This window comes from Papio anubis, chromosome 9 (genome assembly GCF_008728515.1).
Source record: "Papio anubis isolate 15944 chromosome 9, Panubis1.0, whole genome shotgun sequence".
Lineage (NCBI taxonomy): Eukaryota > Metazoa > Chordata > Mammalia > Primates > Cercopithecidae > Papio > Papio anubis.
In genome coordinates, this window is record NC_044984.1 from 35,068,841 (window position 1) to 35,357,198 (window position 288,358).

At 38.0% G+C, this 288,358-nt stretch overlaps 1 protein-coding gene and 1 non-coding gene across 2 annotated transcripts; one reads left to right on the plus strand and one right to left on the minus strand.

Annotated features, from left to right (window-relative positions):
• Window positions 1–25,949: 25,949 nt before the first annotated feature.
• Window positions 25,950–202,824, plus strand: MUC19 (mucin 19, oligomeric; the record flags this gene model as incomplete). Its single annotated transcript, XM_031650173.1, is given in 202 exon segments — window positions 25,950–26,109; window positions 28,147–28,296; window positions 31,940–32,089; window positions 34,370–34,555; window positions 34,701–34,865; window positions 34,952–35,134; window positions 35,950–36,132; window positions 36,221–36,262; window positions 38,036–38,086; window positions 39,102–39,161; window positions 40,143–40,371; window positions 41,152–41,269; window positions 41,786–41,846; window positions 42,048–42,145; window positions 46,281–46,491; window positions 47,274–47,399; window positions 47,873–47,996; window positions 51,083–51,218; window positions 52,850–52,942; window positions 53,607–53,691; window positions 53,856–53,993; window positions 55,318–55,467; window positions 57,681–57,775; window positions 58,205–58,331; window positions 59,705–59,951; window positions 62,427–62,479; window positions 62,580–62,680; window positions 62,899–63,050; window positions 63,703–63,841; window positions 64,894–64,998; window positions 65,083–65,277; window positions 66,208–66,447; window positions 66,520–66,676; window positions 67,650–67,775; window positions 68,612–68,753; window positions 69,446–69,477; window positions 70,299–70,328; window positions 71,526–71,567; window positions 72,101–72,133; window positions 72,511–72,555; window positions 80,615–80,653; window positions 82,174–82,272; window positions 85,309–85,374; window positions 86,034–86,117; window positions 86,335–86,412; window positions 87,051–87,125; window positions 87,366–87,500; window positions 87,895–87,960; window positions 95,680–95,778; window positions 97,237–97,338; window positions 97,555–97,656; window positions 98,028–98,123; window positions 101,517–105,514; window positions 105,641–106,193; window positions 106,316–106,462; window positions 106,539–106,752; window positions 106,754–108,415; window positions 108,447–108,652; window positions 108,655–108,879; window positions 108,882–109,496; window positions 109,738–109,875; window positions 109,878–109,997; window positions 110,077–110,274; window positions 112,774–112,839; window positions 112,946–112,999; window positions 114,965–114,991; window positions 117,072–117,179; window positions 118,430–118,480; window positions 118,737–118,790; window positions 119,215–119,268; window positions 120,202–120,255; window positions 120,407–120,460; window positions 122,570–122,623; window positions 123,527–123,580; window positions 123,999–124,052; window positions 124,187–124,240; window positions 124,915–124,968; window positions 125,651–125,704; window positions 126,672–126,725; window positions 126,864–126,917; window positions 127,870–127,923; window positions 128,072–128,125; window positions 128,545–128,598; window positions 128,725–128,778; window positions 129,760–129,813; window positions 129,938–129,991; window positions 130,860–130,913; window positions 131,690–131,746; window positions 131,867–131,920; window positions 132,866–132,919; window positions 133,051–133,113; window positions 133,786–133,839; window positions 133,996–134,049; window positions 134,626–134,679; window positions 134,796–134,849; window positions 135,810–135,863; window positions 135,995–136,048; window positions 136,732–136,785; window positions 136,942–136,995; window positions 137,570–137,623; window positions 137,744–137,797; window positions 139,233–139,286; window positions 140,155–140,208; window positions 140,364–140,417; window positions 140,992–141,045; window positions 141,166–141,219; window positions 142,366–142,419; window positions 143,708–143,761; window positions 143,910–143,963; window positions 144,572–144,625; window positions 145,157–145,210; window positions 145,358–145,402; window positions 145,640–145,693; window positions 145,828–145,881; window positions 146,608–146,661; window positions 146,808–146,861; window positions 147,376–147,429; window positions 147,880–147,933; window positions 148,968–149,021; window positions 149,480–149,512; window positions 149,774–149,827; window positions 149,972–150,022; window positions 150,885–150,938; window positions 151,392–151,421; window positions 151,691–151,744; window positions 151,881–151,934; window positions 152,436–152,489; window positions 152,587–152,640; window positions 153,399–153,452; window positions 153,594–153,647; window positions 154,347–154,400; window positions 154,544–154,597; window positions 155,468–155,521; window positions 156,317–156,370; window positions 156,508–156,561; window positions 158,230–158,283; window positions 158,714–158,746; window positions 159,015–159,068; window positions 159,212–159,265; window positions 160,133–160,186; window positions 160,939–160,971; window positions 161,220–161,273; window positions 161,411–161,464; window positions 161,963–162,016; window positions 162,115–162,168; window positions 162,939–162,992; window positions 163,148–163,201; window positions 163,956–164,009; window positions 164,161–164,214; window positions 165,090–165,143; window positions 165,645–165,677; window positions 165,937–165,990; window positions 166,128–166,181; window positions 166,698–166,742; window positions 166,840–166,893; window positions 167,830–167,883; window positions 168,300–168,332; window positions 168,595–168,648; window positions 168,782–168,835; window positions 169,718–169,771; window positions 170,258–170,290; window positions 170,533–170,586; window positions 170,724–170,777; window positions 171,270–171,323; window positions 171,422–171,472; window positions 172,398–172,451; window positions 172,860–172,892; window positions 173,144–173,197; window positions 173,339–173,392; window positions 175,740–175,793; window positions 176,300–176,332; window positions 176,588–176,641; window positions 177,000–177,047; window positions 177,287–177,349; window positions 177,445–177,513; window positions 178,349–178,402; window positions 178,554–178,607; window positions 179,712–179,765; window positions 180,198–180,233; window positions 180,516–180,569; window positions 181,550–181,597; window positions 181,846–181,899; window positions 182,053–182,106; window positions 182,427–182,480; window positions 182,626–182,679; window positions 189,078–189,128; window positions 189,397–189,450; window positions 189,738–189,803; window positions 190,025–190,066; window positions 191,168–191,221; window positions 192,294–192,347; window positions 192,764–192,814; window positions 193,111–193,164; window positions 193,334–193,381; window positions 195,354–195,383; window positions 197,557–197,588; window positions 197,677–197,839; window positions 198,186–198,223; window positions 199,646–199,756; window positions 201,030–201,069; window positions 201,716–201,824; window positions 202,457–202,824. Coding segments are annotated over 202 exon segments (21,672 nt in total), but the record flags the coding sequence as incomplete, so codon positions are not given.
• Window positions 186,085–186,191, minus strand: LOC116268991. Its single transcript, XR_004176317.1, has one exon. It is a non-coding gene; the product is annotated as a U6 spliceosomal RNA (small nuclear RNA).
• Window positions 202,825–288,358: the final 85,534 nt, after the last annotated feature.

Below are 288,358 nucleotides of genomic sequence, written 5' to 3' on the forward strand. Positions count from 1 at the left end.
TATATTGTTACGAAAGAGGTAAATGCTTAATGTCCTTGTAAAACAAGCTACCTAGTGAGAAGTTCCTGAAAAAAATGAATCATTTCCTAAAAAAAATATTTTAAAGCACCCTATTTAACATTTGCTAAGTTGATAGTATTAATTCATGTATATATATTATATACTTTTTCTATTATGTTATCAATTACATGTGCTTTGAAATCTGAGAGATAAAGCTTTCATACATATCATCAAATTATCAGGGTCTTCATGAAAGTTTTAAAATACTCATAGAAAAGCAACAAATATAAATATAATATGCTGCCATTTTATTATTATCTTGACTTTCAGTTCCAATGTAAACCAAATTTTATCTATGGTTATTAACATTGCAGTATAGAAGTTCTAGAAAGCATCATTAAAATTTAGTGATTATTTTTCACTACTAGATAATTTTGAACTGTTAAAATCAAACAAAGACTGTTAACACCACCAGTATATTTGTCCTGTGTGATAACTCATTGAGGGTGAATCTAGGCTAGAAGTTTCTAATGGTGGGAACCTCTTCTTATCCATCATGTATTCCCAGTTTAAGTGCTGTGTGAAATAACTGCAAGTTGTATTAAACTGAGTCATGTCTCAATGTAAATATCTGCAATAATAAAACCTATTTAAGAATTGGTTTTTTGAATAGATTATTTAAGTCTATTTAAGACTAAATGACTATTATGACTATTACTATTGCCATTGTTATTTAATGTAACTTTTTTTTTTGAGATAGAGTCTCACTCTGTCACCCTGGCTAGAGCGCAGTGGTGCAATCTCAGCTCACTGCAACCTCTGCCTCCCGGGTGCAAGCGATTCTCCTGCCTCAGCCTCCGGAGAAGCTGGGATTACAGGTGCCTGCCACTAAGCCCAGCTAATATTTGGAATTTTTTTAGTGGAGACGGGGTTTCACCATGTTGGACAGGCTTGTCTCAAACTCCTGACCTCAGGATCTGCCTTCCGTTGGCCTCTCAAAGTTCTGGGATTACAGGTGTGAGCCACTGTGCCCAACCTTAATGTAACCTATTTTTGAGCCCAATAAAATTGTTCACTAAGTCAATCATTCAATATTTATTAAGCACTTATTTGTGCCAAGTTCTCTTCTGGGCATTGAGACTCAGGAGTGAACAAACATGCAGAAATCCCTACCCTAATCAAACTTACATTCTACTGCTAAAGACAGATAATAAACACGTGTAGTAAATAGATTACATTAAGATGTATACATCAACTGGTGGTGAGTGCTACAGAGAAACAAAACAGAAAATAGGTATAGGGAAGGAGTGGAGTGGGGTGATATTTATAGTTGAAAGTAAGGTATTCAGGAAAGGTCTTCATGTGAAATTAGTATTTGAGCAAAGACATAAATGGGGTGAGGAAGTGAAATCTGGGAGAATTAGCAATTACACAAAAGTATAAAAGGGTCGGCAAGAAATTTAAGTCTTTTAATTTATTTCAGAATTTGGTATAGTGTGTGTGTATGTATGTGTGTATATATATATATATATATATATATTTTTTTTTTTTTTTTTTTTGAGATGGAGTCTCGCTCTGTCGCCCAGGCTGGAGTGCAATGGCACGATCTCGGCTCACTGCAACCTCCGCCTCCCGGGGTCAAGCAATTCTCTGCCTCAGCCTCCTGAGTAGCAGGGATTACAGGCACGTGCCACCATGCCCGGCTAATTTTTGTATTTTTAGTAGAGATGGAGTTTCACCATCTTGGCCAGGCTGGTGTTGAACTCCTGACCTCGTGATCCACCCGCCTCAGCCTCCCAAAGTGCTGGGATTACAGGCGTGAGCCACGGTCCCCAGCCAGAATATTGATAATATAATCTTATTATGTTATCTATCCATCTTCTTAGACATCTGCTTAAAACATATGCAAATTATCCACATTTAAAATCACTTACATATGGAGAGGTTTTACCTCATTAAAGCTAAAGTCTAATTATAACTCTGAAAAAGTTATTTTGGAGGAAGAACTAATTATAGTACGCAGAAGTGTAGCAGGCCAGGTCTCACTGACGCAGGCCTCCAAAACAACTATTTCAGTGCTGATGGAGCCATGAAGTTCAATATTAAAAGCCAGTGCCCTTAGACAAAGGCCAAGATGTAACAAAAGCCCATCATTAGTTTTGCCTAGGGGTTTCCTGGGCCTTAAAGCATGACAAAACAACGAAGGAATTCTTAACAGGACCACTGAAGACTAAATAAGTTTTATTGTGGGTCTAAAGAAACTCCCCAGGCCTCCATAAACAAGTTTATTGGGAGTCTGAAGGAACTCTTCAAACCTCTGAGATTTAGCAGGAGACAAGAGTAATCACCCCAGCTCCTGGACCCATTCAGATTAAGTAAATTTACTGAGGCTTCACAGGAACGCCTTCAGGACTCAGATGTTAGTTAGAGATTAAAATAAGTTTGGCTGGGTGTGGTGGCTCATGCCTCTAATCCCGTCACTTTGGGAGGCCAAGGCACGCAGATCACGAAGTCAGGAGATTGAGATCATCTTGGCCAACACAGTGAAACCCCATCTCTACTAAAAACACAAAAAATTAGCTGGGCATAGTGGCACATGCCTGTAGTCCCAGCTACTCAGGAGGCTGAGGCAGAATTGCTTGAACCCAGGAGGTGGGGGTTGCATTAAGCTGAGATTGCGCCACTGCACTCCAGCCTGGGCGACAGAGCAAGACATCATCTTGAAAAAAAAAAAAAAGGAGGTTAATCACTTGTCTTTAGATGAATACACACTTACACATATAGTTTATATAGTATATAGATTAAGCTATATAAGCTCTCGAAAAATTTGTAATTTGGAGTTGGCCTGGTGATAGTTTCCAGGCCTTCTCCCTGTAACTGGTTGCAGAAATTAAAACTCTCTTCCTCCCCAGTTCATCTGCATCTCATTATTGGGCCACAAGAAACAGCAGCCCAATCCTCAGTTTGATCTGGGAACAGAAGTAAGTACTAGCTATTTGTAAAATATGTCATAAAAATCTGAGTTTTAGTGAAGTAAGGGAGCATATTGTGTGGATATCTGAAGAGGGTATTCTAAGGAGCAGAAGCAGCAGTATAAAGGTGGGATGGTATAGTAGTCTGTTCTTTCACTGTTAATAAATACATAACTGAGACTGAGTTATTTATAAAGGAAAGAGGTTTAATTGACTTACAGTTCAGCTAGGCTGGGGAGACCTCAGGAAACTTACAATCATGGCGAAAGTGAGAGACAGGACTAGCTGAATTTCCTGTAAGAATTCCTAAGCCTATCTGAGGAAGGTGACTACAGCCACCTTTAAACATGAGGCTTGTAACTCAACTCACACCCAAACAATCAGGTAGTAAAGAGGGCTCACTAAAATACAAATTAAGCTAAGAGCAGGAGGTAAAGAAATAGTCAAATCATCTATTGCCTGAGAGCACAAGAGGAGGGACAATGATTGGGATATAAAGCCAGGGCATTTGAGCCAGCAGTGGCAACCCCCTTTGGGTTCCCTCCCATTGTATGGTAGCTCTGTTTTCACTCTATTAAATCTTGCAACTCCACACTCTTCTGGTCCGTGTTGTTCTGGCTGGAGCTGAGCTTTTGCTTGCTGCCAACCGCTGCTGAATGCTGCTGTCACAGACCCACAGTTAAATCCCACCCCGATCTGGCAGGGTGTCGGCTGTGCTTCTGATCCAACGAGGCGCCCATTGCTGCTCCTGATCAGGCTAGAGGCTCACCATTGTTCCTGTGCGGCTAAGTGCCCAGGTTCATCATAATTGAGCTGAACACTAGTCGCTGGGTTCCAGGTTCTCTTCCATGACCCACAGCTTCTAATACAGCTATAACACCACACGGTCCAAGGTTCCATTCCTTGGAATTCATGAGGCCAAGAACCCCAGGTCAGAGAACAAAAGACTTGCTGCCATCTTGGGAGCAGCTGCCACCATCTTGGGAGCAGCCCGCCACCATCTTGAGAGCTCTAAGAACAAAGACCCTCTGGTAACATCTGGTGGCCTGTACGGGGATTCTCCAAAGCGGTGAGTAATATTGGACCACTTTCGCTTGCTATTCTGTCCTTTTCTTCCTCAGAATTGGAGGAAATACCAGGCACCTGTATTAGCATGGCCACCAGACTTAAGACTCAGGTGTGAGGCTTCCTGGAAAAAGGGTTTCTAACAACCCTCAACCCTTCTGGGTTGGGAGCATTGGTCTACCTGGAACCAGCTTCTGCTTTCCCAGTTTCCTGGGGGAAGCCGAGGGCCAACTAGAGGCAGAAAGCTGTCGTTCCGAACACTTTCATGGCACAGACAGAAGTCTACTCCACAGTCGCCCATGCATGTGCCCCTACCTCTCTCTGACCCATACCTCCTTGGTCCTGACCATGATTTTCTTGAAAGTGTAGCCCCAAAATTCTCCTTACCTCTGAATCTACTTCCTCTGATCCCTGCCTCCTAGGTACTAATGCTTCAGACTTTCATTTCCTATCCCAAGTACTAGAGCAAGTTGTATCACCAAAGTGATCTAAGGAAGCTCAATGCTGCATCCTTAGGCATCTAGGCTATGAATCCAGGGAGTCTTGCCCCTCGTGTCCCTCCTAATTTAGGTATACAGCTCTCGACATGGGCAGTTATGTGGGACCGGTTCCCCATCACCTTTGCCAGGGCCCCAAGTTTGTAAATGGCTAGGAGAATTGCTCTTTCATTGTGCAAGATGCTCTCCTCCCCAATTTCTACCCAGCTTACCCCCCTCTCCCAATACAATCTCCAAGTCTTGGCTCCTTGGCTAGGGCCTTAGAACTGATGATCCAGTACTTTAGCAGCTGGAATTGGGTCTACAACAACATAATAGATCAGGATGAAAGCAAATTGAGTAAATTAAAGGAAAAAGAGAGAAGGCAGAGAGAGGGAGAGAGAAAAGAGAGTAAGAGAGAAAAAGGGAGAGAGAGAAAGAGAGAAAGGCAGAAAGACAGAGAAAAGAAAGAAAGAGAGAAAAGAGAGAGAAAAAAGGGAAAAGCGGGGGAGGTGGGAGGAGAGAGAAAGATAGAAGTAGTAAAGAATAAAAAGTGTGCCCTATTCCCTTAAAAGCCAGAGTAGATTTAAAACCTATAATTGATCATTGAAGGTCTTCTCCGTGACCCTATAACACTCCAATATTACCTTGCTGTCAGTGTAAACAAGGACATAGCCCAAAAACACTGAGACCACTGACAACCCGTAGCCGTCCTATCAAAAATCCTTCACCCAGTAACCCATGGATGGACCAAATGCATTCAATCTGTAGCAGCAACTGCTTTGCTAACAGAAGAAAGTCGAAAAATAACTTTTAGAGGAAACCTCATTGTGAGCATACCTCACCAATTCAGAGCTATTCTAAGTCAAAAAAAGCAAAAAGGTAGCTTACTAACTCAAAAATCTTAAAGTATAGGACTATTCTGTTAGAAAAAGGTGATTTAACACTAACCACTGATAATTCCCTTAACCCAGCAAATTTCCTAACAGGGGATTTAAATCTTAATTATCATGCAAAGGTCCAACCAGACCTAGGAGGAACTCCCTTCAGAACAGGGCAATAGATGGTTCCTCCTGGGTGATTGAGGAAAAGAACACAATTGGTATTCAGTAATTGGGGGAAACTCTTGTAAAAGTAGAGTTAGGAAAACTGCCTGATAATTGGTCTGCTCCAATGTGCGAGCTGTTTGCACTCAGCCAAGCCTTAAAGTGCTTACAAAACCCGCAAACCCATCTTTTTCTCCTCACTCTCCTTCTCATAGGAAAAAGGCATAGGATAAACAGGATCCATCTCTCATATTTTGTACCCAAAAGGACTTAATCCAGGACAACAAAAAGTTTAAGATCGATAATTAGGGCATATTCCTATAAAGGAAAAGAAGGACAAAAGCCCTGGTGGGCAAAAACTCTATCTCAATCCTGACTCAAAAGGTTACCTACACAATCTCTGAAGCGAATTTGCATAAAACTGTTGTTTATGGGAATGCATCTTGATCGGGCAACTGGGTTGTTATGAAATACTCAGAAACCCAGCCCAGCTCTGGAAGTCACCCCTGGGCACAAAGGCAATGTTGGGCATGCTGGTAAAGGACCACTAGAATCCAGCAGCCTGGACCCCTTTCTTTGTGGTCAAGAAAGGCGGAAAAACAGGTGCAGGACTGCTACATCAGTGAGCATAACTAATCTGATAAGCAGAGGTCCATGGGTGGTTATGCACCCTGGAAAGGAATAAGCATTAGGACCACAGAGGATGCTCTCAGACTGATGCTTATTGGAAAATGACTAAGGGTGCTGGCATTCCTATGCTACTTTTTCAGATGGGAAACATTCCCCCCAAGGCAAAAGAGCCCCTAAGATGTATTCTGGAGAATCTGGCCCAGTCAGAGTGCCGATTTTCATTTGCTTTTCAGACTTGAAGCAAATGAAAATAGACCTAGGTAAATTCTCAGATAACCCTGATGGCTATATTTATGTTTTACAAGGGTTAGGACAATCCTTTGATCTGACATGGAGAGATATAATGTTACTGCTAGATCAGACACTAACCCCAAATGAGAAAAGTGCTGCCATACCTGCAGCCCAAGAGTTTGGCAGTCTCTGGTATCTCAGTCAGGTCAATAATAGGATGACAGCAGAGGAAAGAGAAAAATTCCCCACAGGCCAGCAGACAGTTCCCAGTGTAGACCTTCACTGGGACGCAGAATCAAAACATGGAGATTGCTGCCACAGACATTTGCTAACTTATGTGCTAGAAGGACTAAGGAAAACTAGGAAGAAGCCTATGAATTATTCAATGATGTCCACTATATCACAGGGAAAGGAAGAAAATCCTAATGCCTTTCTGGAGAGACTAAGGGAGGCATTGAGGAAGCATACCTCTCTGTCACCTGACTCTACTGAAGGCCAACTAATCTTAAAGTATAAGTTTATCACTCAGTCAGCTGCAGACATGAGAAAAAAACTTCAGAAGTCCACCTTAGGCTTGGAACAAAACTTGGAAACCCTATTGAACTTGGCAACCTCGGTTTTTTTATCATAGAGATCAGGAGGAGCAGGCAGAATGGGACAAACAGTATAAGAAAAAGGCCACTGCTTTAGGTATGGCCCTCAGGCAAGTGGACTTTACAGGCTCTGGAACAGGGAAAGGCTGGGCAAATCAAATACCTAATAGGGGTTGCTTCCAGTGCAGTCTACAAGGACACTTTAAAAAAGATTGTCTGAATAGAAATAAGATGCCCCCATCGTCCATGCCCCTTATGTCAAGGGAATCACTGGAAGGCCCACTGCCCCAGGGGACTAAGGTCCTCTGAGTCAGAAGCCACAAACCAGATAATCCAGCAGCAGGACTGAGGGTGCTTGGGGCAAGTGCCAGGCCATGCCATTACCCTCACAGAGCCCTGGGTATGCTTGACCATTGAGCTCCATGGGGTTAACTGTCTCCTGGACACTGGCACTCCCTTCTCAGTCTTACTATCTTGTCCTGGACAACTGTCCTCTACATCTGTCACTATCCGAGGGGTCCTAGGACCGGCAGTCACTAGATACTTCTCCCAGCCACTAAGTTGTGACTGGGGAACTTTACTCTTTTCACATGCCTTTCTAATTATGCCTGAAAGCACCACTCATTTGTTAGGGAGAGACATCCTAGCAAAAGCAAGGTCCATTATACACCCGAGCATAGGAGAAGGAACACCCATTTGTTGTCCCCTACTTGAGGAAGAAATTAATCCTGAAGTCTGGGCAACAGAAGGACAATATGGACAAGCGAAGTATGCCCGTCCTGTTCAAGCTAAACTAAAGGATTCCACCTCCTTTTCCTACAAAGGCAGAGACCCAACAAGGGCTCCAAACGATTGTTAAAGACCTAAAAGCCCAAGGCCTAGTAAAACCATGCAATAGCCCCTGCAATACTCCAATTTTAGGAGTACAGAAACCCAACTGACAGTGGAGGTTAGTGCAAGGTCTCAGGATTATCAGTAAGGCCGATGTCCCTCTATACCCAACTGTACCTAACCCTTATACCCTGCTTTCCCAAATACCAGAGAAAGAGAGTGGTTGACAGTCCCGGACCTTATGGATGCCTTTTTCTGCATCCTTGTATCTTTAACCTCCTTGTTAAGTTTGTGTCTTCCAGAATCAAAGCTGTAAAAGTACAAATGGCTCTTCAAAAGGAGCCCCAGATGCAGTCTATGACTAAGATCTACTGTGGACCCCGGGCCAGCCTGATAGCCCATGCTCCAATGTTGATAACGTTGAAGGTACCCCTCTCAAGGAAATGTCAACTGCATGACCCCTGCTATGCTCTAATTCAGCAGGAAGCAGTTAGAGTGGTCGTCAGCCAACCTCTCCAACAGCACTTGGGTTTTCCTGTTGAAAGGGAGTACTGAGAGACAGGACTAGCTGAATTTCCTATAAGAATTCCTAAGCCTAGCTGGGGAAGGTGACAGCACCCACCTTTAAACACAAGGATGGTAACTCAGCTCACATCCAACCAATCAGATAGTAAAGAGTGGTCACTAAAATACAAATCAGGCTAAGAGCAGGAGGTAAAGAAATAGTCAAATCATCTATTGCGTGAGAGCACAAGGGGAGGGACAATGATAAGGATACAAACCCAGGGCATTTGAGCCAGCAGTGGCAACCCCCTTTGGGTTCCCTCCCATTGAATGGGAGCTCTGTTTTCACTCCATTAAATCTAGCAACTGCACACTCTTCTGGTCCATGTTTGTTCCAGCTCAAGCTAAGCTTTCGCTCACTGTCAACCATTGTTGAATGCCGCTGTCGCAGACCCGCCATTGACTCCCACCCCTCCAGATCCGGCAGGGTGTCCTCTGTGCTTCTGATTTAGCAAGGCATCATTGCCACTCCCTGTCACACTAGAGGCTCACCATTGTTCCTGTGCAGCTAAGTGCACGGATTCATCCTAATCAAGCTGAACACTAGTCACTGGGTTCCACGGTTCTCTTCTGTGACCCACAGCTTCTAGTAGAGCTATAACACTCACCGCATGGCCCAAAGTTCCATTCCTTGGAATCTGTGAGGCCAAGAACCCCAGGTCAGAGAACAAAAGGCTTGCTGCCATCTTGGGAACGGCCCACCCCATCTTGGGAGCAGCCTGCCACCACCTTGAGAGCCCTAGGAGCAAAGACCCACTGGTAACAAAAGGAGACACAAACATATCCTTCTCCACATGGTGGCAGGAAGGAGAAGTGCCTAGCAAAGGGGTAAAGGCCCTTATAAAACCATCAGATATCATGATAATGCATTCACTATCACAAGAACAGCATGGAGGTAACCACCCACATGATTAAATTACCTCCCCCTGGATCCCTCCTACAACACAGGGGGATTATGGGAACTACAATTCAAGATGAGATTTGGGTGGGGACACAGCCAAACCACATCAGATTCTGAGTGTGATTCTGAGGTATGATTGTACCTGGTAAGCTCCACCAATAGAAGGGAGGCCTCTGGGACTGGAGTGGAGACAGTAAGAGTAGGTAGGTAGAAGGTGAGATGAGAGAGTTGGGGCTGATGGAGCAGGACCTTGTAAGCCATGTTAATGGTGTTGATTTTATTTTGAATGAAATAAGGCCATGAGAGTTTTGAGTGGAGAAACACAGCATAAGAGCCAGTTTGCACAGGACCATGCTGGCTGATGTCCTGAGATTAGCCACAGTGAATAAGTAGATAAGTAGAGAGACTAGTTGAAAGTCCATTATGGTAATCTAGGCTAGAGGTGATGGCAGCATAAATGAGGGGTATCAGGGTAGTGGTAGTGGGGGTGCTGAGAAGAGGTTGAACTCAAGATGAAAGTGAAAATTAAGACGATCTTCCAATGGAATGAGTAGGGGATGGGTGAAAGAAAAAGAGGAGTTAAGGATGGCTCCAAATTGTGGGTAGAGGTAACTGGAAGAACAGAGGCTCCATTAACTGAGATGAAAAGACATTAGGCGAAGCACATCTGTGGAAGGGATAGAACATAGCACTGGAGTTTCATGTTGGACACACTGAGTTTCAGCTGCTCAGCAGACATTCAAGTGAAGATGATTAATATGAGCCTGGAGCTCAGAGGAAAAGGCCAGGCTAGATATATAAACTTGAAAGTAAGGAGCATATGCATGGTATTTAAATTCATAGAATTTGAATAGAATCCCTCCCAAGGAGTGAATAACAAAAAGAGAGATGCAAATTTGAACCTCAGGGTCCTCATGTTAACAGGCCTTGGGATATGAGAAGGAATCAACAGAGGATAAAAAGGAGCAACAAAGGAAATAGAAAAAAGCTTGGAATTTGCAGAAGTGACATAAGGTGTACTGAGAAGCAGGAATTGATCAACTGTGTTCAATGCTGTTGTTGAGAGGTTAATAAAAGGCATTAGATTCACAAAAGAGGATCAATCACCAGTGTCCTTGCCAAGGGCACATCTTGTGGAGTGATGGAGTGAAAACTTGAAGGAACAAAGTTCATGAGTGAATCCATGAGCACAAATACCTCTTTTGTGATATTTAATCATTAAAGGGAACAGAGAAATGGGAAGAGAGCCAGAAAGGAAGTGAGTTCCACAGTTTTTTTTAAAACAGCTTTATTGAGATATAATTCACATTTCATAGCACTGTTTCATGTACGTATTTATTTATTTTGAGTTAGGAGGAATAAGCTCATGCATTTCTACTGTTGAGAATAATCCAAAAGGGGGGACAAACTAGAGATGAATGAATTGCTGGCATAATATTCTTGGATGGAATCCAGTATACAAATGAAAGAGTTGGCCTTTGATAGTGGCACAGAGAGTTCATCTGGATAAATAAGAAGGTAGGTAATTGAGTAGAAATCTGGTAGAGTTTTCTTTTGATAGCTTTTGTTTTCTCAGTAAAACTGGAAATAAGCTATTAACAGAAAGGGATGATGGGAAAGAGGTGTTGGATGTTGAGAGGAGAGAAGATATGAAATGGAAGAGTGTGACAGCAAATGGACTAGAAAATATAATTGCCTAACTGTCTTAAGGGTCAATTTGGGGTAATGGATTTAAGAGAGACAAGTTAGCATGTGGTTCGTAGATGAACAAGTTGTGTTCATCTGCATAGTGTAGTTGGGAACAGGAAAGAGTTTAATTTAAGCCATGGTTAGGGTTGTGCCAAGCAAGTGTAATGAAATGTTCCCTGATTCTTCTAAGCTAAAAGTAATCTCACCTTCCTTGGAGCTTCCATACCATTTCCATTCAATCTTGCTTGTTGAAATGTTCTATCTTGCATATATTCTTAGTTGCTTAACAGCCCCTGATAACTTTGTATCATTCTAGTCTCTTACATGTCTAAGCCTACTGTGAAGCATATAGCAGAATAATTATGTCATAATGATAATCTAAAAAAATGGCTTTCCTGGGATTAAATCTTCTTCACAATGAAGTCATGTATGATAAAGAAAAGAACATCATCAATGGCAGTGTTACTGTGAGTCACATGTCTCAGTGTATAATATAGTTCCCTCTGAACTATATTTTTTTCTATATTGGAGAAAAGTCCTTTATGTACCATCTTAATAAATTTGTGAATCATTGAAAGAAACAAGGCTGGGTTTTGGAAAAATGACAAAGTCAGTGAGTCAGTTGTTAGTCTCTTTAACCTCCATTTGTTACCTCTTTCTCTGTTCTTGGAGTAAGTCCTCTTCTCCAGCACTAAAATATCTATTGTTTACCATCTCCAAAAGCCTGACTCAGAAAAAGCTCTGATACTTATATTGGTGTCAGATTTAATATTGCACGGCCTTCAGTAAATGTGCCACCTTGATCAGGCAAATGCAATTAAAATGTTTAAATCTGTTAAATTCTGTCCCCTTTGGAAATAATTTAAGACTCAACAAATAGACTAAACAGATTTGGCCAGCCAAGGAGCATGTGTAAAAGCATTCAATATGCATTGGTGAGGCCCTCTGAAAAGGTAGGAATTATTTATGTGTTCTAAGTTAGTTGAGTCATGAGTGAATAAAGGGGAAGAAAAAGGATGTTGGGCCATACCTTTTCCCCCTTTCCTGGATTCTTCTGCTTTTCTGGGGAGAAAAAACTAAGGACTACTTTCACTTTAGCTGCTGAAGTCTTTCCTTGGTAGCAGCTGGGAGCAGATGAGGAGCAAATGGCATCATTGAAGCTGTGGAGTTGGCCTTTCCATTTTCCAGGTCCACCTGACTGGCCCAAGAGATTCCTCCCTTGTCAATCCTCTCTACCCTGTTCATCATAGACCAGATCAGAACTTCTCTGAGATTCTAACTTGAACTTATCTCTTTACCCAGGATATCTAGATATGTATTGATGAATGACATTTTCTATTTAAATTTGTGTTTGTCCTAAAACATTCTTTTTATGTTGTTTTCATTTTAATATATTTTCTACTTATTTATATATCTTATTGTAAAATAAAAACATATCATTAGAGTTTTACATATCCTTTTGAATTATAAAGCTATTACTGTATATTTATACATCTTAGGGCATCTACACCTATACTTACGCAATGCATTTCTCTAACATATTGGTAAGTAAAGAGTTCTTTGTTTCAAAGTAGGTTAATGTTTAAAACACATTTTGTTGTTAAGGGAAAGACAATTACAATATTTAATCACAATATTTGAGTTTCTTGAGGTATTAAGACTTCTGCAGTGATTAATGGAGGACAGATAAATGTGTGTATCCTCAGCTTATTTAGTTTTTAATCCTGGGGCTTTTAGTTCCTGGCTTTGCTGTTTGCACAGGGCGGCAAGAAGGCATGTTCTGGGTTTGGTATGAGCTGGATTTGGTCCAAGATAGAAGATGTCATAGGAGTAAGGCACTAAACTGGCTGAAAATGGATTTCATCTTTGGCAGGCTATGACATTTACCTTTGCTCTCTCGTCACCAAGTTTACCACACCTAGCCCATGATGGCAGACAGTGGGATGAGTGGGTATAAAAACCAAAGTTACAGGGGCCCTTGTGGACTTGTCTCTCCAGAATGACTATGCTCCATTTCTAGGTCTCAAATCACAACCATGAAGTTGATATTATGGTACTTGGTTGTGGCTCTTTGGTGCTTCTGCAAAGGTAAGAAACTAATTTAAAGAATTCTTTCAAATGTGATGACCCCAAGTATATATTTGTTTAAATGTTTAGTGTTCTGTACATCAAACATTTTATTCCTAGCAATCTTTCTTACACTACGCTTTAGAGTAGGATAAGAAAACTGGATTTTTCATCTTACTGTGTATTACCTCTGCTTTAACAATCCTGTCTTAAGGGTGTGGATACAATCACACCTTGGAGATATCTCGGGTTTGCTTCTAGATTACTGCAATAAAGTGAATATTGTGATAAAGCAGGTCACACACAGTTTTTTTGCTTCCCAACATGTATAAAAGTTATGTTTACCCTATACTGTAGACTAAGTGTACAATAGCATTATGTACAAAAAACAATGTATATATACCTCAGTTAAAAATCCTTTATTGCTAAGCAATGCTATGATCATTTGAGTTTTCACTGAGTTTTAGTCTTTTGGCTGGTGAAGGGTCTTGCCTTGATGTTGACTGCTGCTGAGTACCCAATGTGGTGGCTACTGAAGGTGGAGAGGGGGGAGCTGTGGCAATTTCTCAAAATAAGAAAGCTATGACATTTGCCACATTGATAGACTCTTCAATTCATGAAAGATTTCTCTGTAGCATGCAATGCTGCTTGACAACATTTTACCCACAGTGGAACTTCTTTCAAAGTTGTAGTCAGATTTCTTAAATCCTGCTACTGCTTTAGCATCTAACTTTGTCTAATATTCTAAATCCTTTGTTGTCATTTCAACTATGTTCACAGCATCTTCACCAGAAGTAGCTCTCAATTAAAGAAATCACTTTCCTTGCTCATTCACAAGGGGCAACTCATCATCTGTTCAAGTTTTCTCATGAGATTGCAGCAATTCGGTCACATCTTCAGGCTCCACTTTTAATTCTAGTTCTCTTGTTCTTTCTGCCACATCCACAGTTGCTTCTTCTACTGAAGTCTTGAACCCCTAAAAGTCAGCTTCTTCCAAATTATTTTAATGTTGATATTTTGGCTTCCTCTCATGAATCATGAATGTGCATCTAGAAAGGTGAATCCTTTCCAGAAGATTTTCAATTTACTTGGATTATATTCATCAGAGGGATCATTATTTAGGGCAAGCTATAACCTTAAGAAATGTATTTATTTCTTCAGTAAGAAGATGTGAAAGTCAAAATTGCTCCTTTACCTGTCAGCTGCAAAATGGATGTTGTGTTAGCTGCCTGAAAACAACATTAGTCTCTATGTACATCTCCATCAGAGCTCTTGAATTCTTATCAATGAGCAGTAATATTTTGAAAGGCATCTTTTGTACTGAGCACTAGATCTCAGCAATGGGCTTAAAATATTCAATAAGTCCTGTTGTAAACAGATGTACTATCATCCAGGCTGAGTTATTTCATATATAGAGCATGGGCAGAATAGATTTAGCGTAATTCTTAAGGGACCTAGGACTTTCAGAAGGGTCAATGACCAGTGGTTTTAACCTCAAGTCAGAAGCTGCACTAGACCCTAAAAAAGAGAATCAGTCTGTCCTTTGGAGCTTGGAAACCAGGCATTGAGTTCTCCTGTCTAGCTACGAAAGTCCTAGATGGCATCTTCTGCCAATCGAAAACTGTTTTGTTTACAGTGAAAATCTATTGTTTGGTGCAGCCACCTTCATGAATTATCTTAGCTAGATCTTCTGTTCTGAACTTGCTGCAGCTTCTCCATCAGCCCTTGCTACTTCACTTTGCACTTTCATCTTATGGAGACTGCTTGTTTCCTTAAATTTCATGAGCTAAACTCTGCTAACTTAAAACTTCTCTTCTGTAGCTCCCTCACCTCTCTCAGGCTTCAGAGAACTGAAAAGAGTTAAAGCCTTTTTTCTGGATTACGGTTTGGCTTAAGGGAATATTGTGGCTGGCTTGATATTTCCAGGCTACTCAAACTTTCTCCATATCAAAAATAAGGCTGTTTTGCTTTCTTATCATTCATGTGTTCGCTGGAGTAGCACTTTTAATTTCCTTCAAGAATTTTTCTTTTGCATTCACAAATTGGCTGAGTATTCAGCACAAGAGACTCAGCTTTCAGCCTGTCTTGGCTTTCCACGTGCCTTCCTCACTAAGCTTAATCATTTTGAACTTTTGATATTAAATGCAAGATCTGCCACTCTTCTTTTCATGTGAACACTTAGAGGCCATTGTAGGGTTATTAATTGGCCTAATTTCAATATTGTTGTGTCTCAGGGAAAAGGGAGGCCCAAAGAGAGGGAGAGAGATGGGGGCAATGACCTATTAGTAGAGAGGTCAGAACATAAGTCTATATTAAGGTTGCCATGTTATTGAGCATGGCTTGTGATGCCCGAAAACAATTACAAGAGCAACATCAAAAAATCACTGATCATAGATCACCATAACAGGTATAACAATAATAATAAATTGGAAATATTGGGAGAATTATGAAAATATGTTACAAAGACCTGAAGTGAGCACGTGCTGTTGAAGAAATGGTGTCAGCAGAGTTGCTAGTCACAGGGTTGCCACAAATCTTCAATTTGTAAAGCACACAATATATGTAAACATCAGTAAAGTAAAGCACAATTAAATGAAGGATGCTTTTAAATATATGTATACACATTTAGATATATTTGTTTAGCAACTGCCTAGAACTATTACTAAGAAGATCACGCAACATACATTCAGTGTTGTTTGTTACTGATTTTCATCACAGTTTATGCTTTGATGTTTCTATCTTGAATGCATATCCCTACTAAGACTAAAGACACAAACAGGTAATCATGTTTTTCACAAATCGAGAAATTATCACCAATTAAAAACAGGGTCATCATCAAAAACAACACTTTTAAACTAACGACTTTCCTGGATATTTTAGAAAGTTCATTCATTACTTTCACAAATTAAAGGTAAGATGTCATTCATTTTGAGAAAATTAAACATTAAGCAAAATGAAAAAGTGCCTAGAAACAAACGTTGTTCTGTTTCTGAAAAGGGCAGAAAAGATAACATTATCCAAACGTAAGGGGAAAAGTCTGCAAAGAGCAGGAGATTTTTTTCCATATCTAAACTTAAAAATCTATTCTCTAAATCTGAAAGTAGAACACAAAACACAAAACATACATCTTACTTTTCTCTGAGATGCCAGAATATAGAGAACTGCAATTATTTGTTATAATTAAGATAAAATGTTTCTAAGTTTAATCCAACTCTCTGGGAAATTGATGAACCATTAGAAAATGATTACTTTGTGTAACAGTGATTTTCAAAATCTTACATAGTGCTTTGTTATATTCTTTTTTTCCTGTTGCATAAATGTGTTTCTTGTTTCCTAAGTAATGGAGCACAGAGCACATTCTTTTCTTTTCTTTTCTTTTCTTTTCTTTTCTTTTTTTTTTTTTTTGAGACAGAGTCTCGCTCTGTCGCCCAGGTTGGAGTGCAGTGGCGTGATCTCAGCTCACTGCAACCTCCGCCTCCCGGGCTCACGCCATTCTGCTGCCTCAGCCTCCTGAGAAGCTGGGACTACAGGCGCCGCCACCTCGCCCAGCTAAGTTTTTTGTATTTTTAGTAGAGACGGGGTTTCACCGTGTTTGTTCACCAGGATGGTCTCGATTTCTTGACCTCGTGATTGCCTGCCTCGGCCTCCCAAAGTGCTGGGATTACAGGCGTGAGCCACCGTGCCCGGCCCGAGTACATTATTTTCAAAGCATTTATTTTACGTCGTATCACCATAAACATAATTTTAAAAGTACTTGTTGTAAGTATATTAAGTTTCCTGAAGAATTGGCTCATGTTTCTAAGGTAAATTCCTATATATCCATCCATTGTAGATCTGGAAAATGATTATGAGTATTTCAACGGGCTTTCCATAGACAGGCGACTTATCAACAAAATTCAAAGATTTTATGTATTTATTCAAGATGTCATTGTGGGAAATGAGAAACATACTTGGAAAACTGCTCTTTGCAGAAATCCTAGGTGCCTTATTTGAAATGAATTTTTGTTGCTGATAGTCTGATTTATGTTTCATATACAGATTCTCATAGTTTTCAGTAGGTTATAGGATGATAAATCTTGGGGCCTGGAAGTTGCTGAAGGCAAATATTTAGTCAGTATCCATATAATCAATTGGAAGAAACATTTGCATTGTTTAATCAAGCATAACTATATAGAAAGAAAAAAATTTGAAAAACAATTTTTCTGGTTAAGTAGAAAAAAACAGTTATAAGAGACATAGTTCAGGCGTGAATATGCATAATCTACTTTTATTTTTTTTTCCTCAGGCTATCCTATATTCTCATTAAAGTCCATATAATTGATTCTGTTCTTTTATTCTTGTTTCTTTTTTGTATAATTCACTGCTTATGAACACATTACCCAGAAAATGTTTAGGGGAAATAAAAGCATGTGAAATTTAGATCAGAAAACATACTTTAGATAAACAGCTGTAGTTGTGTGAAAAAGATATAAAGTACTGGCTAATATTAATTTGTGAACTTAATCTATTTGGTCATGCATATTTTCAAGTCTGAGTTGGCATTGAAAATTTTGATATCAAGTATGCTGGTAGGTCTGTGTTACATAGATCATTTCCTATTAAATAGAAAACCTGCAAAATAATAAATTACCATTAAAATATTACACTTACCAGATAAAAACAGTGGATTGCTTATATTGAATTTTAAGGAAGAATGAAAACAAAAAGAACATCTTTTTCATTGTCTTAAAATATGTTATAGAGAATTATAAAATGACTTGTTTTGTTTTTTTTTTTTCATTTAAAAATAGATGTGGAAGCCCTACTTTACCGACAAAAATCAGGTCAGTATCTTTCAGGAATTAATCTTTGCTTTGAAACATTATGCTGCATTGTGAGGTTGCTTTTGGAATCAGAAAATTAATGTGTGTCCTACACACTTGGTTTTGTGAATGAGCTCCCATGATACCCCGTTTACTCCACGTGACTCTGAACTCTTTAAGGACAGATTTTGGTCTATGCTGCTCACCCTGTATTCATAATGCCAAGAGCAGTGGCTGCAATGGAGTAGGTCCTCAGTACATCTTTGTTTTAAATGAATAAAATAAATTGGGATTATCAATATAAGATTTATTTTGCCTACAAGAATTTTCTACTTGAAAGTAACCAAACGCTTTGCAAGGTAAACTTTCTGAAATAAACCAAGGATGCCCTAACTTCTTACCAAAGAAGACGAGGAACTTCTGAAAATAGCTTAATCTTTTTCAAGGGCGTGAAAATGCATGTCCATTATCATATTATATTCTATACAATGATGCCCTTGGAATCTACTGACTTGTGTAAACAGTTTGTCCCTGTTCTGGAGATTGTTTCTGAGTTTCTGTGTCTGCTTTTGATTTGCCTTTCTGTCCTCTCTTTTCTGTTCAACAATTAACTCTATATTCATAGGATCATCATGTCTACTTTTAGCAGTCAGTTCCAATTCTTACTCACTGTTTTCAGTCCACTGGGCTGAGAACACCATCGATCCAAGCTCATTAGCCTTGTACCTGTGGTAAGGATGTGCACTCTGAGTGAGGCCTCAAAAGATTTCTCCTGATGGGTACATTGAATAAGCAAGAATTTATACGTGGGCTCGATGATATCTCTATTTGCCGCAAGAGGATTTCGGGACAACTTCTTAACTGCAATCTACATTTCAGATAGTTAGAATTTTCCAGGTGTTTAACTTACACAGAGAATATTACTGTGCAGTTTTCTTTTGAAGCATTTATATTAAGTGTCTCCAAGCCACATCTATAAACCATTTCTTCTTAGCCTTTGGCTAGACATTTGTGTGTGCATTTGTTTGTGCAATACATAAGATTTGGTTTTGACAACAAATTTATGAGAACATATGGGAAATACTTTATCTTTTATATGTGCTATTTACTGTTTGTCTTAGTTTACCCCTTCATCTCTGGGATAGGTTTACTAACCATAAGTCCTGGATTATCCTGAATTGGATTTTAGTTCAAATTTCTAAAAGTTTATCTTAGTATCAGACCATGTACCTTGACTCTTTATTTGAATAATGCAGTCAGTTTGGGTTTAGAAAATTTAAAGGTTATAGAGCATAGAGAAGCATTTAAAACAAACCACAATCCTGTAAATCTCCAAATAAAAATGTTACCGAAAACATCTTTGAAGTTTCTTTAATATGCAATCAACATGCAACTTTATGCAAAATTTGATTACCATTGTTAAGTGTTTTATTTCACAGAATTATTGAGAAAATTATTTTGGAAACCAATGACTTGATGTATTTAATACAAATATTTTTATATTTGTAAATCTTAATAAGTGCGTGTATATGTAAATTATACTTTTTGTTGTAAAGTACCCATTCTTATTGTGAGTTTTTGACTCAGCTGTACTTACAATAGCTTGACAATGTTGTACATTTACATGCCATTTATTTAAGTATGGAGAAAGTTTACCTTGATTTACAATAATGACACTTAAATAATTTTTAAGTTGTGTATACATAAATTTTAGTATTCAGCTGTAAACTAGAAATTGTAGACATTTGATTCAGATTAAGTAATTGTAGTTTATTCAGTACCTTTGTCACATGAAAATATCTTTTAACTAAAACTTCTGCATTTTACCAAAAGAATAATTAGTCTTTTGAAGCACCTGTTCAGGCGTCTAAAAATTATTGAGTTTTGCTGCATTCTAATTTATGCATTTAGACTGGGCATGAGAGTGACTGGAAGATTAGCCCAGACTTTCTCCTTGATGGCAGTGTTCTGAAGATGCAGAAATGTACCATGGGCAATGGCTAATTACCGTATTTATGCCTGAGTATTAAATTCAATGAATATATCTCTTTGGGAGCACCTCCCAAAGACAAGAAATGACTGTAATCAATATTCACTTTCTACTGGCAAATCTATCATTTAGAGACACCACTAATGACAGCAATTCTTCCTTTCTTTGTTCAGATGGTAAAATAGCAGCAAGCAGATCAGGTAAATTACTTTATTCTCTTTTCTTATACTGTTTATACTCAAAAGCAATAGAATGGTAGTGCTTTGCTTTGGACCTAGGGCGTATCTCCCCTGGAAAAATCCTTCAAATGCTTAAAATATAATCTCTCTTATTATTACAGACATGCTTTAATGTGTTTTTGTATAATCTGGGCCAGACATTTTAATCTTTGATCAATACTTTTACAGGTGGTGAAATTTAAAATGGAAAATTGCTCTGGTTATTTGCTTAACCTAAAATATCTTAAACCTGTGATAGAAATGTGTATGCAAATTTAAGACTTTACTTTCCTATATTTTCATTGGCAGGACATGCTGTTGCTTTTCTCTTCCAAGATTGATTCCTTAGTGATCTGCTTTAAAGTCAATCTAGTTTCAGCAGTTTTACTAGATCCCATCAGGTGATTGAATATCACCATTATCCTTTACTGTTTTTTGTTTTTTTACCCACTGAAATGGAAAAATGAGCCATAGAAAATCAACAAGACTGCTTAATGAAGTTTTTCTGAAATCCAGCATTAAGATTATTGCTAATATCAACTTAGATTCAATTTTATTCTGATCTATTGTACACAGCAATCAAAACAGCCCAATATACTTTCCTGTGCTTTTCTTATAGGCATTTTACATCCCTACCTCATTCTACAACATAAATAAAATGTAATTTCAAAAAGTCTTCTTTGAGGGAAAATATAAACTGAGATTAAGCAGCAGCTCAGTTGAGTCAGGAAGACAGCAAGATTATTTTTCACAACTATGGACGAGACTCATTAAATTCCATCATAGTGATATAGTAAGAGTTTCTCTACAAAATCTGGTTGTTACTTTTGTAAATGGGGGTATACGAGTCTTCAGCATTCCTTTAGAAGCCCCCATTCACAAATGAGAGGGAGGTAAGGGTATGCTTGGGATTTTATAGTTCTATGAAAGTTCCTTAAAATTCTGAGGAATTGAATTTATTCCCATGTGTCTCAGAGAACTTCCAGGTCTGGGTATTATTTAGGAGGGACATGAGGTTCTCCAAGGCTAGAGCTGTCTTAAGTGAATAAAAATGGCAAGCAAGAAAGTCCCCATCAACCACTCAACCAGTCAACATAAAACTGGACAAACTGACCAGGCACGGTGGTTCAGGCCTGTAATCCCAGCACTTTGGGAGGCTGAGGCAGGCAGATCACGAGGTCAAGAGACTGAGACCATCCTGGCCAACATGGTGAAAGCCCGTCTCTTCCAAAGAAGAGAAAAATTAGCCGGGCATGGTGATGGGGGCCTGTAGTCCCAGATACTCAGGAGGCTGAGGCAGGAGAATTGCTTGAACCCGGGTGGTAGAGCTTGCAGTGAGCCGAGATTGCGCCACTGCACTCCAGCCCGGCAACAAAGCAAGACTCCATCTCAAAAAGCAAACAAACAAACAAACAAACAACAAACAAACAAAAAAACTGGACAAACTTCAGGGCATTGTTATCCCTCAAACTCTTCATTCTTTAATGAGATCAAGACTCCTACATTTGAGAAAAAGGATTATAGGTCAATACAGGGCTTCATGTTTTTTGATATCCACTGATTTTTACTGATGTCAGAAACATAATTCATTTGTTCCCATTACTTTAAAAATCTTCCTATCCACACAGCGGAATCATGTTCACCTCTCTTATCCAGCCCTTTCTCTCCATGAGGTAGGGATGAAGAAGCAGAATTATGTTTATTTTTATTTTCTACTCCATTCTATGGTTTAAAGTGTAAGCTAAACCTTCCAAAATTTTGTGCAAAATGTATTCAAAATCTAATATGACTTTATTATGAAAATATAAATATTTTCATTTATCCTTAAGCTATAAAGTAAACATTTTATTTATCTTTGAGCATTGTATAAGCAATCTGTCTTTAAGCAAGATGAAGGCAGTGTACATCGCAGTTAAGAGCAAAGGATTTCTTGGCAGATTTTTCTAACCACGTGATCTTGGACAAATTATTCAGTCTCTTCTAAATATCTATTTTCTCATCTACAAATGAAGTAGTTTAATGGCACCTATCCCATAGAATTGAGGCTACTAAAGTGATAAGGTATATAAAGTACTGTTATGCAGATGTTGTACATTTGAAAAACATACTGACCATAACTTCAGCAGCAAGTATTTCTGAGCAAGTTTTATATAATAAAAACAAAAGGGATAAAATAAAGTTAATAAAGTTAGTGAAGACAAATGTGGCACATTGAATATCTAGGATGCCAGGTCTACTCATGTCAACATTAGAATGAAGAAATACTGGTCTAATAAAATGAAGAATCTAATATGTCTCCGGGGTTGAGCTCAGGAGAGGTATGATGAGTATGGTGAACAAACACATCATGAATTAAATAAGTGAAATAAAATGCATCTAAACGAGTTTGATGCAGTAAGTTTGCTGAGACAAGTCAAATGTATTAAAGGACAGGGTTTATTCCAGTTGAATGCTGTGTGTAAGACACTGGACTAGGTGCACTCACCTCACTTAACACTGTCATTTAATTAATACTTCTATTATGAAGTAGACATGATCTTATCCTTGTTTATGATGTACTCCCCATTTAGTAGATAAGAAAACTTTGTTTTAGAAATGTTAAATTGTCTATCCAAGGACAAGTCAAGAACACAAAACACAGCCAGGGGCAAAAGTACAAATGCAAGTGTGTAAACAATAAAAAAGTTACAAATAACAGGAACAAAGTAGCAAATAAAATGTGTAAGCTGGGATGACATTTCCTATGCAGAATTTTTAGATTCATTGGAAATCAATGCAAGAACAGGGTTGCCTGTGCCCTATCCAAGAAGTAGCCCTGCTCCTTCTCTCTCTGGCTTGGTCACACTGGGAGAGACAGGCCAGCTTTCCTATCTCAGTCCACCTCTTTCTGCAAACTGACCACCCTCTGTTCATTCCTCACACCTTGGGCTTCAATTTTTGCAATGTGGTCTCACCTGGGGCAGAAGATCTCAGGAAAGATGCCCATGAAGGTCCAAGTAGCAGGCTTGGAGCTGCAGCCCAGGGGACTTAGAATATTGTCCAGTAATGGGGAGGGGCAAGCACACCCTCTGAGTAGACAAAGGCTCTTCACCCTCGCCCTGTATTCTGTGTTCTCTGAGGAAGGCCATGACCCAGGAAGGCCGCATGAAACTGACATAGATCAGAGCAGCAACCTCTGTTGCTAGGTCTAAGAGAGGTAGTGGCCAAGACCACACTGATTGCAAGAGGGTGAGCCCAGATGGGTTTGCTGAAAAGTGCATACTTTACACACAACTGAATACTTCTTTTCTTCCTTCTGCTTTGTCATCAAACTAAGATATTTGTATATTAAAGTGCGGTTCTGAAACTACATGGCATCGAAGAAAGACAATGAGAGAGAGAGAGTAAAAGAGGAAAGGAAGAAGAGTATGTGGAAAACATGGGTTGATAGAGGGAAAGAGGAGACAATGAGAGGCAATGCTGTCTGTGGAGAAAGGTAGTGTAGTCATTGGAAGGTTACCTAATATAGGTAATAATATAAATAGACTATACATGATTTAAGCACTTGTATTCCTACAATAAAAAGTTTTATTATGGAATAAACATTAAAGCAGAATGTGATGCACATACAGGTTAAAGAGACTACCAAAACAGAAAGACATAGCCAAGCAGATGTAATCTATGACAAGATTAACAAGTAGTTCTCAAGTGAATTTCATAGCAGCATTAGCCATAGAGTTCAATCTAAATTTACGGGGTAGTTGGGGTGGCCACCTGTGTCTGCTGATTGTCTTTAAAAGAAAAAAAAAAAATTTCTTGTATCTTATGACTGGAGGTAGGTTTGCAATTTGTAACCAGGCACCAGCTGAAGTTAGGCTCCTACCTCCCAGGAACCTAGGAGATGGGAAGTTATCTTCCTCTGTGATGACATGTCAAAGTGATGGTGCCAGGCCCCTGGGGAACCATTCTTGGGGTGCTTATCCAGTCTTTAAAAATATTTATATACATTTCAGAGAGGTAGAGAAATAAGTCACAAGTTTTCTTTTCTTTCTTTCTTTTCTTTTTTTTTTTTTTTTTTTTTGAGAGGGAGTCTCACTCTGTCGCCAGGTTGGAGTAGGGTGGTGCAATCTTGGCTCACTGCAAACTTCACCTCCTGGGCTCAAGCGATTCTCATGCCTCAGCCTCCCTGGTAGCTGGGACTACAGGCATGCGCCACCACACCCAGCTAATTTTTGTATTTTTGGTAGAGACAGGGTTTCACCATGTTGGCCAGGCTGGTCTTGAATTCCTGACCTTGTGATCTGCCCGCCTCAGCCTCCCAAAGTGCTGGGATTACAGGCATAAGCCACCGTGCCCGGCTGAAAACACAAGTTTTCTAAAGTAAATAATCTAAGCAAAAGTGTGTAGGGAGAGAAATCTCATCTCCTATTTTGAATATGGAGAATTAAACTACTTAGTTTTACTTGCATTTGCTCTTACTTATTCTTCACATTTTACTTACAAGTAATGTGCTTCATTCTCTTCTCTATTCATTGATCAAAATGTATGTCTTCCACAACTTTACAGGAATATCATCATTATCATGACATTAATTCTAAAGCATTTCAATTTTATTGTAAAGATTAAAAAAATAAAGGGAATGACGGAAAGCACATATGCATCATGTAAGACAGTATTTCTTCTCTTAAAAGTAATCTTGTTGGTGAATGTATTTACTAAATAAATATGAATTGGGTGTCCTCTGTAGTTCAGGCACTGCTCTCATCACCTGGGATACTTGAGTGAATTAAACAGGCAAAGAAACATTGAGTTTTTGCAGCTTAAAACCCGGAAGGATACAGTCAATAAACAAAAAACATTATAAGCAGTAAACATGTTATATTAAAAGGTGATAAAATCTGTGGGATAAAATAGAGTAATATTAAATATACTGGTGATTGGGAGTATAATGGTGGGGGTAGAGTTGCAGTTTTAACTGGTCAGAGTGTGCCTCATTGAGATGAAATTTAAGCTGAGACTTGAAAGAGGCTAACTTTACAATTAATTTATGAGTAAATGGTTACGTCTTTGCAGGAATACAGAAAGGAGCGTCAGATATGTTATCTTAATTTTGTCAGTTATAAGGAACAGTAGCCAAGGGCAGAGTGGATTCAACATAGCAGAGTATTTTGCTGGGCATCTAAGTTTATTTGCCTTGCTATCCATAAGGAAATATCTGAGGCTGGGTAATTTATGAAGAATGGGGGTTATTCATCTCCTGTATTTGAAGGCTGTATAAGAAGCATGGCACCAGCCTTTACTTCTGGTGAGGGTCTCTGGGTGCTTCCGCTCATGGCAACAGCCAAGGGCAGCTAGCCTGTGCACCATGAGAGAGCAAGAAAAAGAGAGAGAGACGAGGAATGACAGTTCTGTGGGAACTAACAGAGCAATAGCTCATTCATTACCAGGAGGACAACACCAAGCTATTCCTGAGGTGTTTGCCCACGTGACCCAAACACTTCCCAACAGGCCCTACCTCCATCACAGGGATCAAATTTCAACATGGGTTGTGGGGAGACAAACTCCTAAACAATAGCAGTGGGAAGAGGTGGGATGCTGGAACTTGGGACTTATGAATGGGGAAGAAAGCAGATTGGGGAGTTTCTGCTCTGTCCAGGAGAAGAAGAGTCTCTCTAGCACACATCAATGATTGAATTTCCACAGCTCGATTCTCCTCTCTTTCTTAAGGTCTTAGAACCATGACAAAAAGACATGGATAGGTGGTATATGTTGTTCAAGTGCCGCCAGAATAATAAGACTTGTATAAAATAAAAAAGTGGCTTTTCTTAGTGTCATAATCAGACCGCTTTTATAGTCTGTGCTAACAATGCTGTTTTCAAATAAAATCTTCTGTTATTTGCTGTAGGTGGCTTCTCTTATGGTAGTTCATCCTCTGGTGACTTGGACAGAAAAAAGCCACTCTTTAGCTTGGAATTTGGTTCTCCAGGAGAAGCTGAAGACAAGTCCAGACAACGTCAGGATGCTGGGAGTTCAAGGTCAGAAGACACCCCAGCAGGTACTGTTACAGAGAATACACTTACCCAGCAAGCATTTTTTTTTTTTTTGGATAATATGATAACCTTTGTTTTATTGAAGACGTAGCCTTAATAGAAATGTGAAGACCCTATAGGCACTAATGCTAGCTCCAAAGAGAGTGCTAAATTCTGTCTTTAGAGAATTCTGGCAAAGAGGTTTACAATAATTATTGTACTGGTAATATTTATTTTGTATGCTATCTTTATATGTAGTATCTTAATTGTTATTATAATATATTTCAGCATATAAATTAATAATTTAAGGTGCTTCCTGGACCCAAATGTAGTGTAAGATCTCTCTATTCACATTTCTGTAATCTAACCACCATTCATTTCCTACATTAGGATTCTCTTTTTAAATTACACCCTTAATTTGCTAAACAATATTATAAAGCAGTTTCTAAAAAGTTCATGGCCTGCAATTTTTTGGGGAGGAAAAATTTTTAGTGTCCTTACGTGAGGTATTTCATCTCTTGTTGTATAAAATTTTAAATGTCTTTAGGTGAGGTATTTCATCTCTTTTTGTGTTAGTTTATTCTCATGCTGCTATGAAGAAATATCCAAGACTGGGTAATTTATAAATAAAAGAGGTTTAATTGACTCACAATTCTGCACGGCTGAGGAGGCCTCAGGAAAGTTACAAGCGTGGCAGAAGGGCAAACAAACACATCCTTCTTCACGTGGCAACAGGAGAGAGAAGAATGAGAGCTGAGTGAAGGGGCAAGCCCCTTATAAAACCATCAGATCTTGAGAACTTACTCGTTATCACAAGAATAGCATGGGGGAAACTGCACCCATGATTCAGTTACCTCCCACTTGGTCCCTCCCACCACATATGGGGATTATGGGAACTACAACTCAAGATGAGATCTGAGTGGCAACAGAGCCAAACCATATCACTTGTTTAACACATTTCTTCCCCCTGGCCAGTCCAGACTTTTTCTTTATTTTCCTGGTCCCTGAAATCTGTATGGTTTGTACCTCTACAAAAAAGAGAAAGAAGGAAGTCCAGTGAAATAAATACTTTCAATGTTTTATATGAAAATTTAATATTTGAGTTCATGTAATGAAAAGGCAGTAACCGCTTTGGGTGTGGGGGTGTGGTTATGATATCTTTAGGCAGGACATAAAATTGTATATCTTTCCATGAGGTTGATACTATTTTATGCACATTCATTATGTAGTCTTCATTTAATAGTAAAATAAATTTTGTTTAAGGGAACTTTGTTTTAGAAGTGTTACTTTGTTTAACAGGCCAAGGGCACAGTCAGGGGTCAAGAGTATAAATGCAGGTATACACAAAATTAAAAGTTATAAATAAAAGAACAAAATAGTACATAAAATACTTTTTTTCCCTTCCTTGACAACAATACATTTATGACAACCTGGAAGGCAGGTTCCAATGTAGAATTTTCATGTTTATTGGAATTCAATAAGAGAATAAGTTTGGCTGTGCCCTAGGCAAGGTCCCTACAGCCTCTCTGTTTCTATCTCCTGCTTACTCCCATACTGAGAGGGATGCCCTAGTTTTACTATTTCAGTCCATCTTCTTCCACACACTGGCCATCCTCTGTCCATCCTTCAGACCTAGGGTTTCAATCAGTGTAATGTGGTCTCACCTGGAAAAGAAGGTCTTGGGAAAGACGCTCATGTAGGCCCAGATCGTGGGTTTGTCTGTAGCCCTAGGGACTTAGGACATGGTCCAGAAATGGGGTAGGGGATGACACAGACTCTAGGTAGGCATGTCTTCTTCACCCTCAGCCTGTAGCCTCTGCTCTCTGGGGAGCATCATGACCCAAGGAAGGCCAGAGTGAGACTTGCATAGATCAGATTAGGAACTTCCAAAATGTTTGGATTAGATGATTAAGTCCCAGTGGTATATGTTGTTTCAAGTGCTGCTAGGATAATGGGATTTATACAAAATAAAATGTGGCTTTTCATAATGTCATAATCAAAGACTTTTATATTCTGTGCTGATAATGCTGTTTTCAAATAACATCTTCTGTCATTTGCTGTAGGTGGCTTTTTTTACAGTAGTTCATCCTCTGATGACTCAGACAGGAAAAAGCCACTCTTTAGCTTAGGACTTGGTGCTCCAGGAAAGGCTGAAGACAAGTTCAGAGACCGTCAGGATGCCGGAAGTTCAAAGTCAGAAGACACCCCACCAGGTACTGTTCCAGAAAAACATATGTACTTAGCAAGCAAGTACTCTTGATTTTCATTTTGGATAATCTGATACCCTATGTTTTATTGAAGACAAAGCCTGCATAGAAATAGTGGAAACCCTAAAGACACTATTTCCAGGGCCAATGAGAGTGATAAATTCTGTCTTTAGAGAATTGTGTAAAAAAAGTTTACATTAAATTAATTATGGTTCTGATAAAATTTATTTTTAATTCTATCTTTATATTTAGTACCTTTATTGTTATTATGACCAATTTCTGTATATAAGTTAATTATTTAAAATGCTTCCTGGACCCAAATGTACTGTAGAATCTCTCCATTCACATTTCTATAATCTCATCACCATTCATTTTCTACACTAGGATTCTCTCTTACACACTTAGTTTACTAAATAGTAGCATAAAGCTGAGTTTCTAAACAGTGTGTAGACTGCAATTTATTTTTATTTATTTTTTTAAAGAAAAATTTTAAGTATCTTTAGGTGAGACATTTAATCTCGTTTGACATATCTTTCCCTGCTGGCCTATTTAAACTTTCAATGTACTTGCCTCGTCTCTGAAATCTTTAGAGTTTATACCTCTACAGGGGAAAGAAAGAGGTTCAGTGAAATAAACAACTTCAATATTTTATATGAAAAGTTGATATCTGAGTGCATGTAATAAAAAGGCAGAAAAAGCTTTGGGTGTAGGGGTGTGGTTGTAATATCTTTAGGCAGGACATAAAAAACTCTTTTCACGAGTTTGGCAATATTTTATCCTCATACATTATGTAGTGTCCATTTAATGGTGAAATAAACTTTGTTTAAGGAAACTTTGTTTTAGAAATGTTAATTTGGTTAGCCAAGGACAGGCCAAGGGCACAGTCATGGTCAAGAGTATAAATGCAGGTATATACATAATTAAAAGTTACCAATAAAGAAACATAATAGGACGTAAAATGTGTTGCTTTTTCTACCTTGACAAAAGTACACTTGTGACAACCTGGAAGGCAGGATCCAATGCAGGATTTTCGGGTTTATTGGAATTCAATGCAAGATCAATGTTGACTGTGCCCTAGCTGAGGTCCCCACAGTCATGCTCCTTCCGTCTCTGGCTTATTCGCATACTGGGAGGGACATCCCAGCTTTTCTATCTCAGTCCATCTCCTTCTGCACACTAACCACTCCTTCCCCATCCCTCAGACCTAGGGGATCGTATTTGCAATGTGGTCTCACCTGGAGAAGAAGGTCTTAGGAAACATGCCCATGCATGCCCATGTAGCAAACTAGGGACTGCAGCCCTGGGGCCCTAAAATGTGATCCAGAAAGGGAGACGGGGATAGCACAGGCCCTGGGTAGGCATAATCCCTTCACTCTTGGCCTGTATTCTGTGCTCTCTGATGAGTGCCATGACCCCAGGAAGGCCAGAGGAAGATGTGGGTAGAACAGAACAAGAATCCCTGTTGCCTGAGAGCAAGAGAGCTACTATCCAAGGCTACCAATTGCAAATGGAGGAACCAGATGGGTTTGCATTAAGAGTTTATACTTTTGCTGTGACTGAATACTGCTTTGCTTCCTTCTGCTTTGCCAGCAAACTAAAATATTTATATATTGAGGTGCAGCTCTGAAACTACATGACATTGAAAAAGACAATGAGAAAGATGGTAAAAGAGAAAAAGAAGAAGAGTGTATAGTGAAGAAGGGTAGATAGAGGGAAAGAGGAGAGAAAGAGGTGAAATACTGTATATAGGAAGAGTAGTACAGGTAGCAGTGGTTGAAGGGTTAGGTAATTAAACAATAGTATATATTGGCTATTCATAATTTAAACATTGTTTTAGTCCTAAAACAAACGCCTACATGCACATTTTATAATTTCAAAATCTCTTAAATGTTGAATGCCTTTCCCTAATACTACATAATAGATTATTATTTTGACTATTCTCATAATCACAGACATATTTTATTTTTACTATTTGCTTTAGAAAAGTAGAGATACACTTGCTAGAAACTTGGAAAATGGCTAAGAATTCCAAGAGAGGTTGTTGGGGAAATGTCTTTAAAAATGGTCTCCTGCCCCCTTTGAAAACCTGTCCTGACAGGCATCTCACTAAAAAGATTGCAGACACACAGAAATATTTCTCTTTTATAAAACAAGCAGATAAAACCCATTACATGTAAGTTATGAATATAAGAAATAACTAGTTCTCCAGTGGATTTGACAGCATCATTAGCCATAGGGTTCATCCTACATTTGCATAGTGGTTTGGTAACCACCTGTGTTTGCTGATTGCTTTTAAAAGAAAAAAGAAGTTTCTTGTGTATTATGACCGGAGGTAGGTTTGTGATTTGTAGCCAAACACCAGTGGAAGTTAGGCTCCTACCTCCCAGGAATTTAGGATATAGGGAAGCATCTTCCTTCATGACTATATTTCAAAGTGTTGGCCCCTGCCCCTTGAAGAAACATTCTCGGGGTGTTTATTTAGTCGTTAAAAATGTCTATGTACATTTCAGAGAGCTAGAGAAAGTACTCACAAGTTTTCTTCAGGAAATGATCAAAGAAAAGGTATTTGTGGAGGGAGAAGTCTCTTTCCTTATTTTAATGCAGAATTAAGCCACTTATTTTATTTGTATTTGTGATTACATAGTCTTCAAGTGTTACTTACAAATCATTCACATCATTTTTTTGTCTATTTGGTGACCAAAATTTATGTCTTCCACAACTCTACAGGAATATTACAGTTAAGATGTTAATAATTCTGAAATATTTAAATTTTATATAGAGATTTCAAAAAATATACAAATGGCATGATAGAAAGCATATATACTTCATGTAACAAGGTGTTTATTACCTTAAGAAGTCGTCTTTGTTGGTGACTACATTTATTAAATAAATACTGAGTGCCCTCTATTGTTGAGGTACTGGTCTGGACACCTGAAATCCGTCTCTCAATAGAACAGGCAAATAAAACTTGAGTTTATGGAGCTTAAAATGTGGAAGAAGGATACAGTCAATACTCCATAAGTATTAAAGACAGTGATAAAAGGTGTATCACAAGGGGATATATTTTACCTTGTATATTACAAGATGACAAATCTGTGGGATAAAATAGAATAATATAATGGTAACTGGGAGTGTAACAATGGAGTGAGGTTGCAATTTTAAGTTGTCAGAGTGTGCCTCATTGAGATGAAACTTAAGGAGGTGGATAGTACAATTAATTCATGAGTAAATGTTTACATGCTTTCTTCCTTGCAGAAATACAGAAAAGCAGCTATAATGAACAGTAGCCAAGGACAATGTGGATTCAACAAGGCAGAAAATTTTGATTGGGGGAAGTGGGATGCTGGAACTTGGAGCTTAGGAATGGGGAAGGAAGCAGACTGGGGAGTTTCTGCTCTGCCCAGGAGAAGAGTATCTAGTATACATCAATTATTGAATCTTCATAGCTCGATTCTCCTCGATTGAAGTTTCAGAAACATGACCAAAAGATACAGATAAGGTGATTAAGTCAACCAGTGGTGTATGTTGTTCCAAGTGTTGTCAGGATAATGAGACCTACTGAAAATAAAATGTGGCTCTTCGTGGTGTCATAATTAGACTACCTTTTTAGTCTGTGCTAGCAATGTAAATGTTTTTTTCTTCACTGTAGGTGGCTTTTTTTATGGTAGTCCATCCTCTGGTGACTCAGACAGAAAAAAGTCACTCTTTAGCTTTGAATTTGGTGCTACAGGAGAGGCTGAAGACAAGTCCAGAGAACGTCGGGATGCTGGGAATTCAAGGTCAGAAGACAGCCCAGCAGGTACTGTTCCAGAAAAAATATGTACCTAGCAAACAAGTGCTTTTGGTTGTCATTTTGGATAATCTGAGAATCTTTCTTTTGTTTGCAGCACATGGCTTTAATAGTCATAGCTACTCTAAAAGCACTGATTTCAGGGCCAATGAGAGTGATAAATTCTGTCTTTAGAGGATTTTGGTAAAGATGTATACATTAAATTAATTGTTCTCCTGATAATTATTTTCATATGTGCTCTTCATACTTGGAACTATTATTCTAATGATGAATTATTTTTCTGACATTTTTTACTGTATAAGTTAAAAATAAAAAATGATTCCTGGGCCCAAATGTAGAGTAGGTTCTCTCCACTCATGTTTCTGTATCTAACCACAATTGATTTTTCTATATCAAGATTCTCTGCTGAACTTACATACCCGGTTTGCTGAGTGATATGATAAGGAAGAGTTCCTAAGCAGTTTGTGGCCTGAAATTTTGTTTTTTGGGGGAAAAAATTTAAATTTCTTTAGGTGAGTTGAGGTCTTGCTGGTTCAATACAATTTTTCCTACTGTTCTACTCACATTTTTACTATATTTGCCTGGCCCCTGAAATCTCTATAGTTTGTACCTCTACAAAATGGGAAGGAAGCAGTCCCAGTGAGGAAAATAAGTTCTATATTTTACATTAAAAATTAGTAGTTTTGTCTCTGAGGTGAAAAGGCAGAAACAGCTTTGGATGTAGTATCTTTATGAAGGATACCAAGTTTTTATTTTCCACTCACCTGTTTTGGGACTGACAAACTCAGCAGGACTAAGGAGATAAGACAGATCCATCTACTCTTGTTTACATTAGGTGTTAGTCATTTTCTCATGTTCCATAGAGCACAATAAAAGCTTATCATCAAAGGCCCCAAAGCTTCATTGTTCCTATGGAATCTTTCAAATCTCATGATAAATTGGTTGCCATTCTTACTCCTGATTCTACTACATAGAAATATATATGGAAAGATATGGAATAAGGGAGATCAAGGAATATATCAGAAACTAAAATGCAGCTCTGATTCAAGCAGTGTGAAGGGATTAATTTCTTGTATTGTATGAATGAATACAACTTTTCTGTGGTAATGATTGTGTTTTGGTGGATGAAATCAGTTCAGCAGGTGGTACTGTTTGGTGATACTGCTTCAAATCAAAATAAAATTGGTAGGGGTCCCCGATCAAAATGGATTAAATGTAGGTGCAGTAAATGGATTAGCTGACTCTGATTCTGCTGCCAGGGAAACAGGCATTCTATGTTGTTTCTTAGTTTATGCTTTTGTCAGAATAATCAATTAATTGACTGATTTAATTAGCAAAGCAGGAATTGGTGGTTTTCTTTGACAAATACAGATTTAATATTAGAGGAATTCATGAAAAAAATTTGTAAACTCTTTGTCTGGTTCATCAAAAATCTATATTAACTTCAACAGAAATCAGCAATTTAAACAATTTAGTGAAGAGGCAAGTAGGTTTGAGGCTTCCCAGGAGCTTAGACCTGGGACAAAGAGTTTCGATCTCCAGTCTTTCACACTAACCTTTGGGGAAACCATTTAACCTCTCTTGTTCACAAGTTTTGTCATCTGGAACAGATAAATCTTGTGCTCTTGGGTTTGAATGACATCTACCACATTAACTTTTAAAATTCCATTACTCATATTTGAACTAGTTTTCTTGAAAAAGAAGGCTGGAGAAAATAAATTTACAAAAGTATGGATGAATAGCATTTCATATTCGGAAACTAGAGCCAATGAAGGAAGTGAGTGTCAAGAAAGTATAGTAACTCTAGGTATTTTTGATTTAGAACAATTTACCATAAAAGACGTGGACATTGGTAGAAACAGGAAGAACAAGGAGTTCACTGGTGGTAAATCCACAGACCTTGGTGCTCATGTCAGTGACTAAGGAATTCTGATTGAGAGACTATTAATACAAAATACAAATAATTCGTATTCTTTGTATATTACTCTCAATAACAGTTTAATTTTTCATTAGGCAGAAACATTTTGGCTTTTGATTTTGGAGTTGGTGGTGAAAGGAAGAATGAATTGGGATTTGGTTTTGGAAATTCTGGCTCAGTTGTTGTTAGTGGTCTTCAACAAAAGGCTATGGTGAAAATGAAATACAGAACACTGGAAGTCAAGTTCCAGTGATGTGGATATTACTATTCAGATTTTTGCATCAAAATAAAGAATCATAAGATGTGTTAAAATACTCCCTTGGCCACAATGATTTTTTTTCTATTTTTCTTTCTTTTTTTGTTTTCAGCAGATAGCACCAACACAAGATCTGGTGCTGGCGTTAGTAGCAGTGGTGCTTCTCTGAATGTGGGATTTGGTTGGGGGACGTCTGATGAAAAGGGATTGGAAGTCGGTAGAGCTGATGGGAGTGAAACTAGAGGCAGCGGATCTGCTGGGGGTGAAACCATAGTCTTTGGATCTGATGCAGGTAGCTCAGGTATTCCAACAAGACTCACTCCTCAAAATTTTAGATTGATTCAATTAATTAACTGGTTAAAATACTTTTATTTTAATGTCACTTAATAGCAAAGAGATTAATTAATTAATATTAACTTTAATGATATTTTGATTTTTTCCATTAGTTGGAACTGGTTATTCTGGTTTGAAACTTGGAGCAGGGAAAGGTGACGGTGCATTTGGTTTTGAAGTTTCTGATTCGAATTCATTTGGTGACAGTGGCATTAGTAGCAAAACAGTTGAAGGAAATCAAATGAGTAGTTCTGGAGGATCTGTTTCCATTGATCTAGGTATTAATATCCAACTTTTGTGCATAAAAATGTCTGAATCATAAAATAGTTTCAATATACTGTGACAATTATTTTATATTCTGCAGGTGATACCAGTTTAAGAAGTGAGAATCAATTTGTTGGTGGTGGCTCTCGAAATTCGATATCCAATTTATGGGATTCTGGTCAAGAGGGATTTGGAATCAATGAAATTGGAGGGAATGGATTGAGGGGCAGTGTATCTGCTGAGGCTGGATTCAAAGGTTTTGGATCTGATGCCAGTAGCTCAGGTATTCTAGCCAGTTTCTGTTCCTGAGATATACACCTGAATTCCAAATATTCATTTATTTAAAACTATTTTGATTTTCTGTTAGTGGGAATGCTTGAGTCTCTTGAATTTGGACTTGGAAGAAAAAAACTTGGAGCTGGATTTGACTTTAGGTATTCTGATTCAAGGAAATTTGGTGATAATGAGCTTAGTGAAAATGGAATAAAAGTTACTAGAAAATCTAGTTCCGGTGGTTAGGTATCAATATTTAATTTCTTTGCATAAAAGTTTGAATCATAAACTTATTGAAATGCATTCTGATGATAATCATTTTATATAATGTAATTGGTACCAGAACAATAAAAAAGGGATTTTTTTGTGTGATATATGAGAAAATTTGGGTTTTGGTTTGGAGAAATTTGGTCAAAAGGGATTTGGAAGAAGTGACTCTGGTTGGAATGAGCAGAGCAGCAGTAAATCTCATGTCAGTGGCACAGGTGGTTTAGTCCTGGACTATGCTCTGGTGAAATCTAAATTGATTTCAACCTTTTATCCATTATTTTACTAACATTTTACTTCTTCACCAGTGGGAAAGTCATGGTTATTTGAATATGGGCTTAGATAAATGAAGGGTGGAGCTGAATTTGACTTTAGAGATTCTGGTTTAAATCAATTTGGTGACAATGGCAATAGTAGCAAAGATTTTGATGGAAATGGAGTAGGTAGTTCTAGAGGCTATAGTGCTAGGTACTGATTGTTAATTTCTGTGCACGGACAATTCTGAATCATGGTATGCATTGAAAGTAATTCTAGTGATCATAATTTTGTATTCAACAGGTGACTCAAGTGCAAGAAATGGGTTTGAAAATTCTAGTGATATCTCTGAAGATTCAGGAGTCATATTGGGGTCATCTGATCAACATGGATATGAAGTCAGTAGAACTGGTGGGAATAGAAAGAGAAGCAGTGAACCTGCTGAGGCTGGAAACTTGAGTCCTGGATCTGATGTCCGTGACTCAGGTATCCTAACCTGGACTCTATTTCCAAGAAATTCCAATAAATTTCTTTCTTCTTTATTTCTTTTAATCATATTTTGATTTTCGATTAGGAGGAAACACTTGGTCTTCTGGTTCTGGAAGTGGTGGAGGAAGTAAGGGTGCAGATGGCCTTGGTGTTGGTGCTTCTGGACTAAGTGAATTTGGTGAAACTGGCCTTAGTGGTTCAGGTACCTGTGATAATGGAAGCAATATTACTGGATCTTATTCCTATGGCATAGGCATTGAGATTTCCGATTATCAGAAAATCAGAATTCTAAGAAACATCTTACAATGACAATGAAAATTGTAAACATTATTAATAGTAATTTAAAAGGAATTCTGCATTCTCAAATGTTGAAATATTCTTAGATATAATCAGGCAAATGATGTTTAACATTTGTTGGCATAAGATGTGGAACTGGTTTCATGGCTGTGAATATATCAATGTAGAATTCTTTTTGTTGCCTTTATGTAAAATTGATTTGGAGTCAGTTGAAGAGATAAAGTAACAGCTGAACTGTTGGTCTCAAACTTTGTATCCCGAATCTGGACTTGGCGGCTTTAGTTTTCTTTGCAAGCCCATTGCTGAGAAGACTAAGACTTGCATCCACTTTTGAAATCCTTATACATTTTAATATTTCCACTTAATGAAAACATTCGATTGCATGGTCTTGGAATTTGTAGCAAAAAAATTTTAAAATAATATGTACTCTTGATGCAGAAACTGTTTTGATGCTGTTACCAGGGCTGGAACGACCTGGGAACCATTAGAGTAGATGACAATAGAACTGGGGACAGTGGATCACTTATAGTAAAATGGAGGTTCTGGAAAATATTCAGGATTCATCTTTAGAATTCAGCTTCAGGATTAATATCTTTTTCTTAAAAAGTGAAATGTAATTAACAAGAGATACAGTGTAGTGTAGTAACAGTTGACCTGACACAGGATTGACTATCAATGAACCTATTCCAAGAAAGGCCTGGTCATACAGAAATAATAATTTTAATTTTGGTTGTTCTTAAACTTTGGTCGTCAATTTTGAAGTCAACACTTCCAAAGAACTAAGAAATTCGTTTATTATTTATTGACATGGATTTTTAAAAAATCACAGTTGTTACAAACGGTTTCAAAGACATCTAATTTAGGAACTCCAGCTAGGCTGCCATTAGCTCAGGTATTCAAATTTAGGTTTTCTTCCTGAGAAATGTATTCAGAATAATTACATTTTATGTTTCTTAGTGTGGAGTGGTTACCGATTTGATTTTTTTTTTTTTTTTTTTTTTTTTTGCTATTTGGATGTTAGACTTTAACTGCTTTGATTTTTCCATGTGAGATAGACTTTATTAAGAAGTGTTATTTTTGGTAATGTTTCTAATGGCAGTAAATCCAGTGGCTTTGCAATGGGAAGTCTGAATCTCTTGACATTAATGAAGGTGTCAGTTCATTTAGATTAGTGTTTTTCATATTTCTAGTTTCTGTGAGTGCAGAATCTTTTGCTTAATTGACCTCTTGAAATAGTACCCAGGTTTCCTAAAAGTAAAACAATTCAGAATGGGAAATAGTTTGGTTGACAGTGGGATAGGAGACCTAGAACTTTGTCTAATGAACCTTTTTCTCTTACCCTTGACAAGTTTTAAGACAAATGATCTAGAAAAAAATTGATTTGGTGTCAGTTAATTTAGAGGCAAGGCATTTAATTTTCTTACTCAAGCAAAGTTTTGAGTTGACATTTTTTTTTCTTGTACAGCTTTACACGGTCTTAGTCTGCTAGCATTAGCATTGCTGGACTAGGATCTATGGTCTATCCATCAGATTTTCTTTAAAAATCACTTTACCAAGTAAAATTATACACACAAAATGGCTTAATCATTTTGTATTGAAATAGGTGTCACAAACTCGTCTGAATACAGTACATCTGGACCACTCAATACTCCAGGTAATCTGATTTATGACTTTGAGTGTTTAAAAAGATATACATACACACACACATACATACACTTACAATGTTGTAATGTTCTGCTGATTATTGATTTACTACGACTTGTTACTATTTTTTCTCATATTGAGCTCTTAAGTGCTACTTCTCTTTGGATACTAAAGTTTAGATGGCCAACTAAGTATTTGAAACAATTTCATGAATAAGAGAGATTAAACCACATTTTAAGGAAATTTGAATAAAACATATTACAACTCCTTTACTATTTTAGACATAGTATTTTTAAAATGCCTTCATAAACAAATTAGGAGTTCAATCTGTTTCCACTCAGTCTGAGTAAATACAACCTGTAGTAAAGAGAAGAAACTTCAAGATAGATGATAAAGAGCATTTCGGAAAAGAGTTTACAATTCTATCAGAACATCCACTTTTGTTATTGTTGTTGCTTGTTTTTAGGCTTTACCCTACAATTGAATATAAATTTACTTGGTTACATACCAGGGTCATTAGATATAAACAATCATGGGAAATGTAAAGTTTTAAAGTATACAGATTTTTCCCTGTGTGTGGGAGAACTGACTTTTCCTCATATATAGATAAATTATTAGTATTAGATAATAGACTGATTGACTAAAATGTACCTCTGTCCTATTTGTGCCACAGCTCCTGATAGAAATGAACATGCAATGTTTTATTTCTAAAGTTGAAAAATATTTCTGTAAAGGGTGCAGCATATGTTAGTAATTGTACAGGACCCCCAATACATAAGCTCTTAATGATTCATGAACATACTGAAAAAGTGTGGACTGCAGAGTTAATCATGTATGTGACTTTGGCAAGTCCCAGCTCTCACAGAGTTATCCATTATATATGTTATATAATATACAGTATAAAAAATTCATTGATGGCCTTCAATGCCAACTTTTAAGTTCCCATGTAGAAGTTCCAATATCTTGTATATTTAAAATGAATATATGTCTTAACATTGAAATAATCTATGCATTGTGTTGAATAGAAAAAGGATCCCACATTCCAGAAGCAACTCCAAAATACTCAGAAACAAATGCAATTATTGGTAAGTAAAAATGGTTATGATATTCATTCATATATTTACACCCACGCCAGTACCTAATGAGATCACAGAAACAAATTTACAAAATTTGAAACTAGTTTTGTTTATTTATTTATTTACAAGGTCTCACTCTGTCATCCAGGCTGGAGGGCAGTGGTAAAATCATAGCTCTCTGTAACCTCTGACTCCTAGGCTCAAGCAATCCTCCTGCCTTAGCCTCTTGGGTAACTGAGACTATAGGAAGACACCACCATGCCTGGATATTCCTTTTTCTTGGTAGAGGCAGAGTCTTGCTATGTTGCCCAGTCAGGTCTTGAACTTCTGGCCTCGAACGATCCTCCCACCTCAGCTTTTCAAAATGCTGAAATGACGGGCATGAGCCCAACCTGAAACTAGTTTTGAAAATGTCCCCATCATCTGTCTGTTTAATCATTGTATGTTTGAATGATACCACAGTTGTACTATTTTTTTCTCCAGAAAACATGTATACACACACACACACACACACACACATACGCATATACCTATACACAGTCATATATACACACATTTATATGTATAGAGATAAATGATATAATTCTTTATCGTCATTCAATATAAATGGGACTTCATTCAGACTTAGAAAAACTATCTCTACCAAAAAAGCAAAGCAAGAAAGCATACAAACCACTGCTTCCTTCCATATATTCCATCCCATATTAGAGACAATTTTTGTTTTCCTATGAGAAGCAAGATGTTTTCAATCTTGCTTTATTTTAGCTGGAATAGCCAACTTAGGGTACACTAAAGAAGTACTCATGTACTAGTTTTAGTGAGTCTTTGCAGTAGTGAAAGCAAGCAAGCACTGATTTAAGGTGGTGGCTGTGAGAATTGAACCTTTCAGTGATTTTATTTCCCTTAGGACAAAAATGCTTTAAAACAGACCTAGAAGGTATGCTAATTGTTCTAAATAATTATGTATATGTTCCTCTGAATATTTTGTAGGTGAAGCATCTACCTGGAGCAAAGGAGCATATAAATCTTTCAACGGCCGCATCTTTTTGTTCGAATCTTCATGCCCGTACACTTTCTGCCGTCACTGCGTTGAATCTGGAGGGGATTTCAATATTGAAATCAAACGAAACAATGATAGTGAGACTGAAAAAATAACAGTTCTAATTGACAATAACGACATCTCTATTTTTGGTGACACCATTTTAGTTAATGGAGAAAGGTAAATACTGTAGTGTTTTGGGTAAATGATATAAAATTATTTAAAGTAACCTGAGCAAAAAAAGAAAGAAAGAAAAAAAAGACAAAAAGGGAGATGATACTTTCTTCCCATTTTGATGCTCATATTGATATTTTAATTGATTATTGGCCAAGAGTTTGATAAATGTGTAAGACTTTGACATATTTGGGATTGTAAGACATTGTATTTATTCCCATAACAAGACGGAAAAAAATTCTGTTTTTTGAGTATACTGACTATCTAGATTATGGGAATTGTGTGTATTCAACAAATCCGATTATTTTTGTTGAATGTTTCAGGATATTTCAGTTTTCATTTGCAAGTTTAACACCAAGTATAAATTTAAGATTTTATAAGTTAGAAATTGAGGAGATTAAAACTCTTAGTCCATGATTTTTAGAGGGAGCAATTCAGATTTGGAAGGGATGGCATATTTGAATACTTTCCAGAATAAGAAAATGAGGCATGATATTCTACTTGGGAACATTTCAATTTATTTTTTTCTGACACCAAACCAATGTTTCATCCTGTTAATTTCTCCAAAGTGCCAAGGATCTATTAGTTGTTTTTTAGAAGTTCTTCCAGTGTTCAAAAAAGCCACTGTTTCTCTTTTTCTGAATTGATAAAAAAAACTTTAGTGTTTACCAGCAAGTATTCTATCTATAGGATACTAAATTGTTGGGTGACATGAATTATCAGAAAACATATTATAATAGTATGATTCTTACCTTTTTACATATACTTATATTTTATATTTTTCAGCATACAGATACCATATAACAATAAGTTGATTCACATTAAAAAATATGGAGAATATAATGTTCTGAATAGCCGTAGAGGAATCCTGACTTTAATGTGGGACAAAAATAACAAACTCTCGGTAAGTCTATCTATGATTTTCATGTAATCCTGTGCTTTTTGTCCTTTAGTTAAGTTACAAAAACAATACACTATTAGGGAAGTAAGAGCTAAGGCTTACTGAGAAATCTCTATGTATTAGTCATTATGCTAAATATCTCATTTAGTATTCAAAACATCTTAAAATACAGGCTATTAATAATCATATTTTGCAGATGATGAAACTCAGGAAATGCAAAGTAAAAAAAGTTATTAGGTTGGTGCAAAAATAATTGCAGTTTTGACCGTTACTTTGAAATGGCAAATACCGCAATTACTTTTGCACCAAATAATATTTTCAGACACATAGTAAATGGTGGAGTTAGGAACTATTCAAATTCCAGAACCAGGTCCTTAAGAAAAAGCCCTCTAACACCTCTAAGTAAGCAGCTTAGATAGAATTGAATTTGAGGAGGCATGGCCCTTTGGTTTGGGTACATTTTGTTTTGAGATGTTTAACATTTCATGAACATATAATACATGTAATTTATTTTTAAAGCTCACTCTTCACAAGCAGTATCCAACTTGTGGTCTTTGTGGTAACTTCAACAGCACTCCAGGTAACATTCCAATGTATCATTCCTAAGAACCTGCTTTCCAAAATGAAACTAAAAACTCAAATCATTTTCAATTTTGCCTTTGTCTAAAGAATGAGAACTTGTTAAAATGAAAACATTTTACATTGCCAAGTCCATATGTAGCTTGAAAATAATGCACACATAAAAAGAATAACTGAAACTAAACAATGCTTTCTTTTTAAGGGCAAGATATTAATGAGCACATTGCCGATAGTAAAATTCCTGGTGATTGTCCCAATGCTGTTGGTAAAAGCTATGAAGTTTGTGAAGATGGAATACAGGTAAGAAATTTATATTTCATTGTGTAGCAAATTCTAGCAATAGTTCCCTTGGTTTCTTTTTTAAAATAAATGTTATTGTGTATATTTAGGGTACACAACATGTGTACGTGTTTGTCTGGTATGTGATACATATGGATAGTAAAATATTTACTACAGGGAAGCAAATTAACATATCCATCATCTCATCTGAAAGATACTTCAACTTTTTTTTTGTTGGTTTGTTTGTTTCTGTGGTAAGAGCAGCTGAAATCTGCTCATTTAGCATGAATAACAGATACAGTACAATCTTATTACTTATAGTCTTCAGATTGTACATTAGATCTCAAGATTCTTCCAGCCCCTGTAACCATTGTTTTGTTCTCTATTTCTACAGACTTAATTTTTTAAAAAAGATTACACATATAGGTGAGGTCATGCAACATCTTTCTTCCTGTTTCTGGCTTATTTCACTAGTATAATGTCATCCATGCTTATCCATGTTATGATAAATGGCAAGATCTTGTTGTTTTTTAGGGCTGAATAATATTCCATTGTGCATATATGAGCCACAGTTTCTTTTTCTATTTGTTTATTTGTGAACACTTAGGTTGTTTCCATATCTTAGTTATTATGATTAATGCTGCAATGAACACAGGAGTGCAAATATCTTTACAAGGTGGTATTTCATTTCCTTTGGATATATGCCCAAAAGAGTGATTGCTGGGTCATATAGTAGTTCCTTTTTTTTTTTTTTTTTGAGACAGTGTCTCACTCTGTCGCCCAGGCTGGAGTGCAGTGGCGTGATCTCTGCTCACTGCAACCTTCGCCTTCCTGGTTCAAGGAATCCTCCTGCTTCAGCCTCCCGAGTAGCTAAGGTTAGAGTTGCATATCACCAGGCCTGGCTGATTTTTGTATTTTTTGTAGAGATGGGGTTTCACCATGTTGGCCAGGCTGGTCTCAAACTCCTGACCTCCAGTGATCTGCCCGCCTTGGCATCCCAAAGTGCTGGGATTGCAGGCGTGAGCCACTGCGCCTGGCAGGTAGTTCTATTTGTAATCTCTTTAGAAACCTCCATGATGTTTTTCATGATGGCTGTACCAATCTACATTTCCACCAACAGTGTGTAAGCCTTGCCTTTTCTCCACACTCTTGCCAGTTCTGTTATCTTTTAACTTTTTGATAATAGCCATCCTAACAGGTGTGAGGTGATAGCTCTTGGTGGTTTTGAGCTGCATTTCCCTGACGATTAATGATGTTGAGCACCTTTCATATAACTGTCGGCCATTTGTATATCTTCTTTTGAGAAATGTCTATTTAAGTCTTTCACTGATTTTTAAGTTGGGTTATTTCTTTTTCCACTTTTGAGTTTTATATGTTCTATATAAATTTTGGATATTAATCCTCAATCAGATATATGGTCTACAATTTCACCCCTAATTTTTAGGCTACGCTTTAATTTTGTTAATTGTTTCATTGCTATGCAGAAGCACTGTTTTGATGCAGTCCCACTTGTTTATTTTTGCTTTTGTGGCCTGAGCTTTTGGTGTGATATCCAAAACATCACTGCCAAGGCCAATGTGCAGGACCTTTTCTCCTATGTTCCTTTTGAGATTTTATATTTTCTGGTCTTCAATTTAGGTCTTTGATTAATTTTGAATTGATTTTTGTGTATGGTATAATATATGGGTTTAATTTTATTCTTTTGTATATGGAAAACCAGTTTTTTTCAGCACCATTTAGTGAAGAACCCATCCTTTCCACCATTGTGTCTTCTTTGTGTCTTTGTGAAAGATAGTTGGCAGTGTATGTTTGGATTTATTTCTGGGTTCTCTATTCTGTTCCACTGGTCTGTGTGTCTGTATTTACGCCATTATTACACTGTTCTTATTAACATGGCTTTGTAACCCTTGGTTCCAATTTAAGCCCTTGGTTCCATATTCTCCTAAGCACTCATACCTTCTTCTTAGAATTCTGCAACTACTTCCTCTCCAATGTTCCTATTTTCTGTTTTTCAGCTTTGGTCTAGCTGCACATGCCAAAATAATTTCCCCTCAAATACTATGATATTTACCATATATTAGTGTAACAATTATAATTTCCTTTGCATAGTGTTTTAGTTTGTCTGTATGGAAACTGACATGCTTCACCTTTCCACTATCATCTCTTGATGGGTACTGTCTTGATTCCTCTCTTACAGTTTGGAAATCCATGTACTATGTCCCACTCCCTTACTTTTGCCCCAGATATCCTTTCTGAATTGTCATCCCTCATATCTTTTACTTTCTTTTTGAGAAAGTTACAGATAATATTTTTGACAACAGCATTTGCAGATAGTTATCATTTACTTTGTGGATTTTCTGCACTTATGTAAGCTATTATGTTGAATTTGATTGACTGCATCCATTTGGTGACTGAATGAATGTTCACACATTCCTGTTTCAACTAGAATAGAATTCTCAAGATCAAGAAATGTGTGGATAGCATTAATAAAATATGTTTTTGTTTTATTGGAAGAGGGTGTTGCAATTACAGCCATCCTGTCATCTACAGCAAAGCAAATCACACCATGGCATTATACAAGATCATCTACCATCTTCGTTGTGAAATCTTACTTGATCTTTGCAGTTGGAATTGCTTTCTCTTTCTTTTGTTACCTTATGGCTCTCATTGGTACTTATAATAAGATACCATCTATAAAAATTGCCCAAGTTTTTCTCATATGTTCCCTATAAAATTAGATGTTCCATGATAATAGGGATTATGCATTGTGGTAGTTGCATAATATGTTGAAAACTTATTCCTTGTTGCTCAAAAGTGTTAGTTAAATGATTACATCAATTTACATTCAAACCAATGTATATTTACTAAGGACCAACTTATGTGCAAGATACTGTGTTAAGGCCAGAGCATAAAAAGTCGTATTTCTTACTCTAGAGAAATCTGTAATATAGTGAGAAAAATGTACAAAAAATAGTAGATGAAGAGTAATATTTGAAGATTTTATTTCACTTAATTTTATACGTCATTTGGAGAATGTCATCAGCCTGCCTCCAGCCTAGTTGGTACAAATTGTACACTTGGGCCGGGCGCAGTGGCTTACACCTGTAATCCCAGGACTTTGGGAGGCCAAGGCGGGTGAATCACAAGATCAGGAGTTCAAGACCAGCCTGGCCAACATGGTAAAACCCTGTCTATACTAAAAACACAAAAAATTAGCTGGGTGTGGTGGTGGGTGCCTGTAATCTCAGCTGCTTGGGAGGCTGAGGCAGGAGAATTGCTTGAACCAGGAGGTGGAGGTTGCAGTGAGCCGAGATCATGCCACTGCACTCCAGCCCCGGAGACAGTGCGAGACTCCATCTCAAAAATAACAATAATTTAAAAAATTGTACATTTGTTCTACAGTAGCTTTTTTGCTTCTCTAAAAATAAACAAATTGTTAAAATAGAAAACAGCTATATGGTGGTTGAACTGTGTTGAAATTTGAGCTTTTTTTCATTCAATAATACATGTCATTACTTCCTTTACTAAAACAGAGTATGTTGTTCCCAGAGCAAATACACATGACTCTGACTAAGAAAGGACAGAGTCACTTTATTTTATGGTCATCTGTTTGATTATAAACTACGGGCAGATTAACAGTTAAAGGGACAATATCCCTTCTGTCTATTGTGGTATTCTATCAGGTACCATCCCAGTCTTTGGCATTAATCAACTCTCTTCTCGCCCCTTCCATTTTCTCTGTTCTAAAATTCATGTCACCTTTAAAGACAGTTTGGATAAGTTTAAGTACAATAAATTTTGAAGTCATTACATAGCAATTCAAGATGCCAAGTATCCAGAAGTATTCTCTTGGGAGTCACTTTACTAGCTGTAGTACTTCAAAAACCTCAATTTCAACCAACGTCATTATACAACAATCCAAAACGCCGAGAATCCAACAGTATTCATTTTAGGAGTCATTTTACCAACTATAATATTTCAAAAAGCTCTATTTCAAACAGCATCCCAGAACTTTCCTTGTCAAAGCTACAGGATATGATGCAAAACAAAACCAAAACCAAAAACTTCTGTATTTATGCTTTAAAAATTCATCTTACTGCCCATTTTTCTTACTTTTGTTGCCCATTTTAATAAAATATCATGCTTTATTTTGTAGCACTGTAACAAAATTATTGGCACCTACTTTGAGAAATGTGGAAAGGTTGCCGCTCTAGCCAATGACTACAAAATGATCTGCATTGATGAATACTGCCAAACTAGAGACAAAACATCTACATGTGACACTTACTCAGAACTGTCCCGCCTCTGTGCCTCAGATGGTCCTGGCACCTTTGAATCCTGGCGAAGCGATTCCGATGTGGTTTGTGGTAGGTTTTTACCTTCATTGTAGGTTACAACTCTGTAAGTTTCTACAGCACTTTATTTTTTATTTTTTTTCTCATTTATCTTTTTTTTTTTTTTTTATCATACTTTAAGTTCTAGGGTACATGTGCACAACGTGCAGGTTTGATACATAGGTATACAGTACTTTAAAGTTAAGCTGTATTGCAACGTAATCTCAAATGATTCTAAGCCCTGGAAGGGGATCGTAGAGATGATGAAGTCTTGTTTGTCACATATACTTACAAGGAAACAGATTTGTTTAGGTGATGTGACTCGCCTCAAGTTGCAGTGCTTTGTGTTAAGATCTTAATTTAAAATGTTGTACTTGTTACAATCAGTTAAAGTCACGGAAAACCATGAGTGAGTTCTATAGAAAATAACTGGAAAGTTTATCAAATGTATACTGATTAGTACTATCATTTTTCAAAAAGATTAATAAAAAATGTAAATATGAGGTTCATATGCAAACATACTTTCCACATATGCTTAAGTCAATCCTCATAATACAAGTAGAATATAAATATCAACTTAAGATGAAATGAAATTACAGAAAAAATATATTTCCTCTAAATTAAATATTGTGTCATCAATAATGCACAGGAAATTGGCATAATTTAGTCGTATTGAGTATCTTTAAAGACTGACTTGTACCTTGTAACTCAGACTCAAAGAGTTCCATTTGAGAAGCTCCTCCTTAGAAGAGTATGTATTTCTTATATTTAGTTTCCTCTAATATCCGTGTATACATATTTTTATATTTCTTCAGAAACACATAGATGTCCAGAAGAACAACATATCTACAAAGAATGTGGACCCTCCAACCCTGCAACTTGTTCTAATGTGGCTCCTTTTCAAGACAGTGACTGTGTGAGCGGCTGCACGTGCCCAGAAGGTAGTACACCAATGAGAGTATTTACACTAAAACAAAACAAAAGCTAAAAAGAAAGTGGGACTCAAGTCATGTCAGAGTGATATCTTATTTATAGCATGACATTCCAACAATTTAACTATTTCTAATATATTCTCTTAGCAAACTGCAGAGGAGGGTTAGAGAGAATTTTAAAGCTAATGTGTATTTCCATCTCTACAATACCTGAGGGCTTCTGTATTACACAGAATATGCTTTAGTCCCAAATTGAGTGCAATGGGACTGTGCACTGTGTAGCAGTAACTCAGACTCAGAAAATTGTTTTCTATCCTCTTGCCAGTTCTCAAATTAGGAGTAATTGCTTTAACAAGAAATTATCATTTTCGGTGCATGTTACTCTTGAAAGAACTATCTCAAGAGTGATTTCACAATACGCTGCTGAACAATTTACTGATGTTTGTAGAGTTTTGAGGTCAACTTTATACAATGTGTTCTAGGTTATCTGTTGGATGATATTGGAGAGAAAGGAAAATGTGTATTAAAAGCTGAATGTCCCTGTGAATCCAGTGGAAACGTGTATCAGCCAGGAGAAGTCCGAGAAGGTCCTTGTGGTTCTCAGTGGTACGTGTGTGCTTTTTGTTCACATATTATTGATGGTAAAATAATACCAATATTTTTACATAATTTGGAAAGATTCCCAAATGCACCCTTAAAATAATCCTTTAAGAAATCAAAAGCAATATCACTGCATTTTCTGTGTTGTTGGTGTTTTGTTTTTAGACTCAGGGTGTTTTTTATTATAAAATATATGATCTTTCTGTGTATCCTTAGAAGATAATGCTCACTAACAGAAACAGTGTTTTCAATAGTAAACCTCTTGGTAGTTGCAAATATAGAGCAAAGTATAGTATACGATTTTGGTTATAATAATGAAACAATAGTGATGCTAATTCTGCCAAGAATATTTAATAAAACGTACAGTTAGAAAGAGCCAAATACTTTTCAAATAGCTTTTATATGTGGCGAGATTGGTGAAGATGAATAATATATCTATTCAGCAGTAAATTCTAATGTACCAAAAGTTATTGTAGGTTATTTCACTATTAATTGAATACTCAGTTTGAGTCTTCCTTCTAAGTTCTACAACAATGTAATGACCATTGAGATTTCCCCGTTCTTCATTATGGCTTTTCTCTGAAGCTCTAAATTTCTGCAATACTACAAAATACTTTTCTTTTCTTTTCTTTTTTTTTTTATTATACTTTAAGTTCTAGGGTACATGTGCACAACGTGCAGGTTTGTTACATATGTATACATGGGCCATGTTGGTGTGCTGCACCCATCAACTCGTCATTTACATTAGGTATATATCCTAATGCTATCCCTCCCTGCTACTCCCTCCCCACAATAGGACCCGATGTGTGATGTTCCCCTTCCTGTGTCCAAGTGATCTCATTGTTCAATTCTCACCTAGGAGTGAGAACATGCGGTATTTGGTTTTCTGTTCTTGTGGTAGTTTGCTGAGAATGATGGTTTCCAGCTGCATCCATGTCCCTACAGAGGACACAAACTCATCCTTTTTTATGACTGCATAGTATTCCATGGTGAATATGTGCCACATTTTCTTAATCCAGTCTGTCACTGATGAACATTTGGGTTGATTCCAAGTCTTTGCTATTGTGAATAGTGCCACGATAAGCATATGTGTGCATGTGTCTTTATAGCAACATGACTCATAATCCTTTGGGTATATCCCCAGTAATGGGATGGCAGGGTCAAATGGTATTTCTAGTTCTATATTCTTGAGGAATTGCCACTCTGTTTTCCACAATGGTTGAACTAGTTTACAGTCCCACCAACAGTGTAAAAGTGTTCCTATTTCTCCACATCCTCTCCAGCACCTGTTGTTTCCTGATTTTTTTAATGATTGCCATTCTGACTGGTGTGAGATGGTATCTCATTGTGGTTTTGATTTGCATTTCTCTGATGGCCAGTGATGATGAGCATTTTTTCATGTGTCTGTTGGCTGTATGAATGTCTTCTTTTGAGAAATGTCTGTTCATATCCTTTGCCCACTTTTTGATGGGGTTGTTTATTTTTTTCTTGTAAATTTGATTGAGTTATTTATAGGTTCTGGATATTAGCCCTTTGTCAGATGAGTAGATTGCAAAAATTTTCTCCCATTCTGTAGGTTGCCTGTTCACTCTGATGGTAGTTTCTTTTCCTGTGCAGAAGCTCTTTAGTTTAATTAGATCCCATTTGTCAATTTTGGCTTTTGTTGCCATTGCTTTTGGTGTTTTAGACATGAAGTCCTTGCCCATGACTATGTCCTGAATGGTATTACCTAGGTTTTCTTCCAGGGTTTTTATGGTTTTAGGTTTAACATTTAAGTCTCTAATCCATCTTGAATTACTTTTCGTATAAGGCGTAAAGAAAGAATGCAGTTTCAGCTTTCTACTTATGGCTAGCCAATTTTTCCAGCACAATTTATTCAGTAGGGAATCCTTTGCCCATTTCTTGTTTTTGTCAGGTTTGTGTCAAAGATCAGATGTCTGTAGATGTGTGGTATTATTTCTGAGGGCTCTGTTCTGTTCCGTTGGTCTATATCTCTGTTTTGGTACCAGTGCCATGCTGTTTTGGTTACTGTAGCCTTGTAGTATAGTTTGAAGTCAGGTAGCATGATGCCTCCAGCTTTGTTCTTTTGGCTTAGGATTTTCTTGGCAATGTAGGCTCTTTTTTGGTTCCATATGAACTTTAAAGCAGTTTTTTCCAATTCTATGAAGACAGTCATTGGTAGCTTAATGGGGATGACATTGAATCTATATATTACCTTGGGCAGTATGGCCATTTTCACAATATTGGTTTTCTTCCTTTTCCTGAAATGTATTGTGTCTCTGTGGGGACATAATTTGGCTCAATACAAAATGCATTTTCTCTATAAATGGAAAATGTTTTATTTTGGTAGTAATAATCAATATTAATTTATATTATGTTTATATTAATAATTAATTTTAATTTGTATGAAGAATTATAAATAATAGTACCTATAATTTATTGAATGTCTATAACAGTACTGTTCAAGAGAAATATAATTTAGGCTACAAAAATGATCCACATGTATCATTTAACAGTTTTTAGTTGACAAATTTTTAAAAGACATGAAGAAACAGGTGAAATTAGTTTTAGTTATGTATTTTATATAACCCAATATATCTAGAATACTATTATTTAAACATAACATTAATATGAAATCAAGTTAGTGAGGGATTTTACAATATTTTTTTCCTATAAGTCTTCAACATCTGTATGTGTTTTACATTTATAGTGGGTCTCAATTGAGATGAGACACATTCCAAAAGCTCGCTCTATGTATTGTGCGGTGCAATTCTACAATGTGGTTTGTAGCAGGTATTTTAACACTGATAATGAACTGTGTTCCATTTAAAAAAATCTCTGAAATCCAGATTATAAGTTTTATATACTTAATTCATGAGAAGTTATCATTATAGTCAAGGCTTCTAAAATATTAGGATACCACCATCAATGAGATGTTTTATTAGAGCTGAGATTTGGGTGGAAAATAAAAATGGTCGAATAAAGCTTAACCAAATGTCTTAACTTGTGATGAATTTTTAGTGTGAAATTTTATTTGAACCATAGAGAAAATACAATTGATAACCCTTAATATAACCATTACAATTTAACAGCACATGCCAAGATGCAAAATGGTCTTGCACTGAAGCATTATGCCCTGGAAGATGTAAGGTGGAAGGAAGTTCCCTTACCACCTTTGATGGTGTTAAGTACAACTTTCCTGGAAACTGCCACTTCCTGGCCATTCACGTATGTAATAGCCTGCAATATTTGAGCAAACTGATATACAAACAAAGCTATTCTTCAACCAATTTAAAACACAGTCTTCACCTTGAATTAGTATTTAAAGAAATAAAAAATGAACAATCCTTCAATTACTGGTTATGTATTTCAGTATGTTTTCTATCACATACTGGCACTGATGGTATTACCTGTCAGTATTAAATTAACATTACCTGTCCTCCTTGGAAATTCCTTGCAAAAAAACAACCTAACAAATAGAACCCTTTTCATTCACTCATAATCATATGAATACACTGGGAATTTATTTCATTCTTCTACTTTTCTTTGTGTGTGGTCACTACTGTTTCAAATAAAATAATCTTTTACATTCCATGAAGCATCTTCTGCTTTCATTATTATTTCCTTAAATTTATTTTTAGTTTTTATAATACAACAGTATCACTATGATAGAGGCTATTCTTACATTTACATTCTTTTCAGTACTAAAATTTTAAGTCACTTGAATTTCAGTAAAAGAGTGATTCCGTTTTGTAGTTTGTGCTACAAAGAACTAGCAATCTAGTCCACCTGAGAGTTAGTGATTTTATATAATCTTTTTGGTAAGAAATGAAGATGAACAGAATTTGTGAATCCTGAAGTAATAAATGTTGGTTAATGTCCTGTAAGCTACAAAATGTAGTTGCTGCTACTAAAAGTCACTCTTCCAAAATAAAGCTTCTTGATTGCCTACCAACATAATCTGCCTTTCCTCCTTCTTCTTCTTTTTTTTTTAATTTATTTGAGATGGAGTTTTACTCTTGCCGCCCAGGCTGGAGTGCAATAGCTTGATCTCAGCTCACCGTAACCTCTGCCTCCTGGGTTCAAGTGATTCTCCTGCCTCAGCCTCCTGAGTAGCTGGGATTACAGGCGCTTACCACCACGCCTGGCTAATTTTTGTATTTTTAGTAGAGACGGGGTTTCACCGTGTTGGCCAGGTTGGTCTCGAACTCCTGACCTCAGGTGATCTGCCCACTTTGGCCTCCCAAAGTGTTAGGATTACAGGCGTGAGCCACTGTGCCAGGCCTGCCATTCCTTCTTTTTATGCTCCTCTAAATCCAATAGGATACAGGATGGGGAAAGTAAGAGGGGAAAATGACAAAGCATAGGGAACATTTGCTTCTTATAGATTACAGATTTCCAGACATTGAAATGAGATCTGGAAGTCTATGTTTGATATGACTTATATTACAGTTTAACAAATTAAATGACTCTCACATTGGATTTAAAAAGACATTGCGAACTGTCCAGAGAAGAAGCAAACTGTGTTACTGCTAATTCCTAAGAGTCCTTATGTGGCAGTACATTCCCTTTGGGAAGACAAAAAGTAAAAATAAAATTAAAAAATGATGACTATGAAAATTCATCAATGGTAAACTACATGGATATAGTTTATGCAAGATACTAAGCTCTTGGCCAGTCCAGAGGCTGTACTATGGGCTGAACTTGGTTTCTATTCTTAGAGCACTCTGATTGTAGTAGGAATTGTACATATTTAAAATTCAAACACTCATTGTGAATGAATTACATAGTAATAGCATACCATAAATAGCATTAAATGACATTCTAATAAACATTTTAATGAAATGTATTTTTTACAGAATGAAGATTGGTCTATTAGTGTTGAGCTCCGTCCATGCCCAAGTGGTCAGACAGGAACATGCTTAAATAGCGTTACCCTTCTTTTGAATTCTGTAAGTAATCAGCTTCCTAAGGCTTATTCAGAGTCAAATCATATCACTTATTTTATAAATTCAGGATTTTTGAGGCTGAAGAAGAGAAGCTTTACTATGTATACTCAAAGCTTAAGTAAAATTGCATAGAAAATTGATAAAGTCTCTGGAAGTGCCAGCTAGTTGCAAAAGTCCTGAAGTATATCAAAATTACCATAGATATACAATTAATATGTTGATTATGGATCAAATTTATGTGTTCATTGAAATGTTAAACTTTGCAGACCATTTATGAAGGAAGGCAATGGCATTTGTTTAGAGCTTTATTTATTTGGAATTGACATTATAAGTGGAAATAGACCTAAATGGGAAGGGAGGATGAGTAGTTTGGACTTTGACCTTTACAGGCTGTTTAACCTTTGGATACCCAAGTTACCGTCTTGGGTTTCCATTTCTGCATTCACATGTTGGGGATGAAGATTTATTTACAATCTGGTACACAGAGTTGGTATGAGAAACAATGAAGCAAAGTGTGCCTTAAAAATGCTTTAAAAATGTATTTTAGATATTTATTAATTAATCCTATAGCATTAAACATCTTATGACATAAAAATTTGGGTTCATATATTACATTAAAATTAATACTGCAAGTTAATATTAACTAACAAAGTGTTTTAAATATTAGTCTGTTCCAGTTGACAAATACATATTCAGCAGTGATGGAACAGTCACAAATGACAAGATTAGAAATCAAGGTTATTACTATTCAGGTAAGTTTAATAACAACATTTTAAAATAAGTGTAAGATGCAGTCATTTTTTCAATTTTTAAAGCTATTACATTTCTGATTTTTAACAGATATCAAAATATTAAAGTATTTTAAGAAAGTAAGAACTGTTGAACATGTAATTAATGTTCTTAATTATTTTAACAGATAAAATACAGATTTTCAACGCATCTTCCTCATACCTTCAAGTAGAAACATACTTTCACGTAAAACTACAAATACAAATTGTTCCTGTGATGCAATTATATGTTTCTATGCCACCCAACCAATTCACAGACACTGTGGGTAAGTCCTCTGGATTAAGTTTTATTCCCAAGGCTGAAATATTACCATCACTTATTCTAATTTCTTAATTAGATAATTAATTAATAACAGTAAGCCAATAAACCATTTTGACTTAATCTTTCCTTCCACATTGTAGTAAAATAATTCCAACTTACTCGTCATAGTAAAGATGGCTTTACTTATTACAAAATCTATTCCCTAAAGATTTTAACAATTTAAATTTTTAAACATTTTAAATTAACGCTTTTATTTAAATGAGATTTGATAATATATGTGTTTTTTTTGTTTGTTTGTTTGTTTTTTTTGAGACGGAGTCTCGCTGTGCTCCCAGGCTGGAGTGCAGTGGCCTGATCTCGGCTCACTGCAAGCTCCGCCTCCCGGGTTCACGCCATTCTCCCGCCTCAGCCTCCCAAGTAGCTGAGACTACAGGCGCCCGCCACCACGCCCGGCTAGTTTTTTGTATTTTTAGTAGAGACGGGGTTTCACCATGTTAGCCAGGATAGTCTCGATCTCCTGACCTCGTGATCCACCCGCCTCGGCCTCCCAAAGTGCTGGGATTACAGGCTTGAGCCACCGCGCCCGGCCGATAATATATGTGTTAATGTATCACTTTGCTAGTGTGTGCTACTAAGGCTTTAAACCATAGTTGAATAAATGAAAATATTATAGATATAAATCTTTTGAAAATCACAGTTTATATAAAAGCTACACTGTGACTTGTCTTTCTGGGAGATCATATGGTCATTTCTGTCACTGATGTTTTCTGTCTTATAAATCAGTTATTAACTACAGCCATAAATGTTGAGCAAAACAAACAAAGATTATGGCAAGTGCCACAAAGACTAGTACTTAACAAACAGCAGAAGGTTTTGTAACACACCTGTACTTGAGAAGGTAACTTATTTACTCAAAGGAATAGATGTAACTCATAGGTCAGAAGGGTCTGGGTTAAAAAGGCATATAGCACTCAATATGATTCAACTATCCACACTGAAATCGTGCAAATGTGAGTCATAAGTTCCTACTTAGAAGCACACTTTCTGTTGGCTCCTCCAAAGAGATACAAGTTACAGCGACAAATAGGAAAAAGACAGTATTCATGGCAAATGGTGTTTCAGTGCTCCTGGAATGCGAATGAAAGGGAATTTGGGTGAAATCTGAAATGCCATGACATTTTACTTAATGTATGAAGGCTAAACAAGGCATATTCTCAGGTAGCTTCTACAGGTTTTCTCTTGGGCAAAGAACTGAATGTGCAGTGAGGATGTGAATCCAAAAAATTGAGTAGGTGAGGTGTGAAACTTTGCTGTGTGCTTTTATACAGGACTCTGTGGTTCCTACAACAACAAAGCAGAGGATGATTTCATGTCAAGTCAGAATATATTGGAGAAGACATCTCAAGCATTTGCTAATTCTTGGGAAATGATGTCCTGTCCTAAAGGAAACCCCTCTTCATGTATTAGTATAGAAAAAGGTAATGTTAATTGACTATTGAAATCTGTAATTACATATTTGGTGCTAGGAATTATGTACTTATTTTGGTAATAATATGAACACGTCAGATAATCCTGGCTTTAGTTAGTTTTTGTTGTACTGTCTGAATTTTGGAGGATACAGCAGAGAAGCAATCTGGTTGGCTGATCTTATTCCTACAAAACAAATAGTTCATGGGAGTTCATCTTGGTTGTTTGCTTTTCTATACCTACTCCTTTCCTTCTTACATAATTTTCACTGTCACTATAGAATAACAAGATTAGAAGAGATTTGGGGCACATTTAGTTCTTCAATTATTCCCTCCTTTAACTTAGTTATAAAAATAGTCATTGGTTGAACTAGCAAGACTCGCCCAAACTGGTGAAGCCACTTGATGATAGAGCTGTGGTTGGGTCCAGGTGTCCTAACTACTGCTGTGCAAGCCCCAATACAGACATTAATTAAACTTTACACTGGTATGATTTAGCTTACATTTATGCTTACCAAAAGGATTTTAAAATATTAGTTCAATTTATTTCTACCAAAACTCATGAGCAGCCTGGGCGGGACTATTATCCCCACTAATGTAGATAGTGGGGATAATGGAGCACAGAGAGGGTTAATAAAGATCCCTAGTGAATAAGGATGACAGATGAGAAATTCAAGTATTTTGAATCCAAGTCATGCTTTGGTCGCTCCTCTGGTATTGCTGATACTAATAAATGCTTCATTTTGTGTTGCTTCTTTCATAAAAAAAAAAGAGTGCAATGGAAGCTAAGTTAAAATATATTACATTGACATGTTAATTAGTTGTTTCTAAATTAATATATACTTGAAATAGTCTTATCAGATTATAATAATATTTTAACATTACTAAGGCAATTCCTTTTGAAAGCCTTGTCTACTAATTTTGATTTAAAAGAGTTGGTAGAAGCATTAATGTAAACATCATAATACATATTTCAGGGTTTTGATTATCATATTATTTTGATTTTGGAGTGTTGCAATGAAAACAGTTATAATGAGAATGTATATCTCATAAGATACCAAGTCAATTTATGTTAAGCAGACTGTATGCCACCACTTTGGAGAGATATAGAAATTAATTAAATTTAATTTTCAGTGCTTTACATTTAACTTAACATAAAATACAGAAAATTAAACTGTATTTTAATAAGCTGTTAGTAATATTTAGATAAAAAGTGATGATACTGGGTTGCCAATTTGTTAAAATTTTGGAAATAATTGGTCTCAGTTTGTTTTTAATAGAGACAGCTTCCTCTATTACCAAAAATCTTTAGGCCAAGCACTTATTACTCAGATGCTATTGTTATGATTTTTATTTTTGTTAATTTAATACTATGCTAGTTATTTATAGGCCAATGAAATATCAATTAAAAAACAAAACAAAATTGGTGTGTTGGAATTATTGATACTGGTTGTGCTAATATATGACCTTCAGGAAAACTGATATAATCTTCTATAATCTTCTGAGGTGACTGGGATCATGTGGTGGTTGGGCGGGGTGGGGGGCGTTGTTGTGGTTGCTTTATTTACCAACTCATCACAATTTAGCTATAAATATATATTTTAAAGTTAAAAGGAATCTAAAGATATAATACGGTCCCCTAATTCCATTTTTATATAGAAACTGCATTTCAGAGAAAGGTAAATTGATTTAATCCAAAATTCCAAAGCTAACAAAGACTTTGCCTCTTAGTGTAAGATTTTTTAATTATAGCATGCCATCTTTGCATATAGTGACAAGTTAGATGTATTACAGCAGAACACTTTAAAAATTGTTTTAATAGAGAGAACAGTTAAAATTGTACATCTTTTCTTTCAATTAAAGAATTATGGCCGGGTGCGGTGGCTCACGTCTGTCATCCTAGCACTTTGGGAGGCCGAGGTGGGCGAATCATGAGGTCAGGAGATCGAGACCACCCTGGCCAACACGGTGAAACCCCATCTCTACTAAAAATACAAAAAATTAGCTGGGCTTGGTGACACACACCTGTAATCCCAGCTATACAGGAGGCTGAGGCAGGAGAATCACTTGAACCCAGTAGGCAGAGGTTGCAGTGAGCCGAGATCATGCCGCTGCACTCCAGCCTGGGCGAAAGAGTAAGACTCCATCTCAAAAAAAAAAAAAAAAAAAAGGAAAGGATTATGACATTATTGAAACTAATTTTGAGTGCACTGATTTTCTTCCAGAAAAGTTTGCTGAAAGGCACTGTGGAATTCTTCTTGATTCAAGTGGGCCTTTTGCTTCCTGCCACCCAATTGTGAACCCTAAACACTATCATGAGGTATGTGAGGCTCTAACATTAACACCTCTTGTTGACAAATACTTTGCTGATATTGAAAAAAGCATGTGGATATTAAATATTTTCGAATAACAGCCATTGTCAGTAGATTAAAGTATATCCTTCGATATGTATTAGATTCTATTAATTCATTCTTGTGTTAGATATGCCAACTTCAGAAGAAAAGTGGTGCTGGAAAATAACCCCAAATGAGAAAAATCTTGAATAAGTTTCTCTTTCTGCCTTTTAAAAAATGTTTTGACAAGCAGGCTAATAATTCATTCACTATTTTGAATATTTAAAAATGTTTTCGAACATTTCAAAAAAGCTTTTTTTGGAGTAGAAGAGTGGTTAGGAACTAAATTATACTCAGTTTACCTGTTCTTCTGAGTAACTTCATAATGTAATATAAATTTGTTTCTTATTTTCAAGGAATGCAAAAAATATACTTGCTCTTGTGAAAACAGTCAAGACTGCCTATGTACAATTTTAGGTAACTATGTGAAAGCGTGTGCTGAGAAGGAAACATACATAGTAGAATGGAGAACTGGCCTATGTGGTAAGCCGCAGAGAAGCTTGCAATAACTACTTCCTTCCCAGTTTTGCTACAGTGGGTGTGTGGGGGTGTGTGTGTGTGTGTGGTGTGCGTGTGTAGGCATATGTGTTTACAAATTTTTAACTAGTTCTTTCAAAGATGATTTTTTTGTTTTATTTTTAATATCCTTGTGCAATCCTTACATATTTTACTTCTTGATTTATTGATCTTGATTTAATATATTCACATATAGAGAAAAACCAGAATATATATGTATTTATATATAAATATATGTTTCTGTTCAATTATTGTGTGCTGAAATTTAAATAATGTTCTGACTGCTAATGCATTTGTAAATGACATTTTAATATGAATAATTTATGTTGAGAAAAAACAAAAATGAACCAATAAATTAAGGGCTCAACTATGATATTTTTAAAATCTTGCTTTGTTTTAAAATATTTATTGCACTGTTTGACTATGACTTCACAAAAACACTTGATTTACCAACAGTAAAACAAAAACAAACAACAAACTTTGTAGAAACAAACCTCTTGTAGATCATATTTAACACCACATTGCTTGTATCTAGTTAATCAATAAGATCTGTCCATTTCACCTCCAAAATCTCTCTTAAATTTATTCACATCTCTCCATCTATATTGCCACCAACCAGGTTCAAGAAACTACCATTGTTTTTTCTCCTGGGTGATTTCAGCAGCCTCCTTCAATATTTACTCTTGGCTTCCTCTAATCCATTTTCTACAGAAAAACCAGGGTAATCTTTAAAACCAAGCCAAATGGAACTAAGCATATCATGTGACACTCCAGGCTAAAATAAGTTAATGGTGTCTCATTGCTCTAAGGCTAAATACCAAACTCCTTAAGGGGGCCCTGTAAATTTTAACCACTGATTCATTCTGTCTCTGGCCATATAGTTTCTATTCTTCTATGTACTCTTTGAAAGACTCATTCTCCCTCTGATTTAGGCTATTCTCCAGACAGAATCACCTCTCCCTGGACTGTCTTCTTGCTCTTCATCTACTCACGCTCTTCACTAAGTGTAGATCCTCATCTGTACAGTTAGTGCTTCCCCTCTTGTTTCTTCATAGCACGTACCATGATTGTCCTTTCACTGGGAATATAAGCCACGTGAAAGCAATGTATTGCTTCTCCTGTTTATGGGCTTAACCCCCAGCAAAGTTTTTAAACACATTAATAGGAATTCAGTATTGACTGAAAACAAAAAAGAATTTTAAAAACCCAATGAACAAGGACTTAAAAAATTCATAATCTCTCTTATGAAAATTCACGATATCTATAAACATCGAGCTGAAATAAAATTATTTCCCTGAATATGTACATATTCATTGTTTCTTTTGTCTCTGTACCAACAGAACATTCTTGTCCAAGTGGACTAGTTTTCAAGTACAATGTAAAAGCCTGTAATAGTTCTTGCCGATCATTGTCAGAGAGAGATAGGAGCTGTGATGTAGAAGATGTTCCAGTTGATGGATGCACCTGCCCTGATGAAATGTACCAGAATAATGAAGGAAACTGTGTACTGAAATCTCAGTGTGACTGCTACATAAATGACGAGGTCATGCAACCAGGCAAACTCATCCATATTGATGACAATAAATGGTATGGAAATTACATGTATACTTGCTATGACACTGAAATCAACAGACTGTGTTCTTTTCAGAGAAATGGTCTTTTGTCAGTATGAAGTCTTTTTAGACTGGTCATACTTATGATTCTTATTTCTTAATAAAAATCTCTTTTATTCTGGAAGGCTCATTGCATCCTAATGGATATAGATTATCCCACTCTGGTTTTGTTTTAAACACCAGTAGAAAAATATTCTGGTAAATTCTATATACAGACAATGTGAAATGATTTCATATTCAGAAGATGCTCTCTAGCTGTCTCTCTGTAGTCATCATTCAACAAACACTTATTAAGTGTCTGCAGTGTGCCAGGCCTTGTGCTGAGTGCTGGAGTTGCAAAGCTGAAGGAACATTGTCTTGGACTTCAAGTAAGCAGGGCACAAACTATTAGAAGGAGCTTTGTATACTAGAATATGGTAGCAGAAAGAGCCAGGTACTACCTAAGGAGATTAAGACAAACTTCTCAGAGAAGACAGGCAAATAAATTGTACGAGGGAATGAATCTTTTTCCAGACAAAAATGAAATGTAGAGGATGATTTCCTGTAAACAGAATGCACAGATGTAGGAAATGTTAGAAAAAAACTACACATGTGGGTTGTTTTGTACAAGATTGGGTTAGAAACACTGACAGTGGTCAGATCATAACCAAGAATTTGGAATTAGTTTCTGAAGAATTGAAGAATTTTGACTATTTTGGCCAAGGAGGCTATGATTTCTACAGTTTGGAGCAAAGTAATTTTTCTCTTTCTTTCTCTTTCTTTCCTTCTTTCCTTCTTTCCTTTTTTCCTCCCTTCCTCCCTTCCTCCCTTCCTTCCTTCCTCCCTTCCTCCCTTCCTCTCCTTCTTTCCTTCCTCTCCTTCTTTCCTTCTTTCCTTCTTTTCTTTCTTTCTTTCTTTCCTTCTTTCCTTCTTTCTTTCCTTCTTTCCTTCTTTCTTTCCTTCTTTCCTTCTTTCTTTCTCCCTTTCTCCCTTTCTCCCTTTCTCTCTCTCTCTCTTTCTCTCTCTCTCTCTCTCTTTCTTTCTTTCTTTCTTTCTTTCTTTCTTTCTTTCTTTCTGTCTGTCTGTCTGTCTATCTTAGATGGGGTCTCACTTCAATTGCCCAGGCTGCAGTTCAGTGGCACAGGTTTGGCTCACTGCAGCTCCAACCTCCCTGGGCTCAAGTGATTCTCCCACCTCAGCCTCCTGAGTAGCTGGGACTACAGGTGCACGCCACCATGTCCAGCTAATGTTTTGTATTTTTAGTAGATACAGTATTTTGCCATGTTGCCCAGGCTGGTCTTAAACTCTTGGACTTAAGCAATTCACCTGCCTTGGCTTCCCAGAGTGCTGAGATTACAGGCATGAGCCACTGTGCTCAGCCTGGAGCAAAGTAATTTAAGCATGTTTTTAATTCCATAGAGAGATGTAGGAATTCTTGACAACATAATTGCCAACATGAAATAGCCATTCAAAACTACTTTGAATACACCTCCTCTCTTTTCTTTGGTTTCATGAGGCTATCATTTAGCAATAAGTAATTTTTCTTGATCATTCAAAAGGAAAGCCTAGGTAACCCCTTTATATCAAAGCCCATGAGCCTTTGGCTGGGGTTTGATAATGATAATTTCTTTTTCTCTGTAGTTTTGGGGAATCAATAGATTAACTTTTTAATGGTGCTTAATAAAGAATTACTAATTTAACTGTTTTGGACATTAGAAAATACGCAGTCTGCTCTTATTTTCATGGGAATCAATACATTAACTTTTCAATGAATCAGGCCAGTACCTCCAAATTATGTTCCCTTCACCATATTTGAGACTTTCCTCAGCTGGCACCACTGTGATAGCTAACTTGGTTGCTCATTGTTGCTCTGTCTCTCTGTGTCCTGTTTCCTGCACTACTGCAAGAATGTGTAGCTTAAAGCCACGTGCATACCTATGTAACAAACCTGCATGTTCTGCACATGTATCCCAGAACTTAAAGTATAATAATAGTAATAATAACAACAATAAAGACTATGTAGCCTAAAGCACTATTCTGATAGGGCCACCTCCCTGCTCAGAAACTTTAGTGACTGACAGTTACCTGGAGAACAAATACAAACTTGCAAGTCATTTAAGACCATGTAAAGTCTGGCCCCAATCTACATATACTGCTTCCCCCATTTTCCCTTCTTTCCATCCAAACATGAATCATTTGAGTCACTGGAACATATCTTGTTCTCTCCTACACCACAGTTTGGCATATTATCAGAAGTATTAAATTTCACTTCTCATCAAGATCCAGCCATCCTTTCCACAAGGTTTTCTCTGATGCCCATAAAACCTTGTTTGTACATTCTTGTAATATTTACAAGATGATATCTTATCCTTTGGTATATTTTATGCCTCTTCTGGGGATGGTGTCTCACTCATTTAACTAATTGTCCTTGAAACTTATGTCTAAATTTATAATTTTGTTTTATTTCCAGTGTCTGTCGGGATGGAATTCTTCTTTGCCAGATTCCCATTGATTTAACCCTACGTAAGTGTTAAAATCACGGTGCAAATTTAAAATATCCACTTTTGCTAAAGAAAACAGATCGACAGGCTCTTGATCAATGACAATTCTTCTTATTCTGCAGAAAATTGTTCTGGAGGGGCTGAGTATGTAGACTGTAGGGATCCCAAAGCACAGAGAAGAACCGACAGAACATGCAGTACTCGGAACATACCTGTTTTTGATGTAAGTAACATAGTATTAGAGTTTAGCCATTGAAAGGTTTTGTTTCGGGTCCTAGGAAAAATAATTAGAAGGTCATACTCTTTTTGCGTGTTATTTTCAGTTGTCAAAGATTGACTCCAAATACATACATGATATATTTAAGCATTTAAATTAATGCTGATAATATGACATGATTAGAATGGTGCCTCATGGTGTATATTTTATATTTATTCTTGTAGGAGAACTTGCCTTGCAAACGTGGGTGCTTTTGTCCAGAAGGAATGGTTCGAAATTCTAAAGGGATATGCATCCTTCCTGATGACTGTCCGTGCTCTTTTGGTGGACGAGAATATGATGAAGGAAGTGTCACTTCTGTTGGCTGCAATGAATGGTGCTTAATAATGGATTTTTATTTTATTTGTTTTAGATATTAGAAAATGCAGTCTGTTCTTATTTTCATAGGAAAGAATTCACACTTTGGGATATTTGAAAAAAAAATGACCAAATACAGTTAGAAAAAGATGCTATTTTATTTATTTATTTATTTATTTATTTATTTATTTATTTATTTATTTTGAGACAGAGTCTTGCACTGTCACCCAGGCAGGAGTGCAGTGGCATGGTCTCGGTTCACTGCAAGCTGGCCTCCCGGGTTCATGCCATTCTCCTGCCTCAGCCTCCAGAGTAGCTGGGACTATAGGTGCTCATCACCACACCCGGCTAATCTTTTGTATTTTTGGTAGAGACAGGGTTTCACCGTGTTAGCCAGGATGGTCTTGATCTCCTGATCACGTGATCTGCCCGCCTCGGCCTCCCAAAATGCTGGGATTAGAGGCGTGAGCCACCGTGCCCGGCCAAGATGCTATTTTTAAAACAGAAGTTTATGTAGCATTGTATATATTGAACATCCTACATTATAACGAAGACTACTACAAAATTTAAATCAATATGAAACATAATTTTGTGCTTCTTTACAAAAGCAATATTAGTGTATGAATCCCGGCATAATATAATCACTACGCTGTGTCATCTTTTCCTTTTAGTACCTGCATTAAAGGGTCTTGGAGTTGTACCCAAAATGAATGTCAAACCATCTGCCACATCTATGGGGAAGGTCATGTTAGAACTTTTGATGGGAAAAGTTACAGTTTTGACGGTCTCTGCCAGTATTCATTTCTTGAGGTAATTATGAATATGTCTTATTAAAATTTTTCTATAATTCTTAATTGTTCATTTGTAGATTAGTTCCAAATACTTTTGTTTTCAAATGGGAAATATTTTTAAAAGGTCCCTTATATGTTTCCAGAAGGCAGTAAAATGTTATATTGTGTACTGCTGGCTCTGGAGGCTAGGACTAGATTTCACTGCTGGCTCCATCTTTTATCAGATGCATGTGTTTGGGGACATTCCTTAACCTCTCAGTGTCTCAGTTTTTGTATTTACAAAATGGGCATGAAAATAGCCCCTACTTGAAACCACACTAGAGCACACACTGGAGGACATACTAGTGCTCAATAAATAAATGCTAGATATGATTCTTCCAACAACAGCACTGGCAGCAAAAATTACAACTAACATTTATGAGCGCTTCTTTGTCAAGCAAATTTATATATTTCATTGCATTTAATAATTATAATACTATAAGACTGATATTATTATTCCTATGATGCAGATGAAGAAATTGAAGTTTAGAGAGGTTAAGCAACTTAAGCTACCAAATAGAAAATGTCATAGTAAACCTAGACCTGTCTGATTACAGAGTTCATGCTTGTTACATACATTCCAGAGTTCATCTTATCAAGCTGCAAGCTTCCTAACTAACATTTAAGGGGTAAAATTTGTTGTATTTATGCATTAGTTTTGTTTGAATATCAAGTTTCATGTAAGTCTTTGAGGAAATAAGGCCAAGTTTACCTAGCTAGTCTAGAAATAAATCTGTGATTACAAACGTCTATACTTTAAATACTTACATGTTTATGGAATAATTCTGAACTTGTGCAGAAGTAATGGGAAAATAACTGAGTCAAAACAAATTAGCTAGAGTGGACTTAGTCAAGGCTAACTATCTGTAAATGTGTTAAACTATTGTTTTTTGGAAATTCCGTAACACAACATACGGCAATTTATTGAGTTTAAGGCAAATATTTTCTCTAAGAATATTTGTCTGACACAAATACTGTAGTTGAGTTCTGTGTCTCTAATATTTACAAACTATTATAATTTTTATTTTAAAGGATTATTGTGGTCATGAAAATGGCACATTTCGTATTTTAACGGAGAGTGTTCCATGCTGTGAAGATGGACTAACATGCTCAAGAAAAATTATAGTTTCTTTTCAGGTACTGTACTATTTTCTTTATTTTTTCCTCTCAGATTGTGACAGCCAAATAAAACTGTTATTATAAATCTGTCTGAATTTACAGGATCAGAATGTTGTCTTGCAAGATGGTAAAGTAACAGCAGTCAAATCTACAGAAAGTAAGAAATGTGAACTCAATACAAATGCATACTCCATACATACTGTTGGCCTGTACTTAATTCTGAAATTTCAAAATGGAATAATCATGATTTGGGACAAAAATACAAGACTGTCTGTTATTCTGGATCCAAACTGGAATGTATGTATATCGCTAACAACTGAATAACGGGGAAGCAAAATCATTTCTGTTACTAAAAATTAAAGACAGGTATTGATAGGCAGAGTAAAGGGGAATGGCAGGGTCTCTGTTAGAGTAACAAGCCCTCCACCTTTCTTCAACCTTCTTATGAAATATGAAATGTAATCAAAGATAACAAAATCTGGTTAAAAAGTAAATGCAAGGCCGGGCGTGGTGGCTCAAGCCTGTAACCTCAGCACTTTGGGAGGCCAAGACAGGCGGATCACGAGGTCAGGAGAGCGAGACCACCTGGCTAACACGGTGAAACCCCGTCTCTACTAAAAAATACAAAAAACTAGCCGGGCGTGGTGGCGGGTGCCTGTAGTCCCAGCTACTCGGGAGGCTGAGGCAGGAGAATGGCGTGAACCTGGGAGGCGGAGCTTGCAGTGAGCTGAGATCCGGCCACTGCAGTCCAGCCTGGGAGACAGAGCGAGACTCTGTTTCAACCAAAAAAAAAAAAAAAAAAAAAAAAAGGTAAATGCAATAACCTGAGGCATTGTAGTTTACCCATATTTGGTTACTTGAGATTATCACATGATGTGATTTTCAGGTATTTGATATATTTTGAACTAAATGTGTTCCTTGGAGCAAATATTTTAAGAAGCCAAAGTAGTCTCATGTATAATTTGAAACTAGCAGACATACCTGTTTTGGTTCTTTAGACATTTATTCTGTGTGGTACTAGATCATTTTATGACATGGGGTACCTTAAATGCGAGAATACTCTTATCCACAAATTCTGGAATCTTATCCATGAAAATTGGAATTTTACATAGATTCATGCTCCAATATGCATAATCATGATATCTATCTGTTCATCTATCATCTGTTTATCTATCTCAATGTCCCTAGTACAACTAATTTTTAAATTTCCCTTTCCGATCAATACAGGGCAAGGTGTGTGGTCTTTGTGGAAATAACAACGGTGATCTCAAGGATGACTTCACAACAAGATACTCTTCAGTAGCTTCTGGAGCACTGGAATTTGGGAATAGTTGGAAAACAAGCCAAGAGTGTTCAGATACAGTGGCTCAGACTTTCCCATGTGATTCAAACCCATACTGTAAAGCCTGGGCTGTGCGAAAATGTGAGATCCTCAGAGACAGCACCTTCAGAGACTGCCACAGCAAGGTAGCATTGTTCTGAAAGCAGAGACTTACACAGGGTTTCCTCCCAGAGACTCATGTGCTGTGCTCTGCCTAGGTTGACCCCAGTGCTTACTATGATGCATGCATTGAAGAAGCCTGCGCATGTGACATGGAGGGGAAGTACCTGGGATTCTGCACTGCCGTGGCTATGTACGCAGAGGCGTGTAGTGCAGTTGGAGTTTGTGTCTCATGGAGAAAACCAAATCTGTGTCGTAAGTGAAGTCCATATGATGTTGTTCTTTCAAAATTTAATTAGATAGAAGTGTTTTGTTAGACCCTCAGTCTTCCTCTCATATTTTCTATAAAACACATGTTTGTGTACCTAGAAACATGTTGATATTTTTGTTTATGGTGTGCAAAAATACCTAACTTAAAAAATAAAGCACCTGGCCCAGCGCTTCAAGTTCAATTTTAGTTTAAAAATTCATGTGTTCACAGGGGGAAAAATGAATACTGATGGAGAATATTTCTCATTCATACTTCGATGATGAACTGTTTACCTATCTTGGTATATTTACATATCCTTCAATATTTACTGAATATATTACTTTTGCTTAAAGTGCTCACACATGTTTCCTTGAAAGCTTTCATAGAGCCCTATTGAAGATGAACTGTACATTGAGTATAGACTGAATCTCGATACATATGGAATGTAATAACCTTAATAGAAATGAGTCAGCTCTTTTCCTTCTAAGTATTATGAGAGAAAATATGAGAAGTGTTAAAACAGAACCCTCATTTTATTCAGTTTTTTATGCACAGGATTAGATTATATTGACATCTTTAGTTACTTCATTTAGGAACTGTTATTTACATACTAAAAAGCTTAATTGTCTAGGATTTAGTTTTCCAATTTAAAGTTGAAATTGAAACCATGAATCTAGGCTATGACCTAAATATCTCTAAATGATAAAATGAAAGTTTACTTGTTAAATCTCAAACTAACCAGAGTATGAGATGGCAAAACAAAGTTCTATTTTGAGTTTATATGTCTACTCCCCTTGTGACCTATTTTGGCTTATATGACAGTTTAGATAAAGCCAAAGGAACTTGATAAGACCTGATATAGTTTAGATATGTTTATTATTAATATCATCCCAAATCCCTTATTAAAATGCTTTGGAAAATGAAAGGTGAAAATTGTCATATAATGAATGAAAGTAATTTGATATAATTCAATTATAGCTGTCTACTGTGATTATTACAATGCACCTGGGGAATGCAGATGGCATTATGAACCTTGTGGCACAGTGACTGCAAAAACATGCAAAGATCAGGTCATTGGCCAGAAATTTTCTTCACTTTTAGAAGGTAACACATACTTTAAGAATATCCATAAAGTAGTGCAAATGCTATTCATCTTAACTGGAAAGGATTGCTTCTCCCAATTTAGTGTCTAACACTTGGCAATTTAATGAATAGTTATCTTTATTATGTCATTAATGTTTCTACATTAGAAACACTTTCTCTAAACATAAGCTTAGTGGGGGATGGGGACAGCACTCTGATCCTATTGTCACTTTTATATCTTTGATTAGACAATGTTGTTTAGTGTGAATGCAGTTTCAGAATGCAACATATAATACAATCTTGCTTGAGTAGTATAATTACTGTAGTAATGAACTATATCTTACACTTAAGCAGCATTTTATTCTTAGCATTATTTTCAGAGATAAACAAAAAACAGGCAAGAAAACAGTATAACATGAAACTCTTCCAAAAGTCACAACTGTGTTAAATCCTTTGGTGTATTTTTAGCTTATTTTGGTATGACTTTATCTTTACTTACTGTTGCAAAGACAGATATTTGAAACTGGCATTCACATTTCAGGATATGTATTTACCAGAGCCTATTTTATGTTACAGCATCATGCCCGTTATGAAAGTAGCAAATCATTTAAAATTACTTCAAGAATCATTTTAGAAAAAAATAAATCAACCAAAATCTTTAAGTTCTTAGTCTGACATTTCACTGCAAGAAGATCTGAACCTTGTTTTATTTTTATATTTTCATTATGAGTGTGATATTGTTTTGCTATTGTCTACTTCACTTCATGGAGTCATTTAAGTAACTTTACAAATATATAATATTCAGTATAATGAGTTTCAGTAGATAGAGATGAACTGTGGGTCATTTTTACACACAGGTTGTTATGCTAAGTGCCCAGATAGTGCTCCTTACCTGGATGAGAACACCATGAAATGTGTCAGTTTATCTGAGTGCAGCTGCTTCTATAATGATATCATACCAGCAGGGGAAGTGATTGAAGATAATTGTGGAAGAACATGGTATATTCTCTACTAACTTTTCAATAAGCAATTTTGACTTTTGCCTTTTCATTTAGGAGGAAAACTAAATACGTGTATGAATATATTATGTTAATAATATATATGTCATGTATACATGTATATATATCTATAATTTTTGATCCTGCCATTTCTGAATGAGAAGGCCAGCTTTAGGTTCATTTTATATCAGTTATGTTAGTTATTTTTATTTTCAGATAATTCGCATGTCAACAAATGGTTTGCGGAATTTTATACTTAATAACGCAGAACACAGGACAGAAAATGTCATTGTGTAGTTGTAGAGGAAAAGAATTTTTATTCTTTAAATGTAAGATTATGTTCACAGGTTTTCAAACAGTGACATGGAAGCAAATTGACGGGTTCATAGTAGGTCACCACGGCCATCAAATAACATCGTGTTTGAAATTGACTATGTAAGAACTACCTTTAAGGGTTACCTGCACACCATTTCTTCAGGTGCCCGGAGCTCCTCAGTGAAATGATTGGGTATAGCAGCACATGGAAAAACAAGCAATTTGAATAGTATTCTCTTGGGGAAACAAATATTTACTTCTATTTGGTTCTGCTTGTTTTCAATCAGGCAATTTGTTGTTTTAAATTTGTGAGCTGTATGCAATTAAGAGTCAAATTTTCCAATTCATTCTTTTTTTCTTTTTACATTTAACTTTCAGCTACTGTATTGCAGGGCAGTTGGAGTGCAGTGGTAAGTCATTAAATTTTACACTAATTGATTTAGGAAAAATCAGAGGAGGGGTTGGGAATCATTTTTAGGCTAATCACCAGAGGGGCAGGGACTTAAATGCATTAGGCTGTCCCTCAGAGGACTGGCACAATTCCATCCCAGAGCGATTGTCCATGATGAGTTGCGTTGGAAACCAGTGCTGCCAAGATATGCTGAACGACTGTCAGATGGGGCCATGGCTGATACTCAGGGGGTGCACCTGCTGCATACATGCCCCTGCCTAACTGTAGGTTCTGGGAATTGAGGGAGTGAGGCATCAGTGAAAGGATGATTCCTCCCCACTGATAATGAAAGGGAGGAATAGAAGATGAGAATCAATATAAAAAGAATTAAATAACTGAAGGATTGTTCGTGAGCAACACATATCTCTCACTGCAACCTCCACCTCCCTGGTTCAAGTGATTCTCCTGCCTCAGCCTCCCGGGCAGCTGGGATTACAGGCGTGAGCCACCACACCTGGCTAATTTTTATATTTTTAGTGGAAATGGGGTTTCACCATGTTGGCCGGGCTGGTCTCGAACTCCTGACCTCAGGTGATCCACCTGCTTTGGCCTCCCAAAGTGTTGGGATTACAGGCATGAGCCACCGTGCCCAGCCACAACACACATCTTAAAAAAATAAATCCCAAAAACCTTCAAAAGAATATGTTAGCTACTCCTTTTTATATTAGAAATTGCAAGAAGTAAAATAAAAAGAGACGTGACTTATAGACAAATTGAGATGTAGAATTTTTTCAAGATATAAAAGTTCCTGTCAATAACAGTAATGTGTGATTATTTCAGAAACTGCTCCTACCAATTCAACATTTGCAGGTAAAATAATCATTATATTTTAAATGTTGTATCTCTGATTTCTTCGTGTAGCTAATCCTTTATGGTTTCACTTGAATCTGTGCCAGTAAAAGGTATGATGGTAAATCTGCTGATACAAAAATTGTGAATTAAAATGAACAGTTACTAGAAATATGTCAGAATACCATTTCATTATATTCCTATGAATTAAGTTAGGAATATGATTAAACATACAATAGATATTATTAGTTAATATTTATGTTATTAATTCATTAATATTTTAACTCTGCACATTAGTTAAATATCATCGTCCAAAGCTTGATATTTTTAGATAATAATTGAATAAGTGAATGAAGTAGAAGTAAATGTTGCCTTCTGTGAAGTAAATATTTTAAAACCATCATCATGCTAGAGGATGATTTGAAAACAGAAATAAAAAATTATTTCCTTCCTTCCTTCCTTCCTTCCTTCCTTCCTTCCTTCCTTCCTTCCTTCCTTCCTTCTCATTCCTTACCTCCCTCCCTCCTTCTTTCCTTGCCTGCTTTCTTGCTTCCTGTTTTGCTTGCTTTCTTGTTTTGAGGCAGGGTCTCACTTTGTTGCCCAGGCTGGAGTGCAATGGTGCAATCACAGTGCACTGCAGCCTCTATTGCCTTGGCTCATGTGATCCTCCCATCTCAGCCTCCTGAGTAGCTTGAACCAAAGGCATGCGCTGCCATGCCTGGCCAATTTTTTATTTTGGAGAGATGGTCTTGTTCTGCTGCCCAGGCTAGAGTGCAGTGGCACGATCAGGGCTCACTGCTTCCAACAGTGAGCTTCCAACAGTGAGGCTTTGACAATTTATTTAAAATTATGCAATCTGCTGTAAAATGCTAGTTAAATTTTAGTTATTTTTGGTCACTTACCTGAAGTGAAGTTTTCATGTCAAGGTTCTGAACCACATTCCTTTAAAGTCGTTATTGGCCCATAAAGAGACCTTATAAAGTTCCTATGAGATTTTGGTTAAGTGATAATAACAGGAAATAGTTATTTTTGGTGGACATATATAAATATATGGTGTTATTTGTGTAGATGTAAATAAAAAATTATTTTGTCACTTAACCTCTGCACATGTTTCAGAAATTTTACTTTTAGTTTATGACAACTGGTTTCTTGAGCTATATTTCCCAGCAAAAATTATTCAATTAATTTATTTTCATAAATATTGTGTTTCCTAAACAGTTTCCACTACAACAGCTACCGCCATATTAAGCACCGGAGCAGGTATATAAATTAAAAAGTGCTAACTATTTTTATAGCTCCTAAATGAGCAGCAAAGATAATTGATAGTTTGGGAATCATGGTACTTTTTTCAAAGTTTTCATTCTCCATTTATGTATTTGCTAAAGGCCCATGCCAAATAGCAGGTCTGTACGTAATTGTAACATTATTAAAGAACATCTTCCCTTTTCAAAGGTTGTCTGTCCTAAGAAGAACATTCTACATTCTACTGATTTGGAGAAAGTGGCTATGTCAGAAAATTCTATGTTAAATTCCTTGAAAGTAATTTACAATTTCTTTTATTAACACCAAGAAATCTTTAACTTTAATTGGATGCTTTGTCATTAAAACAGTAGCTAGCGGAGTACAAAAGTATATTGAAATGTGTAAACATCTGATAAGCGAACTTAACTGTTACATTTAATCATTTATTTGCATTCTGGAGATTGAAACATGTTTAAATAGGTATGGTTAACCTCATCTTTCAATACCAGTTTAATGTATTTTTCCAAATATTTGTCTTCTTCTTTGCATAGCAATTACACTGGTTACCAGTAGCCCAGGCATAGGTAAGCTGTAACCTCTAAGCCACAACTTAATCAATGGCGGATTTTTAAAAACACCCAAAACTTCCTTTGCAGTGTTATATCTTTGTAATGACATTTTTAGAAGAAATAGACGAAGTTTCTTTTATAAAAAAGAATTTTTTAGAGAAAGCTTTTGGGGAAAAAAAGCATTATACCAAATGATAAGGTTTTTTGACCTTTTACTTGGGGCCTATACATTCTAGAACTAATATTTGGGCTTCTTTTCACCTATATGATGATTTTTTGTCTGATACAGTCATTTCAAGTTGATCCATTTTGCATGTGACTATAGATGTTCTTGGAAGTATAATTTCCCCTGCGTATAAAACTTATTTTTTCCATTGTTTTCTCAAATTCAGCAGCATCCATTCCAGCAATTACAACATCAAGCAGTGAAACAACAGGTAGGTAAATCAGAAAATCCATAAGTGATGAATAAAGTTTTGAATAAAGGTTTGTATCTGAAACCTTGAACAACTTAAATATTAGAACCAACATCAGTTTGATTACACATTAAAATATTTGGGTTTGAATTTTCCCTCTGACCATCCAGTTTCCCTAATTTAGTTTGCTATTTTATCTTTCCACCTAAATTTAAAAATGTATTCAGTATGTTTCAGTGTCTTTAATGTATATGAAAATATGATTAAAAAATTCACAAAAAATGGCTAGCAGACAGTTTAGCATTGTGACTCTACATGTTGTTGTTGTTTGTAATATATAATAGTCACCTTCTTTTCTTTAAACTAATTAATTATACAATTAAAAAGATGTCATTTTTACTTAATTGAAGATTCACATGCATAGTGTATGTCATTTCTTTCTCAAATCTATGTGTCTGAGAAAATGATCCATAGATTTCAACCTTCCAACTCTGCACTATCTTTCATATACTCACTTTTCTATACTTACAGTCTTTACCCCCAACTTAGCAGTAATTCTCTTTCTTTATTATTTATTAACTTATCAAGTCTTAAATGAATACATTACTTCAAGTCACAGGCCATGCTTCGCCATCCTTGAATTCCCAATTGTACCTAATGTTAAGGTACAGATTAGTTTGTGTTCAGTAAGTAGTTACAGAGTGAATGAATGACTTTTCTTTTTCCCTGTCAAAAATTTAGAACTCAGGTTTAGAACTTTAGCTCAGAATTTCTGGTGAAGGTTAAACTATTTGTTAAATATTAGTTATACTGATCAATCCAACAGTTCATACATTTCACTCATTAGAGCTAATCTTCAATACAAAGATACAGTGTAAAACCAAGGCTATTATTGGATTATAAATTGATATCATAATATAGAATTGTGACTATAATTTTGAACATTTTGTAAACCTTAGTGTTGTCTATTTTTAAATTAATATATTTTTATATTAAAGGAGTAAATACATATGTATATCTTAAAGCATCAGCTACCATAGTGCACAATATTATTAAAAATACGGAAAACAACATGCTACTTCCTGTCAAACTTTCTCTTATGTTGGATACCATTCGTGACACAAAGCATTACTGGCTCTTTCAATGTAAATCTCAGAAAGCCTGACACATTTCAGAAATGTTCTTCTGCAGTCTGTAATCATAAATTCATTTCCCAGGACTAATAACAATTTCATCCCAATAGTTTTTTGAATTATTTGTCATGCACCGCAGAGTAATTTTCTAGCTACGTGTTACCTCAGGTGCAAGCAGTGGACTGAATCCCTAATTTTCAGCCTGGCTCTGTTTCTAAGATGATTAATTTGGTTCAGTTACTAAGCTTTCCTTTAGTCAAAGTCATTCATCAGCTATTAAAACTTTCGTATCTTGTGATCATTTAAAGAAATAATTTTTTCCTTGATTCAATGAACTGCATAGATACGCATGAATCATAAGCAGCTTAGATAACTATTTCTATTTCTTCAGTATCATGATGATGATATCTATATCCTACATCACAATACTTACCTAGAACTATTAAAAGTGGTTTAATTTTTCTAGCTTATATACATATATATAAAATATATAAATTATATGTATATAAATATATAAAATATATAATTTCCTTTTCAAACACCTGGTTTTGAATGTAATATTCAATTTTATTTTGTCAACACTTTGTACTGTAGTAAGTTAACTGTCCATGGAAAACAGAACATCATGAGTAGATTACCCTGATAAGGTTTTTGTGAGCAACTGATTAAGTTTTAGATGTAATATTTTGTCCCATTTACCGTAAAACACTAAAAAAACTTATCAATTATCTTCATGGTAGCATTTTAAAAATTATAAATCAAATGCAGAGTTGAATTATAGGAAAGATTACCTGGGTGATTTTTTCCTTGAATTCATTTGGTATTATTTATGACTTTTGTGCTTTGCCTTACTGAATCCTAATGTTTTATTTAATTTCCCTGAAATTCTGGTAGATATTTCATGCTCTGTAAGTATAATATTAATAATTAACCAAATGGTATGTTACTATTTTATTGAAAAATATGCTAAAAATGACTTTTATTGAGGATTTACCTTATTCTAGTCATTATATTAAATATTTTTCATTCAGTATCTCATTAAATCTTAATCCTCTGATTGTTATTCTCCACAGTCTTCCTCACCTCATCATTTTAAAGGTGAGGAAATGCAAAGAGCTTAACTAACATTTTCAGGGTTATAAGGATCAGAAAGAAAAGGACTTTCTGGCATGATCTAGAGAGAAGTCAGGATTGGTTTTCTTTTTCTTGTTATCCATGAAAGCCAGAAACTGTAGTCAACATCATTATAAAATCAGGAGACAAAGAAGTATAAAAATGTTCATTTTTTTCCCTCATATTAAAATTTTCCAATTGTGCCACAAAATGTATGTGTTTCAAATAAAGTTAGTCAAGTAATCCCAATGTGCAGAAAACATTGATTATCAAATTAATAATATATTCCCAGTATTTATTAATAGTGTATGTATAGCTTATCTTGTTGCTGGAACAGATTAGGAAGTGCTAATTTTCCAGATAAACTGAAGCATACAAAACTTTAATTAAATTTTAGTTAAATGTATCAAATTTCAATTAAAAAATAACAATTAGTGGTAAGAATTAGAGGTAATTCTTAGTTCCTTATCTTTTCTGAGGCTATGACCATATCACACTATACAGATGGGAATTTAGAAATCATTCAAATAATGATTAACTTCGTTTTCCTTAAAACCTGTGACTTGAGGGCTTGGCGCATGCCAGTTGGTCATCTTTGTTCATTCGATTAAGTGGAAATCATAAATAGTATACTTCAACTTGTGCTAGGGACTTGGACTGAGTACAAACTATTCAAAATAAAATGTGGTATTTCTGAATTTTAACAACTAAGAGATGATATGCCAATTTTCTTCTGGCTGAGGAATCATAATAATTTATATAAAATGAGGATGGTAATCAGAAGAAACCCAGAAAGTGCTAGATAAGGGTTTAATGGTATTTTTATTTTGGAGCTCCAAAGGAAAAAAAGTCACATCTATTATTTTTCATTTTTCATGTAAGAATAAAACATTTTCCTTTAAGAGACACCAACTTATTTTTTCTTTTCACACTCTTTTTCTTTCTAAATTCATCCAATAAACATTATGTCATTGTGAAAACGAAACAGTTTAGATTGTTTGCTTTTAGAATGTTTTTTAAAAAAATAAAGGTCTTTTGTAGAGCAATTGTCTTGCACAAATTGTAGGCTTGAAAGATGCATCCTATTTCTTTCACTGACATTGGTGGTTTAACAGTGGCATTTTCAAATTGTGATGAATCCCTAACTACAAAATGATTTTTGTTTTTAAGTTTTCTGGTGGTAAGCCTCACTTGATCAGTTATGAGAACAATGAATCCCATATTTGTTTTATTTTAAAATAAGTGTTTTGACACCATCACTAGCAAAGGGTGTTTTTTTCTGTTTCTTTCAAAATATAGTATGCATCAACCAAAGATACTTAGAGATTGAAAAGTAAAAGATTATATTTCAGATATAATATAGCTAAGAAGACACTTTATTTCAAATATGTATTTCCTCTCCATGAACTATCTATAATAAATGAAAGGATTTGTTTCTTGGACATAGAAACCCATTTCATTGTGGATAATGTATTAGTGCTTTTGAGCAGAACCAATATGATAAATGGGATAAATTAACTTGGTTAAAACTTTCCTACTTTTACTTTTTGCTTTGTCTTAAAAATAAATCATTTTAACATAAAAACCTATAATTATTGAACACAAAGATAACATTTATTTTAAAAAGAGTCTCGGCGGGGCAGTGGGGTAGGGGCTGCAGGCTTTTGCCACTGACTTGTTCTCTGGATAAAGTACTTTTGACCAAGTACTGCATAGAAGACAAGGTATGACTTCGTTGTTGAATAGACCTTAACTTTTTGTTGCGGTAAATAGCATAGAAGTAAAGGGTACTTTTGAGCAGTTTAGAAAAACATTGCAGAAAACTCTAAAGTGAAAGGGAAGCAGTGTGCAGACTTTAATTTCTCCACATGCTTTCTGTATCTATCATCTTTTCCATACAGTGAATGCTTTCAGAGGGCTAAAATACCCTGAGAGATGCCTAGCTAACCATTCTAATAAGCATGCTATTTTTAGAAGAAACATTATGCAGTTATGGGGCTTTTCCTTTTTAGATTGACTGATCTTGATACAGAGCTAATATTTACTGAGCACTACTCTACCTATATGACATATATTATGTGATTTGATACAGAAAATTCCCTGAAGTGGTGCCATCATTTCCCCCTATTTACAAATGAGTAAATGGAAACACAAAGAGGTTAAGTTATACATTCAAGGTTACTTGCTAATAAGTTGCAGAGATAATTAAAATTCAGAACATATTTTCTAGACTCCAGTCCTAATGCCCCGGTGTTTCCATGTTTAAAGAAGAGGATGAAGTTGAATTTAATTTACATCAGTTATTGAAGAAGCAACATGTAATTACAGATTCTGATTTCAAATTGGAACTTATGATAAAATCATAGGTTGTTTAGTAGGTTTACATTAAAACAACAACAAAAAAATCCCCCCTGTGAATGAATACGTGGGATACTGACATATAATTTAAAAGTGAGTTTCTGTTACACAACCATATAATCTGTTAAAATGCATATTTACTCAAAAATTTAAAAACTTAGAATGTTACAACTGTAAGTTATGTATAAATTTTGTTTATACAATGTGCTTATTATAAAATAGCATCAATCATAAAAAAAATCGCATCAGGCAAAGGGAGGTAGATGAGTATAGTGGAATGTGGAATTAGAAAAAGAAGAATTTGAATCCCTCCCCTTAAAGTTTGACCCTGTTTTAAGTCCCTCAAGCAGCCTGAGGTTTAGTGTTCTCATCTGTGAAGTGGGAACTAAAAATAATCTCTACATGGAAAGATTTGAGAAAACAGTAAAAGTGATAGTGCAGCTTAGTGTAATACATAGGAAGTATTCAGTAAAGGCAACTTTATTATTAGTGAATTTTATAAGGAATGATTAACTAGGTGAATGAGTTTATATTTTAGTTGGGGAGTTTAATACTTTATAGGTTACTAATCAGAAACATACTGCTTCTTGAATTAAAGCCAATTTTATGAATTTTTAAACTTTTTCAGAATAAGATATTTTGCAAAAGCTGTAGACTCTGCAGTACTGAATTTGTTGTTTATGAGGGGAAATGTTATGGATACTCCTGAAGTTTATCTTTCAGACATATATTTTAAGTAAAATAAACTTCATTGAAAAAAATGCCAAAATATTTTTTCCTTGTAAAAATTAAAATGATTCTGAGAATTAATTTAAAAACTTAGTGGTAGCTAGAAAATTAATTAAAAGACTTTATATTAAGTTTGTAGCGAGGTGAAACCCAAGTGGACAAAGCCACTTGAAAAAATGTTTTAGGGTGGAGTTAGTGTTTTGGTGAAGGCAGCTCCTCCTATTACTATTTATGTCTCGTACACAAAGAAGCTGACGCATAATAATTGACAGTATCAAGTACTTCCAGCATGTGTGTTCATTTGCAAGTAACAGAAAAATCAGTTGAAACTGTAATGGTTATGGATGTCAGAATTAATGAGAACGAGAATGCAGTCTCTATCAGTTTTGGTAATTAAACCCAGAAGAAAAGTGAGTTCTCACGTATTCCTGTTAGTAAAGGCTTATCCCTACTTTTATTGCTGTATCAATAATTTCAGACTTACATCTTCTGAAGTTCATTCATGGGGAAAGGGAGCTATATCATAGTAGCCTGACTGGTCTGTACTCCAATCTGTGCCTAGTTTAAATAACTCTATGACCCTGATTAAAGATCGGTCCTTGAGATGCACATGAGCATGTTGCCATCTCAGCAACATCAATTATAAGGAAAGGCCTATAAATATGTTCTCTTGTGCATATGGCAAAAATAGTGATGATCAGAGCACTACCACCTATGATGTGCAACTATGTTCTTGAATCCATGTTGATTAGAGCATATTTATTTAGATGTGTAAATTTTGGAGATTTGATTTTATTCCATATGATAATGCTGCTTTTAATTAAATGCAATTGTCTTCAGTTTGAAAGTGCTCAAATTGGATCACTGGAATTCCATAAAGGTTAAATCAATACTAGGAAATGGAATCTGCACCAAAATCTTTGGGAATATCAGGGTCTATCTATTCTTCCACATCATTCTAATCTTGATCGTCTCTGGGGTTCATGGCATAACAGTCTTTCCATGCTATTCTTACAATTAGATCAGCAAGATATTTTGATTCAAATGTCCAACTATTGTGCTCATTAGTGAGAAAAGATCAAGATCTGAGCTGGTCAGTTGGTGGAGTCTGTGTAATACCGATTTTGAAAATTCTTCTCAACTAAACCTTGTCAGCTCTTGATAACTGTCACAAAAATTTTCTCTGAAACTAGTTACCATACTTATTTAAATATACATTCTGTAAAGTAATTCAGGGAGACAGGATATTTTATTCTTTACTTGATATTGTGTTCTATAATTTCTAGTCTAATTTTTAATATTTCCATTAACATGATGAATGGGTAATTAAGAAAACTTGAAAACTGCAGGAGGTGATGTGTTATACGTACAGGCAGAATAACATAAAAAGCAGTATGGGTCACAGTCCTAGATACTGGGGGATTTACATTTGAGTCCTAGTTTTGTCGCTAACCAGCAGTATGATCTTGAACAAATCACTCAACTTTTCTGAGCCCCATTCTTTATAGGAAAATGGGTAAAATATTTTTACTCCATCCATTCATTCATTCATTCTATGGACAAATATTTCTCAAGCTCTTATCATGTGCTAGGCACTCTTATGGGCCTTGGAGATACTAAAGTGAATTAAAATTGACATGGTTTCTGCCTTTATAAAGCCTACAGCCTAGTCAGGAATGTGGATATCAATTAAGTAATTACAAAAACAAATGGAAACTTACATCAACACAAGAGCTATGCGGTATCTAAAAGGGCCTGGGATGAGAGGCAGGGGATTTAATCCAGTCAAGGAGCTCAGGAAGGACTGAAGAAAAGATGATTGAGTTGAGAACTGACCAATGAAAGCTCAAGTAGGAGAAGAGGAGGAAAGAACCATGTTCCAAGTACAGAGAACTGCAAACAGCAGGTAGAAAAGATAGAAAGGCAAGTGTGGCTGGACGAGGAGTGAGGATCAAATAGATTGTGTGAGAAGTTTGTTTCTCTCCTTCTTTTTTTGAAGTTCCTAAACACTATAAAATTGCAAAGTAGTATTGTTTACATAAAGTAAGCAGTGGATTTCCATGGATTTTCAATGAAAATTAACATTGAAATAGAGAAAATACCTGACTTTTTTTATTTATGAAAACCCCAAATTAATAAAGGCTTATTTTTAAGTGCACAGGTCCTCAGTAAACATGTGATGAGCTTTTATCACATCCCTAGCAATGGGCAGACATTGAGAATACAAAGGTAAAACATGGCCTTTTCCTTCAGGAGTTCACTGATAATCCACAACAGCTGTTTAGGGTAAATTCAAATTTATTTTTATAAACCTGCTATGTCAAATCATAAACATAAATCTTAAAAAATATTTATCCTTTTCCCTCCAAGTCCTTATAGACTAAGTGTTACTCAATATAAAAATATCTAAGCTGCAGACAACCAGAAGCTGAGAAAAGTTGAAGAAACCATAAACTGCAAAATCAGCCTCTGCTTATCAGAGGATGTATTGCCGTTGTTGATATACATTCCATTTACTTTGTATTTAGTAGAATTCAGCATATGTGTATATGTGTGTATGTATACATTGGAAAGTACACCATGTATGTCACTATTTTAAAAATGAAATACAAATGTTTTATTAACTCTAAACACTAAATATATTACAAATTACTCTATATTGAAAACTACACAACAGCTGAACAATCTCTCTAGTGTTTTTTCCTTGAGGTTGGAAAAATTCACATCATTTCTGTTTTCCTTTTCAGGAACAACTCTAGGTCCTCTCACCGAGCCTTTTACTACAGGCCAGTATATTAATTCCTGGTTTTATATGCTAAATAAAAATATTCAATAGTTTAAATTATTAGTCACCTTGGGTTTTAAAGAAAGAATGTATAGGACAGTTTGGCTTTAGAAAAAATATTTCAAACAAGTAGTTTACTAGGTTTTTACCACTGACTTTAAATTTTTCTTTAAAAACCTTGAATTTTACTTGTTTTTGATCAGTCTATATTGACTGGCTATAGAAACATGGTTTCTAGTTTGATTTTCTTCTTTATCATTAACTATTAACATAATATCTGCAACAGTAGTAAATATCTTTAAATTTTTTTAAAGACTATGGGTTGCACATCTAATAACATACGTTACTGTCTTAGATGTTTAAAGTTTAAACATGTGCACATCTAATAACAGCTCTCTTAGCTGTTCTAAGCCTAAACGTAGCAATTAACTATTTCATGATAGTGTTTCTTTATTGTTATTATCAGCCCCAGGCCACAGTGATTAAGGCATAAGGATCTGCTAATTTTATTTTATTTTTAAATTTTAAAAATTATTTTTTTAAATGTGGATACATAGTAGATATATACATATATGGCATACGTGAGATGTTTTGATACAGGCATGCAATGTGAAATAAGCACATCATGGAGAATGGGGAATCCATCCCCTTAAGCATTTACCCTTTGTGTTCTAAATAATCCAATTATATTCTTTAAGTTATTTTAAAATGTATAATTATTATTGGCTATAGTAACCCCATTGTGCTATCAAATGGTAGGTATTATTTATTCTTTTAAATGTTTTTATACCCATTAACCATCCCCACCTCTCCCTAACCCCTGACTACCCTTCCTAGCTCTGCTAACCATCCATTTACATTCTATGTTCATGAGTTCAATGGATCTGATTTTTTTAGATCCCATAAAATAAGAACATGTGATGTTTGTCTTTCTGTACCTGGCTTATTTCACTTAACATAATGATCTCCCATTCCATCCATGTTTTTGCAAATGACTGGATCCCATTCTTTTTTATGGCTGAATAGTACTCCATTTCGTGTATCGTTTATCCATTCATCTGTTGCTGGACACTTAGCTTGCTTCCAGATCTTAACTATTGTAAACAGTGCTTTCACAAATGTAGGAATGCAGATATCTCTTTGATACACTGATTTTCTTTCTTTTGGGTATATGCTCAGCAGTGGGATTGCTGGATCATACGGTAGCTCAATTTTTAGTTTCCTGAGGAACCTCCAAACTTTTCTCCACAGTGGCTGTAGGTTCTGCTTATTTTAAAACACTTATTTAGAAAAATATATGAAGAACTAGTGTGGCTCAGTTCAAGATGCAGAAAGCTGTATTTGTAAAAAAGAAAAAAAGGCAATGATATTAAAACAAATTCTTAGGGAACTCTAGGCAGAAAGTCACTGGCTTTATTGATTCTATTTTCTATGGTAAATTTGATTAAACAGTTAACTCACTCTATGGTGATAAAGTCCTAATAGACTTTAGATGAGACGTTTATTTTATGTTTTTCTCAGGCATTACTGAAACTTCAGTTCCCATCATCTCAACATCTGGAAATGCAGGCACGACAGGAGTAGTGAGCCCCACCGTCACTGGTGCTGCAGACATGGCAGGTAAATTAAATTCAGAACAAAGTATACCAGTCTCAGCTAAGAAACTCATTTTAGGTGATGTTACTCAGAACAATATTTTGCAAAATAAAAGTATTAGAGCTAGGTGATTATTCCTTATATGTAATTGAAATATCGTATCTTTAGTCTTTTCACAAGTTGCTTCCTTAAAGTATAATGTTAAAATTATATGTGCTGATGACCTTGATAGTTGGTGGTGCCTATGCATTTTTTTAGCCAGATATTTGTTTTTTCTTTACCTTTGTCAGGGACAACTGGAGTGTTACCTGGTATAACCACAGGAGCCGAACATGGAAATTTAAGTGACTTCAGAACAGGTGAGACAAAGAAATGAGTCAAATGCTATCTCTTCCACAGCCTATTTCTACTAGAAATCCTCTGTTTCAACTTGGCAACAACTTTACCCTGAGTACAATAGCTGACTTCAGAGCTATTGAAGTCAGCTAAATGACCTTGGGGAAAAATTCAATGATTAATATTTAATAAAATACTAATGATATGTTTCTATGGCACAGGAATATTTCTGAATTGTCTACAAATATATAGTATGTAATTTAATCAACAATTACACCATGGTAGTTATCTGTCGTTATTCCCATTAGGTGAGAAAATAATAAAAGGTCTCCAAGCTGGAAGAGGCAGGATTAGAACACATAATCCTAAGTCTGGTGTGGAATAGCTAGCTCCACAGCTCTGTGTGTGTATAAAAACATAGATCCAACAAAAGCCAAGGAGAATATGCTTGCCCTACATATCATTGACTGAATTTTAACTGATGTTAGTTTCATGAATAAAATATTATTGGTTTCCTTAACGAGACATCATTTTGATAGAAAACAAAAAAACATAAGTTCACCCCTGTCCACCATGCTATCAGCTACTAATTTCAAGTATCTCTTAAGTTTCTTCTCTGCATCAATTTGCCTCTGCTTTTGTTCAGGTGTTAAACATTTTCCACCTAGCCTCCACCTTGCTCACCTTCCTCCAACACAATGGTGTTTAAAGTGTGGTTTCTGGAACAGCAGCCTCAGTATCTTCTGGGAACTTGTTAGAAATGTAAATGTCTGGGCCCACCTGCCTAAAATCAGAAGCTATTGGAGTGGAGCCCAGCATTTTACTAGCAAGCCCATGCATCTGATGCTCATCAAAGTGGAAAACTAGTGCTCTAACATTTCCACTCCTTCCTCACTTCCCTCCCAATCTACGCTGCAGTCAATACCATGGCAGAATGGACTTCCAAAATCTCAACTATCATCATGTCACTCCACTACTTACAATTCTTCAATTGTTCTGATTGCTTTTAAGATAAATCAAAACTTCTTTACATATATACTGGGTTAAAAGCCATTTCTTTAGTGTATACATGGAACTATTTCTCTTTATGCACTTGGTAACTAATCCATGGCCTAATTTTATTTTTTCTACATTTACTATCCCCTAGCAATTTTCCTGATTTAAACATTATAACTTAAACACTTTATGGAATAAGATATAGTTTACATAAAAATTAATGGTTTAAACGATATAATCAATGTACAATAGCACAAATTAAGAAAATGGTTGGTTCCAATCAGGTCAGTAAACTTAAATTTTAGAGTGATGACCATTTGTTTACATTTCTTAAAACCTGCATGGAAATTACTTGGATAATAATGATAAGCCAATCAGCTATCTCTTTTGGTTATGAGGCAGTATGTATAAGGATTTTGAGCAGGGCTACTCAAAGTTTGGTCGACAGATGGATACTCGCCAGACTGTTACCAGTTTTTGATGTATTAAGAACTGAAACAGAGAGTAAGTATTTAAAAACATAGCAATTTTACAGGATGATTTTTATGTCTATTAAATAAAGACTTGTGTTTTGTAAGGTTTTACTTTTAAAAATTTCATTTCTCTATTTTATGGCCTTTTTCAAAGTATTGGAAATTTTACAAAATTGATCTTTTGCTACATATTGTTTGAGAAACAGGTTAGAGTATTAACTGTAGTTAGACTGCTTGAATTTGGCTCCTGGATCTGCTGTCGACCAACTTGGTGACCTGGAGCAAGTCATTTAATCACATCTAATAAATAAGAATAACAATATGACTTGTTTCAGAGGAATTTAATAAGAGTAAATGAGTTGGTTTATGTGTAGGGCATTTTTTTTTTTGAGGTGGAGTTTCATTCTTGTTGCCCCAACTGGAGTGTAGTGGTGCGATCTCAGTTCACTGCTACCTCTGCCTCCCGGGTTCAAGCGATTTTCCTGCTTCAGACTCCCGAGTAGCTGGGATTACAGGCACCTGCCACCAGGCCTGGTTAATTTTTGTATTTTTAATAGAGACAGGGTTTTGCAATGTTTGCCAGGCTGGTCTCGAACTCCTGACCTCAGGTGATCTACCCGCCTCTGCCTCCAAAACTGCTGGGATTACAGGCATGAGCCACCATGCCCGGGGAGGGCATTTTTTTAAATACTTTTTTTTTAAATCAAAAGTAACTGGAGGCCCTCCTGCCCACACCCAGGGAACCAAGCAAAGGAGCTGCAAGCCCTGGACAATCAGGCAAGTTAGGACATGTGCTTTAGCTCCTGTTAAATGGGCGTAGTCAAAACATGCTTTAGCGCCTGATAAATGGGCATAATCAAAACATGTAAGCTGCTCAAGAAGCTTGAAATGTGACTAGAATCTCCCAGTCTTTTCCTTTAGAAGCATCATATGTTGAAATTACTGCTACTGTGTGTGTTAGGTACGAGTGGAGGATTCCTGGGCGCAACCACAGGAGCAGGCAGGGGAAGCACACCGGAAGCATCAGGCAGTGGGGCCACCAGCCCTGGGAACCCAGCAGGCAAGACAAAGACTCTTTTGGGGGCTGTAATTGGGGTCCAACACAAGCTTTGCCAAGACCCCAGAATACGATAATGAGATTAAGTAAATATAACCAAGGGCAATATTTTAGGAAAACAACATGAAACTGAATATCCTGAAGTAATTTTTTGGGTAACTATCCATATACATTAAGCACCATTATTCTTCTGAGTAGGAAGAACTGGAGGAGTGGATGCAGCCACCACTGGAGCTGCTGGTGAAAATACATCTGAGAGAGCAGGTACTGGAAGAGCGAAAACATCATGATGCTGTCCTGTGGACACGTGAGCTTTCTGCTCAAAATTTAGTCAGAAACAAGGTTTCTTGGGGAATCCAAACATTACGTAAGGCTGTGTGTGCAGAAGATCAGAACTATACCAACAAGCATATGCTGTATACCTAATACTGTGATAGATGCTCCGTGGGATACAGGAAAAGAATAGGGCCATATATTTGTTCTCACTCTGCTTCACTTTGGAGAGGAAGGAATAAATATTCCTACAGACGTAGATGATAAAGACTAAGAAAGGCAGGAGTTAATCAAGCAAATAAAAGGTGCATGCTGGAGCATAAGGCAATTCTAGTAAGAAGAGACAAGATAATTCAATGTTGAACTATTCAGTGTTGAACAGTGAATTATCTGCACGATTACTCTATTTTACGAAGAAAAACTCCTTTATTGTAATCAGTACAATATCAGAGTTTCCTGATTTATTTGATTTACCTTGAACAAGAACTTGTCATGACATTTATGAGATAGAGTCATTTTTTTAAAGAAAAAAATGTGTATTTATATGAGATAGATTCATTTTTTAAAGAAAAAAATGTATATTTTAGGTCACTTTCATAAGGATTTAACTTTCTTAGCAGACATTGTTTTTTTCCATGATAAAAAATTAGGCACACTGGGGGTATCTGGAGCAACCCCTGTAGTCGGAGGTGTCAGTACCCTGGGGGAAGCAGGCCCTGGAGCCACAGTTTCTGGTAAGATTGACCAGGCTGGACATAATGTCTCAGAAGTTCCCAACCATATCTCCTACACTAAGTGATGCTCTGTAAATTCAGGCTAGAACTAGTATTAGGATGCAGGGCTGAGGAAAGTTGGAGGGATAGTTTCTTTCACTTCCTTTTTCTGGAACCTTCCAAGTAGTCATAGTAACAGAAGTAATAACATATATACCTGCTCCTCTCTTGGTTTCAGGAAGCACAGGAGTTCCTGCAGGCTCCACCACTGCCAGCCCTGAAGCCTCAGTCACAACCTCTGAAAGCAGCAAATCAGGTAAGTAAAAGGGAAAAGTCAGTGAGTATGCAGGAGTAAAATGGAGCGTGTGGATCTCCACATTTTCTTTATTTAGCAGTGCTGTAAAGAACGAAAAGAACTGGAGTTAGGAAGCCCAGTTACTGACCAGTGGTATTGCAGGTAGTAATCGGCCACACAGATTCAGACAGAGGTTCCTGTTCTGGAACTTCTGAGTCTGTGAGTCTGGAGTGGGGCTAGGGTCATAGTTTGCAATCCTAACTACAAATTAGAATCAACTAGATAAATGTTTGAAAATACATATTGAAGAATCCGTCACAGACTCATTGAATCTGTCCCTGGAAGAAGGGACCAGGCATTAAGTATTTTTAAAAAGCCTCACGGGTCCCACATGCAACCTGGGTTGAGAACCACTAGGTTCAAATATCTGAATATTAAACAAGTAAATAATAAACAAGCTTATTTACAAGGAAGAAGTAAATAAGCACTCTCAGGGATGCCAACAATTGTATATGATTCTCATAATGAATTTTTGGAAAGAGTGAACCATTCCTGGAAATGAAGAAGTGTAAACAAAAGATATTTTGAAAGCAGAGAGTAGCACCCTCTGTTCTGCTAAATCAAAGATCACGATACATATTTATTGTCTATTTTGAAAGGAACTACTGGACCCTCAGTAGGTGGAAAAACTAGAGCCACAAGCAGTGAAGCGACATCATCTGAAGGCGTGTCAGGTGAGTAGAGGATGTCATTCCGAGGCCATGGCTTTTGGTGAAAAGGACAATCTTTCATCAGACCTCTGCAAATTTCACTAATTATAAATGCCATCCAACAGAAGATAGAAAGGTATATAAGTTATTAACATTTTCAAGAAAAGTTTTAATTTAGGTTTTCTCCAAGTATTTCCTTCAAAACTGCTATGGCACTGGGTTGTCACAATAATGTATGTGCTCTCCCAACACTGTGTTTGCCAGGTGGAACAGGACAGCCTCTTGGATCTACCGCTGGATCTGACAGTGAAATCACAGCGAGAACATCTTTCATTGGTTCCAGCTTACCTGGGAAACTCACCAGGCCAAGCCCAGGCTCACCTGGTCACTTTAGTGGTGGTGAGTCACAAACCTAGTTGGAACCTCAGATTCTTATAAATTTAAGCGAATTTAGAAGGGATCTAATTTTACAACAAATGATCATGGATAGTTTAAGTAGACCCCCTACCTCTTTAAAGAAACCCTGAAATTTGTTCGAAGAGTACTTCATTATAATCGTTTATGTAGACTAGGCTTGCCAGAGAAAATATAGGATACCAGTTAATTTGAATTTCACACAAATCAGGAACAATTTTTTTTTTTTTTTTTTTAGGATGAGTATGTCCCATGCAATGATCAAAACACAGTGTTGATTGTTTGTCTGGGATTCATATTTAACTGGGTGTCCTGTATTTTTATTTCGTGATTTTGAAAACTCTGATGCAGACTGAGCACTGTTGCTCTTTTCAATTAGGAACAACTGAAGGGGGAAATGTAGCCACCACTGGAGCTGCTGGTGAAAACACTTCTGGAGCATCGGGTATGGAAAGACCATAATTAGAATAAATCCAGACAGTAGAAGTGTAATTTTTTTACTTAAGATTTTGTCAGAGACAAGGTTGCCTGGGGAATTTAATTATTATTTGTGTAATGTCAAAACTGCAGAAGATCAGAAATAAATCAAGAAATATTTGTTGTGTGTTCAATATCATCCTGGGGGATACAGACAACATAAAAGAGGAGTAGAGTAAGGCATTTGTTCTCATAGAACTTCATTTCTGAGCAAAAGAAATTAATATTTATGATACACACAAAGCAAAATCGTACAAGGCAAAAGATAATCAAAGTGGAGGAATTGTTCAATAACACACATTGGAGTAAGACTTGAGAGTCAACTCTAGTAAAGTGACTGATTAATTTGTTTAAAACAACAGAATTATTCTATTTTGAAAATAATATATTATAATCAGTGCACTACGAGCTATGTCTATATGCCCCAACTTGAACAAAAACTCAAAATACAAGGAAGCTGAGTGAAATTTTAAGAATCTATTCAACTGCAAGGGAATAAAAAGCAGTTATTCAGGTTTTGGGGAAGGAGGATTAAAAACAAAATATTCTTCAAATCCAGAACCCCCTGCACAAAAGTAGTACAGAATAAAATATAGGTTAACTATTGAATAAGCATTAAAACAGAATGTGATGCACATCAGAGGCAGTCTGTTAAGAGATTGCAAAATCAAAGCAATATATCACTCTTTTATAATATATAGCCAAGCAGATATGACCTACTACACACATGTTCTCAATATAAATGATTACAGTCTTCAAGTAGCAGGACTTGAGAGCACCATTTATTACACATAGTTCATCCTAAATTCGTCTCTGGAAATGAAGCAAGTGAGTAAGTTGTTCACAGCTAATCAGTGAATAGCCTTCCTTAACCGAATTTCTTACATATTGTATCTCTGTTGTAAATATCTGATGACCTGGTTAAATATTCAAACACACCAAAAATCCTTTTATCACAAACAGAATGTAATTTAATTAGTCATAGTATCAACCTGATCCTTAATTTGCACTGACACTAGTAGACTCGAATACGATTTAAGTTCAAGAAACCAATGGAAAAACACAAAAACAAAAACAGGAAAATGGTGGCTGCATAAATTGGAGTCTATAGGTACCTCTTTCTTCAAATCATAAAGATCAAAACAGAGCCCACACTTACGGTGTTTAGTGGAGATAGAGAAGAGCCAGACTCCAAAAACTGGGAATGATGGCTCTGAGGCTCACCGTGGGGCTGAGATATAGGTAAGGGCGTCATAGAAAATAGAGAAGTATAGAGAGGTCCTAATAGTGGTAGAATACTATGATTCTAGTGGTTCAATCAAGTAGAGTTGAGCCTCAAAAGGAAAGATCCCCAACTTGAGTGGAAAATGCTGAGAGAAAATCTGGGACCTGGCAGGTCAGAGAGCCCTCATGAATGGAGTTGAAAGAGTATTGGAGAGTGCATGGAAGTTTTTGGAAGGGGGAGCAACCCTTGGAACCTGGGTGTCAAAGGAAAAAAATAAGTATGTAAAAATAAAGGTCTCAGTAAAACAGGATAATAATGAAAGCATCAGAAGACAGACAAGGAAAAAGTGCCACTTATAAACAAAGCTTCCTCACTGTAAGAACATAAGAGGGGAGCCCTTTATCTGAGGAATCTGGGAAGCATATGGAAGCCTCTCTGCTGCCCCCTGCATAGAATCTCCTACTATTACTGGCCCACAGAACATTGAAAAAAATAATAATAATAAAGAAAAAAAAAGAAATTCCAATATCGATACACAGTTATTCCTTTGTATACATTTTCAAAAACTTTGCAGCAGTAGCAAGCAAATTGTAAAAATCTAGTCATGAAGCTAAAGAATACAAAAACATAACATTAACATAAAACAACTGGCCGGGCGCGATTGCTCACGCCTGTAATCCCAGCACTTTGGGAGGCCGAGGCGGGCGGATCACGAGGTCAGGAGATCGAGACCATCCTGGCGAACACGGTGAAACCCCGTCTCTACTGAAAATACAAAAAAATTAGCCGGGAATGGTGGCGGGCGCCTGTAGTCCCAGCTTCTAGGGAGGCTGAGGCAGGCGAATGGCCTTAACCCGGGAGGCAGCGGGGCTTGCAGTGAGCGGAGATCGCGCCACTGCACTCCAGCCTGGGCGACAGAGTGAGACTTCGTCTCAAAAAAAAAAACAACAAACAAACAAACAAACAAAAAACAACTAAGGAAACAACTGCAGCTACAAAGAGACATCAAAATTATAGATTAAAAATTAAGAGTGGAAATAGATAAACAGCAGGAATGTTACATTGGAATTGGTGAAAACCCAGGAGAAAATGGAAGAAAAAGAAAAATTATCTCAAAAGACCAAATAGCAAATTGCTCCACTGAGAATAAATAACACTGAAAATACAGCAAGGCTATTAGAGGATAGAACGGAGAAGAGGTACCCTACCCCTGAAATATTGCAGATACTTTCATAAAAGGTATAATGAGCTAGAGAAGGATATAGTTTTAGGAAACAAACAAAAATATCGAAGACATATTATTGCCATATCTGGAGAAGAAAAAGCAATGAAACAGAGCTAATATTTAAAATTATAAATAAGGAAAAATAGTCTTAATTTAGAAAAAAACCCTAAATCTATGTAGTGAAAGAAACTACCATATACCTGGAAGAATTAATCCTGAAGAGTCAATTCTGTAAAGTATTCAGAAAAACAATTGGACTTGCTTTTCTCATAGATAACAGGTAGTAAGTAGTCAAGCAAATTGTTTAAACCTCATGAGCTAACTACAAGAAGCATCAGTTTACAAAAAAGGAAGAATGAGCTATCAGGAAGAAACTAATGCTCAATTATTTTTATTAATACTGATTTTTGTTGACTTTTTCAAAATTAAGGCATCTTTTAATGTAATTCATAATATTAATAGTAGATCTAAGGGGGGAAAAAAAATAACCCACAGAAGCTAAAATGGTATTTGATAAACATTGCCTAATCATTTCTGATGGGAAAAAAAGACCACTTAAAATAATAGGAATGAATGGATATTTCCTTAAAACAGGGCCGGACTTGGTGGCTCATGCCTGTAAGCACTTTGGGAGGCCGAGGCAGGCAGATCACCCTAGGTCAGGAGTTTGAAACCAGCCTGGCCAACATGGCAAAACCCCGTCTCTACTAAAAATATGAAAATTAGTTAGGTGTGGTGGCAGGCGCCTGTAATCCCAGCTACTCGGGAGGCTCAGGCAGGAGAATTGCTTGAACCTGGGAGGCGGAGGTTGCAGTGAGCCGAGATCGCACCACTGCACTCCAGCCTGGGCAACAGAGCGAGACTCCGTCTCACAAAAATAAATAAATAAATAAATAAATAAATAAATAAATAAATAAATAAATGTAAAGTACATATACCTCAGCCACACATGTAGCATCTTAATAAGGAATTTCTAAACTTATTCCACTATCTTCAGGAACAAGATAAAGAGACATACAATCATACTACTATTTAATATTTTCTGGTTATTAATACATTGGATTATGTAGGAATTGAAAGCATAGAATTTGAAACAGAAAATATTAAACTATTTCTATTTACAGATGGCATAATAGTGTACCTGCAGAACCCTAGAGAATCAATGGCAAAACTATAAGCAGTAAGATAATTTAATAAGGTACCAAGACATAAGATTAATCTATAAAAATTAAGTCTACATAAATACAAATAACAAGTTAAAATATATATTTGAAGGGCAAAGTCCAATTTATATAAACAACAAATGAGATAAATTACCCTGGAATAATCCAAACAAGATAAAACTTACATGAGGAAAACGTTAAAACTCTACTTAGACACAAAAGCAGTTTTGACCAAATGGAAAGGCAATATGTGTCAGTGTGCACAAGACCCCTTCAAGTTTTGGGACTCTCTAGAAGGACTCACAAGACTCAATATAGAATCATACTCATGGCTGTGATTTATTGCCAAGCAAAATCAGCAAAGGGAAAAAGTGCATAAAGCAAATAAAAAACTAGAATAATAGAAGATGCGAATTCAATTACAGAGAACAAGAACTATAAGTGATTCTTAAACCTCTGAGAAAATGATCAACTTCACACAAGAAAAATGTAAACCAAAACTACACTGAGATACCATTTCTCACTTTTTAGATTGGCAGAAATCCAAAAGTGTGACAACAGCCCTGTTGACAGTTCTGGAAAGAAACAGGTGGTGCTCTGCGCATTGCTGGTGGGAGCACAAAATGTTACAGCTCCAACGAGGGTAACTTGGCAAAATCTAACAGAATTACAGACTTGTTTATCCTTTGACCCAGAAATCCCACTTTTAGTACTCCTGAAGCTAGACAACCAAAATATAAAATAACATACATAAACTTTTCATACTGGCATTTTTTTTAATAGAAAGAGCCTGGAAACAACTCATCAAATACACATGGAATAAAAGATGACAAAAAGCAGCACTAGGCCATCCTAATAGAAGAGTGAGAAAGATCTCTATGTACTGATCTAGTTATTTCCAGAATTTATTGTAAAGGAAAAAAAGAAATCAGAATTGTATAAACCATTTATACCTTTATGAAAAAGAGGGGTGTGTGTATGTGTGTGTACATATATGTATATATGTTTTGTAAGGATATGAATTATATATACATATGCAAATATGCATACAAAAAACACAGAAGATAAACTAAAAACTAGTGAAAGTCATTACTTATAGGGAATAAACCAAAACAGCAGAATTTTGAGTTCTCAGAGTATTCTTTTAGATAGAATTTTGGCTTTTGAAAAGGAAAATGTCATATGTATTTTTTTTTTTGAGACGGAGTCTGGCTCTGTCACCCGGGCTGGAGTGCAGTGGCCGGATCTCAGCTCACTGCAAGCTCCGCCCCCCGAGTTTACGCCATTCTCCTGCCTCAGCCTCCCGAGTAGCTGGGACTACAGGCGCCCGCCGCCTCGCCCGGCTAGTTTTTTGTATTTTTTAGTAGAAACGGGGTTTCACCGTGTTCGCCAGGATGGTCTTGATCTCCTGACCTCGTGATCCGCCCGTCTCGGCCTCCCAAAGTGCTGGGATTACAGGCTTGAGCCACCGCGCCCGGCCTCATATGTATTTTTAAAAACACAATTAAATCAAAATAAAAAAAGCAAACCCTAAAACTGAAAACCAACCAAAACAAGTGAACCTAATTGAATATCAAATTATAATCACATGGAAAAAATAATTATTTCACATGACTTTAAAACACAGTAATCAGACAGTATATGCTAGTGTCGTGTATTTTAATGGCAAAAAGACTGCTAGGAAATTTTAAACTTCATTCAGTAATTTTCTTCTCAGTAGTTACATGAGTGTTCTCACTTTGAAATGGTTTTTTATATATTACAGAATAAAACAATTAGTAGTTATATAAGTGTTATTAGAAATCAATATTTTAAATGTAAGAGAAAAGAAATACAATAATTAAATCAGGGCTGGACAAAGTGCTCACGCCTGTGATCCCAGTACTTTGGGAGGCTGAGGCCAGCAGACTGCTTGAGCCCTGGAGCTTAAGAGCAGCCTGGGCAACATAGTGAGACCCCCATCTCTACAAAATAAAAAATACAAAAGATTAACTACACATGGTGGCACATGCCTGTATCCTAGCTACTTGGGAGATTGAAGTGGAAAATCACCTGAGCCCAGAAGTTGAGGCTGTAATGAGCAGTGATTGCACCACTGCACTCCACCTTGGGAGAAGGAGTGAGATCCTGTCTCAAAAAGAAAAAAGAAAAAAAGAGATCAAATAATAAATAAATTTCTGTAATGTTCCATTTGAGTGGGAAATATAAACTTACGATCTATATATCATTTATATAAATCTAAATATATGATATATATAGAAAATGTGTATTTTTGTATACTAGAAATATATACAAACATCACAAATATGTGTGATATACCTAAATATAGGTATAAATATATATACTTCTAACATATGGAAATATATGTCTTCCAATATAATACATTTATTATCTATATATTTATTAATCTTTGTATCTTCCACCTCTGGCCACTGAAATGGCCTAAAAGCAGTGGTACCCTAACAGTAGTGTGCACCCCTTGTCAGCTAGTTTGCAGTCATAAATTTCTGTGTTCACTCTTGCTTGGAAAAATGGTTAATTCCAGGTCTTGGACAAGAAAAGTACAAGGTCAGCTTGGGACTTCTTGAGTCAGAAAATGAGGAAGCATTCAAGGACTAAGGGAGCTCTGCCTAAATGACAAGGGCGCTAAACTGCATGAGTTTTTGTTGACCAAATTTGGAGAATTTTGAGCACTGAAAAAATAATTATTTGTAATAGACTGAGACCTGTTGATAATATTGAAACATACATACCCCCAATGATAATTAATAAAAAGAAACCACCACAGCAACATTTGATAATGTTGGTGGTGACTATCATGTCGAGTCCTTATTCTGGAGATTGGTAATTAAAGAGAAAAATTAATCAATTATCACCTATTTTTATTAGAATCTATGGATCAAGATATTCAAATAGTTCCAGTTGATCCGAGAAATCTATTTAAAGAAAAATTCCAACTAATAAACGTTGAAAAAAGACACAATTGGAAAAATCGCTGTTTTGAAACCCTGAATAAAATAGACAAAGAGCATAAATAAATGCTGAAAACATTGGATGAAAGGCTAACTAGGACTTGGATGTTTGCCTGATGTCAAAGTATCACCCAACAGATTACTTGCTAATTGCACAATCGAAAAATGCTTTATACCGGAGAGTTCTGGCTGTCACCACCTAAACCTAGTGATCAAACATAGCATCACTGATAGTGGGGACTTGATGTTATGTGTCTCCTTTTGTGATCCTAGAAATTATTCCTGCCCAAAATGATGAACCTGAAACGAATCAAGTTCTTATATCCCTTTCTAGATATTCTAAATTTAGCTCTTATCCATGATGTCAATTAACTTATTCTTTTAACCTCTGGATTCTCTGCAAACTGAAAATGAATATAAGAGTTTAATTGCAATACAAGACCAACCTTTTCAATGTTATAAAATAGAATTAGAATTTCTGCTGGGAGAGATAGGGAATTTACATTTTTAATAGAATCACCAGATGATTCTTACACACATTAATGTTGAAGAATTACTACATTCCATATTCTTAAGCAGAGAAGGTATTTGTGATAAAGAATATTGACCTGTTAATTGGGTAAAGAGGAAACAATTGCAATATTTTAGGTAGGAGGAAGGAAGACATGAATTTGGGTGGTGGAAGCAGCCGTAGAAACATCATTCACAAATAATGAAGTTGAGTTTAACAACTTTTTCATATTACTTTTATCCTCCTCTTTCTCCTCCTTCTCTTCCTCCTCATCCTCCCTCTTCTTCAAAACAAAACAAAGCAAAACAAAACAAAACAGGAACAACCAGAATATCGGGTGAATTGACTACACTGGCAGGAAGAATGACTGGGATGCCAGGCAGTGAGTTGGGATTTCGTATTGAGTAAATAGCTAAATAATCACAGAAGCTTATTCATTCAAATCAATTGCATTGATCAGAAACAAAGCTATTGAAATACTCAGACAAAAGGATGAATAATGGGGATGTCTAAGAATATTTAGCAGTTGCCTTAATTTCCTAGAAACTTTGGAAATTAATGTAATCCTAGCTGCCTTTGTATGTTGACCAGGTTCAACAGAAGGGTCCGTGGAAGCCACCACCAGAGCAGGCAGTGGAAACACAGCTGGAACATCAGGTACTAGGGCCACTGGTCCTGGAAACACAGCAGGTAAGACAAAGCACATTTTGTTGTCAGAGCAATGGTCAAACACAAAGGTCTTACATATAATTAGTGCAAGTCCAAGTGAGTTTTTAAAAAACAAGTTAATTATAAGAGAATGAGGAAAATTTTAGCAATAATAAGTTTAATAATGAACTTTTGTCAAAAAGCATTTGCAGCAATCTATAGGCAGAATCTCGTTATTTTTCAAATTGGATACAATTGGAAGATCAGATACCGCAACCTCTTTAGCCTCCCATGAAGTCGCATTTGAAATATTATTTATATCTAAAGTTATGTTTAATTAGCAGAAGTGTGAGCTCTGATATCAAAATTTAATTTATCAAGAGATTATGAAGAATTTAGTACTTGTAAACAGATAAATGCAAATGTTACCGGAAAGTGCGGGAATCCTGATGAAGTACATTCTTAGAGAGGAGTGGAAAACAGTTCTGAGCTGGTAGGGTTGAAAAAATAGTAGTAGCAGGGTTTATTTAAATATGTAGTACACTCTGAAACACAAGACAGAGTGGACTGCTTGAAAGAATGAGCCAGCAGCAGCTAGTGCTGGGGGACTGCTTTTATGAGAATCTTACCTATTATTCATGAAGGGGCGTGAGGGGGGTGTTACTTGCATGCATGTTTCAAGATGTCTCTTTCCGTGCCCATGCTCTGTTGTTGTACATGCCAGTACACACATTGCATGTCTCATTAGCATTTAAAATCTCCACCCAGGGATGTGCTTTTTACTATTATAATGAGCAAAAGTCTACTCCAGGACAATTTTTTGGAGGAGTGTGTGCTCGTCAGGAGGGAAAATCCCTAACCTGATTATCTCCAGCTAGGGCCTGGTAAGTCCCCTTCAAGGCAAGAGGAGCTCAACCACAAGGCCAGAAGTAGCCAGTGTAGCTGTTGTCTTTTTGCTGCCTGTCAATGGGTGGCACTGACTATGAGGTGACAGCATCTCCAGGACTTGTTTTCCCAGGGGGTTCCCTTGCCTGCTCGTTTCTGGCTATCTGCCTACCTTAACACAAACCATTGTATTTTGACGAGACAATATTTATTGAGAGCTTAGTAATGTGTTAGGTACCAGAAGATGCTCTTATACTTACAAAGCTTAGAATTTTTTAGAAGAAAGTAATATTTAAACACATGAAAAAAGCAAAAAGTTAAGGAATATAGCAATGGGTAAATGGTGCAGTTTGGAGAAGAATTTACTCTGGAATTATAACTTGTAGGTAATTCTAGCAAGAGGCACATTCAGTGTCAAAGGCAAACAAGGATTGTGATGGTGTAATAGTGCCTTATCAGATTAACATGTATACCCTTCCTGAGCAAGAAGTCCTAATATCACTAAACTGTGTAAATATTATGAGTATAAATATGCTGGAAGAGATTTCCAAGTTGTTTCAGGTCACTGTGATTGAATAAAAGTGAGTTTCTTAAACTGTTTGTTTTCTCTGAAAGTCTCAGGCACACCTGTGGTATCACCTGGAGCAACTCCTGGAGCTCCAGGTAGCAGCACCCCTGGGGAAGCAGGCATTGGGGCCACCAGTTTTGGAAAATCAGGCAAGTCTGGACATGACTCCTTAATAGTTCTCAATCCTACCTTCCTCAGCAGTGTGTGATGTGGACTATTGATCAGGCTATAACTGACATTAAATGTCAGAACAAAGGGAAAGCATAGAGAAGATGCCGCTAATCCACTATACTTTATATATCAGCATGGAGTAGGGACCAGTATATTAGCAGCAGTGAGCCTGAACCATTGTTGTTGATAACCAGGGACCCTGACAGTATCTGCTGCTTCAACTACCAGTAGCCCTGTGAGTAAACACACCAATGCAGCCTCAGCCACAGCAGTGACAATCTCTGGAAGCAAACCAGGTAGGTAAAATGGGGGACCCAGCACTTGCCAAGGGGCAATATGGGATGTTCGTGTAATACTGTTCCTCAGAATCAATGTCATGCTGTTAAGCAAGTAAATCACTTAACCTCTGTAACCTCTGTTTTCTTATCTGTAAAATGTGGGTCAAAGTGATCTACTTTGTGAGCTTGGGATAAGGAGCCAAGGAAATAATGAATAGTGTACGTCAAAGTACGTTTTTTAAATGTGGAAAGGATCATTATTTTTATCGATACAGAAAACTGAAGATTTCTGTAATTTTTAGGTGGAAGTTAATTTAAGTGAGAATTGGTTATCTCATAGCTTAAGAAATTCTGTGAATGTGTCCTTTCCATTTCTGCCATTGCCACAGGTACACCTGGAACACCGGGTGGTACGACTAGTGGAGGTGAAATTACATCTGGGCGGTCCAGCAGTGGTCCCACCACAGGCTCTTCAAATACACCAGGTGAGATTCGCAAAGCACTAAAAGGTCACAAAAATGGGAGTCAATGTAGAAACTTGTTTATAAAAGCTTATTCAGTAGGGCTTAATTCTGCTTGAAAGCTTAATTCTGTTGAAAATCTTTCCTGCTTGAAACTTAGAGCACTGTTATTTAAATATTCTGTGAATCCATTAAAGATGTTGCCATTGCATGCTTTGTTATTCAGTATTTATGCACTATGGAGGTATCAATTAGTGCATTACCTCAAATCACAGATAATAAAAATGATCTGATAGTTTAGATATTTTCCATTATTAAACTAAACTAGTGCAGCATTTTAAATCTGATGTTGTCACATGGCCAATTTAGAAATCACTGGAATGTTACTTGAGAAAACCATAATGGAGTTAAATTAGAAAAAAAAAAAAGCAATAGTGACCCTCTAACACTATCTCACGGTTGGTCCATAATTGTTGTTTTTGAGTTAAGGGCTTCTTAGGGTGTATTTGCTCATTTAGTTACAATTTCATTGTCTAAGTTCTGCATTTTTCCACACAAAATAACTTATGCAACAAGCTAACATAATTCAATATAGGCTAAAAGTAATAAATAATTACAAAATAATATGCTAGTTATTTTTGCAAATCATTGATTATATGATTTTCCCATAATACAAATATTTAAGAGTTCAATAAATTCTCTGCCACAAATAATATAATATGCTGTTGGGCATTAAAAGATTGTCTTAGATCAGCAGATTATTCAAATTTCAAACTAGAATTCTTTTTTTGCAATCTTTTGCAAAACCCCACTGTCTTTAGTATTAGAAATTATTGTGGTTTAAAGTATTAGCATATTTTCCCATATGTTCTTTATTGAACAGAGATCTAGAACCTTAATGAACAGCTTTCCCCATTTCTAAGAACAATTTAGAAAGTAACACTGCCTTCTGAATTGTTTAAAAATTCAGAAATCAGTTTTCTTCCTAAAACCTCTACACATGTGTTTTTAAAAAGTCTTCTTTTCTAGAATTTGCAAGTAGGGCATGTCTATAACTCATTTGTTCAAAGCTGACTTGTTGAGGAAATATGTAAGCTGTACAGTGGGTGTTGCAGATCCCTTGCTAAACAATGTTTGTGTCTCATAAGACTTAACTTGTTTGAAATGACTAAAGAGATACATTACCAATCAATTTATTTATTTATATTTAAATACTTCTCAGAAAATAAGCCAAAAAATGTCTGAAAAATATAATTAGTAGGATAAAATATTAGTAGATAAAGCCACATATCTTAGTTTCTACTGGATATATTTAATACAATATTATTTGTAATGTAAACATATGAAGCAGTCATTAACCATTATATAATATCATGTATAAGTTATCTTAATCTGTTTTAACAAAGGTAAAAACGATCATCAGGAAACAACTGTATAAAGTATAAAATGGACAAATGTTTTCACATGTATTAACTTACTTAAATCTTACAGACACCCTATGCAGTCAATAATATATTAGTAATTATTTACATTTTATCTAGGACAACTCCATGTGTTTACCCCAAAGTCACAGGATGAGTATGTTGTTAGGCCAAGTCAGGGCCTGGATTGTTGATTCTTCATCCAGTCATTATCTTTTACTAGACAGACCACCAACATGGTAGATTTCGGTTAAAACTGGAGGAAGATCTTGTCACATTGCCTATCTTTGTTTACAGTTGTGTTCCTAGTGCCTAGCTTAGTTTCTGTTTGGCTACTTGATAAGTATCTGGTGGATATCTGGTAAATAATTCAATAAGTGAATAGTAATTCCCAATCTGGTAAAGGATAGAGAGGTTTTATTCTCATCAATGAGGTAAAATAACAGGTCGTATGGAAGGGAACCTTCTGGAAGGATTGGAGCCGTCAAGGGTTAGTGAACTCTTTTCTGCTCTACCCAAGTAGTGGAGTTTTGCTGGAAACATGTACCCATACACACACAGACACACCACTGTGCAGATCCATGTCTCCACAGATCCAAGGTTTCCATCTTTATCTGGTTCCTTAGTGGTATTCTTGATATATTAAGATCTTCAGAACCAGAGCCTTCTGGGTGATACTGGATTTCCCTTTATGCGCACACCTGTTCTCTGAGTCTTCCCCATATTAGAAAATGTTACCATCACTGACTCAATTCACTCAGGTAAAAATATTATAGTCATCCTTGATGGTTCTCTTTTTTTTTTTTTTTTTGTACCTCCCATATCTAAACAAGGCCTGTTAATGCTACTTCCAATACATATCCTGACCCTATCCACTATTCTCAGTCTCTTTTATCACAATTTTAACCCAAGCCACTCATAAATTATCTGAACTTCTGAAATTACCTCATAATTGTTCTTCTTAATTCTATAATGCACCCCTGCCATGTATTTTCTACAAAGTGTAAAGAGGGATTTTAAATGTATATCAATTCTATGCTATTTCTCCCCTGTTTAAAATTATAGCCCCTTGCATTTAGAAAAATCTTCCGTCTTCCTCCCTGATTCATAAACATTTCACTTGCTCCTACATATCTGACCTTAACTTATAATATTCCCCACCTCAGCTCCCATTATCCAGCTATACTCAACTTCTAGCTCTGCTTTTCTAGCAAGCATAGCTCCATTAGACTTATGACCTTTGTACTGGCTGTTACCTCTGCCTGGAACGCCATTCTCCTAGAGCTTCACTAGTAGGTTGCTTCTTGTTATCAGACTTCAAAATAAAGACCATCTTCTCAGAGAAGCCTTTACTATCCAGACAGTCTAAAATAGAATATTCCATTTGCTTAGTATCAATTCACTTTATATTAATGCTCTGAAGCTTTTCTTGTTTGTGAATTTGGTTATTGGTTGGCTAGTTATTTTATTTATGTCTACCTCTCTCTTCCCACTAGAATGCCCCATGGAGCAGAGAACCATTTATCTGCATCCCCTTAGAACAGCAACTTAATCTTGCTTTAGTTTCTATTTTATAAAAAAGTAATATTATGTATCTCATAGAATTACTCAAATGGTAAAGTGAGGTGATACTTATAAGTTGCTGACAACTTCTTTGACACACAATAGATATTGGATAAATTATTTTTATGAAAATAAACAAACAGAAAGAAGTTATGCTAGAGCTGGCACAGTGAAGATCACTGTGGTCCCAGGTACTCAGGAAGATTACTTGAACCCAGGAGTTTGTGATCAGCCTGGGCAACAAAGTGAGACTCTTTTTGTTAAAAGAAGTTACGATGTAGCAAAAAGAAAAGTATGAAATAATATGGTGGTTATGGAGATGAAGAGGTATAAAAGCTGTACTAGAGAAACAAAGCCACACGAGTCTTAAAGGTTAACCAAGGACCAAGATAGCTATTAACATCATTCTATTTTTACTATGTGTTTGTGACAGGGGCAACTGGATCATCAACTGGGGAGACAGAGACAACTAGACCATCAGCTAAATTAACAGGGAATTATGGACAATCATCTGAAATACCAGGGACAACTAAATCATCATCTGATGTTTCAGGGACATTGGGACCATCAGATATAACATCTGGACCATCAGTTGCAGTGACAAGGACTTCTGAACAATCGTCAGGAGTCACAGAGACATCTGAACTATCACTTGGAGTATCAGGGACAACTGGGCCATTAGCTGAAATATCAGGGACAACAAGACCATTAGTTTCAGGATTAAGGACAACTGTATCATTAACTGGAGGATCAGGGACAACTGGACCTTCATCAAGAGAATCAGTGACAACTAGACCATTAGCTGAAGGTTCAGGGACAAGTGGACAATCGTTTACAGGATCAAGAACACCTGGATTATCAGCTACAGAACTAGGTACAACTGTGTCTTTTACTGGAGGATTAGGCACAAGTAGATCATCTGCTAGAGAAATAGGGACAGCTGGACCATCAGCTGATGGGTCAGGAACAACTGGACCATTTGTTGTGAGATCAGGGACAACTAGATTATCAGCTGGAGTGACAAGAGCAACTGAAACATCACCTGGAGTGACAGGAACAACTACACGATCAGTTGAAGACTCCAGAACAACTGGACCATCTGTTCTAGTGACAGGAACAACTGAACAATCAGGCCAAGGATCAGAGACAACTGGAAAATCTATTATAGAATCAGGACCATCTCTTGTAGGATCAGGGACAAATGGACCAACATCTGCAGGATTAGGAACAACTGCACCATCAGCCAGAAGATCAGGTACCACAAGACCATCAGTTGGAGGAACTGGGACAACTGGACAATCAGGTGCAGAATCAGGAACAACTGAACCATCAGCTAGAGTGACAGATGTAACTGGAACATCAGCTGAAGTATCAGGAAGAATTGAACCATCAGCTACAGGATCAGGTACAAGTAGACCACTAGGTGAAACAGCAGGTACAACTGTACCATCAGTGGAAGGATCAGAGGCAACTGGACCATCTGTCATTGGATCAGAAACAACTAGACTATCAGTTATAGGATCAGGGACAACTGGAACTTCATCTGGAGGTTCAGGTGCAACAAGATCATCGGGTGGAGGAATGGGGACAACTGGACAATCAACTGCAAGATCAGAAACAACTGGACCACTTTTTGGATTGACAGGAACATTTGGACAATCCTCTACAGTGACTGGGACACCTTCAAATTCAGCTGGAGTAACAACATCTGAAAAATCACCTGGAGTGGCAATGACAACAGGACTATTGGTTGAAGGGTCAGCTACAACTCGACCACCTCTTTTAGAATCAGAGACCACTGAATTATCAGCTGGAGTGACAATGACATCTGGACAATCAGCCAGAGTGACTGGGGCAACTGGACCATCAGCTGGAGAGACGGGAACAACTGGACCATCAACTGAAGGATCAATTGCAACTGTACCATTTATTATTGGATCAGAAACAACTAGACCATTATATGTAGGATCAGGGACAACTGGAACTTTATCTGGAGGTTCAAGTACAACAAGAACATCAGATGGAGCAACAGGGACAACCAGAAAATCAACTGCAAGATCAGAAACAACTGGACCCCTTTCTGGATTGACAGGAACATCTGGGCAATTGGCTGGAGTGACTGGGACATCTTCAAAATCAGCTGGAGTAACAGTGACATCTGAAAAATCAGTTGGAGTTGCAGTGACAACAGGATCATTTGTTGAAGGATCAGTCACAACTGGACCACTTCTTTTAGAATCAGAGACAACTAGATCATCAGGTGGAGTGACAGTGACATCTGGACAATCAGCCAGAGTGACTGAAACAGTTGGAGCATCAGCTGGAGTGATAGGAACAACTGGACCATCAACTGAAGGATCAGGGGCAACTGGACCATCCGTTGTGGGATCAGGAACAACTAGACCATTAGCTGGTGAATCAGGTACAACTGAATCATCAGTTGGAGTGACAGGGACAAGGCCATCATCAGGAGGATCAGGGACAACTGAGTCATCATCAAGAGAATCAGCAACAACTGGACCATCAGATGAAGGATCAGGAACAACTGGACTATCACCTGGAGTGACAGTGACATCTGGACAATCAGCTAGAAAGACTGGGACAACTGGAGCACCAGCTGGAGTTACAGAAACAACGAGATCATCTGTTGTCAAATCAGGGACAACTGGACCATCTGTTACAGGAACAAGGACAACTGTAACTTCATCTGGAGAATCAGGTACAACAAGATCATCAGGTGGAGAAACAGAGACAACTGGCCAATCAGCTGTAAAATCAGGGACAGCAGAATCATTTACTGGGTTGACAAGAACATCTAGGCAATCAGCTGGAATGACTGGGACATCTGCACAATCAGCTGGAGTGGCACTAACAGGTCATTTTGTTGAAGGATTAGTGACAACTGGTTCATCTACTGTAGGATTAGAGACAACTAGACCTTCAGCTGTAGGATCAGGAACAACTGGACCTCCTGTTGTAAAAGCACAGACAATTGGACCATCAGCTGGAGTAACAGTGACATCTGGACAATCAGCTAGAATGACTGGGGCAACTCGACTATCAGTAGGAGTGACAGGAACAACTGGACCAGCAAGTAAAGGATTAGGGACAATTAGACCATCTGTTGTAGGATTAGAGACTACTGAACCATTAGCTGAAGGATCAGGGACAACTGGACCACCTCTTGTAGGAGAGACAACTGTACCATCAGCTAGAGTGAGAGTTACATCTGGATATTCAGATAGAGTGACTGGGGCAACTGAACCATTGGCTGGAGTAACAGGAACCACTAAACAATCTGCTGTAGGATCAGTGACAACTGGACCATCAGTTACAGGAGTAGAGACAACTGTAAAAACTTCATCTGGAGGATTAAGTACAACCACATCATCAGTTGGAGGAACAAGGACCACTGGACCATCACCTGAAAGATCAGGGGCAACAGGATCATTTACTGGATTGACAGGGACATCTGCACAATCAGCTGGGGTGACAATGACATCTGTCCAATCAGCTGGAGTGGTAGTAACAACAGAACTAAATGCTGATGGCTCAGGGACAACTGGAAAATCTCTTGTAGGATCAGGAACAACTGGATTATCAGCTGAAGCTATAGGGACAACTGGATCATCAACTGAAGGATTAGAGAAAACTGGACCATCTATTACTGGATCAGGAACAACCATACCATTAGTTACAGAATCATGGACAACTGGAACTTCATCTGGTGGACAGGGTACAACGAGTCTATTAGTTAGAGGAACAGAGACAACTGGACAATCAGTTTCAGGATCAGCGACAACAGGGCCAGTTACGGGATTAACGGAAAACTCTGGTCCATCAGCTGGAGTGACAGTGACACCTAGACAATCACCTACAGTGACTCAGACAACTGGGTCATCAGCTGCAATATCAGGAACCACTGTACAATCTCTTACAGTATCAGGGACAGTTAGACCATCATCTGGACAAACAGAAAAAACCAGATCATCAGTTGAAGAGTCAGGGACAACTGAACCATCAGCTATAAGGTCAGGGACTACTGGACCAACAGCTGGAGTGAAACATACAAATGGGCCATCATCAGGTGGAGTGACAGGGATAACTGGGTCATCACCTGGAGTGACGGGGATAACTGGATCATCTGCAAGATCAGGGACAAGTATCCCATCTGCTGGAAAAACAGCAACAACTAGAACATCAGTTGAAGAATCAAGGACAACTGGACCATCAGCTGGAATAACAGGTACGAATGGACTATCAGCTGGAGTGACAGGGATAACTGGATCATCACCTGGAGTGACAGGAATAACTGGATCATCTGCAAGATCAGGGACAAGTATCCCATCTGCTGGAAAAACAGCAACAACTAGAACATCAGTTGAAGAATCCAAAAGGACAACTGGACCATCAGCTGGAATAACAGGTACAGTACGAATGGACTATCAGCTGGAGTGACAGGGATAACTGGATCATCACCTGGAGTGACAGGAATAACTGGATCATCTGCAAGATCAGGACAATTATCCCATCTGCTGGAAAAGCAGCAACAACTAGAACATCCAGTTGAAGAATCCAAAAGGGACAACTGGACCATCAGCTGGAATAACAGGTACAAATGGACTATCAGCTGGAGTGACAGGGACAACTGGATCATCAGCTGGAGTGACGCGGAAAACTGGACCATCAGCTGGCATGACAGGGACAACTGGACCATCAGCAGAAGTGACAGGAAAAACTGGACTATCAGCTGGAGTGATGGGGACAACTGGTCCATCAGCTGAAGTGACAGGGCTACCTGTAGTATCAACTGGGGTGACAGGGACAATTGGATCACCAGCTGGAGTGACAGGGACAACTGCAGTATCAGCTGGAGTAACAGGGACAACTGGACTATCAGCTGAAGCGACAGGGATAACTGGACTATCAGCTGGGGTGACAGGGACAACTGGACTATCTGCTGGTGTGACAGAGACAATTGGACTATCAACTGGGATGATAGGGACAATTGGATCATCAGCTGGAGTGGCAGGGACAAGAAGACTATCAGCTGAAGTGACAGGGACAACTGGACAGCCGGTGACAGGGTCAACTCGGATCAACACCTGGGGTGACAGGGACAACCGCACAAAATAGCTGAAGCGACAGTATCAACCGGTCAAATCTGTTGGGTGACAGGGACAGCCAGACTACCGCTGGAGTTTTATTGTGATACCTTCGAATCTCAATCAGCCGGACCGGACAGGACACGCGGACTATCAGCTGGGGTCACAGGACAACCAGACAGTCAGCCGGTGACAGGGTCAACTGACCATCAGCCAAGTATTAGGACAACTGACAGTCAGCCGAAGCGACAGACAACTGAACAATCTGTTGAGCGTGACAGGGACAACCAGATCAACTGGAGTGACAGGATAACCGGACCAATGTCGGAGACAGGACAAGTGACCATCAGCTGGGGTGACAGGGATAACTGGGCTATCAGCAGGGGTGATGGGGACAACTGGACAGTCAGATGAAGTGACAGGGACAACTGGACAACCTGTTGGAGTGACAGGGACAGCCAGATCATCAGCTGGAGTGACAGGGACAATTGGATCACAGGCTGGAGTGACAGGGACAACTGAACTATCAGCTGAAGCGACGGAGACAACTGAACAATCTGTTGGTGACAGGGACAACTAGATCATCAACTGGAGTCACAGGGACAACTGGACTATCAACTGAAGCGACAGGAACAACTGGACCATCAGCTGAGGTGACAGGGACAAGCAGACTATCAGCTAGAGTGACAGGGACAACTGGACAATCTGTTGGAGTGACAGGGACAACTAGATCATCAACTGGAGTGACAGGGATAACTGGACTATCAACTGGAGTGACAGGGACAAGTGGACTATCAGCTGGGGTGACAGGGATAACTGGACTATCAGCTGGGGTAACGGGGACAACTGCAGTGACAGGGACAATTGGATCCCCAGTTGGAGTGACAGGGACAACTGGACTATCAGCTGAAGCAACAGGGACAACCAGACCATCAGCTGAGGTGACAGGGACAACCAGACTATCAGCTGGGGTGACAGGGATAACTGGACTATCAGCTGGGGTGACAGGGACAACTGGATCATTAGCTGGAGTGACAGAGATAACTGGATCATCAACTGGGGTGACAGGGAAAACTGGATTATCAGCTGGAGTGACAGGAACAACTGGACTATCTGCTGGGGTGACAGAGACAATTGGACTATCAACTGGGGTGATAGAGACAATTGGATCATCAACTGGAGTGACAGGGAGAACTGGACAGTCAGCTGGTGTGACAGGATCAACTGGACAGGCAGCTGAAGTGACAGGGACAACTGGACAATCTATTGGAGTCACAGGGACAGCTAGATCATCAACTGGAGTGACAGGGATAACTGGACTATCAGCTGGACTGACAGGGACAAGTGGACTATCAGCTGTGGTGACAGGGATAACTGGACTATCAGCTGAAGTGACAGGGACAACTGGACTGTCAACTGGGGTGACAGGGAAAACTGGACAGTCAGCTGAAGTGACAGGGACAATAGGACAATCTGTTGGAGTAACAGGGACAGCTAGATCATCAGCTGGAGTGACAGGGATAACTGCACTATCAGCTGGAGTGACAGGGATAACTGGACTATCAGCTGGAGTGACAGGGACAAGTGGGCTATCAGTGGGGGTGACAGGGATAACTGAATTATCAGCAGAAGGGACAGGGACAACTGGACTATCATCTGAAGAGACAGGGAAAACTGGATCATCAGCCGGAGTTACAGGAACAACTGGACCATCAGCAGAAGTGACAGGAGAAACTGGACTATCAGTTGGAGTGACGGAAACAACTGGCCCATCAGCTGAAGTGACAGGGCTACCTGTAGTATCAGCTGGTGTGACAGGGATAATTGGATCACCAGCTGGAGTGACAGGGACAACTCGGCTATCAGCTGTGGTGACAGGTATAACTGGACTATCAGCTGGGCTGACAGGGACAACTGGACTATCAGCTGGGCTGACAGGGACAACTGGACTATCTGCTGGGGTGACAGAGAAAATTGGACTATCAACTGGGGTGACAGGCACAATTGTATCATCAGCTGGAGTGACAGGGACAACAAGACTGTCAGCTGGAATGACAGGGACAACTGGACAGTCAGCTGGTGTGACAGGGTCAACTGGACTATCAGCTGGGGTGACAGGGACAACTGGACACTCAGTTGAAGTGACAGGGACAACTGGACAATCTGTTGGGGTGACAGGGACAGCTAGATCATCAGCTGGAGTGACAGGGAAAACTGGACTATCAAAGCTGGAGTGACAGGGACAATTGGACTACCAGCTGAGTGACAGGGACAACTCGGCTATCAGCTGTGGTGACAGGGATAACTGGACTATCAGCTGAAGTAACAGAGATAACTGGACTATCAACTGGGGTGACAGGGATAACTGGACCATCATCTGGAGTGACAGGGACAACTACAGTATCAGCCGGAGTAACAGGGACAACTGGACTATCTGCTGGGGTGAGTATATCAATTGGTCTATCAACCAAAGTATTGTGACAATTGGATCATCAACTGGAGTGGCAGGGACAACAAGACTATCAGCTGGAGGGACAGGGACAACTGGACTGTCAGCTGAAGTGACAGGGACAACTGGACAATCTGTTGAAGGACAGGACAGCCAGATCATCAGCCGAGTGACAGGGATAACTGGACATCAGCCGGGACTGACAGGAGGCTGCCGCGGACTATCAGCTGTAAGTATTACAGGATAACTGGACTATCGGCTGGGGTGACAGAGATAACTGGACCATCAGCTGGAGTGACAGGGTCAACTACAGTATCAGATGGAGTGACAGGGACAACTGGACTATCAGCTGGAGTGACAGGGACAACTGGACCATCAGCTGGAGTGACGGGGACAACTGGACTATCAGCTGGAGTGATGGGGACCACTGGACTATCAGTTGGAGTGACAGGGAAAACTGGACTATCAGCTGGAGTGACAGGGACAACTGGACCATCAGTTGGAGTGACAGGAATAACTGCACTATCAGCTGGAGTGACAGGGACAAGTGGACTATCAGCTGGAGTGACAGGGAAAACAGGGCTATCAGCTGGAGTAACAGGGAGAACTGGGCCGTCAGCTGAAGCAACAGGGAAAACTGGACTATCGGCTGGAGTGACAGGGATCACTGGACCATTTGCTGAAGTGACAGGGACAACTGGACTATCAGGTGGGGTGACAGGCCAACTGGTTTACCGCCAGCGACAGGACACCGATTATCTCAAAAATCTGGGACAAGTATACCATCAGCTGGAAAAACAGGAACAACCAGAACATCAGTTGAAGAATCGACAAATTGTATTCATCCGCCGAATAACAGGTACAGTCGGACTATCAGCCAGCGACAGGCCAAACTGACCATCGCCGAGTGAGTAGGGACAACCTGGACTATCAGCTGGAGTGGTAGGACAACTGACCATCATCAGCTGGAGTGACGGGGACCACTGGACCATCAGCTGGAGTGACGGGGCACAATTGGACTATCAGTTGGGGTAGACAGGGACTACCAGATCATTAGCCAAAGATGTGGGACAACTGGGATCATCCGGGTAAAATTCAAGAAACAAGTATACCATCAGCTGGAAAAACAGGAACAACCAGAACATCAGTTGAAGAATCAAGGACAACTAGACCATCCGCTGGAATAACAGGTACAAATGGACTATCAGCTGAAGTGACAGGGTCAACTGGACCATCAGCTGAGTGATGGGGACAACTGGACCATCAGCTGGAGTGACGGCAGCATTGACTCCGGAATTATCAGCTGGCGACGTGTGGGGACTACCGGGACCATCAGCTGGAGTGACGGGGACACTGACCTATCAGCTGGGGCAACAGGACCAGCCAGATCGTTAGCTGAGGTGATGACAATTGACCTGCAAAATCTGGGACAAGTATACCATCAGCTGAAAAAACAGGAACAACCAGAACATCAGTTGAAGAATCAAGGACAACTACACCATCCGCTGGAATAACAGGTACAAATGGACTATCAGGTCAAGTGACAGGGACAACTGGACTATCAGTTGGCACAACCACTGTAACAGGAAGAACAGGAGAGCCAGGAAGTGAGGTTACAGTCCCTGAAGGCAAGTCTAGTTAGCTAAAGATAGGTCATTTAATATGAACAACGTAATTTTTGGTCTTCCAGACTTGAATCTGTGTAACTTTATCACAATTAAATATGTTATTAGGAACTCAAATTGGTGAACAATGAGGGGGCTTTCCAGAATATTAGACTTTTTGGGTTTATGTTTTCATGGGGGCTACTGTAGGTGTTGGCAAGGGATGCACAGCTGGAGCACCAGACTCTGGGGCCACTACAGTTGGGAACCCAGCAGGCATGGCTCACCTGGGTACTCTGGTGTGGTTCAACATAAGCCTGGCTAAGAACTCCAATTATGATTGTAAGATGAATCAATTATGATTTAACCAATGACCTAAATTGGGGAGAAATGATTAAGAGATGACCTAGATTTATCAATGTCTAAATTCGAATTTTACATAAGGGGCAGTAAGTTCATTATATTTACTAAGATGAACCATGTAAAGCTGATAATCAAGTAGGGCTTTAACCAGGCAAAACTGAAGAACCATATGTAACCAGCCCTGGAGCAGATGAAAGCAGGACCAGATTAACCACACCTGGAAAATCAGGCAAGTGGGGTTGGAAGAATTTGGTCGCAACTGTAGCTCAACGTAAGGTTTTCTTTTTTTTTTTTTTCTTTTTCTTTTTCTTTTTTTCTTAAGACAGAGTCTCACTCTCACCCAGGCTGGAGTGTAGTGACAAGATCTCAGCTCACTACAATCTCCGCCTCCCAGGTTCAAGCAATTCTCATGCGTCAGTCTCCCAAATAGCTGGGATTACAGGCACGCACCACTGTGCCCGGCTATTTTTTTATTTTTATTTTATTTTAGTTTTAGTAGAGACAGAGTTTCACTGTGTTGGCCAAACTGGTCTCAAACTCCTGACCTCAAATGATCTGCCCGCCTTGGCCTCCCAAACCGAACATAAGGTTTTCTGGTCAATGTAATTATGGTAATGAGTATATTGTAAATAAGGAAATTAGAAAGTCAGATCCAAATCATCTGTTAGCTTTGTGCAAAAGTAATGGCAAAAACCATAGTTACTTTTGCACCAACCTAATCGTATTTAGGACCTTAAATTTTGTTAGGTGTTTTAGGACTAGGATGGAAGGAAAACAAATTATCTGTCTTTACAGTGCTGATTCTATCAGGAAACAAACCTTACATAAAGAAGCTTAAAGCAAGAAAATATTTGAGCACTTTTTGGGCAGCCAGGAACTGTTATGAGATGTGTAAACATGTCACTAATTTTCACAGCAACTACTGAGATAAGTGCTATTTTTGTTCACATTTTCAAATGAGGAAGTCAAGGAGAAGTTTAGTTAGCTGCTGTAAGTGATAATGTACACCAGGAAGGTCTGTCCTCAGAGCCTATTCCTTACCTTCTACACCATCCTCCCTCGTGTGGCAGTGGGTATAAACTAGAGCAGAAAGGAAATATATTCCCTGGAGGGGATATCTCGACGGAGTCTCAGATATGCCAAATGCCAACCTCCCAAAGAAAATCAGATTAATGAAAAGTCTACTATACCAGAAGTATTTGGACATTTTCTATTATAACAGCAGTGTCTCACATTTACTGTTTAATTAAATGTTGTTTAATTATTTTTATTGTCATCTGTGTGTCAGGCACTGTGATAAGTGTGTGGGCACAGAAGTGAATGAGTCTGACAGGGTCACTGCTCTCAGGACATCCTGTCTAGTGGGGGATATAGCCAGTAAGAGAAAAGTATCTCAATAGTATTAAAATTAATGTTAAGTGCTAAGAATAAGGTGAGGGTGCCAGGAAAGTGACTTTCCACCTGGTGTCCCAAAGAATGAAGAAGCAGTAGTCAAAGAGGATAAGACAGGGAGGGAAATGCTAAGAAGAGCTCACAGGCTCTTAGAAAGTTTAAGGTGGAAAGAGGCCAGGGTTCCCAGTGCCCTGTTAGGAAGCCAGAGGGTGTACAAAATAAGCCCAGAGAAGTCAGAAGGACCCTGATCACATAGAACAGAGCCTTGCCACACACGTTAAGGATTGTAGACTTGTTGCTAAGAGCTGAGGGAAGTTAACTGAAGGTGTGAGACAGAAGAGTGACATGATCAGGATTCCCATTTTTAAAAGATCAGTAAGACTGCAAATGTGAAGAATTGTGTAAGGTGAGAACAGAAGCAGAGAAATTTGTTAGGAAGTTATTGCTCAATCAAGGTAAGAGGCAATGGTTTAAAATAAATTATGGTGGTGGATGGAAAAAAAGGGAAAAGTTCAAAACCTATTTTTGGAGAACCATCAAGGGGATTTGGCAGTGGTTTGATGGGGATTTTGTTAAGGGTATTTTTCAGGTTAATATTTAGTTGCTGGGATGGTGTTTCTATCAATTATTAAAATAGGGACTGTGAAGGAGCAGCAGTTTGTGGTGGGAAGATCATAGGTTCATGTTTGAAAGTTGAATTTGAGATGTTAGGGAGAAGTCCATATGAAAATTTCGAATTATTCTACTAAGATTCTTTTTCATTTGTTTTAAATTCAGCTACAACTGGAGTGCCTGCTGCAACTTCCCTAGGAGCTGAAGGTGAAAGCATAGCTTCCACATCAGGTACTGGAACCACAACTGGGCTCAAAGTAGTTATGTTGATAAATATCTGGATAGTGCTTCAATAAAATAAGAACACTGCTCCTGACTTTACGCTTTTTAATCTCAGTTGCCACGGGAGCCATCCCTGGGTCAACAATTGCACCAGGAAGTACCACTACTGGTAAGTAAGCAGGGGGATGTCAGATGTGTTTTTGATTTTTTTTCATGCTCATTGCTTATTTTAAAACAGCAATATCATTAATAATAATAATGCCAGTTAATTACAATGTCTTTAAATATATTATCTCATAAATTACTTGAATGAACATGATTATCTCATTTTGCTCATGAGGAACTTAGGCAAAGATATTACCTAAGTTGATAGGTTTCTACAGCACGCCAAATGGTGAAATCAATATTTTTCTTGATTGTTTATTGATTCCAAAACTGTGCTCTTCAATGTGATGCCTTCCTTTGCTAAAGCAAAATATACAGTGATATTTAATTACCCTTCAATAGGCTGGGTGCGGTGGCTCATGCCTGTAATCCCAGCACCTTGGGAGGCCGAGACGGGTGGATCACGAGGTCAAGAGATGGAGACCATCCTGGTCAACATGGTGAAACACCATCTCTACTAAAAATATAAAAATTAGCAGGGCATGGTGGCACATGCCTGTAGTCCCAGCTACTCAGGAGGCTGAGGCAGGAGAATCGCTTGAACCCGGAAGGCGGAGGTTGCAGTGACCCGAGATCAGGTCACTGCACTCCAGCCTGGGCAACAGAGCGAGACTCCATCTCAAAACAAACAAACAAACAAACAAAATCATCAATAAAGCTTGCTTTTAAAATCACAAAGCTTAAATGTTTCCCATTTCTAACTAAAAGAATTGGAGCAGCAGGTAAGAAAAATAAGTTTTTTAATGTAATAAACTATGGCACTTCCTATTCTGAAATAAGATTCGGAGAATTTTATTTGACAAAACTATAACATTATTATTTTATAAGTCCAAATTTTATAACTTTCCTTTTTTAAAAATGATTCACAAATACTTACAGGGCAATTTCTTTTTCCTAACACTGAGTAAATTAACAGAATTATTATTTCAAGGCTACAGTATATTATTGTTTAAGGTTCTCAACTAGTAATATACTTAGTATGACAGTACTTGAGAAATACGTCATTTCTCAATGTGCAAGTCCCTAACAGAACCCAGACTCTAATGACTACATTGCTCATTAATAGTTTAAGGAATAGAATGCTTACCTTTTTTTTTTTTTTCTGATGAAGATTTATGCCACATTATTGTAACTACTGTTATAAAGTCTCCTGTGTAAATTAATTTTACCAACTGATCGCTAGAAAATAATTCAATAATTTAATTCAAACTAAATTTGTAATAATTATTTATTCAATCTATGGTTATGCAAATGTAAACAAATTGGCATGATTCATATTATATATTGAGCAACATAATTATAAGTTAACACATGGCCACAAACAGGTAGCCATTGGGACACGGTGTGTAACTATTGAGGCACAGTATGTATTTTATCATTTTTGGCATTTTATAATTTCAAGACAGCTTTAATTAAATGTAACCAAATAACAATTACCTGTGTATAAATATTTTGCTTGGAAAAAAGGCAGTGTTTTTTTTTTTCAGTTTGATAATCTGTAATCATAGAAATCATACGTGATTCTTTAAAAAGCACTTTACAATATGTCTCACAAGAGAACACTTAATCTGACTTAAATTTCTAAGATAAGCCTCTGTGGGAAATAACATCTGTTTTTTAAACAAAATTTAATTATCAAGGCATTTGACCCACTGAAGCAAATTTTTTAAATGAAATTCAAATAAATTCTTTAATTTAAATATGGATTTAATTTATCCTTTGGTAAGCTCAGTTAGAATTCCACCACAACTCATTGTAGGTAAGCTGAAATTCAATGACATGAAAATTTATTTCTGTACAATGTGCTTGAAATATAATTTCTATTTTTTTCCATTTGAGCACTGAAAAACATTTAAAGGATTGTGTGTGACATGCTTCTCAAATTATAACCTAACATACGAATTAATCTTTGTAAATGGAAATTAATCAAATATATACATTTATAAATATATTTGTTTTTAAATTTCAGTGCCATCAAAACAGCCTGAAGTAGCAGGTGAGAAAATATGAGATTATAAATGTGCATTTTAAAAAATAATGTTACATTAATGGAATAGAACACATGGTACCAGAAGTCTTTATTATCTGATTAATAAAACATGAACTTCAAATTTGATTTTTGTAGCATAGGGCTTTTGATTTTTCTATTCTCATGTCTTCTTAAATCATAATAAAGGTGTATTGAATCCTTTATATAATACTTAAATTCTACACTGATTGTATACAAGTATACAAACTCAGACAAACCAAAATAACTCCCAAAACATCTCCCCTATTAAAAAGAGGTAGCACCATATTTCTCAGCATATTAATAGTCACCTACTATTTACAAGAAAACTATTTAGCTTTTAATGTATCCTGGTATCTCTTTTTTAAACTTAAAAACAGTTTTAAAAGATAAGCAAAAGTAGCCGACTTTTTGTTGTTGTTTTGGGTTTTTTGTTGTTGTTGTTTCATTTTTGGAGACAGGGACTTGCTCTGTCGCCCAGGTTGGAGTGCAGTGGCACGATCTTGGCTCACTGCAACCTCCAACTCCTCGGTTCAAGCGATTCTCTTGCCTCAGCATCCTGAGTAGCTGGGATTACAGGTGTGCGCTACCACGCCCGGCTAATATTTTGCATTTTTTTAGTAGAGATGAGGTTTCACTATGCTGGCCAGGCTGGCCTCAAACTCCTGACCTCAGGTGATCTGCCCAACTCGGCCTCCCAGAGTGCAGGGATGACAGGCATAAGCCACCACAGATGGCCTAGAAGCTGATTCTTTAGAATATCTCACTTTGAAAAAAAAAATTTCTCCTTCTGATCCTTTTAGCACTTACATTGGAATATAAGTTCCATGAAAACAGGCATTTTTGTCTTATTTTTCACTGATTTAAAACCTCTTTATGGCCCTTATCTGATGAGGTGATTGATTTCAATACTTGTCTCCCTGATCCACTAGATTCTACCTTTGTTGAAAGGGGACCAAGTCTTATGTATCATTAATGTCTTATCTGGGGAGCTTTGCATATAACGAACACTCAATACAGCTGAAATATGTTTAGCTTTCATTCACTATCTCATTTGGATAATGTAGGCATTATTTTCCCTAATTTGCTGGTAAGGAAACTGAGGTTCAGAGATTTTTAACCTGTTTAAAACCACACAACTCTTTTGATTCCAACACCTGAGCTCTTTCTACTCCTCTACATTTCCTTTAGTCTAGACTATTGTAGGCAAGTTTCCTCTCTTCTAGTTTTCTCTATTCTCAGATGTGTTCTATCTGAAACAGCAGTCAGTGGTCCTCTATTGACTGTTATCTCTGTTCATATCATTTCTCTCATCAATCCATGGTAGCAGCTACCCATTTCCCTTCAAGTAAATTCTAAGTGCTTTAGTGTAATATTAGAGCTTTTGGAGACCCCATCTACTTTCCAAGGTTCTCATTAGCCCCCTTTACATAACAACTTTTAGCCTCACTTGAATTAGTTGGTGGCACTGTTAGAAGTTCCTTTATAAAATGTTACAAACTGATCACTAGGAAGTTGTTTTCTCACTGAATTTGAGCTAAATTTCCAGTTATTTTTCACTCATTCTATGTTTATACAACACATATTGCTATGTTTCCCTAAACCTTGGCTCTCACTATGTCTTCTGCCTGATGTTCCCTTCCTGGACTTCACATAGACAAATCCTAAGCAATAGTAAAGATCTAGATGCTGTCTTTTCCAGAAAGCCTTCTTTGACCCCATTAAGGAGTAATGCTCAGCAGTTTCTCGTTGTCTCAGGTACTCAGTATAAACTGTCTTTTGTAGTAGAGAGCTAAGGCATACTGAGATCAAACTAGGTGAACACAAGAGAAGATCACCTTTCATCTTTGTCAGGGAAGGCCAGGAAAGGACGTCTCAAGTAGAGAACGTTGCCACTCCCTGTGATTTACAAATGGAATAGTTCAAGCAGAAAAACTCATAGAATTATAGATTTTTTAAGTACCCAGAAAAGGCTACTTGTTATAGCAAAGAACACACAGATGGCATCTAGATTCAGATGTTCTCATGGCAGAATGAGTCAGTGACCTCTGGACTTTTTGTGTTTCAGGTACCACTGGGGTAACCACTGGCACAACTCTTGCCCCTAGAAGTTCTAACACAGGTGAGAACAAGCTAAGTGGAATTTTCCCATTGGAACTTCTTTCAAGGAGCTATCTCCTCAGGTTTTATTTCTAGGCAAAATTATCACTATAATAATCCCAAATCCTTAATGTCTTCCCAATTGTGTCTTTGTTCTTTTCCTCATCATCAGAGGCCACAAGTTCCTAGGAGGAAGTAGAATCTCTGCAGGTGGAATAGCTCCAGCTCAGCCTGCTAAGCCATTACTGCATTTTTGATCATCTTTCATTAAGCAGTGTTGTCTAAAATGTAGCCACACTACTTTATTCCATAAACTAAACCTTTTAAAAATGCAAAACAGTTACTAGGTAATAAATGTCAAGCTTGAGGAGCCTGACTTCCTTCTACCTCAAGGAGCTCATTCCATGCCCTAGGAAGTCAAGTCCCTGGCCACTGGATATACATGTACTGAGAAAACTTCCATTTCCAAGCACTGAATCTCAAAGACACTAAAGCATCTAGAATGTTGTCAGAAAATTTGCTATAAGAAAGAGATGCTACATTGGAAACACAGATAAATTTTTGCCATTGGAAAGCTCAAAGAAAGCGCATCCTAATATATTGTAAGAAATACTCATTTTCCTTGTCCATAAGACCATTCTTCCATTTCCATTCTGTCTTCTAGAGCTCCCTCAAACCTGGGTTTTATGTCTCAATCCCTCCATCCTAAGGCTCCTTCCATTAACCTGAGTTTATTTCTTTCCCTTTCCTTTCCTTTCCTTTCCTTTCCTTTCCTTTCCTTTCCTTTCCTTTCCTTTCCTTTTTTTTTTTCTTTCTTTCTTTCTTTCTCTTTCTCTTTCTTTCTTTCTTTCTTTCTTTCTTTCTTTCTTTCTTTCTTTCTTTCTTTCTTTCTTTCTTTCTTCTTCCTTCCTTCCTTCCTTCCTTCCTTCCTTCCTTCCTTCCTTCCTTCCTTCCTTCCTCTCCCTCCCTCCCTCCCTCCTCCTCTCTCTTTCTTTCTTTCTTTGTTTCTTTCTTTCTTTCTTTTTCTTTCTTTCTTTGAGATAGGGTCTCACTCTGCTCCCTAGGCTGGAGTACAGGGGCATGATCTTGGCTCACTTCAGCCTTGACCTCTTAGGCTCTGGTGATCCTGCCACCTCAGCCTCCCAGGTAGCTGGGACTACAGGCTCTTTTTTGTAGGGACAGGGTTTCACTATGTTGCCCAGTCTGGTCTCGAACTCCTGGACTCAAGTGATCTGCCAGCCTCGGCCTCCCAAAGTGTGGAATTATAGATGTGATCCACGAGACCCAACCATCCAGCATGTTCTTACTTCATTCCTTTCTTTTCTTTCTCAGAGGCTACAACTGCTACAGGGACTCCTGAAGCAGGACAGTCAGGAGGTGAGTGTTCTCATTCCAAGACTTTGGGTTCTGTTGATTCATTGTTTGGGATTGCAGCTTAAAACAGAAGAATACGAAGGTTGAGGACACATTTTACGCAAGGCTAAGTCAAATTGTGAATCCCTCTGGAACTGACATTTTCATGACCCTCCGACAAGTGTGCCTGAGTCCTGGCTTTCAGAACTAGTTCTCCGAAATCAGGAATGAGACCATCATTGCTTTAAAGTTCACACAATTTTTTTTTTTTTTTTCACAGGCACCCCTATCATTTCTTCTGAAGTCAGTACCAGTTCAGAAGTTTCCAACACAGGTAAAATTCCATAAAGAAAATGTAGGCTGGCTCTTACTCGTTTATGAGTTTTGTGCATGTGTATGTGTATGCATGGGTATGCTTTAGGGATGACATGAAATCAACCACAAAAGTATCACAGAGATATTTATAAAGAACTTTATCTTTCATTTTCCTCCCTCTGTAGTCATCCCTGGTAGACCAGGAAGACATAACAGGAAGTGAAACAGGCAGGCATGAAATGAGCCCCCATCCCTCTGTCAGCAGACTAGAATGCAGGGGTGTTCACTGGCAAGTCGCCTGCGAATAAATGGGCCAAGGAGACGAAATGAGAGAAGGACACTCTTAATTTAGCATTTGCACTGTTTATAACATTAACTCCTGAGAAATGCCCTTTTAAGTTGCTTCCATGATGAATTTGCTAAATTTGCTTTTCTTGTTTTAGGTATTACTGGAGTAGGCTCTGAGACATCTGTTGAAACAGGAATTTCCAACACAGGTAAAGTTGAAAGAAAACCATCTCTATGGATGTGCAGATGAAATGATGTTTTTTGTAGGTTGTTCTGATGAATAACACAAAATCTCTCTTCCCACTATCGCAACTCCCCAGAATTTACAATTCCAAATCATGTCTCAGAGGCCACAACTTCCGCAGAACACGTTGGCACCACTGAAGCTTCATTCACAATAGGTGAGAAGGAGCAACTCATGTCTTTCTTGTTATCACTGATTTTGACACTCACAGCGAGACTGGAGAGAGGAGGATTCTGGAGAGCAGTTTGTATTTACTTTACTAATATACTACATTTTTGGCCAACAAATTCTTTATAAGTTTAGACATTTTTCCAGAAAAGCTACTAATTACAGAGTGCAGAATCATACTTCTAATCCTGGAACGTAGGACAATTATACTGATTGTTCTGAGTAACTTCTGCTGTGAGATTACAAACATTAGAAGCTTTTAGAAGAGGAGGGGGTGATAAAACTTGCTGAGAAACACAGAGGAGCTACAAGAACCCAGGAAACACACCTGCCCTGTGTTAGTGCTTCCTTTTCACAAATGAAGAGCTAAATATTTTCACAACGTCTGGAGTTCTCAGCACACTCATGGCATTCTCAGCAACCACCCCACAGCAGGCACCACTCTTGCATCTGACAGCCAAGACACAGGGAGAACAGGGAAGCATGGGAGAAACCCACATTGTCCTCCTGACTGAGAATACTAGGAAGATTATCACAGGTTGAGAACATTGTCACTTTCGTTGCTTTGGTAATAAAATAGTTAGTAAGAAAATACACAGGGCTCATCACCAGGGAAGAGCTAGGGAAAGTGCTAGTTAGATATAAGTTAGGTTTAGATTCTTTCTAGAGGCAGGTCTGTAGGAAAGAAAGATTAATCACCATGGTGATCCCAGTCCTCTTGGTGTTTCATCTACGACTGGGGTGGCTCCTGGCACAACCCTTGCCCCTGGCAGTTCCAGGACAGGTGAGTCTGCAGGTTGGCAGGGAACTCTTCAGAGCTCCTCCCATAATTTGATGTCTTCTCTGGTGCTTGTCTTTTTAAGAGTAATATCTTATTCATTTCATAGTGATTGAATATTTTTCAAATATGTCTTTTCTGTTTTTCTGTCTCTCAGAAGTCACAACTTCCATAGGAGGAAGTACATCAACAAGAGGTGGAATAGCCACAGGTGAGCATTGCTGGGTCATTGCATTCATTTGCCAGTAATATTCAATAAAGACTGTGGTGCGAAATGAATCCATGTGACTGGATTCTCCCATATTGAGTACTGATCAAGAAATTACCGTTGTTCATTGATGAAAGATCGGAAACTCAAATTTCATTCTTATTTCCTGTGCTGTAAGCAGATTCTCTTTCCACACCCAAGGCAGTCATCAGTCATTTGATTGACAGTTACATAGGTGATCTAGAGATAGCCCCCATCTCCCTGTTTCAGAACTCTAGAAAAAAAAGAGACTCGATAAGTAAAAATGTCTTTGGTAGATATACTGTGGGAAGGATATTATATGAGAAATACACAGATGTCCTTTTAGCATTCAAAACCCAGTTTACTGACATATTGAATAAGAATATAGATTTTATCAATCTATTTGCTTGTTGCCCATTACCCATTTTCTTTTTTTTTTTTTAATTTATTTATTATTATTATACTTTAAGTTGTAGGGTACATGTGCATAATGTGCAGGTTTGTTACATATGTATACTTGTGCCATGTTGGTGTGCTGCACCCATCACCTCGTCATTTACATCAGGTATAAATCCCAATGCAATCCCTCCCCCCTCCCCCCTCCCCATGATAGGCCCCGGTGTGTGATGTTCCCCTTCCTGAGTCCAAGTGATCTCATTGTTCAGTTCCCACCTATGAGTGAGAACATGCGGTGTTTGGTTTTCTGTTCTTGCGATAGTTTGCTAAGAATGATGGTTTCCAGCTGCATCCATGTCCCTACAAAGGACACGAACTCATCCTTTTTTATGGCTGCATAGTATTCCATGGTGTATATGTGCCACATTTTCTTAATCCAGTCTGTCACTGATGGACATTTGGGTTGATTCCAAGTCTTTGCTATTGTGAATAGTGCCGCAATAAACATACGTGTGCATGTGTCTTTATAGCAGCATGATTTATAATCCTTTGGGTATATACCTAGTAATGAGATGGCTGGGTCATATGGTACATCTAGTTCTAGATCCTTGAGGAATCGCCATACTGTTTTCCATAATGGTTGAACTAGTTTACAATCCCACCAACAGTGTAAAAGTGTTCCTATTTCTCCACATCCTCTCCAGCACCTGTTGTTTCCTGACTTTTTAATGATTGCCATTCTAACTGGTGTGAGATGGTATCTCATTGTGGTTTTGATTTGCATTTCTCTGATGGCCAGTGATGATGAGCATTTTTTCATGTGTCTGTTGGCTGTATGAATGTCTTCTTTTGAGAAATGTCTGTTCATATCCTTTGCCCACTTTTTGATGGGGTTGTTTGTTTTTTTCTTGTAAATTTGTTGGAGTTCTTTGTAGGTTCTGGGTATTAGCCCTTTGTCAGATGAGTAGATTGCAAAAATTTTCTCCCGTTCTGTAGGTTGCCTGTTCACTCTGATGGTAGTTTCTTTTGCTGTGCAGAAGCTCTTTAGTTTAATGAGATCCCATTTGTCAATTTTGGCTTTTGCTGCTGTTGCTTTTGGTGTTTTAGACATGAAGTCTTTGCCCATGCCTATGTCCTGAATGGTACTACCTAGGTTTTCCTCTAGGATTTTTATGGCATTAGGTCTAACATTTAAGTCTCTAATCCATCTTGAATTAATTTTCGTATATGGAGTAAGGAAAGGATCCAGTTTCAGCTTTCTACTTATGGCTAGCCAATTTTCCCAGCACCATTTATTAAATAGGGAATCCTTTCCCCATTTCTTGTTTCTCTCAGGTTTGTCAAAGATCAGATGGCTGTAGATGTGTGGTATTATTTCTGAGGACTCTGTTCTGTTCCATTGGTCTATATCTCTGTTTTGGTACCAGTACCATGCTGTTTTGGTTACTGTAGCCTTGTAGTATAGTTTGAAGTCAGGTAGCGTGATGCCTCCAGCTTTGTTCTTTTGATACCCATTTTCTTAATACCATGGTGGCTTCTCTAGAAAGACTCTGGAACTTGGGAATGACAACACAGGATAGTCCAAAAGCATACTGGGCTGCTACACCTTGGCTGCTCAGACGACGGGCTCCTAGGGCTACATAACCCTGTATGCCTTCATACTGTAGTCTTTATTGTTGCTTTATTTTCTCTCAGAAGCCACAGGTTCCTCAAGAGGGGTCAGGACCACTGGATCAGAAGCTCCAGGAGGTAAGCTTCATCAGTCCCAGGCTTCAGAATTCTCATCCTTGCCCTGTTGTGGGGTGCTGAGGTGAACACATAAATGAGAATGAGGGCCAAGGAAAGACAATTACTTCTTAACTGGAAGCACAACATGTATTCTGATCTTCTGAGTTGTTCTGCTAAAGAATTTCAGAAACTGGTTGTATTAGTTTATTCTCACAGTGCTTTAAGGAACTACCTGAGACTGGGTAGTTTATAAAGAAAACAGGTTTAATGATGGACAGTTCTGCAGGCTGTATGGAGGCATGGCTGGGGAGGCATCAGGAAACTTACAATCATGGTGGAAGGCGAAGGGGTAGCAAGTACATCTTCACTTGGTGACAGGAGAGAGAGAGTGAAAGAGAAAGTGCTACACACTTTTAAAGAAGCAGTTCTCATGAGAACTCACTATCACAAGAACAGCAAGGGGGAAATCCAGCCTCTATGATCCAATCAGCTCCAACCAGGTTCCTTCCCCCAACACTGGGGATTATAATTCAACCTGAGATTTGAGTGGGGACTGAGAGTCAAACCTTATCACTGAGTTATCTAAGTCAGGCATTGCTCCATTTCCTGTGTGACAATTTTAGTACTCTGGACACCTGGCTGAGGCCCACTGACCTGCAGCAGCCTCCTCAGAACCCCCAATTCTTTCATTCTGCCCCTCATGATTCCAAAGTACTATCACCTGCTGACATCTATTGAACATATTTATTATACTTGTTTATTTTCTGTGTTCCCTCTCCCACAAATGGAAATCTCACAAGGCAGAGACCATTGTCTGTTCTTTTCACTGAGAAGAGAATGTCAGGTACAAAGGATTGCTTACGGCATATAAGATGAGTGACAAGTATATGCTTATTTTGAGTGTCACTCTGTTTACTTCAACAGCTACGACCACGGTTTCACCTGTTGCCAGCAGCAGTTCACAGGGTCCCAAGCCAGGTAAGATGAACTACTTAAAATCACCAGCGGGAGGTATAAATATCTCATGGAAGTATATTATTATACATCCGATTATCACAATATTGTCAATTACACAAACAAGAACATTTAGAATGTTCAAGACATTTTTCCTCCTCCAGGAACACCAGGAAACTACATCACTGAAAGTGAAGTTAGTAAAGTGAATTTAAGTATCCTTCTTTTTTAAATTGAATTTAAGCTATTACTGTTTTTGAATAAGCTGCAGGGGAAAGGATAATCCGTAGCAAATCATCTGTCAATAGTTCGGGAAAAATTATTCATTGTTAATTTCCTTCGGAAACCAGAGCTCTTAGGAAAGGTCTTCTAGTGGTTCAGGAACCCACTGATGATTCCAGTATTATTTGTCCTATTAGCTCCTTTATTTTTCTCTTTTTAGGTACTTCTGGAGAATTCTCTGGTACAATCATTTCATCTGGAGGCTTCCACACAGGTAGTTGAATGGGAGTGAGTTCCTCATCTGGAATTCATGATAACTTTGCAGAGCTACAATAAAAAACTAGCACTGTGATAATTTTCCACAGTATCTCAGATTCCCCAGACCTCTTTATTTTCTTCTTTTCTCAGAAGCCACAACTCTCACAGGAGGTAGGGGCAGTACTGGAACTGAATCCAGAGCAGGTGAGGCGGAGCAGCTCATGATTTGGGATTTACCGTGAATCATGACTCTCATAAGCATGACTTGTTTGGAAGTGGGCTTTCCTACAGAATATTTTGCATTTATTTCTGGACAATGCATCTTAGCACAAATAGTTCTGCCTTTAAATTAAATATTTTCCCAAAAATTTACCAATATCCTATTAGAAGTGAAATGTCTCTTGTAATTATTCTGAGAAATTTCTCCTGTAATGTTGTATGTAAGTATGGCCAGGATATTAGTAGGAGTAAAAAACATTTGTGATCCAGGGAAGGAGAGATAATGTAAATGAATCCTAGAAATACTTGTAAATAGAGGTTTCCATGCCCTAAAAACAATATAATTATTAGTGCTTTCTTGACATCTCAAATTGCCAGCAAACTTAATTTTTTGTGTTTCATTCCTGGCAGTAAATTGGTGAGTATGGAAAATTGTGTCTCTCCCTCTCATGGAATGTATATTGCTTCAAGCTGAAGAACTGGCCCCTCTGATTGCATTGAGAATTAAATGGTTCTGCAGGTTGACAGGGAACTCTTCAGAGCTCCTCTCATAATTAGATATCTCTTCTGGTGTTATTGTTTATGAGAGTAATTCCCTATCTGTTTCATGACCTTTGAATATTTTCCAAATATGTCTTTTCTGTTTTTCTGTCTCTCAGAGTCCACAACTTCCCTACAAGAAAGTGCAAAAACAAGAGGTGGAATAGCGACAGGTGAGCATTACTGGTTCATTGCACTCGCTTGCTAATAAGATCCAATAAAGCCTGTGGCTTGAAAAGTATCCATACTCTCATTTCTCCCATATTAACATTGTTAGGAAAGGTCCTACCATTTTTCACTGACTAAATACAGAATCTCAAATTTCATTCTTATTTCTTGTGCTTGAACAGACTCTTCTATTGCCCCCCAAGGTAATCATGCAGCCATTTGACTGACAGTTACATAGAAAATCTAGAGTTAGCGTCTATCTCCCTATTCATGAAATCTTGAGAAAAGGAAGCCTAATAAGTTAAAAAAAAAATTGGGTAAATAGACCATGGGAAGAATATTATCTGAGAAGTGTAGAGATTAGTTTTTGGCATTTAAAGGCCAGTTTATTGAAATAATGAATAAGTATACAGCCTGTGTCCATTTATTTGCTTAATACTCTTTTCTCACATCATAGTAATGAGGTAATGACCCCCCATTGCCCCATCCCTTTCTTAATAGCTACCAATGGGGCATTCTCTGGAAAGACTCTGGAACCTGGGAATGGTAACACAGGCAAGTCAAAAAGCACACAAGGAATGCTACACCGTGGCTGCACAGGTGTAACATAACCTCCTAGGGTACTAGGGTAATGTAACCCTGTATTCCCCATACTGCAGACTTCATGCTTGCTTTCTTTTCTCTCAGAGGCCACAAGTTCCACAGGAGGGGTCAGAGCCACTGGAACAGAAGCTCCAGGAGGTAAGGTTCGCCAGTCCCAAACCTCAGGGTTCTCCTCATTGCCCTGTTGTGCTGAGGTGAACACATAAATGAGAATGGGGGCTAAGGAAAGGGGGTTACTTCTTGTCTAGAAGCACAACATATATTCTGACTATCCTGAGTAGTCCTGCTAAGGAATTCCTGCCACTTGGCGATCTAAGTTAGGCATTGCTTCACGGCCTGTGTGACAGTGTTAGTTCTCTGGACACCTAGCTGAGACCCACTGACCTGCAGCAGCCTCCACAGAACCCTGATTCTCCCCACTCAGGCCATCATGATTCCACAAGGCACTATCACCTGTTGCCATCTCTCTAACATGTTTATTACACTTCTTGCATATTTTCTATTTCCTCTCTCACAGACACAAATCTCACAAGGCAGATACTTTGTCTGTTCTCTTCACTGAGAGGATGATGTCAGGCACAGAGGAAATGCTTACAAAATATGAGATGAGTGACAGGCATATTCTCATGTAGAGAGTCACTGTTTACTTCACAGTTTCACTTGGTGTCAGCAGCAGTTTATTGGGTCTGAAGGAAGTCAAGGAGGCTACTTAAAACACCATGGAAATGTAAAAATATCGACATAAGTGTATTCTTAAATACCTGATTATCACACTATCACCAGTTATACAAATAAGAACATTGGAAATATCAAAATGTTTCCTTCTTTTTCCCGCTGGAATGGCAGGGAGCCACATCACTGGAAGTGGAATCAGTAAAGTGAAATTAAGCTTCCTTCTTTTTTTTTTTTTTTTTTTTTTTTTTTTTTGCTAGGGTACAGTGGAAGGAATAGTCAGTGCGAGAACATTAAACAATAAGTTCACAAAAAATTATGGTGTTTATTTTTTCTAAAATAGAAGTTGTCAAGAAAATTTTCCAATGGTTCAAGACCACAGTGCTGATTCCAGTACTGCTTGCTCTGTTAGCTCTTTATATTCTCATTTTAGCTACCTCTGGTAAATTCTCTGGGACAACCATTTCATCTGGAGGTTCCCACACAGGTAGGTCAATGAGAAGGAAATCTTCATTTTGCGTGCATGATAACTTTGTAGAGCTGCAGTCATAAAATAGCGCCTCGATGTTTTTTACTCATATCTCAAATTCCCCAGACCTCATGATTTTCCTCTTTCTTTCCTCAGAGGCCACAACTCTCGCAGGTAGCAGGGGCAACACTGAAAGTGAATTCAGAACAGGTGAGGAAGAGCAGCCCACAATTTGGGAGTTACCATGAATCATGACTCTCATGAGGATGACTTGCTTAGAAGTAGGCTTTCCTACAGAATATGAAATATGGATTTACAGACAATGTAACCGAGGCCAAATATATTTTTTAATTTAATATTTCCCTATAAATATCCTAAAATCCTCTTTTTGAATGGGTTGACTCTTCTAGATGAGGTATAAATGGGATGTAATTGTTTTGAGAAATTTCCACATAATATAATGTATAAATATTTCCAGTGTAATAGTAGAGGTTAGAAAACAGTTTTGATTCCAGGAAGTAGAGATAACACAAATGAACTTTAAAAACATGCCTGTATAGATGTTTCCTTGCCTCCAAAGCAAGAGACATAATTATAGTATTAGGTCAATGGGGAGTAATTAGGAGTAATTAGTTCTGGTGTTTTGTAGCAGTGAGGTGCCTATGGTCAACAATATTATGGTGTACATTCAAATATCCTTGACAAGAAGGTTCTGAATGTTCTGCCCACAAAGCAATGATAAGTGAGATGATGGATAAGCTAAATATCATGACTTGATTATTACATAATATATACATATATCAAAACCTCCCATACAACCCCCAGAAATATGTATACTTATATAAAAATTAGAAAGAAAAGTAAAAATAGATTAAATTATCATGAAATGAAGAATTTATTGTCTTCTAGCTCTGGCAGTGTAATGGGTAAGTATGAGAGAAAACCACCTGTTTTGCTGTCATGGAATGTCAGGTGTAATCTCCAAATTTTGCCCCTTTGACTGCATTGGTAGTTTATTAATGAATGGGAAAACACATCAGAGTGGCAGCCAGAGAAAGTGACCTTTGACATCTTAAAGATGTAAACAGATTCCTTCTAGAGGCAGGTCTTCAGGAGACAAACAGGAGTCACTGTGGTGATGCCACTTCCCCTTGTGTTTTAGCCACCACTGGGGTAGTTCCTGCCACAACTGTTGCCCCTGGCCGTTCCAAGACAGGTAAGTCAACAGGTTGACATGGAATCTTCCACGTGCCCTCCCATAATTAGACATCTCCTTTGTATTATTTTTTGCAGGAGTAGCACCATATCTTCTCCACAATCCTTAAATATACTCCAGGTAACTCTTATCCCTTTGTCTCCCTTAGAGGCCACCACTTTCCTAGGAGTAAGTGGAACAACAAGTGTTGGAAGAGCCACGGGTGAGTGCTGCTAGACTAAGACCTGTAATTCCTAATGACACCTTCAATAGTCTTCTGAAAATATCTGCATGATTTGTATATGCTATATTGAGAAAATTCATAAAAAAGACTAGACAGTCTCCTTATTTCCTGAGCTTACAAAGTCCCTCACTAAACCATCATGATGTCAAACCAATGACAGATAAATAAGTAATATGGGGAGAAAATTCTTATCTTTCCCCCAAAGAGAAGGACATGATAGTTGATAACTGTCTCAGTAAAATTTCTGTGGAAAGAAATGTTGCGTGGGACAAATATGAATTTCTTCTAGCACTGTGAGTTCAGAGTAATAGTTTGCTTCTAAGTGGGGATTTGAGATTCCTATAGAAACCAAGTGGAAATAGAGTTCAGCTAGTGACACCATCTCTTTCTCGTTGTAGGTATTACTGTTGTAGTCTCTGGAAAAACACTGAAACCTGGAAGTTACAAGACAGGCAAGTCTGAAAATACATGCAAAACCTGGACATGGGCACCTTTGTTGACATACTCTGCCCACAGCACCATGTGTACTCTCTCAAAAACTAGTCTTCACTCCTTCCTTTCTTTTCTCTCTCTCTCAGGGGCCACAACTTCCATGGTAGGGGGTGACACCAGCCAAGCAGAACGTCCAGGAGGTGAGTTTTTTACTCTGAGGCCTTGGTGCTTTTATCAAATCCCTGTTCTCTGCAGTGAAGACATTGATGTGAAAGTGGGCTGAGGAAAGGGGCCCACATTTCCTCTGGGAACACAGCATGCCAGAGTCACAAAGCTGGTTGTGCCTAGGAATTCCCTGCACTCATCTGGCTTATCCCTCTGGATTTCTAGCAGCCCAGGCTTGCAAAGCTAGTTATTATGTAGCAGGGATAAGGCAAGCTGCTGGATAGCCCCCACCAATCAGGGCATACAATTTGCCTTTTATACAATTTGCCTTTTCCCCAAAGTGTTTACTAACATCTTTCACACTGACTTATTTATTATATTTCTTGTTCATTACTGGCCTCCAGCTGCTAGAATGTAAGGTGCATTAGGAGAAAGATCTTTGAACATTTTGCTGACTGATACATCCCAAGGTCCTAAACAATATTGCACAGAAGAGATGCTTAATACATATTAGTGGAATGATGAAATAAATTATTTTGAAGTAGTTCATTCTATTTAATCGGTACAACTATAGTTTCACCAGAAGTCAGAATTCCAAGCCAGGTAGAATAGATTGAATAAAGTCATCACATGGCAATATTAGAGTTAGAGAGTTCTTTTTTAAACATGTGAATATCAAAATACCTCAAGTAATTGATGAGAAATATTTATAAAGATAGAAGGTAGTCTGCTTTTTTCTTCTTAACACATCATTGTCACATCAGGGAGCCCAGCTTCTGGAAGTTCAACAGGTGAGGGGGAGATAAAGTCTCCTTTCACATTCTCTGGGATCTATGGAAAGGGAATCCCAGAAGCAACAATGTTCAGTTGAGGGGCAAAGAAATAAAGGGGTAGTCATTCACGGTTCATTTCCTTCCAAAACACATGTTCTTAGGAAAGGCCTCTAGTGGTTCAGGATCATATAACTTCTTTTACTATTCTTTGCTCTATTAGCACCTTTACTCTTCTCATTTTAGATACTTCTGGTGAATTCCCAGGAACAACCATTACATCTGGAGATTCCCACACAGGTAGTTCAACAAGAAGGAAATCCTCATGTTGAATGTATGATAACTTTTTAGAGCTGCAATCATAAAATAACTTTTTCCTTGTATCTTCAGTTCCTTACACTTCTTGATTCTCTTTTTCCCGCAGAGACCACAGCTGTGACAGGAAGCAGGGGCAGTATTGGAACTGAATCCATAGCAGGTGAGGAGCAGGCCATGATTTGGGAGTTATTTGAATTACGACTTTTATTATTATGACTTGTTTAGAAGTGAACTTTCCTGCAGAACATTGTGCATTTTTTTTTTTTAGGGAAAATGAATCTAAGCCTGAAGAACTTTTTTTTACATTTAATGTTTTTTTTTTTTTTTTTTTTTTTTTTTAAATACACACAAACTACCAATAGTGTCTTTTGAATGTGATGCCTCTTGAATTTGTTTTGAGAAATTTCTCCTATAAGGTTATAAACACTTCCAGGGTTTTAGTATGAGCTTAAAACAGTTTTGTTCTTGGGAAGTAGAGACAAGGTAAACGAACCTTGAAATCATGCCTGGTAAAGGTTTCTATGACCCAAAGCAATACAAATAATAATTATTTTATGAATGTCTAAAATTCTCATTAAGCTTAATTTTTTTAAAGTAAAGCCAATGAATATGGGAGGAAACCACCTGTCTTCCTCTCATGGAATTCCAAGACTATTGCCACATGTTGAGAAATTGATCACTCTTACTAGTTTGATAATACATTTGTTAATGAGAAAATACATCTGGCCTATCATCAGGGAAGAACCAGAAAAAGAGTTTTTTGGATATAATGATGATATGCTTAGATTCTTTCACCATAATGACCACGGTCCTCTTGATGTTTCATCCACCACTGGGATAACTTCTGGCACAATTCTTGCCCCTGGCAGTTCCAATACAAGTGAATCTACAGGTTGTCAGGAAACTCTTCAAGGATCTTTACAGAGTTAGATGCCTCATTTGGTGCAATTCTATCCATGAATAATATATCTGTTTCATGGCCTTTCAATATTTTCCAAATATGTCCTCTCTGTTTTTCTCTCTCTCAGAGACCACAACATACATTAGAGGAAGTGGGACCACAAGAAGTGGATTAGCCACAGGTGAGCATTGCATTCACCTGCCATTAATACCCCCAAAGGATTACAGACTGAAATGTATCCATGCTAATCATTTCTCCAATACTGAGGATTATTAAAGATAATCTTACCATTATTCATTGACTGAGGTTTCAGATTCTCAGATTTTGTTCTTATTTCCTCTGCTTTGAACAGCTTTGAACAGAAGCTGTGAGATAGAGTTAGCTTCTACCTCTCTAGTCCTGAACTCTAGAAGAAAGAAAGCCCAATAAGTAAAAAATTACTTGGTAAATATTTTGTCACATGTATATTTTATGAAGAATATGCAGATTACTATTAGACATAAAAAGCCCAGTTTATACCCGGGCATGGTGACTCATGCCTGTAATCCCAGAACTTTGAGAGACCGAGGCGGGAGGATCACTTAAGCCAAGGAGATTGAGACCAGCCTGGGTGATATGGTGAAACCCTCTCTCTACAAATAATAATCATCATCATAATAATAATAATACAAAAATTAGCTGGGCATGGTGGCATGTGCTTGTAGTCCCAGCTACTCGGGAGGCTAAGGCTGGAGGATGGCTTGAGCCCAGGAGGTGGAGGTTGCAGTGAGCTGAGATTGTGCCATTATGCTCTAGTCTAGGTAAGAGTGAGACTCTGTCTCAAAAAAAAAAAAAAAAAAATCCCAGTTTACTGAAATAATAAATAAGTATGCAAACTGTGTCTCTCTATTTGCTGATACTATCTGCTCACTTCATGGTAATGAGGTACTGACCTGTGACTACTCTTCTGTTTCTTAGTAGCTACCACTGGGGCATTCTCTGGAAAGACTCCGGAACCTGGGAACGACAACACAGGCAAGTCCACAAGCAGACAGGGAATGCTACACCATGCCTGCTCGGATGACAGGCTCCTAGGGTTACATAACTCTGTACTCCCCATACTGCAGACTTCATTCTTGCTTTCTTTTTTCTCAGAGGCCACAAGTTCCACAGGAGGGGTCAGGGCCACCGGATCAGAAGCTCCAGGAGGTAAGCTTCGTCAGTCCCAGATCTCAGGGTTCTCCTCATTTCCCTGTTGTGCTAAGGTGAACACATGAATGAGAATGGGGGCCAAGGAAAGGGGGTTACTTCTTGCCTGGAAGCACAACATGTATTCTGACCATCCTGAGTAGTCCTGCTAAAGAATTTGATTCACTGGCTTATGTATGTCAGGCATTGCTCCATGACCTGTGTGACAGTGTTAGTTCTCTGGACACCTGGCTGAGGCCCACTGACCTGCAGCAGTCCTCTTGGAACCCTGATTGTCCCCGCTCTGCTCATCATGATTCCACAAAGCACTATCACCTGCTGCCATCTCTCAAACATATTTGTTATACTTCTTGTTTATTTCCTGTGTTCCCTCTTCCACAAATGTAAAGCACATGAGGCAGAGACTTTCCTCTTCTCACTGTCAGACACAGTGAAGATTCTTCTAGAATATGGGGTGAGTGACAGGCATATTCTTATGTAGAATGTCACTCTGGTTACTTCAACTGGTACCAACACAGTTGCCCTTGGTGTCAGCAGCAGCTCACAGGATTGCATGCCAGTTGGCATAGGCTACATAAAGACACTAAAGGAAGCTATAAACATCTATGTGTTTATTCTTAAAAACATGATAATCACAGGATTACCTGTTCCATAAAGGAAAACACTTAGAATGTTCAAGACTTTTTCTTGCTCCTAGATCACCAGAGAGCCAAGTCACTGGACATGAAATCTGTAAAGTGCAATTAAACTTTCTTCTTTCTAAATAGGCTGTGATGGAAGAAGTAGTCAGTAGCAAAACAATAGTCAATGCATTGGAGGGAAAACCATCATGGTTCATTTCCCTCTGAAACAGAGAATCTGAGGAAAGGTCTTCCAGTGGATCAAGACAGCATTGCTGTTTCCAGTGTTGTTTGTCCTATTAGCTCCTTTACCTTCTCATTTTAGGTACCTCTGGTGAATTCCCAGGGACAACATTTACATCTGGAGGTTCCCACACAGGTAGTTGAATGGGAAGGAAATCTGCATCTTGAATGCATGATGACTTTGTAGAGCTGCAGTTGTGAAAGAGTGACTCAATGCTTTTTACCAGTATCTCCCAGACCCCTTGATCCTATTCTTTCTTTTCTCAGAGGCCACAACTTTCACAGGAGGCAGGGGCAGTACAGAACTGAATCCAGAGCAGATGAGGATGAGCAGCCCATAATTCGCATGTTACTATGAATCTTGACTCATTAGGATGACTTGTTTGGGAGTGACTTTTCTGCAGAATATTATGCATTTATTTAGGGATAATGAATCTTAGGCCCAGTAGAACTTCCTTTAGATTTTATAGTTTCTAAAACTTTGCCAATAGCCTCTTTTATACTGGGGTATCTATTGCATTTGTTCTGAGAACTTCCTCCTGTGAGGTTACATAGAAACGTTGCCAGGGTATTACTAGGAACTATGAACAGTTTTGTTGTAGGGAAGAAGAGAAAATTTAAGTGAACCTTAGAAACGTTCCTAAAGAGTGGTTTGATGACTTAGAAGCAAGAGAAATGTTTAGTATATTCCTGATGTGTAAGAGTCCCAGGAAAATTGTTTTTGTCTTCCATATTCTGGGAAGTAAAATGGTAAACATGGGGACCACCACCTGTCTCCTGATGGAAGACCAGAAATATTGCCTTAGGTTGAGGAACTCGACCTTCTGATTGTTTTGCTAGTAAAATGGATAACGATAATTATACAGGGTACCACCTCAGGAAGAATTGGTGAAAGTACCATTTATAAATAATTCAGATAGGCCTAGATAGTTTTTAGAGGCAGGCCTACAGGAAAGGGAAATGTTGATCATCATGGTGATCACACTCTTCCTTGTGTTTCAGCCACCACCAGGGCAGCTCCTGGCACAACTCTTACCCCTGGCAGTTCCAACACGGGTGAGTCTGCAGGTTGCCAGGGAACCTTCAGAGCTCCTCCCATATTTCAATGTTCGATGTCTCCTCTGCTGCTGTTCTTTCAAGAAGTTGCATCATATTCTTTTCATGGTCCTTGAATATTTCCTAATATGACTTCCCTGTTTTTCTGTCTCTCAGGGGCCACAGCTTCCCTAGGTGGAAGTGCAACGACAAGAGGTAGAATAACCACCGGTGAGCATTACTGAGTCATTGGACTCACTCTTTAAAAATATCCATTAAAGGTTATTGCTTGAAATGTATGCATGCTACCCATTTCTGCAACACTGAGCATCGTTAGGTAAAATCTTACCTTCATTCATCAATTATGTCAGGTTGGTGCAAAAGTAATTGTGGTTTTGCTATTGAAAATCATAACAAATTGGAAACTCAAAAATAGCAAATCAGTGATGGCAAATCAGAAACTCAAAATTTAATTTCTTTCTATACTTTAAGCAGACATTTCCTCTAGTCCCCAAGGTAATCATGCAGCCATTGGACAGTTATATAGAGAATCTAGAGTGATAGCTGCTAGGACCCTGTTCCTGAACCCTAGAGAAATGGAGATCCAATAAGTAAAAATTCCTTTGGTACTATACCGTGGGAAGGATGTTATATGAGGAGTCTATGGATGACCTTTTGGGATTTAAAGCCCGGTTTCCTGAAATACTGAATAAGCATACAGACTTAGCCATTTATGAGGTTGTTATTCTCTGCCCACTTGATGATGACAAGGTACTGACCCACGACTACCCATCTCTTTCTTAATAGCTACCACTGGGGCATTCTCTGGAAAGACTCTGGAGCCTGGGAACGACAGCACAGGCAAGTCAAAAAGCATACAGGGAACGCTACACCATGGCTGCTTGGGTGACAGGCCTCTAGGGTAACATAACCCTGCACTCCCCATACTGCAGACTTCATTCTTTCTTTTCTCTCAGAGGCCACAAGTTCCACAGGAGAGGTCAGGACCACCAGGTCAGAAGCTCCAGGAGGTATGTTTCGCCATTCCCAGGCTTTGATATTCTTCTCACTGCCCTGTTGTGCTGAGGTGAACACATAAATGAGAATGGCGGCCAAGGAAAAGCAGTTACTTCTTGTCTGGAAGCACAACAACTGACCATCCTGAGTAGTTCTGTTAAGGAGTTTCAGAAACTGGACCATCTGAGTCAGGCATTGTCACATGGCCTGTGTGACAGTGTTAGTTCTCTGGACACCTGTCTGAGGCCCACTGACCTGCAGCAGCCTTCCTGGAACACGGATTCTATCTGCTCTGCTCATCATGATTCTGCAAAGTACAATCACCTGCTACTATCTTACTAACATGTTTTTTACACTCCTTGTTTATTTCATCTGTTCCCTCTCCCACAAATGTAAATCACATGAGGCAGAGACCTTTGTCTCTTCTTCTCGTTGAAAGAAGACTGTCAGGCATAGTGGAAATGGTTCCAGAATATGAGAGGACTGACAGGCATATTCTTATGTAGAAAGTCACTCTGTTTACTTCAATGGCTACCACCCTCATTTCCCTTCGTGTGAGCAGCAGTTCACAGGATCCCATGCCAGTTGGCACAGGCTACAGAAAAACACTAAAGGAGTCTATAAACATATCCTATGTGTTTATTCTTAAAAACATGATAATTACAATATTACCTTTTCCACAACGGAGAACACTTAGAATGTTCAACACTTTTTCTTGCTCCTGGATCACTGGAGAGCCAAGTCACTGTACACGAAATCTGTAAAGTCAGATTAAACTTCCCTCTTTTTAAATAGCCTGTGATGGAAAAAAAAGCCAGTAGCAAAACAATAGTGTATACATTGCAGGGAAAATCATTCACGATTCATTTTCTTCAGAAACAGAGATTCTGAGGAAAGGTCTTCTAGTGGATCAAGGCAGCATTACCGTTTCCAGTGTTGTTTGTCCTATTAGCTGCTTTACCTTCTCATTGTAGGTACTTCTGGTGAATTCCCTGGGACAACAATTACATCTGGAGGTTCCCACACAGGTAGTTGAATGGGAAGGAAATCTTCATCTTGAATGCATGATGACGTTGTAGAGCTGCAAGCACAAAATAGCAACTTGATGCTTTTTGCCAGTGTCTCCCAGACCTCTTGATTTTATTCTTTCTTTTCTCAGAGACCACAACTTTCACAAGAGGCAGGGGCAGTACAGAAACTGACTCCAGAGCAGGTGAGGACGAGCAGCCCATAATTCGCATGTCACTGTGAATCTTGACTCTCATTAGGATGACTTGTTTGGGAGTGGACTTTTCTGCAGGATATTATGCATTTATTTAGGGATAATGAATCTTAGGCCTGGTAGAACTCTCTTATATTTTATATTTTCTAAAACTTTACCAATAGCCTCTTTTATAGTGGGATTTCTATTGAATTGGTTCTGAGAAGTTTCTCCTGTGAGGTTTCATAGAAACGTTGCCAGGGCGTTACTGGGAACTATGAACAGTTTTGATCTAGGGAAGAAGAAAAAACTTAAATGAACCTTAGAAACATTCCTAAAGAGTGTTTTTCGTGCCTCAGAAACAACAGAAATGTTTAGTATGTTCTTGACACATTACAGTCCCAGGGAAATTATTTTGGTCTTCCATATTCTGGGCATAAAATAGTAAATAATGGGGACACTACCTGTGTCCTGATAAAGACCAGACACATGGTCTCAAGCTGAAGATTTGGACCTCTTGATTGTTTTGCTAGTAAAATGTGTAATGAGAAGTATATAAGGTACCACATCAGGAAGAATCAGTGAAAGTACCATTTATAAATAATTTGGGTAGGTCTCGATAGTTTTTAGAGGCAGGCCTACAGGAAAGGGAAATGTTGATCATCATGGTGATCACACTCTTCCTTGTGTTTCAGCCACCACCAGGGCAGCTCCTGGCACAACTCTTGCCCCTGGCAGTTCCAACACGGGTGAGTCTGCAGGTTGCCAGGGAACCTTCAGAGCTCCTCCCATATTTCGATGTTCGATGTCTCCTCTGCTGCTGTTCTTTCAAGAAGTTGCATCATGTTCTTTTCATGGTCCTTGAATATTTCCTAATATGACTTCCCTGTTTTTCTGTCTCTCAGGGGCCACAGCTTCCCTAGGTGGAAGTGCAACGACAAGAGGTAGAATAACCACCGGTGAGCATTGCTGGGTCGTTGCACTCACTTTTAAAAAATATCCATTAAAGGTTATTGCTTGAAATATATGCATGTCACATATTTTTCCACACGGAACATTGTTAGGTAAAATCTTACCTTAATTTATTAAGTATATCAGGTTGGTGCAAAAGTAACTGCAGGTTCGCTATTGAAATTAATAGCAAATCAGACACTCAAAAATAGCAATTCAGTGATAGCAAATCACAAACTCAAAATTTAATTTATTTATACACTTTAAGCAGACCGTCCCGCTCATTCCCAAGGTAATCATGCAGCCATTGGACAGTTATATAGAGAATCTAGAGTGATAGCTGCTAGGAGCCTCTTCCTGAAATCTAGATAAATGGAGACCCAATAAGATAAATTCCTTTGGTACTATACCGTGGGAAGGATATTATATGAGGAGTCTATGGATGACCTTTTGGGATTTAAAGCCCAGTTTCCTGAAATATTGAATAAGCATACAGATTTAGCCATTTGTGAGGTTGTTATTCTCTGCCCACTTGATGATGACAAGGTACTGACCCACGACTACCCATCTCTTTCTTAATAGCTACCACTGGGGCATTCTCTGGAAAGACTCTGGAGCCTGGGAATGACAACACAGGCAAGTTCAAAGCCACACAGGGAATGCTACACCATGGCTGCTTGGGTGACAGGCTCCTAGGGTTACATAACCCTGCACTCCCCATACTGCAGACTTCATTCTTGCTTTCTTTTCTCTCAGAGGCCACAAGTTCCACGGGAGTGGTCAGGGCCCCTGGGTCAGAAGCTCCAGGAGGTAAGCTTCATCATTTTCAGACTTTGGGGTTCTTCTCACTGCCCTGTTGTGCTGAGGTGAACACATAAATGAGAATGGCGGCCAAGGAAAGGCGGTTACTTCTTGTCTGAAAGCACAATATGTATTCTGACCATCCTGAGTAGTTCTGTTAAGGAGTTTCAGAAACTGGGCCATCTAAGTCAGGCATTGTCCCATGGCCTGTGTGACAGTGTTAGTTCTCTGGACACCTGTCTGAGGCCCACTGACCTGCAGCAGCCTTCCTGGAATACTGATTCTCCCCGCTCTGCTCATCATGATTCCGCAAAGTACTATAACCTCATGCCATCACTCAAACATATTTACTATACTTCTTGTTAATTTTCTGTTTTCCGTAAATCAAATGTAAATCACATGAGGCAGAGACCTTTCTTCTCACTGACAGGACTATCAGGCACAGTAGAAATGCATCTAGAATATAAGAGAAGTGACAGGCATATTCTTTTTTTTATTTTTTCTTTTTTTTTTAATTACACTTTAAGTTCTAGGGTACATATGCACAACGTGCAGGTTTGTTACATATGTATACATGTGCCATGTTGGTGTGCTGCACCCATTCACTCGTCATTTACATTAGGTATATCTCCTAATGCTATCCCTCCCCCCAGCCCTTGCAATAGGACCTGGTGTGTGATGATCCCCTTCCTGTGTCCAAGTGATCTCATTGTTCAATTCCCACCTAGGAGTGAGAACATGCAGTATTTGGTTTTTGGTTCTTGCGATAGTCTACTGAGAATGATGGTTTCCAGCTGCATCCATGTCCCTACAAAGGACACGAACTCATCCTTTTTTATGGCTGCATAGTATTCCATGGTGTATATGTGCCACATTTTCTTAATCCAGTCGTGATAGGCATATTCTTATGTAGAATGTCAGTCTGTTCACTTCAGTAGCTACCACCACAGTTTCCCTTCCTGTCAGCAGCAGTTCACAGGATCCCATGCCAGTTGGCATAGGCTACAGAAAAACAGTAAAGGAAGCTATAAATGTCTCCTATGTGTTTATTCTTAAAAACATGGTAATCACAGGATTACCTGTTCCACAAAGGAGAACACTTAGAATATTCAAGAGTTTCTCTTGCTCCTGGAACACCAGGGAGCCAAGTCACTGGACATGAAATCTGTAAAGTGAGTTTAAACTTCCTTCTTTTTGAATAGGCTGTGATGGAAGAAATAGTACCAAAAAAACAAAACAAAACAAAAGAAAACAAAAAAACAAAACAAAACAAAAAAACAAAACAAAACAAAAAAACAGTAGTGCATACATTGCAGGGAAACCTATTCATGGTTCATTTCCTTCAGAAACAGAGATTCTGAGGAAAGGTTTTCCAGTGGATCAAGGCAGCATTGCTGTTTCCAGTGTTGTTTGTCCTATTAGCTCCTTTACCTTCTCATTTTAGGTACCTCTGGTGAATTCCCTGGGACAACAATTACATCTGGAGGTTCCCACACAGGTAGTTGAATGGGAAGGAAATCCTCATCTTGAAAGCATCTTGACTTTGAGGAGCTGCAATCACAAAATAGCAACTCATGCTTTTTACCAGTGTCTCCCAGACCTCTTGATCCTATTCTTCCTTTTCTCAGAGGTCACAACTTTCACAGGAGGCAGGGGCAGTACAGGAACTGAATCCAGAGCAGGGGAGGAAGAGCAGCCCATAATTCACATATTACCAGGAATCTTGACTCTCATTAGAATGTCTTGTTTGGGTGTGGACTTTTCTGCAGAATATTATGCATTTATTTAAGTATAATGGATCTTAGGTCCCACAGAATTTTCTTTAGATTTTACTGTTTATAAAACTTTACCAATAGCCTCTTTTAAAGTGAGATTTCTGTTGCATTTGTTCTGAGATGTTTCTCCTGTGAGGATACTTGGAAATGTTGCAAGGGTATTACTAGGAACTATAAACAGTTTTTATCTAGGGCAGAAGAATTAACTGAAATGAGCCTTAGAAACATACCGAAATAGTGGTTTTCAAACCTCAGAAGCAACAGAAATGTAAAATATATTCTTGATGCGTAAGAGTCCCAGGAAAATTGTTTTTGTCTTCCACCTTCTGGGGAGTAAAGTGGTAAACATGGGCACCACCACCTGTCTCCTGATGGAAGACCAGAAATATTGCCTTAGGTTGAGGAACCGGACCTTCTGATTGTTTTGCTAGTAAAATGGATATGGAGAAAATATACAGGACATGACATCAGGGAGGATCATGGAAAGCACCATTTATAAATAATTAAGGTAGATCTGGGTAGTTTTAGACGCAGGCCTACAGGAAAGGGAAAAGTTGATCACCATGGTGATCCCACTTTTCCTTGTTTCAGCCACCGCTAGGGCAGCTCCTGGCACAACTCTTGCCCCTGGCAGTTCCAACACGGGTGAGTCTGCAGGTTGCCAGGGAACCTTCTGAGCTCTGCCTGTATTTCGATGTTCGATGTCTCCTCTGGAGCTGTTCTTTCAAGAAGTTGTATCATGTTCATTTCGCTTTTATTGAATATTTCTTAATATGCCTTTCCATTTTTCTGTCTCTCAGGGGCCACAGCTTCTCTAGGTGGAAGTACAAAAACAAGAGGTAGAATAACCACCGGTGAGCATTGCTGGGTCATTGGACTCACTTTTTAATAATATCCATTAAAGATTATTGCTTGAAATGTATGCATGCTACCCATTTCTGCAACATTGAGCATTGTTAGGTAAAATCTTACCTTCATTCATTAATTATATTAGGTTGTTGCAAAAGTAACTGTGGTTTTGCTATTGAAAGTAAGAGCAAATCAGGAACTCAAAATTAGCAAATCAGTAATAGCAAATCAGAAACTCAAAATTTAATTTCTTTCTATACTTTAAGCGACCCTCCCACTAGTTCCCAAGATAATCATGCAGCCATTTGATAGTTATATAAAGAATCTAGGGTGGTAGCTGCTAGGACCCTGTTCCTGAAACCTGGAGAAATGGAGACTCAATAAGTAAAAGTTCCTTTGGTACTATACCATGGGAAGGATATTAAATGAGGAGTCTATGGATGACCTTTTGGGATTTAAAGCCCAGTTTCCTGAAATATTGAATAAGCATACAGATTTATCCACTTTGAGGTTGTTATTCTTTGCCCACTTGATGATGACAATGTACTGATCCATGACTACCCATCTCTTTCTTAATAGCTACCACTGGGGCATTCTCTGGAAAGACTCTGGAGCCTGGGAACGACAGCACAGGCAAGTCCACAAGCACACAGGGAATGCTACACCATGGCTGCTCAGGTGACAGGCTTGTAGGGTTACATAACGCTGTACTTCCCATACTGTAGATGTCATCCTTGCTTTCTTTTCTCTCAGAGGCCACAAGTTCCACCAGAGGGGTCAGGACCACCAGATCAGAAGCTCCAGGAAGTAAGCTTCATCAGTCCCAGCCTTCAGAGTTCTCATCATTGCCGTTTTGTGCTCAGGATAACACATAAATGAGAAACGGGGCCAAGGAAGGGGCTTAATTCTTGTCTGGAAGGTCAACATGTATTCTGGCCAACCTGAGTAGTTCTGCTAAGGAGTTTCAGACACTGGGTTATCTAAGTCAGGCATTATCCCATGGCCTGTGTGACAGTGTTAGTTCTCTGAACACCTGTCTGAGGCCCACTGACCTGCAGCAGCCTCCCCAGAACCCTGATTCTCCCTGCTCTGCTCATCACCACTCTGCATAGCACTATCACCTGCTGCCATCTCTCGAACATATTTATTACACTTCTTGTTTATTTCATGTTTTCCCTCTCCCATAAACGTAAATCACATGAGGCAGAGACCTTTGTCTATTCTTTTCTCTGAGAAGAGGATGTCAGGCACAGAGGAAATGCTTCCATAATGTGAGATTGGTGACTGGTATATTCTTATGCAGAGTGTCACTATGTTAATTTAGCAGCTACCACCACAGTTTCATTTGGTGTCAGCAGCAGTTCACAGGGTCCAAAGCAAGGTAGGATGAACTACTTAAAATCAGCAGGGGAAGGTATAAATATCTCATAGTAGGGCATTGCTCAGCATCTGATAAGCACAATATCGCCAGTTACCGATATGAGAACATTTAGAATGTTCAAGTCTTTTTCTCTTTCCTGGGAGCACAAGGAAAGCACAATATTTGAAGTAAAATCAAGAAAGTGAAGTTAAGCTTCCTTTTTCAGTAGAGTACAGGGGAAGGGATAGTCAGTATAAAAACGTTAGTAAGTTGGCAAAAAAATTATTCGGGGTTCATATTTTCTGAAACAAGTTTTCAAGAAAGGTCTTTCAGTGTTTCAGGACCACATTGCTGATTCCAGTACTGCTTGCTCTATTAGCTCCTTTACTTTCTCATTTTAGGGACTTCTGGTAAATTCTCTGGAACAACCATTTCATCAGGAGGTTCCAACACAGGTAGTTCAATAAGAAAGACATCATCATCTTGCATGGGTGATAACTTTGTAGAAATTCAGTAATAAAATAGCAACTCAGTACTCCTTACCAGCATCTCAAATTTCCTAGACCTCTTGATTCTTCTCTTTCTTTCCTCAGAGGCCACAACTCTCACAGGAGACAGGAGCAGTACCAGAAGTGAATCCAAAACAGGTGAGGATGGCAGTGCAAGATTTGGGAGTTACCAAGAATCATGATTTTCAGGATGACTTGTTTGGAAGTAGGCTTTCCTACAGAATATGAAGTAATTTATTTAGGGGCAATCTGTCTAAGGACAAATATATTTTTTAATATAATATTTTCCTTACCCTTTTAATATACACTTTTCAAATGGGTTGACTCTTCTAGTTGGGGTGTAAATGGAATGTAATTGTTTTGAGAAATTTCCCTATAACATTATATTGAAATATTTTCAGCATAGTAGTAGGAACTAAAAGCAGTTTTAACCCTGGGAAGTAGAGGTATATGAATCTTGGAGTCATGCCTACATAGATTTTTTTGCCCTGTGATAGAAATAATTAGTAATAAGTCAATGGGGACAAAATCACAATTAGATAGCAGGCATTAGTTCTGGTGGTCTATAGTATAGTGGAGTGCCTACAGTAAGCAGTATTACTGTATATATTTGAAAATACCTTGAAGAGAGATGTATCAGTCCATTTTCATGCTGCTGATAAAGACATACCTAAGACTGCATAGTTTATAAAGAAAAAGAGGTTTAATGGACTCACAGTTCCACGTAACTATGGAGGCCTCACAATCATGGTGGAAGGCAAAAGGCATGACTTACATGGCAACACGCAAGAGAGAGCTTGTGCAGGGGACCTCCTCTTTATAAAACCATCAGATCTTGTGAGACTTGTTCACTATCACAAAAATAGCAGGAGAAAGACCCACCCCCATGATTCGACTATCTCCCACCGGGTCCTCCCATGACACATGTGAATTGTGGGAGCTACATTTCGAGATGAAATTTGGGTGCGGACACAGCCAAAGCAGATCAAGAGGATTCTAAATTTTCTTACCACAAAGCTATGATAAATGTCAGAGATTATGGTTATGCTAAAGACCATGACTTGACTACTATGCAATGTATGTACATCTAGATCAAAACCTCGCACTGGAAATATGTAAAATTATATGTCAATTAAACATGTAATTAGAAATAGATACAATTATTATAAAGCAAATGTTTTTTGTCTTCTATTCCTGGCAGTGAAATAGGTAAATATGGGAGAAAACTGTCTGTGTCGCTGTCATGGGATGTCAGCTATAATGCCCCAACTTGGTAGTTTATAATGAATGGGAAAACACATCAGAGTGGCAGCCAGAGAAAGTGACCTTTGACATCTTAAAGATGTAAACAGATTCCTTCTAGAGGCAGGTCTTCAGGAGACAAACAGGAGTCACTGTGGTGATACCAGTTCCCATTGTGTTTCAGCCACCACTGGGGTAGTTCCTGCCACAACTGTTGCCCCTGGCCGTTCCAAGACAGGTAAGTCAACAGGTTGACATGGAATCTTCCACGTGCCCTCGCATAATTAGATATCTCCTTTGTATTATTTTTTGCAGGAGTAGCACCATATCTTCTCCACAATCCTTAAATATACTCCAGGTAACTCTTATCCCTTTGTCTCCCTTAGAGGCCACCACTTTCCTAGGAGTAAGTGGAACAACAAGTGTTGGAAGAGCCACGGGTGAGTGCTGCTAGACTAAGACCTGTAATTCCTAATGACACCTTCAATAGTCTTCTGAAAATATCTACATGATTTGTCTATGCTATATTGTGAAAATTCAGAGAAAAAGACTACACAATCATTATATTGTCTGCTTATTTCCTGGGCTTACAGGGGCTCTCATTAAAGCATCGTAACGTAAAACCATGACAGATAAATAGGTAATATAGGGAGAAAATTCCAATTTCCCTGCCAAAAAGAAGGACATGATAGTTAGTTGGGAACTGTCTCAGTGAAACTGTGTGGAAAGAAGTATTGCATGGACAAATATGAATTACTTCTAGCACTGCAAGTGTCAGAGTAATAGTTTGCTTCCAAGTGGGGATTTGAGATTCCTATTCAAATCAGTGGACAAACTGTTGAACTAGTGACACCATCTCTTTGTTATTGTAGGTATTACTAGCGTAGTCTCTGGAAAAACACTGAAATCTGGAAGTTACAAGACAGGCGAGTCTGAAAATACATGCAAAATCTGGACATGGGCACCTTGGTTGACATAGTCTGCCTGCAGCACTGTGTATGGTCTCCCAAACCTTAATCTTTGCCTCTTCCTTTCTTTTCTTTCTCAGGCGCCACAACTTCCATAGTAGGGGGTGACACCAGCCAAGCAGAACGTCCAGGAGGTGAGCTTTTTACTCTGAGGCCTTAGTGCTTTTATCAAATCCCTGTTCTCTGCAGTGAAGACATTGATGTGAAAGTGGGCAGAGGAAAGGAGCCTGCATTTCCTCTGGGAATATAACATGCCAGAGTCAAAACCTGGGTGTGCCTAGGAATTCCCTGGCCTCACCTGACTTATCCCTCTGGATTTCCAGGAGCCCAGGCTTGCAGAGCTAGTTATTATGTAGCAGGGATGAGGGTGAGCTGCTGGATAACCCCTGCTTATCAGGGTCCCTGACCCTTTTATACAATTTGCCTTTTTCCTAAAGTGTTTACTAACATCTTTCACACTGACTTCTTTGTTACATTTATTGTTCATTGTTGTCCTCCAGCTACTAGGATGTAAGGTGCATTAGGAGAGAGGTCTTTGAACATTTTGCTCACTCATACATCCCAAGGGCCTAAAACAATATCACATGAAAGAGATATTTAATAAAGCTTAGTTGAAAGGTGAAATGTTTTATTTGAAGACTTTTTCACTCCACTTTCTTTAATAGGTACAACTGTGGTTTCAGCTCGAGTCAGCAGCAGTTCACAGAGCTCCAGACCAGGTAGGAAGGACTAAATACAGTCCTCATATGCTAGGATTAGAGTTAACAAGTTCTATTTTCAAATTCTCAGTATCAAAACGCCTGAGGTAATTGATGAGTAAAATTCAGAAAGATGAATGTCATCTGCTTTTTTTTTTTCTCCTGAAGGTACCTCTGTCACACCAGAGAGCTCAGCATCTGAAAGTGAAACAGGTGAGGAGGAGATAGGGTTCCCATCCACATTCAGTGTGCTCTATGGAAAGGGAACCCCAGTAGCAACAGTGATGGATAGGTGGGCCAGAACATGAAGTGGTAGTCGCTTATAGTTTTTTTCCTTACAAAATAGAGGCTTTCAGGAACCTTCTTCCAGTGGATTAAAGCCACATAGCTACTTCCACAACTGATTTAGGAAGTAATGCCATGTTGATCCCTTTCTTTTTCCACTGTTAGTTACTACAGAAGAATTATCTGGGACAACTGCTGTATCTAGAACGTCCCACACTGGTAGGTTGATAAGCAGGAAATCTCCATGTTTAACCACATAATATAGTTTTAGAGCTGCTTTGATGAAATACCAACCTCATTCTTTTCCCAATATCCCAAATTCTGATCTCACCATTCATCACTTCCTCCCCCAGAGGCCACAACTTTAATAGAAGGCCGCAGCGTTCCTCCATCTGGATCCAGCCCAGGTGAGAGTGAGCAGAGCACAGCTTAGGGTTTAGCATACATTGTGACTCTCCGTAGGCTCATCTTTTGGGAGTGTGTTTTCCTGGGTACTGGTTTGCATTTACTTTCAGTGTTTTCTCACACTGAACATATTCTGGAAAACTCTTAAAACCAACATCTAGCCCCACAGCTGTAATTTTCTAAAGAGGGGCTGGTGGTGCAATCAGCGTAAGAGATTTCTCCTGCAAAGTCATACATACCACTATGGTGTAGGGGAGCTGGAAAACAGTGTATTTCTGGAAAGAAAACAATATAAGTTCTAGAAGCAGGCATACCCTATATAAAAGTTTTCTCACTCAAAAAAGCAATAATGATGTGAAATATTTTCCAGTGTTCTTGGCACATGAAAACATTGTTCTGGTTTTCATCCCATGGCAGGCACCACGGCAGCCTCAGGAGGCCAAGCAACTGGGAGCCTGACCAGTGAAGGGGAGAGAAAACCACCCCGTTTCCTTGTCTGGGAGTGAATGTATGAAATTCAGTGGAGGGACCTCAATTTGGGCACATTACTATTTCCACTGCTTTGTTAATGCTATGGGTCACAGCGAAGGCATACAATTCTCAGTTCATCAGGAAGCAGTGAAAGGGCTCTTTGATATAACAAAGATACGCCCAGATTCCTTCTGGAGGCAGGTCTTCAGAAGACAAACACAAGTCACTGTGATGATCTCAGACCCTTTGTGTTTCAGCCACCACTGGGGTAGCTCCTGGCACAACTGTTGCACCTGGCAGTTCCAACACAGGTGGGTCCCTGAGGTGGCACATTCCTCCACGAGTCCATCTATGACAAATTGTCCTCCAGTGTTACCCTGGGTCGGAGAACTACCATAGGTTTTCCATGCTGTTGAAATATTGTTCATCACTTCTGTCCTGTTTTCCTCTTTCTCAGAGGCCACAACTTCTGTAGGAGAAAGAGAAACAACAAAAGCTGAAATAATCACAGGTGAGCCCTGTTAAGGTATTAACTATTCCTGAAACCTTCCCAAGAATCTGGCCTGAAATATGTAAATACTTTTTGAATTCCCCAGAATTGGCATATTAAGGAAAATCTAACAGATGTCCAACATTTGACATCAATAAATACAGTACAGACCTTTCAAATTTTCCTCCTTATGTCTTGCACCGTGGGTCTAAGGATCCTTCATCACAGCATCATGAGACCCATTCCCTGACAGTTACATAGATGATTTGGGCCCAAGTGTACATTGCTATCATTAAAACCTAAGAAAGGGACTAGTGGTGGAAGACTTTCTCTCAGAACAAATCACAGTAAACTTGCTCAGGGAATGATATGTTCCATGGGCAAAGTGTGGATTCACTCTCAAAACTAAAGTCCAGAAAAATTAATTTCCTGGTATATTAAAGAAACAAACATTTAATTTGTTTTATTATTAAGAGCCCATGTCCGTTAAATTAAAGACCACAAATTAACCAATTACAATCCTTTCTAATTTCAGGTACTACTGAGGGCATCTCTGGGAAATCTCTGGAAGCCGGAAGTGCCCACACAGGTCAGGAATTCTGAATGTGGCCTCTTGGGCAATACAGCTTTTGGGAGGCTCAGAATGTCCTGTGCAGCCTTTTTTTTTAAAAAAATTATTTTTTATTTTATTTTTCCATAAGTTATTGGGGTACAGGTGGTATTTGGTTACGTGAGTAAGTTCTTTAATGGGGATTTGTGAGATTTTGGTGCACCCATCACCTGAGCAGTATACACTGCACCCTATTTGTAGTCTTTTATCCCTTGCCCCCTCCCACTCTTCCCCCTACCAAGTCCCCAAAGTCCATTGTATCATTCTTATGCCTTTGCGTCCTCATAGCTTAGCTCCCACATATCAGTGAGAACATACAATGTTTGGTTTTCCATTCCTGAGTTACTTGACTTAGAATAATAGTCTCCAGTCTCATCCAGGTCACTGCAAATGCTGTTAATTCTTACCTTCTGTTCCTTTCTCTCTCAGAGGCCACAACTTTCCCAGGAGGCAGTGGGACCACTCAAGCAGGACCACCTGGAGGTGAGCTTTTCAGGCAGAGGCCTGAGGCTCTCATCATCTCTCAATTTTGGTGGCTGCAGTAACAAATAATATGAAAGCATTTGAGGAGAAGTCGGCATTCTCTGAGGCCATATTATGTCATAACAGTCTGAAAAGTTATTCTGCTTATAAATTCCATGACCTCAGATGTCTCAGCCAGGCTATCTCCAGTATCCTGGCCTATGGAGACATTTTTGTCTGATATGAGGATTGAGAGTATATTACATGCATTCCAACCCTCCAGGACTTCCAGTCTTCCTTAGCCAGTTTACCTTTCCACCCACAGCTTGACATTTTCTTTTCTTTTTCTTTTTCTTTTACTTTAAGTTCCGGGATATGTGCAGGTTTGTTACATAGGGATACGTGTGCCATGGTGGTTTGTTGCACCTATTGACCCATCCTTTAATTTGCCTTGGCATGTGATGTTCCCCTCCCTGTGTCCATTCGATCTCATTGCTCAACCCCCCACTTAAGAGTGAGAAGAAGCGGTGTTTGGTTTTCCGTTCCTGTGATAGTTTGCTGAGGATGATGGCCTCCTGCTCCATCCATGTCCCTGCAAAGGACATGATCTCATTCCTTTTTATTCAGCTTGACATTTTTCTACTTTAATTATACATGATGCTTATTTTCTGTATCCCCTCACTAGAAAGCTTCATAAAGTCAAGTGATTATTAAAATGCCCTCAAGTTGTATGAAAGAGTTCTACTTATAAAGATAAAACCATGCTTTGTTTCTCCTGTAGGCACTTCTGTCACAGCAGGGGACTATGTCTCTGGAAGGCAAACAGATTTAAAGGACTGTTCTCCCCTTGCCTTGTAGTAAAAGGGAAACCCAGTAGCCACACATCTATCCCATGTTGGCCTGGAAAGCCCAGTGCTAAGCAGCTGTTCATTTTTATTCTATAGAAACAGTGTACTCAGGAATGGGCTTCCAGTGCTTTAGGGCCACATTGATGCTTCCAAACTTAGTTGGGGAGATAATACTCTATAGTTCCATTTTCCTTTTTTGCATTTTAGGTACCACTGGAAAATTATCTGAAACAACCATTATATCTGAAACTTCCACCACAGGTAGTTTAACAAGAAAGAAATGCCTCTTATTTAATGTCACATGTCACAGTATCTCTTTTAGGACGGCTATGATAAAATAACACCCCCAAATCCCCTCCAGTATTCCAAATTCCCAGACTTCACTATTCTACTCTTCCCCTCAGAAGCCACAACTGTTATTGCTGTTATTTATTTCTTAATTTATTTGGAAAAACTACCAGTCCTAGAATTGAGCCTCCCTTCACCAAGTCGGATGACAGGATGGGATTTTTCTATTGAGTTACAACTCTCACCAGCATTTGAGCTGGAAACCAGAAAGCTTTCTGTGTGAATGTGCATGAAGTAGAAAACAGCCTCATGGAAACAGGGAGCATGCATCCATAATTGTGTAACTAACAATTGGCTTGTCCAACATTTTCTCCTATATCTGAAGTTTCAACACATTTAAACCCTTCTTCCCTCCTCTTTCTATCTCACAGCAGGCATCACTGCAGCAACAGGGAAGCAAGCAGGTGAGCATTGGGAAAATGCATCTAGTTTCTCTTTTGTCAAATTTTCAGTTGTGTTTGTACTTGAAACACTGTCTCTCTATCTCCTTTATTATGAACTGTTGAAAGCAGTAAATACATCAATTTTTCCACCTTCCTTGTGCTCAGAGAAAGAGATTTCTGTTATGGCAAATGCATACAGAAACACAGCATATCCCTTTTAGATTCGGGTCCTCATTTGACTTACTCATTCACTGTGATCACTTCAGTTTCTTTGTGTTTCAGGCATCTCAGTGGTAGCTCCTGCCACAACAGTTGCCCCTGGAAGTTTCAGCACAGGTGAGTCTACCGTGTGGTGGGGAATCCTTTCATGGGTGCTTTGCTACAGTAACATGTCTTTCCTTTTGGTGCTTCTAAGCAGGAGCTCCACCATTGCATTCCATGCCCCCTCAATCTTTTCCATTTGTGTCTTTCTTCTCCAAGCAGTGACAGCTTCTCCTGAAGCAACAGGAGTGACTGGCGTTACAACTGCAAGTAAGAACTGACCATCCACTACCTCCTTCCCAGTAGGTCACATTGCCTCAATCACATCTACCATTTGTACTTCCTGTGAAGAGCATTTTTGTTGGGAAAAAAACACAATTCCAAATAGGCAAGATTTTACCAATACGTAAATGTCAGACACTCAAATGCTTTTATCTTCCTTTCCTCTGCTTCAAGGAGACTTCACCATGGAGCTAAGGCACTGAGCATCAGTTGTGTGATTGGAGAGAAAGGTCTTTCTTTCCCTCGGTGATATATAAAGGAAATAATAGCCACTAACATTTTTCTCATTAAATATTCTATAGAAATTGTGCGTGCAAAACATAAAGATTAACTCCTGGTCTAAAAACCTCTGAAAGAGCTTGCTGACACATTAACAAAACAGAGTTCCCTGAGCCCATCAAAGGTCGTTTTCTTTTCATTATGTGTAAAGAATAAAAATATTGATTCCTATCACTCTGAGTTCCAATGTGGTAGCCACTGGCAAAACTTTTACACATGAAAAGTCTAATACTTAAAGCAATAAATAATGATGATTATAGTAATAAGCATGTTGATCATTTATGAGTTCCTTACTATATCTACTTTTTTAATTAGAGGTTTACATATCTTATTCCAATTAAGAAATACCTAAGGTCCAGTTAAGAAGATAAATTTACAAGTGATGTATCTCTTGGTTTTAACAATTAAACTTATATATTTATGTTTTTCATTACTTTTAAAGTCAGAAGGCCTTCTTTTCTGACTTAATAGAAAGTGTCCAGACATTTTGAATTGAGGTTATCTCATATAATGACATCAGCTTAGCTCATCCCTCTTTCTTAATACTCAATTAATTTTGGTTTTCTTCAAGAGACCACAACTTCCCTAGGAGGAAGTGACACCCCTGGAGCAGAAATAAAATCAGGTAAAGACTTTGAGGTCTTTATGTTTATTGTTGTATTTTGATAAATTTCATAGAGGAAATTTTTTAATGAGTTTTTAATTTGGAAATAAATGGAAATTGCAGAAAATTATCACGGATAATGTGGAGAATCCCTTTAGTATGGAGTGTGGTTTTAAATTTCCTTTGAGGCTATAATATTTCAAGGAAACAGAGTTTCTTTTTGGATTTGAATTTGTAAACTCTTGAGCCCAAAGTTCCTAAAGTCTTTGCCTTCGGGAGACTAACCTCAGAGTTCTAGGTTGCTGGAGAGGAGGGTTGCAATAATAGCTCTGGCTTTGAAGTGGTTTTCCCTTTGAAAAGAGCATAGTCTGTAAAACATTAATGTCCTGTTCATAGATGAAAATTTAAGATTTTCTTTCTTCTTTCCTCTTCTTTCCTTCTCCTCTTCTTCTCCTAATCTCTTTTCATGTGGAGCCACCACTGGAGCACCAGGAAGTAGGACAGGTAAACCTGGGGAAAGCCTTTCATAAGACCTCCAACACTGGCATAATAATAATCATTATGATGAAGGCAGGGATATTGCTTACTGCATTAACCTTGGCCTTGTAAAGAAACACAATGAATCTGAAACATGGTTGTCCTTATGTCAGTTATAAGTCCAGGAAGTGTTTTTTCTTGCTTCAAAGTCACAAATAGACCTACTGTTGGCCACATGTTTCTAAGGGTCACAAAAGAGTTCCCATGTAGATCTTTCTCTTTTCTTTCCTACCTAGGCACAGCTGGAGTGCTCTCTGCTACAACAGTCTCCCCTGGGAGCTCCAACTCAGGTAAAGCACCAGGCTGGGAGGAACCACTGCTTGGAAAGGGCTCCTCAATGAGGTGTCTGCCTGGGTGATCCTACCGTGTTTTTTCAGATGCTTCTAATCTTTGCCCTCACTGCTGTTCTTTGTCCCTGTTTTGCAGAGGCCACAACTTCTATAGGAGAAAGTGGAAAAACAGGAGCTGAAATAATCACAGGTGAGCTCTGCTAAGGAACTAAGTTTACTTTTTTATAATTTCCCATGTCTCGATAGAAATATGGCAAAAGTTTTTAAATTTTCTATAGTTGGCATATTAGGCAAAAATTTAGCAGATGTTCAATATTTAATATCAATAAATATAGTTCAGATACTTCAACATTTTCCCCTTATATCTTTTGCCTTGGGTCTCAGAACCCTTCATCCGGGCATCATGGGGCCTATTCCCTGATGGTTATATAGGTGACTTTGGCCCAAATCTATCTTTCTGGACCGAAATTCTAAAAATAAAAACTCAGTGGCAGAGGACTTTCTCTGTAAACTTGCTGAGGGAATTATATGTTCTATGGACAATGCATGGATCAACTCTTAAAAAGAGAAACTCCAGAGTAATAAATTTTCTGTTTTATTAAAGAAAAGAATTTTTTTTCATTAAGAGCCTCTGCCCATATCATGAGGAGCAATAAACTGACCAACTGACCTGAATCCTTTCTTTTTTCAGGTACTACTGAGGGCGTCTCTGGCAGAACTCTGGAGGCTAAAAGTGCCTCCACAGGTCAGGAATTCTGAACGTGGCCCTTTGGGAAATACAGGTTATGGGGCCCTAGAATGTCCAGTGCAGTCTTCATACCTCTAATTCCTTTCTCTCTCAGAGGCCACAACTTTCCCAGGGGGAAGTGGAACCACCCGAGCAGGACCAACCGGAGGTGAGCTTGTCAGGCTTAGGCCTGAGGGTCTCATCATGTCTCTAGCTGGTAGCTACAGAGTAGTGAAGGCATTTGAAGTAGGGGCCTGCATTGTATTCTGGGTCATATGGTGTCCTGTCAACCTGGTCAGTTATTCTGCTTTTGAATTTCATGACCTTGGATAGTCAGCCAGGCTATGTGCACTATTCTAGCTTATGGAGACATTATTTTTTCTCATAAAAGATATTTAAAAATGTTTCATATATTTTAGCCTTTCAGGACTTCCTATTCCCCTACCGAGGTTGCCTTTCCACTCACATCTTGATACTTTTTAAATCATTTTTCTCATATACTTACACATGATGTTGATTTCCTCTCTCTCCTCACACTAGAAAGCTTCATGAAGACAACTGATTATTAAAATTCCTCAAGTTGTATCACACAGTCCTGCTTATAAATATAAAACAATGATTTTTTCATCCTGTATGCACCTCTGTCACACCAGGGGGATATATTCCTAGAAGGGAAACAGGTCAGGTTGATTTAAGCCCTATTTTTCTCTTGCCTCATACTGAAAGGGAATCCCAGCAGCAACACATCCATCCCATGTTGGCCTGGAAAATGAAGTGCTAGGAAGTTGTTCGTTTTCCTTTCTCTATAGAAATCGAGTGTTCACAGGAGAGGGTTTTAGTGCTACACTGATGCTTCCAAGCTTAATTGGAGACAAACTGCTCTATTCCTTTATTTCCTTTCCTTTTTTTTTTTTTTTTTCATTTTAGTTACCACTGGAGAATTGCCTGGAATGACCTTTATATCTGGAAGTCCTAACACAGGTAACTTAACAAGAAATGCCTCTTATTTTAATGTCAGATGTCATGATTTTTTAAAGCCTTCCCTGATAAAGTAATATCCCAATATCTTCTTCCAGTATTCTAAATTCCCAGTCTTTTTCATTCTCCTCTTTCTTCCATCAGAGGCCACCACTTCCATAGAAGAGACTGGTACTACTGGAACTGGATTCAAAACTGGTGAGAAGAAACATCCCGTGATTTGACGTCATAAATATTAGGTCTCCCAAGCTTCTCTTGAGAGAGTTTGTGTTTGTATTATTTAGGGACACTGCAAGTGATTCAAAATAGATTTGCTGGTGGAGGTATGTTTTTTTTTGAAAATCCACTAATTCTAAAATGGATCATTACTGCTTCATTTCTGAGGATATGATGCATTTCTCCATTTATGTTACAACTCCTGCTAGCAGTTTAGGTGGAATTCAGAAAGTTTTCAGTGCATGTGTGTGAAACAGAAAAGACCTCTATGGAACCAGGACACATACATTTAACATGTATATTTGAACAAAAATGCTGACTCAGTATTTTCTCCTACCTGTGTAGCTTCAATACATTTAAACTATTTTTCCTCCTCTTTCTATCTCACAGCAGGCATCACTGCAGCAACAGGGAAGCAATCAGCTGAGGATTGGGAAAATGCATCTAGTTTCACTTTTATCACCTTTTCAGCTGTGCTTGTTCTTGGAAACATTGTATCTTCTTTTGTTATGAATTGCTGAAAGCAGGCAGATACACCAAGTTTTCCACCTGCCTCCTGCTCAGAGAAAGAGGATTCTGTTATGGCAATTAAATACAGAAATACAGCTTATCCCTTTTAGATTCAGGTCCTCATTTGACTTACTCATTCACTGTGATCACCTCAGTCTCTTTGTGTTTCAGGTATCTCAGCGGTAGCCCCTGCCACAACAATTGCCCGTGGAAGTTTCAGCACAGGTGAGTCCACTGTGTGGTGGGGAATCCTTTCACGGGTGCTTGCTACAGTAACACGTCTTTCCTTTTGGTGCTTCTATGCAGGAGCTCCACCGTTCCATTCCATGCCCCCTGAATCTTTTCCATTTGTGTCCTTCTTCTCCCAGCAGCCACAACTTCTCCTGGAGCAAGTGGAATGACTGGGGTTACAACAACTGCAAGTAAGAACTGACAATCCACTACCTCCTTCCCAGTAGGTCACTTTGCCTTGATCACATCTACCGTTTGTACTTCCTGTGTAGCACATTTAAAAAAATTTTACAAATAGGCAAGATTTTACCTAATATGTAAAAGTTGGACACTCAAATGCCTTTGTCTTCCTTTCCTCTGCTTCAAGGAGACTTCACCATGGAGCTAAGGCACTGAGCATCAGTTGTGTGATTGGAGAGAAAGGTCTTTCTTTCCCTCAGTGATATATAAAGAAAATAGTAGTTATTAAAATTTTTCTCACTAAATAATCTATAGGACTGGTACATGAAAAAATATAGATCAACTTTGGGTTCTAGAAACCTCTGAAAAAATGCTTTTTGACACATTAAGACAACACAGATTCACCTCACCCCATCGAAGGCCATTTTCTTTTCATTATGTGCAAAGAGTAAAAATACTGATTCCTACACCTCTATAATTCCAGGTTCCAATGTGGTAACCACTGGAAAAGTTCTTACACACGAAAATCTAATACTTAAAGCAATAAATAATGATGATAATAGTAATGAGCATGTCAATCATTTATGAGTTCCACACTGTATCTGCTTTTTAAATTACGGGTTTACATATCTTATTCCAATGAAAAAAAATCTAAGGTTCAATTCATAAAATAAATTTATAAATGATGTATCTTCACATTTTCACAATTAAACTTGTATATTTATAGTTTTCATTACTTCTAAATTCAGAAGGCCTTCTTTTCTGACTTAATAGAAAGTGTCAAGACATTTTGAATTGAGGTTATCTCATGTAATGACGTCAGCTTAGCTCATCCCTCTTTCCTAATACTCAATTAATTTTGGTTTCTTTTCATCTTCTAGAGACCACAACTTCCCTAGGAGGAAGTAGCACCACTGGAGCAGAAATAAAATCAGGTAAAGACTCTGGGGTATTTATATTTATTGTTGTACTTTGATAGATTTCTTAGAGAAAACTTTTTTAATGAGCTTTTAATTTGAAAATAAATTTAAATTACAGATAATGCAGAGAATCTTTTTAATGTGGAGTGTGGGTTTAAATTTCCTTTGAGGCTGTAATATTTCAAGAGAGCAGAGTTTGCTCTTTGATTTGGATTTGTAAACCCTTGAGACCAAAATTTCTAAAGTCTTTCCCTTCTGAGAGACTAACATCAGGGTTCTAGGTCTCTGGAGAGGAGACTTGCAATGATAGCTCTGGTTTTGAAAAGGTTTTCCCTTTGAAAAGGGCATAGTCTGTATAACATTAGTAGACTGATTTCTACAGTGTAGAAATCACTAAGATGTCATATTTTAGTTTAGAGATAAAAAGTCAAAATTATCTTTCTTCCTTCTTGTTCTTTCTTGTTTTCTCCTCCTCTTTTTTCTCCTTCTCTCTTATGCTTTTTATTAAGAACTACCACTACAGCACCAGAAAGTAGGAGAGGTAAACTTGGGGAAAGCCTTTCATGAGACCTCCAACACTGGCATAATAATAATCATTATGATGAAGGCAGGGATATTGCTTACTGCATTAACCTTGGCCTTGTAAAGAAACACAATAAATCTGAAACATGGTTGTCCTTATGTCAGTTATAAGTCCAGGAAGTATTTTTTCTTGCTTCAAAGTCACAAATAGACCTACTGTTGGCCACATGTTTCTAAGGCTCACAAAAGAGTTCCCATGTAGATCTTTCTCTTTTCTTTCCTACCTAGGCACAGCTGGAGTGCTCTCTGCTACAACAGTCTCCCCTGGGAGCTCCAACTCAGGTAAAGCACCAGGCTGGGAGGAACCACTGCTTGGAAAGGGCTCCTCAATGAGGTGTCTGCCTGCGTGATCCTACCATAGTGTTCTCAGATTCTTCTAATCTTTGCCCTCACTGCTGTTCTTTTTCCCTGTTTTGCAGAGGCCACAACTCCTGTGGGAGAAAGTGGAATAACAAGAGCTGTAATAATCACAGGTGAGTTCTGTTAAGGAACGAAGTGTACTTTGTTATAATTTCCCATGTCTTGCTTGAAATATGACATTTTTTGAATTTTCCATATTTGGCATATTAGGCAAAAATTTAGATGTTCAAAATTTAACATTAATAAATATAGGTCAGACACTTCAACATTTTCTCCTTGTTTCTTGTGCCTTGGCTCTAAAGTCCCTTTATCAGGATATCATAGGGCCCATTCCCTGACAGCTATATGTGTGACTTGGGCTCAAATCTATCTTTCTCTATCTAAACCCTAAAAAATGGAACTCGGTGGTAGAGGACTTTCTCTGTAAACTTGCTGAGGGAATTATAGTTTATATGAATAATATATGGATTGACCCTTAAAATAGAAACAGTAGAGAAATATATTTTCTGTTGTATTGAAGAAAAAAGTTTTTTTTTTTCTTTAAGAGCCTATGCTTATATCATAAGGTGCAACAAATTGACCAACTGCCCATGATCCTTTCCTATCTGGGGTACTACTGAGGGCATTTCTGGCAGAACTCTGAAAGATGGAAGTGTCCACACAGGTCAGGCACCTTCAGAACATGGCCCCTTGGTCAGTACAGCTTATGAGACCCCAGAATGTCCTGTGCAGTCTTCATACCTCCAATTCCTTTCTCTCTCAGAGGCCACAACTTTCTCAGGAGGTAGCGGGGTCACCCGAGCAGGATTACCCAGAGGTGAGCCCGGCAGGCCCAGACCTGGGGCTCTCATCATCTCTCTGTCAGGGTGGGTACAGGGAACAAATAATATGAAGGCATTTGAAGGAAGGGCTTGCATTTTCTCCTCAGCCATATTGTGTCATATCAACCTTGGTTAGTTATTGGACTTGTAAATTTCATGACTTGGATTGTCAGCCAAGTTGTCTGCACTATTCTAGTTTATGGAGACATTATTTTTTTCTAATTAAATATATTAGAAAATATTTCATATATTACAACCTTCCAGGACTTCCTATTCCCCTTACCCAGTCTTTCCACTCACAGCTTGATACTTTTTATCATTTTTCTCATATACTTACACATGCTGTTGATTTCCTCTCTCCCCTCACTAGAAAGCTTCAGGAAGACAACTGATTATTAAAATGCCCCAAGTTGTATCACACAGTCCTAATTATAAATATAAACAATGAATTATATCTCCTGTAGGTACCTCTGTCACACCAGAGGGATATGTTCCTGGAAAGAAAACAGGTCAGGGTGATTTAAAGCCCTATTCCCCCCTTGCCTTAGTAAAAGTGTATCCCAGCAGCAACCTATCCATCGTGTGGGCCTGGAAAATCAAGTGCTAGGAAGGTGATCATTTTCCATTCTCTATAGAAATGCTGTCCACAGGAGAGGGCTTCCAGTGCTTTAGGGCTACGTTGATGGTTCAAGCTTAACTGGAGACAAAATGCTCTATTCCTTTATTTCCGTCCCCCCCACTTTTTTTTTTTTTTTGACATTTTAGGTACCACTGGAGAATTGTCTGGAATGACAATTATATCTGGAAGTTTTAACACAAGTAGCTTAACAAGAAGTAAATTCTTATTTAATGTCAGATGTCATATTTCTTTTATGACTTCTATGATACAGTAGTATCCTAATATCTTCTTCCAGTATTCTAAATTTCCAGCCTTTTTCATTCTCCTCTTTCTTCCGTCAGAGGCCACCACTTCCACAGAAGGGACAGGTACTTCTGGAACTGGATTCAAAACTGGTGAGAAGAAGCAACCCATGATCTGGCATCATAATTATAATTATGGCATCATAATTATGAAGATTCTCAAGCTTTTCTTGAGAGAGTTTGTGTTTATTTTATTTAGGACATTGCAAGTGATTCAAAATAGATTTGCTGGTGGAGATACATTTTTAAAAAATCTACTAATTCTAAAATGGAGCATTACTGTTCCATTTCTGAGGATGGGATGGAATTTCTCCATTTGTGTTACAACTATTGCTAGCAGTTTAGGAGGAATTCAGAAAGTTTTCCGTGTGTGTATGTGAAACAGTAAAGAGTCCCATGGACCGAGGACGCATGCATTTACAAGTGTATATGTGAATAAAAATGCTGACTCAGTATGTTTTTTCTTATGTCTCAAGTTTTAATACATTTAAGCCATTTTTTCCCTCCTCTTTCTCCCTCACAGCAGGCATCACTTCCGCCTCAGGGAAACAAGCAGGTGAGCATTGGGGAAATGCATCTAGTTTTGTTTTATCAAATTTCCGGGTGTGCCTGAAGTTGGGAATATTTTCTATGTGCTTTGGTTTCAATTGTTGAAAGCAGGCAAATACATGTAGTTCACCATTTGCCTCGTGCTCAGAGAAAGATTTCTGTGGTGGCATATAAATAAATAAATATATACATACATAGAGCATATTCCTTTTAGATTCGGTTCTTCATTTGACTTACTCATGCACCATAATCACCTCAGTCTCTTTGTGTTTCAGGCACCTCTGGGGTATCTCTTGCCACAACAGTTGCCCCTGGAAGTTTCAGCACAGGTGAGTCCACAGTGTGGTGGGGAATCCTTTCATGGGTACTTGCTATGATAATATGCCTTTCCTTTTGGTGCTTTTATGCAGAATAACTACCTTTCCATTTTAAGTCCCCTAAATCTTTTCTATTTATGTTCTTCCTCTCTCAGTGGCCACAACTTCTTCTGGAGCAAGTGGAATAACAGGGGCTGGCCCCACCTCAGGTAAGCACTGATGAACCACTACCTGCCTCCCAGTGGACCACGTTGCCTGAATTGCATCTACTGTTTGTACTCTCTGTGAAGAGCATTTTCTGAAGAAAGATTATCACATAGGCAGGATTTTACCTAATAACTAAAGGCCAGACACTCAACCTTTTAACCTTCTTTTCCTCTGCTTCAAGGAGACTTCACCATGGAGCCAAGGCACTGAGATTCAGTTAGGAGATTGACGATAAATGTTTTTCTTCCTCTCATTGATATTTAAATGAAGTGATTGAGTTATTGACATTTTATTCATTAAATATTCCATGAGATACAAATGATGTGTAGAAAACATACACAGATTAACTCCTGCTTCTAGAAACCTCTGAACAGAGCTTGTTGACACATTGAGGAAACGCATAGTTTTCTTATCCCATCCTAGGCCATTTTCTTTCTCATTATGGGTAAAGAATTGAGATATTGATTCCTATTTCTAATCCCACACTGGAATTATTACACACTGGTAGTCACTGGCAGAATTTTTTCTCATGAAAAGTCTAATTCTTAAAGCAATAAATAATGATGTTAATAGTAATGAGCGTATTGATCATTTATGATTTCCTTGCTATATACATATCGTATATGGCCTTTATATACCTTATTACCATTGCAACTACCTAAGGTCCAAAGAAGATCCATGAGTTAAAAATGGACAAGTAAACTTGTGTCTTGAAGATAAACACTTTTACATGGAAAAGGGCTTCTTTTCTGACTTAGTGGTAGATGATAAGACATTTTGAATTGTATTTGTCTCACGTAGTCTCATCAGCTTAACTCACCTGTCTTCCTTCATACTCAATTAATTTTGGTTTTCTCTCCATCTTTAAGAGACCACAGCTTCCCTAGGAGGAAGTGGTACCACCAGAGCAGGAATAAAATCAGGTGAAGATTTGGGTATTTTCATTATTTATTGTTAGAGTTTGATTCCAAGTTCATGGATTTCTTAGGGAAAACAAGCCTTTTATTTTGAAATATTACATTATGTAAAATGCGCAAAGATAAAGCAAAAATCCCTTTCATGTGGAATGCAGTTTTTATATCCTTTGGGGGCTATAGTATTTCGGGGAAACCAGCAATACTTTTTGGATTCGGATTTGAAACCACTTGGCCCCAAAGTTCCTAATGGCTTTCCCTTCTCAGGGACTAACCCTTGGGTTCTAGGCCTCTTGAGAGAGCAGATATAATAGCTCTGGCTCTGAAATGGTTCTTCCTGTGAAAAGAGCTTAGTCTGTGTTACATTACAGTACTGATTTTTATTCAGCAGAGAAATCATTAAGATGTCACATTTTAGTTCAAAGAAAAAATTCTAAATCTTTCTTCTTCTTTCTCTGCCTCCTCCTCCTTTTTCTTGTCTTCCTGTTCCTCTGTCTTCCTTTTCTCCTGTTCCTTTCTTCTCCTCCTTCTCTACCTAATCCTCTTTCTTCTTCTTTTTCTCTCTCTTGTTCATCCTTTTTCTCCTCTTCCTTCTCGTCTTTCTCTTCCTCTCCTCTGCTTCCTCCTCTTGCTTCTTCTCCCCCGGCTTCTTCTTTTCCTCCTCTGCCTCGTCCTTCTCTTCTTTCTCTTCCTTCTCCTCTTCCTACTCCTCTTATCTTCTTCCTCCTCCTTGTCTTCTCCCTTCTTTTTCTTTTCGTTAGGAGCCACTACTGGAGCACCAGGAAGTAAAACAGGTAAATATGGAAAAAGCCTTTGATATGACCTTTAATCTTGGCAAAGATTGGCAGGTATATTGGCCATGGTGTTAAACTTGGCTTCACAAAGGCAAATGGTAGACATGAAACATGTCTATATTTCTGTCAGTTATAGGTTCAGAAAGTATCTTTTGCTGTTTCAAAGTCACAGATAGACTTGTTACCGACATTCTTCGAGGGATCACAAAATTGTTCCTGTGTTGATCTTTTTCTTTTTTCCCACCTAGGCACAGCTGCAGGTTCCTCTGGTACAACAGTTGCCCCTGGGAGCTCCAACTCAGGTAAAGCATCAGGCTAGGAGGAACCACTGCTTTGGAAGGGCTCCTCAGTGAGTTGTCTGCCTGGGTGATCCTACCATACTCTTCTCAGATTCTTCAAATCTTTGTCCTCATTGTTATTCCTCTTCTCTCATTTGCAGAAGCTACAACTTCTATAGGAGAAAATGGAAAAACAAGTGGGGAAATAATCACAGGTGAGCTCCGTTAAGGAACTAAGTGTACTTTGTAATAACTTCCCATGTCTCACTTGAAATACAGCAAAATTCTTTGGCTTTTCAACATTTGGCATATTACAAATATTTAGCAGATGTTCAATATTTAACATCAATAGATAGGGTTCCAACACTTCAATGTTCCCTCCTTGTGTCTTGTTCCCTGTGTCAAAGGCCTCTTCATCAGGCTAGCATGGAGCCCATTCCCTTGCAGTTATAGAGGTGACTTGGCCTGAATCTATCTCCCTGTAACTAAATCCTAAAAAAGGATCTCAGTGGTGGAGGACTTTCAGTGTAAACTCGTTGAGGGAATTATATGTTCCATGAGCAATATATGGATAAACTCTTAAAACTAGAAAGCCCAGAGAAATAAATGTGCTGGTATATTGAAGAAACAAAGTTATTATCTTTCCTTTAAGAGCCCATGCCCATTTCATGAGAAGCAACAGATTGATCAGCTGACCACCTTTCTTATTTCAGGTACTACTGAGGGCACCTCTGGCAAAGTTCTGGAACCTGGAAGTGCTCACACAGGTCAGGAATTCTGAATATGGCCCCTTAGGCAATATCAGCTTTGGGAAACCCAGAATGTCCTGTCCAATCTTTATACTTCCAATTCCTTTCTCTCTCAGAGGCCACAACTTTCCCAGGAGGCAGCGGGACCACCCGAGCAGGACCACCAGGAGGTGAGCTTGTCAAGCTGAGGCCTGGGGCTCTCATCAACTCTTGATCTGGGTGGCTGCAGTGAACAGTCATGAACAGTAATGCAGTGAAAGTCTTTTGAGGGAGGGTCCTCCATTTTCTCTGTGGCCATAGTTTGTCATATCAACCTGGTCAGTTATTCTGCTTGTGAATTCATGACCTCAGGTGTCTCAGTCAGGCTGTCTTCGATGTCCTGGCTTATGGAAATAATTTTTTCTGATTGTTTGAGAGTATATTGCATATATTCCAACTTTCCAGGACTTTCAACTCTCCTTACCCAGTTTTCCTTTCCACCCACGGTTTGAGACACTTTCTATCATTTTTCTCTTTTACTTACACATGATATTTGTTTCCTCTCTCCCCTCCTATAAAACTTCATGAAAACAACTGATTATTAAAATGCTCCAAGTTGTATCAAAGAGTCCTGCTTATAAGTATAGAATTGTGCTTTGTTTCTCCTGTAGACACCTCTGTTACGCCAGGGGGATATGTTCCTGGAAGGGAAACAGGTCAGGGTGATTTAAGCCCTATTCTTCCCTTGCCTCATAGAGAAAGGGAAACCCAGTAGCAACACACACAGCCCAGGTTGGCCTGGAAAATCAAGTGCTTGGAGATTGCTCATTTTCCATTCTCTATAGGGATACAGTGTCCTCAGGAAAGGGCTTCCAGTACTTTAGGGCCACACACGGATGCTTCCAAGCTAACCTGGGGAGATAATGATCTATTACTCCATTTCCCTTTTTTGGCATTTTAGGTACCACTGGGGAATTGTCTGGAACGACCATTATATCTGGAAGTTCTAACACAGGTAGCTTAACAAGAAGGGAATGCCTCTTATTTCATGTCAGATGTCATGATATCTCTTTTAGGGCTGCTATTATAAAAGAATACCCCAATATCCTCTGTGGTATTCCAAATTCCCGGATGTCACTATTCTCCTACTTTTTTTTTTTTTCCCCTCAGAGGCCACAACTTCCACAAAAGGGACTGGTACTTCTGGAACTGGCTTCAAAAGTGGTAAGAATCAACAGTCCATGATTTAGGGTCATCAAGATTAGGAATCAAGCTTCTCCTAAGAGTGTTTATATTTTATTTAGGTACATTGCAAGTAATTAAAAATGGATTTGCTATAGAGATAAATTTTTTTGGAAATCTACTAATTCTAGAATTGAGCCTCACTGCTTCAGGTCTGAGAATGGGTTGAGATGTCTCCCCTGGTATTACACCTATCACCAGAATTGGCGCTGGAATTCAGAATGTTTTCCATGTGTGTGTGTGAGTGTGTGTGTGTGAGTGTGTGTGTGTGAAATAGAAAAAAAGCCCATGGAACCAGGATGCATGCATGCATATGTGTGTATCTGTATATGGATAAAACTTTGCTTTGCCAATATTTTGTCCTACATCTAGTTTGCAGCACATTTAAAACTTATTTCCCCTACTTTCTATCTCATAGCAGGCATCACTGCAGTGCCAGGGGAGCAAGTTTGTCAGCCTTAGGGAAATGCATCTAGTTTCCCTTTTATTAAATTTCCAGGAGAAGCACCTGAAGTTGCAAACAGTATTTCTCTATTTGCTTTGGTTATGAATTGTCAAATGCAAGCAAATACACTTAGTTCACCCTCTGCCATAACCTCAAAAAGAGAGATTTCAGTTATGGCAAATAAATACATTATATCCCTTTCAGAGTCAGGTCTTCACTTGACTTACTGAGTCATAATGGTCGGTAAGTCAAATGAAGACCTGACTCTAAAAGAGATGTAATGTGTTTCAGGTACCTCTGCGGTGGCACCTGGCACAACAGTTGCCCCTGGAAGTTTCAGCACAGGTGAGTCCACAGTTTCTTTACTGATTCCACAGGAATCATTTCTTGAGTGCTTGCTACAATAATGTCTTTCCTTTGGTGCTTATATGCAGAAGCACCACCATTCCATCCCTAGGCCCCTGAATCTTTTTCATTTATGTCCCTCCTTTCTCAGTAGCCACAATTTCTCCTGGAGCAAGTAGAACCACTGGGGCTGGACCCGCTGAAGGTAATCACTGATGAACTACTAACTGCTTCCCAGTAGACAAGGTTATCTGAATGACATCTACTGTTTGTACCTCCTGTGAAGAGCATTTTCTGAACACAGATTACTGGATAGGCAGGATTTTACGTAATAACCAAATGTCAGATCCTCAGACTCTTTTATCTTCCTTTCCTCTGCCTCAAAGAGACTTCAGCATGGAGCTAAGGCACTGAGAATCAGTTGAGTGATTAGAAAGAAATATCTTACTCTCATTGATATCTAAAGGAAGTAATTGAGTTTTTGGAATGGTTGTCATTAAATATTCCATGAGATGTAAATGGTGTGAAGAACATATATAAATTAACTCTTGATTCTAGAACCTCTGAAAAGAGCTTGTTGACATACTGAGAAAACATGGCTCCCTAACCCCATCGTAGGCCATTTTTTTCTCATTATGGGTAAAGATTGAGATATTGATTCCCATTGTTCTCTAATACCAAGTTCATTTTTGGTAGCCACTGGCAAAATTCTTGCACATGAAAAGTATAATATTTAAAGCAATAAATAATGATGATGATAATAGTGAGCATATCTATCATTTATGTGTTCCTTACTATATATGCTTTTTTATTAAGAATTTTACATATCTTATTCCAATTAAGAAATAACTAAGGTCCAACTAAGAACCATGTGAGTTAAAATGTTTTATCTCCCCATTTTAACAATTAAATGTGTGTATTAAAGGTTTCCATCACTTTTACAGTCAGTAGGTCTTCTTTTCTGACTTAATAGTAGGTGACAAGACATTTTGAATTGGGCCTGTCTCATGTAGTGACATCCACTTGCTCATCCCTCTTCCTTAATACTGAATTAATTTTAGTTTTCTTTTCATCTTTAAGAAACCACAACTTCCCTAGGAGGAGGTGGCACCACTGGAGCAGAAATAAAATCAGGTAGACTTTAGGGTATTTATATTTATTGTTGTATTTTGATAGATTTTGTAGAGAAAAACATTTTTAATGATCTTTTAATTTTGAAATAATTTTAAGTTACAGAAAATTTGCATTGATAATGCAAAAATCACCTTAATGTGGAAGTGGTTTTAAATTTCCTTTAAAGCTGTAATATTTTAAGGGGAACAGAGATTCTTCTTGGATTTGGATTTGTAAATATGTGGGCCCAAATTTCCTAAAGGCTTTTTCTTTTTCAGATACTAACCTCAGGGGTCTAGGACTCTGCAGAGGAGGGTTACAATAACAGCTCTGGCTCTGAAATGGTTTTCCCTTTGAAAAGAGCATAGTCTATATAACATTAGTGTACTAGCTTCAAATCAGTGTAGAAATCATTAAGATGCCCATATTTTAGTTTGGAGATAAAAATTCAAAAATATTTTTTCTTCCTTATTTCTCTTTCTTTCCTCCTCCTTCTTCTCCTTCTCTTTTTCTTTTCATTAGGACCCACCTCCGGAGCACCAGGAAGTAAGACAGGTAAACTTGGGAAAGCCTTTCAAATGACCTTCAACATTGGCAAAAAAAAAAAAAAAAGGACAAGCATATTAGCCATTGTGTTAACCTCGGCCTTGCCAAGGAACACAATACACATGAAAAATGCCTCTCCTGTCAGTTATAGGACTAGGAAGCATCTTTTCCTGCTCTGAAGTCACAGATGGACATGCTGTCAGGCGCATTCTTTCAAGGGTCATAAAAGGGTCTCTATGTTGATCTTTCTCTTTTCTTTCCTATCTAGGCACAGCTGGAGTGCCCTCTGTGACAACAGTTGCCCCTGGAACCTCTAACTCAGGTAAAGCACCAGACTGGGAGGAACCAGTACTTGGAAAGGGCTCCCCAGTGAGGTGTCTGCCTGGGTGATCCTACCATGCTTTTCTCAGATTCTTCAAACCTTTGCCCTCACTGCTATTCTTTTTCCCTCTTTTGCAGAGGCCATGACTGCTTTAAGAGAAAGTGGAAAAACAAGGGCTGAAATAACCACAGGTGAGCTCAGTTAAGGAACTAAGTATACATTGCTATGATTTTCCATGGCTTGCTAGAATATGGCAAAATCTGAATTTCCCATATTTGGCATATTAGAAAAACATTTAGCAGATGATCAATATTTAACATCAATAAATATAGTTCAGACACATCAACATTTCCTCCTTATGTCTTGTGCTGTGGGTCTAAGGACCCTTCATCAGGGCATCATGGAGCCCATTCCCTGACAGTTATAGAGGTGATGTGGGCCCAAATCTCTCTATCTGTAACAATACCCTAAATAAGGAACTCCATGGTAGAGGACTTTCTCTATAAACTTGCCAAAGGAACTATATGTTCCATGGGCAGTATATGGATTAACTCTTAAAAACAAAGCAAAACAAAACAAGACAAAAACTCTAGAGAAATAAATTTTCTGGTGTGTTTAATAAAAAATGTTTTTTTCTATAGGAGTCTATAGCCATTTCATTAATGACAACAGATTGACCAACTAATCACAATCCTCTCTTATTTCAGGTACTACTGAGGGCAAAACTCTGGCAGCTGAAAGTACCCACACAGGTCAGGAATTCTGAACATGGCACCCTGGGCAATACAGCTTATGGGGCCCCAGAATGTCCTGTGCAGTCTTCATACATCCAATTCCTTTCTTTCTCAGAGGCCACAACTTTCTCAGGAGGCAGCGGAACCACCCGAGCAGGACCATCAGGAGGTGAGCTTGTTAGGCTGAGGCCTGAGGCTCTCATCATCTCTCTCTCTGGGTGGATACAGGGAACAAATAATGTGAAGGCTTTTGAGGGAGGGGGATTTTCTCTGGGGCCCTATTGTGTCCTATATGTGGTCAGTTATTCTGCTTGTGATTCCATGATCTCAGATGGCTCAGCCAGGCTGTCTTCAGTATCTTGACTTATGGAGACATTTTTTTCTGATATGATGAGGCTTGGGAGTCTATTATACTTATCCCATCCTTCCAGAATGTCCAGCTGTCCTTTACCCAATTTACCTTTCCACCCACAGCTGGACACTTTCTATCCTTTTTCTCATTTAGCTATACATGATGTTGATTTTCTCTCTCCCCTCATGAGAAAACTTTGTGAAGTCAACGATTATTTAAATGCCCCTAGCTGTATCAAAGAGTCCTGCTTAAGGTTAAAACCATGCTGTATTTCTCCTGTAGGCACTTCTGGCACATCAGAAGGATATGTCCCTGGAAGGGAAACAGGTCAGGGTGATTTAAACCCTAGTCTACCTTTGCCTTATAGTAAAAGGGAAACCCAGCAGCAACACATCCATCTCAGTTTGGCCAAGGAAAATGAAGTGCTAGAAGTTGTTCATTTTCCATTCACTATAGAGACAGAGTATCCTCAGGAAAGGGCTTCCAGTGCTTTAGGGCCACATTGATGCTTCCAAGCATAAATGGGGAGAAAATATTGCTGCATTTACCCCTTTTTCTTTTTAGGAGAATCTTCTGGAACAACCATTATATCTGGGAGTTCTAACACACATAGCTTAACAAGAATAAAGTGCCTCATATTTAATGTCAGATGTAATGATATCTCTTTTAGGGTTGCTGTGATAAAATAACGCCCCAGTATCTCCTCTCAGTATTCCAAATTCACAGACTTCCCTACTCTATTTCTTTCCTCAGAGCCCACAACTTCCATCGAAGAGACTGGTCCTTCCAGAACTGTATTCAAAACTGGTGAGACTAAAAAGCGCATAATTTGGGGTCATCTAGATTAGGTCTTTTAACTTTCCTTGAGGGTGTTTGTGGTTTTTATAGGCACTGCAAGTGATTCAATATAGGTTTGTTACTAGGGAGAAATCCTTTTTGAAAGGCTACTTATTGTAAAATTGAGTCTCCCTCTATTGAGGCTGAGGATGGGAAGGGTTTTCCCGTTGTGTTACTATTACCACCAGCATTTGAGCTGGAAGCCAGATAGTTTTCTGTGTGTACATGTGTGAATGTGTGTGAGGCAGGAAAGAGCCCCGTGGAACCAGGGTGCATGCATGCATATGTGTGTATGTATCTTACAATTGGCTTTCCCAAAATGTTCTCCAACATCTGAAGTTTCAACACATTTAAATCTTTTTTCTTTCTTCTTACGTACCTCACAGTAGGCATCACTTCGGTCCCAGGGAGGCAAGCAGGTGAGCATCGAGAAAATGCATCTAGTTTCCCTTTTATCAACTTTGTAGTTGTGCTTGAAGTTGGAAACATTTTCTATGTGCTTTGGTTATGAATTTTTGAAAGCAGGCAAATATATATCGTTCACCATCAGTCTCATGCTCAGAGAGAGATGTATGTTGTAGGAAATAAATAAATACATAAATACAGCATATCCCTTTAAGATTTGGGCCTTCCTAGAACTTACTGAATCACTATGGTCCCCTCAATCCCTTTGTGTTTCAGGCACCTCTGTGGTGGCGCCTGGCACAACAGTTGCCCCTGGAAGTTTCGGCACAGGTGAGTCCACTGTGTGATGGGGAATCCCTTCATGGGTGCTTGCCATAATGTCTTTGAGTGTTTCAATGCAGAAACATCACCATTCCATACCATGCCCTCTGAATCTTTTCTATTCATGTCCTTCCTCTGCCAGCAGCCACAACTTCTCCTGGAGCAAGTGGAATGACTGGGGTTAGAACGACTTCGAGTAAGCACGGACAATCCACTACCTCCTTCTCAGTAGACATTGCCTCAATCACATGCAGTATTTGTACTTCGTGTAAAGAGTCTTTTCTGAACATGGATTACCAGATAGTCAGGATATTACCTAAATGACTAAAGGCCCGACACTCAAATTCCTTTATTTTTCTTTCTTCTGTTCCAAGGAGACTTCATCATGAAGCTAAGGCACTGAGAATCAGTTGTGTGATTGGAGAGACATATTTTTATTTCTCTCATTGATATCTAGAGGAAATAATTGAGTTATGGAAAGTTTTGTCATTAAATTTTCTGTGAGACAGAAATGGTGCATGGAAAACATATGTAGGTTAAATCTTGGTTCTAGAAACCACTGAAAAGAGCTTCTTGGCACTTTGAGAAAACACATAGTTCCCACACCTTCATGATATGACATGTTCATTCTTATTACGGGTAAAGAATTCAGATTTTGATTCCTATCACTTTCTAATTACAACTTTCAATGTGGCAGCCATTGGCAAACTTCTTGCACGTGAAAAATCTAATATTTAAAGCAATAAATAGTGATGATAATAGTAATAAGCATATCAATCATTTATGAGTTCTGACCGTATACCTTTTGAAATTAAGTTTAAATAACTTATTCCAATTAAGAAACACTTACATTTCAATTAAGAACAATATGATTTGAAAATGTTTTACCTCACCATTTAACAATTATACTTGGATATTGAAGGTTTCCATCACGTTTACAGTCAGAAAGATTTCTCTTGTGACTTAATAGTAGGTGACAAGACATTTTGATTTAGGCTTATTGCATGTCTTGACATCCACTTAGCTCATCCCTCTTCCTTAATACTCAATTAATTTTGGTTTTCTTTGCATTTTTAAGAGACTACAACTTCCCTAGGTGGAATTGGCACCACTAGAACTGAAATAAAATCAGGTAAATATGTTGTAGTATTCATTATTTATTGTTGTATTTTGATAGATTTCTTAGAGGAAACATTTTTTAACAATGAGTTTTTAAGTTACAGAAAATTTGCATTGATGATGCAAAGAATAACTTTAACGTGGAGTGCAGTTCTAAATTTCTTTTAAGGCTGTAATATTTCAGGGGAAACAGAATTTCTTCTTAGATCTGGATTTGTAAACATGTGGGCCCAAATTTCCTGAAGGCTTTCCCTTCTTAGAGACTAACTTCAGGGTTCTAGGCCTCTGGAGAGGACAGTTGCAGAAGCTTCAGCTCTGCAATTATTTCCCTTTGAGAAGAGCATAGTCTGTTTATCATCATAGTATTGACTTGTATTCAGCATAGAAACCATTAGGTTGTCATACTTCACTTCAGAGATAAAAATTCAAAATTTTCTTTTTTTCTCCTTTCTCTTTCTTTCCTTCCCATCCTTCTTCTTCTTTTTTTTCTTTTCGCTAGGAGCCACCACTGGAGCACCAGGAAGTAAGACAGGTAGATTTCACAAATGCCTTTTATATGGCCTTCAACATTGGCAAAAATAAGTCATCAGGGCAGTCATAGTATCCTTGGCCTTGCGAAGGCACACAGAAAACACAAAACATGTCTGTCCTCCTGTCAGTTATAGGTCCAGGAAGTGTCTTTTCCTGCTCCAAAGTCAAAGACAGGCATGTTGCTTACCACATTCTTCTAAGCATTACAAAAGAGTGCCCATCTTTCTCTTTTTTCCTACCTAGGCACAGCTGGAGTGCCCTCTGCTACAACAGCTGCCCCTGGGAGCTCCAACTCAGGTAAAGCACCAGGCTGGGAGGAACCACTGCTTGGAAAGGGCTCCTCAGTGGGGTGTCTGCCTGGGCAATTCTACCATACTTTTCTCAGGTTCTTCTAATCTTTGCCCTCACTGCTATTCTTTTTTCGTCTTTTTCAGAGACCACAATCTCTGTAGGAGAAAGTGGAATAACAAGTGCTGAAATAGTCACAGGTGAGCTCTCCTAAGGAACTAAGTGTGATTTGTAAGTTTCCCATGTGTTGCTAGAAATATAGCAGAACTCATTGATTCCCATATCTGGCATATTAGACACAAATTCAGCAGGTGTTCAATATTTAACATCATTAAATATGGTTCATAAATTTCAACTTTCCCTCCTTATATCTGCCTTGGGCCTAAAGGCACTTGATCAAGGCATCATGGGACCCATTCCCTGATAGTTATAGAGGTGACTTGAGCCCAAATCTATCTTCCTGTGTCTAAACCTTAAAAAAGGGCCTCAGTTGTGATGTGTGTAAACTTGCTGAGGAAACTGTATGTTCCATGGGCAGTAAATGGATTAACTCCTAAAATACAAAATCCAGAAAAATAAATTTTTAGTATATTGATGCAAATAAGTATTTTCTTTTTCCTTTAATAGCTTATTCTCATATCATTAAGGAGGACAAATTGACCAACTGACCACATAATCTTTTCTTATTTCAGGTACTACTGAGGGCATCTCTGGCAAAACTCTGGAAACTGGAAGTGCCCAAACAGGTCAGGAATTCTAATCACGACCTGCTGAGCAGTCTAGTCTCTGAGAGCCACAGAATGTCATGTGTAGTCATTATACCGCCAATTCCTTTCTCTCTCAGAGGTCACAACTTTCTCAGGAGGCAAACGGACCACCCGAGCAGGCCCACCAGGTGAGCTTATCAGGCTGAGGCCTGCTCTCATCTCTCTATTTGGGTGGCTGCAGTGAACAATAACATGAAGGTTTTTGAGGGAGGAGGATTTTCTCTGGGGCCATATTATGTCATATCTACCTGGCCCGTGATTTTGCTTGTGATTCCATGACCCCAAAGGGCTCAGCCAGGCTATCTCCAGTATCCTGGCTTATGGAGACATTTTTTTCTGATAGGAGGCTTGAGAGTCTATTGCATGTATTCCAACCTTCCAGAACTTCCAGTCCTTGTTTTCCCAGTGTACTTTTCCACCCGCAGCTTGACACTTTCTGTCATTTTTCTCATTTACTTTTACAAGATGTTTGTTTCCTCTCTCCCCTCACCAGAAAGCTTCATGAAGACAACTGATTATAAAACGCCCCAAGTTGTATCAAAGAGTTCTACTTATAAAGATAAAATTATGCTTTGTTTCCTCTGTAGGCACCTCTGTCATACAAGGGGGATATGCTCCTAGAAGGCAAACAGATTAGGGTGATTTAAACTCTATTCTACCCTTGTGACATAGTGAAAGAGAAACCCAGTAGCAACACATTCATCTCTGGTTGGCCTGGAAAATGAAGTGCTAGGAAGTTGTTCATTTTCCATTCATTATGGAAATAGAATGTTCTCAGGAAAGGGCTTCAGTGCTTTAGGGTTGCCATGTTGATCCTTCCAAGCTTAATTTGGGAGACAATGCTCTATTATTCCATTTCCATTTTCTTTTTCCATTTCAGGTATCACGGGATAATCTTCTAGAATGACCATTGTATCTGGAAGTTCTAATGTGTTGTACTTAATGTCAAATGTCATTCTATGTATTTTAGGGCTGCTGTGATAAAATCTCACCCGAGTATCCTCTCCCAGTATTCCACATTCATAGACTTTACCACTCTCTTTCTTCTCTCAGAGGCCACAACTTCCATTGAAGAGACTGGTACTTCTGGAACTGGATTCAAAACTGGTGAGAAGAAACAGCCCCTGATTTGGCATAATAAGTGTTAGGTCTCTTAAGCTTTGCATGAGAGAGTCTGTGTTTTATTTAGGGATGCTGGAAGTGATTCAAGATAGTTTTGCTGGTGGAGATACAATTTTTTTTGAATTATAATAATTCTAGAATGGAGACTGACAGCTTTATGTCTAAGGATGGAATGGAATTTCTCCATTCATGTTACAACAGTCACTAGCACTTGAGGTGGAATTCAGAAAGTTTTCCATGAAAGTGTGTGAAATACAAAAGAGCCTCATGGACCCAGGATGCATGTGTTTATATGTGTGTGCATGCTTACACATTTTCTTGCTTTTTATCTTCTCCTACATCTGATGGTTTCAGCACATTTAAAACATTTCCCCCCTCTTTTCTATCTCACAGCAGGCATCACTGCAGCACCAGGAAAGCAAGCAGGTAAGCATTGGGGAAATCCATCTAGTTTCCCTTTTATCAAACTCCAAAAGTGCCTGAAGCTGAGGACACTGTCTATCTGCTTTAGTTGTGAAGCACTGACAACCAGCAAATGCATCTAGTTCACTAACTGCCATATCCTCAGGGAAAATGACTTCTCGTATAGAAAATGAATATAGTATATACCTTTTAGATTCGGGTGTTCATTTGACTTACTCACTCATCATGGTCACCTCAATCCCTCTGTGTTTCAGGCACCTCTGGGGTGGCACCTGGCACAACAGTTGCTCCTGGAAGTTTCAGCACAGGTAAGTACACAATTTGGCACAGAGCCATTTCTTGGATGCTTTCTACAATAATGTGTCTTTCCTTTTGCTGCCTCTGTGCAAAAGCAGACCATTCCCTTTCTAAATCCCAGAATGTTTTCCATACTTTTTTCACTCTCTCAGCAGCTACAACTTCTCCGGGAGCAAGCAGAGTGACTGGCACTGGACCCACTGCAGGTGAGCCCTGATGAAGCACGACCTGCTTCTCAGTAGACAACGTTGCCTGAATCACATCTAATGTTTGTACTTCCTGTGAAGAGTATTTTCAGAACAAGCATTATCATATTGGCAGGATTTTACCTAATTACCAAATGTGACACTCAGCCTCCTTCATCGTCCTTTCCTCTGCTTCAGGGAGACTTCACCATGGAGCTGAGGCACAGAGAATCAGTTGGGTGATTGGAGAGAAATGTCTTTCTTTCTCTCATTGATATCTAAAGGAAGTAATTGAGATAATGAAATTTTTGTCATTAAGTTTTCTGAGATAGAAATGGTGCATGGAAGACATATACAGATTCACCTCCTGGGTCTAGAAACATCTAAAAAGGAGCTTGTTGGCACATTGAGAAAACACAGTTTCCTCACCTTCATCTTCAGCCATTTTCTTTCTTATTTTGGGCAAAGAATAAAGATAATGAATCCTGTCACTTTCTAATTCCAAGTTCCAATGTGGTAGGTGCTGGCAATTTTTTTTTTTTTTTTTTTTTGAAGAGAGGACATCCAAGCAAAGGCAATTTGTGGCCAGCCCTGAGATTGTCCCCACTCCCTCTGGCAAAATTCTTGCACATGGTACTGGTACCAAAACAGAGATATAGACCAATGGAACAGAACAGAGCCCTCAGAAATAATATCACACATCAACAACCATCTGATCTTTGATAGACTTGATGAAAACAAGAAATGGGGAAAGAATTCCCTATTTAATAAATGGTGCTGGAAAAACTGGCTAACCATATATAGAAAGCTGAAACTGGATCCCTTCCTTATACCTTAGACAAAAAAATAATTCAAGATGGAGTAAAGACTTAAATGTTAGATCTAAAACCATAAAAACCCTAGAAGAAAACCTAGGTAATACCATTCAGGACATAGGCATGGGCAAGGACTTCATGTCTAAAACACCAAAAGCAATGGCAACAAAAGCCAAAATTGACAAATGGGATCTAATTAAACTAAAGAGCTTCTGCACAGGAAAAGAAACTACCATCAGAATGAACAGGCAGCCTACAGAATGGGAGAAAATTTTTGCAATCTACTCATCTGACAAAAGGCTAATATCCAGAATCTACAGAAACTCAAACAAATTTACACGAAAAAAATCAAACAACCCCATCCCAAAGTGGGCAAAGGATATGAACAGACACTTCTCAAAAGAAGACATTTATACACCCAACAGACACATGAAAAAATGTTCATCATCACTCGCCATCAGAGAAATGCAAATCAAAACCACAATGAGATACCATCTCACACCAGTTAGAATGGCAATCATTAAAAAGTCAGGAAACAACAGGTGCTGGAGAGGTTGTGGAGAAATAGGAACACTTTTACACTGTTGGTGGGACTGTAAACTAGTTCAACCATTGTGGAAGACAGTGTGGCAATTCCTCAAGGATCTAGAACTAGAAATACGATTTGACCCAGCCATCCCATTACTGGGGATATACCCAAAGGATTATAAATCATGCTGCTGTAAAGACACATGCACATGTATGTTTATTGTACCACTATTCACAATAGCAAAGACTTGGAACCAACCCCAGTGTCCATCAATGATAGACTGGATTAAGAAAATGTGGCACAAATACACCGTGGAATACTATGCAGTCATACAAAAGGATGAGTTCATGTCCTTTGTAAGGACATGGATGAAGCTGGAAACCATCATTCTCAGCAAACTATTGCAAGGACAAAAAAACCAAACACCGCATGTTTCTCACTCATAGGTGGGAATTGAACAGCGAGAACACTTGGACACAGGGTGGGGAACATCACACACCAGGGCCTGTCATGGGGTGGGGGTGGGGGGGAGGGATAGCATTAGGTGATATACCTAATGTAAATGACAAGTTAATGGGTGCAGCACACCAACATGGCACATGTATACATATGTAACAAACCTGCACGTTGTGCACATGTACCCTAGCACTTAAAGTATAATTTTAAAAAAAGGAAATTCTAATACTTAAATCAATGAAAATGATGATAATAGTAGTGAGCTTATCTATCATTGATGAGTTCCTTTGTATAACCATTTTTATTAAGAGGTTTATATATCTTATTCCAATTAAGAACTACCTAAAGTCTAATAACCATATGAGTTAAAATTCTTTCATTCCCCATTTTAAAAAAATACCCTTGTGAATTGAAGGTTTACATCACCTTTACAGTCAGGAAACTTTTTTTTCTAACTTAGTAGGTGGCAAGACATTTTGAACTGGGCTTCTCTCATGTAATGATATCAGCTTAGCTCATCCCTTTTTCTTAGCACTCAATTAATTTTAGTTTTCTTTCCATCTTTAAGAGACCACAATTTTCCTAGGAGGAAGTAGCACCACTGGAGCAGAAATAAAATCAGGTGAAGATTATGGGGGTTTCATTATTTACTGTTGTATTTTGATAAATTTGTTAGAGGAAACATTTTTTTCAATGAACTTATTTTGGAATAATTGTAAATTATAGAAGGGTTGAATAGATTATGCAAATAATCTCTTTAATGTGGAATAGAGTTTTTCCTTTCCTTTTGAAGCTATTTCAAAGCAACCAGGATTTCCTTTCAGATTTGGAACAACTTGGGCCCAAATTTCCAAAAGGCTTTTTCTTCTCTAGGACTAGCCTCAGGGTTCGAGGCCTCTAGAGAGGAGAGTTACAGTAGCTCTGGCTCTGAAAAGGTTTTTCCTTTGAAAATAACTCAGTGTGTGTATCATTACAGTACTGACTTGTATTCAGCAGAGAAATCATTAAGATGTCACATTTTAGTTCAGGGGTAAAAATTCAAACTTTCCTTTCTTCTTTCTTTTCTCCCTTTTCTTCCTCTTCCTCCTCCTCCTCCTCCTTCTTCCTCTCTCTTTTCCTTTTCATTAGGAGCCACCACCAGAACACCAGGAAGTAAGACAGGTAAACTTGGAGAACGTCTTTGATATGACTTTCAATCTTGGCAAAAATAATCAGAGCAGGCACATTAGCCACTGCATTAATCTCGGCCTTACAAAGGCACACGGTAAACATAGAAAATACCACCTCCTGTCAGTTATAGGTCCAGGAAGCATCTTTTGCTGCTCCAAGGTCCAGGTAGACATGATGCTGGCCACATTCTTCTAAGGGTTACAAATGTGTCAATCTGTTGATCTTTTTTATTTCTTTCCTTCCTAGGCACAGCTGGAGTGCCCTCTGGGACAACAGTCACCCCTGGGAGCTCCAATTCAGGTAAAGCACCAGGCTGGGAGAAACCACTGCTTGGGAAGGGCTCCTCAATGAGGTGTCTCTGCCTGGGTGATCCTACCATGAGTTCTCAGATTCTTCAAATCTTTGACCTCACCGCTATTCTTTTTCCCTTTTTCTCAGAGGCTATAACTTTCTCTAAAATCACTGAAGCAGTAACAGTCTCAGGTGAAAATGTGAAGTTTGTAAAATAGTTCTAACAATTCAAATTGATTGAAATAAATACAGAGTGATTTCCTATGGAAATCTTTGTCCAAGCCCCCAAATTTCAGAATATTAGTGTTTTACCAAAATTTTTACATTTATAGATAGCAGAATATTCTCTCTCTTTTCTCTTTTACAGGATCCATGACCACTGCACTGGGGAGCCAACTCTCCAGCAGTCAAACAGGTAAGCATGGGAAAGTATAAATATCTTCCTGATATTTACCAGTATTCAGATAATAAGCATACTTCTAATGTGAGTCCTTAGCCTTGGCTTTTTTTTTTTTTTTGGAATGAAGTATCCTTGTTGAAAGGTGTATGAGGAATAATGGAATACGCCCTCTGAGTTAACAAAAAACATATAATGTTTTTCTTCTTAGCTCTTCTGTTAATGTAAAGGAAATGATGTAAGTTTCCTTCTCTTAGTGATTCCAGGTTCCAGTGGCATCATCTCTCACACAACTGTTGCACCTGGAAGTTCTGTTATAGGTAAGTGAATATTTTCAATGGCAGTCATCACTTGTTTAATTTCAAGGAGGAATATGTAACCCCAAACATCCTTTCTGCTTCATTTCCTCTTGCAGAGGCGAAAGCTTCCTTAGAAGCCATCAGAGTCACTGTTGTGAAATCACTGAGAACTAGGGGTCTCAAAGGTTAGCATGGCCATTAAGTAGTATCATGAGTTTGCCTCTGGATCTGAAAGATTATCGTATAGGGAGGGCAGGTCCTCCCATCCACACCCCTGAGCTGACTTCTGAACCAGCCTTTTCCAATGCCTGGCCTTAGGACATAGATTTCTGGAGAGGGTAGCAGGAGCAGTAATTCCCTGGACAATTAACCCAGTGGATATTATAGATATTACTACAGTATCAGCAGGAGTCAAGACTGGCCCAGAAGGTCTGTCTCAGGTGAACAGATGACTAAAATGAACTCAGAAATGGTTTGCTCTCCATCCTGAGATTTAAGTATTAAGTTGCTGAAGGGTTGCCTCAGTGATTGATTATAGGTCAAAACATACTCAGAATCGTTTTTCCTACTTTCAGTCATCAGGAACCACCTCTGATGCATCAGACAATCAAGTCACTGGAAGTAAAACAGGCAAATATGTTAAAGAAATTCTTTTGTCTCACATTTGAGGGTTTTATATTATATATGCTTGGAAAGCCTACTAAAAAGTAGGCTTCTTGAGAAAAAAAGTCTCTGTTCAATGATCCCTAGTACTAAACAGGGCCCAATAAATATTTATTGAATGAATGAAATAATTAAAATATAGGAAAAATATATAATTCAATCCAGGAACAAAAAGGCCAGTGGAAGAACATGCTCAAAGGACTGCCACATAGACAAAGCAGGCTGTGTGAATGGTGCCTCCTGGAGCTGGCCAGTGTACAATATGAGTGATATGGCCCTGGAAATACAGATTTAGTTTATACCTAGACTGCCTCCATGCAAAAGATTCTTTATAACACCATAACCTTCTCATTTCAGGCACTACTGGTGTGGCCTTGAGCACAGCTGTTGCACCTGGAAGTTCCAGTACAGGTAGGCTAACAAGCTGAGAAGAAAGCTCCCTTTCTGGAAATAAGATGGCAAAAATGTCTTTCACATTGCTCTTCTTCTATAAGAGCATCACAGTATATTTCCCCATCCTTCTAAGTCCTCATCCTTTACTCGTTGCTTCTCTTTTTCTCAGAAGCCACAACTTCCACAGGAGTCCATAGAACCACTGTAGTGGGATGGAAGACAGGTGAGAATTAATGGTGTGTGTTTGTGCATGCATGTATGACTTTTGAGTGATAATAAATTACAATTATACTTTGCTTCTTAATAGGATAGTTTTTCAAGGAGGAGCTTTTGAGGAACTCTCATCTAAGATCAGCGTTTTGTTACTTAATTTTGAATTAACTTGGGCAAATTGCCTTCCATTTCCAGGGCCAAGCCTGACATATATAAGTCTCTGCAAATGAGAGTGAAAGTGATAATTGTATGAAAAGTTTTCTTTTTCCATTTTAGTTATCTCCATTTTAGGTATATCAGAAAAATGAATTACTGGCTCAGAGGATTCCATTTCAGGTCAACAGAAGGCCAAAATGCACACAGATTTGCCTCGAACGATATATTTTTCCTTGAGCACAATAATGACTGAAATGTACCGTAGTTATCCCTATAACTCTAGTCTACATTTATATTCCAAAGTTTTTCTATTTTTATCCTTTTAAGAGCTACCACTAGAGGGTCAGCAAACCAAGGAACTGGAAGCACAATAGGTAAAAATGGCAGGAAAGAGGGCCGCTTGTCTTACTGCCATTGAATTCCAGACAAATGTAGTCCTCTGTTGAGGAATTTGTATCTTTTTTTGATTTGAGAATAAAACTATGCATGAGAAAACACAGGCCAGGCACGATGGCTCACACCTGTAGTCCCAGCACTTTGGGAGGCCGAGGTGGGTGGATCACCTGAGGTCAGTAGTTTGAGCCTGGCCAACATGGTGAAACCTCTTCTCTACTAAAAATTCAAAAATTAGCCAGGTGTGGTGGCATGAGCCTGTAATCCCAGCTACTCAGGAGGCTGAGGCAGGAGGATCACTTGAACCTGGGAGGCGGAGGTTACAGTGAGAGATTGTGCCATTGCACTCCAGCCTGGGTGACAGAGAAAGACTAGGGTAGCTTCTGGCAACACATCTAAACCTGGGAGTTCAAACACGGGTGAGCCAGCCAGCTGGTGAGACTCCACAGAATGATTTACTAGTAAAGTGCCTCCCGTGGCACTGTTATCAAGAACAGTGCATCCTTCACTTTCCTCACAATGCTAATTCCTCTCACTTCATATTTTCCTACCTTTCCTCTCTAAGAAGCTATGACGTCCTTTAGAGGCACTGAGACCACAGGAAGTGGAATGAATACAGGTGAGCACACGAGCTTCCTAACCTGTCCACTTTTCACTTAAAATAATAGCCATAGTAGTTAACACTTTCTAGCATGAACTATGTTCCAAGCACTACTCCACGTTTTTCTCATTATTCTTTTATCCCTCATCCCAAATTGTGAGGTAAGCACTATTGTTCTCACAGACTTTCCAGATGAGAAAAACCTATGGCTCAAAGATATTCAGTAACTGAATGAAGATCACTCAGCGAGCAAACAACAGATTTCAACTCAGGCACTCTGGCTTCAAAATCCATCCTCTTAACCATGATACTAAATCACCACTACACTATACCGCTACACTCTTTTGTCACATCTCAACTCTTTTAGACTACTACAATTTCTACGATACCAATATTTTACCCAAATGAAAATTCAACAGGTAATCAGTCCTGCTTTGTTCCTTTTTCTAGGGGTATCAGGTAGCCAAGTCACTAGCATTCCACTAGGTAAGTAAAGTACCTTTGTTTTCCTGACATTGAGTCCAGAAAAAGAGACGTTCTCATTGAGACTCCACCACCACCTCACATTGCACCCTTCCCCCACCAAGTTTATAGTGAGAATGGAACATTACATTTGCAAAATACAAAATAACTTTGGAACAAGCTGTCCCTGAAAATGTTTTTTTCTTGCATAATAAAGAATTCTGTCGTTGCCTCATTCTATTATAGAATGGGCTTTTATTATAAGAAAACAATTGATATAGTGGTACCCTTCCATTTTGTTTTTAGGTACTACTGTGGTGGTCTCTGGCAACACCATCTCACCTAGCAGTGTCAACACAGGTGAGTCAATGAGGAAACAGATACTGTTGGTTTTTTTTTTTTTTTTTGGTTGGGTGCTAACTCTGCAGCAATGGCACATTATGTCTTTTGATGATTTTCTGTTAGCCCTCACTACTTTCTTCCTTTTTATTCTCAGAAGATATAACTTCCATGGAAGGAAGCATAATCAATGAAAGTGGAATTGGCAAATATATATATACACACACACACACACAAATAAATATATATATATACACACACATATATTAATATACATGAGAAAAAATGAGAAATGAGAAAAAATGACAAATGTATATATTATTTTTTTCTTGAGATAGTCTCACTCTTGAGATAGTCTCCAGCCCAGGCTGGAGTGCGGTGGTATGACCTCAGCCTACTGCAAATTCCACCTCCAGGGTTCAAGCAATTCTCTTACCTCAGCCACTCAAGTAGCTGGGATTACAGGTGTGCACCACCACACCAAGCTATCCTTTTTTTTTTTTTTTTTTTGTATTTTTAGTAGATATGGGGTTTCACCATGTTGGCCAGGCTGGTCTTGAACTCCTGGCCTCAAGTGATCTGTCTTTCTTGGCCTCCCAATGTGCTGGGATAACAAGTGTGAGCCACTGCGCCTGGCCAAAGAATTGGCAACTCTTGAGTTTCTACAAATCTACATTGGGCTTTTGCCTTTTCATAGAGATATTTGTTAAACAAAGCTTGTATTTATAAAAATCATATCATTTCTCCTGGGGCCAAACCTTATACTACAATTATAGAAAAAGAGGCTCAGAGTCCAGAAAGATTCCCCTTTTAACATTTAAGCTATTACCCAGTACATACAGAGGAAATATAAATCCGTATTGTTCTATTTAAGGCAGCAGAGGTGATAGAAGTTACTCTAGAGGTTTAGATCTGTCATATTTTGGAATTTGGATGTTATAAGTTTATTGAATGCAGTTGAATACCTTTACACAAATATTGTTTTCATTTCTTGTCACTAGAAGCTACCAGTGGCACATCTGAGAGATCAAACCCTGGAAGTGAAATAGGTAAGCGTGAAAAATACCCCGAAACCTCTGACATTAAACTCTAAGGAGCCAAATAATCAAGGCTGGACTACAAACTAATGTGTTTACTGTGGCTCTGAATTTAAAAATGGAGAACACACTTCATGATGACAGGATAGCACAAGCTTTCTGCTGCTTTCAAGTCATAGACAGTCATTGGCGTCCATGTTCTTCTTGGGATGGTAAATGCATCACAATTTGGGGTCTCTCTTTCCCTCTCCCTGCTTTAGGTACCACTGGTATAGTCTCTGGCACAACAGTTGCATCTGGAAGTTCCAACACAGGTAACCTAATAGGGAATGAGGGGTTTTAGTCATGGAATATGACTGAGTCCCTCCCCAGAAACATACACACTCTCTACCGTACCATGGGAATACCACGGGATTTTCTCAGTTATAGGATTCTTCTGAATTTACTTCTTTTCTCCCTTCACTTAGAAGCCACAACTTCTTTGGGCAATGGTGGAACCACTGAGGCTGGAAGTAAAATAGGTGGGCACTAGCAATCAAATAATTATTTTTTTCTTTTCATCTTAAACTAAATCAAATTGGCTATAATGAACTTAGTGGACGTTTTCCTCAATCATTGTATACAAATTACTGGTATATAAATAGTTTACTCCTTGTGAATTGCTGCTTATTTGCAATACAATGACATCCTGAGAACATGCCTAATATATCACTTAAGGCAAAAAAGTTCCTGATATAAACCTTTTAGTTCACTTGAGAAACCTATTATTTTTTTCTAAACCAAATCCTAATTTTAGATGAAAAGGAATTCATAAATTGATTCTCTCCTCTTGTGATTGCAGTTACCACTGGGATAACTACTGGCACAACCATTGTATCTGGGAGTTCCAACACAAGTGAGTCATAAAAGTGTTGAAGAAACCTGCCTATGTGAACTTCTGGGGACCTGATGGCTCCCACAGGGATATTACATAAAGTAAGACTGTTACTCGTTTTTCCAAATGTCTGCATTCTATACCACTTTCTCCTATTTCTTCTCAGAGGCTACAACTTCTACAGGCATTGGAGTTGCCACTGGAGTTGGAATGGCAACTGGTGAGTGGTTTGTTTTGGGTTCTCAACAATTCTTTGCTTGAGTTTGTGGTAGTGATGAATGAATGGGAAGATGAGCTGAAACAGGATTTTGTATTTCACTTGAAGAGACATGTCAGGTAAATCAAGCTTGGGACCTTGCTCTTCACATGGATTTTCTCCATACACTAGTCTGTTTTTTATATTTTAAATTTTTTCAAATTTTATTTTAGATTCGGCGGGGGGGTACATGTATAGGTTTGTTACACGTCCTGAGTGTATTGCATGATGCTTAGGTTTGGAGTATGAATGATCCCGTCATCCAGGTACTGAGCAGAGTACCCAATAGTCAATTTTCAACGCCCCCTTCTTCTTCCCCTTTATAGTGGTCCCCAGTGTCTATTGTTGCTATCCGTATATCCATGAGTATCCAGTGGTTAGCTCCCACTTGTAAGAACATGCAGTATTTGTTTTTCTGTTCCTGCATTAATTCACATAGGATAATGGCCTCCAGCTGCATTCTAGCTCCATCTGTGTTGCTGCAAAGGACATAATTTTGTTCTTTCTTATGGTTGTATAATGTTCCATGGTGTGTATACACTACATTTTTAAAATCCAGTCCATCATTGATGGGAACCTAGGTCGATTCCATGTCTTTGCTATTGTGAGTAACCCTGCGATGAAAGTGCAAATGAATGTGTCTTTTTGGTAGAACAATTTGTTTTCTTTTGGATAGATACCCACTAATGGGATTGCTGGGTCAATTGGTGATTCTGTTTTAAGTTCTTTGAGAAATCTCCAGACTGCTTTCCATAGTGGCTGGATTAATTTACATCCACATCAACGATCAATTCCCTTTCCTCTGCAGCTTTACCAGCATCTGTTTTTTTTTTGTTTGTTTGTTTGTTTTGTTTTGTTTTTGACTTTTTCATAATAGCCATTCTGACTGGTGTGAGATGGTATTTCATTGTGGTTTTGATTTGCACTTCTCTAATGATTAGTAATGTGAATGTTCTCATATGCTTGTCATATGTGTGTATGCCTTATGAAAAATAGCTGTTTGTGTCCTTTGGCCACTTTTTAATAGGGTTGTTTTTTGCTGGTTAATTTGTTTACATTCCTTGTAGGTTCTGGATATTAGATATTTGTCAGATGCATAGTTTGCAAATATTTTCTTCCATTCTGTAGGTTGTCTGTTAACCTGTTGATAGTTTCTTTTGCTGTGCAGAAATTCTTTAGTTGAATTAGGTTCCATTTGTCAAGTTTTGTTTTTGTTGCAATTGTATTTGGCATCTTTGTTATGAAATCTCTGCCAGGGCCTATATCCAAAATGACATTTCCTAGATTATATTCCAGGGTTTTCATAATTTTAGGTTTTGCATTAAAGCCTTTAATCTATCTTGAGTTGATTTTTTTATATGGTGTAAGGAAAGGGGTTCAGCTTCAATCTCCTGCATGGCTAGCCAGTTATGCCAGCACCATTTATTGAATAGGGAGCCATTTCCTCATTGCTTGTTTTTGTTGGCTTTGTCAAAGATCAGATGGTTGTAAGTGTATAACATAATATCTGGGCTCTGTATTCTGTTCCATTGGTCTGTGTGTCTGTTTTTGTACCATGCTGTTTTGGTTACTGTAGCATTGTAATATAGTTTGAAGTTGGGTAATGTTATACCTCTAGTTTTGCTGTTTTTGCTTGGGATTTCATTAGTTAGTCAAGCTCCTTTTTGGTTCCATATGAATTTTACAATAGATTTTTTTTTTCTAATTTTGTGAAGAATGTCATTGGTAGATTTAAATAGCATTGAATCTGTAAATTGCTTTGGGCAGTGTGGCCATTTTGATAATATTAATTCTTCCTATCCATGAACATAAAATGTTTTTCTATTTGTATCATCTCTGATTTCTTTCAGCAGTGTTTTGTAGTTCTTACTGTAGGGCTCTTTTGCCTCCCTGGTTAGCTGTATTCCTAGGTATTTTATTTTTTGTGGCTATTGTGAATAGGATTATCTTTTTTGATTTGGCTCTCAGCCTTGATGTTGTTGATGTATAAAAATGCTATTAATTTTTGCACACTTATTTTGTGTCTTGAAACTTTGCTGAAGTTGTTGATCAGATCTAGGTTTTTTGGGCAGAGACTATGGGGTTTTCTAGGTATAGAATAATGTCTTCTACCAAACAAAGATAGTTTGACTTATTTCCTTCCTATTCGGATGCCTTTTATTTATTTCTCTGGTCTGAGTGCTCTGGCTAGGACTTCTAGTACTATGTTGAATATGAGTGGGGAAAGTTGGCATCCTTGTCTTGTTCCAGTTCTCAAGGGGATTGCTTCCAACTTTTGCCAATTCAGTATGATGTTGGCTGCGGATTTGTCATAGATGACTCTTATTATTTGGAGGTATATTCCTTCAATACCTAGTGTTTCATGAGTATTTAACATAAAGGGATATTCAATATTATCAAAAGCCTTTTCTGCATCTATTGAGATGATCATGTGGTTTTTGTTTTTAGCTTTATATGGTAAATCACATTTATTGATACATACATTTGTGTATGTTGACCCAAACTTGCATCCCAGGGATAAAGCCTACTTGATCATGGTGCATTAACTTTTTGATATGCTGCTGGATTTAGTTGGCTAGTATTTTGTTGAGAATTTTTGCATCTATGTTCATCAAGATTATTGTGTTGAAATTTTCTTTTTTTGTCGTGTCTCCATTAGGTTTTGGTATCAGAATGATGCTGGCTTCATAGAGTGAGTTAGGGAGGAATTTCTCCTTCTAAATTTTTTGGAATAGTTTCATTAGGAATGGTACCAGCTCTTCTTTATTCATCTGGTAGTATGTATCTGTGAATCTGTCTGGTCCTGGGCTTTTTCTGGTTGGTAGGCTTTTGATTGCTGATTCAATTTCAGAACCCTTTATTGGTCTATCTAGGAATTTAATTTCTTCCTGGTTCAATCTTGGGAGGTTATATGTTTCCAAGAATTCATTTCTTCCAGGTTTTCTAGTTTGTGTGCATAGACGCGTTTGTGGTAGTTTCTGGGAGGGTTTTTTTTGGTAATTCTATGGAGTCTGGTAATATTTCCTTTGTCATTTCTGATTGCGTTTATTTGGATCCTCTTTATTAGTCTAGATGGTGGTCTATCAATTTTATTTATTCTTTCAAGAAACAAACTGCTAGATTCATTGATATTTTGTATGGTTTTTCATATCTTAATTTTTTTTCAGTTCAGCTGTGATTTTTGTTGTTTCTTGTTTTCTGCTAGTTTTGAGGTTGCTCTGGTTTTGTTTCTCTAGTACCAGTAGGTGTGATGTTACATTGTTACTTTGAGATCTTTCTAACAGTTTAATGCGGGCATTTGGCGCTATAAACTTCCCTCTTAACGCTGCTTTAGCTGTGACCCGGAGATTCTGGTATGCTGTATCTTTGAAAAATATGAAATGCCTCATGAATTTTTGTGTTATCCTTAAAGCAGGGCCATGTTAATATTCTCTGTAGCATTCCAATTTTAGTATATGTGCTGCTGAAGTGAGCACAAGAATTTCTTTGTTTATTTTCTGCCCTGATGATCTACCTAATGCGTCAGTAGGGTGTTGGAGTCCCCCACAATTACTGTGCAGCTGTCTTTTTGCAGGTCTAGAAGTACTTGCATTATGAATCTGGATATCCCAATGCTGGGTGCATATATGTCTAGAATAGTTAATTCGTCTTCTTGAATTGAACACTTTATCACTATGTAATGCCCTTCTTTGTCCTTTTTTGCTGTTGTTGGTTTAAAGTCTGTTTTATCTAAGAATAGCAACTTCTGATCTTTTTTGTTTTCCTTTTGCATCATAGATCCTTGTTTCTTTATTTTAACTCTGTGGGTATAATTACATGTGAGATGGAGCTCTTGGAGACAGCAGATGGATGGGTCTTGTTTTTTGTTTGTTTGTTTTTGTTTTATTCCAACTTGCCACTCCACATCAGCTTTTTAGATGTGATATTTATGAAACTAAGAATGATGTGTTATTCTGAATCCTTTATCCATCTTGCCTTCATATGGTCAGTTGGAGTTTTCAGGAGCCTAGAAAACGCCATATCTTGGTTAGCAAAGATGTTTAATTTGCCCATCTTGGACTTCTATTGCGTATTAAACCTATTCTCATGGGTTTATCCTCATGAATAAGGTTCCAATAAATTTAATTTAAAAAAATCACCCCACACTTCCAAGAAGTCCCTATGGAAACATGAGGGAGCCACACTGCAGGAAGTAAAACTGATGAGCAAAGGAAAAGCACTGCTTTCCAAAGTATTTAACCACAGCAAAGGGGCTCCAGAATGACAGTTTTGCCACAGTTGGTTTTGGGAGATGAGAAAGCCTAGGAGAAAATGTGGTTTTTGTTTTTTTTTTGCATAGAGAAGCCCTTGGATGGCTTATAAGAAATGCGTATTTTTCCAAGTCTATGCTATTCTCTGGGTTAAAAATAAAGTCATTACTATGGTCTCTCTCTCTCTCTCTCTCTCTCTCTCTCTCTGTTTTACTATCTTTCCCTCAATTTCTTTTTCATTTCAAATCCCCTGGAATATCTTCTTTCATCACACTTGCTGGAAATTTCAACAGGGATTAGTCAAAGTTACAAAAGAAAGCTGTCTATGAGTACCTCAGGCAAAAGGCCATCTTCTTTGAGAATATGTCTTCTACTAAAACATGAAATATTTTCCAGATTTCAAACTTAAGTCATCTCAACTTTTTCCTCTACTACCAGGAACTACAACTTAATTACTAAATAATACCACTACTAGAAATTAATTACAGAGGATTTCATTAATTACTAGTGAAATTTAGGCCCTGACAGGAGATGATAAAACTTTTCATTTGAAGACTTATTGAAGTCCGTTGAAGGTGGTCATATTAATGCTGTGGAATACCCTGGACTAAAGATTTAATTAGGAACATCATTGTTAGGACATAGCTTCCCAGAAGTAGATACCTAAATGGGGACAGGAATCTTTTTAGGTAAAATATTTCCACACTTGTCTTTGCTCATACTACTGTCATATCAAATAAAGCCACCACTAACCAAGATTTCCAGGCTGGATAAATAAAAGATGACTGAAATAAACTTAAGGCATCTTGGGCGTCTTTTGTTTACTTGAAAAAATGATGATGGAAAAGAATATTTTCTCTTTTCTATTCAAATGTCTGGGGGATGTAAAACAGTATGGAATTTTCAGGGAACTATAATACAATAATACAATATACTTGTGGAACGCAACCCAGATGTTGAGAGAGCATTGAAAGAGGGAATGTTGAGAAGTTTTTGGAGCTTCTAGATTACAAAGTTGGGACAGAAATATCATGAAATGAAGAAAAAAATCACTCATCAATTCTATATTCTATGAGACTATTATAATATTGGGCTCAATTATAACACCAAAAATTAAAACGTTGATTCATGGGCAATGAGAAGGGATTTTTAAATAGATTAATTATCATGCCCAAGTTGTATTTTTTGGGAATATTAATTACTCACAGGTAGAAGATTGATATGAAAGAGAGTAAGAGTAAGGGTGGAGGTATGTTGTATAGTTTGAAATCTCTTGGAAATGACAGATAGTTAGGGACTGAAATAAGCTAGTCATAAGGGGATACAGAGGCAGAAAGAGTGTACAATATGTTAGCCAGTTAGAATCAACAAGTGTGGCTGAGGAGATAAAGGAGAGGAATAAATTTAGCTGACTTCTAGTTCATGATTTGAGTGCTTGGGTGGATAGGTGATGGTGCCATCTACCAAGTTTGTGAATATACTAGAGGAAATAAAAATATTTGATAAGTGATACAGTAAGGTCTGATTTTGATCATTTGAATTCAAATTACTCTGAGGTTTCCAGGTAGTGATGTGCAGAAGAGTTGATGAAGGTGACTGGGGCCCAGACGAGAAGCCTGTACTGGGATAGAGATTTGTCAGTCATTTGCTTACAAACAATATTTGAAACTATGGGTACTGATGAGTTATTTAGGGTTACATTAGCCCTAAATAATCCACTGTATGTTATTTACATACAGGGAGAAGAGAAAACAGACAAAGAGAGTTCCTTGGGCTCTCCAGGACATAAAGGGTGGACATAGGCAAAGAGCCTGAAAAGGAGAGGAGTTCTGGTTTAGCAATTTCCAATGTGTTTGACTTAGCACTGTGTACTGAAGTACTGGGATATACCATGTTATACCAGGAGACCATATTGCCTCTAATTTTGGGATTCAGAATCTCAAACAGGATCAGCCAGAATTTGCGGGGGACATATTTTTTAATATTTCATTTTTTCAGAGAACCTAGCCTCATAGTTATGAAACTTTGAAAGTAGAAAGTAGGAGGGGGGAAACTCTCTTGAAAGAATTAAAATATTAAGATTCTCAATCTTTTTCATTTTTTAACCTTTAGGGATCACCAACATAATTTCAGGGAGAAGCCAACCTACTGAAAGTAAAACAGGTGAGCATGGGGAATTGAAAAAGGTGAGGATGGGAAAGGCCCTCGTTCATGATGCTAACTTGGAAAAGAAAGATCCCAGAGGACTGAAGCTAACCAAAATGAACACTATAAAATGGGGAAAACCATGTTTAGTTTACCTCTTGGGAAAGGAATCCTGGAGAAGGAATGCATTGTCTCACAGAAACACATGGATTTGTTCTAAACCATGATTTCTATCCTATCACACACTGCTCATATTACCCCCTCTTCCTTCTCCCTCTCATCCAAGGCTACACTGTGACAGGCTCTGGGACAACAGCCTTACCTGGAGGTTTCAGAACAGGTAAGTCAAGTAGTGAAAGGAATTCTCCTTTAAATGGCTCTCAGTTAGCAGTGTAATTGGATTGTTTGTAGCTCAATGGATGGATACCCCATTCTTAATGATGTTCTTATTTCACATTGCGTGCCTGTATCAAAACATCTCATGTACCCCATAAGTATATATATCTACTATGTATGCACAAAAATTAAAAACATTAATAAAACTAGTAAATTATCTCATAACAACATCATCTATTGCCATATCATTTTCATGTTGACAAACTCTCCATCTTTTCCACTTTTCTTAAGTTGCTCTTACAGAGGCCACAACTTTTAAAGGTTATGTTGGAACCACTGAAGCAGAAATTTCATCAGGTGAGTTTTTTCACATTTTAGATTCTCCACGATTTTTCCATTTGAGTTTGCTACATACAGATTTTGAATGAAAATGAATGTGGCTGGAAGGTGGTTGCTTTCCCTTTAATAAGAGATCGTGAGGCCAACCTAGATCAATTCTCTGATTTTTCCAAGATATACTGTAGATGTATTAATAATTATCTAGACACATCCTTTCTTTACTCCCTTGGTCTTGTCAGGCAATACCCCAGGATCAACAGGAGTGACCAGCAGCCAAGAAGGTGAGATTACTATAATGGATGCAGGTAATTTTGCTGATTAAGAGATTATTCAATAGATGCAGGTAATTTTGCTGATTAAGGCTTTGATTTAGATATTTAATCTTTGATCACAAGTTTACACACACTTTGTTTTCTGGTTTTCTTTCTCTGGAGTACTTGTCCCTTTTCTTACATTTACTGTAGAAAATTTTTACTGGAGGTAAATCATGTGCGTATAAGAAACACATTCTCAAATTTAGTAATTGAAGTCTGGATGATTCTAGATCTAGAGAAATGAGATATATGAGGCAATTGTGACTTTCCTCTCCCATATTTCCCTTGAACATACAATTATGAAAGAGTCAATTGGAAAACATGCTAGGCTTAGCATTTAGTGCAAAAAAACTTGTTAAATTGTTTTCTGTTGCTTCAGAGAAACCAGGTTATTTGGAAAAGCCATACATTTCTGATGATGGGAAAGGCGTTGTGTCCTTCCCTCTTATTACAGGCACCACTGAGGTAGCCTCTAGCATAATTATTTCTGGAAGTTCAAACACAGGTATGTAAATATTTAGTAGGTAGCTACAAGAACCTAAGGCTAGAAAACTAAGATCCCTTCTGTGGAACTGACTGTAGCATCCACACATCAATTCCTACCTCATTCTTCTTTGCCTTTCTTAGGGTTAAATGAGTGTCTGTCAGTAGTTAAATCTGTTTAACTCCACTGGGTTCTCATTAATGACTCCTATCCATTGCTTCAGCATAGGGAAATATTGGGGGTAAAGATAAGACTCAGGAAGTTCCATTAGGGAATTTACATTTCCTAGCCATCTATGGTTGTTTGCTTGTTTTGGGGTTTCTCAGGCTCATGCCAGAGTCCCCAGGTCAGGCTGTGAAGGCACACAGGGCACCACTAAAGGAAAGAGCAGACACTGAAATCCATGAATTCTCATCTGTCCAGAGGAGTTATTTGTGTGTCTGTAATTCACAAGGTGCCCTGTGGGCTAGCTGCAGCACTGGCCCAGAATGTCATCTGAGTTGCTTTCTCTTCCTCATGTTGATCTCCGAGGATAGGAATAAGGGCTGTGGCTGACATGAATTTGCCCTCATTTTCCTTTGCAGGCACCACTGTAATATCAAGTGGAATCACTGGAATCCCAGAAACTTCCATCACAGGTAATATAAATTATTGTCTCAAATGAAGACTACATGCTCAACATTTCTGTGTCTTTAACACCAAAGTAAATACTGTTTACAAAGTCAATACAGATAGGCAGTATTTATCTCTATGAATGAATGTCACACTTCAACTGTAAAATAAAATTGCACCAGATGTAGTTAAACAGGCAAAGAAGACTTTGTTCAAGACTATTACAATAAGTGTCAAAACCATTGCAATAGGGGAGAGAGACTGAACTCAGCTCTGATAAAGCAAAAGGCAGGAGAATTGTTTAGTGCTTGGCTAAGCTAGTGGAAAAGTAATGAAGAATGTTTGGAGAGACTTCAACGTATACGATTAGGCCATCTGTGTTTGGTAATTGGCACTTAATCAGGTCAAAGTTAGGCCCCTGCTCTCCCACAGAGATTGGGAGATAGAGACATTATTTTTCTTGATAATTATATTTCAAAAGAGTGGCTGTCAGGTCCTTGAGAAAGATATTTATGAATTGTAAGATTGACAAGAGAGTGGGAGAAGATTTACATCTCAAAGGGGCAGAGGAAGAATTTAAAAGTAAGGCAAGTTTTCTAAAGTAAATAAGAAAAGGGAGGTTAAGAGCCAATAGCTAGGAACAAACCTGTCTAAAATGTAGTTAAGCTAAGGGCAACATTAGGTCTCTCATTTTCTCATTTTTTCCCCACTCTCTCCCTCCAAAATTAATACAGGAGAACCAAGAAACCAAGTTACATGAAGAGTTAAGCGTGAGAAAAACTCTTGTCATTTAGAGAAGGGGCACCAGAAGTGAAACGTGTATAAAGTGTGAGAAAAGCTCTCATCACTTGGAGAAAGGAAACCCACAAGAGAAACATGTATCAGGGTCAAAGAAGAATCTTCACTTCACCTCTGTGAACAAGGGATTGCTACAATAGGAAGTTCTTAGTGTTTCCACGGCAGGGGCGTGAGCTAGCATTAGTAGATGTGTTAGTGTATTCCAACTGCTTTGAGACTCTTGTTCCACGTGGAGGTGTCTTAAGTAAATGCTCTTCTGAGATCAGAAAAACTGTATTGCTCTTCCCTTGCTCGTTTTAGGTCCTTCCAAGGAAGCATCTAACGAAAGCACTGCTCCTGGACCTCCTACCACAGGTAAGTCAAATAGTAATAAATGCATTTGTCTCGGTGGCCCCTCAGAAGACAGGATAGCTTATCTGCAGTTCTCACAGAAGTAAAGAGTAGAATGATGGTTACCAGTGGTTGGGGTAGTTGTATATATGGGGAGGGGTATGGTGGGGAGATGTTGGTGAAAGGATACAAGATTTCATTTAGACAGGAGGAGTAAATTCAAGAGATCTATTGCACAAGATCGTGACTATAGTTAATAATATATTCTTGAAAAGTGCTAAGAGGGTGGCATCATGTAGTTCTTCAGAACATCATGTACAAAATACATAGTTTTTTTCTGTCCATCTAAAACATGAAGAATAAAACATTTTTTTAAAGTGAAGTTAAGCTTTAGCTTCTCCAGTCCCCTGTACTCACCACTTTTGTTCCTTTTTAAGCAGTCACTGCTTCCACAGGAGTCAAAATAACTTCTGGAACTGGAGTGCAAACAGGTGAGTATTCAGTGTGGCTTTGATTATACATAAGAAGTTGAGTTAGGAGGAGAGAGGTAGGAGAGAAGTGAAAGACCGAGGCCAGGATGATGGCATTCAACTTCCTCTTAGAACACAACTTTGAAATTATACTAAGGATACCTTTTTTTTTTTTTTTTCCCCCCCCTCTGGGAGTTTTTGGTTTAGGTTTTCACTGGGGCTCCCCTCCTAAAGACTTCTTCATGCAGATTGAGAATTCTGAGCAGGGTATTATGAAGGGTGCTAGTCCTAAAGTGTCTTATATTTCCTTTTGCGAGGCTCCACCTTGGTTCCAGCTGGAGTGCCAACAAGACCACAAGTACCCCAGTCAGGTAAAATCAGATGACCCAAATGAACTGGAATAAATTGTCTGTTCCACACAAAGCTTTCCTTGAGTATGAATTTGTGCCATCATTTGGGCATGTACATAAACACAGACTTGATATGTGTAGGTTATTCTAATTTTTAAAATCACAATACCATCCATTTATTTCCTCTCAGAAACCACTGTCGTGGCAACCAGAGAAGTAGAAACTGAAAATAAAACAGGTCAGTATAGGAAAAGCCCTAATTTCTTTGTTACTATGTCAACTAATATTTCTTTAGTACCTTATATGTGCTAAACTCTCTAGCAGACATTAAAAGCAAAAACATCAGCAGGATGCAGCACTTGCCATTTTTTATTCTGTGTGTGTGGGAGGAAGATATTATTTTGGGCACAGATAGTATATATTTAGTGATACCAAAAATATGCACAAAATATGTGGTTCCGGGGATGGAGTGAGAGTAGTGTTAATTTCTGCTTATTAATTGGTAGTGTGGAGTAAAGGCATGAGAAATGGCATGATTGAGTTTAACATTGGCATGGATGGGGAGGGTATTCCTGCCAAACAGCCCTGGAAAAGATAAAGATATAAGACCTCATGGGGGAGTTCAGGAATCAACCAGATGTTGGCAATGACTGCGTAAGGTTCAGGGAGGAAATGAGAGCAAAAACGTAAGTAGAGGAAATTTTATGAAGAACCAAACTTCAACAAGGCTTTATCCTTATAGTAATGGGATACCATTAAGGATTTGATCAAGAGCCTGACATGATCAGATAATTGAGAAATTACTCTGATACAAATGTGGTGATTAGGAGACTGTTCTCTGTGGCTCCTCTTACAAATATCTCCAACAAACGCTTGCAATCCTGGTCAGGGAATATTTTCTCTTGTATTCATGCCTAATTGATCTTTTTTCTCTCTTGTTGCTGGTTTCTGTTACTTTGCTAAGCATCCATAATTAGCACCTGGCTTAGCCTCCCTACGTAAAGAGTTGGAAATATTTGATTACCCAAATTTCCATACCTTTAATTCATTTTGTAATCTATATTTTGGGCCTATTAGTTGTTGGGATCACTTTACCTAAACATGTAGAAATTTTAAGTTCTCTTCAAATATTCTGTTGCTCCTAGGTCAGCCTTTTTCTTGGTAGGTTGAGATATATATACACACACACACATACACATATATACACATATACACACATATGTATACATATGCGTGTGTATATGTGTGTGTGTGTGTATATATATGTATACACACACACATATGTATCTCAACCTACCAAGAAAAACGTGTGTGTGTGTGTGTGTGTGTGTATGAGAGAGAGAGAGATACATATTTAAACAGAATCTTGCTCTGTTGCCCAGGCTGGAGTGCAATGGCGTGATCTCGGCTCACTGCAAGCTCTGTCTCTTGGGTTCAAGCGATTATCCTGCCTCAGCCTCCCTGGTTGCTGGGACTACAGACAAGCACCACCATACCCATCTACTTTTTGTATTTTTAGTAGAGATGGAGTTTCACCATGTTGGCCAGACTGGTCTCAAACTCCTGGCCTCAAGTGATCTGCCCACCTCGGCCTCACAAAGTGCTGCAATTACAGGCGTGAGCCACTGCGACTGGCCAGATTGCATAAAATATTCATTTTGTTTTTAGAAGTTTCGGAATAGAGTTTGAAATTTATGAGTGAATTGTTGGATTGACCAAAATATATGATGTGTAAAGGCTAAAAAAGATACATATTGCCAGTTTAAAGCATTTGTTGGGGGAGAAGATGGAGCAAAATTGAAGTATTTCAAGAAGATAAGGAGAATAAAGGTTTTTAAATGACTAAAACTGGGTAATTAATACTCATTTTATACTGTAGCAGAATTATCATTTTCCCTTTTTAAATCTTTTTGTCCTATTCATTAGAACTGCCTTCAAAAAATTTTGAAGAGTTTACTTTGATGTTTTCTCCTTTTGATACTTATATTTTTCTCTCATTAAAATATGAGGTCCAAAGGAAACACTGTACAATGGAATTTCAAATGCAGCGAGGAGCAGGACGGGGAGATAGATGGGAATAGACCTATTTATAAGACTAGCTATGTAGACAATTATTTTCAGCAATAGAATAATGAATTAGATAACTATACTTGCCACAATACTATTCCAGTAACTTCAGAGACTAACTTGAGGTTCCTGTCTTTACACAGAATGTCTAGCCTCACTTCCACCCACTCCAGGTAAGAGTACCACGACTTCAGAATTGCTCTGCATTAATGGCTACTCTCGTCAATCAAATTTCAGAGGTCCTGCTAATAAAAGTCACCAGCCATGGAAATGTTATAAAATAGGAAAACATGTATTGGATTAACTTAGCTTTTATTCCCCTAATAGTGAGTAAATAGTTCATTTCCTCCTTCACAAACCAATGAAACCAAACCAAACAAATATACCTTGTTACTCAGATCAAAACAAGGTTTACCTATTAAATGTTTCATATAATTATGATACCTTAACCAAAATATTGTCACTTGATAGTAAGCATCTTTTTAAACTAGATAATTTCAACTTGAGGGATGAGCTATAGTAGAAAAAAATCCGTTTAGCCAGAGTTAAGTAATTTTACGGAACTTTGTAGCAAGTAAACACAATTACTAAAAAATATGCAGCCATAAAAAAAGGATAAGTTCATGTCCTTTGTAGGGACATGGATGAAGCTGGAAACCATCATTCTCAGCAAACTATCGCAAGGACAAAAAACAAAACACTGCATGTTCTCACTCATAGGTGGGAATTGCACAATGAGAGCGCTTGGACACAGGGTGGGGAACATCACACACCGGGGCCTGTCGTGGGTTGGCACGAGGGGGAAGGGATATCATTAGGAGATATACCTAACGTAAATGACGAGTTAATGGGTGCAGCACACCAACATGGCACATGTATACATATGTAATAAACCTGCACGTTGTGCACATGTACCCTAGAACTTAAAGTATAAAAATAAATAAATAAATAAATAAATAAAATAAAAAAGTAGTCAGATCTTCAAAAAGAATTACTAAAAAATAATTCTCTGACCTTAGTACATAGTGGGAAAAGGAAGGTCTTCAGAGAAATAGGCAAATTTCATATCAGGCAGAAAATAAATCTCAAAGTAAAAATATAAACTATGTATTATATATAGAGTGCATATTGTCTGTCACTTGTGTTGTATATTTTAAGGTATCTCCAGGAATTTCTTTACAATATTGATATTTGAGAACACAAACAGACCAGTCCAGGGCATGTAAATGAGAGAAGTGAGATAAAGTTGAGAAGGTCAGTTTGAGTCACAATATGAGAGCCCTCGAAAGCTAGACTGCTAGAATAAAGTGTTTGTTTACACAACTATAAGGGACCATCAAAGTAGTAATGAGATGAGAATTAGGCTTTAGAAAAATCACGTTACCTGATTGGATCAGAACGAGATATGAGTCAGAGTAATCCCCTAAAAAAAACCAGTAGAATATGCTAGATCAAAAACGTAGTAAGATCTTGGAGTGGCACTGTAGCAAGTAGAATAAGGAAAGGAAGAAATGAATGTGAGATACGGGATTTGGCAGTAGATTTGATGCCAGTGACAGAAGGAAGAACTCAAATGGCTCCTTGATTTTAAGCTTGAATGATTGAAAGTATAGTTCTATCTGTAGAGAAGGAAGCCAGTCTAGAAGAGAAGCTGGTTTTGGGAGGAAGATGATACAATCTGTTGTGTGCACATCGAGTTTTGGGTTTCTATAGGTCTGCCAGGATTCTGTCTAGAGGTAGAGAGAGAACTGGCTCCAAAGCTATGAGAGAGATCTGGGCTGGAGCTGGACATTTTAGAGTCATTCTTTTGATGTTACGGTGCACATTGTGGAGATAGAGGAAAGAGTTAGAGGCAAAATGAGAGGGAGTAAGACAAACTGCCAGTGAAGACAAAAATTTCAGAGTATTAAATCTGAAGAAAGGAGAACATTTTTCAAGAAGGTAAGAATGAACAATATCAACTATGGCAGATAACTTAAACTGAGAAAGGGCCCTTGGGTCTGGTAATTATGAAGCCATGGTGACTTGTAGGATTGGAAAAGCAGAAGTCAGACTGCAAAACAGTAAGTCAGTTAGTAGCCATAAGATTGATTGACCACTGCCAGGAGAAATTAAGAATTATGATTTGCTGAGATTTATAAAAATAGGATATGCCTGTTGGTAACAGTTTGCTTAAAGCAGGTGGACTTGATTTTATTCACCTTAAGGCACCATAAAATCTTGTATAATTCTGTGACTCTGAAATCCTAATGCCAGTTACAGTATTGGCCACCTGGTGGTTATCTATAACTAACAGATGGTTATATTTTGCCAAATTTAATTACCATTTATCATTTATGTTAACAGTTTGTCACGGTCCACTGGGAGAAGAGAAATCTGTAAGTACACAGTTTTGCTCTACTTTAATCCAAATGTGCTCTAATTCCTGTATTTGAATAGAAGTCTAAACTTGGTTTGTATATGTAGCCTGGAGACATATGGACTGCCAATTGCCACAGATGTACCTGTACTGATGCAAAGACTATAGCCTGTAAACCTGAGGAGTGCCCTTCTCCACCCACATGCAAAACCGGTGAAAAGCTTGTGAAGTTCCAATATAATGACACCTGCTGTGAAATTGGATACTGTGGTGTGTATTCATAATACATTATTTTAATTGAATATGTTCATTGGTTGTTTATTAACATATTCAAGAGATACTTTTTGAGCTACCAGTTTTGTCAAACATAATACTAGACAGGTGTAATAAATAGTACAGAATTAGTATAATAATATTTGTGTTCTTAAAACTTACCATCTTCAGAATGGGGGACACCCAGAATTAAGTTATGAATATAATCAGTAAATTAAAGGAAGACTATGATATTATGGGTAGAAACATTACAGTTGGTTGCTATGTATGATCTCATCTACAATTTCTGTTTTATAAATAGAATTATAGTATTTTAGAATAAAACAATATATTTATTTTTCAGAACCAAGAACATGTTTGTTTAACAATACTGACTATGAGGTAAGGTCTTTTCTTCATTAAAATGTTTTTGTTAATTATATGAATAAATTTAATACTCGGCTATATTAAGGGACTTTCAGCCTCTTTTATATATATAATATAAGTATATATATTATGTATATAAAAGAAATTACATAATAAATATATATGTATGTATATATATATTTTTAACCCTAGTAACAACGGATTGGAATCCATTCATTTTTTTCCCCACACCCACTTCCAAAGGAACATCAAATGTAACACTCACCAGGACTCTTCAAAGGAGGAAAACATAATTCTTGATCATTAACTACTCAGCAGTAGAGCTTCTGAACAAAATTTCCCATGGGCCTTGCCAGATGGAGAAGACATACTTTGTAACATTCAAATCAATGAACAGAGTCAAACTGTAATTATAACCAGAAAGATCAGATGGTCAAGCTGTCAGAGATCAAATAAGAAAACCCAAAGGGCTAGAACCCTATTATGCAGCTACAGCAACACAATATATTCAAGGCTGGATTTTGACAACTAATTTGACATTTTGGACAGTAATTTAACTTTTTAGAAAAAAGTATAACGAAGCCATAAAAATCAGATGATTCTCAAATTGGTATTAACACACTTGAAATGGTGATAGTAAATATTAAAAAATCTAAAATGAAATATATGTGGTATATTAGGCAATAGATAAAACATCCTATGAGAGTTTTACTTTGATAACCCATTTATCACACTCACATTTCTACCTGGACTTCTTAAATTTTTAGTTTTCAAAGTTGATCTGACTTGAACCTGTGGTAGTTTTTTAACAAAAAAATATGATGATATTTAAGAAACAAAAGGAAAGTTTTCTTCTGATCATTTATAGTAAAATTCCAATTTATCAGAAAGTTCATCTTGTCTAAGGCCGTGAAATAAATGCAGTTTCTCAAACTGTTGTTTGAATATTTAACATAAGCTAATTATAAAGTAACAGCAGAGAGCTTTAAAAGTATAGGAATATAGGCCAAGATAGAAGCAAGACATCTTGTGAGACTTGTCATTTGTTTTAATATGATAAGCCTATTTTGTGCCATTTTTCCCCCACTTAAATTTCTCGTTTCCCCTTAAGCTTAGAACATAACAATTAAGTGCTTGATCACTATAAAAAAACCTGTCTTGAAAATTTCTTGAAAATATAATAGAGTATCTGTTGGTGAATCTTCATTTGAGGATTGAGAATCTTGACACATTTTGTGTCTCAATGAACAAATTTGGTTTATTCATGGAAGTGAAAGACTTTCAAACCATCTTTTCTTTACTATTAACCTAATGACAAAGTGCCTCTGGAAAATCACTAAACATGAATTTGAATTTTTAAACTAATATTCTTGCAAACCTCTAAAAGAAATAAAGGTGAATAATTATTTTGTTTTCGTCCTCCTCTTTTCCTCCCAGATTGGTGCTTCATTCGATGACCCCAGCAACCCCTGTGTCTCCTATTCCTGCAAAGACACTGGCTTTGCTGCAGTAGTCCAGGACTGCCCAGAGCAGACCTGGTGTGCAGAAGTAAGTCATCTTAACTAACGAACACTGAGGTTCAGTTCCCATATCAAACCCTGGCTGGGCGCAGTGGCTCACACCTGTAATCCCAGCACTTTGGGAGGCCGAGGCGTGCAGATCACCTGAGGTCAGGAGTTCGAGACGAGCCTGGCCAACATGGTGAAACCTTGTGTCTACTAAAAATATAAAAATTAGCCAGGCGTGGTGGCAGGTGCCTGTAATCCCAGCTACTCAGGAGGCTGAGGCAGGAGAATCGCTTGAGCCCAGCAGGCGGAGGTTGCAGTGAGCCGAGCACTACACTCTAGCCTGGGGAACAAGAGTAAGACTTCCTCTCAAAAAAAGAAAAATCAACCTGTCTTCAATCTCATTAGAAAATATTTGCGTCTGGCTAGCAGACATAAATATCTGGTAGATCGATAGCTCTTTAAACAAATGCATTATATCCAGAGCCCAGGTGATTTCAGACATGCTCATCTTTTATTGTTAAGTATATAGTTTTTTTCATATCAAGAAAGGCTCTCATGTTTTGCAGGCTTTATAAAACTTAATTTAGTGCTCATCTAGAAGGAGTCAGTTATTATAGAAAGCATTTTGCTATTTCTAAACTAAAAAACTCACTAACTTTTAAAAATAGCTCAAATAATTATCTATAAGGATACTAATTTTTCTATATAATCATGTCTGGGTACTTTAGATCTTTCTTTGTGTCACAGTGTTCTCCATTTCTGTGCTCCCCAAGTATGGCTGAGTTTTATATTAATGAATGCTTAAGTTTCAATTATTAAGGGAGGTTTAAGTTATCATTTTTCTTTCTGAAGATATAATTGATAATATGGTTTAATGTTTTATTTTCGAGCTCTAATACCGGATTTCAATATTTATCATGCTTTTACTTTGTTATAATTTTAAACCTATCAATTTCTCAAAGGTGCAGCTTCTAATTGTGAGTTTCTAGTATGTAGTAGTAATATTATTGTTAAAGCATTTTTCAGTAAGTGAGAAATAATCTAATATTATTTAATGTTATCTTTAACAAGAATTTAGTTTAAAGCTTATTTTTCCTTTGCCCATTGCTGAAAAATTTTAGTCATATTTTTATTACTAAGCTGATGTCTCTCCTTTCCTGCCTTTTGCTTACTAGATCTGGGGTAAGATTGTCCATCTGTTCCATTTACTCTTTGTGATGTGATGCATTTTAACCAATTAAGAAGTGTTGTATTATTTGCAGAAAAATTTAGAACAACGTTTCTCATTTTTATCTTTTTTCTTACCCCTACAGGAAGACAGAATCTATGATTCCAAAAAATGTTGCTATACATGTGAGTAAAGTTAAGTTCTGCACAGAGAAAAATGTAAGCTGTTGACAAAAGTTTAATTTCTTTAAAACAAAATGGCAGATCATTAAGAGAAAGTATCTTGTATTTTTAACACAACAGGTAACCTAGCCTATCTGTGTAAACTTCCATTGGATATTTGTACATAATGTATTATGGCTATGTATTCATGTTGACTGCAACATTCTTCTCAGTAAAAAACAATGTTTACAAGGGAACAAATGTAATTTTCATGGAAAAGATTAGCTTGTTCTTTTGACATCAGCAAGTTGTGTTGTAAATGGTGTATTAGATCATAAGGATAATCAGTGATGAGAAAATGGATGTCAAAAATTATTCATCCACCCCTGTTTTTGATGGATGTCAAAATAATCCGTCTGCCCATTTCTTCCCCTCTCCCTTCCTCTTACTTCCCCTCAACCCCTTCACCTGTGATAGTGTGATAGTGATAACAGGAACAAGATACCAGTAATCTGAGTATTAACCAGCTACCTTGTAATGGTGCTGAGATGGTTAATCTCCTCAATCATGTTGTGAAGTAGTTGCTATTATTTATAGGTTAAGAAAATGGAGGGCTAGCAATTGTTAATGTTAAACCTCACTTCTGACTCTCTTTTCCTTTTCATTTTAGGTAAGAATAATTGCAGATCTTCCCTTGTGAATGTGACTGTTACCTACAGTGGTTGCAAGAAAAGAGTTCAGATGGCAAAATGCGCAGGGGAATGTGAAAAGACTGTCAAGTGAGTTCTTTGAATGTGTATCGTGTGTTAACTTTGTAACCTTGTGGAGAAAATGAACCTTTTAAAATATTACATGGAAAAACTTTTATGTGAGGGCAATACTATTTTGTTATAAGGACCAAATGAAAGAAGAATCTAAGATATTAAGATCTGAGAACTAAAATATTCACTTAAAATAGTGATGAGTCATTCCGAAGTAGTTTTCTAAATATGCCAAGCATGATACCTTTGTAACAAATGTACTCATCTTCATACAGTGACTACAGAAAATATTTAAGCAAAGAAGTGAATTTCTTGAATTACACTTGAAATTTAGATAGTATGTTTTTCCTTTATGTACACTTTTATGTATAGATTAATATAGAGATAATAATCTCATATTGTTATATTTAACATTTTATTTAGTTTACTTTTTCACCATAATGCTCCAATTATGAGATTATAACTTCTTTTCAGATTTCTTATCACTGAGCAACATCAGAGCTTTACAGTGACAGGGGAAATGCAAGGTCTAGAAAAAGAATAAATTGGTTACAAGGCTTGCTAAGTCACTTAGACAATTACTGTTTGAGTAATGATGTCAATTTATCTTTAAAATTCTAAAAATGTTTATTACTGAATTTTTCTTTTAGGTACAATTATGATACCTTACTCTTGGAACATTCATGCCTTTGCTGCCGAGAAGAAAACTATGAACTCAGAGACATTGTACTTGACTGTCCTGATGGGAGTACGATCCCTTACCAATACAGGCATATCACAACCTGCTCTTGTTTAGACATATGCCAACCATATACGACTTTCATGTACAGTTAATGCTGACATCACCTTCCCAGTTTTAACAGGCCTGGTATTTATTTTATAAGTGAGGAAAAATAATCATTAAAATAGTGGGAATAACTAAACATTTGTATCTCACTCAAAACAGTGAGTTCTCATTATGAGGAATTTTGCTCTCTCGTGGACTGGATCTGAAAAATAAACACAACCTGACAAGCAATTCATGAGCAAGGGTATTTATTTTACAGCAAAACGAATTCTGCAAGTCTAGCAGAAACTGGATCATATCATGACTCTTCAATATATTTTCCTTTTATCCTTCAGCTTCTTATGTCCTTCTCCTGTTTCATTTCCTTCACTTACTGAAAATGTAGACTTGGTTTTCTTTTCTCACTTCCTATGCCAGTTGCATCACTCCTCCCACCCTACTACAACTCCTCCTGCTAGGATACTAGTGACCTTCTTATAATTCTTGCCTACAGGGTCTGACAGCATTTCCATTCTTCCTTTCTTGAGACATTTTTCTCCTTGTTTCTATGACATCATTTCTTTTTTCTTTCTGTGACATCATTTAAAATTAATGCTCCTACATTGTGTGGACAGCTTTATTTCTGCCAGTCCTCTAAAGTTTAGTTTTCCAGTTGCATCCTGTTCTGCTTGTCATTTTACTCAGTCCTTGTCCAATTTCATCAATGTAAGCAGATGTATTTACACGTTGAGGATTTCCAGTCTGTATCACCAACCTCAACCTCTGAGTTTCAGACACATTGATACAACTTTGAATTTAACACCTCTCACTGGATGCTCTATAGGTACCACAAACTCAGCAAGACCAAAACCAAAATAAATATCTTTCTCTATCTAACTCAGTCCTGTGCTTGTATATTGTGTACCAGTGAAGTAGGTAGCTAAAAAGAGAGATTAGACTGAGGCAGGCAGATCAAGAGGTCAAAGAAATCGAGACCATCCTGGCCAACATGGTAAAACCCCATCTCTACTAAAAAATACAAAAATTAGCTGGGCATGGTGGCACGCGCCTGTAGTCCCAGCTACTCAGGAGGCTGAGGCAGGAGAATCACTTGAACCAGGAGGTGAGAGGTTGCAGTAAGCCAAGATCGCACCACTGAATGCCAGCCTGGTGACAGAGCAAGTCTCCATCCAAAAAAATAAAAAAGGGAGAGGTTGAGGTTGACTAATATTATGGCTGTCATCTTTAATATATTCTACTGCCTTGTTATTTCACACACATCCTTCTTCCTGAACATATATATTCAAATGTGCCTTGGATAAATGATTTACATAGGTAAAATGTGTACAGTTATTAACACTCTTACCCCCTTCCTAACATGAAGGCAAACCCAAATTATCATAACCTATTGATGAACCAGTTCTTACTTTTCTATGTCACTTTGACTAGTGGTAAATTTAACTATCATCAAACACTGTATGTCTAATGGTGGAGAAGAAAATAGATGTGTTAGTATATTGGTAATTGCCACCAAAGGTGGATAACAATTCCTTATGAGTGGGCATTACAGGTCTCACTTCTACAGCCAGTCCCAGGGCCTTTGGCTTTCCTCTATGTCTATCACTGGTTGCAGGTTTTCCTTCCTCTCAATGCATACCAGAGTTCATCATCTCACAAAATTATGAGGAGCTTGAGCCCTTGAAAATCCAAATGGCTGCGGTTGCAGGAGTTTCTTTAATAGCTTTTACCTCAGGAAATAGTAGATAGAGCACAGAGTCAACATTATACCCACATTACAGTCCTTACCACGTGGTAGCAGCTCTATTTTCACCTAATAGAATTAATCATCCCAGATAATAAGCTGACAGCATTTTCTGCTTAGTAAGCCTGCTTTAGACTTATGAGAGACCCCAAATGGCTAGCTGGGAGTTTCAGAACAAGGGAGATAAAATGAATGTCGATTTCTGGTCCAGCTAATATATTACATCCTGCCAACAGCACACCAACATCACAGGGTAGTATCCCTCAGCTGGTATCAGAGTGGAGGGCTCAGTAGGCTAATCTTTAAGGTTTACCATCTGTGAATAATAAAGTATAATACATTTATTGATGTATGTATGCAACTTTCTTTTCTTTGATTTGATGCTGTATGAACTTTTCTTCACTTGAAAATAAATTCCTTTGGTTAGAAGCAGTGCTGCACAGCATTTCACGGCATGAATAAAGTATTCAATAAGCCTATAGATAGAAGTGCTAGTCTAGGCATATTAGACATAAAAAGGAAATGCCAATCCATACTTGGGAGTCTCAGAGAAAATAAATGCTGTCTTCCCACCACCAGAAAAGGATCAAAGTTGTCTCCTTTTTACCAAGTATCTGAGTGACATGATAGTATGAAAATGGAAGATCACTCTCTTCCATTTATATCACAGTACCATGATTATTGGCATGGTGGTATCCCAAGTGGCTTCAGTGGAGGGAATTTAGGCTGCTGAACCCATGTATGACCCTCATTCCTGCTACAATTGCTACCTTCTTCTTTAAGCATCCACTTACGTTCAGGTATGGATATATTCTGAATTATTCATACAATTCCCCCAACCCTTCTTGACATTCTCCATTTTTTCTCTCCTCAAGTCCTGGGCTATCTATACAAATTATTTGCTGTGTCTGAGAAATCAGTGTGAATCCTGACTTCAGGCCAATCTTCTGCCAAGCACAGTGGCTATAGAGAATTTTCCTTTACAGTTGTTGTTCACAGCACTCCTAAGGTAGGCTCACTTTTCACTGACACTGGGTCTGTAGGCAATCTAGCTTTGAGTCTTTTCATCCTGTGTTAAATGGTTATAAGCAATTCCTCCTCTAAGCAAAAGGCATTAATTCAGAGAAATGTGGCCGCCAGATAGTAGTGCATTGTGAGCCTTAAGAAATGATTGCTTGGATCTGACCTTCTGACTTGTGCCTTTGAGACCTGAATGGACTCTATTCTGTATATATGACTTTGGATTGATGATGGATTGCTGCTGAGAATGCCCAAATCTATGGCAACATAGAAAAGCTAATACCCCCTCCAGGATGAGGGGTTTTGGTTCACAGTCACCTGTTATTTTAGTATTGACAGAAAGCTAGTATTTGCTGAAAATAGAAGAACTGCCTCAGGAGGTAGCGTGGTCTTGCTCCCAAAGCTCTGAAGCTGCTATTGCTATGACCATTTTACGACTTGTCATTGGCCCCTCTGCTAGGTTTTACTTTTCTGTTACAGATTCTTCTAGAACCATTGGATCAACACAGATTATGAGTTAAACATTGAGGTAGCTTTTACCAAAACCTCGATAATCTGAACTGATCTTATATTTTGTCTGAGTCCCTCTAGAGTTATCAGGTCTTAGGTCATCCAGTGAGTAGACCTAAGAAAGACATTTATATCCATATAGGTTTCTTGATGTTTCCAAAATCCAAAATCCAAAATCCACTAATCCATCAATCTTGATGTTTCCAAAATCCACTAGGGTCTATTTCCTAATGTAGGTGAACAAAGTGTGAGAGCATGTCCTTCACTTCAATGATGAGGACCCACTATCTTCATATTACTAAGATTTAAGCTGATTACAGAAAAAGCCAATATAACAGTGACTTTAAAAAGATAGAAAGGTATTTCTCTCTCATACACAAAACTGGGTAGGTGACCCAGAGGGGCATGACTGTGCCTAGTCTCTTCAGTCTTATTGCAGAATGTACTGTCCAGCTTCCATCTTGTTGACCCACAATGGTTCCCACTAGCTGCTACCATCTCATTCTTACTGCAATCAACAGGAAAGTAGAATGGGAGAGGTGAGTGTGTGCTCCTCCTCCTCTGAGGGCAAAACTCAGAAGTGGCACACGTACTTCCACTAACATTCCATTGACCAGAATTAGAGACACAACTGTCTGGAACCACAACAAATGCTTCCAGAATGAGGGTCTATAATCATCGGGGATCTTTATAAAAATACAGATTTATGAATTTCATCCTGAGAGGTCCATTTCAGTAGATCAGAAAGCAGGTAGCTAAATCAGTTTTTGCGAGTAAAATTCCAGGGGCCATATTGTTCCATTTAGTAACAGAAACATCTAGAAAAACAGCTACAGTTTGAGTCATCACCAGACTAAGTTTATTGTGAGGGATATTGTGATGCACTGCTCAGATTCCCCTTCAGAAAAACAGGGTTTATTCCACAGCTGCTGAGAGTGCTGCCAAAGACTGCTTTCAGTTGTCAGCCTCCTTAGGGGTTTGCCTCAGCTAAAGACAGACACGTCCCCCACTGATATGTCCACCTTCTGGAGAAAAAAGGGGGCATCAAGTGAATGGTAGGGGAAAGTGGAAAGGCTGAGCACTCTCTCCCCAACTTGGTCTACGAATTCTTTACTCAGTAAGTTGCTGGGGCTTTCACTGAAGATGCACGATGCCTTGACTTCTCCCTCCTCCCAATCTTGTTTCCTTCCTTCTCTTCCACAAATTTGGATTCCAATAACACTTTATAACGAACCTGCTGCATGTAAATCTCCATCTTAGAATCTGCTCCTAGGGAGCACAACCTGTGCTGCTTATAGGAATTTAACATCATTCTCTAGAGTCCATCAATTATTTGTAGCATTCAAGTCTGAGAATTTAACGGGGAAGGTAGAGAAAGCAGCCTACCTATGTCTTTCAAGTCTTTGATGGTGGTTTCGAAATGAACTAAATTGTGTGAAGCCTCCTCTACTACCCTATCTCTCATTCCCTTTCCCCCTTCGGTTGTACAAATAAAAAATATTTACTTTCCTATATGCCAATGAGACTATTTTAATAGGCTCAAAAGACAACTGATCCTACTGTAAAATTGATGACAAGGAGTAAAGTTGATTACTGACACTCAAAATATAGAACTGTAATTTTGTCGAAACACTTTGAAAACTCAATATTTCTGACTATTCTATCTTTTTCTCTGCCTATAATCCACCCCCCATATACTAGTCACTCTCTTTTCATCATCTGCCTTTCTACAGTTGGTAGCCCTATATATACTTTTAATTACAGTTATTGTTAACATTTATTTGTTTTTATTATCCCTTTTAAAGTAAGTTTTCAGAGGGCAGGAGGTTTGTATCTCTATCCCGCAGCTCTGCCTCTAATACCTAGAAGAGGACGTGGCATAGAGTAGGTAATCAATAAACATTTGTTGAGATTTGAATGAAAAAATCTAACAAAGGCAGCCAGTTAAACAATTCAGTTACTTATCTAGGAATATACTCATCAAATATTTTTTTTGCAGTGAAATTGAAGGTTCTTGTTAGTAATTAAAATTAATTATAACTAATTAATTATTGTTAAAAACTCTGTTTTAGGAAAACTATTCATGGAAAATTGCCTGCATTCAGGCTGGCCATTCTTCATATACTAAATTATATTCTTGGAGTAAATAAATAAGAAGGTGACATCTCCTAGTATATGTCTTCTCACTAGAGATACAGAATGTGGAGCAGTTAAATATGCAGGCTATGGAGCCAGACTGCCTTGGTCCAAATATCGGTTCCCCCTACCTAATGCTATATAACTTAGCCTTGCTTTAAAAAATAACATACTTACTGAGATGTAACTCACATACCATAAAATTCATCCTTTTAAAGTGTGCCATTCAGTGGGTGTTAGCATATTCACAAGGTTGTGCAACCCTCACTTCTATATAATTCCAGAATATTTCATCACTCCAAAAGTAAAACCAATACTGATTAGCAGGCACTGCTCATCCTCCCACACCCCAAGTCTCTGGCAAACACTAAGCTACATTCTATTTCTACAGATTTGCCAATTCTAGACATTTTATATAAATGGAATCATACAATATGCGACCTTTTGTGCCTGGCTTCTTCCACTTAGCATAATGTTTTCCAGGTTCATCTTTGTTGTATACATCAGTATGTCATTCCTTTATACTGCTAAATAATATTTCATTATTTGGATATATATTTTGTTTATCCATTTGTAGATATTTCATTGTTTCCATATTTTAGCCATTATGAGTAATGTTTCTAAGAAAATTCATGTTCAAGTTTTAATGTGGATATATATTTTCAATTCTCCTGGGTATATATCTCGCAGTAGAATTGCTGGGTCATATGGTATCTCTATCTTTAACATTTTGAGGAACTGCTGAACTGTTTTCCAAAGTGACTGCACCATTTTACATTCCCATTAGCAATGTTTCTCTACATCCGTATCAATGCTTATTATTGTCTTTTTAAATTGTAGCCATTCTAATAGGCTATTTAACCCTTTTATACCCAATTTTCTTATATGTAAAACAGAATAAAAATATTTACTTCTGAGGTTTGAGGTTGTATAAACATCTGCTATCATATTTTTGCAATCTGTGATTATTCTGCTTTTCCTCAACCTTGCAAAGCAGCTTACGACAGTTCTATGAACTGATTTGCGTACTGCTTACTTTATCTCTACTTAGAGAAATTGACAAAACAGAAATAGACGTAACATTCTTAAGTATATAGGAAATAACTATTTCATGATAGTAATTCGTAAGAATATCTACAATTAGACGAGGGTATTATCATAATCGAGTTTTGTCATAAAGAAATATGTCAAGCTTTGGGAATTGAGAAGATGGTAGCAATACAGGTCAACGCAAAGTTTCATTATGCTCTAAATGTGACAGTCTTGCTAATATCACTATTTTAATAACTATCTAAAAATTTTAAATTACTTTTATAATAATTTTATTATGTCCCTGTAAACAATGTTCCATGGTTCTATTTTCAAAATTGAAGTAATTTGTTTTGGAAATCATTTTTGTTCATTTTATTTCTATTGTTAGGCTGGTTGGTAAATAATTGAGATAGAACTGCCATCTTTCTGGAATTATCGAAAGCCAATTTCTCTTTCACCTATATGTAGGAATCCAAACTTGCCAGCAAGAAAATTCCAAATTTGTTACCGTGTAGGATAAAGGAAGGGACCAACATCATCGTTCATTCTCTCTTTTTATCCATGGCATAAAGACACCAGCTAATTCATAGGGTGGTTGTAAGGATTAAATGAGATCCTTGATGTTTGGGATTTCCTTAGAAAATGCTAGCTAGTCACATGTAATGCCATTCTTGCTGCTTTCCCTGCTTTACTTCTCTCGTCTCTCAGAGACCCTGGCTGGTTCTCCCACTCTCTCTTACCCTCTCCAGGGCTGGAGTTACTTGATGCTGACCTCCAGTTACAGTCCTGCATCAACAGGGTCAGTTCCACCTCTAGCACCAGCTCCCACCCAACTTTCTACACAATTGTTGCTAGTTTGGCATTGACTTTGTGCCTCAACTCTGCTACCTAAACTTTCATCTTGTTCCTGAAATCTAGACTCATTTTGTTCTCCAATTTTGGTGACTGGCCAAGAAAGAGGTTCAGCCTCTAGGAAAATAGAACCTCTGAGAACCTGAACCTCTTTCCTGGCTCTATTTTTCTAGAGCCTGAACCTCTTTCTTGGCCACTCGCCAAATAGCACCATCTCAGAGGGTTGGCCTTATTATTTTGCTCTTTCACCTTCTCCTTCCCCTTCCTCCTCCTCCTTTTCTCCCCTCCACCTCACTCTCTGGGTCTTGGATTCTGCTATTAGGAAACACTCTTCTTCTCTCTTACCTGTAGTGTGCCTTGATTTCCCAACATATTTTGGCTCAGGTAATTTTGTTAAACTAGCACGTTACTTAGGCAATACTGCCCTCAAAAGAATTCTATTGCCCTGGGCAATAACTCCCCCATTATACAATGCTCACGAAACACCTTTGCTGTTACAGATTATTGAAGGTCATTGAAAGAGTTGTCCAGCCATATTGTTTGATTTGCATGGGGCCCTGAAATCTTGTGACAAAGAATATAAGCCTGTCCATAAGGACTTCAGGCATAAATAGACCTATTTTGTTTGTAGGTTAGAATTACATTTAACTATATTTGAGATTGAGGTCTTATTGATGCCAGAATCTTCATGAAGCATCAACTATTTCTTTTATGAGGGTCATGAGAGAGCTACATGCTTAAGGAAAAATAACAGTGGGATACAAGCTGCCCTGATACTGTTAGCCAGGCTTGTCCCAGTGGCATATATGAAATATTCCCTTCTCTTTGGATGGTAATAGAGGTCAGACAAGGAAACAAAGTGTTTTCCTATCTTCCTAATTCCCTATATTTGAATCTATTTCAGTGAACTGAATACCAAGTCTATGGTCAATTATTGTATGGCTGTCTCAGAAAAGAAATAAATGGAGTGTCAGTGAAATACTGCCTGCATGTTTGTGTAGCTATTTCTCTTACGTTTTTCATTATGCCTATGTATCCACCTGCTTCTAATAATGAAATGAGCATTCTAGTTGTCTTGACACACTTTGTAATTGGAAGGTTATCAAAAGACATCATTAAAGTTAGCATTAATGTCCCATAATATATTTGGCTGAGAATTCACCTACTGTTTAATTTTGCTTTTCAAATCATGTCCAGTTGTAAAATCCAATCTGCACCAGAGAGTATTATGTAATAGACACCACATTGATTTGTTTAATAATTATTTACTGAACAGCTACTATTCTAGGCCTTGAAAATACAATGACTCATAAAAAAAGATTCCTTATACAGAGTTTACTTCTAGTTCAGAATAGTAGTACAGTTTACATATAGTTTATATGCTACTAGTATATATAATAAATATATCCAGTAATTTACATATAGTGGGAATAATAGGAAATAAATAAATAGGAGCTCTGAGAAAAATGAAACACATTGCTAAGACAGAAAGTGAGAGCATGATGAAGTTACTTAAAACGGACCTGGTGTGTGGCTCATCCCTGTTATCTTAGCACCTTGGGAGGCCAAGGTGGGAAATTGCTTGAGCTCAGAAGTTCAAGACCAGGCTGGGCAACACAGTGAGACCTCATCTCTACTAAAAATAAAGAAAATTAGCCAAGCATAGTGGCACACACCTGAAGTCCCAGCTACTTGGGAGGCTGAGGTAGGAGGACTGCTTGAGCTTAGGGGTTTGAGGCTGTTGTGAGCCATGATCAGGTCATTGCACTCCAGCCTCAGGGACAAAGCAACACCCTGTCTCCAAACAAACAAACAAACAACTTAATACTGTGTACTAAATGTATCAGGCCAGGCTAGGATGTGCTGCATTAAAAAATTAACTCCAAAATCATAGTGGCTTATTACAAAAGTTTCTCACTCATGCAAAGTCTACTATGAGTTTTGTAAACTCTCCAAGACAGTAATCCTCCATGTAATGACTCAGCAATCAAGATCACTTTAATCTTGTTGACATCTCAATATAAGACCATCCAGTTGTGATGGAAAGAAAGAAGTGAGATTAGAATATTCCCAGTGACTCAACCCAGAAATGACACATTTTATTTCTGCTCACAGTCTAGTAACCAGAGCTGATCCAATGTCCTTGTCCTTTTCAGCAGAGTTTGGACATATGATCATCCATGTGCCTAGCAAAAAGAAGTATGTGCTAGTGATAGCAACAGGAGACAGGCAAATTCCTAGGCAGACAGAAATGGATCTCCAGTGAAACCCAACCTTCAAGTCAAGGGCAGCTGAAAGCCTGAAAACCAAACTGCCAATTCCAGATAGAGTCCACAACTGAAGTGAGAACTTCCCTGTCTTACTTACTCCCTCTTAACTGGTTCCTTCTGAATGATGTCTTTTAACCAATCAACTAGTGCCTTTTCCAAGACCACCCATGGATGAATCAGCATCCAATTCCCTATTCCAAGCCCACAAAAGCACCAGACCCAGGCTCACAGACAGCTATTCACTTCAGGTCCACTCTCACTGTTGAGGGCTTTTCTTTCACTCAGTAAAACTCTATTGGCGTTATTCATTCCACAGTGTCCATGTACCTCATTCCTCTCGGTTGTGGGGCAAGAACCTGGAACTCGCCAAATGGTGGGAGTGAAAGAGCTGTAATGCTACTGACTGCCAAGCTGCAGACAGCAGGAATAAATTAACTGTAACTGTCTTGCCAAACAACAGGAGGGAAGAAGCCACTGGGTGCCACTCTCTCCTGCTTGCTGACATATGGGATTGAAAAAGGCACTGGGCACCACACATGCCCACTTGCCAAGCTATGGGAATGAAGGAACTGCTGGATGCCACTCCCTCCCCTCACTGAAATATGGGAGCAAAAAAGCCACAACACTAGTGATATATACCCCACCTCAGAAGGTCTCCCTGATGCTTGAAGAACAAGAAAAAAGGAGACATTTGAAGATAAATGTGATAAACAGTGCAGGTAGAAGAAGCTAGAGTAAGCGCATTAGTCTGTTCTCACACTACTATAAAGAAATACCTGAGACTGGGTAATTTACAAAGGAAATAGGTTCAACTGACTCACAGTTCTGCATTGCTGGTGAGGACTCAGGAAACTTACAATCATGGCAGAAGGCCAAGGAGAAGCACGCACCTTCTTCACAAGGTGGCAAGACAGAGTGAGAGCGCAAGCAGGAGAAATGCCAGATACTTATGAAACCACCAGATCCCATGAGATCCACTCACTATCACAAGAACAGTATGAGTAAAACCACCCCTATGATCTGATTACCTCCACCAGGTCCTGTGCATGACATGTGAAAATTACATTTCAAGATCAGATTTTGGGTGGGACACAGCCAAACCATATCATTCCACCCCTGGCCCCTCTCAAATCTCCTCACATTTCAAAACACAATTATGCCTTTCCAACAATCCCCCAAACTCTTAGCTTATTCCAGCATTAACCCAAAAGTCCAAGTCCAAAGTCTCATCTGAGACAAGGCAAGTCCTTCTCACCTATGAGCCTTTAAAATTGGAAGCAAGTTAGTTACTTCCTAGATAAAATGGGGGTACAGCCATTGGGTAAATACACCCATTCCAAATGGGAGAAACTGGCCAAAATGAAGGGGCTACAGGCCCCATGCAAGTCTAAAGTCTGGTAGGGAAGTCATTAAATCTTAAAGTTCCAAAATTATCCCCTTTGACTCCATATCTCACATCCAGATCAGGCAAATGCAAGAGTTGGGCTCCCGTGGTCTTGGGTAGCTCTGCCTCTGCGGCTTTGCAGGGTACATCTCCCCTTCTGACTGCTTTCACAGCTGGTGTTGAGTACCTGTGGCTTTTCCAAGTGCCAAGTGTATGCTTCAGTGGATCTACCATTTTGGAGTCTTGAGGATGGTGGCCCTCTTCTCACAGCTCCACTAGACAGTGCCCCAGTGAGGACTCTGTGTGAGGGCTCCAACTCCACATTTCCTTCTACACTGCCCTAGCAGAGGTTCCCACGAGGGCTCCACCCCTGCAGCAGACTTATTCCTGGACATCAAGGCATTTCCATACATCCCGATGTCTAGGCAGAGGTTCTCAAATCTCAGTTCTTGACTTCTGTTCACCTGCAGGCCCAACACCCAAGTGTAAGTCACTAAGGCTTGGAGCTTGCACCCTCTGAAGCAATGACCCCAGCTATACCTTGGCCCCTTTTAGCCATGGCTAGGATGTCAGGTGCCAAGTCCTGAGGCTGCCCAGATCAGCAGCAGTGTGGCCCTGGGCTTGGCCCATAAAACCATTTTTCCCTCCTAAGCCTCCAGGCTTGTGATGGGAGTGGCTACTGTGAAGTCTCTGACATGCTCTAGAGACATTTTCCCCCTTGTCTTGGTGATTAACATTATGCTTCTCATTTCTTATGTAAATATCTGTAGTGGGCTTGAATTTCTCCCCAGAAAATGGGTTTTTCTTTTCTATTGCATTATCAGGCTGCAAAATTTCCAAACATTTATGTACTGCTTCCTCTTGAACACTTTGCCACTTAGAAATTTCTTCCACCATATATGCTAAATCATCTCTCTGAAGTTAAAAGTTTCACAGATCTCAAGGGCAGTGGCAAAATGCCACCAGTCTCTTTGCTAAAGCATAGCAAAAGCGACCTTTACTCCAGTTCCGAACAAGTTCCTCATCTCTGTCTAAGACCACCTCAGGTTGAACTTCATTGTCCATATAACTATCAGCATTTTGGTCAAAGCCATTCAAATCTCTAGGAAGTTCCAAACTTTCCCACATATTTCTGTCTTCTTCTGCATCCTTCAAACTGTTGCAACCTCTCCCTGTTACCCAGTTCCAAAGCTACTTTCACATTCTCAATTATCTTATAGCAATGCCCCACTACCTCAATACCAAATTACTGTATTAGTTCATTCTCACACTATATAAAGAAATACACAAGACTGGGTAATTTATAAAGGAAAGAGGCTTAATTGACTTACAGTTCCACATTGCTGGCGAGGCCTCAGGAAACTTGTAATCATGGTGTAAGGCAAAGGCGGAGCAGACACCGTCTTCACAGAGTGGCAGGACAGAGTGGGTGCAAGCAGGGGAAGTGACTGATGCTTATAAATCCATCAAATTTCATGAGACTCACTCACTATCATGAGAACAGCATGAGGGAACTACCCCTATGATCCGATTACCTCCACCTGGTCCCGCTCTTGACACATGGGGATTATAATTCAAGATAAGATTTTTGGTGAGGACACAGCCAAACCATATCAGCAAGGGTTCTAACGTGGGAACAGAAAGAAGATCAGTGCACTAAGGAAATAATGATATGAGGTTTTGTCAAAGAGGAAGTCAAGGAACTGACCATGTAAGGCACAATGTAGCAAGTAGTTCGGTTTTATCGTCACTATGATTAGAAACCATTGAAGCTTGTTTAAAAAGAGAAGTGCCATGTTTTGGTTTATGTTTTTTAAATAACAAACGAACTGATATAAAGACAATTGTTTATATGAAGGCAAAAGGAGAAGCAGATTATTAATGCAAAACACCCATATGAGAGTAGTGGTTTGGCCATGCATGGTGTGGTAGATTGCAAAAAACATCACAAATGCCTCTCATCCCGTTATGTACCCAAATAAGGCAAATGCCTAGCTGTGGCCAATAGGACAATTTGTTTACTTCTGTGTTCAACCCATAAAAGCCCCACTGCTCACTCTGCTGAAGTAGAGCTCACTGAACCTTTTCCACTTTTGAGTGCTGCTCAAAAATCTCTGTTAAATTTATCTAATCTAAAGTTTCTATTTCAACAGTTTCTGGATATCAATTTGTTTTTCTAGAAATTGATAAGCAGAAAGAATCAAATATTTTCACAGTCAGTTCTATATGTACAGGTAAGAAACCGAATAGTTGATGAGAGAAATTTCTTTGTAATGGAAACTAACACACGTAGGAGAAATGATAGAATGCAAAAATAGGCATTTTAGGCTCCTAGTAAAATAATGGATCTAGACAATGACCACCAATGGCTGCTTATACCACTGTGTAAAAGATTGAGAATGACTTTATAAAGGCTGACACCTCCTGTTACACTTTTTTAGTATTCATATTACAAGTAGTGAAGAAACCAGAAATAATGACCCAGATTTTTCAGTAATAGAATTATAAAGGAGGAGGAAATGATATATATTAAAACGGACATAAGAATCACAAATTAAATGTGTGTGTAGCTGTGGTCTGGGTCCTGATTCGAATATATCAACCATAATAAGACATTTTTGAGACAAAAAAAAATTGAGCATAGATTGTATACTAAGTGATATGAAGGAACTGATATTAATTACATTGGTTGTAATGATGCTATTGTGATTGTGCTTTCTTTTTTAACCCTTATCTGTTAGATATATTCATTTTCCTATTTAGTAGTAAAATCATTTGCTTTAGAATACTCTAGGACAAAAAACAGTGATATTCTTGTGTGCTTCTTATGTCACATGCTGGGTGGAATTTGGCAAAAGGGATTCTCTAGAGACAATGTGGTACAAGGGGAATAATGTCAGGCTTTGACTACACAATGACTTGAAATAAAATCACTTATATTTCAGAGAAACGCCCAGACTGTGTTTTCTTCTTTTTATAGGAAACTTATACTAGGTTCTCAATATTTCTGTGCACATTCGATATTTCAACTATTATAGTCACTATCTGAACACTTTAAGGGATTTAAAGACCCGAGAAGATACAAAACGAGTCCATTAACATTGCAGGATATTCACACTCAGTGTGACAACAGCTCACGGGGTGAGGAGAGCATCTTACCCTTACTGTTACTACGCCAGTGCCTTGACTGTCCTTCAGCACTGTAGACTGCTTTATTGCCCTGATTATGTGCTTATACATTCACAAGTCAAAGGTTCTTGCATATTTCAATACAAATGAGATTTATTTTTGTGCCATCTTCAAAGTTTCGCTGTCTGACATTGCTGTCATAGTAGGCATATTCAATTAATTTACATAGAGCAAAAACGGGCAAGCCTGCCCATGGAGTTTGAGATGTACAGGTTAAGTGCCACAGTCACATTTACTACACCTGTTTTGGTAGGTATTCCCAACAACATAGCTACTTATATATTTTCTAGATTTCCCTTTCACCAAAATATTGAAGGGAAATGAGTCTGTGACATGGTTGAAGCTCAACAAATTCTTTTGGAATAGTCTGTAGGCTATTTCTTTGTAAGATCATGATAATTGGATCAAAAAATTCCTTTGGAATAGTTTGTAGGTTATTTACTTTAAAAATCATGATACATTGGAAGTTAATGTCCTATGGGCACAACATAATCTTGCAAGCACTTTGCATAGAGGAAGTGTTAAGTCTTTGGTTTAGTTATGCCAAGTTTCTGGTTTTGTGGGTCAAATGGTCAAATACTACTATCTTAGTTCATTTGGGCTCCTGTACCAAAATACCACAGCCTGGATGGATTATTAACAGTAGAAACTTATTGCCTACAGTTATGAAAAAAGGTCCTAGCAGATTGGCTGTCTTGTGAGAGCTAACTTCCCATTTTATAGACAGCACTTTATCCCTGTGTCCTCACCTGGTATAAGGGGTGACAAGTCTCTCTCTGGTAATTTTTTTTTTTTTTGAGATGGAGTTTCTCTCTTGTTGCTGAGGCTGGAGCACAGTGACATGATCATAACTCATTGCAACTTCCACCTCCTGGGTTCAAGCGATTCTCCCGGCTCAGCCTCCTGAGTAGCTGGGATTACAGGCGCCCACTACCACGCCTGGCTAATTTTTTGTATTTTTAGTAGAGACACGGTTTCACCATGTTGACCAGGCTGGTTTTGAACTCCTGGCCTCAAGCAATCCACCTGTCTCAGCCTCCCAAAGTGCTAGGATTACAGGTGTGAGCCACCATGCCCGGCCTCTGGTGTCTTTTGTAAGGATGATTATCCCATTAATTAGGGTTCCACTCCCATGACCTAATCACCTCCTAAAGTCTCCACCTCCTAACATCATTACTGTAGAGGTCAGGATTCCAACATATGAATTTTGGGGAGACACAAATATTTTATATGATATTTAAATCTATAAATGCATATTGGAGAGACTTATTTCTCAGTTGTTTTATATTTTTTGGAGAGAAGCCTAAATTACTGTTGTATACATGAATCCTTTAGTAATTAAATTCTTCTTTTAAAACTTTAATTATACCCCCATCTTCCTGCAATAAGATTATTTACAAGAGCTTTCAATAAAAAGCCTATGTGTGGTTTGGGTAAGATCCTAGCAAATGTTGGAAAGGGTGGATAAGGAGTAAGAACAGATTTCAATACCAAGAGTATCCAGCTGTGAGTAAGAAAACACTATCATATACACTGAGGGCCTGACAAGTGGGTGAACTGAGTTAGGAGCCAAAGTGGGAATTTTGGAGGTCAGGACCCTGTCCATTCATTCATAACCTTTGAAAAGCCATACCCAGGGTCTGGTTTAGACATTTCTGTACTGGTGCCAAACAACCAAAATACAAAAGACAGAACAGGAAAGACAGGACATAGATGATAATAGATAATAATTATGCCCACGCTCACATCTAAGTTACTTGGCTGTCTCACCAAACAATGAATTTTATAGCTCTAACCATTTGATATAAAATTATACGGGATCTGAGAAGAGACAAGCTTTGTCCTAGTTTTGTACTGTGAGGAGAAATTTTGTCAGAATTTTAGAGTTCATTTTAATACCTTTGGGAAAAAAGGGGCATGGAGAATGTAAATATTATAAAGGAGATAATGGGGAAAACTGTGCTTATTTAAGTTATTCTGACATTTTACTAGGAATAAATGTATCTCAAGAAAGCAGATGAATACTCATTCTGTTTATGCATCATCATAATTACTAAATATCCATTTATTCAACAACTTTCAGTTAAACATCTGTGTCTCATGCCCTGTAAGTGGGCCATGAGCATGTTCCTACATTCATCGATGGTTATATGATGTGATTACAAAGGAGATCAAAAGGAACCTACTTTAAATATGACACACAACACAGGGCCTCTCTAAGGAGGCGAGATTTCAGATAAGACCTGAAAGATGAGAAAGTGCAGGGTATGCTGAGTACTGAGAAAAGAATTACAGGCAGAAGAAACAAGGAAAGCTTGCCATCTTCAGAAAACAAACAAACAAGCAAAAAACAGCAAATGGCTCATGTTGCTCAATTTATTAAGTCAGATAATGTCCTGAGATGAGGTTGGAGAGCAGGCAGGTGCCAAATGTTTGAGGTGTTATATGTCAAGTATGGCTTTTTAATTTTATTATAATTATAATTTCATCTATCTACCTATATACATACCTACTGGTGGCTGTGTGGAAAATGGATTGGAAAAAGGGTAAGAGAAGAAACATCAAATGTTAAACTTAGCATTTATATATTATGTATTCATAAGGAAGAAACTTATGAAATGCATCATTTGGTTTACAGATGTGTTTTTCATATTGTTACTCAATGAAGTATTCCTGAATACAGATCACAACTGAGTCATGATTGCTTGCAGCTAAATATGAAAACTGTCAAATTATCCAGATACATTTTTGTCTTCTCTAAACTCTCAACTTGCATTTACCTACCTTTAGGTCAGTAATCCAGCTGATGAGTTGGTCATAATTCAAGCTGACACAATCAATCCAAATTAGTCATGATCTCTGTCATGAAGAAATGTGGAACAAGGGCAGTGGGGCATAACTGATGTTTGCTCCACTGAGGATGAATTATTGTAAATGTCTATAAATAATAATAATATTTTAGATTTCTCTAGTCCTGTATGTATGTGAGTTATTTTACTTTATTATGTGGATCAAATTTAAATCCGAACAAACTGTCAAAAACTGTTTAATATTTTATGCTGAAGATAGGGCTAATAATTCATTTTCTAAATTTGATTGATTAGAAAAGGGAGAAAATATTTGCAGAATAAAATCAATTAAAATAATCAAGGCTCAGTAACATTTTCCTAAGGAGACTGGATTTCAAGGAATAAGTGAACATAATAATACCTAAACTGTAGTGTAAAGAGAAAGTAGGATCCAAATCATCCCAGATCTAAATCTTGAGTGACTAGTAATCAAATTTACTAGTAATCAAAAGTAAACAACCAGCACACAACACAATACAACAGTCAGTACTTCCAAGTTCTTTTTCTTCAATGTATACATTTTCAATTCTTAAACAGAGACATTTAAAAGAATTAAGAGTAAGTATGGGCAAATAGGTTCTTCCTTTATGACATTCAGTTCTATAAAAGGACAGAAGACCAGTAAATGCACATTTGAAGGACTTTAGAAACTATTTTATCTACTGCTTGGACAAGTTAATAAATTCTCTAGAGCAAGAGTATGGCAGGTTAATTTATTTCCCATTGACCCAGCAACTAATGTATACAATATTATGGAAACCTTTGTCTATTGCCATGGCAGGGCTAAGTAGGAGGAATTCTCCTGAGGTTTGAACCTTCAGTACTTGTTCAACATTCTCTGAAAGATTTGACATGTATTTCTGCAGAGGTCTTCTCTCTTGTTACGAGAAACTTATTTTGTTTAATTAAAAACTGAGAAAACATAGACACAACAGCAAATTAGCAAGTACCAATGGTAATTTATAATCCATGGTTAAATTTCATCATGATAGTAGCATAGAAAACAATGCCTTTCTGCACACCACATTTTGCATATTAAAGAATAGTAGAATTAGCAGATAGTTCTCCTAAACCACAATCAAATAATTAAAGAATTAGTCTAGGATATACAAATGATTTCACCCTCAATGTCACCTTTTATGCTTTCTATTTTTTGTTTCAGTGCAAATTCATTAACCTACTCCTTTTGGTGCTCATCCTTCTGTGAAAAGATTCTTTATGCTGGGTGGTCTTCACTCATCACAGTATGTGAAGGAAGAGACCACAACTGTCTTCAATCTTTTCAGTTTTCTTCTATTTCTTAATTTCCCTAAATATCTAAGCATGCTTTGTTCCAAATAATCATATTCAAGTGCTTTCATTTGCTTGAACATGTCCTTCTATCTCATCTGTGTTATCATTTATAATTTTTTCTTCCCTACCTTGTCCATATGATAAATATGAACTCACGTAGGAGATCAGTCAAGGTGGTGGGAGAATTTATAGGAAAAATGCAAATCTTCTTGGAAAGCCGAGGTTTTGCAAAAGCTTCGAAAGATAATTTGGCTGAAGGTAGCCAAATTCTCTTATCCGGAGCCTGAGAGCAAAAGGTAGATAACAAGGAAGTGTAAAGGAATTGATTTGGATTAGTTTACTTAGGCCTTGGAACCTGGTCTTTAATCATCTGCAAGCAGGACTGGTCTCTTAGGGGGTGGTTGTGGAGTGGGAGGTGGGTGGGGGCTAGGGGGCGACCATGTTAATTACCCACAAGGTGTGTTGACTCAAAGCCTCTATCTTTCAATCTGTGCTAACTAAATGCCTGCAGTGCTGACTTGTCATGGCTGCAGCTGCTGTGACTCTTTATGGCACCCTCTTCGGTGTCTGTAAGTGGCCCAGTCCCCTAGACATGCAGCCAGGCAAAAAGCCTGTGTCTGTGTACTTTTTTCCATCCATCACGCGGCCAGGGTCTGCCGGTCAGATCCAGCAAACTCACCTATCATTGCTTGTGTGCCACAAGCCCTTTCTCATGAGAATGCCTACCTCCTGGAAAAGGAATGTTACTTATCAAGAATCTCTGCTCCCTCCTGGGCACAGATAACTGGATCAGGGTAAGTAACTGGTTCAGCCAAGGCGCCTCAGATTCTCTTTCCCAGGAATTTGGATTTGGAATACGGAAGGGCTATACAAAACAGTTTCAGGAAGTGCAAAAGCAGATACTGTACTAAACGGGACAAACCAATGGTGGTGATGGGAATGAAAAGACCAGATAACAGTGGGCATAATTGACATCAGCAAGCCAAGCACACATGAAAATGGAAATAATGGGAAAGCAGGAACTAAGAGTATTAAAGAAGAGCAATAAGTCTGGAAAGAAGCAGAACTGAGAGACTTTTTCCTATGGCAAAAGAGTCACAGAGAGAATAAACCCACAAATGTGCCATTTTCAAGAGCCCAAGCTGTTTTATTCCTGCAAAGAGAGAGATTTCCTTCCATCCTTTTTACTGGATTTTTTTTTTTTTCAGTTTGAGCGAATTGAAGCAGTTTTCTTTGACAGCCCTCTCTCTCCCAGAATGCCTATCTTTTCCTACCCTCCCCCAGTAGAAGGGCCTCTCTGTCTTCAGATGCCTCATTGCTGTGATTCCCATTGTTATAGTTCCTTTCTCATTTGGTCTTGAGGTCTCTCTGTCGAGAGTGGGCATAAGCCAAGATATACACTCTCTAGGAGAGCCCTTACTGAGGGAAAGTTAGGTTCCAGTGTGTCCTTCAGGTGAGACACATTCGCAGGTAAAACCAAAATGTATGAAACAGAAATGTATTACTTACAGATCCCAGAGAGGCTAGGGGCACTGGCAGGAGGCTGACAGGAAGACTGGAGGTGACAAGGAGCTCAACCAGTGGATGGGGAGTGAAAGGGAGTGAAACTTGTGGGACTATGCCTTTATTAAGGTCCATGGTGTTACCTTTTAGGCACTTCCTTGAGGTTGTGGATTGGCTAGTTTAAGAAAACACGAGCAAGTGCGGAAACCTATTTACATGACTCCGGTGTTGACCATTAGATTTTATCATGGTAGCAGCTGTGGGGTGTGTTGGGTTTTGAGTTAGTGAGATAAGGAATAGGTGGGCTATATCTCAAACAACCGCAGTGGGAGAAATTTTAACTAGGCCAAAAGTGACAGGGTAGGACTGGGTTTCAAACAACTCATGTCGGGCCTAAAAGTGGATGCTGAGGCAGTAACTTCATTAAACAACTTTAGGACACTCATGTGTCCTATATGTGCTTTTTTTTTTTTTTTTTTACAACCCCCATTAACCTTTGCTAAATGTACTTTTTTGTATCTGTCTCCATCATGTTGGATACTTAATAAATATTTGTAGAATAAGTGAACGAGTGAATGAAACAGTGAATAATTTTTTTTTTTTTTTGAGACAAAGTCTCGCTCTGTCGCCCAGGCTGGAGTGCAGTGGCGCGATCTCGGCTCACTGCAAGCTCTGCCTCCCGGGTTCACGCCATACTCCTGCCTCAGCCTCCGGAGTAGCTGGGACTATAGGCACCCGCCACCTCGCCCGGCTAGTTTTTTGTATTTTTTTAGTAGAGACGGAGTTTCACCGTGTTAGCCAGGATGGTCTCGATCTCCTGACCTAGTGACCCGCCCGCCTCGGCCTCCCCAAGTGCTGGGATTACAGGCATGAGCCGCCGCGCCCGGCCGAATAAAATTATTTTAGAATCTCTACTGTATTGTCCCTTAAAGCTAGATTCAGAGATTGGAAGGTTCACATGCAGCCTTCCACTCCAACTGTCGAATTTAAAGATAAGAAAACTCAGCCTTGAGAAATTAGGTGACTGTCCAAGGCCACACAGTTGGTTAGTGGCAAGGTCAGACCTGAAACATAAGTCACTGGTGGTACAATCCAGTGTTCTTTCCAGGAAACAAGCAGAATTTTTTTTTTTATTTTATATCTTTATTTGTCCCCTCACCGCTGATTAAACAAACAGTACATGAATTCAATAGTTTTGGAAAACTGCTTAGAGTATTCATTAAAACAAAGCATCTGGAACTCTATGGCCCAGAAATTTTACTCTTAGGTATATACCCAGCAGAAATGTGCCCATATGTTTAATAAGAATGGTCAGAGCAGCACTAATAATAGTAGTCTCAAATAGAGACAACTTGAATGTCCATCAACACTGGAGTAGATGAATACACTAGGGTACATTCACAAAATGGAATACTAAATAAATCGATGGGAATGAAAAAAACTATAACTACATGCAAGAATGTGGATGAATGGTACACAAAATACTATGAAGGCAAATAAGTCAGACACAAAATAATATGTACTACATGATTCTAATTTTTAAAAGTTCAAAAACAGGCAAAACGTGTTTATGGCTTTTTTGGACTAGTATTTAGGTTTTGAGTGGCATTCACTTGAAAGTTAAGAAAAGAAGCCAGGGATCAAGACTAAGAAATATTTAGAATGTAGGATGAGTATTAATATTTTTGCATATTTCCCATCATATTTTATGCATGTATACTATCTGCACTTTTGTAATCCCCAAAGTTCAAAACCCAAGTGTTTTTTATAGCTTATTTGGCAACAAAATCCTGACTTGAACTGAACTCATTTGGTGACAAAACCTGACCTCAACCGACATGAGGCTATTTATAGTCTTTATTTATTTCACTTGGGGTGAATATTCACACGTTTCCTGCAGAAAGATTAATGTGCTTGAGTATGGGATGCTGTTGCAGACACCACTGAGAGTGTTATCTTTAAATCCTAAAAATCCTGAACTGCAAAATACATCTGGTCCTAAGGATTTAACATATGACTTTAGGTATTGCAGTAGGCAAAATAAAGACTCCCCAAAGATATTCATATCCTAAACTCTGGAACCTGTGAATGTGTTAAGTTACATGGCAAGGTGGAATTAAGGTTGCAGATGAATTAAGGTTGCCAATTAGCTCATGTTGAGATGAAAGATAATCCTGAATTAACTGGGTGGGTCCAATGGAATCACAAGGGTTCTTATGAGTGAAGATGGAGACAGAAAAGAGAGAACCAGAGACAGCAGTGTGAGAAAGACTCAGCCCAACATGGCTGACTTTGAAGATGAAGAGAGAGGGACATAAGCCAAAGAATGTAAGTAGCCTCTGAAAGCTTAAAAAGGGCAAGAAAAAGGTTTTCTTCTAGCACCTTGAGAAAGAAATAAGCTCTACCTACACCTTGATTTTTGCCCAGTGAGACCCATTTTGGTAGTAATTTGGTAGTTTGTTATGGCAAAAATAAGAAACTAATACATATATATGTATATTATATATACATATATAGATACACACATGTATGAACCATGAAATTTATACACATACATATGTGTGTGTATATATGTGTGTATGCATTAAGATATATAGTGTGTATATGTGCTTATACACATTTTTACACAATATCTGAATCAAACAGTGAATGGCACAGAGTAGAAAATAAGAATTTTGAGGCTGGGCACAGTGGCTCATGCCTGTAATCTCAGCAATTTGGGAGGCCAAGGTGGGCGGATCACGAGGTCAGGAGTTCGAGACCATGCTGGCTAGAAATCCCGTCTCTACTAAAAATACAAAAAATTAGCCGAGCATGGTGGCACACGCCTGTAGTCCTAGCTACTTGGGAAGCTGAGTCAGGAGAATTGCTTGAACCTGGGAGGCAGAGGCTGCAGTGAGCCGAGATGATGCCACTGCACTCCAGCCTAGGTGACAGAGAGAGACTCCATGTCAAAAAAAAAAAAAAAAAAAAAAAAAAAGAATTTTGAATAGATGAATGAATGAATGAATTGAATGAATTGAAAGTGGAAAGGAGTCAACTCTTGGTCTGTGTAACAGACAACTATTGTTACATAAGAAACTCAAAACTTCAGTGGCAAACAACAACATTCTTTCTAGATCACACATTTGCAGGTCATCCCAGGTAGCTTAGCTCCATATTTCATATTAGCTGGATGGCTTTCCTCCACGTGTCCTCAGCATCTTCTCGCAGTGATGGCAGAGGCACAAGGGGGCATGCCTAACTACCCATGCACATAGCCTGCATCAAGTCTGTTAAAGCACTGACAAAAGTAGGTTACATGGCCAAATCCAAACTCAAGGGGCAGCAGAGTATACTCATTTTTTTTTTTTATGGAAGGAATTGTAAAGTTACATGAAAATGAAAATGAGTACAGGAAGAAGTGGAGAACTGTGACCAAAAATTAATTTACAATATTTATCTTGCCTTATATAAAAAAGCAACACTGAAGGCAAATATGGGCTTTGGGCTAGGCCAGACTGAATAAGACCTTCAGAGACCCAAGAAGGAAACTATAAACTGTCATGCAAGAAAGAATATAGGAATGAGATGCAATTGCCAAGGAAAAATAGTTTCATTTGTTTATCTGACTAGTAAGGAATTAACTAGGAGTGATGATATGTTTTTTGTTTGTTTAGCTTTTTGTTTTTTTTCTTTTTTTTTTTTTTCCAGACAAGAATCTCCATCTGTTGCCCAGGCTGGAGTACAGTGGTGCCATCTCAGCTCACTGCAACCTCCGCCTCCCGGATTCAAGTTATTCTTCTGCCTCAGTCTCCCGAATAGCTGGGACTACAGGCACGTGCCACTGCACATGGCTAATTTCTGTGTGTGTGTGTGTGTGTGTGTGTGTGTGTGTGTGTGTATTTTTAGTATAGACAGGGTTTCACTGTGTTAGCCAGGATATATTTTAAAACAGCAATTTATAAATTTCAAGAAAGTATTCTTAAGGCAGACAACTATTACTTTATATAAATGTCTAAAAAGCAAAATATACACTCAAACTATCAGAAGAATGAACAGATTTATGCCATTATTTCTTCTTAAAAGTTTTATTTTGTTTTTAATTGACACACAATAGTTGTACATATTTATGGGGTATATTGTGATGTTTGGATACATATATACATTGTGTAATGATCAAATCAGAGTAATCACCATATCCATTACCTCAAACACTTGTCATTTTTTGTGGTCAGAATTTTCAAAATCCTCCTTTTTGGGTATTTTAAAATATTTTATACAATACATTGTTTTGGACTATAGTATCCTGCTGTGCAATGGAGCACCAGAATTTCTTTCTCCTAACTATACCTTTGTACCCTTCTCCCTGCTCTCCTACCCTCTGTTAACCACTATTCTACTTTCTACTTCTGTAGTATCAATAATTGACATTCCACATATAAGTGAGACAATGTGATATTTGTCCTTCTGTCCTTGGCTTATTTTCTTAACATAATGTTATCTAGGTTAATCCATATTGTCGCAAATGACAGGATTTCATGTTTTTTAATAACTGAAGAGTATTCTATTGTGTGTATATACCACATTTTAAAATCTATCCATTTATTTGTTGGTGGCCACTCAGGTTGATTTTCTGTCTCAGCTGTTGTGATGGGAGTGAAGATGTATCTTTGACATACTGATTTCATTTCCCTTGGAAATATATTCAGTAATCATCTATATATCAACAGCAAACTATCTGAAAAACAAATAAAGAAAGGAATCCTATTTACTTACAGTCACTACCAAAAAAAAACCATGAATAAAATAGCCAAGATCTCTATAATGAAAACTACAAAACACTGAGGAAAGAAATTGAAGAGGACACTAATACATAAAAAGATATCCAATGTTTAGAGATTAAAAAATTAATATGTTGCCAAGATATCCATACTACCCAAAGCAGTCTACAGATACAATGCAATCTATGTCAAAATACCAGTGAGATATTTCACAGAAATAGAAAAAACAATCCTGAAATTTGTGTGTAACCACAAAAGACCCTGAATAGCCAAAGCAAGATTAAGAAAAAGGAACAAAGCTGGAGGCATCACACTACCTGACTTTGAAATATACTACAAAGCAATATTAACCAAAGTAGTATGGTATTGGAATAAAAATAGACCAATGGAACAGAATATAGAACTCCAAAATAAATTCATGTATTTATAGCCAATTGATTTTCTACAAAGTTGCCAAGAATGCACATTGGGGAAAGGACAGTCCCTTTAATATGTGGTACTGAGAAAACTGGCTATCCATTTCCAGAAGAATGAAAGTAGATTCCTATCTCTTATCACTTACAAAAAAGTAAACTCAAAATAGACTGAAAACTTAAGTGTAATACCTGAAAATTCTAAACTAGTAGAAACAAATGTAGGGGGAAACTTTATGACATTGGTCTGGGAAAGAATTCTTTTTTAATAAGACCTCAAAAGCACAGGCAACAAAAGCAAACATAGACAAATGAAATCACATCAAACTCAAAAACTTTTGCACAGCAAAGGAAACAAACAGCAGCATGAAGAAACAACCTACAGAATGGGAGAAATTCACACATTCTGCATCTGACAAGAGGTTGATATCCAGATTATGTAAGGAAATCAAACAACTAAATAGCAAAGAAACCTGATAATTCAATTTAAAAATGGGCAAAAGATATGAATAGACATTTCTCAAAAGAAGACATACAAATGGCCAACAGGTATATGGAAAAAATGTTCAACACCACTAATCATCAGGAAAATGCAAATCAAAACCACAATGAGATATTACCTTACCCGTTAGAATTGCTACTATAAAAAATTGCTGGTGAGGATGTGGAGAAAGGGGAATTATTATACTTTGTTGGTAGGGATGTAAATTGGTATAGCCATTCTGGAAAAATGTATAGAGATTCCTCAAAAAAGGAAAAAATAGAACCATCATATAATCCACTACTGGGCATAAATTCCACTAACGGGCATATATCCTAAGGAAATGAAACCAGTAGCTTGAAAAGATATCTGCCCTCCCATGTTTGATTAATACAAGCCTGTCGAGGCTGATCTTGGTTTCAAAATTCTATAGGTTAAACTATTATATCTTTAGGAGGAGATATGAGAAGCCATGTCAGGGCCCTTAACTGTCCCCTTATTATGCATAGACAAGGTGAACAGCACCCCATAAAAGAGATTAGCAGATTTTCCCTTGCGATCCAAGAAGCATGCCTATGTTTTGCCTCTAGCCTCCTCTCTGAACATTCTTGCTTGGATTTTTGTTTTTTTCTCATTACCCTGTACCCTCCTCATAGTCACTTTGTATTCAGGCCCAGTACGTAATTTTCTTTATTCCCTTGAAAGCCCTTTTTCAGGACATCCTTAAATCCACCTGCTGCAGACCGTACATCCATACCTAGGCATTCCAGCCCCAGCCTAGCTCCTCAGAACTCCAGTAATAGTCCAATATTTCAGGTGCCAGGTCATCAACAAAAAGGGAAACATGGATGTGAATATGGTAGACTATTAAAACTAAATAAACACTTTGTTAATGTATTTGCACTCTCTTATAATTCTGTGTTAAATCCCAATAATGAGAATAAGGCACATATACCTTACTCAATATTGTGATTATTTATACATGTTGTCCCATTGGGGACTTTTGAGATGGGTCCTTCATTGTCCTCATGTGACAGATTCTAAAAACACGGTATGATTATGACTAATGGAATAAAAAATGATCAACTGTTGAGAAAATTTCATTAAGATTATTTCACGAGATTATCAGTCTCTCATCATAAACAGGCTTCATGGGAACCCATAATGTAACCGCTATTTGGGAAGTATTGTGCCAAAACAAATGAATTGAGGTGTCTTGAAACAGTATTTTCCACCACAAAAAAAACCAGTCAATGCAATTGTGAAACTTGAAATCGTGACCCATGTTTCCTTCACTGAAAAGTGATTGCTTTAGCTACTGACCACATTTTGTATCTGTTCTTCCTTTTGTAGGTACCATGTGATCTGGTGATCTTGTGTCAGCTCTGCTCTTTGGATATGTCAATGTTGCTATATATGCTAAAGTGAGACTTTGAATATGTACCTTCATTGGAATTTGGGTACGCAGCACAGTTCTTTACAATACATGTTCCTGGGATCTAATAGGTAAGGTGGTTCGGAATGGTTCACTTCATCTGTTATGTGTTAAGGGTATTGTATTAGAAGTGTGGGTCCTGAGGAACCTCACTGATTCCTTCAACAAGTATTTATAGAGTGCTCACTATGTAGGAGACACTGTTCTGAGTATTGATGAGATAGTATTTTTTTTTTTTTAAAGTCTGTACCCTCATGGAGCTTATATTATGATGAGCGAGACTGCTTTTAGTTAAGCAAACTACTATAACATACTATTATACTCTGATACAAGCAGCAAAAAAATGCAGGGAAAGGGATAGACAGAATTGGAACCAGGCAGGAAAAGACTATTCTAGATTGAGTTTTTGAGCAAGCCTCTCTGAGAAAGCGGTTATGGACTTTAGACATGAAAAGAATGAGAAGGCATGCCTTATAAATGCCTGGGGAAGAAGTATTCCAGGCAATGCAAACTTGAGTTCAAAGGCACTGACTTGGGAATATGGTTGACATTTTCCCAAGTGGGTATGGTTGCTAAAGGAGTGGATGAGAGGGAAATGGTTGGAAATACAGTATGGAAAGGAGGCAAGGGTCAGCTGTAGAGGACATTGAAGGCCATGGGGAGGACACTGGAGTTATTTTTAAGTCTCGAGCAGGAGATTGACATGACCAGATTGAAATGTTACAAGGATCACTACTAATCCTTGTAGTATGCATGGTAGTGTGAGGACTACAAAAGAGAAAGTAGGGAGATGGATCATTTGGATGTTTTAGTAGTTCAGGCAAAAGATGATGTTGGTGAGGGCCGTGGCAGTAGCAGCGAGGAAGTGAGATGTGGAAAGGATGGGATAGAAAAGACATAGTGATGACTCCAAGGTTTTGGTTCTGAATAATTGAAACGTGACCATTTTCTGAGATGGGAAACACTGGGAGAGGAGTTTGTGGGGAAGAGCTTACATATATTAACTTAAAGATGTTTACTGAATAATCAAATAGAGATCCCATAGAGAGGGCTAGGTAACTGAGTCTGAAGTTCAAGGAATGGTTTGTATTAGAAATACACATTGGGGAGTCATTTCTGAACCCTAGATAATCTTAAAACCATGGTACTTGATAAGTTTACCTATAGGATTGAGTTTAGCCAGGGCAGGGTTTGAAGGCTGGATCCCTGGCTCATTCCAACAAGTGCAGAAACAGGGCCTACAAGTGCCTTGTGAGAAAGGAGGAAATCCTGAGTCTCCTCCATGAGTCTTCACACCATATGCCCAGAATGTTTCTGCTAATCCAATATCTGAAAGGCTCCTTGATCACGGTTTCTCTAAATATCACTACATTAGGAGCCAATATTTATATCAATAGGTATTAATACAATATTAGTAATAAATTGAGATATCAACTTGCTTATCTCACTCTTCCAAAGAATAACTAAAAACCATATAGTAAGTCTGACTTTTCCTTACAGACTGTCCCACCACTGGCCCCCAAATTCCATTTCTGGAATTTCCAATGGACTTATCAGATTTTATTTAAAGAAATGTTAATAGAAGCAAACATGTCAAATATGACAAAAGCTGAAAACAAAATTTAAAGGTTAAATATACACTAAAAACTGTGGCTAATTATTTCTAAAATGTAAAATTTTGTCATATCCCCTTGAAGAGATTAAAAAATAATTTTAATCAGTCCATCAGAGTAAACTGATTTTTTAAATAGAAGGAAGTTTATGAGAAATGAATTAATTAGTTATAAGGGCCATTAAATCTCCTAAAATGAACAGAGGGTTCCACTGGAAATTATATAAATATTCATAAAAATATCACTTTTACTGATAAGATGTCATTTGCTTTATTAAAATCATCTTATTTGAAGAAAGTATCCCCAGAGATTTATGAGAATACACGTTAGTAGGAATATTAACTATGACAAAATTTTGAACACCTTAATTCTCCCTTTTAATTCTCCTTATTTTTCTTTTTGGGCAAGTAAGTTTAACAAGTTAATTTAAAACTTGAAAATTATTGTTATGTGTCTTCCCTGTCCCCACTTTATTAAGATATAATTGATGAACAAAAATTGCATATATTTATGGTGTACAACATGATGTTTTGACATGTACATACATTGTAAAATGATTAAATCAAGCTAATTAACATATCTATTGCTTTATATACTTAATTTTTGGTGGTGAGAACCTTTAAGATTCTCACCTATTTCAGTTACTTAATACATTATTATTAGCTATAGGTACCACCCTATACAATACATCTCCAGAACTTATTCATCCTGTCTAACTAAACCATTGTACCCTTTGATCAACATCTCGTCTTCCCTGCCCATCAACCCCCTAACCCCTGGCAACCACCATTTTACTCTCTGCGTCTATGAGTTTGACTTTTAGATTCCACATATATGTGAAATCATGCAGTATTTGACCTTCTGTACCTGGCTTATTTCACTTAGCGTAATGTCCTCCAGATTCATCCGTGTTGTTACAAATGACAGAATTTCCTTTTTCAAGGCTGAATAATATTCCATTGTATGGGTGTACTATACTTTGTTTATTCATTCATCTATGGGTGGACATTTAGGTTGCTTCCATAGCTTGGCTATTGTGAATAGTGCTGCAATGAACATGGAAGTGCAGATACCTCTTTGAGATCCTGAATTCAATTCCTTTGGATATATACCCAGAAATAGAATTGGTGGAATTACTGGATCATATGGTAGTTCTATTTTGAATAGTTTGAGGAACCTCCACATTGTTTTCCATAATGGCTGTACCAAATTGCATTCTTGCCAGCAGTGTGCAAGAGTTCCCTTTTCTCCACATCTTCATGCATACTTATCTTTTGTCTTTTAGACAAAATTACTCTAACCAGGTATGCAGTGTTATCTCATTGTGGTTATAATTTGCAGTTCCCTGATGATAAATGACTTTGAGCATTTTCTCATATACCTATTGGGCATTTGTGTGTTTTCTTTTCAAAAGTGTTTATTCTGGTCCTTTGCCCATATTTTTAATTAGGTTATTATTATTCTTCTTATTGCTATAGTGTTGTTTGAGTTCCATATATATTTTTAATATTAACCCCTTATAACATGTATGATTTGCAAGTGTTTTCTCTCACTCCATAGATTGTCTCTTTACTCTGTTGATGATTTCTTTGGCTGAAGAGGAGCTTTTTAGTTTGATGCAGTCCATCAGTTTTTGCTTTTGTTTCCTGCACTTTTGAGGTTGTATTAAAAAAATCATTGATCATACCCATGTTAAGAAGCATTTTACCTATGTTTTCCATTAGTAGTTTTACAGTTTCAGGTCTTACACTTAAGTGTAATGTATCTTATGGTAGCCATTGATGTGCCAGTTTATTGGTAATGGCCAACTACTTCTCGCTGATGGAAGAAGGCTATACTGTCTAGAAAATACCTGCTGCACATACGATGGCAAATTAGAATCCATGATTTCTACTCCCAAGTCATTCAAAGAGTTGTAAAGCAAAGCAAAGCAAAGCAAAACAAAATATCATAAAATTAGGTTTGGTCCACTCACTCTAGATGAGCTTACATGGATGTATGGGTTTTTTTTTTTTTTTTTTAATCATGTAACCTCAAATTGCACTGCTGGATTCCAGGTATAGCAATTTTTTATAGTATAGGTAGACAGGTAATACATTTGGATGGTTTAAAAGTTATCTGAGCTATGTGAGTATATACTTTTCCATTTTGAATCTATGTTTCTTTAGGAATATAAAGGTTCTTTCTTTAGGAAACATAGATTCAAAATGGAAAAATATACATTCACATAGCTGAGATGGCTTTTTGGGTTCAACATATTCTAAAAATCAGCATTAAAGATGTGTCAAAGTTTTTAGAATTACATGAAGAAAGAAAATATACTTTTGAAATCTGTAACTCTTACTCTAATTTCTGTTATCCCAGATTGAACTCTCTGCCACTATATTATTCCTATTTTTGGCAAGAGAATGTGAGACATTAGAATATCATTAAAATTAATCTGCTTTGTTAAAAAAGTGCATTACTGTAGAGGACCTAAAATCTGGTTTGCACGTGTATCTCCAAGGCAGAAATATCTATCCTTCAGATATTGCCAATTTTCACCAGTCTTAAACTGTGCTAAGCATTTAAGTCATATCCAATTCATTGCTCACCTTATATATTTTGAAATTTTATATTAGTTACTGTTTCTATTTCCAGTGACATCTTCTAAGCTCTTTTTACCAATAATAATTACTATAATAACAATGTTTATTTATTGAGCAGTTACTCTATGCCAAACACTATTGTAATGATATTATATTAGCTCACCTAATTCTCACAACAACACTATGAAGTAGGATACAGTTAGCATCCCCATTCTGCAGATGAGAAAACTGAGGAAAAACTGTTGTTAAATGGCTTGCTTAAGGTCATTCACCTGGGAAGTGGCAGAGTTGAGATTTAAACTCATGTGATTTCAGAGCCCATCCTCTTCATCAGCATGTTACCTAGATCATTTTTTTACATTTTTGTCTCTAGCTTATATGTAACTTTTAGGAAAAAAAAAAAAGAGTTTAGTACATAGAGTTAAAGAAAGAAATCTCTAGTTCTGCCTAAATAACTAATTATTAGTTCTAGTGGTTCTTAAACATACAATTCCTTCAATAACCAGGTTCTCCTGCAGTGATCAATGGTTGTGTTTCAAGGACCTCCACAGCTAGTGATTTATTTGATTACTTATTGCTGAATTGGGATAACAAGGTGGTCTCAGTGAACAGCCTCTGGGTACTTGCACATAAGAAAGATGTTTAACGTACAAGATGATAGAATTAAGGAGAGGGTGGGGACCAGATTAGAGGCAGCCTGGGTAAGCCAGATTTCTCTAAATTGGGGGGATATTTTTTATTCGTCTTAATATCTGACCTAATTCAGGAATTTTTAACTTTAAAATTTAATTAGGGAGTTTCTATTATAAATGAAGCGTCTGTCGTTTTATGTTATTATGAACTTCCCTGGATAGCCTAAGAGTAAAATAGTAGCAACAATTTCATTAAAATTGCTCACATCAAAACAGGGAACAAAGCATGTTTTTATGTGTCTTTTATCTTTCCCTTTTTCTTTCAAAACCATTTTGATTATTCTGCCATGGTTATTTGAGAAATAGCTCTATGATGAGCTTTTATACTACTAATTCTCTGCTGCCCATAATAGTGTTCTTTGCTGGTCTTCAAAGAGCTTTTAACAAACGTTATTACATTAAAGAAAAGTGGCAGGCATCACCAGCCATATCATACAGGCAATCATTCTTGAAAACCTAGACATATAATGGTCTTGCCTGATATTATAAAGCAAATTAGTTTCAGGGCTAGACAGCTGATTTAATGTTATCTATGGCATAAACTGATAAGAGTTAAAATGCTAGTGAAATAAAAATAGCAATAACATCATGAAGATGTTTGTGAGAGGGCATGAAATGTATATATATTGCATTTACAGAATTATTGGGTTGAAAGGGAAATTAGGGAACATTTTATCAATTTTTCTGGTAATTTTCAGGTAAGGATAGATTAAGTGATTCATCCAAAGCCATACAGTTTGCTCACAATAGAGAGAGTTCTAAAATTTTGTTTTGTTTTTATTCTACAGTTATTGAGAGGGTACTATATATGCCAATTTTCTGATGTGTGACAAAAATTTAAAGATAAATAATACACTAGAGTTGACAATATGGGAGGAAAAGTAGGTAAAATAATAATTGTAATATGGTATGATTGTTTCTATGAGAATAGACAGTCCACTCCCATTCCTACTATTGACCTGTTGACCCTACCCCTCACTGCCTCTTCATATGCCATGTCAGAAAAATAAATGCGTTGCTTTTAAAACAATCAATTTTGACTTGGAAATTACACTAATAATTATGCTACCAAACTAAATTCTAGAAAAGTAGAGTTTATAGTTGGCAAAATGCTTTGTCAAATTATGTCAAATATTATTTTTCTAAAAATATTATTCATTAAGTATATGTGGATATATATATGTGTGTGTATGTATATAATCCATTAATTATAGATGGATATTAAAATTAGATTGTGAGATACTCTGTTTCTTCAACTCTAATTATTGAATATTCATGTCTGAGTTTTGTATCCTAAGCAAATAATCATAAACATGACCTTATTTCCCTAGATGCTTACAGTTTGTTTTCACTGACTTACAGATACACATCTCAGCCAAAAAAGGAAACACTGAATAGATTAGAAAGTCCAATAAATAATTTAAATGATGCATTTAATTTTAGGGATTTGAGAATGCTGTGAATTTCTTAGCAGGAAAAGCTAAGCAGGGCAAATGGTGAAATGAAAATCATCACTCAAATACACTTCCAGGATTCCTGGAGGAATTGTGGCAGCAGTGAGAATTGGCACAATTAAAACACTTTTAATTTAAGAAAAGAATATAAATCTGATCCAGTGCTTTAAATAGTATAAGCACCTAGTGTATGTTACATTTCCCATAACAGTACAATACTGAAGATTTTTATATCTGCATGTTCCCATAGTACACACTAGTGATTTTAAAATTCACAACTAAATTCTTACTTCTAACAGTAAGATATTAGCTTAGAATTTCCCGTAACCCCAAATTGTATTTTACAAAGTTGCTTCTTTTTGAGCATATTATTATCATTGCTCAATATTGATCACCCTCTGTCCAATCCTAAACATAACAAGAATAGCACATCATTTTCCACACATGGTATGTTTATAAAATTAGTTTCGCCAGGAACATCTCTGCTACGAAAGGAATAGTTATCAAAGAGAGTGCTGCCACTGGTTTTCTGAACAGCCTGAGGCAAGTCACTGACCCTTGCCATGGTTAGTGTCTTTATCTTTTTGGACACTTTTATTAGGTATGATAAAATATGAGGGCTTAACAAAAGTTATTTCTGGGAAAGCAGAAGGGTACGCTCGGGAGAATTCTCTTAACATCGAGATGTTACTAAGCATCTAAGGAGTGTGATTGAATATAAATTATGAAGAAAATTAGTGGAGAATGTGAAGACAGAGTGGTAAAAAGACATCAGCAAGCCATGCAAAATGGAATTTCCTGTGTGCTCTTATAAATCCTCTTTGTCAATATTGTATCAGTTTTAATATTTCTAGGTGGTGATATATACCTAAAGTTACTTTTTATGCCAACGGAAGGCGTTACACAAATATACAAAAATATCTAAGTAATGCGTTCAAAAGGCAACCTAAAAAGAAATTGTTTCAACAGGATCAATGTGAGCTATTGTTGTTTTTAATATTCAAACAGAGTTTTTGTTCATACAAAGGACTATTTAAGGTTATCAGGGTTTAAACTAATATTCAATTTATTAAAGTTAAAAATTAAAATGGCCTAATTTTCTTAATGGCTTCAATTTCTACTTAAAAATCTCATTATGGTATTAAAAAAATCTAGTAAAATGATAATAATTCCCTTAAATTTTTCTTGGATTACTGTTTAATTAACTTAAATGGAACAGAATAATTTCCCTTAGGCAAGTAGTCTCATTTACTAATTTAATTAATTAAATTTACTGGAGCATTTTGTATTACTTTTATAAATACAACATATTTGAGCTGCAAAATATTGCTGAAACACTTCACTAGTGTTAAAAAAAGAACAATAAAACATTGCTGAAAAATAACAAAGAGTATCTAAGTAAATGAAGCGGTAGTTCAATTTCATGGATTGGAAGACTGAACATTATAAAGACAGTAATTCTTCCCAAATTGATCCAAAAGTACATTGTGAAGTCTATCAAACTCCCAATTGACTGTTTTTTTTTTTTTTTTTTTTTTTTTTTTTTGCTGAAATTGACAAGCTGACCTTAAAATGTATATGGAATAGTGAAAAATTCCTGAAACAGAACAAAATTAGAAAACTACTCAATTTTAATAATTACTACAAGGCTAAAGTAATCAAGAAAGTGTGGTAAAACTAGATACACAGATCAGTAAAAGAGAATTGAGAGTCTAGAGATAGAGATAAACCCTTATGTGTCTGGCCTATTGAACTCAGATAAAGGTGCTAAGCCAATTCAATGGGAACAGAATAGTCTTTTAAACAGTGCTGAGAAAATTGGCTAGCCATATGCAAAAGATGAATTTAGACCCTTACATCACATCCTACAACAAAATTAACTAAAAATTGGCCATATACCTAACTGTATAAGCTAAACATTTAGAAGAAGACATAGAAGTAAATCTTATTGACACTGGGTTAGGCCAAATTTTCTTAAGTGTGACACCAAGTCCAAATGTTTTTTAAAAAATATGAAATTAAAACCTTGTGATTCAAAAGACACCACAGGAAGTAAAAAGTAAAGCCATAGAAAGTGATAAAACATTTGAAAATCATATATCTGATAAAGAACTTGTAAGCAGAATATGTAAAGAACTTTTGCAACTCAAGAAGATAAAGAATCCAGTTGAAAAAATGGTCAAAAGATTTAAATAGATATATTACCAAAGATTTATGAATAAGCACATGAAATAATGCTCAGCATGGTGGCTCATTAGGGAAGTGTCTGAGTTAAAACCACAATGAGATATCACTTTATATTGACTTGAATGCTGATAATCATAAAGAACAACAATAAGTATCAGTGAAAATGTAGAGAAACTGGAACGCTCATCCATTGCTAGTAGAAATATAAAATGGTGCAAACACTCTAAAACAATTTGGCAGTTTCTTAACAAGTTAAACATAAATTTACCATATGATCCAGTAATTCTACTCCTAAGTAACTTCCTAATGGAAATCAAAGTGCAAATACTTTGTATGACAATTTGGCAGTTTCATAGCAAGTTAAACATAAATTTACCATATGACCCAGCAATTGTCCTCCTGGATACCTAACTAATGGAGATGAACTCGTGTGTCCACGCAAAGTGGGCATGATCACTCAGTGCAAATGATCACAGCAGCATATTCATAATCACCAAACCGTGGAAACAATCCGTCAACGGGTAAGCAGATAAAACAAACATGGTGTATCCATTCAATGGAATACTATTTGGCAATAAAAGGGGGAAATGCTGCAGCATAAATGACTTTTAAAACATTACACTAAGTGAAAGAAGCCAGACACAAAGACTACAGATTGTTTGATTCCATTTATATTAATATTCAGAAAAACCAAATCTATAGAAATGGAAAGTAGGTTAGTGGTTGCATGGAATTCAGTGTGGAAATATGGTACTTGAATAATGGCCCCAAAGATGTCCACGTCCTAAAACTCAAAATCTGTGACTATGTTACCTTACATGGCAAAAGAGACTTTAATGATGTCATTAAGTTAAGAATCTTGAGGTGAATAAATTATTCTGGATTATCCAGGTGGGCCCAATGTAATCGCAAGGGTGCTTTTAAGAAGGAAGCAGGAATGTCAGACTTAGAGAAAGAGATTTGCAGATGTTGCACTGCTGGCTTTGAAGATGGAGGGAGAGGCCAAGAGCAAAGGAATGCTGACAGCCTCTAGAAACTAGAAAAAGGCAAGAGATCTCATTGTTCAGTTCCCACCTATGAGTGAGAACATGTGGTGTTTGGTTTTCTGTTCTTGTGATAGTTTGCTAAGAATGGTGGTTTCCAGCTGCATCCATGTCCCTACAAAGGACACAAACTCATCCTTTTTTATGGCTGCATAGTATTCCATGGTGTATATGTGCCACATTTTCTTAATCCAGTCTGTCACTGATGGACATTTGGGTTGATTCCAAGTCTTTGTTATTGTGAATAGTGCTGCAATAAACATACGTGTGCATGTGTCTTTATAGCAGCATGATTTATAATCCTTTGGGTATATACCCAGTAATGGGATGGCTTGGACTCGGGAAGGGGAACATCATACACCGGGGCCTATCATGGGGAGGGGGGAGAGGAGAGGGATTGCATTGGGAGTTATACCTGATGTAAATGACGAGTTGATGGGTGCTGACGAGTTGATGGGTGCAGCACAGCAACATGACACAAGTATACATATGTAACAAACCTGCACGTTATGCACATGTACCCTAGAACTTAAAGTATAATAATAATAAATAAATAAATAAATAAATAAATAAATAAATAAATAAATAAAAGAAAAAGACAAGAGAACCGATCATCCCTGTAAGAGCCAGTAGCAAGGGAACAGATTCTCCCTTAGAGCTTCCATAAGGGAAGCAACTCTGTCAACACCTTGATTTTAGTCATATAAGATCCATTTTGGACTTCTGACCTTCAGAACTATTAGACACTAAATGTGTTGTATTAAAGTATGTGGTGATTTGTTACAGTCAATGGAAACCTAATACAGAAAGTGATTGCAAATGACCCGGAAGGATCTTTTTGGGTTGTGGTTATGGTGGTACAACTCCATAAATTTACTAAAAATAATTTAACTGTACACTTACAATTAGTAAATTTTATTGCATATATATTTTACTTCAATGAATTTGTTTCCTGTTAGTTAATCTAGTCACTATCTTGCTTACCTTCCTTATTTTTGTTCTTCCCATCTAGCTCACCACAACTCTAAAGTCATTCTAATGACTCACTTTAGATTCTGGGTGTTTTTTTTCCACTCTGGTCTTGCTATTGGAGTAAAACTCTACATGCTGTTGGAAAACTGGAGGCTGTGTTGAAGTTTTGCAAATAATACTTTTTAAAAACTGGTTTTTACCTTTCCTTACTTTTGTGAACAATCTGTGAAACTGAATGTAACTTTCTTATTGATAATATTTAGTAATTGTTAATGTTATTGATATTGATGAGATGCTTTGGTCTCAACTTGTTTCTAGAATATACACCAAAGCATTAGTTTTGAAATCTGTGATTTTCAATGGCCTATTTTTAGTAAAAGGAGTAAGAAATTTGCTCAAGAAGTATACCAGACCACCTTTTAGCAAAATTAATTGCCAAATCCAGCACTGAGGGTGTCTTCTAGATGCTATATATAAAATAACACTATAATTTCTATTTGCTTTATCCCATCTACTGAGTTGTTTGCAACTTATAAACACACTTTCTCCTTTAATAAAGCATCAATAACTCCTTCTCGTGAACCTCAAAAATTTATTTCCTGTTCAACCTAGAGGTAGAGCTCAGCATCATGTACAGATAGCCGATAGCATCCTAGATTAGAGGCATCTTTTTCTTGTGTAAAAAAAAATGTCCAGAAGTCAGTAGTCCATGGTTGGTACAATAGTTGAAGGCAATTCTCAAAGACCGAGGGCCCTTTCAGCTTCCAGCTTGCCTACTGTTAACATGAGACTCATCCTAAGAGTCATAACTGTCTGTAATCACACAAAGGCATATTTTGAAGCCATTAATATTATCTTGTACAAGAACTGTTAATGCTATAAAAACTTTTACAATATATTAACTGAAAAAAGTAACTGAGAAGTATATGCTCTTCATGCCCTTTTTTATAACAAAGACACATTTCTTTTTTTTTTCCTTCAACTTTTATTTTAAGTCCAGGTGCACAGTGCAGAATGTGCAGGTTTGTTACATAGGTAAATGTGTGCCATGGTGGTTTGCTGCACAGATTATCCCATCATCTAGGTATTAAGCCTGGCATCCATTAGCTATTCTTCCTGATGCTCTCCCTCCTCTTACCCCGCACCCTCCAACAGGTCTCAGTGTGTGTTGTCCCCAACCCCAAAGTGTCCATGTGTTCTCATCATTCAGCTCCCGCTTATAAGTGAGAGCATGTGGTGTTTGGTTTTCTGTTTCTGTGTCAGTTTGCTGAGGATAATGGCTTCCAACTCCATCCATGTCCCCGCAAAGGATATAATCTCATTTTTTATGGCTGCACAGTATTCCATGGTGTATATGGACCACATTTTCTTTATCCAGACTATCATTGATGGGCATTTGGGTCGATTTCATGTCCTTCCTATTGTGAATAATATTGCAATGAACATACATGTGCATGTATTTTTATAATAGAATAATTTATATTCCTTTGGGTATATACCCAGTAATAAGATTGCTGGGTAAAATGGTATTTCTGCCTCTAGGTATTTAAGGAATGACCACGCTATCTTCCACCATAGTTAAACTAATTTATACTCCCACCAACAGTGTAAAAGCATTCCTTTTTCTCTAAAACCTTGCCAACATCTGTTGTTTTTTGACTTTTTAGTAGTAACCATTCTGACTGGCATGAGATGGTATCTCATTGTGGTTTTGGTTAGCACGTCTCTAATTATCAATGATGTTGAGCTGCTTTTTTTCATATGTTTTTTGGCCACATGTATGTTTTCTTTTGGGAAGTATTTGTTCATATCCTTTGCCCACTTTTTAATGGGGCTGCTTGCTTCTTTCTTGTAAATTTAAATCCCTTGCAGACTCTGGATATTAAACCTTTGTCAGATAGATAGATTGTAAACATTTTCTTACATTCTGTAGGTTGTCTGTTCACAATGATGATAATTTCTTTTGCTGTGCAGAAGCTCTTTAGTTTAATGGCATCTCAGTTCTCCATTTTTGCTTTTGCTGCAATTGCTTTTGGCATTTTCATCATGAAATCTTTGCCTGTGCCTATGTCCTGGATGTTATTGCCTAGATCTTCTAGGATTTTTATAGTTTTTGATTTTACATTTAAGTCTTTAACCCATCTTGAGTTAATTTTTGTATATGGTGTAAGGAAGGGGTCCAGTTTCAATATTCTGTATATATCTAGCCAGTTTTCCCAGCACCATTTATTAAATAGGGTATTCTTTCCCCATGGCTTGTTTTTGTCATGTTTGCCAAATATCAGATGGTTGTAGGTGTACAGTCTTATTACTGAATTCTCTAATCTGTTCCATTGGTCTATGTGCCTGTTCTTGTACCAGTGCCATGCTGTTTTGGTTACTGCAGCCTTATAGTATAGTTTGAAGTCAGGTAGCATGATGTCTCCAACTTTGTTCTCTCTGCTTAGGATTGTCTTGGCTATCCAGGCTCTTTTATGCTTCCATATGAATTTTAAAATATTTTTTCTAAATCAATTAATAATGTCAATGGTAGTTTAATGGGAATAGCATTGAATCTATAAATTTCTTTGGGAAGTATGGCCATTTTCACAGTATTGACTCTTCCTATCCATGAGCATGGAATGTTTTACCATTTGTTTGTATCCTTTCTGATTTCCTTGAGCAATGGTTTGCAGTTCCCCTTGAAGAGGTCTTTCACTTCACTTGTTAGCTGTATCCCTAGATATTTTATTCTTTTTGTAGCAATTGTGAATGGGAGTTCATTCATGATTTGGCTCTCATCTTGCCTATTGTTGATGTGTAGGAATGCTAGTGATTTTTTTCACATTGATTTTGTATCCTGAGACTTTGCTGAAGTTGCTTGTCAGCTTAAGAAGCTTTTGGGCTGAGACTGTGGAATTTTCTAGATATAGGATCATGTCATCTGCAAATAAAAATAATTTGACTTCCTCTCTTCCTATTTGAGGACCCCTTATTTCTTTCTCTTGCCTGATTTCCCTGGCCAGAATTTCCAGTGCTATGTTGGATAGGAGTGGTGAGAGAGGGCATTCTTATCTTGTGCTGGTTTTCAAGGGGAGTGCTTCCAGCTTTTGCCTATTCAGTATGATATTGGCTGTGGGTTTGTCACATATGGCTCTTATTATTTTGAGGTATGTTCCTTCACTTCCTAGTTTATTAAGCATTTTTAACATGAAGAGATGTTGAATTTTATCAAAGGCCTTTTCTGTGTCTATTGAGCTAATCATGTGGTTTTTGTCTTCAGTTCTGTTTATATGATGAATCACATTTTTTTTTATTTGCATATGTGTAACTAACCTTACATCCCAGGAATGAAGCCACGTTTGTGGTGGATAAGCTTTTTGATGTGCTGCTGGATTCAGTTTGCCAGTATTTTATTGAGAATTTTTGCATTGATGATAATGAGGGATATTGGCTTGAATTTTTTTTGGTTATTGTTGTATCTCTGGCAGGTTTTGGTATCAGGATGATTCTGGCCTAAGAGAATGAGTTAGGGAGGGGTCCCTCCTTTTCAACTTTTTGAAAAAGTTTCAGTAGAAATGGTGCTAGCTTTCCTTTGTACCTCTGGTAGAATTCAGCTGTGAATCCATCTGGTCCTGGGCTTTTTTTTGGTTGGTAGGCTATTTATTACTGCCCCAATTTTAGAACTCATTATTGGTTTATTCAGGGATTCAATTTCTTCCTAGTTCAGTCTTGGCAGGGTGTATGTGTCCAATAATTTATCCATTTTTTCTAAATTTTCTGATTTATGTGCATAAAGGTGTTTATAGTACTCTCTGATGGTTGTTTGTATTTCTGTGGGGTTCGTGGTGCTATCCCCCTTACATCTGATTGTGTTAATTTTATTCTTCTCTTTTTCTCTTTATTAGTCTAGCTAGCGATCTATTTTATTTGTGTGTGTGTGTGTTTTTTTTTTTCCCCCCCAAATAACCAGCTCCTGAATTCATTGAATTTTTGACGGGTTTTTTTTTGTGTGTCTCTGTCTCCTTCAGTTCAGCTCTGATCTTGGTTATGTCTTGTCTTCTGCTAGCTTTGGGGATTTTTTGCTCTCGGTTCTCTCATTCTTTTGACTGCGATGTTGGGTTATTAACTTGAGCTATTTCTAGCTTTTTTATGTGGACATTTAGTGCTATAAATTTCTCCCTTAACGCTGCTTTACCTGCATCCCAGAGGTTCTGGTACATTGTCTCTTTGTTCTGATTACTTTAAAATAACTTCTTGATTTCTGCCTTAATTTCATTATTTACCCAAGAGTCATTCAGGAGCAGGTTGTTCAATTTCTATGTAATTATGTGGTTTTCTGTAAATTTCTTAATCTTGAGTTCTAATTTGATTGTGCTGTGGTCTCAGACACTGTTACAATTTCAGTTCTTTTGCATTTTATAAGAAGTGTTTTACTTCTGATTATGTAATCAATTTTAGAGTAAGTGCCATGTGGTGATGAGAAGAATATATATTCTGTTGTTTCTGGTTGGAACATTCTGTAGATATCTATTAGGTCTACTTGATCCAGAGCTGAGTTCAAAGAGTTCAGATCCTGAGTATCTTTGTTAATTTTATATCTCAATGATCTGTCTAATATTGTCAGAGGGGTGTTAAATTCTCCCACTATTATTGTGTGGGAGTCTAAGTCTCTTTGTAGGTCTCTAAGAACTTGCTTTATGAATCTGGGTGTTCCTGTATTGGGTGCATATATATTTAGGATAGTTAGTTCTTCTTGTTGAATTGAACACCTTACCATTATGTAATGCCCTTTGTCTTTTTTGATCTTTGTTGGTTTAAGGCCTGTTTTGTTAGAAACAATTAGGTTGGTACACATGTAACTGTGGTTTGGCCACTAAAAACAATGGCAAAAACCACAATTACTTTTGCATTAATGTAATAGCATTGCAATTCCTGTTTTTTTCTGTTTTGCATTTGCTTGGTAAATTTTCCTCCATTTCTTTATTGTGAGCCTACGTGTGCCTTTGCACATAAGATGGGTCTCTTGAAGACAGTATGCCTATGGGTCTTGCCTGTTTATCCAGCTTGCCATTCTGTGTCTTTTAATTGGGGCATTTAGCCTATTTACATTTAAGGTTAGTATTGTTATGTGTTAATTTTATCCCGTCATCATGATACTACCTGGTTATTTTGCAGACTTGTTTATATGGTCGCTTCATAGTGTCACTGGTCTGGTCTGTGTACTTTGGTGTGTTTTTCTAGAGGCTGGTAATGGTTTTTCATTTCCATATGAAGTACTTCCTTCAGATGCTCTTGCAAGGCAGGCCTGGGGGTGACAAATTCCCTCAACATTTGCTTGTCTGAAAAGGATCTTATTTCTCCTTCGTGTAGGAAGCTTAGTTTGGCCAGATATGAAATTCTGGGTTGAAAATGCTTTCTTTAAGAATGTTGAATATTGGCCCCCAATCTCTTCTGGCTTGTAGGGTCTCCAATTAGAGGTCCACTGTTAGTCTGATGGGTTTCCTTGGCGTTTCTCTCTGGCTTAACATTTTTTCTTTCATTTTGACCTTGGAGAATTCGATGATTATGTGTCTTGGGGTTGATCTTCTCCTGGAGTATCTTACTGGGGTTCTCTGCATTCCTTGAATTTGCACCTTGGCCTGTCTTGCTAGTTTAGGAAAGTTCTCCTGGATGATACCCTGAAGCATGTTTTCCAACTTGGTTCCATTCTCCCTGTCTCTTTCAGGTACCCCAAATCAGTCATAGGTTCAGTCTCTTTACATAATCCCATATTTCTTTGAGGTTTTTTTTTCATTTCTTTTCATTCTTTTTTCTCTATTCTTGTATGCCTGTCTTATTTCAGAAAGATAGTGTTCAAGCTCTGATATTCTTTCCTCTGTTTGGTCTATTATGCTATTGATACTTGTGATGATTGCACTGTATACTTCTCGTGTTGTGTTTTTAAGCTCCATTGAGTCAGTTATGTTCCTCTAAACTGGCTATTCTGGCTATCACCTCCTATATCATTTTATCATGATTCTTAGCTCCTTTGCATTGGGTTACCAAATGCACTTTTAGCACAGTGAAGTTTGTTATTACCCACCTTCTGAAGCCTACTTCTGTTAATTTAGCCATCTTAGCCTCAGCCCAGTTCTGTGCCCTTGCTGGAGAGGTGTTGCAATCACTTGGCGGTGAAGAAGCACTCTGGCTTTTTGAGTTTTCAGCATTTTTGCATTGATTCTTTCTCATCCATGTGGGCTTATCTACCTTCGATCTTTGAGGTTGCTGACCTTTGAATGGGGTTTTAGTGGGGTCTTTTTTGTTGATGTTGTTTTCGGTTTGTTTGTTTTTCTTTTAACAGTCAGGCCACTCTACCATAGGGCTGCTGCCGTTTGCTTGGATCTACTCCAGGCCCCAGTTGCCTCAGTTTTTCTCATACCTGGAGATATCATCATTAAAGGCTGTGAAACAGCAAAGATGGCAGCCTTTTCTGGAAACTCTGATCCAGATGGATAGTGACTTGTTGCCAACTCACATGTGCCTATCAGAGGTGGCTGGGGACCCCTGTTGGGAGGTCTCACTCAGTCAGGAGGGACATGATCAGGGACCCACTTAAAGAAGTAATCTGGCTGCTTTTTGGTAAAGCAAGTGTGCTGCAATGGGGGGGAACCCTTCCTCATCTGGAATGTTTGGATTCTCCAAAACCAGCAGGCTGAAATGGCTGAGTTGGCTGAACTGCAGAGATGGCAGTCACCCCTCCCCTCAGGAGCTCCATCTCAGGGAGAGATCAGAACTCTGCCCGTATAACTCTGGCTGGAGTTGCTGAAACCCCAGCAGGGAGGTTCAGGCCAGTGAGGAGGAATGGATTTGGTTGCCCCTTAAAAAAGAAATCTGGCCACGATTTGGCAAAGCAGCTATGCTGTGTTGAGGGGGGCCCTTCTTCTGGATTGTTTGGATTCTCCAAAGCCAGCGCACTGGAATGGCTGAGTTGACCAAACCACAAAGATGGTGGCCGCCCCTTCCCCTGGAAATTCAGTCCAGTCTCAGGCAGACTCTTGTTGCCATTGGCTGGCTGGAATTCAAAGTCAGTGGGTCTTAACTTGTGAGGTGCAGTGGAAGTTGAGCCTACAGAATGACTCTGCCTGGCTCCCTGGACTCAGCCCCCTACCTAGAGATATGTACAGATGGATCTCCTGTCTTGCCAGGGATCCCAGGGCAGAAGTATGTAAAACTCCTGTGTCTCTGTGTGTGCCTGAGTGGCTTCTCTGCCTAGACTCCACACAGCTCTGTGTATCAAACCCAAGGCCCTGGTGGCAAGGGCTCATAAAGGGATCTCTTGATCTGTGTGTTGTAAAGATCTATGGGAGAAGTGTGCCTTTGCAGGAGGAGTTGCACAATCACTCAGCAATTCCCTTGGCTGGGAGTGGGGGTTCCTTTGGCTCTGTGGTGCACCCAGGTGGGCCATTGCCCTACCCTGCTTTTCTTCATTCTCCATGGGTTGAGTTGTTTGCCTAGTCAGTTCCAATGTGAGAACCTGGATATTTCAGTTGAAGGTATCAAATTTCCTTGCCCCTTTCATTCCTCTCCGTGGGTGCTACAGACTGCAACTGCTTCTAATCAGCCATCTTGGCCTCATTTCTTGGCTTCACAGGTGTTCTGGAGTCTTAAATATGGATCTTCCAATACCAGCAGATCACAGATGATGGGGGCTGTGGCAGAATCACCTCAGCCTCCCGGAGCAGAAAACACAGGGCAGTGAAGACCTAACCCCAAGCTCTGGTTCTATAATACTATCTTCAAAGAGTGCATGTATACATGTACGTACAAAACACTAACAGATTATGCTTTAAGAGACAACCAGTGTTTATCTGTACAGTAGTTCCCCTTTATCCATAGTCTTGCTTTCTGTGGTTTCAGTTACCTGTGGCCAATCATGGTCCAAAAATATTAAGATATTTTGAGAAAGAAAGGGAGAGAGTGTGAGGAACTCCTCCACCCCCAGCCAGGGGAAGTGGTGAGTGACTGTGCAACCCCTCCTGAGAAACCACACTTCTCCCATGGATCTTTACATTCATATCACTCTTGGTATAGTATAATTGTTCTATTTTATTATTAGTTACTACTGTTGATCTCTTACTGTTCCTAATTTATAAACTAAACTTTATCATAGTTATAAACATACAGGGAAAACATAATATATATATAGTATTCAGTATTATCTGAGATTTCAGGCATCTACTGTGGTTGTTGAAACATCCCCTTGCAGATAAGGGGATACTACTGTATGATTAGAACTGTAAATGAATTTAGTTTTTTTTTTGTATATCTGTATTTTCTGTAATAGTATACATTTCTTTCATAATGAAAACATACAATGAAAGTTATTATTTTGAAGGGGTGAGTTTACTTTTTCCGCAAGGCCTCAATAAATATGTTTCCATTTATACAGCTTGGCCAGAATTGAGTCACCTGGTCACTCATAACTGCTAAGAACATGGGGAGGTAAATACTTCTGCTCTGAATAAAATTGGGCTTTTGATAGTAAATAAGAATGTATATTGGGCTAGCAAATGACGGTGTCCACTGTAGATGCAATGTATGCTCAATTTTGTATTTAATGATTACTCAGCTGTAATTTGCCTAAAAGAATGACCCATAAATAGGTGTATATACATGGTTATATGCATAGTGTCTATATGATGGTTATATGTTAGTTTGTACATAAAAGAGATCAGAGAACCATGATTTGGTGGAAAAGCATGCCTGGATTCAGACCTGGGTTCTAATCTTATGTTTAATATTTTTATTTGTTACTCTAAAAAAGTAGAAATAATACCTATTTTTATGATGCTTAAAAAGAATAAGGACTATGAAGTGTCACCTATATATAAAGAGAGATAAATCAAGGGTTGAATTTACCAAAAAAAAAAAAAAAAGTCATATGGTTTAGCCATTCATAGGGAACTCACTCTAATTCTCTTTCTATTGTATTAGGAATATCTGTGTTCTATGGAAATTAATTCTATTTATAGAGATATCTTACTGTGGAAAAGTTCTTTGCCTTATTGACTCAAATTTGTCTTCTGTTTTATACCAAGGCTCTTACTAAGGTAGAACTTCCCTTGGAATTTAAACATATTCCATGATAAATAAATACTTTTTTATTTGCAGTGTTAGCGATTTAAGGGTTACTATTATTTTCAATATAATTCATGTTTGTTTCAAGGGAAAAATAATTCCTGAAATGTTTTCCATTGAAGTAATGTTTCTCTTAAATGTTCATTGCCAGTGTGACTCCAACAAATAACTGCCCTTATAAATCGACTTTGATATTACCTAATTAATGAATATGAATGTGTCCAGTTTTTCCATTTCCTTTCAGGGCAAGCACATCTGGTACTTGGAAGAATTGCTGCAATCTCACACAAAGAGGGTTAGTTGATGAAGCTTGCTGAATATCCCATGTGCCAAAGAAAGCAACTTGGCTTCCTCTGAATACTCTGTTTCATGCCCCAAATACTGTGTGAGTGTCTAAAACTACACATGTCTTTCTGATAGTGTTTTGCTTCTCTGATACCCAGGCCAATATCAAAGGCATTCCTCTATGTTCTCGGGGCATTAACTGGGTCCCAGAGTATCTTCCAAGCCTGATATTTTCATGGGACTGAAAGTCAATAGGCCCGTCTGCCCCACCGGAAGTGGCTTTGCCATCTGGCTTTAGGAAATTGGGTCATGGCTTACTGGTTCAAAGTGAATTGGTAGTAAATCTTTCTTATGTTGCAGCACAAAACACAATCATGAAAAGACTGCCTTTGAACGGTAAAAAGACACATCTTTGAAGTCATCCTTAGCTCATTTTACCCACGTATGCTGACCAGGAAATCATCAGTCTAATACCAGTTATGGAATGCCAGATGTTTTATATTCATTATCTTTGCTACTCACAAAAACCACATGTACATTTTATTTCCTCCACCTAATAGATGTGTTCCTAGTCTAAGAGAGATTAAATGAGATACCCAAGATGCACAGCCCGGCAGAAGTGCATCTTGGAATCAAACCTGCATGCGTACTGTGGCCTCTGCACACACTTCTTTTCCACGACCTAATCCCAGCTGCAGCGTCACTCTTCCTGCCTCTGTGCCGTTCTTTTATACTGTGCTCTAAAGAAGTCAATAGGTTTTCATAAATTGGAACATACTATTTGTAATGTTTTTAAACAAGCTTTGAATTTAAATGAAACAAAACAGTACATACCCTTTAACATTTTCCAAAGCCAAGGAGGAAGAATCCTTGAACTGCTTTCCTAACTTTTCTACTATAACATGTCCATCCTTCTGACTTTGGCTCTTCTCAGTTGCGAAGATTTGTTGACTTACTTGGAGACAAAATGTTTAAAGCCAACTCATCAGTATTCATTTGGTGAGAAGGGAAATTTAAGAAGTAGGTAAATGTGACTAAAAAGGAAAAAAAAGTATTCTCTAGTTCAGATTGCTTGGTGGTCTCACATGAAAAGCCTCAGTCAGAAAATAAAGGAGGCTATAACTAGGTGTGCTACTATCCCAGCTAGAGAATAAAGGTTTCCACAAGTGAACTCCTCTTGTGTTTAAAATCTCAATCTGCAGGGATTTTATAGGCTACAAACTTCATGTACATTTAAACTTAACCTTCTCATTTTTATTGTTGGTTGAATCAGACCTACTTGAAGTATAACAGCAAGAATATTTATTTACAATTTCCAGTATTAATTATCCAGTTGAAAGTACCAAGTGAATGATTTAGAACGCCTACAATATTATTTGTTTTATTTTGTTTTGTTTTTGAGACAGAGTCTTGCTGTGTCACTCAGGCTGGACTACAGTGATGTGATCTCGGCTCACTCCAACCTCCGCCTCCAGGGTTCAAGCAATTCTTATGCCTCAGCCTCCTGAGTAGCTGGGACTTCAGGCAGCGTGTGCCACCACACACAGCTAATTGTTGTATTTTTAGTAGAGACGGGGTTTCACTATGTTGGCCAGGCTGGTCTCAAACACCTGACCTCAGGTGATCTGCCCACCTCGGCCTCCCAAAGTGCTGGGATTACAGGGGTGAGCCACCGTTCCTGGCTGTGAACTCCTACAGTATTATTTGAGAAGTCATTTTCTGCGATATGCTGTATATAATGTTAAAAAAACACACATTGTTTTCTATGTGGTTTCTAAAATAAAAAGCTTTCTTTCTATGTTTTTTCAAACCATTCTAATTTTAATATGTAGAAATTACCTTTGTTTTCAGAGTGATTAAGACAATTTTCAGGAAATATAAATATCCATAAAAATATATAGATAGATATAGATAAAGATAAAGATATAGATATAGATATAGATATATAATATGTGGAGATAGATACCATGTGGATATATATATATCCTATTTTATATATCTCAGTCCTATTTCATATATATATATATATATATCTCCACATAGTATAATGGCATTAATTGAAACAATGTAAAATAATGAACAGAGTGTACCAGTTTCACGGACTTATTTTCTTTCTACTAGCAAATTCCTAGTTTTTAAAATGAGCAGACTTCTAAGATTGGAATCTGAGGAATTTCATTTTTTATGAACCTTTGCATAACGTTTCTTCGCTGAAATCTCTAGGTCACTCAATTTGCTGAAGTAGTCTTAAGCTTTGCTGATCCCAGTCAGAGGCCAGAAGGAACATTTGCTTCCATTCAAAACTCTCTCTGCAATATACCCAGGATTCAGGGTTCACAGAGAGAAAATCCAATAAGCCTGAACTGGCTACTGATAGATTCTTAGACGGGAGCAGGTTAGAGGTCAAACCTGGAAGATGATGTTGGGGCTCAGAGACTGATACCCAAGAATATGGTACTTTGACATGCAAAACTGAAGAAGCCTCAAGGTCTCTCTGACTCTCTTCCAACTCTTGTCACTAAATCTTCTGTCTCTCCCAATATGCATAATAAAAATATTCTCTGAAGTTCCCTTATCTGGCAAAAGTCCAGACACACCAAAGAAGAAAGCAATTATCTCTGGTCCCTTCCTGAGTTTGCATTAACTGAACTCCTTTGGCCAGAATAAAGATGAAAGTCTCAACACACCTGCACACATTTGCAAACTACTGCTCTGCAGGTCCAACAGACTTTGTCCCAGGCCACTGTATGTTTTTTAAGTCTATTGAATTTCCCTAAAAATCCTGTACTACCTGCCTAAAATAATCCACATTTCCCCACCTTAATTTCTTCTAAGAAGAAGGGTATATAAGTATCTGTACCCCATTGTGTGTGACGGAGGGCAATCACTCTGTGATTTTTACCCCATGCACATTAATAAATCTGTGTGCTTTTTCTCTTATTAATCTGTCTTTTGTCTGTTGATTTTCAGTGAAACTTCAGAGGCAAAGGGGATGTTTTCCCATGGCCCCTACAGTGAGATAGAGATTGCATTTTGGTATAGAACTGGGGACTTTAGAAATAATATGAATGGGATACTGTATGGTCACAGTTAGTGGGCTGAGGCAAAAAAAAAAACAAAACAACCCCCCCGCCAAAAAAACCCCCAAAAAACAACAACAAAAAAAACATGTTAAGGCCATCTAACAAGGGATGATTCTTATAGTCTGGTTTGTCTTGTCTTCTTTTGCTATAGCTTCCCTAGATGATATTTTCAATAATTGTGGATTAAAGTAATATCTTCATGCTGGTCACTACTAAATTTACATTTCAAGTCAAGATCTACCTTCTGGGAAGCACTCTCAAAAACTTCTTCCTACACAGTGTTTTCACTAGGGTGTCTCAAAGGCACAGTCTGCAAAACAGACATCTTTCATTTTCCACCAATTCATCTTTCTGCTTCATTTTTCTTCATCTCAACAAGTGACAAAACCACGCTCCTGTCAATTGCTCATGATCAAAATGTCTTCCCTTTTCTTTATTCACCTAAGTCCCATTGATTTGACTTTCAAAAGATTTCTTGGATCTACTCATAGCTCTGAAAGTCCCTTGTCATCACAAAGTACAAAGTACCAACACCTATTTCTTAGATCATGGTGTTAAATTCCTACTTCACTTTTATAAACTTTCTTTCCTGTCCTCTTACAATACATTCATTGCCAGCATTGACTAAACTGAAAATGTAAATTCCATCATGCCTTTCTTTTGCTTAAAGCTTTCCAATGTTTACTCATTGAACTCGGAATAAAATCCTAAGTCTTTTCAGTGGCCTAAAGGCCCTGCATTATCCAGGCCTAGCTGCATCTTTCTCTATTCCCACCATGATACACTCCCACCACAGCTCTCTAATATCTCTAGATACTGAGTGTTCTAGCTCTATCCTAGCTCACTGCTTTTGCACATGCTATCTCCTCTGTCTAAAATGCACTCATCTCAAATTTTTTCCATGACTAGCTCATTATCTTCCTTTAGGTCTCAACTGCAGTGCTATATCATCATGAGGCCTTCCATGACCACTGAACCTTGCTCTCTTCAAAACTATTATTAAAGTTTGCAACTGCTTATTTATCTATTTCATTTATTTGTCTGTCAGCCACCCTCACTACAATGCAAGCTGCATAACTCCTTTGTTTACTACATTATCCCAGCCATCTGTTAAATTAACGAGTTGATGAATAGTCAAGGAGCCTATTTTGTTCATACAAGGAAGCAATTTGAGAAGATAGACCAGAAGAAGCCTCTCTGGTCAGAGAGAGTTTTCAATGAGTTTTGGGTTTACAATCAAGATTCCCAGTCAGCTCTGCCTTATGTCAAAGGAGTTTGTTAAGATCCCTTGTATTATGAATCTTACTGTATTTCCACCTCCTAGTTGTTAAAGAAGTAGGGGAACCACTGAGCATTTCAAGAATTACAGTGACCAGAGAAGCCTTATCCCAGATGGAGCAATTTCTCTTGGGTTCTCAAGAAACTGCTTAACTCTTGGTTTTACTGGCCGATTTTCTTAACAGGGGCTTAAAAGCGGGACCTCAAGAGACAGTCTGATGGCAAAAAGGGCTGCCACAAGATGGCAGCAAAGAGTTGTGTCTTCTTGCATGGTTACTTTTAAATCTTGCCCCATTTAGAGTTATTAAAATATGATTGTTTCTCAAATACACTTATATCATCAATGACCTTCCCATTTGGCATTTGTATCTGTTTATTTCAAACACTTCCAATTCATAGATTTAATGGGAAAATTCCACTAGATAAAGGGATATCTTCACAAAAGAAAAAACTCAAATTGTAAATTTTTTGAATTGAAAATGATAGGGCTGGGCTTTTGGCTCATGTCTGTAATCCCAGCACTTTGGGAGGCAGAGATGGGAGAATCACTTGCAGCCAAGAATTCAAGAACAGCCTGGCTAACATGGCAAGACCCCTTTCTCTATAAAAAATAAAAAAAAAATAATAATAAGCAAGGCATGGTGGTATGCACCTTTGGTCCCAGCTACTTGAGAGGCTGAGGTGGGAGGATCGCTTGAGCTCAGAAGTTCGAGGCTGCAGTGAACCATGATCAGGCCACTGCACTCCAGCCTGGGCAACAGAGCGAGAACCTGTCTCAATGAAAAAAAAAGAAAAAAGTTAAGCTTTTCTTTCCAAGAAAATTACTTAACTTTAACCTTAGAATCTTACAATCAACACAGAATGTAAGTTAGGTTGTGATGAAGACGTTTTATATTTAAAAATGAATTAATTCACTTGATACCAATTTGACTCAAAAAAATAAGAAATATAAGGAAAAGTATGTGCTGCTGCATCAGGTGCTCTCAATAGTGATACACTAACACCTGTGTAGTTTTATTAATCATTGTGATCATTGTGCTATCCCATTGGAATTGAACTACTTAGGCTGGCATCAAAGACTTCAACATTCTAAATCTGAATTGGTGTCACTAACTCACTACAATCACTTCCCCCTCCATTATCTACTCTAGTCATGATAAATTCCCCACTTTCCAAACACTTCAATCACATCAGTGCCTTTGCTCATGCCAATCCCAGGTCTACAAGTAAATCAGCAGCTCTTTTGAGTTGAAAAATATCTATTTATTTTTCAAGAACCATCACAAATGTAACTCCTTCTGAAGGCTTTTCTGCCTTCCATTCTCTTTCACACAGAAAGACACTCTTCTTAGTTTCTATATGTCACTTCAAGCAATCATTCATCCAGTAAAAAACTATTAGATAATTCACCATGCATTACATCTAATGTGCCGAGTAAATAACAAGCACGTCACTGTTATAATAGACTATAGAAGGGTAAAGATAAATTAAATGAGTTATTGTATCTTGAATGCTATAAAGGTCTATAGGACACATATCTTTTACATGTGATACAGGATTTCCTGAATACTAAAACAGATCTAAAGAATGAATAGCGGGAGGGGGTTTTCCAAGATGGCTGAATAGGAATAGCTCCTGTCTACAGCTCCCAGCGTGAGCAATGCAGAAGATGGGTGATTTCTGCATTTTCAACTGAGGTACCAGGTTCATCTCAATGGGGCTTGTCAGACAGTGGATTCAGCCCACTGGGCATGAGCCGAAGCAGGGCAGGGCATCACCTCACCTGGGAAGCACAAGGGGTCAGGGAATTCCCTTTCCTATCCAAGGGAAGCCATGACTGACAGTAGCTGGAAAATTGGGACACCCCTACCATAATACTGCACTTTTCCAGCGGTCTTAGCAAATGGCACACCAGGAGATTATATCCCATGCCTGGCTCGGATGGTCCCACACCCATGGAGCCTCACTCACTGCTAGCACAGCAGTCTAAGATTGAACTGCAAGGCAGTAGCGAGGCTGGGGGAGGGGCATCCACAATTGCTGAAGCTTGAGTACGTAAACAAAGCAGCTGGGAAGCTCAAACTGGGTGGAGCCCACCACAGCTCAAGGCCTGCCTGCCTCTGTAGACTCCACCTCTGGGGACAGGGCATAGCTGAACAAAAGGCAGCAGAAACTTCTGTAGACTTAAACGTCCCTGCCTGACAGCTTTAAAGAAAGTAATGGTTCTCCCAGCGTGGAGTTTGAGATCTGAGAACAGACAGCTGCCTCCTCAGTTGGGTCCCTGACCCCCGAGTAGCCTAACTGGGAGGGACCTACCAGTAGGGGCCAACTGACACCTCATATGGCTGGGTGCCCCTCTGAGATGAAGCTTCCAGAGGAAGGGTCAGGCAGCAACATTTGCTGTTCTGCAATATTTGCTGTTCTGTAGCTTCTGCTGGTGATACCCAGGCAAACGAGTCTGGAATGGACCTCCAGCAAACTCCAACAGACCTGCAGCTGAGTGTCCTGACTGTTAGAAGGGAAACTAACAAACAGAAAAGACATCCACACCAAAACCCCATCTGTATGTCACCATCATCAAAGAACAAAGGTAGATAAAACCACAAAGACAGGGAGAAACCAGAGTACAAAAGCAGAAAATTATAAAAATCAGAGTGCCTTTTCTCCTCCAAAGGAACACAGCTCTTCACCAGCAACGAACAAAGCTGGATGGAGAATGAATTTGACAAGTTGAGAGAAGAAGGCTTCAGACAATCAGTAATAACAAACTCCTCTGAGCTAAAGGAGGATGTTTGAACCCATCGCAAAGAAGCTAAAAACCTTGAAAAAAAGATTAGATGAATGGCTAACTAGAATAAACAGCATAGAGAAGACATTAAGTGACCTGATGGAGCTGAAAACCATGGCACGAGAACTACGTGATGCATGCACAAGCTACGGTAGCCGATTAAATCAAGTGGAAGAAAGGGTATCAGTGATTGAAGATCAAATGAATGAAATGAAGCGAGAAGAGAAGTTTAGAGAAAAAAGAGTAAAAAGAAACAAACAGCCTCCAAGAAATATGTGACCATGTGAAAACATCAAATCTACATCAGATTGGTGTACCTGAAAGTGACGGGGGGAATGGAACCAAGTTGGAAAACACTCTTCAGGATATTATACAGGAGAACTTCCCCAACCTGGCAAGGCAGGCCAACATTCAAATTCAGGAAATACAGAGAACACCACAAAGATACTCCTCGAGAAGAGCAACTCCAAGACACATAATTGTCAGATGCACCAAAGTTGAAACGAAGGAAAAAATGTTAAGGGAAGCCAGAGAGAAAGGTCAGGTTACCCACAAAGGGAAGCCCATCAGACTAACAGCGGCTCTCTCGGCAGAAACTCTACAAGCCAGGAGAGAGTGGGGGCCAATATTCAACATTCTTAAAGAAAAGAATTTTCAACCCAGAATTTCATATCCAGCCAAACTAAACTTCATAAGTGAAGGAGAAATAAAATCCTTTACAGACAAGCAAATGCTGAGAGATTTTGTCACCACCAGACCTGCCTTAGAATAACTCCTGAAGGAAGCACTAAACATGAAAAGGAACAACCAGTACCAGCCAATGCAAACACATGCCAAATTGTAAAGACTATCGATGCTAAGAAGAAACTGCATTAACTAATGAGCAAAGTAACCAGCTGACATCATAATGACAGGATCACATTCACACATAACAATATTAACCTTAAATGTAAATGGGCTAAATGCTCCAATTAAAAGACAGACTGGCAAATTGGATAAAGAGTCAAGACCCATCAGTGTGCCGTATTCAGGAGACCCATCTCACATGCGGAGACACACATAGGCTCAAAATAAAGGGATGGAAGAAGATATACCAAGCAAATGGAAAAAAAAAAAGCAGAAGTTGCAATCCTAGTCTCTGATAAAACAGACTTTAAACCAACAAAGATCAAAAGAGACAAGGCCATTACATAATGGTAAAGGGAACAATTCAACAAGAAGAGCTAATTATCCTAAATATGTATTCACCCAATAGAGGAGCACCCAGATTCATAAAGCAAGTCCTCAGAGACTTACAAAGAGACTTAGACTCCCACACAATAATAATGGGAGACTTTAACACCCCACTGTCAACTTTAGACAGATCAACAAGACAGAAAGTTAAAAAGGATATCCAGGAATTGAACTCAGCTCTGCAACAAGCAGACCTAATAGACATCTACAGAATTCTCCACCCCAAATCAACAGAATATACATTCTTCTCACCACCACATCACACTTATTCCAAAATTGACCACACAGTTGGAAGTAAAGCACTCCTCAGCAAATGTACAAGAACAGAAATTGTAGCAAGCTGTCTCTCAGACCACAGTGCAATCAAACTACAACTCAGGATTAACAAATTCACTCAAAACCCCTCAACTACTTGGAAACTGAACAACCTACTCCTGAATGACTACTGGGTACATAACAAAATGAAGGCAGAAATAAAGATGTTCTTTGAAACCAACGCGAAAAAAGACACAACATACAACAATCTCTGGGACACATTTAAAGCAGTGTGTAGAGGGAAATTTATAGCACTAAATGCCCACAAGAGAAAGAAGGAAAGATCTAAAATTGACACCCTAACATCACAATTAAAAGAACTAGAGAAGCAAGAGCAAACACATTCAAAAGCTAGCAGAAGGCAAGAATTAACTAAGATCAGAGTAGAACTGAAGGAGATAGAGACACAAAAAACTCTTCAAAAAAACCCATGAATCCAGGAGCTGGTTTTTTGAAAAGATCAACAAAATTGATACACCACTAGGAAGACTAATAAAGAAGAAAAGAGAGAAGAATCAAACAGACTCAATAAAAAATGATAAAGGGGCTATCACCACTGATCCCACAGAAATACAAACTACCATCAGAGAATACTATAAACACCTCTATGCAAATAAACTAGAAAATCTAGAAGAAATGGATAAATTCCCGAACACACACACCCTCCCAAGACTAAACCAGGAATAAGTTGAATCCTTGAATAGACCAATAGCAGGCTCTGAAAGTGAGGCAATAATTAATAGCCTACCAACCAAAAAAAGTCTAGGACCAGACAGATTCACAGTCGAATTCTACCAGAGGTAAAAAAAGGAGCTGTTACCATTTCTTCTGAAACTATTACAATAAATAGAAAAAGAGGGAATCCTCCCTAACTCATTTTATGAGGCCAGCATCATCCTGATACCAAAGCCTGGCAGAGACACAACAAAAAAAGAGAATTTTAGACCAATATCCCGGATGAACATGGATGCAAAAATCCTCCATAAAATACTGGCAAACAGAATCCAGCAGCACATCAAAAAGCTTATCCACCATGATCAAGCTGGCTTCATCCCTGGGATGCAAGGCTGGTTCAACATATGCAAATCAATAAACAGAATCCATCCTATAAACAGAATCAAAGACAAAAACCACATGATTATCTCAATAGATGCAGAAAAGGCCTTCGATAAAATTCAACAGCCCTTCTTGCTAAAATCTCTGAATAAACTAGGTATTGATGGATCATTTCTCAAAATGATAAGAGCAATTTATGACAAACGCACAGCCAATATCATACTGAATGGGCAAAAAGTAGAAGTATTCCCTTTGAAAACTGGCACAAGACAGGGATGCCCTCTCTCACCACTTCTAGTCAACATAGCGTTGGAAGTTCTGGCTAGGGCAATCAGGCGGGAGAAAGAAATAAAGTGTATTCAATTAGGAACAGAGGAAGTCATATTGTCCTGGTTTGCAGATGACATGATTGTATATTTAGAAAACCCCATCGTCTAGCCCAAAATCTCCTTAAGCTGATAAGCAACTTCAGCAAAGTCTCAGGATACAAAATCATTGTGCAAAAATCACAAGCATTCCTACACACCAATAACAGACAAACAGAGAGCCAAATCGTGAGTGAACTTCCATTCACAATTGCTTCAAAGAGAATAAAATACCGAGGAATCCAACTTACAAGGGATGTGAAGGACCTCTTCAAGGAGAACGACAAACCACTGCTCAAGGAAATAGGAGAGGACACAAACAAATGGAAGATCATGTCATGCTCATGGATAGGAAGAATCAATATCGTGAAAATGGCCATACTGCCCAAGGTAATGTACAAATTCAATGCCATCCCCATCAAGCTACCAATGACTTTCTTCACAGATTTGGAAAAAACTACTTTAAAGTTCATATGGAACCAAAAAAGAGCCCACATTGCCAAGACAATCCTAAACCAGAAGAACAAAGTTGGAGGCATCATGCTACCTGAGTTCAAACTATACTACAAGGCTACAATAACCAAAACAGCATGGTACTGGTACCAAAACAGAGATATAAACCAATGGAACAGAAGCGAGCCCTCAGAAATAACACCACACATCTACAACCATCTGTTCTTTGACAAACCTGACAAAAACAAGAAATGAGGAAAGGATTCCCTATTTAATAAATGCTGCTGGGAAAACTGGCTAGCCATATGTAGAAAGCTGAAACTGGATCCTTTCCTTATACCGTATACAAAAATTAATTCAGGTTGGATTAAAGACTTAAATGTTAGACCTAAAACCATAAAAACCCTAGAAGAAAGCCTAGGCAATATACCATTTAGGACATAGGCATAGGCAAGGACTTCATGACTAAAACACCAAAAGCAATGACAACAAATCCAAAATTGACAAATGGGATCTAATTAAACTAAAGAGCTTCTGCACAGCAAAAGAAACTACCATGAAAGTGGACAGGCAACCTACAGAATGGGAGAATATTTTTACAATCTACCCATCTGACAAAGGGCTAATATCCAGAATCCACGAAGAACTTAAACAAATTTACAAGAAAAAATCAAACAACCCCATCAAAAAGTGGGTGGAGGATATGAACAGACACTTCTCAAAAGAAGACATTTATACAGCCAACAGACACATGAAAAAATGCTCATCATCACTGGCCATCAGAGAAACGCAAATCAAAACCACAATGAGATGTCATCTTACGCCAGTTAGAATGGCAATCACTAAAAAGTCAGGAAACAACAGGTGCTGGAGAGCATGTGGAGAAATAAGAACACTTTTACACTGTTGGTGGGACTGTAAACTAGTTCAAACATTGTGGAAAACAGTGTGGCAATTCCTCAAGGATCTAGAACTAGAAATACCATTTGACCCAGCCATCCCATTACTGGGTATATACTGAAAGAGTTATAAATAATGCTGCTATAAAGACACATGCACAAGTATGTTTATTGTGGCACTATTCACAATAGCAAAGACTTGGAACCAAACCAAATGTCCATCAATGATAAACTGGATTAAGAAAATGTGGCACACATACACCATGGAATACTATGCAGCCATAAAAAAGGATGAGTTCATGTCCTTTGTAGGGACATGGATGCAGCTGGAAACCATCATTCTGAGCAACCTATCGCAAGGATAGAAAACCAAACTCTGCATGTTCCCACTCATAGGTGGGAATTGAGCAATGAGAACACTTGGACACAGGGTGGGGAACATTACACACTGGGGCCTGTTGTGGGGTGGGAGGAGGGGGGATGGATAGCATTAGGAGATATACCTAATGTAAATGATGAGTTAATGGGTGCAGCACACCAACATAGCACATGTATACATATGTAACAAGCCTGTACGTTGTGCACATGTACCCTAGAACTTAAAGTATAATAATAATTTAAAAAAGAATGAATTGAAGCCATCTAGACAAAGAGAGGGGAGGAAGACATTCTAGGCAGAAAAAAGAACTTGTACAAAACCACTCAGTTAGAAGATGGTATCTATTTATTCAAGGAATCACTAGTTCAGTGTGCTGGTGCAGAGAGAGTAAGGAAAGGACACTCAAATGAGGATATAGAGTTAGGAAGTGGGGTGGATAGTTCAGTCTTTAAAGCCTTATTGAGGATACTGGACTTTACCCAACAGTAGGGAGAAGTCAGCAGCAGCTTTTAAGAAGAGTAATAAAATAATCAGATGTGGTTTTGATGCATTACTCTAACTCCAAAGTAGAAAGTGGATTGGAGAAGAGCACAAGTAGGTTGGAGAAAGTGTAGTGAGGTTATCGGAATAGCCTAGGCAAGTGCTTTTGATAGATTGGACTAGGGCTGTAACCATGGGGATGTAGAGAAGCAGAATGATTTGAGTGTTATTAAAGAGGCAAAATTGATGGACTTGGTGATTGCTTGTGGGGAATAAGGGAGAAGAAGGAATCAAGTGGGCTCTAAGGTTTCTAGATTGAGCCACCGTATATAGATGATTGTGCTATTTTCAGGGGTGAATTGATTTTTATATTACTGATTAATATTTAGAGTTATATGGATCCTTTATTTAATGTGCTCAAGAAGTATATAATAAGAATAAAAGTCATGTTATTTCAAAAATAGGATATCAAACTTATAAAATTCATGTTTAAAATAATTTGTGGAATTCTAAAGAAATGCAAATTGTAAAAAAATAAATGTCATAATGATGAAGAGACATAACAGACTAGGACACCTGCAGTAATAATTACTCGTACTGCTATCAAATTCTGCCTATGGTTGCTGCTTAAAGGAAGCTTTTGCCCTTTCCTCTCTGTTTTTCTGATCCTAGTAAGATTCACACCCTCCTGCATTTTACATATGTAATGCTTTAGAAATTAAAAATAGAATCTGGAAGCTGCAGAAATTCTAATTGAACATTTTAATAACTTCTTTTCTTTGGATTAATCAACTTTCTAAAGCATGAGCTATTTTTAGCATCAGTTACACTTCTACCTTTGTGCCCAATTCTAATTCTCTTCACATCACAGAGGATCTCTTTACAGCACTCACTTTGAAATCAATCAGCGCTTTCAGGAGTTATGTAGTGGAGGATGAGAATTGGGTCATGGCGGACATTCTCCCTCACATAAGGCTGAATTCTTTCACTTCCAGGTGCAAAGACAGGGTTAGATAATTACAAGTTAAAGAGCAAAAAGAAGACCATTAGAGTTCAACCCCTCCCCCGACCCCCGAAAAAAAACTTACCTTGGTAATGCTATTTCAGATTGGTGACATTGTTGTTCTGTTTCCAGAATTTTAACTTCACCAAGAAACAAATTACACTGAATAAATTTGCTATTAAAAAAAATTCCTGGTCTGAAAAATGGGAAGCAGTATCTAATGCAACCTACTCACACCCTACTTTACACCCAGATTCCTGGGAAGATCCTGAAAACACCAGCAGGCAGCCTACTGCCTGATAGATAATCTACTCACAGGAACTTTAGAAATTTGTGTTAATTGTATGTTTGATGGAATTTGGAGTAAGGTAACAATAGTGATTTGCCCTCCCCCTTCCTTTTTAAGAGGAACAGAGTAAACACACTACCTGAAAGAAGGTTACAAGATCTTTCATCCTTCCCCCACTGCTGATCTGTTCATTAGAGTTTCAGGTTCTATATTCTATTAGTCCATTTGTGTTGCTATAAAGGAGTACCTGAGACTGGGTAATTTATAGGGGAAAAAGTTATTCGGCTCATGATTCTGATTGGCTGGAAGAATAGTCATCTGGTGAGGGCCTCAGGCTGCTTCCACTCATGGTGGAAGGAGAAGGGGGTCTGGCAGGTGTGGAAATCATGGAGATGCCAGGCTCTTCTTAACAACCAGCTCCCCTGGGAACTGAAAGAGTGGGAACTCACTCACCTCCCCATCCAGGGAGGGTATTTATCTCTTCACAAGGGATCCACCCCCATGACCCAAGCACCTCCCATTAGGCTCCACCTCCAACATTGGGGATCAAATTTCAACATGAGATTTGGAGGAGACAAACATACAGACTATAATGTATATCGACCAGAAAAGAAGAAAATCATGTCTTTTCTTCATTCATGTTGATTTTGAAGTCAGAAGCTACTCTTTTAGCCTTTCTCCCCAGTCCCATTATTCAAATAAAGTGAGGTAGATGGGATCAGGGTAGACCAGAGCAATAAATAATTCAGGGGAAGGGCTAGGCATGGTGGCTCACACCTGTAATCTCATCATTTTGGGATGCCCACATGGGCAAATCCCCTGAGCTCAGGAGTTTGAGACCAGCCTGGTCAACATGGTGAAATCCCGTCTCTACCAAAAATACAAAAATTACCCAGGCGTGATGGCATAAGTCTGTCATCCCAGCTACTTGGGAGGCTGAGGTAGGAGAATAACTTGAACCTGGGAGGTGGAGGTTGCAGTGAGCCAGCCAGGATGGTGCCACTGCACTCCAGATTGGGCAACTCTGTCTAAAAGAAAAAGTCCGGGCGGGGGGGGGGGTGGGCACTACAATCCGAGAGGAAAGAATTCTGAATGAATTCTTAAGGAAAAACACACCAGAAAGAATGCCTTCCACTACAAGAGAAAGAAAAATTATTTTGATTTTCCAAAGTATATAAACTAATATAAGGATAGAAGTTTTGACTATCTGAAATAAAGCTTGAAGCAAGAAAATGTAATGTTGGACTGGAAAGTCAGTAGAGGAAGAGTCCATTACTGATTGTCTTCACTACACACATCTTCTCTTTTGGTAGCACAGAAGAGAGATAATAAAACTCCTTTATGGTTTAGAGGAAAGGGTTTAAAGACTGGAAGAGGAGAGTAAGAATGTTCCCATGTGGACGGGGAGTGGGATCCTGCCTTTGTCCCTCCCAAGGTCAAAATTGAGGTTGTGCTTATTGTATATCTGCAAATAAGTCTGAGAATTGAAGAGCAGGAGTGCCCTACTTCTTATCTGGACTGTTGAGAAGGGGAACTTATGCATAGCATTGCAATCATAATGCAAGAAACATGCATGCAAGGGCAGTTATAGTCAGAGAGAGAGAGAGAGAGACAGAGAGACAGAGAGACTCTCACCCCTATCCATTACCATTGTAAGGTATCAGTTGCCAGTGGTGAATCCATATGGGTCTTCAGCAATCTCAGTTCTTGCCTCCTCAGAAGAAAGAATTCAACTGAGTGACATAAGGCACAAAAAGAGACCAAGGCAAGTTTCAGAGCAGGATTGTAAGTTTATTTAAAAGGCTTTAGAGCAGAAAAGAATGGAAAGAGAAGTATACTTGGAAGAAACCCAAGTGGACACCAAGGTCAAGTAGATGTTTAACCGTCATCTTAGGTTAAACTTTCCCATGATTCTTTCCCATGATTCTTCCTTTAGGGTGGGCTGCCTGCATGCCCAGTGCCCCTGTTACCCTCAGGAAGTGAATATGTACAGTGTGTTTAGGAAGTTGTATGAATGCCCGTCTGGCTTTCTTCCTTTATCCAGTAGACTGCCCCAGGAAAGTCATACTCCACCATTGTGTCTCTTAATGTGCATGTCCAGGAAGTCGCTTCTTCCTGTCATCTGCATTCAATTATGACTTTAGTGCAATAGGTGTGGACCATCAGGAAATGGCCTCTCCCTAGCACCAGCTGCTAATTTATCACTGTTAGAGAGGCAAGATGGTAATTACTGAACCATCACCCGGCATTCCTAGTAGGCGGGAGAGCCCTCTTCTGCCCCACTCATGCCTATCTAATTAACTGTAAAATATCCATCTGCTCTCATGGGCCAAGAGCAGTATGGATGAGCAACTAAACGATATCCATGTTCCCTTGAAATTGATGCACAGGAAGGCTGAGAAAGTACAGGTGGCACTGGGGTTCAGAAGGAAAGTTAATTTTTTCCTCAACCTTCATAAATTCTTAGTTGGGGTGGCCCTGTGTGACTAAAGACAAATTAACAGAGAAAAGCAGAAGTTTATTAACATGCTCGTTTCATGTATACAAGGAGATACCCAGGGAATGAGTAATTTTCAAAGAGGGAGCTTTGATTTCCAGCTTATATATTATCTTCAGTAAAGAATGGCACATTCTTAGGGAAGTGACAAGACAAAGGTAAAGGACTTTGAGTCTTTAGGAATAGCAACTTGAGGGAAGAAAAATAACTGGCAGATAAAGGTTGGTGAGTAGAGTTTTTCATGTAGATTCTTCTGGTGCCATCTCCAGGCCAATGCAGGTCTAAAGTTTGCTTTAGTGGTTAACTTTTGTCTACCTGGTAGAAAAGGGGATGGAGTATCCTTTGTCCTTGTAAATCTATGTTCTAGTTTTAGGAAAATGGAGAAAGGGCAGAGGGATTTCCTGTATCTGCTTTTTCTTATTTGCCTTCAGATTTTTGAGGTGAAGATATTAATCTTATGCAAAAGAGACATGTTTTTGGGTGGCATAGTCTCATCTCCCACGTTGGACAGGCCTTAGAGCTGGGATGAGGAATATGTGGAGCGAACTGTATTGTCCTGGCAATCGAGAGCACGGCAGTACCATGGGTGGTACATGCAGTAGAGGGCAGAGGGAATGGATGTTGATAATCCAAGGCCAAGATGGATTATATATCTTGCTGAATGCCTCACAGGACAGAAAATGGCCGTGGATAGATATCAACTTTCCCTTGCGACCCTAATCATACATAAGCACTTTCTCCCTTAGGGAGAAGAGAGGAGCAAATACTCTTGAATTAAATGAATTAAAATTCTGTTTTAAATTCAGTGAAGATTATTTAATATGAACCAGCAAGACTAAGAACTCTGTCTTCACTAATAGCAAAAAGGAGGTTTGGAGAGACTACATTTAGTTCAATTAACGAGATATAGAAAGGAAGTCCCATTTTTACACACCTGAGTGCAGCACAAGCTTCCCACCACCACCATCAACAACGAAGGAGACTAAATGACTTTGTAAGTACCTTATTCCCTTTAAATATTTAATTCCTTTATTAGAAAAGTGGTTCTTGTTTCCTACATCTGAAACCTGAATAACAGATATGCAGTGCCGTGTGCAGGCAGGGATTGTAGCCAATGAACCTTTCTAGATGGAAATCTGGGATTGGTTATCTAATCAAGTTCGGGTTTAAGGCAGTGAGGACCAGTTACCATTGGAAAGTGGAATACTGGTAACACATAGCACGTTATGATAAGGTAGTTCCTGAATTATCACTTTGGTCTAGAATGAAGCATTTGCAGAAGGCAAGCCTTGGTGGATAAAGTGGCTACTGCAATAGTATACTAACGGTAATATGTATATATTTTAAAAGAGTAAATTTTATGGAATATGAATTATATATCAATAAAGCTATCATTAAAGAAAGAAGCTCCTGTAAAGTTACTGAGAAATACAATTTTTGCATTATCAACTAAATTCATGGATAGATGTCATGAGCACATCTTTATGAAGTGATCACACAGTTTGGAAGGTTACTAAATGATAAAATTACAGAATATGAAAAATTACTTTATCATACAGTGGTTTCTGGAAGGCATTTTTTCAATATAAATGCATTTTATTGAACAGTGAGGACCTGAAAAAGACTAAGAATTTGTTGCCCGTGATATGCAGAAGAAAAAAAAAAGAGAAGTAAAGTTAAAAAGAAAAAACGAATTATTCTGGGAAGTTAATATAAGGCCTCCATGAATGGTCACCCCTGACCATGGTGACTAAGATGGAGAATATACGTTAGTTTTTGGGACATCTTATTTTCTTGTGTCTGTCCTTCCTTCCTTCCTTCCTTCCTTCCTTCCTTCCTTCCTTCCTTCCTTCCTTCCTTCCTTCCCTCCTTCCTTCCTTCCTTCCTTCCCTCCCTCCCTCCTTCCCTCCCTCTTTTCTCTCTCTCTCTTTCTTTCTGTCTTTTTTTTTTTGAGACGGAGTCTAGCTCTGCCGCCCAGGCTGGAGTGCAGTGGCCAGATCTCAGCTCACTGCAAGCTCCGCCTCCCGGGTTCACGCCATTCTCCTGCCTCAGCCTCCCGAGTAGCTGGGACTACAGGCGCCCGCCATCTCGCCCGGCTAGTTTTTTGTATTTTTTTTTAGTAGAGGCGGGTTTCGCAAATGGTAGCCAGGATGGTCTTGATCTCCTGACCGTGATCCACCGTCGGCCTCTCCCGAAAATGCTTTGGGATTACAGGCTTGAGCCACGGCGCCCGGCCTCTTTTCTTTCTTCCTTTTCTTCCTTTCTTCCCCTTCCTTCCTTCCTTTCCTTCCTTCCTTCCTTCCTTCCTTCCTTCCTTCCTTCCTTCCTTCCTTCCTTCCTTCCTTCCTTCCTTCCTTCCTTTCTCTTTTCTTTCTTTCTTTCTTTCTTTCTTTTCTTTCTCTCTTTCTTTCTTTCTTTCTTTCTTTCTTTCTTTCTTTCTTTCTTCCTTCCTTCCTTTCTTTCCTTTCTTTCTTTCTTTCTTTTTCTTTCTCTCTCTCTCTCTCTCTCTCTCTCTGTCTCTTTCTTTCTTTTGTTCGTTCGTTCATTTTTAGACACAGTCTCACTCTATTGCCCAGGCTGGAGTGCAGTGGCACAATCTCGGCTCACTGCAACCACCATCTCCCAGATTCAAGTGATCCTCCCGCCTCAGCCTCCCGAGTAGCAGGGATTACAGACGTACACCACCACGCCAGGCTAAGTTTTGTATTTTTAGTAGAGACAGGTTTTTCGCCATGCTGTCCAGGCTGGTCTCAAAATACTGACTTCAGGTAGTCCAACTGCCTTCGCCTTCCAAAGTGCTGGGATTACAGGCATGAACCACAGGCCCCAGCTGGTCTTGTGTATTTTTTGTTGGCTATAATTCCTTCAACATGTAGCGTGACTTCATTTCCTTTCAGTTGCTACAAATGCTATTCAAAACAAGTGTTGGCTTTTAAATTACTTATCAATTAGCCATTAATATAAAGAAGAAAACTTTGATCTTGTTGCCCCAGGATTAAAATTAGTAAAGATAAGTTTTTACTAAATCATAGTAAGAGAAATCCTAATACTCTGGTCATAATTCCTATCTTATTCCAGAGTAAAAGAGTCACTAAATTGGAAACGAGTTTTTATGTATCAAAAAATTATGTAGCATTTATCAATACCACTCAGAAATATAGCTTTAACCACAGCTTCCTGAATTATTTTGTAACTTGCTGAGGGGAAAAAAAAAGGAGACACAGATTGCAATAAGGCATGTGGTGTGTGTTCAGTATTAAATGTTTGGCTGAAAGTACTGTGCTAGAATTTTAAAAAGAAATTATGGGGTAGACTGTTATTTCAGAGTGAAGATATTAAGGCTGAAATGTCCATATATTTGATACCTACAATTGAAAGACCAAAACTCTCCAATTTTGAAGTCCAAGAAAGGGATGTCACAACTTATGCCATTTATTGAGAGCATAAACAGTGTAGTTTATATTTACTAGAATATTCCTTCTGAAGCAACTCTACAGATGCGGGAGAGAATTTCTTTTCCTGTTTCATTAACCAGATTTAAATGTCTGAGAAACAACATCTCTTTTATCTCCTAGGCTGCAATGAAACCACTATCTGGGGGATTTAGCATTTCCCTTCCTTTATAAAATATGCTCGGCAAACGGCACCAGTTAGCTATAGATTGGTAAACTGGTGTTATAGTAATGGTGACATCCATAATGTTTTGTAAAGCAATCAATTTAATAAAATCACAAATGTGAAACCTGAAAAAAGAAATCACATGGATAGGATGTGAGGAGCTTCACTCCCCAGGTAGCGTAGTGCCTGCTTAGGGGGCTGGGGAACAAAATGCCCATGGAGGCCAAGGTGGCACTTGTGTACAGGCTTCCCCTCACCAAGGCTAATGGGGCTAACAGTATTGTTAAATGTTCCACTTGCCAGAATAGAGACTAATGCTGCACCCACTTTGCCAGCATATCCCAGAGGTGCCAGAAAACATCTGGGGGCAAGGTGAGCCACTTTGACCCACATCTGTCAGATTCCTGTGTTCTCCCTGAAACAGACACACATTCCGAATTTGAATTTGTCTTTTTTGTCTGTTCTCTGCTAACATCAACATCTATGAACTTAGTGAATGCTTCATTCACAATACCAGGGTTCCACACAATATTATTTCCAACCATGGGGCCTGTTTTCCGTGGGGGATAAATGGAACAATGTGCTGAAACCTGAGGAATTTTCCAACTGTGCTATGTCTCCCATTACAGAACTCTCCTTATAGAATAATGAAAATGAAACAGCATATTGAAGACTCAGTTACAGCACTTTCTGGAAGATAGCACCTTGTGAGGTTAACAGTCTGTTTTAGAAAATGATCTTAAGCAGTGAGTCATTTCCTGGCTCATCAAATTTAAGTTGGCCTGGATTGTAAGGAGTTCAATTATTTTATGTAAAACTAAGAAAAAATATACTATCAAGTAAACTATACCTTACAATGATTGTAAGAAGCAGGCTGATGTCAGAGACACAAAAACCTTAAAAAAAGACAAAACAGAAGTGATCTAAAACAGAAGAAATATTGTAAATGGTACTCTTTTTTTTTCTGTAGCCATAATTCAAAAGTCAAGGAACCAAGGAGTGGAAGTGAAAGTAGGTTTTAACCTACTATACCAATGTCACCTTCACAAAATCCTATGCCATTTTGGACTCTTCTGTCATTATTATTATTATTATTTTTTAATTTAAACCTGTTCTGACAATTTAATTATGTGGCCTTGTCAAAATTTTCTTTCAAGATTGTTCAAGAAAAGGGACTTCAGTAGACTAATTTAAAGACTTATCTCTTGCTAGTACATTTATAGAAAAGAGAAATGTTAGTTAATTAAGAAAAGATTTTCTGATTAGAGATGATTACGCTTCTAACTGACAGTCAGCTGACAGTTAGAGGGTGGGCAGGTGACTAGCTTTCCAGAACAGATCTCAGGCTTATTACAGTTCATCAGGCAATGATACAATGTGCTTAGGCTATTTCATTAGGTATGCCAATTTTTTCTTGGAAGGAGATTGTGAAATACATTCCAGACCACGTTTGGGGAAATATTTTCCTTAAGTTTCCAAAGGGAGAAATGCTTCTACTAGGGCCACAATGACAGTTGCATTTTAGGCTCTTCTTGAAACAAGCAAAACAAAACAAAATAAAATAACTGGTGTGGGAGTAAAATAACTGTTCCAGTGATTAACTGAATTACCAAACAAAAATAGGGCTACCCTTTCACAATGGAGACAAAAAACTGTGTCTGGAGCCAAGTTATCTAAATGGTCTCCAAGTAGTGGCCAGTCTAAGGATAAAAGATAATGGAAAATTATATTGGCCAAATGATCATACAGGGAAGACCAGCAAGGAGCCAGACATCTCAGAATAAAGATTTGGATCAACATGCAGACAAAACAAACAAACCATCAAGCAAAACAAACAAAACTAATCAGCTAAGGCATTGAGTAAATAATGTGACATAGGTCATAGCTATACATAGTTCTTTCTCTTTATGTGATGTGTATATCTCTACCTACTGGTTAACTTTTTGCTTCTCTTCCCTTCCTTTTCTTTTTTTGTATAGGATTTGTGTGTGTGTGTGTGTGTGTGTGTGTGTGTGTGTGTGTGTGTAAGACAGGGTCTTGCTCTGTCATCCTGACTGGAGTGCAGTGGTACAACTATAGCTCATAGCATCCTCAAACTTCTGGGCTCAAGTGATCCTCCTGCCTTAGACTCCTGAGTAGCTGGAACTGGGATTACAGGCACATACCACCACACCCAGATATTCTTTATTTATTTATGTATTTATGTATTTATGTATTTATTTATTTATAGAGATGGGAGTCTCACTTTGTTGCTTAGGCTTGTCTCATAGAATGTATCATCGATGTTAAATTTCTAATTTAATTTATAGCTTTATACATAAGAGAACAATCTAAGCTGATGTACAAGAGAGTCTAAAATCCAGTAGCTTAAGATAAAAGTTTATTTCTCTCTCATATAATAGTTGGGCTTATAGTCTTGGGCTTGATGGTGGCTTGAGCCACTATCAGAGATCCGAGTTTCTTCTATTGCTTGCTCTCCCATTTCTAGAATGCTGTCCCTGCCTGAAATGTCAAAGATAGTTCAACCCCACATGCATATTTCAGCGAGTAGGAAAGAGGAAAGAAAAAAGGACAACAATGTTGAAGGTGGCATTTCAGCTGAACTGAAAGAAGGATGAATATCACAAAAAGATCATTAGAGTGACTGACGAGACTGTGGTTCTCTCCTTTTGGAGAGATGGCAAATGCATTATATCTGTATGGTAATGGTTATTTTAAGTTGCCATTGTTGGGAGTTTAAGTATATGGAGAAATATGAGTATAAATGTTGCATACCCAGAAAATTGAACTTGGTGGATATAGTGAAACAGCACTCATATTCACTGCAACTTCCCAACTTTCTCCCTCATGTGACTTTCTCTACAGCAAAGGTCGCAAAAATCAAAACTCCAGGTTTTAGATTCCTTTGAAGCTGAGGTTAAAGATGAGAATTGTGTGCTGTATGTTACATAGAACTGCCTGAGGCATGGAGAGCAGACGTCTCCCTATGCTTTGGGTGTTATTTTTGGCAGGCACCATTGTATACTTGTTGGTTTCATTGAAACAGCATTCCAACCACTGACTTCTAGACTGGAGGTTGATATATGTTTTCTGTAAAGGGCTAGAGAGCATATATACCAGTTTTGTGGAATAAGAGGCCAAGCTCTGTCACAATTCCTCCACTCTGTCTTGCAGTGAAAGCAGCCACAGGCAGTATGTAAACAGAGGAGTGTGGTCATGTTTGCTGCCTGGATTTGGTCTTGGGAACATTGATTTCCAACCTCTTTTCTAGAGCATAGTCTTGGAAAGGCAGATTCAAGCAGCATTGGTGGCCCTGCTCAGCAATGCATTCTCTAGTCATTGAGAGTGACTACAGAATGGGTGTCAGGAGGAAGTTGTGGAGATGCTGGCCTATTTTCTGGATCACAGTCAGAAAGCCTTCTGTGTTTCCTTGTCTTCCTAACTGTGGTAAAGACTGTAGTTCCCTGGTGAGCCATTTCGATTGTATTGATCTTGGAATCATTCCTGGAGGAAGCTTAGGATAAAGTTTGCCTTTCCATTTCTTTAATGATTTTTGTAAGCACCTCGTTTCCTACATTTAAACCAATGTCTACATAAAATATGTCTATGGTGGTTTCTGTTTCTTGTAAATGAAAGCTGTCTGATCCTAGCTTGCCTCTACATATCATTCAGAGTCCATAACTCTCAACAGGCAACATGCCAGGAAAGAGAGGCAAAGGCTAAGTTGATGTGAGGATATCTGGTTGCCTCAGAAAATGCTTTTCTCCCCTCCATAGAAAGCCAGAATAACACCATGCACAGTGCATTTTGGTCTGAAATCTTGGCAAAGAAAGCATAAGCTCTGACTTGACTCCAACAAAATCACACTGGATTGTGATTAGAAATCACACATTGAGTACATCAAGCTTTCCTTCCATTTGGACAGAAAAGCTACCAGCACCCACATGGACAGTAAATGGTACAAGAGATATTCTAGCTTGTCTTTTGGCAAATGCTAGGCTTGATTTTGTGGCTCTCCATTCCAAATTAGTAGAGAAAATAGTCTATAAATAATGTTTAAAATGCTGATTAATGAGGGAATATTTACAGTTTTGAAGATTCCTTTCTGTTAGAAACAGATCAAACAGAAATTATTAGATGTCTAACTCTCTTCTAACAATCATCTGACTGAAGAAGATAGGAACAATCACAGAAAGCCAGGAGTAAGAAGTGAAGATTAGAATGCAAAGAGAGATGATAGAAGTAGAAATAGGTATGACTAGACTTACCAAACCCAATCACAGAACAAAGTCAGTGTTGAAGAAGAAGTGAAGGTAGTAAACTTGCAAAAGATCAAATGAAGATTTGATACATAACCGTGAAGTCTAGCAAGGTAAGTATCAAATCTTTAGGGCAGGCTGCCAGCCTGGATATCTTCTTCCAACATAAGGCTGCACTTGTCACTCTCTTAATAGTGTCTTTTAATAACAGAATTTCTTTTTTTTTTTTTTTTTTAGGTTTAATTTCATTCTTTTTTTTTTTTTTTTTTTTAATTTGTTATTATTATTATTATACTTTAAGTTGTAGGGTACATGTGCATAACATGCAGGTTTGTTATATATACTTGTGCCATGTTGAATCTGCTTTCACACCCCATCAACTCGTCATTTACATCAGGTATAACTCCCAATGCAATCCCTCCCCCTCCCCCTCCCATGATAGGCCCGATTGTTGTGATGTTCCCCTTCCTGAGTCCAAGTGATCTCGTTGTTCCAGTTCCCACCTATGAGTGAGGAGCATGCGGTGTTTGGTTTCTGTTCTTGTGATAGTTTGCTAAAATGGTGGTTTCCAGCTGCATCCATGTCCCTACAAAGGGCCTTAAACTCATCCTTTTTTATGGCTGCATGGTATTCCATGGTGTATATGTGCCATTTTCTTAATCAATCTGTCATGATGGACATTTGGGTTGATTCCAAGTCTTTGCTATTGTGAATGGTGCTGCAATAAACATACGTGTGCATGTGTCTTTATAGCAGCATAATTTATAATCCTTTGGGTATATCCAATGTGGGATGGCTGGGTCATATGGTGCATCTAGTTCTAGATCCTTGAGGGAATCGCCATACTGTTTTCCATAATGGTTGAACTAGTTTCAATCCACCAACAGTGTAAAGGGTTCCTATTTCTCCACATCCTCTCCAGCACCTGTTGTTTCCTGACTTTTGTATTAAGCCATTCTAACTGGTGTGAGATGGTATCTTATTGTGGTTTGATTTGCATTTCTCTGATGGCCAGTGATGATGAGCATTTTTCATATGTCTGTTGGCTGTATGAATGTCTTCTTTTGAATGTGTTCTTATCCTTTGCCCACTTTTGGATGGGGTTGTTTGTTTTTCTTGTAAATTTGTTGGAGTTCTTTGTAGGTTCTGGATATTAGCCCTTTGTCAGATGAGTAGATTGCAAAATTTTCTCCCATTCTGTAGGTTGCCTGTTCGCACTCTGATGGTAGTTTCTTTTGCTGTGCAGAAGCTCTTTAGTTAATTAGATCCCATTTGTCAATTTTAGCTTTTGCTGCCGTTTGCTTTTGGTGTTTTAAGACATGGGAGTCTTTGCCCACCTATGTCCTGAATGGTACTACCTAGGTTTTCCTCTAGGATTTTTTATGGTATTAGGTCTAACATTTAAGTCTCTAATCCATCTTGAATTAATTTTCATTATAAGGAGTAAGGAAAGGATCCAGTTTCAGCTTTCTACTTATGGCTAGCCAATTTCCCAGCACCATTTATTAAATGGGAATCCTTTCCCCCATTTCTTGTTTTCTCAGGTTTGTCAAAGAACAGATGGCTGTAGATGTGTGAGTATTATTTCTGAGGACTCTGTTCTGTTCCATTGGTCTATATCTGTTTTGGTACCAGTACCATGCTGTTTTGGATTTTCTTAGCCTTGTAGTATAGTTTGAAGTCAGGTAGCGTGATGCCTCCAGCTTTGTTCTTTTGACTTAGGATTGTCTTGGAGATCTGGGCTCTTCCTCTTCAGGGAGAACTACAAACCACTGCTCAGTGAAATAAAGGGACACAAACAAATGGAAGAACATACCATGCTCATGGATAGGAAGAATCAATATACGTGAAAATGGCCATACTGCCCAAGGTAATTTATAGATTCAATGCCATCCCCATCAAGCTACCAATGAGTTTCTTCACAGAATTGGAAAAAACTGCTTTAAAGTTCATATGGAACCAAAAAATAACAGAATTTCTTAATTTAAAAAGTATAATTTATCAATCTTTCCTTTTTTGGTTGGTGCTTTTTGTTCTGTTTAGATATCTTTGCATACCTCAGTTCATAAAAGTATTTACCCATGTTACCTTCTAAAGCTTTGTATATATATTCCACAATTAAGTCCATGAATTAATTATTGTATTTGATGTAAAATGATCAAAATTTGTTTTTTATCATATGGATATCTACTGATACAGCACAACTTACTTAAAAAAATCATTTCCCTACTATCAGTGGCACTTTTGTCATATATTAGATTGGTTGGATATGTATGTGTCTACTCCTGGATTTTCGATTCCATTTAATTGGTCTATTTACTTCCTTGTACAACACCACATTGTTGTAATTATTGTAGCTTTATAGTGAGTTGTGATATCTGGAGTTGTAAGTCCTCCACCTACATTTTTCAAAATTTAAAAAAAATTTATTTAGCATTTCCATATACATTGTAGAATTAGCTTTTCAATTTCCATATAGACACCTACACAAACCTGCTGAGAATTTAATTGCAATAGCGATACATATATAAATTTATTTAGAAAGAACTGACATTATCTTTACTATGAAGAAGTTCACAGCTCCTTGTAGGACTTCTGTAGGCAGCTATGGGTGAACAGAGCTTTTCAAAGATTTCTAAGATGTCCTTCAGAACTCACCTAAGGAATAAAGTATGTATGATGTCACACAATGTGACTCTCTTCTAAGTTTGTCTGGTCATTTTGATATTCTAAAGTAACAAAAAGACCCTTGGAATTGCCTTTGACAAATCTGATGTCAATAGAATGGGCACTAATAATTCTTCTACAGGGAGGGGCAGTAAATTCTTGTGAAAATAACACTCTGCCAGACTTAGTATAAGAGACTCAGCCAAAATCTCAAAATCTCCATCACTGTCCTGAAATCATAAGATATAAGACTGTCTATACAACTTAAAGACCATGTATTAGTCCATTTTCACACTGCTATAAAGACCTGCCCTGAGACTGGGTAATTTATAAAGAAAAGAGGTTTAATGGACTCACAGATCCACATGGCTGGGAGGCCTCAGAAAACTTACAATCATGGCAGAAAGGGAAGCAGGCACATCTTACATGGCAGCAGGTGACAGAGAGAGAGTATGAAGGAGGAACTCTCACAAACTTATAAAAACATCAGATCTCATGAGAACCCACTCACTATCATGAGAACAGCAAGAGGGAAACCATCCCCATGATCCAATCACCTCCTACCAGATTCCTCCCTCAACATGTGGGGATTATGGGGATTACAATTCCAGATGAGATTTGGGAGGGAACAGAGAGCCAAACTGTCAGAAGTGTTTGAACCAGAGCAACTCCATCTTGAATAGGGGCTTAGTAAAATAAGGCTAAGACCTACTGGGCTGCATTCCCAAGAGGTTAGGGCATTCTTAGTCACAGGATGAGACAGGAGGTTGGTGTAAGATACAGGTCATAAAGACCTTGCTGATAAAACAGACTGCAGTAAAGCAGCTGGCTAAAACCAACCAAAACCAAGATGGCAACAAGAGTGACCTCTCGTTGTCCTCACAGCTCATTATATGCTAATTATAATACATTAGCATGCTAAAAGACACTCTCATCAGTGCCATGACAGTTTACAAATGTCATGGCCATGTTAGGAATTTATCCTATATGGTCAAGAAGTAGGGGGAATCCTCAGGAATTGCCCACCCCTTTCCTGGAAAACTTATGAATAATCCACCCCTTGTTTAGTATGTAATCAAGAAATAACCATAAAAATGGACAACCAGCAGCTCAGGCTGCTGCTCTGCCTATGGAGTAGCCATTCTTTTATTCCTTTATTTTCCTAATAAGCTTACTTTCACTTTACTGTATGAACTTGCCTTGAATTCTGTCTTGTGTGAGATCAACGAAGCCTCTCCTGGGGTCTAGATTGTGACCACTTTCTGGAAACAAAACCATATCAGGCCAGAAACAGTTTTAGAGGGTTTGCAGAAATCAACAAAAAATTACATTTTAACAGTGGCTCCAAGACACATTTATAAAGGTTGAAATTGATTTATCATAACCAGTTTTCTGAGAAAAAAAGTGTGTTAAAGAATGAAGTGGAATAACATATATAAAATTAGTAATACCAACCATGGAATGAGATATGTGAGTTTTCTATTTTATTATAATCCACTGTAAGATTTAGTTGTCAGACATAGTGTATGGCTCCCACCCAGATATTTTAAACACCAGTTATTTATATGATTTTAGAGATGGGTGCTGAACTGCACACACTTCCAGGGCTTTATATGTGATCACTGGGCTTTGGAGCCAAAAGAAGCCTCAGTTGCACAGGCATCCAAGGCCCATGGATTGAAGCAGAGCCTGTGGCTGGAGATGTGAGGTTTGGTTATTCCTCTCATTACAAATATAACACAAGTGATCCTCTTGATAATTTGTAATTCAAATGGTTATAGCAGCTTACAGAAAATAAGCACCCATTTCAAGGTATCTTTTGAAGTCACTGAGTTTTGTTAGCTTAGAAAGGTATCTTTGGCTCTTGAAAGTCAAAAGGAGTAACTTCTGTCTTAGGGAATATACAAAACCTGGTGAAAATGTTGACTGATAAAGTTTTTTTCCTTCAGAAGGACTTGAGACTAGTAGCATTCTAGATAATTGTACTGATTTATGTGCTGCTACTACTAGCAAATGCTTACATAGAACATTCTGCTTTAGCTATAGTTTGATAAGTGTAAATTTCTGCTATCCTTGCTGAAATCGCTACAATGAAATTAATGGAAGTTATCTGAGTACAACTTACAACAAGATAAACAATGTCAAACAAGGGTCATTTCCTGTTGACAAAGATAATGAGGTAAAGTTAAAATATTCATGTGTAATGACAAATAAGATTTGTAAACAAAATATCCAACTCATTGGGAAGGGCAATTAGTAAAATAAACAATATGCTTTAAATGCTAGAAAAATTATCAAACTTTATTAATACCCTGATCAAAATGAAATAATGTTGAGGATTGTTTATCTCAACTTAACCTCAACTCCCATTCTGAATTGGAAAAATTGCTGATGGAAACTGTGAAGTTGAAGACCACTACTTTCTAACTTTTTGACTTCAACATATGTATCATTTGACTATCATCAGTAATTCCAAATTTTGCAGGTGATACTTGCATCCTTGCATATGGTATGCAAACTGCAGCAGTTTTTAAGATTACTGCTGAATAGCTAGAGATTTCTCTTCACTCCCTTTCTTTCTGTTCTTTTTTCTCCCTCCCTTGTCCCTCCCACCTTGAATACTTACAGACACCTGTGTACTACTGCTGCCAGTCTACTTGTCACTGATTCAGAGGTTGCTAGTCATCTCTAAAATCTGTTTTTGCCTCTGTTTCTCACTGACACTGGGACGTTACCTTTTCCAGCCCCTTTCTCTGTTAAGTGGGGCGAGGAGACTGAGTTCAATATGTGCAACATTTACAAATCGAGGTCTAAAGTTTCCTTTCAGATCTGCCTTCTCGTGTTTTCCCTTCTCTGTTAGCCAGATGCAAAGCATTCAGTGGAAGTTATGGGGGCTCTACGTGATAGAAGAGTCACTGATAAAAGAAAACTAGGTACCCGAGTAACTATATGGGGCAGAGAAACCCGCTCCCACTACCTCCACCCTAACCAACCTCCACATTCAACAAGAATGGGAGTAAACAGAAATTCTTAATTTTGTTAAGCCATGGGGTGTGAGAATTGTTTATGAGCAGCTAGCATATCTTTACAAATATAGTGTTCTCTTTCCAATGATTTGTCCACTCTCCACTTACCCTTTAGGATAGGAGTTACGAAACTACGGAATTGGCTAAACACAGCCATGGCCTGTTTTTGTACAGTCTGCAATCTAAAAGCGTTTTTTAATTTTTAAATTTTTTTATTTGTTTGTTTGTTTTGTTTTTTAAGTTTAAAGGGTTTATTTAAAGAACAAGATGAGAAGGAAGATGGGGTAGAGGCAACAACGTGACAGAGATAGCATGTGGCAAAAAAACCAAAAATATCTACTGTCTGGCCTTTTACAGAAAATGGCTGCCAACCCCAGCTCTAGAATATTAGGATCATCCAAGATCCTTGGTAAAAGCATCAGTGTGGCAGACTGCTCATCATGCGGTCACCAGTGTCTATCTAAGCCAAGACTGCGACTCTGCACCCTGCCACCATTTTCGGCATCCAGGTTCAAGATCGGGGCAAGGCTCTCTGCAGAGATACAAGGGGTGGGCATGGGGTGGGCATTCTAACTTATCCCTGAGCCTCAGTTTTTCATGTGGGCCCCCATGGGCACCTCTCTTTAGGCCTGGAGTCACATGACCACCATTTGAGGGGGGCTATAAGATTTTGGTTTTAACACTTACAGAGGCTGAAAAACAGTCTCAAATTCCTGGGGAAGGAAATAGTCTTCACTACCCCTCTCATGGTTTTCACATTCTAATCTATTATGTTGGTGCAAAGTAAATGCAATTGTTATCATTGCTTTTAATGCAATTACTTTTGCACCAACCTAATAGTTCCCAGATTTCACAAAACTTCTATCAGTGTAAACATTGTTCCCACAAAAACTCTCATGGACACAAACACAAGAAGGGAGGCTGATACATGTTATGTATGTGGAGAGGGCATAGCTAAGGCTGTGCATGTAGTATGTGTATGGTATTTTCTGTACTGGCAAGCAACTGACTAAAATATCCTATTATATTTGTTTTTGTATAGGATTGACCATCTAATTACAATATTTGAGATTTTAAGTTGGCAGTGAAGAATACATCTGTGCCAGGCATTGCACTTTGGGAGTGGAAGTTTCTTGACTCTAAAATTATAAAAATTTGGTTATTACTTAGCTAACTATATTTAAGACCATTCTAACAGTTAAAACCAAGGTTCTGGGGACAAAAGAAAATAAACGTAGTTTCTCTTGGCTGAGAGAAATCATGTACACCTTCCTAGGACGTGGGAGTCACAGTCTTGGTGCCGAAAGTATTGAGGCTGAATTTTATAATAGTAGTGTCTAGACCAAACTATCCTACCAAACACAACTAAATCTGGCAACTGAACCATCATAAAATATAAAAAAGATAATTTATAGTTAGTGAAAAACTTTAAAATGTTTTGGAATTCAAACCAGTGTTAGACTGAATTATAGTTTCATTAGAATAGATTCAAAAGTGAAACAAAAAAAGGGCAAAGAAATGGCTGACTGCCCAAACATAATCCTGGACTTCTTGACACCTGCTGACTATGGATTTATTTGTTCTTATAAATATTTTCTTGAAAAATAAAGCATATCCCAGATATGCAGTCCTATCTAAGCAATCACAGAACTTTTAATGAAGTTATGTTAGGAAAGTTTTTAAAGGAATGCAGTCTTAAATCCTGGGTTTCAGACAACACGTAAAGCAGGCTGCCGTTACTATGCTTTACAAATATTTTACATGCTTAGCTTAGAATAAATCACCTATTTCTCCAAAATAAAAGGACCACCAATTGTTATGGTCAGCTCTCTCTTCCATGTCTGAGAGAACTATTGCAGAGCCAAGGAGGCTTTGTGCATGGAAGAGCATGTGAATGAAACAAATCCTCTTGCCAATCTCCCTTCACTGACTTCCAGGGAATTAACATTGACAGGCTTCCCTCTCCTCCAACAGGCTTCTGATCCATTTTAATTCCCTGATGGAGTGACTGGATAAACAAATCCACACTATCTTGGCATCAAACACTAATATTTTTATATGCCTTCAACAAATTTAATACTTTTGGCTATTTGGCAGTGTTTGCCATCTCAGGGAAGAGAATGTCAAAACCTTTTGTAAAACCCCACAATTATTCTTACTTTCAAGGTTATTTTTAAACAGATTGCTTGATGAGAACAAAATTGGCATGAACTGTTAGCTTTAAACTCATTGATTAAAACTGAGAGCAACATGGCATACATGATCTTTCTGTACGGATAATGGAGCTAATGGTAATGTTTTTCAGCAGGTAAGAGTTTTAGGATTTAAGGGAGGTGTTTTTTGTTGTTGTTGTTGGCTTCCTTTTTGTTGTTAATTTGCCCTTTTCCCAAAGGAAAACCATTTTTGTTTTTGCAGAAAACATATTTTAACATATTTAAACATATTTTAAAGTACTCCAAGAATGACTGGCTAATTTAAATTTCAGTTCAGAAAAGAACTAAGAATGAACTTCTAAAAAAAGACTAGCACAAAGACTACACCTTGGACAGGCCTAAATGTTTCTTGTACATGATCAATATCTAATGCCAGCCATATGGCTTCTATAGGAGAGCAGTTTGCCTGAATGAGCAGGTCAGTGTTCTAGGAATGACACACCATGACCAGTTAACAGATCATTCCCATCTTTGTCTGTGAGTCACAAAAGGGAGTAAGACAATTTTCTTCTGGCATTTTATTCCTTTCTTCCTCAATCACCTTTTCCTTACCTGGAGCAACAAGGACCCTTGAATGCAGGCATCTACAAAGACTGCAATATTTCTGCCCATTTGAAGCCTTCATACTGAAATTCTGCAAATTTGGATTTCATATTCTCAATGCTAATGCTGATTTGATCCTGGAGCAAAATGCCCTAAAACAGACGCTAGTTTCTTTTTCTCCAGAATAGTTTAAATTGCCTATGCAATTTAAAAACTATATTACAAAAACTCATTTTCTACTATTTTATATTGTATTTTACTTTATTACCTCATAACCTATTTGAACAATTAATTGATGGTTTCTCCTAAAACTGAGTACAGATCTTTGCTTTTACAATGTCCATTTTCCTATATTCTCAGTATTACAATGCCTGGTAATGTGGCTATAAAAGTCAACTCTTTATAGAAAAGCTATTTAAGAATAATAATCTTGACAAAATGTTAATTTAATACAATTTTATACTTTTATATATAATTTATTTTTTGCATTTTCTGTAAAAAAAAAAAAGCAATGCATCATTTTGGGGGGAATGTCTGTGAAAAAGCAAAGCTTTATTTTACTCATGCCCTTGAAGAAGGCAAGAATTACCTAAGACAGCTTTTTATTCACATTTTTAAATTAAAATAAACATTCTAAACCATAGATAAGAATATTATAAAATATTTTATTAAATCTGAGATGGTCTAGAATTTTGAATAAAATTATTTGAATCAAGCTAAATACAGGCTACTGGAAGATTTTCAACAAAGAGAATTTGACAATTTAGATAAGAAGCAAAAACAAAGGCCATTAATCTTCCTGCTGTGAGAGGTAATATCACAACCTTGTGGTATTTCTGAGATGATGGAAGGCCAGGCTGATGAGAAAGCTGATGTGGCCATTAAGAGTTCAAGAACTTTTTGTCCAAACAAAAGCAACATGCATTATGTAGACAAGAAGGGGAGACAGTTTACTTTCAAGGTAGCTACTAAAGGCAGCTTTTTTTTCAGACTTGAGATATTTTGAGATAAACAAGATCTTATATTTATAAAGCAATATACAAAAATGTAATAGCCTACCAAAAAAAAAAAAAAAAAAAGCTTCTGTCATCTTACAAAAAAGTAGCTGATATATTGTAGGAAATGTATCCTCACTTCACCCTCTCACTTCAAAATGACAGTCACAAAAATTGGGTCAATGGAGAACTTTCTGAGAGGTCATACTAATAATTCTCAGAGATAAAGCAAAACAAATTTTATTAAGAAAAGTCAAATGCAAGCAGAAACAAAGCAATGGGATTGTATGAAAAATAGTAGACCCATGTTTCCTATCAGTATATGAATTTAGACCTTTTTCACACTTTCTACTGAAAGGTCGGGGGAAAGGGAAAAATAATATATATAAATCAAATGTTCCTGGATATACAACATAAAGACATTTTGATCATGAAATCTAGTGTCTGAAAAAGGAAAGGAAGAAAATGAGGTAAAGGGAAGGGATAGTTTGAGAAGAAGGGAAGAAATAAAAATAAAAGGAAAGCAAAGAACACAAACCAACATTTTCAGAGCACTTACTGAGCTCTAGGTAATGTGATAGGTGCTTTCATGTATGTCACCGGATCTAATTTTTAACATAACTTTCTAGATAAATATTATTACCCCATTTATATAGAAGAGAAAGCTGAGATGCATAAAAATTAAATAAAGCAAACTGAAACCAGGATTAAAATTCATTTTGACTGTTAAGCTCATTCATTCTCCATTTTATCACTATCATTGGAAATCATAAAGATTAATCTTCTCACATTTAAATGACTAATCATTGCCCAGTGAAGTGGATTTAATTCCTAGAGATGGTAATCTTTCTATCAAAATTTGAATCTCCAAAGGAACCTCAGTGTTTTTGGCCCCAGTCCATGTATAAGTGTTTTAACTATGGGATCTGCAATGTGGACATCGGGGAGACAATCCACAACCTTCAAAGTCCATCAAACTATTAGAATGTACTGATTGGGAAATCATTCTGTGTTGGCTGCTGTTTTCTTAGTCAGGGGTAGTGATCTTCCATTTAGAAAAGAATAGTATAGCTTCTGTAACCATTCAAGGGATTCTCCCTGTCTGCTGCATAAAGGCAGACATTGCAGTAAAGAAAGAGCTTAATAGGCAGGAGGCCAGTCACACCACATGGGGGATGGAGTTAGTACTCAAATAATCACATCCAAAGCTCAAGGGTTAGGGGTTTTTCAAAGGCAGTTTGGGGAAATTTATACAGGTAGCCTGTTGCAGGAAGTCAGGGACCCCAAACGGAGAGACTGGCTGAAGCCACGGCAGAAGAACATAAATTGTGAAAATTTAATGGACATTTATGAGTTCCCAAAATTAATACTTTTATAATTTCTTAAACCTGTCTTTACTGCAATCTCTGAACGTATGCCTGTCTTTAATCTCTTAATCCTGTCATCTTTGTAAACTGAGGATGTATGTCACCTCGGGACCCTGTGATGATTGTGTTAACTGTACAAATTGTTGTAAAACATGTGTTTGAAAAATATGAAATAAGTGCACCCTGAAAAAGAACAGAATAACAATGATTTTCAGGGAACAAGGGAGATAACCATAAGGTCTGACTGCCTGCAGGGTTGGGCAGAATAGAGCCATATTTTTCTTCTCGCAGAAAGTCTATAGATGGATATGCGCATAGGAAAAATATCGCCGAATTCTTTTCCCAACAAGGAATATTAATAATTGATAGCCCTGGGAAAGGAATGCATTCCTGGGGGGAGGTCTATGAATGGCCACTCTGGGAGTGCCTGTCTTATATGGTTGAGATAAGGACTGAAATGTGCCCTGGTCTCCTGCAGTACCCTCAGGCTTACTAGGATTGGAAAATTCTAGCCTGGTAAATTCTAGTCAGATGGGTTGTCTGCTCTTGAATCCTGTTTCCTGTTAAGATGTTTATCAAGTCAGTGTGTGCACAGCGGGACATAGACCTTCATTAGTAGTTCTAATTTTGCCTTGCCTTCCGACCGTTATTGCCCTTTGAAGCATGTGATCCTTGCGACCTACTCCCTGTTCGTATGCCCCCTTCCCTTCTAAAATCCCTAAGAAAAACTTGCTGGTTTTGTGGCTCGGGGTCACCATCATGGTCCTACCAATATGTGATGGCACCCCCAGAGGCCCAGCTGTAAAATTTCTCTCTTTGTATTCTTTCTCTTTATTTCTCAGACCAGCTGATACTTAGGGAAAATAGAAAAAGAACCTACGTTGAAATATTGGGGACTGGTTCCCCCAGTAGTAGCCAGGTAACAGGTACTTGCTGCTGATTGGTTGGGGCAGAGATGAAATCACAGGGAGTCAAAGCTGTCCTGTGGGCTAAATAGCTTCTGGGTGGGGCCACAGTAGTAGGGCTGGCAGGTCCAGGTGGAGCCATGAGTTTCAGACATGCAAAAAAATATCTGAAAAGATATCTCAAAAGGCCCATCTTTGGTTCTATGATAGTGATGTTATTTTCAGGAGTAATTAGGGAAGTTGCATTATCTTATAACCTCCAGAATATAGGCTGACAAACATTTATGTCTCCACCTTAGCAAGACTCATGCTCCTCTCCTATTCCAACCTCATGGTCTCCTATTAGCTTTACACAAGTGGTTGAGTTTCAGGGCAAAACCCATTATCATTTAAACTATAGCCTAAATGTCTTCCAAAGTTAGCTTGGCCCAATAGCCCAGGAATAATTAAAGAAATGGCAAGATGGGGGTTGACTAGCTCAGATCTCTTTCAGTGGCATGATTTTCTCACTGATATAATTTTTGCAAAGGTGGTTTTACTTCAGAGAGGGAAGAATGTCATTGTTGAGAAATACTTTTTTTTATAGTTAATCATTGATTCCTGGACCAGATATAACTGACTTTGCACCCTAGAATTTTAACCATCTCCTATACTGCTTTCTCTTTGATTTTGTTCTCTTTGCCCAGTTGCAGCCCCTCAAAGCTCCACTTTTAGTTACTAACCATACTTCTATTCCTGCTGCCCCATCTCCTTTTATTGAGGTCACTTCAATCTCCTTCTGTCTCTTGCATCCTCCCATTATTGGTTCCACGTTGGCAACTTGTTTGAATCTGCCTCTTGCTAAATGTGTATGCTATGTCCTGCTGTGTTTTCTGGTTTGGGTCACACTGCCCTACATGAAAACTTTGGAATCAGTGTCCAGGATCTTAGGTGATTCCGTTCATTTGGACTAAATCCCTAGGGGCTTCATGAAAGTTGAGACACTGTGGGCAATATTGACAAGGAGTTTTCTTAGTTACTTTGCAAGCCAGGGACCTCCAGCCAGTGATGCCCCTGCCTGGGCCTTGCTTGGCCATGCTACCTGCCGCAAGAGGCAACTGCCCACTCAGCCCACCCAGGCTGTCCCTGGCTTGTGCACTGGCTGAACCTGCAGCTGGGACAAGCATGCCCCAGCCCACCTGTGCTATAGCTCATATCCATGTTCAGCAGTTCCTGAGTTCTTGCCTTATGTCCAAGAATAATGAGGATATTCTGATAGTTGAAGGGTGAGGAGGGCAGAGAAGAATTTTATTGAGGATGAAACAGCTCTTAGCCAAGAGCGGTCGTGAAGGTGGTCAGCTACCTGATGTCGTGTGGTTTCTCAACCAGTGTGGCTGAATCCAGGGTTTTTATGGGCCCATAATAAGAGAGTACATCCTGATTGGTTTGTGAGTATGCAAAAAAGGTTAAAAACAAAGGCAGCACTCAAAGGTGGGCACAGAAGTGTGAAAAACCATTTAGGGAAGGGTAGATATATGTAAAATAGGTGAAGGGTTGGGATCAATTAGAGGAATGTGTGCCAAAAGGGAAGACAGTTTCTCAATCCGGTCCCTGCATTTGACCTGTAGCTTGACTTTCAGGCTTTAAACTATCTTTGGCTTGGAGGTGGGGTTTCACAGGGGTCCCACCCCTATCTGCTTAGGCATTTGTCTGCCTGCCACTATCAATATGAACCTAATGATAGTGCTGGAATATATTGATTCAACCATTCTCTGGCAATTTATTTTCTCATTACCCTCCAATATTCTGACTCTCATTCTCAAGTGGGCCCTCAGTGTTGCCCAGTAGTGTCACCCACCATATTTTCTTAGTACATTCACTCTTATACCTTCACAGATGGCCATCTTATGCCATCTCTTTCCTTCAGCCACCAGTACCTCCTCCTCACTTTCCAATCAGAGTAACTAGCCTTTCTTCCTCTATCGACAATCAAAGAAACCAAAGGATACAATTCCACATGCTCCCAAAACCACTTCTACTGACTTATTAATATATTTGCCTTTCCTCCATCACCAGTAGATAGAATAACCACCAACTCATCTAAGGTCAATCCCTTCATTTGGGCACTAGATCCCAACCTTTCATGCCAATTCAAATACATTAATTTAGCAACTGTCTCTTCTCTATGGCATCATCAATTTCCTCTCTTTACTATATCATTCTCAGTATCATACCAATATGCTATAATACATCTTATCTACACCTTTCTTGTTGCTGTCCATTTCCCAGTCCTCTGTTCTAGTATATTTTTTGATAATGTTGTCTATGTTTGCTATCTCTATTTCTCTCTTCTAATATTTTTCAGAACCCATGCCAATCAGGCTTTTAATTCACTGAAATAGCTCTTGTCAAGGTCTCCAATGACCTGTAATTGCCAAGTGCAATGGTCAATTCTCTGTTCTTATCTAATATTTAATAGAGTGATCATTTCCTTATTTCCACTTTCTTCACTTGACTTCTAGCATATTTCTCTCTATATCTCACTCTCACTCTCTCAGTGCCCTTCTTCATTAGTTATTCCTTCCTAATCTTCTTTGCTGATTTTTATTCATCTCTCCTAACTGTAAATTGAAGGGCCCTATGACAGAGTACTCAGATGTCTTCCTTCACTCCCTAGGTGAGTGCAACTAGTCTCATGGCTTTCAACATGCCCTCACTTCCAAATTTATACTTCTAGCCCAGTTGTCTCGGCTGAACTCCAGACTCATATACTCAATCTTATAGTTGACATTTCCACTTACAAGTGTAATATGTAACTCAAGCTTACATATCCAGACCAAATACTGATTTTCTACATTCCTGCCCCAACCTGCTGCTCCTATAGGCCACCCCATGTCAGTAAATGGGAATTCAATTTTTTCATTGCTCAGGCTAAAACATTCCCTTTCCCTTTCTCTTCTACCATATTACACTTATTACTAATCCTACTTGATCTATGTTCAAAATATATCTAAACTCTATGTCTTACTATCTCTACTACTACCACCACTGTCCAAGCCACTGTATTCTTGCTTATGCTATATCTACAAACTGTTAACTGGTCCTTCTACTTCCACATTTGTTTCAATCTATTCAGTCTATTCACTATACAGTAGCTAGAATGATCTTTTGAAAATGGAAGGTCAGGTGCTGTTACATTTCTAACCAATACTATCCAATGACCTCCTAGCTCATGCCAAGTAATAGCCAAAAATCCCATGTCTACAAAATG